This window comes from Amblyomma americanum, chromosome 3 (assembly GCF_052857255.1).
Source record: "Amblyomma americanum isolate KBUSLIRL-KWMA chromosome 3, ASM5285725v1, whole genome shotgun sequence".
Lineage (NCBI taxonomy): Eukaryota > Metazoa > Arthropoda > Arachnida > Ixodida > Ixodidae > Amblyomma > Amblyomma americanum.
In genome coordinates this window covers 206,731,477-207,015,906 of record NC_135499.1, presented here as the reverse complement: position 1 = coordinate 207,015,906, position 284,430 = coordinate 206,731,477, and the positions used below count along the sequence as shown (strand labels likewise).

General features: G+C 47.0%; 15 protein-coding genes and 1 pseudogene across 27 annotated transcripts in view; 7 read left to right on the top strand and 9 right to left on the bottom strand.

Moving 5' to 3' along the window:
* The first annotated feature begins 4,606 nt into the window (after positions 1–4,606).
* LOC144123605 (uncharacterized) lies at positions 4,607–9,144 on the top strand. Its single transcript, XM_077656410.1, has 2 exons — positions 4,607–4,730; positions 6,874–9,144. Exons 1-2 carry the CDS (start codon positions 4,694–4,696, stop codon positions 9,099–9,101), a joined length of 2,265 nt encoding a protein of 754 aa, XP_077512536.1. The 5' UTR covers positions 4,607–4,693; the 3' UTR covers positions 9,102–9,144.
* Positions 9,145–14,403: 5,259 nt separating this feature from the next.
* Positions 14,404–24,019, top strand: LOC144125937 (monocarboxylate transporter 12-like). Its single transcript, XM_077659765.1, has 5 exons — positions 14,404–14,684; positions 15,582–15,725; positions 18,841–19,292; positions 19,787–20,044; positions 22,731–24,019. Exons 1-5 carry the CDS (start codon positions 14,489–14,491, stop codon positions 22,944–22,946), a joined length of 1,266 nt encoding a protein of 421 aa, XP_077515891.1. The 5' UTR covers positions 14,404–14,488; the 3' UTR covers positions 22,947–24,019.
* On the bottom strand, positions 23,467–42,733 carry LOC144125936 (neogenin-like). Its single transcript, XM_077659764.1, has 9 exons — positions 42,425–42,733; positions 34,310–34,709; positions 33,365–33,667; positions 31,155–31,451; positions 30,137–30,478; positions 27,512–27,793; positions 25,693–25,798; positions 24,866–24,921; positions 23,467–24,790 (listed from the first exon to the last, which is right to left on the bottom strand). The coding sequence occupies exons 1-9, from the start codon at positions 42,518–42,520 to the stop codon at positions 24,759–24,761; spliced, it is 1,914 nt and encodes a 637-aa protein (XP_077515890.1). The 5' UTR covers positions 42,521–42,733; the 3' UTR covers positions 23,467–24,758.
* Positions 42,734–43,147: 414 nt separating this feature from the next.
* LOC144125935 (prostaglandin reductase 2-like) lies at positions 43,148–45,149 on the bottom strand. The gene is made up of 2 exons (XM_077659763.1): positions 44,298–45,149; positions 43,148–43,784 (listed from the first exon to the last, which is right to left on the bottom strand). Exons 1-2 carry the CDS (start codon positions 45,042–45,044, stop codon positions 43,416–43,418), a joined length of 1,116 nt encoding a protein of 371 aa, XP_077515889.1. The 5' UTR covers positions 45,045–45,149; the 3' UTR covers positions 43,148–43,415.
* Positions 45,150–45,338: 189 nt separating this feature from the next.
* RIOK2 (RIO kinase 2) lies at positions 45,339–66,951 on the top strand. The gene is made up of 10 exons (XM_077659762.1): positions 45,339–45,560; positions 45,811–45,952; positions 46,064–46,177; positions 47,583–47,637; positions 50,136–50,256; positions 50,413–50,501; positions 51,876–52,067; positions 61,005–61,097; positions 62,527–62,599; positions 63,315–66,951. The coding sequence occupies exons 1-10, from the start codon at positions 45,495–45,497 to the stop codon at positions 63,948–63,950; spliced, it is 1,581 nt and encodes a 526-aa protein (XP_077515888.1). The 5' UTR covers positions 45,339–45,494; the 3' UTR covers positions 63,951–66,951.
* Positions 66,952–72,206: 5,255 nt separating this feature from the next.
* On the bottom strand, positions 72,207–88,329 carry LOC144125933 (uncharacterized). The gene is made up of 4 exons (XM_077659761.1): positions 88,054–88,329; positions 84,499–84,529; positions 79,613–79,793; positions 72,207–74,394 (listed from the first exon to the last, which is right to left on the bottom strand). Coding segments are annotated over exons 2-4 (528 nt in total). The 5' UTR covers positions 84,501–84,529; positions 88,054–88,329; the 3' UTR covers positions 72,207–74,049.
* Positions 88,330–89,111: 782 nt separating this feature from the next.
* On the bottom strand, positions 89,112–94,938 carry LOC144123604 (uncharacterized). Its single transcript, XM_077656409.1, has 2 exons — positions 94,628–94,938; positions 89,112–89,546 (listed from the first exon to the last, which is right to left on the bottom strand). Exons 1-2 carry the CDS (start codon positions 94,844–94,846, stop codon positions 89,232–89,234), a joined length of 534 nt encoding a protein of 177 aa, XP_077512535.1. The 5' UTR covers positions 94,847–94,938; the 3' UTR covers positions 89,112–89,231.
* Positions 94,939–106,762: 11,824 nt separating this feature from the next.
* Positions 106,763–108,262, bottom strand: fh (frataxin). Its single transcript, XM_077659760.1, has 5 exons — positions 107,897–108,262; positions 107,452–107,543; positions 107,241–107,364; positions 107,064–107,161; positions 106,763–106,967 (listed from the first exon to the last, which is right to left on the bottom strand). The coding sequence occupies exons 1-5, from the start codon at positions 108,017–108,019 to the stop codon at positions 106,835–106,837; spliced, it is 570 nt and encodes a 189-aa protein (XP_077515886.1). The 5' UTR covers positions 108,020–108,262; the 3' UTR covers positions 106,763–106,834.
* Positions 108,263–108,420: 158 nt separating this feature from the next.
* On the top strand, positions 108,421–112,214 carry LOC144125931 (F-box only protein 33). Its single transcript, XM_077659759.1, has 3 exons — positions 108,421–108,928; positions 109,547–110,232; positions 110,666–112,214. The coding sequence occupies exons 1-3, from the start codon at positions 108,492–108,494 to the stop codon at positions 110,950–110,952; spliced, it is 1,410 nt and encodes a 469-aa protein (XP_077515885.1). The 5' UTR covers positions 108,421–108,491; the 3' UTR covers positions 110,953–112,214.
* A 740-nt stretch (positions 112,215–112,954) lies between these two features.
* On the top strand, positions 112,955–122,776 carry LOC144125930 (chondroitin sulfate synthase 1-like). The gene is made up of 5 exons (XM_077659758.1): positions 112,955–113,641; positions 114,126–114,370; positions 114,563–114,802; positions 115,467–115,607; positions 117,437–122,776. The coding sequence occupies exons 1-5, from the start codon at positions 113,158–113,160 to the stop codon at positions 118,541–118,543; spliced, it is 2,217 nt and encodes a 738-aa protein (XP_077515884.1). The 5' UTR covers positions 112,955–113,157; the 3' UTR covers positions 118,544–122,776.
* A 3,077-nt stretch (positions 122,777–125,853) lies between these two features.
* Positions 125,854–132,679, bottom strand: LOC144125928 (uncharacterized). Its single transcript, XM_077659754.1, has 2 exons — positions 132,359–132,679; positions 125,854–128,417 (listed from the first exon to the last, which is right to left on the bottom strand). Exons 1-2 carry the CDS (start codon positions 132,573–132,575, stop codon positions 127,516–127,518), a joined length of 1,119 nt encoding a protein of 372 aa, XP_077515880.1. The 5' UTR covers positions 132,576–132,679; the 3' UTR covers positions 125,854–127,515.
* Positions 132,680–138,348: 5,669 nt separating this feature from the next.
* On the top strand, positions 138,349–142,891 carry LOC144125927 (chitinase-3-like protein 1). The gene is made up of 3 exons (XM_077659753.1): positions 138,349–138,699; positions 139,430–139,558; positions 141,614–142,891. Exons 1-3 carry the CDS (start codon positions 138,514–138,516, stop codon positions 142,646–142,648), a joined length of 1,350 nt encoding a protein of 449 aa, XP_077515879.1. The 5' UTR covers positions 138,349–138,513; the 3' UTR covers positions 142,649–142,891.
* Positions 142,892–145,065: 2,174 nt separating this feature from the next.
* LOC144125929 (tubulin-specific chaperone A-like) lies at positions 145,066–153,220 on the bottom strand. 3 transcript variants are annotated; one of them, XM_077659756.1, is made up of 4 exons: positions 153,020–153,220; positions 152,485–152,590; positions 150,458–150,544; positions 145,066–145,214 (listed from the first exon to the last, which is right to left on the bottom strand). In XM_077659756.1, exons 1-4 carry the CDS (start codon positions 153,070–153,072, stop codon positions 145,125–145,127), a joined length of 336 nt encoding a protein of 111 aa, XP_077515882.1. In that variant the 5' UTR covers positions 153,073–153,220; the 3' UTR covers positions 145,066–145,124. The 3 variants fall into 3 exon arrangements, with proteins under 3 accessions (XP_077515882.1, XP_077515881.1, XP_077515883.1); XM_077659755.1 differs by lacking the exon at positions 153,020–153,220 and adding an exon at positions 152,835–152,991; XM_077659757.1 differs by lacking the exon at positions 153,020–153,220 and adding an exon at positions 152,690–152,828.
* A 456-nt stretch (positions 153,221–153,676) lies between these two features.
* Positions 153,677–258,196, top strand: LOC144125925 (uncharacterized). 11 transcript variants are annotated; one of them, XM_077659747.1, is made up of 28 exons: positions 153,719–153,856; positions 173,785–173,922; positions 213,332–213,535; positions 216,479–216,588; positions 218,786–218,920; positions 219,939–220,022; positions 220,805–220,908; positions 222,824–222,946; positions 223,051–223,147; positions 224,057–224,190; positions 226,778–226,924; positions 229,398–229,705; positions 232,393–232,588; positions 232,747–233,083; positions 233,189–233,374; positions 233,654–233,830; positions 236,758–236,883; positions 237,004–237,119; positions 239,144–239,224; positions 244,237–244,351; positions 244,491–244,837; positions 245,567–245,665; positions 247,589–247,798; positions 249,546–249,665; positions 250,236–250,265; positions 250,370–250,390; positions 251,261–251,462; positions 254,691–258,196. In XM_077659747.1, the coding sequence occupies exons 2-28, from the start codon at positions 173,798–173,800 to the stop codon at positions 254,945–254,947; spliced, it is 4,191 nt and encodes a 1,396-aa protein (XP_077515873.1). In that variant the 5' UTR covers positions 153,719–153,856; positions 173,785–173,797; the 3' UTR covers positions 254,948–258,196. The 11 variants fall into 11 exon arrangements, with proteins under 11 accessions (XP_077515876.1, XP_077515877.1, XP_077515878.1 ...); XM_077659750.1 differs by lacking the exon at positions 239,144–239,224 and having other exon boundaries at positions 153,677–153,856; XM_077659748.1 differs by lacking the exon at positions 250,370–250,390 and having other exon boundaries at positions 153,753–153,856.
* A 7,823-nt stretch (positions 258,197–266,019) lies between these two features.
* LOC144123602 (lachesin-like) overlaps positions 266,020–284,430 on the bottom strand; it is a 31,634-nt gene continuing 13,223 nt past the window's right edge. The window contains exons 3-8 of the mRNA XM_077656408.1: positions 283,643–283,801; positions 277,399–277,527; positions 275,043–275,333; positions 272,370–272,480; positions 267,782–267,868; positions 266,020–266,555 (exon numbers count right to left, since the gene is read on the bottom strand). Of these exons, the coding sequence (XP_077512534.1) occupies positions 266,455–266,555; positions 267,782–267,868; positions 272,370–272,480; positions 275,043–275,333; positions 277,399–277,527; positions 283,643–283,801 (878 nt within the window). The 3' untranslated portion in view covers positions 266,020–266,454. The remainder of the gene's footprint in view (positions 266,556–267,781; positions 267,869–272,369; positions 272,481–275,042; positions 275,334–277,398; positions 277,528–283,642; positions 283,802–284,430) is intronic.
* On the bottom strand, positions 269,003–269,131 carry LOC144126444 (U4 spliceosomal RNA; annotated as a pseudogene).

The following is a 284,430-nucleotide window of genomic DNA, read 5'->3' as shown; positions in this document are numbered from 1 at the left end:
GAGTGGATTCATGTCGATGTAGCGTAATCAATGATGCGTCTATCGGTAATAAATATACTGAAGAGCAGTTTTATATTTTCTTTCTTGAATCTTCTAGGAAAGGCATCGTGGATAAGTGCTGCTAAGGAGCATGATATTAGTATAGTGTACTAAGTGATAATGTAGTAATATTAGTATAGCGTATTAGCACACCATAATATTAGTTATAAAATACACTCAAGGTTAAATAAGTATTCTTCAAATATCCATGCCGTTATGTGTCTTAAAAAAACTATACTTTGTTTTCATTCCAACTGCGAACGTCCACTGAAATAAAAATAAACGTCCACTGGGCATTCTACGTTTGTGCCTGCTGGTGCCTTTTCTTCTTCAGTTTGACTCCAGGTTTTGCTACTGTCTAGTGGCTAACATGGAGTCATTTATCTGCTTATAATATATAGTTTACTAGGACAGATCCGCTGCCAACTTGTGTCTGCAGCAAACTAAATCGCATGCTCTGCGTCCTGCCCATTGGCCACCACGCACACATCATCTCGCGCATAGTGCACATATGCACTGATATTTCCCATAAAACATTTGGCGCAAGTATACGCAGCTGTGTGGAGCCGCTCATTTCTTTTTCTGCGATATTTTCCTTTAAAAAAAATGAGCGATCGTAACTAAATGCGATGCACGGCTGGAACTGCCACGTCCTTCGAGCACATACAAGGGCACTTACCAGGCGCATTTGATGAATGGCAGGCCATGCATGTGCACACAAGGCGGCGATGGCCCGACATGGCCCGATTCTGTGCCCTGGCGGGTTGTGGGCTGATACGAAGAGTGGAAAAGAAAAAGAAAGCTAAATGGCGCGAAGAAGTCATCCCATAAGCACAAGTCTTGACTGTTACTGCAACAGCTCCGACATGTGATGTTAAAGGACGCCGTTTCACGAATATCCTCCAGCAAGAATTTTTTTGATGCGCTTCGTAGAAGCTGAGTTCTATAGTTGAGAGTTTCGTAGAAGCTGAATTTCAGCGTCTTCGCGTCTTTCCCTCTCCTCTCGTCACTTTATGTACGCTGAAAGGTCGGCGCTTCTCCGCCGGCCCCACCGCCGAGGCTTAAGCGTAACTCCATGGGCCCTTCCTGGGCGTATGCGCTCAGCGTCGGCGCTCTTGGCGTACACCAAAACCGGTGTGCGCATGCGCACTGCAGGAGACGCCAGCGAGCCTCGATGAGGCGCCGATCCCCAACTCCAACGACACTTCGTTGGCGTACGCGCTCAGCGTCGGCGCTCTTGGTGTACGCCGGAACCGGTCTGCGCATGCGCACTGCAGGAGACGCCAGCGAACCTAGGCGAGGCGCCGAGATCTGTCCGTGCTAGAGATCGGCGTCAGCGCACGGGCGCTCGCTTACGCGCCGGAAGAGGGGTCCGGTTTATAACAATGGGAGGTTCGCGGGGACCTCTGTGACTCTTTTCTTCATGGCTTGAAGCTCTTCCAGGTTCCCCGAACTTTTCTTCGCGGTTTAAGTTGGCCTTTCATCGCCCCCTTGGAGTTGGCACTCGGCGTCAGCGCACGGGCGCTCGCGTATGCGTCTGAAGAGGGGTCCGGTTTATAACAATGGGAAGTTCGCGGGGTTCTCGGTGGCTCTTTTCTTCATGGCTTGAAGCTCTTTCCGGTTCCCCGAACTTTTCTTCGCGGTTTAAGTTGGCCTTTCATCGCCCCCCCCCCCCCCCCCCAAACCCCTTCTCTTCACGGCTTGAAATTCTCTCCCTCGGCTCGAGAGGGGAAGCGAGCTAGCGCCAGGAGCGTGGAGATGCATGCCCCTTTTCGACGCCCGTTCCGGCGTACGCCAAGAGCGCCAACGCTGAGCGCGTACTCCCAGGAAGGGCCCTTGGAGTTGGCACTTCAGCTTTCTGGCCCGCCGGAGCTACGCCGTTTATTATCCGTGGTCATGGTAGCTGCCTGAAGTATGAAAGAATCTAACCAATAGCCAGGCTCTGAACCAGTATACGCTAGGAGCGGTGCGACGGAGGAGGGTGCGAGCATGAAAAAATGAGGATGATAGCAAATTTTTATGCCGCAATGGCATCTGCGGCCAAAGCGTGCCATAGCACAAGGTATTTTCGTTTTGTCAAGGTGGAGTCAAAGACCCATTTCCCAAGCACTTCACTCCGAGTAAGCCGAGCACCAGGCCAAGGGAAAGCTATTGTACCCATTGTATCACCGGTGGGCACCCGGCGGCACTGGGGATCGAACCCCGCACCTCCCGCACGTGAGGCGGATGCTCAAGCCACTTTTCTTCAACTTTCATGCGGGATCGTGGGCTCTCTGCTGCGTGTAGAAATGTGTTACCTGATTCAGGTGTTCATGACAACACAATGCAGTGATTGAGCGAGTCGACTTGCTCTTCTCGGAAGGTGTTTTAATGCCCCCTTAATACTCGATCCTTCAAACTTCGATCCGCCGAAGTGGAGCACACTGCTTACAGAACGAGGTAGTCGGTTCGATCCTCGGCTGCATTTAAAAGAACACCGAAGACAAATAGAAGCTTACCTGCAGCGATAGGTACCGTATTCTAATCACAAAGAGATCATTCTCCCCGAAAACGGAGCTTTTATAAACTATAGCAAAGACCGAAAAACGAAATACAGGTGCCGCCATCACCAGGCGATTTCACCAACAAAATTCATGCATCTGCACTGACTTTTGCGCTGATTCCAGAGGTGGTGGCACACCGTCCTTTTCGGTAAGGACGTCACGGGTTTGAATCCACCGGCGGGAGCATTTTAAGACCCGATTTTCTCCCCGATGGGTGTCTTTTCCTGCCGTTGGATGGTGACCGTGGTACGCATTCCTATACTCTCGTCATAACTCCATCCTCTCGCCGTACCCATCTTCTCATTCTAGGGTAACTACCCTAAGATTGGTTCACATGACAACCGCTTAGCAATTGCGCCTTCTCACGTTCTCGCCACTGCCTCCTCCTTCCGCGGTAACCACCTTCAGGGCGGTTACCGTGTAACCGTCCTCTGGTTACGCCTTCCCGAGCTCTCGCATACCCTCCTCCTTTGATGGTGACCCTCCTCGTCCTTCCAGAGTAATTACTCTCCGCGTTGTTTCCGCGTCAACCGCTGACCGGTCGCTTCCTCTCCAGGTAACCATCCTCCGGCTCTGGATTCCTCCGCTCTCCCGATACCCTCCTCCTTCCACGGTAGCCACCCTGAAGATGTTTCCTGTGGGGACCGACTTCCGGTTACGCATTTATCCGCTCACGCGATACCTTCCTCCTTGAACGATAACCACCTTCCCGTGGAGTTCCCATGGCAACGCACCCACCGGCTCTACGCCGACTACTATAGAGACAACGACATACTATAGGACGCGAAACCCAGGAACAGGGTTGGAGAGCCGTCACTGTAAAAATTTTCACCAGATCCTCAGCTCACAGAATGCATATGAAATGAAAAAAAAAGAGCTTGCAGTAGCCCTGTAGAGGTCCGGTTTCATTAGCTATGTTTTGGTTCCTTTTTTGTGACTGCGGTAATCACCTGTAGAAACGCAGCAACCGAATAAAAAAAAATCTCATGGCTTAATGTTTACGGCGCATGCTCTCTGAGCAAAGATTAAGAAGGCGGCGCGAGTTCGAAATTACCTCTGCAGACTCACTTTTTTTTACGTGTCGTTCTGTTAATAATGCCCATCCACAAGCAGATGATCGAGATTCGACGAAGAATAGTTAACGTTGCAAGAAGCTCTTTGCAGCACTTTCCGCAAACTATGGTGTTATTGAGATCTTCCTCGGTGTTACCTGTGATCTTCCTCAGAAGACGGTATAGACTGCGACTCTGAATTTTCGCCAGGTGATTTTTAGTACATTTTCTGCGCCTGATAATTTTTTCATTGTTGACTTCCACGAGAGCACCGAGGTTTGATTACTTCGGGGTGTATCGGTAATTGCATGCGTTGCTCGTTAACGAACTGAAAGCGCCGTTCGGCTCTGCGCCGCACGGATGTATCAAACATACCGCTTCCCCCTCCCCCCTCCGGCTCACACACACACACGTAGAGAAACTGTTTAAGGTACGTGGGGAGAGCGCGATCAGCCAACCTAACTTTCGTCATCCCTCGGTGGACGAATGCGGAAGTGCATATCCGCTGGTGGATACTGCTGGGAATGAAGGTATTCCAAACTTTCATTTTAATGTAACTCCACTTAATAAAAGTGTTCCATTACGAAGTAAAGCATTCCAGCCCAGCAGTAAAAATACCCCTAGTCGGATCAAGCGAATGCGAAATTAGGGCGCACCGAGATGCGCCTCGTTTCATGCGTGCACGCGGATAGCCGTAGAGGCATCGAGGTGCCAGCGCAGGTCTGCGTGTGTACACAGAAGCGATGGCGCTGGGACACACCGCTCCGCGAGTAGTCCCAAAAAGTAAAAAAAAAGCAAAAAAGCGTAGATGGAAAGTAGGCAACGGCCTGGCAGCGGTCCGAGGTAGGCACGGGGTAGAGGCGCGTGCTACCAGCGAGGCGCTGTGTACTCAGGGCCAGGTGGCGAACTCCAGCGAGCAGGGACAACACGACGAAAGCGAGCCGCTACCCCCGCGAACAGATAGCCCGGCGCGTCGCCGCCTGTGACGCGCCGACGTGTCTCAGTGGGCTCGCGGACGCTGCCGGAGACACACGCACCAGGACGGCGACAGAGACCAGCATGCGAGCCCTGCTGCTGACTTGTACGGCCATCTTAGGTATGCGACCGCATTGCCCGCAAATGCATCGTGCCGCTGCACTTAGAAACATGGGAGAGGAACAGGATCCAAAGCCGGAGGATCTGCGACTTAGCGCTTTCACCTTTCGGATAAGAGCGTATATATTTGCAATTCCAAATGACACGAATCGTGTTCCTCACGCCAGTCTTCTATTCCGCTTATCCCTCCAACCTCTTACTTTGCCATTCTTCTCTTTAAGAGGCTCGCTTTAAGCTTGCTATTGTTTTGCATTATTGGTGGAAAAACAACATTTGTATTACACAGGTATATCCTTCTCTCACCCTGTCGCGGAGATAGGATGAGCATGGCTGGCGATGGACAGCAGAGCACCGAGAGAAGCCCTTGCTCCGTAGTGCACTTAATTCGGTTGTGGATGACGCTGTCTTACGCAGTTAACTGTGCCAGTACCAAAACCAACTGTTTATATATATTTTTGTTTCGGTTGAGAGCAGATCGTACAGGCTATAGTATACGTAGTCGTAATAATATAGCGTAACCGAACGTGTCCGCAACTCTAACACAGCCCTAACGGCTCGGACACGATTCGTTTGGATAAAGTCCCTTCCTCCTTCTGACCATGGGCACTTTCGATAGGCTTTTACGGAGTATGTCTGAAAGGTAAAGCAAAAACCGATGTTAAAGGCCCTACCGTCAGCAGGAAGCATTAGTAGTATGTAGACACCTGCTGCGTTTGAGGGCAAAAATCGTTGTCCGCCACTCAGCAATCCGTTCTCGATGAGCTTCTGAACAATGCGGCCAAGTAAAGGTTGAGCGTGCAATGCCATAATAAATGGCTGCTAGTCAAAAGCATTCTATATCGTTAACGCTGTTGCGTACATCACGAGTTTCAGTTGGCGGTCGTCAATATTTTTGACCTCTGTCCTTTTCTCCCTCACGGTACGGTCTAGGTATCCGAGGGGCGTTTTGATGCGTTTGGAGGGGTCTTATGCACGTGCACCTCATCCTGTGTCGACAAAGGTTGCACCATAGACCTTCAGTGGTTGCACGATGCCCGAGGCTTTGGGTACGCGGGTAGGGCGGGGCCACGTGATCACGAGTGAGCGCACAAAAGCCCAAGCGGACGCGGATAGAAACGCACGCATGCACAACACATGACAGGGCTCTTCTTCAGAACCATGTGCCACATAGCCAAAGGTTCGTTAGTTACAGAAAAACCGATCCGGAAAAAACTGCAGCGACTTTTCGTTGCTTTATTCAGCATGCTTAGGTCTTAAAAAGTGGTAATGATTAAGCGAACAAAGTGAACAAAGCGAACCGAACAAGCAACAAAATACTGTCCACGTACGAAGAGAAAAAAAGGTGAAGCAGAAAAACTTCGCATAATTTTGTGGTAAACAAAGAGCAAACAATTGAGAATGCTAGACAGCGCCTCAGCTGTTGCCATTTCACGTGGAAGAAAATTTGTTGTGCATGCAGAGATCAAAATTAAAGGCTATACCAAGACATTGTTTTAAGCTCTGTCTGTGCCTTGCTTTACTTCTGTCTGAGAGCGCGCTTTTTGTATTAAATGAGTACAGTCACCAGTAGTACACTGTTGGTCTCTCCAACCTAAAAAAATGACGGAGCATTGACCGAATGTATAGCGCTCCGTGCATCCACAAGAATATGAACCAAACTGAGAGGCGCTTCTCTGTTGCCGTTGTTTCTCTTGTTACTGATCATGTTCTAGTCGCTGCACGGACCCAATAACTCCGTCGGAACAGTTACTCTATCATTACAGGTTAGAGGATGTCCAATACTGTACATGAAACGCCGATTAAAGCTAAAGCTGCGATGCCATATTCGTATATCGTAATCTTTCATTCAGTGTTATATGCTATAGGGGACAGAAGTAACTGGCCCACACGAGCGCACACGACACCAAGAGCGCGTCGTCAGGTGGAGCCCGCATACAATGCGGCATAAAGCTCCTCTATGCATGCGGCACAGTGCGGCACAGTTAGGAACTTGGAGGGTGGGAGGGGGGTCAATTACTTTTGCCCTTGGTAGTACGTGCCGAAGTACCGTTAACGTGGGCTATAAAGCCAGAGCTGAAATATATTTTCTATGTATATATGTTTCACTCGAGGCGGGGGACATAAACTGCTTTTGGTCTCTGCAGCCTGTGCCTGCTGGCCGGCCGCGGCACAGGATGAAACGACGGACGCGCCGGACGTGGCCACTGATCAGCCCCCGACTGCCACAACTCCACCACCGCCGCCAGGCATCAACCCAAACCATTCGTACTACCCGCCAACTTACAGACCTCACTTCAGCGGCTACTACCCCAACAGCTATTGGAATCGCTACCCGAGTAACGGCTACACACCTTCGCGTCCCTGGTACTACCGTCCTCCTGCTTATCACCCGCCCCCGACCACGTACGAGTGGTGGAGGCAGTTCAACAGGAGGCCTTCGTTCGAGCACGGTGGCTGGAATGGAGGCGCCCACGGAGGCACCGGTGGCTACGGTTACTTGCCGTCATCTGGCTACGGCTACATGCAGCCATACTACACAAGCAGTTGGTGGCAGCCCTACTACCTGGCCGTGGGCTACTACAGGAGAAGCAGTAGCCCAGCCAGTCATGGCTACAACTATCCAAATTACGGTGGCCAGAACGGTGGTTCCGGTTCCGGTAGCGGTTACCCGTACGTAAGCGGCTATGACAGGTTCGGCTACCCGTACTACAGAAGCGGCTACTACGGTGGGGGCCTGTACGGCGGGCAGAGTGGCTACGGTGGCTACTCTCGCTCTTATGGCTGCTACTCTGCTGGATGCGGAGGTTACATGCCTTATTATCCCTACCAAGGGGGCTCTCCGTCCGGAGGAAGCAGCTATGGTAGTTACCCGTATGCCACTGGTTACGGAAGCTATCCTTATTACATGAGCGCTCACGCAGGGCAGCCCTCCTACGGAGGCGGGAGCTCGTACTACGGCAGCGGTCATGGCACGTACTACGGATACGGTGGCGGCCAGGCGGCTCAACCTCCATATAGCCCTGGCTACTATAGTCCTCAAGGATACGGGTACGGTAATGGGTACAGTTCGGGGTACCCTTACTACAACTACGGCTCTTCCTACCCTAATTACGGCTATGGCGGCTACTCAACGGGAAAATACACTGGCAGTGGATCATATCCGTACGGCTATTTCGGAAGTAACTCACCAGGTTACCAGCGATACCACTCCCCGGGATCCATTAGCGGTTGGTACGATTGCATCTACTATCCTACAGCTGTTAACAAAGGCTACGCTATCTCGGGATCCGTAGGTGTGAAACAGAAAATTGATGTCACCAAACAGAGCACCGAGAAAGTAAGGAAAACTTTCACGCGAAGGTCCATTCGAGAGTTGATTAAAAGCTCCGAGGACAGCAGCGTGGAAAGCAGGAGGGCCAACGATCGTGGCCCGACATTCGACCTTTCAAACGATGGCCTCGGTGGTGGCATGAGACTTTTAGCTGAAGGCAGTTCGGCAAAAAAGGGCACTCCCACTAGCCTTTCCCAGACGAGCTCGACGAAAACCGAAGCGTTTGGAGAGGGATCGGGCGACAACGACAAGCGCATCACGGCTGAAATGGTAGAGAGCTTCGAGCGAAGGCTGACGGCCATGAATCGAATGTTCGAAGAGCTGCTCACGCCCAACGATATGCAAGAAAACGGAGACTACTTTTCGAGGCGCGTGAGAACATACCGCAGGCTGCTCAACCAGATGCAGCAACATCGTGGAACGGGACTCGGCCCGTCGTCCAACGATGTCGACTCTCAGGACATACTGAGGCAGCTCAGGGCCATCGAAAACGAGCTGGATGACCACCGCAGGAGGGCACTGCGCACGTTGTACCACGCGCTGACCGACTCCGACCTGACAGTGTCCGACAAGCTTAAAGTGCTTGCCACCGTGTACGACTTTGCCAAGGGAGATTTAAGCGAAGAAGGGGCGGAAATCGCAGGGTCTACAGAGAGAAGCGTGATCTCGTCGGAGAGCGAAGCCAGCAAGCCGTCTCGAGAGAACGACGACTCGATGACGGACGAAGATGGGAAGCAGTTTTACGAGAAGCTCGAGAAGTTTCTAGAAACGATCCGGAGTGTGGAATCGTCAAGTTCCGACGAAGGAACCGAAGACATGCCGAGCAGTACGACACTGCCTGCGAAATATTTGCCCTCAGATATTCGTCCTTCGAGCTCAGAGTCTTCGAGCTCGGAATCTTCGAGCTCCGAGGAAGCTGGCTCCGGTGACCGGACCAAGTTCGAGCTTAAAGGCTCGGTCAGTTTGGCGGTCGACGTGGAAGGAAAGTCAAACTTGGGTAGCAACAGCATTGGCACCCTGATGAAGACGATGCTCTCTTGAGAGCAACGTATCTGCAGATCAACGGTATTCGGCTTTAATAAACGGTTCTTTTATAGCGTACTGTGATAATTTCATGAATTCGCAATTCTCCGTACTTGTCAAAATGCCGCACGCGGCAGCACTGGAGACTGCTTCTCCTTTGGTAGCCTTCTTTAGTATGCAGACCGCAGCGTCAAAGGAGCCACAATTGAGGGCCCTGGATAGGGGTCGGTGGCAGCTCTGGTCATCCGCACATTGGCATGGGAACTCTTCATAAAATCAGAATGCGTGCGTTTCACCTAAACACGGCAAAAAGAAAATGAGTTGATTTCGGGAATCTGGGATTTTACCCAAGCAGCTACCGAAGCGAAACATCGCTTTCTTACTGCAAAGAAAAAACAATTATCTAAAAAAAACATTTGCGTTTTATTGCTCCTGTGCGGTGGGAAACTCTAAGAGTGAACCTCATGCTTCTGCCGCAAGCTAACAGCAGTGACTGCGGAAATTTCGGCGTCGTATATAGTGATCGCTTCTGCCATTTCGACTACGTTCATGAATCGGTGTTCGTGAAGCTTTTTAAAAGTTGAACAAAAGTCCGCATTAGGACTAAAAGATGGTGCACGTGCTACATTAAATGAAAGATGTAGCCAAAATGCCCCCCCCCCCCTTTCTTTCAACAAATGGCATGCGCCTCACTTGAGCACCTGTGCTTTACCATGTCTCATAATACATGCGCACGCGCGCCTGTGAGAGTGCGCTGGCATAAACCCTTTACGTGCATCCTTTTCGATGGAGGCGAAATACATAAACGCCCGTGCGATGTCAGTGTACGTTAAAGAACCCCAGGTGGTCTCTATTAATCCGGAAACGGCGTCCCTTATAGCCTGAGTCGCTTCCGGATCTTAAACCCTCACAATTCACTCCAATGCTTCTCTTGCAGCCATCCTTTTTCCATTGTGCATTTGTGCGACCACCGCAATAATTTTTTTTATGGAAGCGAACAGTCACCGAGAGAATATCTGAATGTGTTTTTAGAGCGGTAGCTCTCTTTGCGAACGTTGTCGGGAAGGGCATAGTAGTTTTTGTGGACGAAAAGCGTCCGCGGAAAGACATAGTAGTTTTTGTGGACGGAGGACCATGCGAGAACCTTCTTAAGAAACCAAGGAAAGGATATATGGATATGAATTTTCTTTTAAATTTGTAGCGTTGATCAACAGGAAATTAGTAGTGCATCCACTTTTTATATCAAAGACCGCTGATTAAAAAAAAGAAGGAACCGCATGCCGCCAATGTGTCCCAGCCCATGCATGACCATTAGCTTTTGGTTAAAGCCTACGACCAATAACGTAGATTCTTGCAGGTCAAAAATAACATGCATGGTTAAAGTGCACGCACGCGTGCGTTTTTAGAGGCACAGCATGGGACATCTGGAATGCCGACTGTTTAGCCAGCTTCGTATGGGCCGAGTTCTATGGCAAAAGCGGCTTTTACCTTCGTGGTTCGTACTGCCAGAGGCCAGAGCCTCATGGCTGCTGAGCAGTAAGGGGTGAACTGCACGCCTTCACTGCCGGCGTTCGTCTCTTTTATTTGTTTTTGTTCGTTTTTTTTGCTGCATGGAGCTGCCTATTCGTGTACCAACTAGAGGTAGAACTATATTTCTTTCAAAACTCACTTTTTTAAAACAGTGATTATTGCCTCAAGTGTCAATGCTATGGATATTTTCTCAACAAAATTGGATTCGCCACCAATCCAATGTACTCTGCATGTGGTGTGCGCGAAAACCTTGATCACCTGATCTGCAGATGCAGTAATTTCACAACATCCCGCAGAACATCGAAAGCAGCATTAGGGCTCCAACAGGTCTTTACCATCAGCCTGGCACATGTACATAAACCTGTAACGCAGCATCAGCGATATGAGGTACAAAAGCCATATTACAGTTCCCATAAGGTCACGGGACCTGTATTCACGCCATGACAATCCTTTGTATGTGTATATGTGTACGCAAGCGTTATCTCCGAGTGTGTGCTTCCTCATCTGGAGTAGCCCGCCAGGTGGATAACCAGGCTAACCTCACCAGTTTTCATTAAAATGTTCCTCCTTCACCCCCTTTTTTTACTAGAGGAACTACCAGAAGCGAAACTGGCTTCTGACAGTTCGTCTGACAAAGGCCAGCGATGACATCTATCTCCAACATCCAAAGAAAGTAGCTGCTCGAGCAGCGCCGGTCCAAAAAATCCATGATCTCTCTTCTACGAGTCGTATGCATCAAATAAAGACCATTTTTATGTCATTATCGAGGTTGCTGCACGAATCTTGCAACAGCGGGTACGTGTTGCCCTCAGGGACAGCAAACGACGTCTGCGAGCGCACACGGAATTCCATTGCTGCGTCACATCGCGGCCTGACAACCGGCTATCGAGGTCAGGCTTGCAGTGTCCATCTTTCACCCTTGAATTTAGAGCAGTACAGAACACGTTTTGGTACTTTCCAAGCACAGCTTTGATATGCACTGCTGCAATGAGTACCAAGGTCCAATTATCACTTTGCTTCAATTCATACTAAAAACAATACAACGCAGTGCTTCAAATTTTCACGGAGCTTGCGAGTCTCACCACGATGTACAGCTTTGCTTCAAGCTCACTGCTTTTTAAAACCTGAAAAGTTATCGCAAGAGCGAACCGTGTCATCGTACACACAACCTGTGTATCTCATTGCAGAATTGCATATTAGCAGCGTGCTTTCTCGCATTCGTATGACGCCTGCCTCTTCCCTGCCACCTCTCCTATTTGAACAGCAAGTCGCCAGGCCGCGGTTACACAGCCATGCGGTCCGGTGGACGTTTTCATGCCCCATACCTTTATTGTAGACCATACGCAACTGTGGTGCGAACTTTGACGTGTAAACGTACGTACAGCAATCCATCTCATTGCTCAATCCACTGGCCTAAACGACGCGGTCAAGTTTAATTTGGTAAGTTTCACCACGAAAGGTACAACTATAACGTGAACGAGTAAAGCCGTCTCACTTTTTTCCTTTCCTGTAACATAGGCTTCCCTGACACCCGCAGTGAACGACCGCTGCATCTCTCTAGGTTTTGTTTGTTGGCGAAGCAGGCTTTCATTTAAACCAACCTTTGTGACACATACATATATGTAATAGATGTATATATAAGATAAGGTTTGCATCTCTTCGATCAATAAAACGTTCACATTAGGTTTCGACCCTGCTACACTTAACTTCATCAAATGCAGCCTCACTGGGGTCCACCCTCGAGCTTTGAGTTCGACAAGAGTTTTTGGAACTTCACGAAGAGTTCCACACGTGCGAAGAAAAAGAATACGAACAGGACTAAGTTAGAGGGTTGCTCAAAAGATGCGATCGAAGCCAACATTGTCTCAATCGCGGATAGAGTATTCGTCGTCAGTGACTGTCCCGTGCCTTGTCTCCGTACGGTGTGGTGAACGTGCGCTTCCGTACAAACGGGACTGCGGCTGTCGGGCGGCGCTACTAAAAGGCGCTGGCCGTGGCCGCTATAGGGTGGCGACGAAAGAGAAAAAACAAGGGTGCATCCATGCCAGCTGGACATCGAGGCACCCTATAGAGAAAGTATACCGGTTCTTGATTTGTGTCCTCTGCAGTAAAGGAGGACGCGCCAAACCTGGATGTAAACCTACTCAATCTCTGGGCTCTAATTTGACGCCAGATCATTACGCCTCGCGTCACTCCGATGACACCTCGGCTCCTTTCGCTCTTCACAAGGCTACAGCACGTGCGCGGCGCTACGCAAAGCGACTTGGCAGGCAACGCTGGGTTGCATGTTGGGCCCGCCTGTCCTGTACGCAGGGCAATCGACATCTTTGGCGGGCGCTTCACGCATGGTGAGCTGCTATCAACTTGCTGATTACACAGAAAGCATTCGTATCGCTCTAAACGGGGATACGATATAATTGCACAACAGGCAACCCGTCAATTTTTCCTACACCATGATTGCATCTGTACACCTCCTCCCGGCTTGTCGGTTTCTGAGCACCCGCTGACGTTACCACTGACCTTACCATGGCAGGGCTGCAAGCCTCTATAAATCACCTCAAAACTAACGCTACTTCCAAGAAGTCGTGCCTAATTCCTTGTTCTGAAAACCAGAGGATACTGTTCTGCAGGCACTGCTTGATATTTTCAACGAAGTGCGGCGTGCTGGCGTCATGCTGGTTGAGTGGAAGCAGTCTGTTGTCGTTCCCATGCTCAAGTCATCAAGGTCGGCCTCCAGTATCTCAAACGGCGTTGGACCTACCTAAATTCATGCCAGCGAGAACCTCCTCGCCATGGGAGTACACAATACCTTTTCTGAACTTGAATACGCCCACTATAGCCACACAGAGGGCTCGACTCTTCAGCCCGCTAGAGGAAAGGATCATCCTGGATAGACTGGGCATCGATGGGGAACCTATGGATCAGTACCATACAGGTCCCGTTCCTAGCCATATCCGAAAAAAAATATTCCAACAAAACCTCTGTGCAAGAACATGAACCAGCAAACCCAACATACAGGGTCGGCGGTAGGCAAGAGCCAGAGGTATGCACTGACACTTGCAGAAGCTCCGAAACGTCATTGACGTCGATGCAGCCAACTATCAAAACAGCTCCCACAGATTCGTCGTCCGCGGGGTATCCCACCCTCGTGACTCAGACCTAGCCACCCCACTCATGGCCGCTATACGGTATTCATCAAAAACGCGGAAACCATGGAAGAAGCCGCAATTTCAGCTGTCATTGCCTTTACGGACGCTACAACCATCGTTAGCGATTCCAAATACGCCATCACCAACTTTGCCAAAGGCCGCATCTCACTCACGGCCAGAAACATCCTGGAAAATTTTGACGAAACATGCCCCCTCCGAGACATCGACCTGGTAGTGGTACGTGTAGGAAAACCATGCTGAGCACGATTATTTCGACGAAAAAAGGCCAAGAAATACGTGATTCAACACTTCCTCAGGGAGGCCGGCCTTAGGTTGGAACCTCGAACGTGACTACCAAAAATGAACCGTCATTTAAAAGTCCCTTACGGCGCAGTTCAGGTGTCTGCCGAGATGCGAGACAGGCACTGTGCCCCTTCCTTTCCTCAAAAACCAATTTTCCAATTTTTCAAATCACTAAATCGGCACCCTCTGCGGCTATCTGATGAAAACTGGTCTTCATTCCTTCTAATTTTCTCCGCTCTCCATTTCTCAACGTATTCACTGTAGCACATATCTCGATAAAAAGAATCCGACCATCAGCTACACACATGGCCAGTCTGCATCCTATGACAGTGCGCGCGTGTTGGAGCACGAAAGCAGAAGACAAGGAAGAAAGCAGAACGTTTCGTGCGAGAGCGGTGCAGGTTCCAGGCTCCAAGGACGGCCATGGCAGCGCTTCATCTTGTGGACAGCCGCTACGCTTGGTTCTTGGCGGCGATGTGCTTCTGGATCCAGGTGTGGAGCGCCATCATCTTTCGCAGCTCCGGCGTCCTCCTGGTCGGCCTCGTGTCCAACTTCGGCATCTCTCGCCAGGAGGCCGCGTGGCCCTTCGAGCTCTGCACTACCACCAACTCGGCGCAGGGTAAAGCTTTTAATAATTAATAATAATAATTGTTTTTTGGGGGGAAGGAAATGGCGCAGTATCTGTCTCATATATCGTTGGACACCTGAACCGCGCCGTAAGGGAAGGGATAAGAGAGGGAGTGAAAGAAGAAAGGAAGAAATAGGCGCCGTAGTGGAGGGCTCCGGAATAATTTCGACCACCTGGGGATCTTTAACGTGCACTGACATCGCACAGCACACGGGCGCCTTAGCGTTTTTCCTAAATAAAAACGCAGCCGCCGCGGTCGGGTTCGAACCCGGGAACTCCGGATCAGTAGTCGAGCGCCCTAACCACTGAGCCACCGCGGCGGGGCGTAAACCTTTTCTCCCGTTAACGCTTTCGCGGTATAGTGAGGGGGTGAGCGATAATTGAAATACCGAGAGAGGTCGCAAGGTTTGGGGGCGTAATACCTGGAATGCGCAGAAGTCGGATGGGCGGCATGCCATTAAAATGTTTATTTTATTCAGATAAAAACCTTAGCGTTGTATACCTCCATCATTTAACAAATTGTACTCGCTGTCCGCGGTTGTCCCTTGACACGCAAGGTCGGTAACAGCGCATTTCATCGTCTCAAATTATTGCCGTAGTTTTAACCTTCCGAGCATCCGTGCTTGAGGAGAGATCTCAGCAAACACGATGAGGTCCCATTTGTACGACTGCATCCTGCGTCAGTGTCAGGTATAGACTACAAGAATCGAAACCTAATTTTAGTTGGCGTTTCTATCAAATTGCACGCTTTCTAGAACAGAGCGTAATCAGGGGGCTGAGCCTGTAACGGAACGGAAAATGAAGTCATTCTTTCCTGTTCAACAAAGGGAAATGATTTGGCAGCACTCAGTGATCATCAATTATATTGCAACCTTGTGCTGTGTGCAGGCTTCGTGACCGGAGTTCTGGTGAGGTACTGGGACACCCGAGTGCTGAGTATGGGAGCCACACTCGTGGCGTCAGTAGGGGCCATTGGCTGCTTCATCTGGAATGAGCCTACGGCCTACATTATACTGATTGGCTTTGGCTTCGGTGAGTCTGCGTCTGGAAGATGTTTTTGTGTGTTGTTTCGTTCTTTGAGCGACTCTTTACGACTGTGTTTTTCCCATAAACTTGCGTCTCGTGCATAGGCACGAAAATGCATGAGAAAAGTTTCGCCTTTCTTAAGAGAACGCTGAACCCCGGCATGGGAACTTGTGTCAAGGCGCGGTTCACCTGGACGTTGAAGCCTAGATAATCTGCGGATATTATCTCTCTCTTCTTTCACTCCCTCATTTATCCCTTCCCTTACGGCGCGGTTCAGGTGTCCGCCGACATGTGAGAGATACTGCGCCGTTTCCTTTCCCCAAAAACCAATTATTATTATTATTATTATTATTATTATTATTATTATTATTATTATTATTATTATTATTATTATTATTATTATTATTATTATTATTATTATTATTATTATTATTATTATTATTATTATTATGACCTCGGCGTACTTTTCGACCGTAGCCTCAGCTTCTCCTCTCATACAAAACGCATTGCTCTACGGGCTATGCGTACACTCGGCTTCATCTGCAGGCTTTCGAGAGAGTTTCGATCCCAACTCCCTTTCTTAAAGCTCTACCTCTCCATATGCTTGCCGCTTTTGGAATATGCGTCTGTTGTTTGGAGCGGCACTTGCCAGTCGAACTATGAAAAAATCGACAGAGTTCAGATAAAGTTTTTACGCATATTTCAACATCGGTTTTCTTGCAAAACTTCTAGCTCTCATCCCAGACGGAGTAACTCACTGCAGCTTCCTTCTCTTAGCTGCCGTCGCGTGAGGGCAGATATAATTTTCTTGCATAAACTTCTTCATGGTCACATTCTATGCCCTCAGCTCCTAGCGCGTATCCTTTTGCGTGTACCGCGAAAGAGCATAAGGGATTTCAGACCATTTCAAGTTTCTGCGCTCCTGCACTCCCTCTCCCCTCTGGACAGAATGCAAAAGTTGTTTAATTCTCTTTGTCCTCACCTTGATATATTCGAAAATTCTCTCCCTTCCTTTATATTGAATGTCCGTGACGTTCCACTTTGAGCACTCTTTTTCTCATACATAACTTCCCCTTTCATGCATTTTGTCTTTACTACACTTGTGCGTTTGCACCGGTATTATATTGTTTTTTTCTCTCCTTAATTGTACATCACGTGTACTTGTTTTCATTAATATTATTTCTTTAATACTGTGTACTCACGCCTGATTGTCTGTAACGCGTTCACTAATTACATTTCTTATTGTGTATGATTGTATCTCTAGCTTGTATTTCAGAGATCTCTTATTCGTTCATATTAGTATTGGCTTTTTTCTTGTTTGTATTTTGATATATGCTGTACTTGGCTGTTATCGGTCGTTCTTGTGTTCATTCTCTTTGTTTATTGTTTTATTAGTTATTTATATGTCTGTTGCCTGTTCTAGCTGTTTTCATTTACCGCTGTTCTCGCTGTTTCCTTGTTCTCGCTTTTTTGTTTCATGCTTGCTGTCGCGCCTAGTTTATGTGTCTTTTTTTTCTATCGCCTTGACTGCTGCATTACCTCCCCTGAGTGTCTTCCTTTGTAGTGAAATAAATGTACATTTTGTGCGTGTGAATGGTGTACCAGCACCAAGACCTTTGGGTTGTTCCTGGGCACCGAAAAAATAAAGATTGATTGATTGATTGATTATTATTATTATTATTATTATTATTATTATTATTATTATTATTATTATTATTATTATTATTATTATTATTATTATTATTATTATTATTATTATTATTATTATTATTATTATTATTATTATTACTTAAAACGTAAAATTCCCTTGACTCGCCAACGAAGAGGACGCTGCTGCCATCTGAGATACTAAGTACATTCAATAGGTTGCGGCTACCTAAAATGAGTGAAAAATTATCCAATTGGAGCAAATAACTGCCTTGAGCAGGCGACTGTCCCTGAACTGATCGGCGTACTTCTGCTATAAAAGTTCATTTTGAGGGCGCTGATATGAGAGACTTAGTATTGTATAACCATACAGGCTACAATAAGAGGGGCAGGCAGGCTTGAGCTGCATGTCTGATGCGATGGAAATACTACTGCTCTGCAAAGGAAACGTATCTGGAGGCGCCGAGAAATCAGAGTCACGAGGGTGAGAAATACGCGGGTCGATTGACGTGGGGCATCGGTATTTGAAGAGCTTCGAGATAATCAATTGTCCTGCAGTGGATTCAATTAGACCGATCATCGTGATGATCATCAGATAGCGCATTGACAGTTGCAGTGCAGTGGCAATATGGAAATGCCTTCAAAGTAGTGTCTGCGGAAAATATTTTTACCCCCCCCCCCCTCCCCGCACACACAACGAAGAACACACAAAGAAGCAACGAGCCCAACACAGGCGGCATGTTCTGAGTAACACCTGTGTTGAGACCGTTTCTAAGTGTTTGTTCAAGTTTGCGAAGAAAATATCGAGCGCAGAGCTCGATATATGTGTAGAGGGGTCATTCACCAGACAGCCCTTGCCAAAGAGCACCAGGTAACCACTACGCGACGCTCGAACCACGCTCTGTAACGCAATCGTGGCGTCGCTGAAAAATCCTAGCCGTTAACATACACTCGCCATGCACATTCACTCACTTCCTTGCAGGCTGATAGCCCATCACGTTATTAACCGACCTGGAGTCCCCCGTTCTCAGTTCTGTGGTGGTTAACCTCCCTGAAAAGACGCATACTGGACTTGTCCTCTTGCCCAGCAATAATCGCGCTGCTCCTCCTTAACAATGTCCTCCTTGGATCCCCCCCCCCCCCCCCCCCCCAGATGGTAGAGCCGTGTTGCCCCACCGCCGTGTGTACAGGCCCATCGCATCGTTCTCGGGCCTTGCCTGTCACGGCAGGTCAATATGTCCTTAAGCCTACCTCTGCCACTGCGCAGGGTCTTGTAGTAAGACGGTTCACACAATGCGTATCAGTTCAGAGCGATATCTCCACTATGAAGCACCAACCAGCCACCGCTCTGGCCTTGTTCACTCTATGTCCTTGTTCTCCATCGTGAACAAATTAGCGGCTACGGCCTTCCACTCTGTAAAGTTATATGCGAAACAAACGGGGCATCGCACCGACATATTCCGCGGCCGCGCAGGCACCGGCTCCGGCATTATGGTGCCCGCGAACGTGGTGGTGCTGAACCGCTACTTCGACAAGTACCGGGCCTCGGCGAGCGGCGTGAGCTTCGCCGGCGCCGCGCTCAGTAGCGCCCTCCTGCCGCCCTTCATCGGGTGGCTGCTGGACGCGTATGGTCTGCAGGGCACCATGCTCATTATTGGCGGACTCGTGCTGAACGTGATGGCCGGCGCCATCGTGCTGCACTCGACGCCCACCTACCCGCGCGCTCCGCAGTGCACGCACTGGAGCAGCACCAGCGACAGCAGCGACACCGTGGAGCAGCGCGGCGGCCTCTCTGGGCCGGCGAGCCCCGGGAGCAAGACCCTTCTCACCGACCTGTTCTCCACCGACGCGCTCCTGTGGGAGAGCGGCATCGTGGTATCCGCGCTGCCGCACTCTGCGCCAAAACGCCCGCGGCCACGACCAGGGGTGAGAACAACGGCCGAAACGCACGGCGCTCGAAGGGCTGTGTGAACACAGGCTGTGACAGACCAGGTCGAAAATGAAGGCGTGTCCAGGGTTACGACACCATCCCTAAACGGGTTAAGCTTAACTGATATGATTCTTGCAGGCGTGATTTGGGTGAGTTGAGAGGGGGCTTAGGAGGAAGGCCTCGCGCTTTAGCTCCCTTTAGTAGTGCGCTGTTTGGTGCAAGTAAACGAGCGAGTAAAACGCATACAGAAAGCCTAGACATGCGCCTGACAGTGAAAATGTTGCTCCAACCAATCATATGCCTACAGTACACATCTTCGTCCTGAGTACACGTCTTCACTGGTCCACTTGCGCTTCTATGGAGCAGACAACGGAATGGAAATGAGTAGCTCGTTATAGACACCCTATACCGTTCACGTCCGTTGATTTTCTTTCTCTCGTGTATGTGTCGTCTTCGTTATTGTATTCGAAAGGTGCGACCCACTGCGCAGGTGCTGGGCTTCCTGAGGGAGCCAATGTTCGTGGTTCTCATGGTGACGGGCATGGCGTACGGCTACGTGTTCAGCACCTACCTCATAACCATTGTAGACCACGCGGTGGGCGCGGCGCAGGCATCCAACGAGGACGGCGCCCTGCTGATCTCCGCCATGGCCGTGGGTGACTTCCTCAGCCGCCTCTTCGCGGGGTACATAACTGACCGCCGCTTCATTACCAGGGAGCAGCTGCTGGTTGTCAACTTCGCTATTCAGGTAAAGCTTGGGCACTTCGATGCTTGAGCATGACCCCGTACTTTAAAGGTGCTTGGTTGTAGTGCCACACGCACAGCGTGATTATGATTACTGTGTCTATGCGCAAACTTCCAATGCAAGACTGCGAGCAAAAGCGAAGAGGTGTATGCCATTTGGCTTGGCACATGATTTCGTCACCAGGCGTTTAAAGATTCACTGCCTTTAGAAACCATAATACGACGAAAGAGAGAAAAATTGAAAATCGTACATTGGTTTTTGAGGAAATGATGTGGCGCAGTAATTGTCTCGCATATCTCAGTGGACACCCGAACCGCACCGTAAGGGAAGGGATAAAGGTGGGAGTGAAAGAAAAAAGAGAGAAGGAGGTGCCGTAGTGGAGGACTCTGGAAAAATTTCGACCACCTGGGGATCTTTAACGTGCACTGACATCGCACAGCACACGGGCGCCTTAGCGTTTTGCCTCCATAAAAACGCATCCGCCGCGGTCGGGTTCGAGCCCGGGAACTCCGGATCAGTAAATAGCCGAGCGCCCTAACCACTGAGCCACTGCAGAAATTGGTTTTTAGATGTCTATATACGTCTGGTATCTGGGTATGAGTGGCACTAGTAGTCATGTGTTCTCGGAGGCGCGAATAGGAAAAGGTGCCGTAACTACCTCTCGCATGCAGGTCTCCACAACCACACCATTGTGAAATAGGGAAAGGTTGAATCGAAAGCTAGCTACAGAGGGATATAAAACAGACAATGTAAGGGAAGCTGTGTATCCGGGTTTTCAGCGTGGTAGATGCGGAAGTATAGTGCTGCTCATACATCGGTTCACTCGCATTTCCAAGAAGTTCAGAAATCCAAGGGGTTGGGGGGGGGGGGGGGGGGGGGTCAGCACGGGTATCCCTGCCCTCCTTTCGGTACGCCTTGCAGCAGAACCATAACGTCCACGGAAATCAAAGGTAATATCACAAGGTATCTGCCTGTACAAGTTCTGGGCTCCGAGCATTCGTTTCGAACGTTATGGTCATTTTGAAACTGGCAAAGACGGCCGGTAGCATCCTTCAATGTTTCAGCTAGTGCGACAAAATGGAGTGCCTTCCTGCGATATTGTCGACTCCGGTGACGTTACCGGCATTGCCATTCCATGGCTGTAATGGCGCGCAGCCATTTGGCGAAATAATGGTGCTATCTGGACTGGCGCTGTGGTTAACAGTCGGAACAGTTGTGCGCGTTCTAAGCTGAAGTGGAATTCTGTGCGTGAATAGAACTGCTAAACGGAGTCCCGCCATGTGAAGACCATTGAGTTGTTGGCAATAGTGAGGTGCAGGGCCTAGACGTACTCAGCGTACACTGGCAGGCCACCTATAGCGCACACACGTAGCGCGAGCATAATTACGCTCGCGCGCAATGATTTCCGCTCTAATAAGGTGCATGCACGTCCGCCTGGCGCCGAGGATCGTAACTGAAGCCCACAGCGACGTCAGATTAAAGGCCCCGGTGTTGCATGATGCCCTTTTTGGCACCTGCTGGCGCTTGTCATCACCTCACCATGAACAGGCTGCCCCCTGTTGGTTTCAGGGACTGTTTTTTATTTTACTTTGGATGCCTTTTGGCTGCACCTAAGCCCTGAGTGCCTCCTAATACCGTTTCGTAGCTGCGCATGCATGCACGAGTCTCAGATTTAACCTTGTCACTGTAATCATTAAAAACCTGTGTCACTTCGTGATCCGTTGCTGCAGCCGCCATCTGTACATGCCCACGACGGTTGAACATACTAGTGCGCATGCGCAGAAGGCACCTCGCAAGGAAAGTGGATGGACAATCCCGCTAGCTATGACGTGACATCGCGGACTCTGCCTCCGCTATAGGCTATGCATACGTACTGCATTGACTGATGCCTCGTTCTAACAAAGTCAAGTGGCTGTGGGATTTCTCCGCTATAATCAGTACCTCGTTACTCCGCACATCACATCATTCGCCACGATATTACATATCAGGGGGCTGCACGTACTGCCAGGCCCCCAGCCAGTTAAACGGTGGATCAGAGACCGCGCCCTATAGATGAAATTTTAAAGCCCTCGTCCATATTGCACCCGCCACCTTGGATGAGCGCAGAAAAACGCTGTCTACCGTTTCACGCTGAGCAATGGAGCAAGAAATGAACGCTTTTTGTTTCCACCTTCATATGGTGCACTGTACTCGTTATTTTACAAAGCTGAAATTATTTTAGCAAGACGATAAATACGTGAGCTGCTGTAGGGGGTTTCAAAAGGAATTGCGGAACCCACTTCTAGAGCCTGCGAACTAATTTTGCGGACCCTGTACTTTACGTCGGCGCTGCGGTACTCACTCGGGTGGAAATAAAGACTCAAAAAAGTGCACTGTGTATACCTGGCAGCATGCTTGCACACACGGTCGCTAAGATTGGAAGGCATAGGTTATGCTCATGCTATTCAGGTGAGCTTGGAAGAAGTAGACTAAGAAGAAAAGGGCCTCAGTGGAAAGCGGCAGTTGCACCAAGCGTCTACCGTGCTTACTCGCAATTGTTTTTTCCTTGTCATCATTATTCCTTTATAGTCAATACTCGATTACAACGAGTTGGATTAGTATACAGGCCCCACAACGATAGAAAGCCGTATATATGCATCGAAGTGCCATGTACTGAAGAGAAGGGCCCTTCACTGGCTGGTGCACGCAGGGCGTGTGCTACGTGCTGCTGACGCGGCTGGCGAGCGTAGCGCACATGCTTGTGGTCGCGCTGGTGTTCGGGCTGAACAACGGTGGCACCATCACCGCGATGCCCGTGCTTCTGGCCGACTACCTAGGCGACCATCACCTGCCGCTCACGTACGGCCTGCACCGTCTGACCATGGGCATGGCCACGCTATTCAGGCCCATGCTCATCGGTGAGTGACGACTGCCCACTTGTGTTGCAATTACAGTAGAGACAAAAAGAAAGCAAAAAGCATCGAAAAAATACGCGACGCTGGGTCCACTCGCTTGACTGAGAGGGCGTTGAATGAAGACAATTTTCTTCTCCTGTTTAATTTATAACAACGCTCTTATAACAATCATCTTTATGTACGCAACTATATACTACATTCCCAGCAGTGACACTTCCTGTGTGGTAGGGCATGCAATGCGCAGAGCGGCCAAGTGGAGACAGATTTGTCAAAGTGCATACAAAGGAGGGGGGGGGGGGGTACAAAAACGCGGTGAGAGCGGATGAGGGTCAGACGGCGGGGCGATGGAGATCAGTAAATTTGCCGGAACAACATGGCCGCGCCTGGCGCCAGGAAGGAGTAAGTAGAGCTTATGAGGGGAGGAATATTTGTCTTTTAATGGATTCCATTCTGCTGCTGATGATCATGATGATGATGGTCATACTTACGCACTCATTTCAGGAAGGATGCGACAAATAGGAGACAGGGTGCTCAAACGGTGCAAAGCGTATTTATTGCATTAAAAGGGACGCGCATGTGTGGATAAAAAGAAGACATCTGGCCGACTTCACTCAGTCCTCAAATCGATTCGCCTACTCGCGAGCGCAGTGCGTTTGCACATCGATATTGCATGAGCTACAGATGGTGAACGGCCGCGGTTTAAGAGACTCAATTCGCGCCTCTTGTTCGCGATATGTCTTCCGTTACGGCGCGCGAAGGTTGTGTATTTTCACACTTTGTAAACAAGTCTAGAAATTAATATGAATAATAGGCATAATGCCAACACGCACTTCGAGAAACAGCCGAGACTTACTTTAAACTTCTGTCACTCGCTTTTTAAAATAAAACGATAAAATTAAGTAGGAAAAGCAAACTTTCTTAAATTTCTCAACATAAGCCAGCACACTCGTTCCGTTAGATATCTGCATAATAGTATTCGGCCGAGGGCGCATGGTTCAATGTTCGGGCGGCAACGAACGAGATCCTCAGAGCATATGCGGAACATCGTCACGCTTTAAGCCGGGTCGATAAAAAAAAAAAACAAGGAATCGTGAATCGTGATACGTGCTGCGTAATATGCAAGTTAATCTCCTTGCATCTGTGTGAATCAATGCGCAAACGGCGTGCAGGCTACTTCAAGGACCAACACGGCTCGTACAACGGCCTCTACTACTTGGTAGCTGGCTTCTGCGCCTTCACCGTTGTCCTCTGGAGCCTCATCATAGCGGCCGACTCCATCAAGAGGCTGCTCTTTGGCAGGCCCAACCCCGAGGACGCGGTCGCCATACCTGCCTGAAGGACTCTCCTGTTATTTTTTTTCCCTTTCTCGCCCCTACCGCATCTTTTGTATTATTTATTCTTTGATCCCACTTCCAGCTTCCTTGGACCTATTTGTATATAGTCTGTATATGGCGCCAAATATTTCCTTATTATCGGTGTGGTTTGTGCTTGTATTTATAAAGTTCGATTTCGCGCATTTACAATTCATGTTCATCTCAGTGACGTCGCGGGACGCATAATTTGTGTAGCGTCCTTGCGTTACTGTGTGGCTATAGAATGTTTGGAGAGGAGACCGTGTTGTGCGGATAAGCTTTCATCGAACTGCGTCTTGCTGACTCAATTTTTACCGGCTATACATATATAAATACATGCGTTGAGGCGACAGTGCTTGCTCCGAAGGGAATCAGTTTTGTCACTGCTTTCTATGCTTGAAGATTCAAAGCTGACTGAAACGCAAGAAGGCCTTTTTTTGTCGCAGTTTCTAGCAGATGGACGCGCAGGTTTTAAGACCTCCCGGGAACGGTCTTCATGAAGACTGAAAACAAAGAGAAAGAAGTGCGCGCTGCAATTAGCATGAGAAGCAATGCAAAGTGCATCAGCGCTCACTTACCGATGTCGTCATCGTCGTTGTCCAAGGAGCTCATCCTCTTGTAAAGCTGGGGTCCCCTGCATCCACCAAATACTTCTATCAGCTCACACCTACGGTGCTCGCTTCGAGCGTTGCTCCTCCAATGCGCGAATACGTGTGCAATTATAGTGTACACGATGACCGAGTGTGTTTTATGTTTAACGGAAAGGCGCCAAAAAAAAATGCTGACAGAGAAAATATGAGGCACACGAATCAGCATGTGTGTGTCGTGAGTTCTTTGTCTGCAGTTTCCTTTTGGCGCCTTTTTGTAAAAAAATATCAAACCGATTCTCCGAACGATGCGTGTTAGACGAGTGGTTAGTTCGCCACATGATCCGGCGGTGAACCATGTGCATTACCCGAGTTCTTTCTGAGCCTCATTCTTCAACGATTTTTTCGCTGCTAAATATGCGCCATCGAGAATAGCAGGCGTGCGGAGCCATATATATGCAAACCGCAAATAATGAGGTGACCCAGACAATAAATCTTCTCAAGGAAGATGCTATATCGTACGAGCTGCTGCAGCTAACCTGCAATTTATCCAGGTTTGAAACTGCGCTCGTAAAACAGCGTCGCACGGCTGTGTGAAACAAGGCTACGGTCATGATCAGTCCTGATTGTTCAAACCCCGACTGCGCAGCTTTCTAATATTCCGCGCAGCATACGTGCACAGCCCTAGAAACATAACGGGCTTTGCAATATGTATATGTCAGTTTTCTGGCACGGAACGACAAAATGCGATGTTCTGTGCAGCAGCATTGAGGCTGGCGATGCCTCAAGCGCAGCTTCCGCGGTGCGGTTGCACTTGCCTTCCTTTCTTCTTGCGGCAGAAGACGAAGATGCCCAGCACCAGCACGGCGATGATCACCGAGCACACGATGGTCCCCACGAGATAGCCGTTGGCCAGGTCTGAATCTGCAGAGAGAGAGAGAACACTTTATTCTCTGCTTCCAGCTTCGGGGAAGTCTTGCTAAGCTTTTTTTCTTTTTATAGCAAAGACGCGGAGCCGTGGGCAGCTTGTATGAACGCAGAACACATGGGTGCGAGGGTATTGGTTGAAAATGTGCTTCGTGCTATATAGTACGTGGTCATATATGACTTCAAGTAGCACTATGAGGCGCTGACGCGTGTATACTGGGGAATTTTTTTTTTACAGTTTTTGCGCGACTGTTTTATTCGTCATAATCATCATCAGCTTGACTACGCCCACTGCAGGCAAAGGCCCCTCCCATACTGTCCAATTAACCGGGCAACCAAAAACTCCTGTCACTTGTTTGCTCCGAGGAAACGGCTTTATGCCCACCCCCTCTGTTATGTGAGTCACACATACGACGCGTTTTCAAGAGCACCAATTACCCGACCCACTTCCTCATTTGCGCGCGAGCTTTCGGTGAAGATTACTACGGAGACAGCGTCGCAGTTTTCCTCCTTCCCTACTCTTACTACCTCTGAAATCAGCCCGACAATCACTGCAGGATTTCCTTTGTTCGTAATATTAGTACACTGTGTTATGATCGACATAAACTAAGGTAGAATTCATCAACAGCGAAAACGAGACACTTCGAAAACCTGCAGCGCATTGGAGTGATACACCAGCGTTCCTTTGCTTTGCTTTACGATCGGAAAAATCCAAACCACCCCGAACAATATCAACCGAACAAAATGAAACCTGCCCCCAGTATATGGCCAGGGACTTCGCTCTTCAACTCAACGAAAAAAAGTCGCCATTCAGCACCTCCCTGCAGTGCGCCAGCGTGACTAACAGTCCTAAACCCCCCTCCCCCGCGCCTTTCGCGACACAGCTGTCGTTCTTTTCACCCCCCCCCCTCCCCCTCCATACTTAAAAGACGCTAGCTACTGCCCTCAGTCACCCCTGATGAAGGAGCCGAGTCGGCTTCGAAGTGTTGGGTTAAAGCTAAGATTTTTGGTTGGAGATATGCAGTTTATTATAACTGAAGTAAACTTGACTTGTTTGTTACTCTTTTGTCCGCGTATTTTGCATCGTTTTCCTCGTGAATCATGAACTAACTAGCCCGAACTAGAGCTCTTCCATAGTTGGCATTTACGGGCTTTTATTGCCCATTAAGTTAGCTCCACTATACACGATGTGGGCAATTGAGGGTCGCGTGCTCTACCGGCTAGTAATTGCCGCCATGACCGCAGTGCGCAGCACCACCTGGAAGCGTTGAGTGCACCCAGCCGGGGTCTCTTCCAAACTTATCTTCTTTTTTCGTGTAAGGAATTAGGTGACTTTATAATGAGCATGAGCGTACGCTAATCGGATCAGCCGGGTTAGCTGGCCAAATTAGGCATCCTTTCTTCGAAAATATTTTTAAGTCGCCGCTAGCAAGGTTTGCTTTGTGGTTCATGGGAGTTAACGTCCCAAAGCGATTCAGGCTGTGAGGGAAGCCGTAGTGATGGGCTCCGGAAATTTCGACCACCAGGGGTTCCTTAACGTGCACTGGCATCGCAAAGTACGTGGGCCTCCAGCATTTCGCCTCCATCTAAATGCGACTGCCTCGGCCGGGATCGAACCCGCGTCTTTCGGGTGAGCAGCCGAGCGCCATAAAGGGCTTCACGTTATTCGAGCCAGGACACAATGATCTTGCCCTAGCAGTCGATACATACCGATGTCGTCGGTGACGGTGACCAGCTTGGTGGTGAGCGGCCCAGTGATCCTGTTCCTCTGGCTATCGGTGCGGAAGGGCACCACGCTCACGTTGTAGTCGCTGTCGGCGTGCAGGTCGTGGATGATGTACCGCGTGTAGGGGGTGATATTCTCGGAGCAGCGGTGGTTCTGGCACCAGGCCAGCACATAGCCCTCGACGCCCGCGGCAGGGGCCTCCCAGTTCACTTCCACCGTGTCCGGACTTACAATGCGCACGTCCAGGGCGCGTAGGGCCGGCGGCGCTGCGAGGAGGTAGAGCGAAACTCAGTTGCATACCGTGATAAGGGTTAGCTGTCGCTGGCAAAGTGATGTGATTGCGCAGATCTTTCAGCGGAAAGAAAGAAACACACAACCTCGGTGTTTCGGTGAGTTTCCGTGGCGGGCATGGAAGGTGAACATATATGTATAGGTGAACGTACGTAGCTGTACATAAATGCATAGGTGAACATATACGGCAACGAAAGACAGAGCTGTTCCTAAGAATTTACTGCATAAGACTGCTTATTGGTTTTCACAAACTACGCTGGCAAATGCAACAATGCAGTAGAACACTTTGGCGGGATGGTTGGTTAAGCATCCTGTATCGAACAGCGCGAACACAGACAGACACAAAAGACAAGGAAACAGACGAACTCAGCGCTGCGTTCGTCTGTTTCTTTTCTACATTTTTTTGGTTTCGATTGAAATGGGACTGTAGCCAAAGGCCTGCCATCTGGAGCTATGCTAATTATATTGCTGTTGAAGTACATCATCATATAAATTTTGTCCAAGCACAATAATTATGAAGTATAGTTTAGTGACATTATGGTTCCCAAAATATGAAATGTTTGATTCATTCAAACATAAGCAGCATATCTACACAGTTTAGTTCTTTCTGAATTCAATGGAAGAAAAATAATTGAAATTTCACGATAAAAAAGAACAAAAACAAAACTTCCGTAAGGCTACTAATGTCGGCAAAAAACACGAAGCTGAGAAAATCGCATTTGAAGTGCGCGCGCCAGCCATTCGGTGGTCTTTGTAGAGGCCTAAAATAAACCGCGGAATACGGGCGTTCCAAAAGTGTTTCACAGTAGTGAGCAGTACCAGGTAGTGGGGAAGGGGTCCAGCTTTCAAACAAAATCAAGATACTGAACATCGGGGGCGCAGTCGTGAGAAGCGACGGGCACGAAGTCCTGCCGCATTTCGCTCCGCAACCGCCATTTCCGGGCTTCGCAGGCACGAAATATATAGATATTTTGTTAGTTGGAGGTCGAATTTAGGTCTTGAAACTCTTTAGGCAGGTACTTTAGAGTGTATTGATCCCAAATATTTTATTTTTGCAAAATCGAAATTTCACATTTTTTGATCATTTCAAGACCCGCGTCTCCCCTTAGAAGGTTCTACTATCACTCGGCTTTAAAATTAGGAAGGAGACACAACGGTGCGTGCAAAGTGGAATGGAATAAAGTATACTATACGTTTTGACGTGAGTTACGGCATTTAGTAGCGCATTCGGGAATCCGAGTATTTTTGTTTTAAAAATATCAATTCTTTCTAACATATTGCCCCGTGTAGCGAAAAACCGCAAAATTTCAGCAAAGTTTCGAGAAATAAAGTACGTCCATTAGGCGGGTAAATAACGTAGTTAGTCCGATGTCAATGGCTGGGGCCAGTAAGCTCAAGGGTTTGTCCGTGCTTTCTGGTTTCGGGGCTCTATCAGAGTAACGGAAACTGGAAGTATGATGCCTGGCACGTGGACTGGAAGGTGTAACGTTGACGAGTTGCTACGCATTCATACTACACCCGCCGCGGCAGTTAAGAAGGTGCAGATTGGCAGTAAGTACACCAAGGAGCGAGCTAGTTCAGATTATCCCGCGGGTTGGCCCAATCGACGCGGAGTATTGGGGACTGAAGAACGAGAAGAGGTCGACAATCTAGAGGGATTCGCCGATAAGGCGGTTGCAGAATTTAATTTGCATTCGCATCGATTAGTTGATTTTGCACGTGCATGGATAGCGGTTGCACTTAGGCGTTGGAGACCCTAGAGAACCCTACCATAGTGGACCCAGTATATGCGGAGCGGCTATATTGCTACAGCGGACAGAGGCTCAAGTACCCTCCGCCACACAGCTCATTAACACAACAAGAAGCAGTGAACTGGCGGAGACTGCAAACAGGAACATCCTTCAACCTATACATTCTACACAAAATGTACTTTGCACAATTCAGGGACACATGCCCGTGGTGCGGGGCAACCCCCACGCTATACAACATAACATGGGAGTGCAAACGCATTCCACAAACTCAAAACCCCGAGTGCGGAGCAATGGGAGGGTCTGCTCACCAGCAGCGAGCTCACAGCCCAAAGGGCACTTGTACAGCACGCATGCGAAGCAGCAAGACTCAGCGGAGCCCCGGAATAGGGGCCCGACCTTGCGAAGAGGCCAGACGTCAACGATGAAGACGACGGGACACCGCTTATCTCATTGAGATTTCAATAAATGTTTTTTTCTCTCTCTCTCTCTCTCTCTCTCTCTCTCTCTCTCTCTCTCTAGGCGTCCCATGAGTGAACGACTTAAACGGGGCGCGGCAAGCGCGCGTACCTTCCGGAAGCGTCTCCACGACGATGGTCTCGGGGCTGCTCTCGAACCTGTTGTGGCGGTCGGCCTGGAGGTTGAAGGCGCTCACGGCCACCACGTACGTTGATTCCGGGCTGAGCGGACTGACGTTGGCGCGCGTCTCCTTGGCTGGCTTCAGTGTGTGACACTCGGAGTGGTTGGTGGCGGCCGCCAGCGAGGCGATGTCGCTCGATGCCCGGCTGTGGTTGCACCAGTGGACCACGTAACCGTCAAGCGGGCCGTTGGCCTTTTGCGGCGCGCTCCAGCTCACAACCACCGAGTTCTTGGAGCGGCTAACCACGCGCAGGTTCTGAATCTTTGAAGGGGCTGCGCACACCAGAAAGGACGGTACACTAAATTCAGGACAGCCGGTCACAACCTGCCAGCATCAAAAACATTGAAGCCGGGTTTGTGTAGCAGCCACGAGGATACTGAAGTATGGTCGCGTCTTGACCTGTATAACGAGGCGCTGCGATCTTAATGCAGTGCTCCGAAATAAACCATATCATCACTGGTCGCACGTATCCAATGACTCGAGCGGCAGTCTCTTACTTGCTCAAATATAGGACTGCCAAGAAACGTGAACTTATGCGCAAAGAGACCGAAATTCTTCAACGATTTTCTCGATCATCGACGCGTGAAAGAAGGCTAGTTTATCCACGGTGGGAGAGTTGGCCGGTAGCGCTTTAGAGTCAGCATGAAAAAAAAGAAGGGGGGGGGGGGATCCAGCCCAGCTGGCTTTACGGGGATACGAAGCAACAGAGACACCATGCACGGCAATCTGGCTCTACTGCCACTTCCGCTTCGTAATTTCTGTCTTTTCGGCAAATGCTTTGCGGTATCAAACAGCTCATGGCGATTAGTGTCGAACTAGTTACGTAAGACTCTTTCCTCACGCTACCAGGACGTTTGTCTCACAGGACAGAGCGCGCACACTTAGAAAGCGCCATTTCAGCGCCTAAGCACTCACGATGCCAGCAAGTCTGGCCCAGTCCGAACTTACATCCGATGTCAGTCTTGACCTCGATGCGGGTCGGACTGCTGGCCACCGCCGTGCCGTTGGGCAGTTTGTTGAATGCCTTGACGTACACCTCGAACTCCGTGTTTGGCGTCAAGTGGGTCACTGTCACCGACGTGTTGAGCGTCTCCATCGAGCTGCGCTTCTGGTGCTCCCATGCGGGACCGTAGAAGACCGCGTAGCCAGACAAGGGACCACGAGGCTGCCGCGGCGCGGACCACTGCAGCGTCATCGCAGTACTCGACGCGCTCACCAGGTGGAAGTTTTCCGGGGCCGAGGGCTCTGGAAAAGCGGTGTGCAGAACATGGGCGAACCAGTTTATGACTTGGTGAGGAACTAGACTGTAGATGGCAGGACGAGACAAGTTCCTAACATTCTGCTTGTTTTTCGGGAGGGCGCCGCAGGAGAGGTACGCGAACTTGCTCGCATGTATGTTCATGTCACACGTCCCTACGCACGTTCGTGATACTCCCGAAAAAGTGCATTTTTCTTATAACATTTTTTTTACTTATCATTTAGCATCTCCTTTTACAGGTGCGAATTTGCGACTTTATCTTTTGTCTATGAGGTCTATATGGCTTCACGCCAGTCAACAGCACTTAATGCAAATAAGACAAATTTAACCATGCTGTTATCTATTTAAAGTCGTTTTTGAATCACACAGTTAAATACGTTTCCGAGCTTATGCTGCATTTTCACGAGAACCTTCAATGAACCCTTATACTCAGCCGTAAAACTGCGTGGTTTATTGGCTTCATTACTAAGTGAGTTTCGACCATTTTTTTCTCATACGCCCAAAACGACCCTGTTATTTTATATCATTCATGCGCACTTCATTTGCTTCTTGCTATAATTTGGGAGTACGATGGCAGGCGGGTACAAAGGGTTACGTCTGCATTCAATGCAAGTAATGTTCCCCTTTCTGCAAAATAAAGGTACCGGTTTTACAGTAAGGCTGTTAGTTGCTAACGTGTGGAATGAGCGGTGCCGTTGGCGCGACACGTCAAGTGATCACGTGACAAAGACGCCACAATCACGTGACCGGTGACGTCAACGGAGCGAGGAGTTCCGCACAGGTTTTGGTGGAGTCTCTTCAGTTCATCGCAAATAGCTACAGCCCAGATCGCAGAAGCACGAACAACTGCTCTTGTCATGCGCATTAAGGAGAAAACATAATCGCAGAGGAATTTTTTTGTTCAAAAATCTTTAACTGCACCTAGCGTTAACAACATACTGTGTTGCATAACCCCGAAGAGAAAAGCAGCCGCTCGAACGCAGCTATTCGCTGGGGAGAAAAAAAAAACGTTGAAAAGTATTTCTTCAAAGATACGAGCCCCGCCGCGGTGGCTCAGTGGTTAGGGCGCTCGACTACTGATCCGGAGTTCCCGGGTTCGAACCCGACCGCGGCGGCTGCGTTTTTATGGAGGAAAAACGCTAAGGCGCCCGTGTGCTGTGCGATGTCAGTGCACGTTAAAGATCCCCAGGTGGTCGAAATTATTCCGGAGCCCTCCACTACGGCACCTCCCTCTTCCTTTCTTCTTTCACTCCCTCCTTTACCATTCCCTTACGGCGCGGTTCAGGTGTCCAACGATATATGAGACAGATACTGCGCCATTTCCTTTCCCCAAAAAACCAATTATTATTATTATTATTATTATTATTATTATTATTATTATTATTATTATTATTATTATTATTATTATTATTATTATTATACGAGTTTTAACATCGAGATGCAGTGACACTACTTCGTACAACCGTCACTGAAGATAGCTATCTGAAAGCGCGTTTCAGTGTCCACTCAAGTGTCCATCATGAAGCAGCGAATTCCACTTGCACGAGAAGATGCAGAGGACAGATCGGCCTGAGGAACGTATCTCCGGCCTGCTACTACACTATAGCAAGGTGAAAAGTTGGTCTGGTTGGTGCATGATCTTGTGGCGGGAACAGCACAGCACGAGACAAGGAAGGGAGAGGGGAGAGGCGGGACACGACGCTCCCTTCTCCGTTCTTTTTGTCTCGTGCTGCGCTGTTACCGTCCCAAGATCATGCTACTACACACTGGAAAGGGGAAAGAGGGGAGATGAGAGAGAGTACATAAGAGGAAGCGAAGACTGAAGGTGATGACGTCATAGCAGCGCAGAAACTGAGAACGTTCTGCGCCTTCTTCAGACGTGCCGTTAGAAAACGCTCACCTTCAGGCAGGGTTCTGAAGACGGTGGCGTTAAGGACCATGACCGGGCTGGACGCGATGGCGCTCACTTCGGCCTTGTACAACGTGTATGGTTCCAGCGAAGTGAAGGTGCACCAGCTCGCGTTCGGTGTGAAGGTGCCGACGGGAATGTGCTGTCCAGCGCGGTGCAAGGGCACCTTCCAGAGCGTCACGCTGAACTGGTCCACGGTGGGATTGGTCGTCGTCCACGTCACGTTGGCCGACCTCTGGGAGGCGTCGGCATTGACGAACACCCTGAACTGCGGCTCGCTTTTCGCTGCGGTCTCTGCACGTCGTATATAATATGGTGTCCACGATTAGGCGTCCCAAAAATGTTTTCAAAAGTGATTAACTATAGACTGCAAGCCAGCCGAGTTTCTGCATCTTTCAGTCAGTCTAAAACTTTAACACAATACAAAAGCTGCATCTACAGTACTCAAATGCATTATGTCTTAGGCTAGTTCAAGTGAATTATCTGTTTGGTTAGTTAACCAAGAAAGAAATTCACTGACGAGTCTTATGACATCGCGGAAAAACAGCAAAGATTAGTGTTGAGGAGGATAGCGGTTAACTTGGTGCTTTTGCTGAATTTTGCTCAGTTCCCTTATCAAAAAGGTCTATAGACTGTCCATAGAGTTCTTAAAGACTCTATTGCCTTCCTACAGATATTTCCTTTCGCCTGCTCATAGTCTATGGAATGTCTAAACAGAAAAGTCCACTGTAAGTGTATGGCCGTAAGTCTATATATTGTTCTATGCACTGTCTGTAGGATTTGTATTGCCTACCGACTAGTCTACAGGATTTGTCTATAGCAAGTGTGCAGACTTTATAGACAGAAATTTATAGACGGCCTATAGACTGGCTAAAGAAAGTTTTACATGGGTTGTCGCTGTCTTTTAAGCTATATACCAAGCCAGTGTCCACACACCTGTCGTGGCTGCGTGGCAGGTAACCTCGCTGCTGTTATCCCCCGAGCAGAGGTAGCGCACACACACGGTGTAGTTGGTGTCGGCTGTGAGGCGCCCAATGCGGATGCCCGTGGCGCCGTCGCTGACGCCGCGGCAGAACGGCGACGACCGCACGAGGTTCCCCCTCGAACAGGCGATCTCCTTCATGCGGGTTGCCACCAGGGCGTTGATGGCGCACGCGCACGTCCACTGGCCCTCGCGCGGCGGCTCCTCCAGGGTGACCTTCACGGCTTCCGACGACTCGCTGGCCACGGAGAAGGCCGGCCTGTGGCCAGTGCACCAGGCCGTGCCGTTGTCAGACTCGGTGGCGTTTGAGATATCGTCAGTGGGACCCTTGGCGACTGCATCCGTGACGTTGGCCTGCGGCAACGATGATGTTCGAAAACAATATTCATCATCATCAGCCTGACTACGCCCACTGCAAGGCAAATGCCTCTCCCATATCTCTCCAATTAGCCCTGTCCTGTGCCAGCTGCAGCCATCATATTCCGGCAAACTTCTTAATCTCGTCCGCCCACCCGACTGTCTGTCCCCCATGCAACGCTAGCCTTCTCTTGGAATCCATTCCGTTACTCTTAAGCACCATCGGTTATATTGCCTTCGCATTACATGCCCTGCCCACGCCAATTTCTTTATATTGATTTCGACTAGGAAGTCATTAACTCGCACTTGTTCCTTGACCCATTCTAACCTCTTCCTGTCTATCATATTCCTTTCCACAGCCCGCTGCGTGGTCCTCAATTTATGTTGAACCCTTTTCATTATCCTCCAAGTTTTTGCCGCGTAGGTGAGTATCGGTAAGATACAGTGTTATATAAAATAAATGAAAATAAAAAAACTCTCGGAGACTCCGCCTTCCTAGCCCCGGGGCGAAGAAGGGCTGCACCGCGGCATCTGCACCTTTCATGATGAAGCGGCTCTTCGCTCCGCCCAGCGCTAGCAAATTTCCCCCGACCTTAGAGAAGACCTGGAAGAGACTCTCCATTTCCTGGTCCCGTCCTCAGCTAAATTATACAGTGGGCCACCGTATACAGAGGAGAGGGAAAGGCGCGAAGATGCGGAAATTCAAAGTTTGAATGTATATAACTCAGCTTCCGCAAAATGTATTACAAAAAAAATTTGCTGCAGGATATTTGTGAAGCGGCGTCCGTTAACATCCTAAGCACACGGCAACTTTATTGAGAGCCCCTTTCAGAGGCCCTTTAATATATTTTTTTTATTTAGCCGGGAACCTACAGCACCCTTGTGGGCATTATTGAAAAAAAAAAGGGGGTAGAGACGGAGAGGAAAAAAACCAAGATTATAGAGCACAGATTACATCTCAGAGTCTGCTTTGCATCGACTACAAGAAGATCAAAAGCATACAGTTGTTTACCAACTATATTTACACCCTTCAGTCATAAGATAGCACACTAACCGGGACAAAACACAACAAAATTTAAAGCAAAGAGCACTGAAATCATGTGGAAGCAAAATTTCTCAATTTTGGTTGAAAGTTGAAGGAGGCCCAGAGACAATTTTCTCTGGCAACCTGTTCACTCATGTATCGTCCTTGGTAAACAAAAAAATGTTTGCAATGCAAGTGTATTCGAGGAAATTAGAGAGATTAGCTTAGCGGAAGCGTACTAGCAGAGATGTATACCGGTTTACCGGATGCTTTCCGCGCACGCGCAGTGGCAGGGGCGGGGCCACTACGCGTGTGTAGGAGGGGTCCGGTAAACCGGATCCCTCATTATACACAAATTTTCACTGCTGAAATTCTCGCTATTGGTTTGGCCCTTCAAAACGTTCCCAGCAATATTTATCAAGTCATCATTCTCACGGACTGCCGCTCAGTCTTGGCTGCACTAGAAAGCTCGCAAACTACTCTCCTGTACCGATCCCTACTGTACTTTGTGCCTCGTCATGTCCTAGAGGTACGTTTTCAGTGGATCCCAGGACACTGTGGCATTTCTTCAAACTCTATGGCCGATTTCTTAGCGAAATCTGCCACCAATGGCCCTGTTGCCCAGGGCGTTCCAAACCTCACACTTCTGACCACGTCCCGTTATGAACGTTTCCAAATTCACCATTACCTGAGCCATGAGCCCATCCTTGGTACAGCGGATTTCGAACATTTGAAATTCCCATGGAATATACGTTACTGCGCATCAAGACAATGTGAGGTTTCTATGACGCTGCTGCGTTGTAGGATTCCTCGCCCTAATCTATATTTATGCCGCTCGGGGTTCACGCCGTCGAATCTGTGTGCGTCATGCGGGGACGTTGAATCAATAGATCATTTCATCCTCTACTGCCGGCGGTTTGCACGGCAGAGAATTCAGTTTTTGGTAAATCCTTTCGCTCAATTAGGTCTGCCGTTTACTCTTCCCGTCCTCCTCTCATTCGGTGCAACCGTCAAAGGGCTTGCCATTTGGAGGTGTGTCAGATACTCCACAAGTATATCATTGCAAGCGGGAGATTTTTGTGTTAACCTCTCGATACCTTTTCTTCTCTCTCAAAATCATTTGCTTTCTTATCAATCCCCAAAGTTTAGTAATACTACTCGCACCGCTTTGTTTCCTTGATTTACAATTCAATTTCCTCATGCTCAATCAAATTAAGGATTTCCTTTTCATTCACAATCTTCTTAATTGATAAGCCGTTGAGATTCACTTGGATTAGACCTTCCATGTTTGGATCTGCACCAAACCCTGGCCAATTCCCCACCGTGGGTATGTGCCATCATCTTTCAGGCAACAACAACAAACCGGTACACGTCTCCGCTAAGCTAAATAATGGTCGTGGTAAGCACGCATAACAACATCCATTAACAACATATATTCTATAATTGAGGACATTATAAAACAGCTATAAGCGCTGGCATTTTATCTTACTTCGCGAAGGGACAACCTAATTTTTTTTGTAAATATCGCGAGGTTTCTTGCTGAAGTCATAATCACCCGCCGCTAATCGTGCAGCACGTTCCTGTATGCATTCCAAGTTTTAATGCTGGACTTACAGTTGAAGGATCCCACGCACTGCAAGCGTACTCAAGTATGGGGCGCACATTTGACATTAGCCGGTGCCTGCTCGAAATTAGTCTAAGCAAGCTCATCCCGCGACTAGTTTTAAACCCCAGGCGACGGGAATTATCATTTCAGGACAAGCTTTCTGAGAAAACAGCTCCCAAATATTCATACTGCGTTGCAGTCGATAAGCAGGTAACGCCGATGACGTAATTTGAAAGTGTAGCCTGTTGCTTGGTCGTATATACCATTAGATTACAGTTGGACAAATTAAGATGTCAGTGCATGTTAAAGATCCCCAGGTGGTCGAAATTATTCCGGAGCCCTCCACTACGGCACCTCTTCTTCCTCTTCTTTCACTCCCTCCTTTATCCCTTCCCTTACGGCGCGGTTCAGGTGTCCAAAGATATATGAGACAGATACTGCGCCATTTCCTTTCCCCAAAAAACCAATTAAAAAAAAATTAAGAGTCATCTTCCACAAGTGACACCACAACAAATAAGAGTTCAGGTCATTCTGCGATAATTGACAGTTCGCTGCACAAATGATCTCGCGGTAGCATCAGTCATCAGAGTTCATTTTCGCTCGCCCGGTGGCATGGTAGCGAGCGGAACCATACTGCATTCGCATCTTCTTGCAGTACAGCTTGTTTTGAGTGAATTGTACAGCAAAATTCTAACATAACTTGAAGACAAGTCATTGCTTGCACTGTCGAAAAATCCGCTGGGAAAAGGGGCAAAACGCTTTCAGTGGAAGCAAACACTGTTCCGAACCGGTCACCCTCTCCGTTTCGGACAATATCGCCAAGTAGATGTGTCAATTCAGAGCTTGCGCTGTCAGTCCGGTTCAATTCGGGCAAAGCCTACGGCTCTGATGTCGTCGCGGGCAGTAATCTTTCGATGCTGTGGTATATTCTCAGTGGTAGATAACCATCTCAGTGCCGAAAGACGCAAAAATTTTGAATTCTTATATTTTCTCTCCACGCATCACCCCCCCCCCCCCCCCTCCCGGGCTGTGTTTCTGCTTGATCGTTATTGATTAGTCCATAATTATGTGTTACAAACATGTTTTTTTTTCTGTTTTAAAACTAGTTTATTTCATGACGTATAATACCCAAAAGCCACTCTCTAATTTAGTAGATAAATAACCAGATATTTCGAAATTTTGTGCGAAAAGCTCGTTTCCTCTCATATTGTTCACGGCGGTACGTACCTGGTCCCTGGCGTGATGCAGCATCGGCGTGACGAGGAGATAAAAGCCTTGCTAATTTTCCTTAAGGACACGGGTCTGACCCAAGCCCTTCGAAAATGCTGTGTTTGTGAGTGCGCGAGTGTTTTCAGTGCACGAGTTTCGTCTCACCTTCTTTGCGTGCCAGGCTAACTAGCAGGTAAACATACCCTGTAATCATTGGTGTGTCCCTTGTTCTTTTCAGAAACTAGTGGCTGCAGCAAAGCAGCTACTTTCCGAAGGATTATCCCCTGCAGCCATTTCAGTCCTTTAATTCTGACTTAGAAGACAGACCTAAGCCAGCGAAGAGCTGAAGCTGCCCCAGACAAAAATAATGTTCTGTGGCAGCGCAAAAGTTCATGCGATTTTCAGAGGCAGGGATATTGTACCACCGCTGAAAATGACTAGATTTTTAAAAAGGACATGTACTATTGAGGACAAAAGTTTGCGGGACGTGAGTTCTAGGAAAAACGTTTATTGTAGCTTCACCTCGCTATCCAGTCGCCCGATATTGTACGAAGGCATTAAAGGCCTAAACGCTCCTTCCTTTCTTCACAATATCAGGCGACCGGGTATACCGGAGTGGAGCTAATAATAATAATAATTGGTTTTGGGGAAAGGAAATGGCGCAGTATCTGTCTCATATATCGTTGGACACCTGAACCACGCCGTAAGGGAAAGGATAAAGGAGGAAGTGAAAGAAGAAAGGAAGAGGTGCCGTAGTGGAGGGCTCCGGAATAATTTCTACCACCTGGGGATCTTTAACGTGCACTGACATCGCACAGCACACGGGCGCCTTAGCGTTTTTCCTCCATAAAAACGCAGCCGCCGCGGTCGGGTTCGAACCCGGGAACTCCGGATCAGTAGTCGAGCGCCCTAACCACTGAGCCACCGCGGCGGGTGAAGTGGAGCTGCAATAAACGTTTTTCCTGGAACTCGCGTCCCGGAAACTTTTGTCCCCAGTAGTACGTTGCACAGCAAGGACTCATATACCCAAAAGCGGTGAGCGCGGTGCTACAGATATCTGCAGTGCGGCCGATACACTGTACACCGTGCGGCCCATTAGGGACTCCGCCAAGCAGTCGCCTCAGCAGTCGTTGTACAGCCCCATAAGCTTTTGTGTGAAGTAGCCATCTGCAACTTTAGGGATTTACAGCTATCCTTGTTCCGAAAGGTCACTTTTCGCATCGGTTTTTCGCATCGTTAGGTTCTCAAGGGTCCCGATAACAGTGCGCGCATATGGACACTTCAAGGGTATTGATGGAAAGCCCACAAGGATCCGCGAGGAAGCATAAATGGCACGTTTTCCAAGCGATTAGTTGCTTGAGAGGAAGAACAAATATTCTGGGGCTCCGAAACTGATAAGACAGTGGCGGAATACACCGGAAGATGTGCGTGCAATGACTGCTACACCGGGTGTTTTACCTAAAATGATTTTTTTTCTTTTTACGAGCTTTGTGAGTTATAAAAGCGCGTTTTTCGGCATAGCATTTTCAGCGGTGTAGCTCATCAGAATACAGTAAAAATTTGCTTACCATAGTAGGATACAACTTAAAAAAACACAGCAGTTAACACTAGGCTACGGTCCGCACGGAGTCACAACAGTAAACGAAATCAGCCTTTTAATGTTTGACTTTATTAAACAAGCCAGGTATGGAATTTTTTTTCTTGTGATCAGCTTCTTGTTTAGGTGACGTGAAAAGTTTTAATAGCGGTCTACATTTTTGTCGTGGGGGAATTCTGTGAGGCGCGGACATGAAAGTTGGCGGAGCTTCACTGCAAACTTAAGTTTTATCAGCTAATATTGACTAGTTTTAACTATTACACTCTAAACACGAATTAGCGTATATAGGAGTAAAACGGAAGTAAGTTCATCTAGCACACTCCCTTATAGGAGCGCGGTATGTTGCCCAAGTCCCGAGGTAGATTTCGCTTACTAAATTTATGCTTACTTTTGACAACACAGGCATATTCCCAACGCAAAGCACAGAACTTCGCATGTTTTAAAGAGCGAATTTGTTTCCACTGCCAACAGAGTATTCCATATTATAGTGATGGAAATCTACCCCAGGAGATAGGGCACAATACCCTGCCCCTGAAACGTAGTGTGCTAGAGGAGAATTTACTTTTTTTTTATTCCAGCGTAGGCTAATTAATGTTTAGAGTGTACTGAGCAATCAAGGGAAGCTCTATGCGCTGCACCGCTGACAATGCTATGCCGGAAAAAAAGCGCTCTTCTAACCCAAAAAGCCTATTTTTTGAAAACTGCAGAACATGTTAAGTCAAACAATCTGTGCAGTATAATTTCGCTCCCTTGGGTATGCACCATTCAGACTCGCTTTTTTTTTTTTTACCCTATGCGACGCGTCCACGGGTGCAGACCGTCGCGTTCCCTTCGTCTAGATTTCAAATGGCCTCGGCCTCAATAAGCATATATAACTTTCTATTTAGACACGTGGCGTCTTCTAACAAGTCTGTCTGGTGCCCCGCGGTTCGCAGAGCCCCACTGGTGTCCGTTCAAGTTTAGCTTAGATTTCGGTGCTTGAAATCAGCGTAACAAAAATGACAAAACTTTTCATACCAGAAAAAGTGTCAAGCCTAAGCGGTAAGCGAAGCGCGCAAGGGCAGCTTTAACTTTTGCACTTCCCTTTTTGGCCTGGCAGAGACGCTGAGAGGGTAGGTAGGCCCTGTGCCAGATGTCGAAGCTGACAATGAAGATAAGCTGAACAAAGAGAATCGAGAAGCACTGTCGACAGCGGAGCCGTAAAATGCAGGCAAAGCGCATCGGCGAATACGGCTTGCCTGCAGCAAACACACGAGGTTCTATTGGCGCCTGATGTTCGGCACAGATTCAGAAAATGCGTACAAAAACGCTGCTCATTTGACTTTCCAGGAGCTCACCCTAGAGTTAATTCTCATGCAGTCGGAGCTTCAATGACAGTTCCTCTTTCACGAAATTTCCGCTTATATCAAACCTTAATTCTGCCATCGATCTTTGTCTTCTATAATGACGAAGAGAGCAGCAGAGATGTTCCACTTCTCCTGAATATACATGATATCGGCATTTGAGAGACTCAAATTAGTATCCGACTTCGTCAATCCGTCGCTCTTCATTGTCATTCGCGAAACTTTGTGACAACGCATTGTCTGTCTTCTTTTATTGTTGTTTCGTTTAAAGCAAAAGAATCCCCCACGTGCCTTGACTCGTGCTGTTGAATCCTAAGTGGGAATAAGAACGCGACACAGCCCCCTTATCGCGACGAAACAGCTTATCGCCGCAATGGATATGACATATGATCATGCACATGCTGACGCTTTCCGATGCGTATCTATTAGGGACGATCGTGCGCTTGCCTCATGGCAGTGATGATTATGCTTTTTCTTGGCAGGCCAAATGCGGCACCATGACCATTACCATCACTGAAGTGCAGTACATGCGGTACAAGCCGGAAGTGTACCTAAAAAACTGTTATCCCTAATCAGTGCCGAGATTGATGTCCGAATGGAAACCAAGCAGGCGAGCGCAATATGCGAGGGCTGCTTCATTTTAACGTGCTCATATTGGTATCAAGCGCTTAGTTTGCACGCTAGCACACCTACGTTCATCATAAGCAAGCAGGAATTGTTGCGCGTCAACGAAGGAAACAAAAAAAAAAAGAACGTGCTGCCGCCATGTTCACCTGGAGCAGTGCGATGTTCTGGCAAGGATTGGAGAAGTCGTTTTGTTGCCGTTAAAAGCGACATGACAGGAAGTTTCGTCCTTAGATGCCATGCACAACTCGGGGTTAATACCGAGATTACGGTGTTCAACCGCGCGCAAACGTGCTCTACTCCACTCACCTGTGCGTTTGGCGAGTCGGACGTAGCGCAGGCGGCAATCGCAAAGCACACGGCAACCCAAAGGAGGCCTTTCGTCCGCGTCACATCGGTAGTCATCTTGTTTCCGAGAGGACGCCTAATTACTATATACAACGAGCAGCCGTTCAAGGCCAGCGGAACACGTTAAGAAACTTCTGCAGCTACAGCGGCTCTAGCTTCTACGACGCTACACAGTTAGTCATCCGCCCATCGGCCAGTGCTGAGGTCTGGTCCCGGATACGTTATCTTTTGAGCCGCTTATCGTGGCGTCCCGAGTTGTGTCTGAAGCAAGCAGCGTGTTTTGGAGTGGCTTAGGTTACCTGCCTACCTTCTGCAATCGTCGAACCCGTGGTGACGTTCGGCGTGTTTATCTGGAGAGGAGGAGCCGAGCGTGGTTTCTGTCGGCGGTCTCGCGGGCTCGGTTTGAGAGCATTCGGCAGATGGATGCCGAGCGTGGTTGTCTGAAGGCCTCACATTACAGTTTCGTTTGCCTCTACTGCCTCGGTTCACTTCTTTGGCTGCCTATGTGGTACCTCTCTCACCAATAACATTCACAGAGATGGATGACAAAGAATAGCTCATGACATTTGTCTACCAGTTAAAGTCAAGATAAAGAACCAGAGCAAAGAAATTTTAAGCATTTAAGCACTAGTGCAGATGTAGCAGACGTCAAGAACTACAATGAATTCAAACAGTAGGCATTAGTTTTGCAGAATATTTTAACCCGTGCCTGTTACAGAAGTTGCAGGAGGTTCTGCAAGCAGTTACATGAACATGATCCATGCTGTAACGGGAGCACTGCAGAAAATAGAAAGGCACCAGTGAAAGTTAACTTGGACCCTCAAACGCATACAACCAACGAACAGTGGAGATATGTCACACTTGGGTGCACTACCACTAGTGGTCACCAACATGTGTTCTGCCCCACTGTCATGCATGCTGCAGTCATGACTGGTCCTCACACATACTTTCACTAAATGTCACTGACAAGGACCACTTGTTTCCCGATGTTTCCTCCCTTCATCATGTTGATGAATGCTTGTGGAGCGTTTTCAAGGCCCCTTTCAATGGTCTGTCGCACAATCAGCTTTCCCTCTTTTAGCCAAGTCTTCAGTTGGGCAAGTGACTCTTCAAACTTTTCTTCATACTGGAGCACTAGAAACCGGTCACGGGTGATGTGCCTGTCCTTGATGATTTTCTGGATCAATCCATCTAAAGGTGGCGGGTAGTGCACAGTCTTGTTGTAGGCAGCAATCTGGCCGCACAGGACAATGTTTGAGTCTTGAGTCATGTTTCGAATGACAGCGTCACTGACGGCACCACCAACGTTGTCAAAGTACACCTGCATGTAGAAGCATGTACACCTGCATGTGAATTAACAGCGTGGAAAAGACATGCCTGAAACAAGCTTTCACTACTTAGCCTAATGCAGCAACATTATGCAAGGCACAAATGTCACACTAAATGTGACTAAATGTCACAAAAGCCACGAATCTGAAACTAAATACTGCACAAATAAGGCTTCAAGATGCCGTACAGCCACTGCCAATAGTGCTACCTGTTTGAACCCACATTACTTTTTAAATGGTGGTGCCTAACAAGTACACAGAGTACACATTGAAACATGCATAAATGCGTAGACACTTCTCATGAGGCCCATAGTAAATCATGGATACAGTACTTGCTTTTGCCCCTTCTCGAATCTCACGACGACCAAGCAAGACTACAATAAAATACAGTGTAGAGAGTGCTATGCAATTTGGAACAAATTTGGCAGAGTGACTGGTCGAATACTCAAAAAGATTTTGTCCATCTGATGGCTATGCCAAATAAAATGCAGATAAATTCGCCGTACCTGAACGCCATCGGGGCATATTTCCTTTAGCCTCTTGTCCACGTCTTCAGTCTTATAATTAATAGCGGCGTCGAATTTCAGCGTTTTGGTCAGAAAGTCGCACTTAGCATCAGAGCCGCATATGCCCACGACTTTCGCACAGCCTTCCAGCTTGGCAATCTGGCCCGCCAGCGATCCGCAAGCGCCAGCGGCTGCAGACACTACGCAAGTCTGGTTGGTCGACGGCTTGATGCCACCCTTTTCGCGCAGCCCTAGCAACGCCGTGAGTCCCGTGAGACCCAGACATGTGAGCACAACGGAGACGTCACCACCGAGTTCCTCCAAGTCCAATTTCTGTAGAGAATCTGCTGTTGTCTTGAAATAGAGCTGCCAAGGCCATGACATGGCTCTGCAAACAACATCACCTTTCTCAAGAAGCGGGCTGTGAGATTTTTCTATTACGCCAACGCCGCCCAAACCTTCGACGCAGCGCCCAATTAACCAAGGCGTCAGGTAATGCACGCCCGTGTTCTCATTCATGCGGCATCGTAGGGCAGGATCGATCGAAAAGAAAACGCTGCGGACAAGAACCTCTCCGTCAATAAACTCATCTGGGGTGGCACACTGCTCCGTAGCAAAATTGCTGAGCTGCGGCTCGCCGTCAACGCCTGGACGAGACTTGAGAACGACGCGCTTGTTTATCGGTCCCGAAAACGAAGACGAGTGCCCCAATGACGTAGATGTCGACGATGTACAACGGGTTGCCATGTCTCGGGAAGTTGTAGTTTACAGCAAAGACAAACGTTGACACCGGTACCACCGGACCGCAACAATTTTCGATTATCCCACAGCCGCCATGTTTTCCTATCTTTTTTTTTTTGTCTCAAGCTCGTACTTGGTTTCAGTTTTTATTTGCCAACTTATTGCTAAACTACTCTAAATAATATTCGCATAATTGCTAAAGTAATAAAACTGTTTCTGCCAAAGTTATTAAATTGTATCGTAAGATATATTGTTTTAGAGAATCTATTAGCAGCTACTATTCAATCCAAGTCAAAATCCAATCCTTTAAGTGTAAAGTCACTCGTGTAGTGGAGCAAGAGGAGTCTAGCGAGTAGCTTGCCCAAAAATTTTTGTGAACCTGTCGGGCGGCATGAACCTAAAAGTGGATTAAGCACAGGGCTGTATTTCAGTGCAAGACAAGTCAGCAAACTAATAATGGGAAAACTCAACCTTACCATGCTGCGTTACATGTCGTCCGAGGACTTCAGAGTCTTGACGGCGGTAAGAAAGTTCGTCTTTTCGCTCAAAATCGTTGCTGCGCCTTTTTTCTTATTCCCAAGGAACGCGGAGGAACGCGGGTATAAAGTTGTAATATTTTCCGATGGTGGGCTGGGTGCAGCGGCTCTGTTATGAAAACGTGAACGAGGCAGTAACCGGACCGATGAGCATACGTGCACGTGAAAGATTGCTTCCGATACATCCTTACACGTGGTTCCGATCACCTTTACTGACGTTTTCTCTTTATTTGCAGGTTGAAATGGGCATGAAAAATCATGAACTTGTTCCGGGAGCACTTGTGGCTACCATTGCGAACCTCAAACACGGTGGATGCCATAAGCACCTTCGCGAACTGTGCAAACAGAAACTTCTATCCTACGAACGTGGCAAGAGGTGTAAGTAACGCATGCACTTTCATTCTGGTGTTTTATGTGGAACTTACTGTTATTTATTTTCATTTTGTACTGAGCACATTAGTGTATCAATATTTTTGTATTCCTGAACAGATGATGGTTACCGCCTGACCAACACGGGGTATGATTACCTCGCACTAAAGACTTTGTGTTCACAAGGCTTTGTACATTCCGTTGGCAACCAGATTGGCGTGGGAAAAGAATCTGGTGGGTGCCGTTTTCTATTTCCTGTTAGACTGTAAAGCGAACTAGATTTTGTCGGACTACAGACCCCGATGCGGGCAGAAAACACTAATAGACGTTACTGAAAGCTTTCGTCTATCAAATGCTAGCAGTATGTCATGTTCTCACAGTCCCAATGCCCATTGCGACTGTGACCATCGGAATTTTCGATTGCTTCTAGATGCACTGCTGCCATGTGGCTAATTTCAATGATCATTGAGTAGTGAGTATGTGATGAGACACATGGTGCTAGGGGTAGCAACATTGAGTAAACGTACGAAGTGAAGAATAAAACAAGGCGAATATTTGGGCAAGTGCTGTTTTTAATTGTAAGTTTGTTCGGAAAAAACTGTTCAAATACTTTAAATTTAGTCTGGTAGAATCCAGATACAGCGATGGCGAGGCAACAGTGATCAATGATGCAACCATGGATGCAACCTTCATTTTAGAACCATTCATTTTTTTTCCGGAAAACTGTGCTGCAGATCTTTGACCGTCTTTGTCACGTTCATAGGTACTGTTGTTTTAGTACTTGTGGGGTACTTCTTGATCTTGGTTGTCGCAAAGCGCGCTGGAGGTGAAAACGAGAGAAACGCAGCTGCACGTCGCACAACCTGAGTAGAGTTGGTTTGTTTACACCTGACTGTCTGCATATAACCACCTGACTGTCTGCAGAGCTGCCATTTTCGCTTACGAATAAAAATTACATTGTGAACTGGTTAATAACTTGATCTAAAATTCTGTAAATAAAACAAAAAGATATTTTTCATTATTTCATGTTTTTACGATGGCAAATAATTATATTCTTATTATTATACCTTGTCTTTTCAACATATTGTGAGTGTGAGGTTGTTCTCAGTGGCTATTCCTGTAGCTATTCGCGAACCCCCATCAAGTTCAATGGTAATTGAAAGCCACCGTGCGGCACTGGTTGATCCCCATTGAGTTTGATGTACATTGACTCAGTGAACATTGAAACTGCCTGTGTGACAGCGATATAACAAGCAAATCCCATTGTTTTTTTTTTACTTAGATTGGTCGGTCTGTTAATTTCTTAATACTAGTAATGAGTACAGCTGTAGTGTTTGGGCGGTGTGTAAGTGTTTGCTCATGAAAGCTGTATGATGTATTTCAGTGATAATTTTTGCACCTGTTGTGGTTTATCCATATAGAAGACTGCTAGTGAAACAACTGTGTGGTTAGAAATGAGAAATAATGGTGCAAACCAAGGGAGTTTTGTGTACCAGTTTTGGTTTTTATCTCTCTCTCTCTCGGGTAAAAAGGAACCCTTTAAACAAGCATTGTCCAAGGAATTTGTGCAACCAAGTATGTAGTGTGTATGTGTTCTAGAAACACGGCTCAAGCCATAACTCCAACAAACTACTTCCAGATATCTATGTGGCCTCAGATGAAGAAGGAAGAGACCTGGTGCTCAAGATCAGCCGGCAAGTCATATTGGCTATCGTTTTCATTCATTGTTATTCTTTAAGTAACACTGGATGATTAAAGCAAAGAACTGAGTGAAGACATTTAAGCATTTTTTAAAGGCCGTTATAGGTGTGGCTGATCCGTGACAGAAAATATGGGATGAAAATAGGTGGTTTTCAACTAACATGAATGCTTCTGTTCTGCATGCACTTCATTCCTTTATGATTGTGTAGCTTATCTTTCCTCTCTTTCAATTACTCGGCTTATTTAAAGTTTTGGACTGTAGAAAGTTGTCATGTTGCGAATTTTGTAAAGAAACATGGTTATTGGGCTTTGGTTGTTAAAAAAGTGTGGTGATTTCTCTCGACTACCTAGTTGAGCTTCAGTTTGTAGCATGCATTGTAGCAGCTCTGAGTGCTTTAAAAAGTGCTTTAAAAATCTCACCTTGGGGAATTCCCCTAAACATTTGACCAACACTGTTCCTACTTCGAGTTATTCATCAATTTGCTCTCGCCCCACCATAAGCTTGCCGTCCCAGTGAGCTCAGTTGCTAGACCGACTGCTCCGCTGAAGCGGTGGTCCCAACTTCGAATCTCGGACCAGGACGAATTTTTCTTTAACTGAGAAGTTTCTTTGAAAGCTGTATAGCTTTCCTTTGTAGCTGTGTGGCTGCGCTTGGGGTAGTGTCATTGAGTAATTAATCCCTTATTACAGTTCTGCTCCTCCTTGGGGGATTCCCCTAAGCGTTTGACCAAAAATGAACAGTTCAAAAAAAAATTTTAGGTGATAACAGTAGCTTTCGTCCCTTTTTTGTTCGCAGTTTTAAGTAATTTTCTGCCTGTATTGCTGGAAACTTATAAAACAATGAAAATAAGCTGTCCCAGAGTAGTGGTTGCTGACGTACATCTGCTGCAAGAAATTTCAGGGCAAATCATTTTGTCACCTATAATTTCGTAACAGATTGACAGAGCAGCAAAAGAGTATATGCTTGCTGGAAGTACCATCCTCGATGCATGAAGCAGTTAATATCTCTGAATGGAGCCTTGAACGGAGGAATACGATAAATCCAGGCTAGATGTCCCAGGTTTACTGTGATCGTTAAAAGTGGCAACAAAGTTTGTAGAAACATCTTTATTCTTCTTGCGTATTGTCCTTCTGTCCACCACCTTGGTCACCTGTTGCCACAACCAAAGGTTTAGCTCATCGCAATAGCTATAAGTTACTCAATAATCTCTTTGCTAACAGTGGGCCCCTAATATCCGCCTCATTTACACATAACCCTTTGTGGCAAGGCGTCTGCAATTGTGCATGCAATTTTTCAAACTATTTTTCGAAACGTACAGAGCTATTTTTGCAAAGTCAGTGACACCGGCTACATTTGAAATCCCTGCTGGACACAATGGTTAGGCCATTTCATGCCCAGAAAAAAGGGACTGCTTTCCAACAAGAAGACATAAAGGTGGATATCGCAAAGTTCTACGATATGCCTAGGCAGTAACTTTTTCTGTTCTCATGTGGTGGGATCATTCACAAACGACATTGTAGCTGAATTTTTGTTGCAGAAACAGCTTCAGATAATATAGAAAATAATTGGGCATAAGCATAATTGTGACTTTTTTTTTAAGAATAGGGCTGCGTGGAAGGGTGTGGTATGTGGCTAAAGTTTTTTAACTATTCATGTTATTTTCGTGAAATAAGGTGTTCAAATATATGTGTACATGTTTTCAGATTTTTCCTGGTAGTAGAACGTAGTACGAGTCCAGCTGCCATGGTGGCTGAGTGTTTATGGCTCTCGGCTGCTGGCCCGAAAGACGCGGGTTCGATCCCCCCGGCCGCGGCAGTCGAATTTCGATAGAGGCGAAATTCTAGAGGCCCGTGTACTGTGCGGTGTCAGTGCAGGTTAAAGAACCTCAGGTGGTCGAAATTTCCGAAGCCCTTCACTACGGCGTCCCTCATAGCCTTAGTCGCTTTGGGACGTAAAACCCCAATAAACCCCAGTAGTATGAATCTGAAAGAGATAATCTTCACCACAGTGCACCACGGTCAGAGGAAAGACTGGATTTGTTTTTTAAGAAAGTTAACACGCAGTATTTAGTTCAAAATTGTTTGATGCATGCACTTTGCAGATCTGAATTAAGTAAATTCAAAGTTACTAACATTGCACAAAATATAGTGTGAACTCATTGTGAATCTTTAGCAATTCACACTTGTGTGTGGATTCACAGTTAAATGTGTGTGGATTCACAGTTTGAACTAGATTATGTGTGAAGTCATAGTGAATTGTACACTTGACACAGGCTGCAAAACATAAATGATTGCCTTCCATATTTGGTAGCTACTCATTCATACTGAAAGAGCATAGTTTTGTATGTCTGGCTGTTTCATTTTAGTCCATGTGCTTAGGTGGAATCCCTCAGATTGATTTTATTAGCTTGTCATAGGATTGCTTTGTAAGCTTTATTATTTCAATTTGTCCTTTTCTCTATTCTGTCTTTTAACCCTACAACATGTGCAGGTTGGGACGGGTATGCTTCCGGAAACTGAAAGAAAAAAGAGATTACCACAAACACCGGAACAAGGCGTCTTGGCTCTACTTGTCACGATTGGCAGCTGTGAAGGAGTTTGCCTTCATGAAGGTGCGGGCATATTTTGTTGCCATCTGGACACTTTCTTGTCGTCTTTCTTCCCTCTAAATTAAATTCATCTTACTTAATTATGGATTGTTTTTGTGTTAATTTCTAATGCACCGTGAGCATGTCAAGTTTCATTCTTTCATTCTTGTAATTTTCCAGGCCCTGCACGATAGAGGGTTTCCTGTGCCAGTGCCAGTTGGATTCAACCGTCACTGCATCCTCATGGAACTCATCAATGGACACCCATTGTAAGTACTTTTCCTGAGAAGGTTAAGTAAAAATTAGCAGCCATTTTTGTAACATTTTATCAACATCCCGCACTGCTTCACTGCTAACCATTTCTGTACTAAGAAGACAGGCTTAGCAGATGGGTGCCAACCACATGGCTACCAGCTGTTCTTGCTGCTGTATCCTCTGTGGCGCTGTTGGCAAATGTGAGATAAAGCGTGAACCATGGCTCTAACCTTTGCCGCACCACCACTAGTCACACGTGCAGTGAGGCAAAGCCTGCTGTCTGCCATCTGAGCGGGCATAGCTTGGCTCTTGGCAGTTCGACATGTCCGTTTTATGGCAAGCGGTACGTGATGTATAAAGTAAGAAATGCATGTGTTTGTTAAAAATATTTCTGAACACTTCAGTATAGCCATTAATTCGTACTGTCTGTGTTCGTTATAATGAGGTTTTACTGTAAATTGCTTGAAAGTGCTCTACAATGCTTTGGTTTTACAAGAAATTCCAGAAAATGTTTCGGACAATTTAGGACTGGTCAGAAGACACTGCAGCTTCCATGAACATCTTTGGGCTATTAAGGAGCGTCAGTCTGAGGCCGATGCTCTGATTTCTGCTGGGTCAGAAGTCTGTTCTTTTTCAGACAGATAGAATTAAATCTTGCCATATGATGTCAAGACAATAAAGAAACCAGAAACATCATTCATGACATCCATGCAGTGCGTAAACCAGCTCCATAAGATACAGACAAGAAGTGGGAAATGAAACACGGACGGACAGGTGCCCACTTTTCATGCCGAGGTTACGCAGTTTCTTCTAGGAAATCAAAATCAGATCATGCAATATCATCATCAATGTCGCTGCTGCTTGATGCATCAAAAAAATTGCTGCACAGGCAGCAGAATTGTACGATGTGAGATTCTTGCGAGCACGCAGTTCCTACGGCTGACGCCGTCCTATGAGCGCACTATGCAGGAACCTCAACTTCAAGGGCATTTCAGAAATTGCCGTTTTGAGGAAAAAATACAGACTACACAAGAAACAAAAGTAAAGTGTCTAAACAAACCACTAGATAGCGCAACAAATTTTTGGCAGCCCCGGTACCACTGAAATCATGCCGCTTCTAATTCGTCCATCACTGGGTATTGATGCATAATGGCACGGCAACGAAAAACTTAAAGTTAAAATGGGCAATTTCATGGCTTACTTTTGCTCCTAGAGACATTGATCATAAGCCCTACTCATATATTGAACATTATTTCCCACCACTAGTTATTGTTCTTCAGTGAAGTACCTCATGAACAATTGATTCCTTTCTGACTGCTGATGCAAAGGTGTCTAGTTGCAACTTGCCACATTGCGTTTGTGCTGGAAGTCTGCTGTCACTCTTACAGATGCCAGGTCCACGAATTGGATGACCCCGCACAGTTGTACGACCAGCTGATGGACCTGCTTGTGAGGCTGGGCAACTGTGGTCTCATACATGGAGATTTCAATGAATTCAATTTGATGCTCAGCAGTGAAGACAAACCAACGCTGATCGATTTTCCTCAAATGATGTCCACATCTCATCCCAATGCAGAATGGTATGTTAAGCTTCGCTTCACATTTTTTTGTTTTCTGAATGCAGATAGTTTTCAGTTTATTGCAGTACTGTGCTGTACCAGAATATCGGAGCATACCGTTCACAGCACGGAGCAGTGGGAACACACGCGATGGTCACAGAAGCGATGAGCGTATAGGGAGCTGACAGTAAAGGGAGTGCTCCCACAACGCTTGTGGTGCAAAGAGAGGACACACGACGTGTGTTGTTGTATATTGTTTTCTGGGTTGATTTCTGCCTAATTGCATCGTGTCGTGGTGTGATGTGAACTGAAGAAAATGGCGGAAAACTACGGGACAGGCAAGATAGGTTTTGTAGCATGTTGCAGTAGCAGTTCTCACTCGTGCAAGGAAATGCTATCCTTGTTGAGCACTCTGCTGGAATTAAGCCAATTGATGTGGAACGTGGTCACGATGTGTCAAAAGAGGGATTTGATAAATTCGTGTGGTAGCATGAGACAATTTATTGGCAGTAAAGCTCATTCCACATCACCCTAGTTCTTAGCGACAATAAATGTTTGGACAGCAGTTTACAGCTCGGAAGTTATACTCAGGCCCATACTGACACTTTCGATTGGGTCGAAGGAAAGAGTAATGATGTTGAACCTGCTCTGCTTTGAATATTTTTCTAAGCTGATCTAAAAGATCGCGGCAAGTGCAACACTCGCCACGGCACAATCCATCTAGCCTCGTGTATGTTCCGTGACATGCGCCTTCATCTGCACTTTCTCCTTTAATTTAATTGGTATCAGCATGGTGGTATGGGGTAGGAGCAACGTCCTACAGCATCACATATGGACGACAAGGGAGGTTTGTTGTACTGGAGAATCGCAGACTGATTTCGACCATCTAGGGCAGCGCTGGCATAGAGGGGCACATGAGTTTTTTGTGCGTTCACCTCTATCGAAGTGCAGAGGCCACAGCCAGTATCCAACACAGAAACCTTGGGCTCAGCATTTGAACACCAAGGCCACTGTGCTACCGTGGCAGGTGTTACTGTGCACGTCCTCTACTCATCTTCTCTACTCGAAAAGCTTGTAGGCACATTGGAGAAATGAGTCAGTAATTTGTAACAGAAAAAAGGTTAATGTGACTACCGTGCACCATGAACTTAGTAGGCTTTTGCAAAGTTTCGTTCTGTGACATTTGTACTGTGTTTATGGCTCTGAGACCGCAAACTTGAAGTGCCTTGCCATCCAGCTGCTATCGGGCTTTAAAGAACCCAAGATGGTCGAAATTATCTTAAGCCCTCCACTACGGCATCCCTCAAACCCGGAATCAACTCGGCTTTGGGACATTAAGCCCCATAACCCAAGGCTCCCCCTCCCTCTCTCTATTTTAACACTGTGCGTTTAGTAAGTAGTCCAATTACCAGACAGCATCCTGAGAGCCATGCCATATCAACAACTTGTATAGTAAAGATTTTCGTTGGTCGGAACGACTTTGTTACAGAGGGGTTCTACTATAGCCCAAGGACGAAGGTCTTTGCACACGCACATGGGTGGTCAGAACAATATGGAAACAATTAGAATTTACTGTTGAAAGGTTGTAAAAAATCTAGTGCTCAGTATGTTGCAGGACATGGTTGACACCATTACAGTAGGCTCATAATAATTAAAACTGGGATAATTCACACGTTCGATTAATTCAAACATTTCAAAATTTCGTATGGCCGGTGATATTTTCGATGCGTTTTAAAGCTGCTTAATTCATATCGTGCTTTCACTTCATGAAAATTTTTTGTCGTGCTGCAATGCTCCTGGTTCGTGAAAAAGCAGTGGCTGTGGTCAAGTATGTCAGGTTAATGGTTCTGCATCAGCTGAAAATTCGCCGGCTGTACCTCGGTATATAAAGCGATCGTTCAGATATCCCTGCTTAAGGTTGAATAGCGTGGCACATCATTGCTCATGCGCGCAATGGCAGGCTTGTGACGGCCATGACGGCATAAAGTAGTGCAGGCAAAATAAAAAGAAATAAAAATAACATTGCAACAATTGGAGTGGCCTCATCGCTGAATAGTTGTAGCATGGATTCGTTTTCTTAGCTTCGCTATCAACCTGCTATGATAGCGGTTAGCAGCCGCACTTCAATGAACCAAGTCCAGCTGCGCACCATTTGGAAGCTGATGCACGCATTGCTAGTCTTTTTCTTTTAATGCTCGAATGCATTTAAAAGGCTACATGTCCACCTCTCTTTGTCCACAAAATTTGTCAAGTTTTCGTTCGTCCGTCCATCCAGGCTCTTCCCCTAGGACCTGCATAAGTGCAGAACGCGCTGCTTGAACGAGGTTCAAAAAAATTCTGGTTTCCTGTTTCTTGCAAGTGTTAACAGTACTGTCAGTTTGAGCGGTGCCACCTACATGTGGTTTTAAATTGTCACTTACAATAACAAGTTGTGAAGGAAGGTATGCACAGCAGCACAGAGGTGAGTTTAGTACTGAAAAGACAAGGCAGCGACAGCCATAACACCTGGACTCCATGTACGCGAAAACTCACGCGACGGCGGCGGCGACGGCTGGCGTTCGCTCCGTCGCTTGTGGGCTACCTCCATGCAAGCGAAGGCGGCAGGCGACGCGACGTGCGCAGCAGACTCCGTGCTTTGCGCACTCAAGCTTAGAAACACGCCCGTAACCTGTTCTCTCTCTTAAAATTTTGTGAGTGTGCCTCATAGTCAGGGCCAAAGGAACATTTCCTCTACGGCAGCGGTGTAGCGGCAGTGGAGATAGCCAAAGGCGTGCTTGCGGAGACGAAGTCACATCACAGGCTCACAGGGGAGGTGTGCTTTCGTTCGGTGCCTGTGCACTCCGGCTTAGTAAAAACACTCCCATAAACTGTCACCGCAACCTGATTGTAAGTGAGCAAACTATAATTTACCAGTGAGAATGCGCGCCGCGAGTGTTTCTGCACAGTTGGAGCGCAGCGCCACAGTGGATCGAGCGCCGGTACTCGCGGCTCGACACGCATCTCTCCCTGCAGTATGCCCGCTCGCGTAGCCCGCTCCAAATGCTGTTAGCCCTCCGCACCCAACAAGTAGATTGTTTTAATTATTAAAATCATGCAGGTCTGCCTCTCAGCTGCAAAACCAAATATTTTATCGACGGTGGCGATGACCAAGACGACGGGCGGGTTTCGTGAGATGTACCCGTGAGAAACCGTAGACAAACCGGAAACGGCTTTAAGGGGCTCTGGTTGGCCAGTCGCGTGGGGGACTTCCGGGCGACAAGCGAAATTTTCTGTGGGTGCAGATCCGAGCGACACGGCAAGCGACACATGCATTTTGCTTCGCGCGACGGCGTCGCTCGTCGCTTGCCGCCGTCGCCTTCACGTTCGCGTGAGTTTTCGCGTACATGGAGTCCAGGCTTAAGTCCGCCGTAAGGGTGCCAGATGGCGCCACATGCCCACAAGCTGGATGCACCATGCATGGCACATCATGACCAATCAGCGCATGAGCACTAATGGCACGCGATGCTGTAGCAGTACGCACTATGCTAAATGCCTCTGTTATGCTTGTGCCATATCTAGCCTCCTTGTTTCTTTCACAGCCTACTTCATTTCATTCATTGCGTGCATTCCGTGACACTTAGCATATGCACTGCACCTGACAAGCAGGGTGTTCGCATGGGATAAGTTCTTTGTTAACATGTGCTCAATGCCTTACTCCCAGTAGTTGCAGTTTGGCTGCATGTCACTTGGCGATCAAAGTGGATGAATCATTTTGACTCGCCTCTGGAAATTACACGCAAAAACTGAGTTGCTATGACCTAAGACATTTGTCGGCACACATGCATTCCTGTAGTGGGGTAGTCTAGGCGTAGCACTGGTCTAGGCGTAGCACTGGTCTAGGCGTAGCACTGGTCTAGGCGTAGCACGGGTTACACTGCTACTTTTTATGAGGCTGCTCACCTTTCCTGCATCAGCTTGTGCTCATCTTGCCTCCATCCTCGTGGTTACTTCAGTGCCCTGGAACTGCACGCTGATCATGAGCTGTTTGTGCTCAGGTTTTGTCGTAATGCCTCCTCACATGGAAGCCACCGTTTGTGAGATCCTACACTGCTGCCATTTCGCACCATGAAAAAGACCACGAAATCTCTTACCATTTTGGAGCAGTTCTGCTCCGGAATTGCCAAGAGTGTGCATGCAATGAAACATTACTGGAACTGTGAAAAATTGTTGCTGCACAGTTTTCACTCAAGAGCAGACAGTAGTTAGCCATTTTTGCAGATGTTAAATTTGCTTTGAAGCTACACAATTTTTGGCAGTGTTTTTAGAGGGAATTTGATCATTCAACTTTCAGATAATCCAGACGTTTTTTCCAATCCCTTGAAATCCCAAATAACGTGGTTTTACTCAATAGGGAAACCAGTGCATTATTGATAACTTTTTTAACCACACAACTAGATCACTGCCTTTGACCCATATTTTATGTTGCACTAGGCTTCTAGCTACGTTTCTATATGGAAAACTTTCTAAAATGTTGTGGTTGCATGCATATCCTGAAAGCAAATCACATTTAGTCTTCAATCTTATGCCGCTGCGGTAACTCATTGGTTATGGTGCTCAGCTGCTGACCCGAGAGACGCGAGTTTGATACCAGCTGGGGAAGGTGCAAATCACTGGGGAAGGTGCAAATATGCGTCTATATGTCAGCAAATAAATTTTTGTTAGTGTAAAATGTAAGGAGGATTAAGGAAATCTGGGAAGCGTTCTACACTGTCGATACACAGCTGATTGTGCTCGCCATCGCCGTCACTCAGCAGACAAGTAATCATGTCCGTAGCAAGCAGTCACAGGCAAATGAAGGTAGCAGGGTGCATATGCATTCTGACATCTCCTTCTCAAGGCTTCGAAATTGTGTTGTTAAACAAACTGGTGTGGCTGTCCCAGCGAGTGCTGCTGAATAACTGCTTAACACCAGCAAAGCAGAGTTCACGAGCTGCTCTGCAACAATAGCATTGTGCACACATCCACTTTCGTACCGCTGATCTCCCGATCGAAAGGGACCGTGAGCAAAATCAACAACCAACAGTGTCACGGTTCATGAGGCGCTTCAAGATCCGCATTTTTCTTATTGCAATGGAAACCAAGATCCCACTTCAACTTCATATTGCCAAGAATTTGTCAAAGCAAACAGAAAAAAACCAATGGGAAAGATTTTCTTAATATATATACAGTTGAATCCCGGCACAACGAATGCCGCTTCAACGAAATTTTCGGCACAACGAAGTATTTTTCATTCCCCGCGAAATCCCCATAGGAGTTAATGTATTAAAATTCCCTCGAAAACGAATTACTTTGTGACCACGCATTCGCTTCTACGAATTTTTCGCGAGCCTTCACCGGTTACTTGCCCGCCTTTCTTCAGAAGTTGGGTGCTGTACGAGATTATTTCCTGCTAAAGTAGAGGCTTGGAGCAGCTAAATAACGCACGGAATGTATGTTTATTACATTTTCATGCATTCTTTATTTAAAAAATTTGGTTGGGAGTCGTTTATTCGTCATAGGGAAGCAGCGAGGGGACTTGTTGGCGCCGTGCGAAGGCCGCCGGCCGTACGAGGGCCAAAGACGAATCCAAATCCAGTCACCAGCCTCCCCTCCCCGTCTTCTCCGCAGCCCTTGCCGCCATATTCTCGTGTGTCTGTGTGTGTTGATCGTCGATCTCTCGCTGCAGTCTGATCTCGTCGATCGCCTCTGCCATGTCGCCGCCAACGAAGAAGCGAAAGTTTATTTCGCTAGAAGAAAAGGATAAAATTATCGCCGAAGCGGAAAGTGGGAAGGAGAAGGCAATTATTGCCGCAGATTTTGGCATCGCGCCGAGTTGGCTCTCGACGGTTTTGAAGAATAAGGACAGCATTAGGAAGGCACATTCATCGGGAACTTCAGCGCAGCACAAGTGTCGCAACCAACGTGTGAAGAGCTCGACAAGGCTGTCTATGCTTAGTTCGTCGATACGCGAGCAACAAACATGCCGCTGAGCTGCAAAATTGTACAGCAGAAGGCCCCAAATTATGCTTGTTTGCTAGGGCTGAACGACTTTAAGCAAGCATAGGATGGCTGAATCGCATTAAAGAAAGGCTTAGCATCGTCGGCAAGCTTTTGTGCGATGAATCGGCATCTGCGGACGTTGACGGCGCATCAGCATGGGCGGCGGACAACATGGCTGACATAATGAGCAGTTATGCTCCGTCTGATATTTATAACGCAGACGAGACGATGGGCCTCTTCTATGAGATGCTGCCAGGGAAGACGCTTGATTTTAAAGGGCAGCGTCGCCACGGAGACAAAAATAGCAAGAAACGAGTGACCGTGCTCCTGTGCACAAATGTGGATGGGTCTGACAAACGCCCCCCGTTAGTTTTTTGGCAAAAGTGCAAAACCGCCGCTGCTTCAAGGGTACCTGGAGCCTACCTGTCAAGTACGTGGCAAACTGCCGGTCGTGGATTACCCATGCCATTTTTGCTGACTGGGTAGTGGCACTTGACCGCGACATGAGCAGACAAAATCGAAAGGTTTGTTTGCTCTTGGACAATGTTCAGCGCACCGCATGGACGACGTCAAACTGTCAAGTGTGGAGCTGAGGTTCTTCCCGCCGAACTGTACCTCAGTTATTCAACCCCTTGACCAAGGCATCATCCGGAGCATCAAGTCTTCCTACCGGGAGAGGTTGATCCAGCGGCTTCTCCTAAGCACTGACACTGGTAGGGAGACGAAAGTCGATCTTTTCATGGCTTTAGAAATGATGGCTCCGGCATGGAGAGCAACACGGAGATGCGTGATCCGCAACTGCTTCAAGCACGCCGGGTTTGTCGACAGCAAGGCGACCAGCACGACTGCAGCCGCGGAAAGTGTACCATCGTCATCGACTCCGGGGATTGACGTTACTTGGAAATCACTCCAGGAAGCTGACATAGCGCAGGACGATTTCTTCGACGCTGATTCGGATGTGATCGTCCACGAGGAACGAAGCGATGAAGACCTCATCAAAAGTGTTCGCGAGCCGGAAGAGCCGTTCGATCATGAAGACGACTCCGCTCGAGATTTACCTGCCCCGGCAGCCTCATCGCAGGTACTGGATGCCTTCGACGTTATTAGAAAATCCCTTGGCGCACACGATGGCGACGTTGCGATGTCGCTGTTAACAGAGCTGCTGCTGGCAGTGAAACGCAAGCAGGCTAAGCTCACAGATTTCTGGCAATAAAACTATGTTTTGCTGGAGTTATTGCCTTGCATTTTTGGTTAATTTCTCGACAGCGAAATTTCGCGACAACGAAATTTCTCGCGCGTCCCGTCGATTTTGTTGTAGCGGGATTCAGCTGTATATATATATTTTTTCATCATGACTCGTTATGCCCAACTTGTTCTGTGGACAGTTTTGACCCCATAGGCTGCAGCCACAGCTTTTTTTTTTGCGTAACATAGAGTGCAATGCTCATTGAAAAGTAGACTCATGAGTTAACACATATTAGAGATTTTACACTGTGAACTAGCCGTGATTTAAATGTGGCAATGATTCTTGTTCGTAATCGCGTAATACCATGTTGTCACAACCTAAACCGAAATGGCTAGAGGAAGTGTTCAGACACCCATTCATCGCGCAAATATTTATTGCAGACAAATGTCCGCACAGCCAGCAGGAAATAAAAAGAAATGACGCCGCCGAAGATACATCTGCACTGCACACCCATGTTTTCACACAAGTCACACACTGCCGCCGGCCACTTGCAACCCGAGCACCCATAATCGCAACATGTACTGAATGGAGCACCAAGACGCAAAAGGATGGCGGCGTTGCTTTTCTCGCCACAGAAAACAGTCCGACGGCCGTGCAGCCAAGATCATGTCACGTCGCACACAAGGCAGTACTCGAGCACAGTGCCTGCACGAATCGCGATCAAAATGGTAATGGATACGTAGCAGAAATAACTTTTGTGGTCGCGATCACTGCAACTATCGCAACGAATGAGACTAGCTGCGCAACGTCACATCATTTGAGCATTCAGAAAGCACGGCGTCCGTCGTGAGCTTTCGCAGGGGCACATTTCGCTGCCTTGACGTAAAAGCACTCGCTCCGATCGCAATAACGTTCACTACGCGGACACTTGTCACTGTGCTATGCAGCTCATGCACGCACAAGAAATTCACCGTGAGCAGCTGTTACTCGCCGCTGTCTGTGATGATCCTCGCAGGAATTAGGAACGCTTGCAACAACCACAAACAGCTCCATATAAACAATTCGTGACACCGCCAACGCGTAGGTCTTGCGTCGGTTTGAAGAGGCGCTCTGTCAACTCCATCAGCGCAGATGATTACAGAATTCAACTTGGGGAACTGTCGCTCGCCACTGCTGCACGCGGCGAAGTTCGCAGTCGCTCTGAACACTCGTAACATCAACAGGTAGCCAGTATAGTATGTTTCGCTACAAAACTGTCACTGCCCAGGCCTCGCTCTCCAGTTCAGTCGACGGACGGTCATCTTGACCCGGCAGAAGCGAGACGTTACTGACGTCACGGAAAAAGCAGCCAAGAGCTGCAGTCCGGTCGCAGGCCGGACCCGTTCGCCCGCTCGAAAGTTGAAGTTGACCAACTTTCCATCCGTGCGACGGCCCTAAGTCGCTTTGGGACGTTAAACCCTATAAAAGCACAAAAACAGTTCTGAATTCATATGAGGTGCACTCATATGAATTCAGACTTGTGATAACTCAAATAAAAATCTCTGGTCCTTTAAGTTCAATTAGTGGGAGCCTATGTAGTAAGAATCATTGTTTCGAAGTGAATTTTTGCAACTGTCTTTTGCACTCTGTGTCAGTATGGCCCACAGTTCAGCACCTGAAAGCAGGCTTTTAATTTGTTTAGCCTGTCTCCTGACCTTCTTTGTTCTGTATTAATTTCTCGTGAATGCTTTTTGGTGATTTTTCTGCTGTTTCAGGTACTTTGATCGGGATGTCAACTGTGTAAGAGAGTTCTTCAAGAAGCGCTTTGGATACGAAAGTGAACTCTATCCCAAATTCAGTGATATTGAGTAAGTCCCATGACAGATTTTGCAGTTTTTTTTTTTTTTTTTGCAGTTACCAAAGATATGTGTATCTTGTTGAAATGGCTGCAAGGTACCGGTTTTTGGCTACAAATATGCACACTTGGGCTCTCATAAATATCTTGCCACTGTACAGAAAAGCACGCTTAGTTGCCCTGCCATTTTTAATACCGCACGTATTCAGACTGATAAATTTGATCAATGGCACGAAACAGCCTGTAGAACGTAATTGCAACTGTTTTTAACATGTAGCACCATCTAGTATGTTGCAAAAGAACTGTACTTTACTTTTGGATTCAGTTCTTGTCGTCTGCTATATGAGGGAGTGTTTAAACTTCTTGCGAAGCCTGTCAATACAGAATAGTCACAGCGAGCATGGCGTCCATTGTGGCGTCCATCTCACGCTGACCATGCTTAGCAATGGTGCTGTTCTTGCGATTCTGCAGCATCGATGCTTCATATGCTAGATGCAAGCGTTATTAGCTTGTATGAAAGGCCCTATCCATTCGTCTGATTTTAGTTCAAAAATAGACTGCTCCGCCCAGCCCAGACCATTGACAGGTGCTTATCTGTAATAACTTTCGTTTTTACCATTGCTGAGGAGATTTTCTGCTTTCCGAGCTTCTCTGAAGGCACCAGGCATGTTCTGAATATTTGCTTGCCACAAGCAGTGTAGCGGATCGAGTTTGGATCAAGTTTCTCCAAGAAGGCCCAGGGTCCACCTTGATATTGCAATGTGGAAAAGCCTAAAGTGCATCACGCAAGCAATGAATTTCTTCTTTACTGATCGTAAAGTTTAGCATGGAGAGTTCTTTAACCTCGGGTACTCATTTCTGAGGTAGTAACACATGAAACATATTCTGGGTTTTTTATTTTATGTTCTGGCTAAATACAGTATTTAACATTTTTGTGAATTTTCGTGCGAGTTGCTCAGATTTTTCTAATGAAAGATTTTTTTCTTCATAAGCAATAGTGCATATCCTGTTTTTTTTTCTTTGGCAATAACAAGAAGGGTCTTTTAGCTACATTTTGATGTGCTGCAATAAAGCAAAGTTTCTTAACTTATGCCTGAATAAGTTTTTTACTCGCACCATCCTGAAATTGCCTCTTTTCCTGCTGTAAGGAAAGAGTTAAGGGGAAGTGGAGAAAGGCATTAAATTTTGGTATATTTCAAAACATATCTCATGCTCATATTGTGTACGTCATTACTAGGAAAGCAGAGGGCACATCTAAATATCATTTCATGGCCCTTTTGAACAGGTGGCTTTTCGACTCTTAGGAGAGTGTGTGGGAACTTTGTTCCTCACTTCCTTTCATTCCTGCAAGTAGATGTTGGCAGGCATCTCCCACAGTCCAGTCTTAAATGTGGTGGTGGCCTAGGTCTGTTAACAAGAGTGGCTTTAAATGCAATTTTCAGGAGAGATGACACTCTTGATCTTGAAACAGCTGCCAGTGGCTTCTCAAAGGAGGTTAAGGAAGAACTTGATGAGGTATGGAATGTATTTCTTTCATTTTGCTTTGTGGCATTGCATACTACATTGATGGAGCTAAGAGGATCATTTTTAAAGGAGGTTAGCATTGACGTTTTTGGGTGTCTGTGATCTTGCTCTGAAAGGTTCCTGCAGACATAATGCCAATCATTGTTATAAACTTGGAAAGCCAGAATGCGGCGTGAATAGTTAATTACAACCCTTTTTTTTTTCCTTGCCTACTGCATGAGCCTGCAAGCAGCCTGTCATGTTCTGCCGTCATAAATTGTTTTGCTTGGGTTGTGCGTCGTTTGTTGTTGATTTTCATGTTGATAGAAATGTAAAAGGTGCTTGCCGGCCAACATTTAATTGTAATGAATTGTTCCAGCCAGTTGTTATTGAAATTTGCCAAGGCATTTTTATATATGTCAAGGTGAGGGATTAGATTCTTTGTTAGTGTCCTTTTTTTTAATGGCTTGAATTAATTTTTTGTCTGTTCCGCTTTAATGCTGATGGCACCTTCCTTTGATTTTTATAATTCATGCCTTAGAATATTCTTTCAAAGCATTTTTACAAGCCAAGTTTAGAGCTTAAATTTTATTAGCTTACAACAGTGATGTTACTTGTTTATTTCAGTTATTTCTTGGCTTTCAGCTTCACATTACTGAGTGTATTTTAAGTTTCGCTGTTATATAGTAGCTGTTGATGAGGTTTTACAAAAGCTTATTGCTTATAGGCGGTTCAGCAGATGAAAGAAGACCTGGAAGATGATTCTGGTGATGATGAGAAGGAAGCCTCAAATAATACTGATGACTTGCATCTGTCCACCTCTTCTGAAAAAAATCATGGCACAAGAGGGCAGAAAAGCACCAGCTGCATGATGAAGCGTTTTATTGCTGACACCCAGCTTCGGCCTGATAAGAGCGAGACCTCAGAAAGTGTGCTTTGCAGCAATGACAAGCTTTCCACGAACCACCAAGGAACTGTATCTAGCAAAACAGCGGAAGGAATGGCAGAAAGCAGCCATGTTACAGAAGCACGGTTGCCCAATGCTGCCCTGTCCTCATTGTCATTGGAAGGTTCGAAAGAGAAGGAGACAGAGCAGGAAGATTTAGTTCCAGAGTTAGTAAGTGTGCAGTCTGAGATCGCACTTGATAAGAATGAGGATGTTAAGAGTGTAAGGACCTTTAGTGTCACAAGCTGCACTACAATAGCCCCTGAGGAAATCAAAGCACGTGTAAAAAAGCAACTGACTAACAGGGAGCGTGCATTGAAGAAGAAGATTGTTGTGAAAGGTGAAGCCAGCGCAGTGACTAGGCAGAGGCGAGAGAACAGGGAGACTGTGAAGCAGGACTTGCACTTCTGGAGTTAAACCTTTTGATGGAGCTCATATTTTATAAAACGGTGCTTTGCTCTCATCTCTTGTTTTTTTGCTTGGCAAAGATTAAACTACCGTAAAAGCCGGAATATAGGTTGACCCCCCCAACTAACCAATTATAAAAATGAAAAAAATCTTTTTTAATGGAAAAAGTACCGAAAGTCACCCTTACCTTGAAACAAATGCGACTGAACAGGTTGCACAATGGTGACAGTATTTATTTTCATTTAAATGCTGCTCATATGTTCACCCGCCAATTTTTTAATAGTATCGCGCGCCCATCTCGACCCGCGTCTTTGTCAGCACCTTGCCATCACGGCACGGAGCGGCGAAAACAAACGAGGTATGCGCATGTGTACACATGCTCCTACTCTCGCTTCTTTCGCCGCTCCGTGCCGTGATCTCTACTGCTTTCACACGCATGCATTCGGCAGTCACAGCCAGTGATCTTGCATAAAGCTCCCGGACGAACTCCGTAACCTTTCCCTCCAATTCTGGACACGGTGCGTTCAGCCCACGAAATGATGTTTTCTTCTGGTTGCTGCAGGTTGTAATACGTAGCTTCTGCCTCCGTCAGTACCAATCGCTCTTTTCAGGTATCCAAATTTGCGCTGTGCTGCCAGGTTGCCATGAGCTTCCGCGTACTCAGTTGCGTTTTTCTTTAAGGCGACGGTGAATTGCCGTCGGGCTCCGCTCATTTTGAAACAAAATGTGAAAAAGCAGCCTTTAACCAGAATAGCTTTGCAACAACGGAAACGCAAAATGGAAGTGCCACAACGTCGCCACTCCGCGCTGCTGCTGATGGTACAGTGTACTAGAATAGGGGCAGTGTGTTCAGGAGCGCTTGCCGCTGAGGCGCTTCATGCAGAAAGCACGAGATGGCGCTACAGGAGCATGGGCTGTACGGAACCTTTTGAGTACACATTACCCTTCGCACTTTTCTTCTTGGCAGCTGAAAAGCACTGTCGGACACAATCTTGCTGTTTCAAAGGCAGGGATGCAATCTGTTCCTGTAAAACTTCTTCAGGCTTTAGGGAGTTCTCCTCCTGCATTTGCTTCAACCGGTCTTTTAACCGCGCACAGCGAGAAAACAGTCTCCTATTTTTTTGTGCTGCTGCTCGGAGTCTAGCAGCAGTGGTCCGGGTGCGCTTTCTTATCAATCCCTTCAGCCTTGATTTTCGTGACTGAAGTGCCTTTCTGGTGTACCGGCAGGAGATGCATGCTTGTCCTGCAAAGAGCAAGTGAAACAAAACTTTATTCCGGGAATTGAAATTAGTCTGACTTTATAAAAAGTATGGCACACACCATAGTAAATGACTTTGTAAATTATCATGTGCTTGCGTGCATTTATATTCTTTACGCACAGAACACAAAAAATCATACCTTCAGATTGTTCCTTTCCTGCGCATTTTTTGCTGTAGTATGCCCCATTACGGATGGTGACCTGCTGCTCTAGGCCTTCTGTTAAGTTGGACTTGGGCATCTGGCTCGTTGGCAAGGCACCAAGGCAGACACGATGCGAATCAGTTCTAAAAAGAACGTCCGCTGCTTGTTCACGACTCAGAATGGTTCCCTTTTCGACGATGCTGCCGTAGAGATGCGCCGTGTACTTGACTTCAGGCCCGTCGTGCTCTGTAAATATAACCGCCCTTTCACAGACAACTTCTTCGGACTTGCACATTATGAGCTTGCAGTATACAAATCCATTATGGCCCGGCACGTTGTGTGAACTCCAGTACACCGAAGGCACATCGAGAGAGCGAAGGCCTAACACAGAGGTTGCCTCAAACAGCTGCGGTTCAAGTGCGTCGCCTTGCAAATATGGCGTGTCAAGTGAAGCGAGTTCCTTTACAGCGTCATTGTGACTGTTTTGTTCAGTACAAGGCCTCTTGGGATCAGCAGAACACACCGTAGGGCTCTTCCGCTTTCTTGGCGCCCGAGGCGTCGGCGTCTTCTTCGATAAATAGCCCGGCGTGTTTGGTAGGAGCGTAGGTACGGCATCCGGCAGCAACTCTGGCTTTCCTCGCGGAATGCGTACCTCTTTCCCCTCTATAATGTGGACGTAATCCCGTAGGATACAAGAAGGATCGAAATGACGCTCGCAGACCGAACAACTTTCATCAAGGACCTTATCTTTTCGATGCAGGTTTCGTTCCCAAACCTTTCTTTTTCCTTCATCTTTCGGCACGGCGAAGAGGGAAGGTTGCTCGCCTTGGGCCCACTTGTAGCCGGTGTCGCACCCCGGCGCAAAGCAATGACGTTGCCGTCGGCGATTAGGCATTGGCTCTCACTCGCGAACACCGCAGCAAAACATCACACTGCTAGCACTGCCCGTGCGGCCGAAACACCCCGTTTCTTCACAAGCAAGGTGGAGCTCAAGAAGCACGCTGCAACCCGCCGCAACACACGGAGAACGCGTCCGTACAGCCGGTGCGACTGCAGCGCCACCACATACATCCGGGACCTGTCTACGCTGCCGGCTTCACGACGGTGCGTGGCGCGCTCCGCCGCCTGAACACACTGCCCCTATTCTAGTACACTGTACTGATGGCGATGGTGATGGAGGCTGTTGACTTCAGCTGCCCATTGTTGCAAGACTTCCGTAGTTTTTCCACCAATGACTGGTATATAAGACGGGGGTCTACTTTTCGCCATAATTTTTTTGAAAAAAGTTCGACCTATATTCCAGTTTTTACGGTATGTGTTGTGGTTATTCTAATTTGTTCATGTTGGACCCTTGCCTTCATGTTAAATGACAAGGTCCACTTCATTGGCGGTGATACGTAGTCAAATTTGTCTATACCAAACTTCAAGATTCTGACCCTACTTAACTGGGGCACACTTTGGTAATTTTCCAAGCACAGTGATGAATTTTCTGTTATTCTGTGTGTGTATGGTAGCAGCAGGAACAAGGAAAACTGTACACATGTTGGTGTTTCTTTATTTTTCTTTTATTTGTAATTGCACTGAAATAAAAATACTTGCTGTACAGCAACATCACTAAATGCAAAAAGATATCTGCCTCGGGCACTTTTAAACATCCACTTTTATAGTATATGTATATATATATATATATCTCTCCATTTTATAAAGTCAAAAACGTGGCTTCTGTGCCAAAAAACAGTAACTTCGGTAGACATTGGCATGCGCACATGTGTGAACCGACAAGTTGCACCAGTTGTATGTACACATTAAAAACAGGCAGCATCGCAAAAGAGAAGAACAGCTGGTGAACACGACACAATCATGAGCATGCAGTGACGGAATCCTCGTGAGCGGGATGCGACAGAAAGTCGCGTGCATAGTGAACACCAAAAGGCAGACATTTTACAGGCATATGAATGCCTCGCCACAGAGTCTTGCTTTTTCAAAAACTGTTTTAAGTTCTTCCGTACAAGGAAAAAGGAGAACATAATGCCATATGCATGTGCTTGCGTAAAATTTTTGCTGGTCATTTTAATATGCGGAAGTTTGCCTGTTTCGAATTTAGTTGTTTTTCCATTGTAGCTGTTCTTGCTGTAAATGCCAAGCCAGTTCAGTCGTATGGAACAATATTGCAATACGCACAATCTTCTGTTAAAAACTATGAAAATTGCACCTTGATTTGTATGCTTGCCCTGCATCCATTCCTGCTGCATATGTACAGATATGGGCCTAAGGTTTTTCGATAAATTAAGTTATTGTGACATTGTGGCAAGGTATTCATGCTAAGGCTTCACAACAGCATACGCACATTACACATTGAGTGAAATACTGCTTGCAGCTGGCGCACTTGAGTGAAACAATAAGTTGCTTGCATTTACAGAGGGCAGCACACCAAGCAGTCACCATCAGGTGCGTTCTGCTTTCCTATATACCTTTCTCGTCTCCAAATTGTGTATACAACTGAGTGTCAATTCAGGTGTGGTTCATTTCACACCAAGAGGCAGGCAAGCCACTCTTCAAACAAGCACATACTACACAGTGGCACATATTTACATGCATCCAGTTTCACTGACCAGTATTTTGTGAAAAAAAGCACGTACAGTGGATACACTTTATGAAATGCATAAATTGGCGGCGCATGGTCAGGCTAAATAAGCACAACATGTTGTGTCTAGTAATGCCCGCTTGTTGAATATTCCTGGTTCTTTCATTTCTGAATACTCGCGCAAGAACTTCTGTTAGCACGAGCACGCTCTGGGAATTTCTGTACGGCGCAGCATGTCATAGTGTTCGCATGACATCGTCGCAAACAGATTGGGAAAACTCGCACCAGAAACAGGCTCGCATGCTAGAGGGCTCCATGTGGTATACGAATACTACATCTCGGTGTTCTTTAGCAGTGTGCCTAGCCACCGTTTGTTTCTCTGCATCCAGGCTCGCAGGAGGAGAAAACACTTCTCTCTGAATTCTGGTTTTTCTTCCCTTGTCAAGCACAACAGAGGTTGCCCTCGAAACTTGGGTTGGAACCTACGATGTGTATTTAGATACCATTATCTGCCTACAAAAGCACGCACTAAGAATAATAAATAAGTATAACTTCTCTGAGCACACTAAACCGTTGTTTCATATGTCAATGATTCTTCGATTTGATTTATTGTACCGTTTAAAAATATGAGTATGTGTTCATAGCATAGACACAACCACCCCTTTCATGTATCAATGGTTCATCCCTGGTTCAGTCCGTTAGAAACCTTTCCTTTGGCAGTATCAATCTCCCGCCCATCTGCAGTGTATATGGTGAACGTTTAGTGCAGTCTGCTGGGGCAAAATTCTGGAACGTGCTACCCATTTCTCTGAAAAGCTCCCATAATTTTTCTGGTGCACTTAAACAACGCAACAGAATTGATTTACCATGAATGTTCATTTTCCTCCTATAGTTTCCCCCATTATGTATCTTCAGTGTAGCGCAATAGGTTGTAGTTATACTCGGTCCGACGGTTCGCATTGCGTGTTTCAATGCTATCCTTGTCTCTTGCCGAGTGCAGTATACTGGTGTTATTTGGACTGTTTTGATTTCAGTGTTGATTGGATGTTAACACTAATTTGCATAAGTTTGCTGTTTTTAATTTGCCTTTCTGTATTTTGTGTACTTGGACCTGAACTAGCCACTGGCTATGGTTCCACCAAAAAGTGTTTCTGAATTTTGTATACAAGAAAAGTGAAATACACTGAAATTGAATTGAAATGGGAAGCACGTGTTCACGAGTAATGTGCATGGGAAAGCCCGCCTGTGGAATTTCACAAGTTTTTTATGGTTAGAAGCTGACGAATAATGTCGCTGCAGAGGTCCAGTATCATTCGAGGGATGGGCAGGAAGCCAAGGGAAAGAAGAGGTAGAAAATGAAGATAAGGACTGCACCCTTTTGGAGAAGAAGGTGCAACGGTGCTTTTCGCTTGTGGTGCCCAAATCTCATGCAGGAAAGTGTGCGGTTTCATTCTGCTCTGGTAATGCCCTTCAGATAAGTTTAAATCGCTCCTTGACAGCTACCTTGCGTCAGGTGTGTATTGGCAGTGCACATTGGTTTTGGTTTGATGGGAGTTTAACGTCCCAAAATGACTCAGGCTATGAGAGAAGCCTTAGTGAAGGGCTCCGGAAATTTCGACCACCTGGGGCTCTTCAACATGCACTGACATCGCACTGCACACAGGGCCTTTAAAATTTTGCCTCCCTTGAAATTCGACCGCCGCGGCGGGGATCGAACCCGCGCCTTTCGGGTCAGCAGCCGAGCGCCATAACCATTGAGCCACCATGGTGGGGCTGTACACATTGGTGGTACGTTCATTTGCGAGAAATTATCTTCACCAATAGGGTGCTGCTTCGAACTTCTTGTAGTCGGAACTATCTATTGAAGCCACTGATCAGGTTTTGCTTTGAATTTTTTTCTTCAGTGTGAAGCCCTTGTTAGATGCCAGTGTCTACGTGAGAGGGTACAAGTTGAAGCAGGATGAGAGGGAACACGGTAGTGCGTGGCTGCCGCACTTCGCGGACTCCTGTCACCAAGAATCGGCGGCAAAGGTGCATGCCCAGTAAGCATGGCCGGCTGCCCTTTCTGCGCGTGCCCCTGGTGCCCCCCCCCATTCTCGTCGGCTGTTGGCGGCTGCGCTTTGCGAAGCGCGGAGGCCACGCGCTCCAGTGTTTCCTCTCGCACTGCTTCTCCCTGAACATTTAGGCTCTGCTCGGATAGACTGAAATATTAATGCATGTAACTTTGGCAAACTCCGTAGAATGTAAGTAACACGCAGCTGGGCATTGTCCGCGTTGCAGCTCTAACCGCTACATATACGCAAGGCCTGAAAGACCTCACGAAGGCCGGGAAGCCATAGTTTTTGATTACAGCTGTCGACCCCTTTTTGTTTCAGAGCGATACCGAAGCGCGCGATTGCCGCAGTGCCGGAGACATTTTTGTGACGGTTATCAAGTTACGGAGCCACACACTCTACCGAGAGTGTGTTCGGATCAGAGTTAAGCCTGTTTCACACGCAAGCGAAAACTCTTACGATATCTACCACCGCGGAGTAAAATCTTTGTTCGAGTCATCGCGGCGGCTGGAGTGGCCACAGCGACAAGTTGGAAATTTTTCGCCACGCCGCGCCGTTTAATCGCTCAGTTCGCCTAGTCACTTGCATGTGAACCAGCCTTTAGGCTATAGTTGCAGAGATTGCGGCGTAACATAGGCGATCTACCTGCTTTGTTGACTGTTTTTGAGGCGCAGCTGTATGAAGACCACAACTGCCATCGCAGCGCTCGGGGCGTGAGAATTTCTTCAAACGCGTGAAACCAAACGCATTGTTTGCCGTACTCCCTCAACACAGACATGGATATCGCGTGCGTGCGTGCGTGCGTGCGTGCGTGCGTGCGTGCGTGCGTGCGTGTGTGTGTGCGTGTGTGTGTGTGTGTGTGTGTGTGTGTGAATATAAAATAATCAAAAATTGAAGAAACATAACAGGATTTAATTCACGACGTTTCGGCTGGAGGACCAGCCTTTTTCGAGGCTGGTCCTCCAGCCGAAACGTCGTGAATTAAATCCTGTTATGTTTCTTCAATTTTTGGTGATTTTATATTATATTGACCAAATCAGCTGCCAGAAATCACTTGGTATATATATATATATATATATATATATATATATATATATATATATATATATATATATATATATATATATATATATATGCATTGCGTTTTTGTCCATGTTTTCTACTCCCCTGCTTTCTCGTAACTAGTATCTGAAGTGAACGCTTCGCCGAGCGACGACGGCCCATGGCTAATTCGATTTCGTCAGCTGAGTCGCGAGTAGCAGCTCTGTCTACGGAAGCCGCTTCGATTTTTCGCCAGGCGTTACCTGCGTGCTGCGTTGGCTAGAGAGCGGTGCCCATGACGCGTTCGCACAAGTGCACGAGGCTGCTTGAAAAATTATCCGGCGTCTCGAGCTTTGTCCGGCGACGCGCTACAAGCCTTTCTTCGTCGCGCAGACAACAGAAAAAAAGAAAAAGACAGGCGGCCGATGTGCAAACTCGGCTGCCGGCCACTGTTTGCTCGGCATACGTGGTATTTTGCTGGCCCGTGCGGTCGATTTCAGCCGGCGGGCATCGATATCTGGCTTTTGGCGCGAAGCGACAACATCGAACAACAGGATCGGTGCCTGTGCTCCTGGAAACTCATCCATTCTTCATATGCTGGAGTGTGCTCCGCAGCTAACTCGGCTAATATTTGAACGAGGGGTGAGACAACACGCGGAGCACTCGCAAAGGGGAACCATAAAAACTTGCGTTTCGGGGAATGAAAGCACTGAAGTAAAAGTACCTGTTAACCCTCCTGTAGCCCGAACCGCTCGGTGTACCGCCGGCGCTGGCTTCTCTCTGTTTAGAAGCTGTTTAAGGGAGCTTTGAATTCGTCGCAAAGGAAAAAAAAAAGGCAGACGTAGCACGCAGCTTTTGATAGCCACTGTACACATAGTCGGAGCAGCAGTATGAAAGAAGAGCACTGTTCGGACAAAATTTGCATGGGGTAGAGTATCATTTGTGTTCTGACGAGTGAAAAACGATAGAGGAAGGCGTAAATGCACTGGCGCGTGGAAAACTGCTTGCGTGCAGGGACGTCACTTTTATAGAATGCACGCTTCGCTTTGTTGGGAATGGCACGCATAACACGCCAAGTGTTTCAGGGAAGCCCGCCACTAATTCCTAAAGGTAGGGTTTTGAAGTAAAGCGAACCTTTTTGCGCCCTTTAGTAATACCAGTGTTGGCGGACGTCAAAAAAAAAAAAAACAGGCGAATTATGTTACCTAAAGTGATTACCGAAATGTCACGTGGTACGTGCGTCACGGAGTGTAAAGAATTGGTGGACGTCGTTTTGTGCTTACCCCAGGCGCGCGGTTTTCGAATGGCGCGAGTAATTGTCAAATTTTTGTCGAGCCAGAGCGGCGAGGCAAACCGCGCTTTCGAAATTAAAAAAAACTGATATGGCTGCCACTAACGGCCGGCTACAACTCGCTAATTGCAAATAGGTACCTATCTGTAATATTATAAATGTTGACGCTTAGAATTTAGTTAATCGGGTAACATGATTCGCCTGTTTTTCGACGTCCGCAAACACTGGTATTACTACATGAAACAAAAAGCTTATCTTTACCCCAAGAACCCTGTTTCTAAGAATTAGTGGCGGACTTGCCTGAAACGCCTGGCAAAACTCAACAGCCTTGGGTGCCGGACTTCTGCCTCTCATGTGAATGCAAAGTTGCTGCTCAGACGCGGACCACACACGTTTACATTTAAGAACCTAAACGTGTGCGCTGGCTATTAAAAAGAACGAACACGACATAAATTTTAAAAAAAATGTGAAGTAGGGGAAGCCTGGAAGGTACAACCTATCTAAGGGACAAAGACGAATAAGTGCACACGGTGAACTGAATGTAAAATGGAAGCAAGGTACGCCCGTGGCGCAGGTAATGCGCAGTAGTGTACGACAGCGCAGTAGCAGGTTTGGTGCAGAGCATTACGGCATGCGGTAAAAGGGAAGCTTAAATAATGCACAAAAAGTGGAAGCACGGTTAAACTCTGCATCTGTACACGCGCTGCAACGTTTCCCAAATTGTACGGCATGCACGTGCGGATAGTACTGTGATATTGTGCTGAGGGGGGCACGCTTAATACATATGGTTACCATCGCAGAACACCACAGCTTGTAAGCGTCAAGATATAGCAGATATGTCCATGCAATTAAGTTATTTGCATTAGCTGAGAGGTATTGCTAGGGGAAGATGCGACATCTTGTTGATGAACAGGATAGGCACAGTAGACGGGTGCGCAGCGCTCGCGTCAGAATGCGAAGGTCGTGGCTTTGAAATAAGCATTCTGGTAACAGTATTATACAAATAATACACGACCTTTCGAGCACTGAACAACACAGATGGTACAAACACGGACCGGCCGAGGCGGCCAGTCTCCTGCATGCGCCCATAGCCTGACTAAAGCCGATAACAGTAAGCACAGAAGCAAAGACAGTAGGGACAGTGTGTTACAGTCGTGAAAAAGACGATTATTGTGCGGCCAGCAAAACACCGTCGGTGCAACTGCTTCATTTCTTGTGGCGCCCGTGCGTGGTACCCTTCATACTGCATAACAAAACATCAGGGGGAACCAGTAAACAGCTGGCGTGCGCAAATGTGACGCCGCCAGGACGACGGCGATAAACCCACGTACATGCTCATGTTAGAACTTTCTCGCCAAACCTCTGTGCGTGTGTATGATGTCGAAGCCGGTCTGGTAACACAACAGTATGCATGCTTATCAATGTCACAAGCAGCAGCCCCACTTTCTGCAATCCAGATTGACCGTGTTTGAGTCGCCATCCCACACAGGTCACCTCAATGTCCGTGGCGAAGGCGCACCCCGCGTTGCTGATTGAAACATTCTACGACGTCAGTGACACGTAGCGTGCACGAAGAACAGAAAAGGAGATGGGCTCAAGTGTCCGGCTTTTTTTTTTCATTGTCGGCATTTGTACCGCGCGCGCTGCTGCTACCGAGTATGAGCCCATGCAGTGTACGGTATACCAGCCACTGACGCTGAGTCGAGACGAGTCCTCTTGCGAGACGCTGGTGGCCGTTCATAAGTCGAGTCGTTGCGCCGCGTCGTCCGGCGCCGGCTGGTCACGGCGGAGGCGGATCCTCTGGAAGGTGTAGCAGGCCACGGCGGCCACGACCGCAGCCAGCACAGCGAACAGTACGTACACCTGGCGCGCGTACGCCCGGAACCTGTCGTCCTCTTCGTGCGCCGTCAGCCGCTCGCCGAATCCGGCGCCCATTGAGTGGACGCGCGGCCGCTCGGCGAAGTCGCTCACCGACAGCGATCGAGCGCGCACCGCCACGGGGCTGCGGCGGATGGGGTCCCCCTGGAACATCACCGACTGCGACCGCACCCGCCGGAACGGCACCGCCTGGCCAGGGGACACCTGCGGGAGGTGCGATGTACGGCATGCGAGGTGTAATGGTATACGGTGTGGCGGGCTTTGACGTCCCGAGCTCCAAGCAAATGCCGCAGTAGAGGGCTACGGACTAATTTCTACCACCCGGAGCACTTTGGCTTCGCACAGCACACTGGCACTCATTTCGCTACCATGAAAATGCGGCCGCCGCAGCCGGGAGTCGATCCCGCGACATTGCGCTCAGCAGGAACATCGTGTCCGGTGAACCACCGCGGCAAGTGTACCGTGTGGGAGGGGCTCAAGCAGTAATCCGGATGGATTGTACGGACCATTGCTATACACAGTACCGGCGTGCGGTACATCCGCGCCCAACTGCCTCCATCGCGCGCCGAACAGACGTTTACAGTATTATAAGGGAACCTCCAAACGACGCTACAGGTTTCGCTGCTGCAGGAGAGAATGTACACCCGGAGGCGTCACTATGTTCAGAGGCACCTGGCAGGGTGGTTCGGTGCGTCACCCCATCACGCACCATGACCTCATGCCCTGCTTGTGCCGCTCTGTATCGTCCACACATGTCCAGGGTTAACTTTATTTAAATGCACCTTGTGCGGAATGGGGGTTCCGTGCGCGGAAGGGGACGGGCAGGAGACGATCTCTTGGAATTTAGCATCCACCCGTAACTTTCGTAGTTTATTTTGATACATCAAAGCTGAAAAAACTCGCGGTGATCGAAAAAGACTTGGCGTTCCCACCGGCACCGCGATACTGCCTGCTCGAGACTGTGGCGGTGTCATGCCCGCTGGCATTGGACAAGGTGCCTTAATCGCGCCAACAGCACGAGTGCATACTGTTTCCGGAGAATAGCACGAAAATGGCCAGCACACCTCAACGCTACCGGCTTCCGCATTGCTTCGGGCAAGAAAAATTACGGAGGGCACTTAAAACTACTTAGCGCTTTGAAGGCGAAAACATTAATTTTTTAATTAATATTTTTTATTCCTTTAGCATACAGTCGTCAGGCAACGCATACGCTCGGCTCACATTTATTCGCCAAGAAGAAACGCGGTTTTTTGCCCTGTGAGTTGCGTGCTCTCCTCGCAATCTGGAGGTCCTTGGTTCAGTTTCCCACATCTTCGGAAGAAATTTTCTTTGATGACGTCACTGGGGGCTTCGTTGCTTCGCTGGGTTCCGTTGCTAATGGGTGTTATAAGGCTTTCTCCTTTGAAAACGGTGACTACGCTCTGAACGGCATCTTTTTGAACGCCGGTGCAACGTAGACAGATATACTGTAAATCCAGAGCATGTTTCAGCTGGAGTGAGTACAAAGTTGCAGGCCGAGTGGAAGCGGACGTCAGAAGAATAGTGACCGAGCTGTGCGACAGCTGCACTGGGGCCATCAAATGTCGCTTGCGTACTTTGCTGTCCAAGGCTGTCCCGCTGTGTGCAGCTCTGTGACGCACCTCTCTTCTATAACTTTGTTGCATACACGACGTGAACACTGCAGTCGTAGATACCGCGCAGCACAGCCAAAAGTGCGCCACGTTTAGCTGGCTCCCCGCGTCAGTGTAAAATTCGCCATTCTCGCTGTCAAAAAAAGAAAGAATTTAAACCACTCTAATTATTAAGCTCGTATTATTTTCCTCTCTTCCTGCCTTCTTTCACTCCCTCCTTTATTCCCTCCCTTACGGCGCGGTTCAGGTGTCCAACGATATATGAGACAGCTGCTGCGCCATTTCCTTTCCCCCCAAAACCAATTATTATTATTATTATTACTTCCTCTCAGCCGTAGGAACAGTCGCGCTCAGATTTCTATCCGAGAATGGTAAGCACATCTGGCATCTGTGCTTCAACCCTGTGATGGCCAGCGAATAAAAATGTCGAAGAACTTCCAGCATTTCCTCGTTACTTGACCATGCATTGCAAAAATGCACGAACAAATGTGTTGAGAAAATGTGGTGTTGCTTTGTAATTAAAATGAGAAAATTTTGCTGATTTATTAACATTAATAAACAAAACTACGCACTCGGGCACAGACAACAAGCCAACCTCACACCTCAAAATTACTCTATCATCCGCTGATCAAACAGTTCGGCCGTTGAAATTTAAGTGGTTTGGCCGGGACGTCTACTTTTGATGTGAGTGATCTTACAGCACGCCTTGTGCATATCTGGCAGTTGTCGCTTCGACTTCTGCTTTGAGAAATGTGCCGAGAAAAGCGGTATGCGTAATACTGCGAAAGATTTATCATATATATTCTTCTATGAGCATAAGCAAAAACTTGTTGCAGCATTTGCGCAGTCTGTAACGTGTGTGATACGAAGGGCTTCACTATTTTCACGGCATAATTTTTTCCCCCTTTTTTGAGTACCAGACCATAAACGCAGCTTATTGTTAGCAGGACAGCAACCTAGACCTTCGCTTTTCCGCGTATGGACGCCGTTGGCTTCACTGAGAGCTGCTTCAACGTATACCTCGCCCCTTGTGGTTCCTTCCGCGATGAGTTACGCTTGAGAGTTCACCCCGTGGGGCCGATGGAGGCTGCTTTGTCTTCCAGCGTCTTAGTAATTGGCTGCAAGGCCCAGCTACACGCCTCTTGCGACCGGCCGCGGGTCCGTTCACCTGTCAAGCGATTGCACTCGGCCAAACGTGTAACAAAGGTGAACAAATTGACGTCCTCAATCTTTGCGAACGCTCTTGTCATCTGCCGTACGAGTTGTGACCTGCTGAACTCAAAGACGCGGTCCTGCTACTTATATATGGGATGATTAGGGTGGTCTCAAGACGTGTGTATTAACCGTCTCGCGCCAGATTTTAATTTTTTTTTGGTTTCCTGCCTCCTGTTTTGGTGTTTGTGCATTCATTTTTCGCTTACTATATGGTGAGTGTGCAGGCCTACGGCCGGTGTCGAGACACGCTTTTCCCTGGCAGTGAACCTGATAGCATTACTGCGTGATGTATACCTTAATTTTGTCTCCTATTTAACCGTTTTTCATATTTGCCTCATGTATATCAGTCATCAAATCCGTTGTCAAACACAACAGTATAATGTATGCGCGCACTATTCTTAAGAGAAGATCTGGCCCAGTGTGCACTGACAGTTACGAAGTTAAGCAATGTGCTAATTCTTTCCAAAACCTTTTATGACTTGTTACGTGAAAAATAGCACGTACGTCGTACGTATTTGATACCAGCAAGTCACCCCGCGCTCTGCTCCGTTAGTTGTTGGTATGTCGTTACATTATCTTGCGACAAGTTTATGCAAGGTACTCTCGACTTCAGTATCCCACGTAAATCGCACTCCAAGGTGATCTTCATCGCTGTTCACATTTGTGAGATTGGCATTGTGGGAGTTCGAATTCTACACAGCGGAGACGTTACCGTGAGCGCGGCCGATGTGACTTGATTCTGTACTTTCCTGATCGGTTTCTGCGCACGCCTCCAACCAGCGGATTTCTCCGCATTGTATGCATGTGGGCAGCCCTTCCCTTCTACTTGAAGATGCCTGTCACGTAAGAGCCGGGGAGGCCGCTGTGCCTCAGTGAAGCGGCACTTTTGTAGTCGGCTTCGGCTCTATGCTGTTATCCTCTCTTCTTTTTTTTTTTATTCTTTGAGCGGAGCAGCGCTCCCGCTGTGAACTAGAAACCTGCCGTTCATCGCAGCCTCGCCTTTTCTTTCTCGTTCCGTGTAACTCCTCCCCCTGCCGTAAGGATGGAAATGGATAGTTATGAACGTTTTGAAACTCAGAAAAGGTTTTCTGGGACTTTCGCTGAGTGTACGCGATCAGCACGCACCAGTTCAAGAATATAGGAGCGACCGCTCAAAAATGCTGGGAGCTCACGTACGCGCCATGCGATTATACGCGATAGCTCTGAGCTGAAGAATCGCAGGACTGTGATGAATATGCCTCAGAACAGCTTCGCAGACTGTGAACTAGCAACAATATTAACTCCGTGCATACTTGCACAGCTACGACCATATTATTCTGACTGGAGTAGAGAAATACATCTTCAGTAGTCCAAGCCGGCGCGCAGTGACAAGTTTAATATAGCGTCCACGTTTTGCGCCTGCACGGCTCACGCAAGGACTGCACACTACCGCGTTGAGTCAGACTCCGGTGTGGGAAAAAGTACATTTCATTTTCCGACAGCTCATTACGTCGTTTTTTTTTTTAAATTTAAATCCCTGTGATAAAAAAGACAGCCAAGCTAAACGACTCACTAAGACGAGTGTGCACAAGCAGAATGCCCTCTGCACGGACAGACCATGTCTGCGCCACCGAGGTAGCACCGAAACTTTACAACAATGTTACTTTTGTTTTGGTCAAATGTTAAATCAATGTTCTGAATGTCTTATTTTTTCTCTAAAGTATATATAAGATTAGAAATAAACATTTGAATGATATTTTCCTAACGTTAAGTAAACATTCAAACAACATAAACGCAGCATTCTCGAAAATGATCGCAGCATTCTCGAAAATGATATTTTAACCCTGCACATGTGTGCAGGCCCGCCAGTTGTGAAGGTACACAGCGCTTTGCAAGGACTACCAATGAGGGCGACACTTGAGCTCCATGACATAGCACAACAGACAGCTCATACACTCATCTCCGAACGGATACTGTAGAGTCAAGCTTATAGAGCCATTACTGATGGGTGTCCCAGGTGTGATATATAGTGGTGTATAGGTAATAAGCAAAGCTCTCAAACAAAATAATGGGGTTGTGCATGCAGTCTACGGCATGCGCAATCTAGGAGATTTAGTTGCAAAGTACTGCCAGTTGAAATGCATCTTTACGGAAAGAGCAGTGGGAAAAGTTCTGGGATTCAGTGCTTGCAATATATTTGTAATGTTGTTCATAGTTCCAATTTCAACATTATCACAACGTTTAGAAGACTATTGGAAACAGTGTTTATTAGCAACGTAAGAGTAATGTTTATACTGCAACATATAACATTCGTTAATTTTTGACATAATAATAACATGTAAAAACCAGCATTGAATAATGTTTACTTTTATAATGTTGAACAATTTTTTATACAACATACAACGTTATTTGTTAATTTTTAACATTAAATGTAACTTTGCAATGCACTATATAACATTACGGAAACATAACATTTTTATAGCACTATCCTAATGTTCGGTGATGCATGAAACTAGTACTATAGTACCACGATGCTGGGTCGAGTTCTACAATCACAAAGGCGCTGGCTCGTATCGCACACTTGCCGGCGGCGTTACCTGGAGGTTATTCTTGATGGCGACCAGCCTTCGCTCGGCTGGTGACAAGTTGGTGAGGAGGGCTTTCATGTCTCGCGACAGGTGCTGCCCCCTGCTGGCTGCCGTGGCCGCCTGCTGGATAGCCAGAAGCCGTTGCTCGCGGCTCTGGTACCGACGGTGGAACAGCCGAATGTGCTGCGACCTGCGCGAGCGTGCACTTCCACATTCAGCTTTGCACAGAACTAGTGTCGAACCTACAACATTGTCCGCAATAAGAGCTCTGGTTTGTTGCCATGTCTCAGAAGGAACCAGGGATATGCTTACAACTCTCCCCCCCCCCCAAAAAAAACACGATAGAGCATCGAAAAAATGTGGACAAAGCCGAAGCCTATACACGTACGGTGAATGCAGTGACCAAGACAGCGCACACTGTCTTTATCTTCGAAATAGCGGCCTGTACCATGGTGTTATTCTAACACAATGACCCGTACAATGCTTACACCTACACAACCCCAAAGCGAGAAATTTTCTATTGACGGACCAGCTTCCCTTGCACTGTATAGTATATGAGACCTGCCAAGAGCCGTCAGCAACCGGTGGTGGGACTGGATTCTTTAACCAGCATTAAAGGGGCTCTGAAACACCTTCCGAGGAAAGCACATCAACTCGCTTAATCACTGCATTGTGTTGTCATGAAAACCTGGGCCAAATATTACACTTCTACGCGCAGCAGAGGGCCCACAATCACGCGCGAAAGTTGACGAGCCCTTCCCGGCGACTTTTTCATGCTCGCACCCTCCTCCGTCGCTCGCATCTACGTATACATGTTGAGAGGTGGCTACTGGTTAGATTCCTTCAGACGTCAGGCAACTACCATGGCCGCGGCCAATTAGGCGCGTAGCTCCGGCGGGTCAGGAAGCTTCGCCCCCGGAGGTGGGGCCGGCGGAGGAGCGCCGACCTTGAAAAAAGTGACGAGAGAAGAGGGAACATTGAAGCGCGATGACGCTGAAATTCAAATTTTGACTGCGGACAACTCAACTTCTACAAAGCGCATTAGAAAATTTCTTGCTGGACAGTATTCGTGAAGAGGCGGGCTTTAACATCCCAGGCATACTGCAACCCCTTTAAAGATCTTGAATGCAACGCTGCAGCAAGAAAGCGCTCGACTGCTCGGCAGCGGCGGCATTACTCCTCGAGGAAGAGGCCGAACTCGTTTTCAAGCCTGAGGAAGTAAAGCCGATGAACGCCTCCCTGACCGATCCAGAGACTACGACTGGTAGCATCTATATACCCGGATGACTTGTCATAGAATCTGCTACGAACCATGTCCGAACGTCCAGAGTTGTCACTGCTATACAGTGATAGTGCTCATCAAGGGGCTGGCCATTTTTTTATGTTTCAAAAAATGTGGTCCAAACGGAGTCTAGTCATATCAGTTCAATACCACGCACAGGACATCAAAGCTCCGTAGCTTTATTACAAAGTCTTCAAGCGCGTAATAGTGTCGTGTTGTCGGGAAGGAGAAGAAATATAGATAGGATGCAGCACATTTTGATTCCGACAATCACTTCCAGCTCCAGCGTCGCATTAACCATTCCTCCGCCCACTACGGGACCTCGAGTGTGTTGTGAGAACAGCGGTGGTTTACTGCGCTCTGCACACCCCGTGTAGTAGAGCACGGGGAAAAAAAATCAATCGTTGGCAAGCGCAAAGCGCACGTCGACTGGAAGATATGCTGAACGCGAAAACGCCCTTGAACAGTACGGCTTCTAGAACCCATAATGAACGCGTAGTAAAAGGCCAACCTTATTAGACTTTCACGGTTGACAAACGCTAACAGCAGGATATCTGCGCTGTTCCGTCTACTCGAAGGAAGGTCAAAGCCCCGGGCCCCGCGTCGTCGGGTGGCTGGCGCGGGATCTAACAGGATTTATCTATATATAGGATTACGGTTTTTGATGGTTACGCGAATGCTTCGGCGGCATGTGGTGAAAGCTTGGAACTTGTTGCTAAAGGCCAGCGCGCAGTTAGGAGGGAAGACAGCGAAATAAGAGAAGGTTGAGAGGATGAAGCTTCTTTTGGGTTGGCATACTTGGCGTATATGTTTCAGGGCAGTCTGTATACCGATCACCGGTGTCTAAATCTGTATGTCCGTGCTTCGCAATTACACAGCCGTCTGCCATTGACTTAGGCTGCAGGGGGCAGCTCGGCGACGCATGGAGGACGCTTACGCTCGAGTTGCTTTCAACAGGCGCAGCCAGCGTGATGTGACGCGCTCCTAGGAGGCACAAACAATAGCCCTCGCCAACACGCCGCAGGGAGGCGGGGGGCCTCGTATACGATGCACTGTTCGATCGACAGCAGCCCCCTACTTTCTCTCGTGGCGTTCCGTTCCATCGATTAGTTCCTACTTTGTTTGAGCAACTCTGATGGGTACTCGCGAAGCCTTCCGCCGAGATAAGCTTCAAACTAGAAAAACAGCGATTGACCGCGCGGCGTCATCTATGGCTGACTCCCTTAGGCATGCCTGTATCACTATCAGCTGCGCCGCCGGAGAAATGTGTTTGCTGGATATTAGAAAACTGCAGGACTTTGTCGACAATAGGCTACAGCGCTATAGCTTCAAGCTAACAATGGAAAAGTTTCTTCGTATGGCTGTATATATGCGCACTCCGCATTATCTCTGCCCGAATAGATTGCTCGAAAGGACAAGGCATGAAGCGCCTTTATCCCGCATCAGAACTCGGGAAGAACAGCCCCGTAGCACACGAAACGTGCCTTCCGTATGTTGCACCATATTATGCAGATGTCATTATTAGCGTTATATATTCTGTACTGCCGTATTTCACCTGCACATATTTTTTCTCCTACGCTTACTTTCTTTTATAAGTATTTATGCTATGAAAAACTCTGCAAACGTTTTTGTTTTCACTACAGGAGGTCTCAGTACAGTCTTCGAACTAGGGGACCTCCTTCTGTACGCCCATCAAGATATATGCATATTTTATTTCAATAAAGTAAACAACAACGGCTTCAGAATGTCAGGTGCAGAGACAGGTTGCCGTTTTAATTTGTTTCGCTGTGTCGGAAACGAAGAAAGACGAGAAAGCGTCTTCACGTAGACGGCCAATCCCCGCCGTGCGTATGTGAGGACGTCATCATCATCATCATCAACTGCAATAGAAGGTAATACAAACTCATCTTGCCCTTCTCGCGTAAGCTTATCGCGCCTGTCGTGGAAAGGGGAGATAGCTGGAAATTTAAAGGTATACACTCCGTTAACCTAAACTATTTGGCCGGGGCTGCTTTATTTTCAAAACGCGTGGTTAATAATCTTTACCGGTTGAATGCGTTAAAAGGCATAGGCATGGCGTACCGTTAAACGCAGGACTTTTCAAAACGCGTGGTTAATAATCGTTACCGGTTGAATGCGTTAAAAGGCATAGGCATGGCGTACCGTTAAACCCAGGACTTTTCAAAACGCGTGGTTAATAATCGTTACCGGTTGAATGGGTTAAAAGGCATAGGCATGGCGTACCGTTAAACACAGGACTTTTCAAAACGCCTGGTTAATAATCGTTACCGGTTGAATGGGTTAAAAGGCATAGTCATGGCGTACTAACTTTAAACCAAGGACTTTTGTCAACACAAAATGAAGCGCAGTTCATGTGAAGCCTGGTACACTTTCCGTGCCATTTCTTTATTACTGAACTGCCTGGCATTACTTCAACAAACACCCCTCTTACGTCTTTAAACTTCGGTGTTGTCTCTTTGAAGTTCTGATGGAAAAATAGCTACAAAGCCAGAGAGAAAAGTCTGTGATTAATTACATCCCATCATCGCGCTCATTGCTACGCGGCGTATAATATACAGTATGATGTGTGCCATAAATAAGACGTTTCCGGCAGTAGACGGCTCCAAGTTGTTAATGTTATCATGTAGGTCAAAAATATTCACTCTAGTTCTCTTTACCAAAACATTCATAACTAAGACAGTACAAAAAAAATCGCGCGCATATTTTGTTTCTACGCATTAAGAGGAATCTTACTCAGCAGAGGAAAGGGGGCACACAGTGAAAAAAAAAAATGCTAAGAAGGAAATACGGAGAAAGCGGATATTAAGGCGTTGTAAATTAATGATTGCTATTCGCGTTTTCTTGCGTGGATCAGGGTAATGACGGTAATGGGAGAACATACACGGTAATGGGAGATCATACACGGTGCTTGTGATTCCGGAGCCCTCCACTACAGCCCATTTTTCTTCCTTTATTCTTTCGCTCCCTCCTTTATTCCTTCCCTTACGGCGCGGTTCAGGTGTCCAACGATATATGAGACAGACACTGCGCCATTTCCTTTCCCCAAAAACCAATTATTATTATTACACGGTGCTTGTGAAGCCAAAGCTTACTGCAACGTTTATGCGCCGGCTCTGATCGTTATGTTTACGTATCTGCGCTTGCAGGTTCATGCTCGTTTGGGCGCATGAGAGTAAGGCTGTTCGCCGCAGCTGAAATCCGTTATCGGCACATTATGCTATTCGTCCATAACGCAGCAAATTCCGCAGTATATCATGACTCGGTATAGCGCTTCCTAAGAGCGCCTCAAGTTTTCAGTTGTTTCAAACCGTTTTGCTAGGCAACTTCTCATTCCACTTTATTTTTGTTGTTACTTTCGATTTTAGCCGGGAATGAGACTCCGATTGGGATAGTAGGTCAGGAATGACCATGGAGTGTACAGCATGACGCGAGACATGCGGTGTAGGAAGAAGAACGCGAAACAGCGGTGTGTATATTCTCGCGGGTTCATATTCATTCAGCATGTGTCTTGTGTCGCGCTTTGCGCTGTACGCTTAGTGATGTCAACAGTGTGGTGCCAACTTATCAACAGCGTGACGAGAAATGTACATACATTTTAGTCCCTGGTTGCGTCCAGCAGCTGCCTGCAAAGGAGAAAAAAATGTCACATTTTCGCATTAATTTTGGGAAATCGATCACTAGTTGAGAAATCGGTCATTAATTAAGTGCACGGGCAGCGAGAGTGACATTACAAATCCCGCTGACAAGTTTCAGATAGTCAGCTTCTTTTTTTTTTTTCAAACGAAAGGAAGATAGAGAGAGAAAAAAGTTAGTGCCAAATTTTAAAAAAAATGTACGCCTTCGTGTGTAAAGGTTGGGACGATTAATTAGCGGTGACTGGTCCATGAATGGTCCATGAGGTGAGTGCAGACACCTGCATGAGGTGAGTGCAGACACACACCTCATGGTAGATGGGAAGACAATAGCTGTTTAGTAGGCACCGGCGAATAGTGAATACTTAAAAAAAATGAATAAGTGAAAATGAGCAAAGCAGCAGAGCTTGGTAAGTTTCACTGTAACTATTTTATAGGAATTGTTATCTCGACCACGGTATAAATTACGTCTAGCAGTTCCACATTATAGCGGTTACAATTACCAGTTAACACAGCTGTACTGTGTCCATGCTTATATGAGTGAAATCACTTCATGCAGTCAAAGCTTGTTGCAACGGTCGCGCGTTATCCTGAGAAATAAAACGTCCGTTGTATCCGGACTGCACACTGTACGCGAACAGAGGAGAGGGGCACATAATTAAAAGAGCCCTTCACCACGCAGCCAAAGTTAATAACATTTTAAAGGATGCAGTGAGGAAGGACTGCCTTAGTCGTTTAAACGAACCTTCATGTTGCCAGCTATCCTTATTGATCAGGAATCCCGCACCTAGCTATCGCTGGTCCACTAAAACTATGGCATATGATTCATCTGTCCTCCTAACCACATCTCTAACCTAACCTCGAACATCACTGCTAGGCTATCCTCACTGGATAAGATTCTAATGTTAAACGTTCCCAACTTCCGTTTCCAATGGTGGCCTGTAAGGAGCCAGAGATTCTTGGCACCTTCCGCTGCGTCACAGGTCTGACAGCTGCCTTGGTCAGCTGCGCCGCAGCTGCTAGGGACTGAGAGCGGGGGGTTAATTCGAGTATCAATACGAGGTGGCGGCCAAGTACTATACGCTATAGGATGAAATGAAGTGAAATTGGTTTTCAGGAAATGAAATGGCGCAGTAACTGTCTCGTATCGATGGACACCGTAAAGGAAGGGATAAAGGAGGGAGTGAAAGAAGAGAAAAAGAGGTGTTGAATAATAATTGGTTTTTTGGGGAAAGGAAATGGCGCAGTATCTGTCTCATATATCGTTGGACACCTGAACCGCGCCGTAAGGGAAGGGATAAAGGAGGGAGTGAAAGAGGAAAGGAAGAAGGAGGTGCCGCAGTGGAGGGCTCCGGAATAATTTCGACCACCTGGGGATCTTTAACGTGCACTGACATCGCACAGCACACGGGCGCCTTAGCGTTTTTCCTCCATAAAAACGCAGCCGCCGCGGTCGGGTTCGAACCCGGGAACTCCGGATCAGTAGTCGAGCGCCCTAACCACTGAGCCACCGCGGCGGGTAAAAGAGGTGTTGTAGTGGAGGGTTCCGGAATAATTTCGATCACCTGGGGATCTTTAACGTGCACTGACATTGCATAGCACACAGGCGCCTTTTGCGTTGGCCAAATCCTGTTCTCGTGAGAGGGTGCGTTGTTGGCTGTGGTCGCCGAGATCAGGCTGCACCCCAGATCTTTTTCTTACCTGATGGAGATGGCTCGGCACCGGGATTCGAACCGTGGTCCTTTTAAACGCGAGGCGGATAATCTACCTCTACGCCGCGGCTGCATCCTTCACGACTTTTGTATAGGACACTTTCTCGAGGGTGAGTGCAGGCGCCGTCATGGTATCTCGCAATCGAAAGCTTTGACGTCTGGAGGAGGTCTAGAGGATGTGCCGGCTGTGGTCATATCATGGCCCAGGTGTGCTTAGTAGTAGGTACGCTAATGGTGGCGAGGGGTTTGAGTTCGGGACTATAGTAACTTCACCTCGAGGAGCAGCGCCAAAAAGCCAAAAGTTTTATAATATTTATCTTTTTGAACCTAAGCTTTGCTTCCATCTCTCAGAACTCAGCGTCACTCTGTTGAAGTTCTGACATAGCTAGCCGAGCCTGTCACCTGCCGCCTACTCTTACACCATCTGTTATGTTCCCTTTGTACCAACTTCTGTATAGTCTGAAATAATGACTACTCGTTTGTCGTCATCCTCCATGAGGCGCAGCGTGGCGTACGTCGTTTAACTTGTTCGCTACATGCCGTGACTGGTTTTAAAAATTTAAAAATCCAAAAAATTGTTTTGATGAAGTTTCACCTTTTTTCATTAACATTCTCTAACATTTTCGCTACACATCGAATTGCAAATTTTCAGCATCCACGCAACCTTCGAAACGGCGCAGCTTTTTTTGCTCCCATATACGACTACGTGAGCTTCGACGAACCATTATTCCTCAAAATACAGAGTTGCACCACGGTCTTTGGAAAAACCGCTTGACGACCACGTGCTCGAGGAGGCAGAGCGCCTTTCTTTTCCCCATTCCTCCCCTCCCGTTTCCCCCAGCGCGTCCCCACTCCTCTCGCTCCTTTCTTACTCGTTCGTCGCTCGCTCATCGATTTGCCGCCATGTTGAATTCTCGGGGCTAACCTCGACGCCAGGGAGGCGAGCGACAGGTAGATGAGTGGGCCACCCTCTCCGCGGCCCTCTTCGCGCCCTGCTTTATCGACTTGCCGAGCTCATCATCACGCTCAATTTTATTTTACGCTCCCACAATCCTGTCATCGCATTACTTCTTCCCCTCCTCGGTGGCCCGTCCCGCACGGACAGCGAGACGACTATTTCTGAACGCGGCGAGGTCACCAGGCGGCTGTGGCAGCGCTCTATTCAGCATTCTGGAGCACAGTGAAGACGTTACTTATTCAACGCGAAGAGTTCACGTGGCGGCGCCTCCTTACATCAACTCTTTGTTCGCCTTTACTTTTATCGCTTCGCGCAAATGCTCTTGAGCCGCGACAGGCTGTGCTTTTAATTACCGCACTCCTCTTCGCTCTTTCGCGATTTTTCCTGGAAATTAGCGACTCTCCGAACAGCTTTCTGCCTGGCAACAGTTTTTCTTCTTTATGTTTCAACAACACGAACACTCAAAACGTGCTCTTCTGATCGACAGCTGGTATGGTAATATCGCGCATACTGCGTGCGCTGTCGAGGAAGAACGAGCTTTTATTTTATTTTATTTTATTTATTTATTTTTTTGCAGTCTTTGCCGCCACTGGCATATGCAGCCCACTCGCCGCGTATGGATGCGTCATTTTTCACCAAACGAAAAATAAACTAAAAAATACAGATGAAAAAAAACAAAACGCAGACGCGTGCTCTCTGCGGCTTGCAGAGCGGGCTCGCGTCTGGCGCGGTGGCGACACCCAATCCTTAATCTGCTTTGCCATCGACCAAACCACCTGTCGCTGTAGGGCCGCACTTGCTGAGCGGCGTCGAGATCCGCAAAACCGAAAACAAAAGCTACATACCTTCTCAAGGTGGCGCTACAGTCGTCCCAGCTGACGGCGACATAGCGAACGCTCGCCTCTGGAACCCATCCAACGGGTCATTCGGTTGACAAAAGTCACCGGCGCGCGGTCCTCGCAGTTTCGTCGCTCGCGCTCGGCTTCATGCCGCTCGGCGGTCTTTGTGTGAGCGCAGCCAAAGGAGTAATGCCGCTCGCTAAAAGTGGTGCGAACAACGCGCACGAAATGAGTTTCTCGAATGAGAGTGCTGCCCTCTGTGGGATGCCGCGAAAAGTGTTGGAACAACGATCGCCGAGCGCGTGGACTCGAGCGCGCGACGAAACCTGAAACACTTTAATTGGACTCGCCGGTCTGCGACTCGGGTCGAGTTTCTTTTCTCGCTGCTTAATCAACGACTTTCACGCATGAATACTAGCGCCTTGGTAAAAATAAGCACTACCGGATTCTACTTTCATGGTTGAGAGTCGAGTGCAAGTTTTCAACGCAGATGCGTACGACGTTCCCCCGTGATAGACGGCCAGTAGTGTCGATTTTAGTTCGGTGCACGAAGCTACGCTTAGTAAAGCTTCTAGCATGCAGGATAAAGTGCACAAAAGCCATCCTACACTCATATAGGCACAGTGATAGCTAGCAACATCTGACTGGTTTTTCTTATGGTCATGTTCGTCCACTGATACTTATTCAAACAGCTGTTTATAATAAAAATACTGTTAAAATACATGTAATCATTTTTGCTTCCTTTCTCAGCACGCACAGAGAGTGCAGAAAGTCATATCATTTGTCATGTCGCAATGCTAGAAAATACCTATGGGTTCTTGAAAATATCTCCACTCATATACTGATAACTGCTGCTATAAATCATTTTATTTCAGATGACGTATATTTTTGTTTACTGTGATACTGACCGCGAATAAAAAGGATGCGGGAAAAAAAAGTCGTCAAGGTCGTTTCTGATGAAACTATAAAGCACCCTGAAACAAGACGTTCCGTTCTGGTGCCCATTATTTCCGGTCTATTATATGCTGCCCCCTTGCTCTTGTGGACGCCGTACGTTGGTGCGGCGAAATAAGACAAAAGGCGGTAATGTTTGAAAGGAGCGCAGTTCTGACAGTGCGTTCTAGCTGCAGGTGTCTTGATTAGCGTAATAACGTATTCTTTTCCATTTTGTTTGAGCGCGGCGTTCAAGTAACATCGCTCGTTCCGCTGTCCTCTGCCCCGTCGTCGTTGGCACCGCGACACGCTTCAACGTCCCGCGTGGGGTAGTTGTTGAGCAGGTTGACGAGCGAGATGGAGGCCCAGTTTTCGCGGTTAAATCTGGATGCCATCCCGATGGGTGACAGCCGCAGTGTGCGGAGGCCGTCGGCGGCGTTTCCGCTGGCGATCCTCGCATAGCCACCGCGGCGGCGTTCCTGGCTGCTGCCGCCTTTGCTGTTATGGCACGCGTAACAGGACAAGCCCAGCACCAGCGCGGAGATGGTGGCCACTGTCACCAGCACCTGCGCGCCGCGCACAGAGCCCACCGAAATTCAAATTCATCGTTATGCCAGCATCTCACAGTACAAGAGAGCGAGCGAAAAGAGTGTTCTCAACGCCCAGTCCAGCTCTCTAGCCATGCTTCCACCACCCCAGTGAAGATAGTTACGTCCTGGGGATATTCCACGTGTATCCTATATGTGGGCGATCAGATATCCCTGGGAAGTACGAAAAATGTACCGGGGACGTCCCATGCATAAATTTATGGCCGCTTGCTGTGTGACCCACGATATCCCTTCCTCGTCCGCACGGGACCACACCGGGATCTATCAGGGACACATTTTTGTGTCTGTATATTGTTTTTCTTCACTATATCAAGTTCTTATATCGCACAGATATTGCTCCGAAGAGGAAGTTGTACCCTCACCAGAGAGAGCACGTAATACACTAGGGCACATACACATTCCACATGGTTTCTTCGCTTTCATAACCATTTACTGACACACAACACACCATTGCCTTCAATTGGTATGAAATAGGCCTAACGCTCAAGAAAGTACCATTCTTCATTACACAAAGGCTGGACGAAAAGGGAGACCCGTGCCCTCGCATCACGAGTCAGTACAGTGCTGACCTCGCAGCTCTAAGGCTACGCAACAACACGCAACGAGCACACTGGCAAGACGTGGGCGTCGTTTGTTCCAGGTCTCTGACAAATTGAGAAAACAATGACCTCTAGAAATGATTTCTCCCCTTTGTATAAGACTATGCGTAAAACAGGAAGCCAGCCGCTTTCTCTCTCTCCCTCTTTAATTTCCTCTCCACCTGTGCTCGAATCACTAGATGTCCCCCTTCGATGGAGTCAGACTTTAAGCACTGAGTGTGGCCGTTACTCTGCTGACGACATACTCAGTGAAACCGCCGTAATATCTGTTAACAGCTAACGCTGCAAAAGAAAGTACTTACGCAGTGAAAGCAAATACTTTTACGCCCTGAAGCTATGTGGACTAAAAATTACGAGAGAGTACAAACTCCAAATGAGTTTCGTCTACCGATATTTCAGTACTTATGCGTATCCGCGTGAAATCCGCCTAGACTTTGCATGCAGAAGTAATTCCTCCAACGAATTTAAGAGGTTGAACTAATCTTTGAAGCTATAGGCGAGAACACCACTGGCAACACTAATGGGACTTTATGCAGCAAAAGCAGTACTCGCGACATCCAGTTTGTTAAGAGGAAGAAAGCGCGTGCAAGCGCGAGCCATTTCTCCTTTCGCTTCGGGACTGCAGTGAAACTTTTTTTTTACTATGATATGTGATCAAAATTATTCCTGAGCCCTCACTCCAGCGCATCTTTCTCTTCTTTTATTCTCTCTTCCATCCCTTCCCTCACGGCGCGGTTCAAGTGTCCAGTGATACTTGAGACAGTTGCTGCGCCGTTTCCTTTTTTCAAAAAACCGCTCGTGCGATGACGCGCTCGAGGCTCTTGCATCTATGCGACAGCAGCCTGATCACCAGTGTGGCAGCAAGCTGACGGAGCAAACAGACCTTCTTTACACCTGGAGTGTCAGGAAGGACAACCATTTCCTGAGTGTGGCGCATATTGTAACTGAGATTGCACCCACAGATAATCTGCAGATGATGGACGCCAGACACCAAAAATATGCAGACTTTTCCTCACTGGGATGACGCAGGTCACGGCGCAAGTGATCTATTTCCGTACTCTTGTGAGCACTTCATAAAGTCCCGGTGTCCTGCTACCGTAAGCAGCAGCACATCTTGCCAACCAAACATGTTTGAAGCACTCTACAAGCAAAATGACAAACTGCTTGGCGGCATGGTCTGGCAATGGGTAGAAGTAACTAACAGCCTGATACAGCACGCCTAGAAATCTTATTAAGAAGGCACACGACGTATATAGGAGGGCTCCTTGAATCAGGCATTGTGAGTAGAGGTGCGCAGGGCCTTCTCGAACCACAAAACGGGCAGTCTGGACGCAGCTAGCTCGTGTGAACGACCTGCTGCAGATGGGGCCAACCACGTGAGACAGATATATGTACGACGCCCTGCGGGCATCCAAACAGTTTGCCAGGATCAGGTTTCAACTTGGACGCTCCTGTGAATGATCCCGTCTGCTATACCCAGGTAGAAGACTGATCGTTAAGAGGTCTGCAAGATCTTTTCAAGGAGTCGTGAGAATGTTAACATATGCTTAGATATGTGACGTAGAAGCTCGAAGAAGCTAGCTGATTGGGGTAGAAAGACGACGGAGTGCTTTATCTGGAGATTCAATGCGAATAGGCGCTCTCAGCAGAGACGGATGCTGAGGAAGAATGACGTCAAACTTTGTCATGGACATGTCTAAATTCAAGGTTGTCTGGGTCCATCTGACGAATAGCACTGCGGTTACTATATGTCTGGGTCTGGTATGCCGAACCCCCTCTCGTTACCCCTGAGCTGTTTCAGCACAGGTCTCCGGTCTGATCCGTGATTCCATTCCAGAGGAAGCGGAAAATGATCCCCTCCAGTCTAAGCTTCGTACATCGGCAGAGGTGTTATGCAGGCGGCGTATGTCATTAGCGAGAACAAAAGTTACCGAACAGCAGCAGCCCATGCAGTGAGGGGGCAGGCAAACGTACCATATTTTCCCACCCTTTTCTTCCGCTTCGCTTTATGAAGAGGGCAGTTGTTATCTGACTGTCCGTCATTATTGAAGTGGAACCCTAGGATCCTGTCCTCATTCGTTTATTCTTATGAGTGGAACCCTAGTATCCTGTCCTCATTCCCTCATTCTTTACGAGGAGACCGTTAAGGCGCTGCGGCCTGGACGGTGCCTTCCTGAAATAGATGGCGATATTCTTGGGTCGATTGACCTACCACACTTGCCCTTCCATGACGTCCAAGACGGATCACGCGGATGCTTGGTCGAAGACGAAATATTCAGGTCGTAGGTCAACGTTGGGGCTGGCGGTGGAGCTGATGGATACGGAAACTTGCTATAGTCCCTGGAGGACGTAGATGGCAGGAGTCAAGGGCACCCCCGCCGAACTCCACGGCCGACAACGAAAGGCTGCGGGACGAGACCCTGAGAGTAACCGCAGAGGTTAGCCTTGAGTACGACTCTCACTATGCTCTGGAGTGGATACCAGTGAAGGATGTACTTATGGATAATGACGTCGAAGTCTTTTTCCTGATCAAATGAACAGAGAATGTCAGAAAAGTCACGTGACTGAGCCCAGGGAAAAGGGTTAGGGCAAAACCGTAAGCTGAGTAGAGCGACCTGGATCACAACACGCGTGACAATGGCCTATGAAGGTCCCCCAGGAACACGTTTAATCTCATGAACAAGCACTTGGCGATGAGCTTGATGGGACGCCAGTCTCGAAGGTCAGTGCGTCCCGAAACATCCTTAGAATGGAGAGTGATCAGTCCTTCCCGTTGAGTATCTGACAAATCACTATCATGGAGAAGAAGCCTCTTCACTAATGATGTAAGGAGCCCTCCAAGCTGCTCTCAAAACTTTGCATAAAAATCAACCGTGGGTCGTCCAGCCTCGTACTACTATTCCTTTTGAATAAGTTCACTGCAGCAAGTAGTTCCTCTTCTACCAATGGACTACCTGGGGCATGTACCGGTTCAGGCAGCCTCTCAAAAGGGCCAGAGGCCGATGACGGAGGAGGAGCTGAATAGATGCCTATAAACTAATGCCATTGAGGGCCTAATAAAAAAGACCGAAAAATAAGTGTCCGGGCCCATGCCACTAAGAATAGCAAGCTTCATTCAATTAGAAGTGGAAAAAGGCCATACATAAAAAATACCTTTTGCATACAGATAAGAAAAGAAATTTTCTTGCGGAGCTGTTTTCTTTTTCTTTTTTTTGCGGAGCTGTTTTCTTGCGGGGCTGGTTGAGAACGCATGCCTCATCAAGGGAGTCTGTCGTTGAATGCGCGCGAATACGAGCCCCTTTGTCTTCATCACAGCGGGGAAATCCTTGAATGACCACTTCATATGCCACGCAGATAATGGGCCCTGTGGACGCACATGCTTTGCGCACGTCACGGAAGCGCAGAGTCCGCGAAGACCAAGCTCGCCATGCAACCGAAGCCAGAAGAAAGAGAGAGCGAGTGTCAGCGCTGTAGGCGGTCATGGACTGCAGCCGAGAGGAAGCGCCGTACTCGGGAAGCATGCGGGAGGCGAGAGCCCGCAAACGTGCGGCGGGTGGTATAGTGGATGAACGCGCTCGGAAAGTGCCCGAAAACGTGCTGCACGACGGGACTGCGCTAACTCACGTGCCGGCGACTTCGAGCCAAAATGTCTCGCGAACATTCAGAACTCCGTGCCACCGAAGGTAACGTCGTTATACAGGCATGGTAACCATTGAGTTTTATTTTTAGACACGGTAACCCCTAAACATACGGTTTACATACTGTTTCTTCAGAGTCCTTCAAAGCTATTGAAGGACACTGGTTTCTTCATTAATATTCGAAGCCAAAACCTGCCTATGCTACAAGGAGTGCACTGTGATGATCGACAGTCGCGAGTAAAAAAGATTAGCACTAGTGACGTGCCACCGGAGCAGCAGATAGCAACGCTCGGCATTGCGGTTACGAACACGCCGGTAACAAAAGTGCCAGGCGTGTTCGCAGAGCCCGGCACCGGCGCCAGCCGCGCGGAGCGATTTTCGCCTCTCCGGTGACGTCATAGTGCTAATTTTTTTTTTTACTCGCGACTGTTCCTATTCGACAATATACAACTCCACCGCTGCATCGCTGCAAAACCCTTCAATAGCGCTCAACACATTATTTCGGGAGTTCACTGAGCGCAGGAGGCGCGACAATCCTCAGTCGAGGAGCACTCCCAAGCCGTTCCAGACAGCACCGCGACAATACAGCGCCCTCAGCGTCTCGCGACTGCATCTCGAAACAAAATGCAGTGTTCAAACATGATTCTCTATGTCGTGTGACCAGGCTGTTCGCCTTCATTTGAACGTTGGTATCCGGTATGTACAGAGTTATAAATAAAGCAACTGGACATCAGTGAGTGAGGACCACGCGCAGGACGCGCAGGTGGAACGAATGCATGTGCGAGCGATCGTGTGGCCGCACCTGCACTGCGGTCATCAGGTCGGGCCGCCGTATCTTCCCGCCTGGTTCTTCCCGCCTCTCCAATGCCACCGGGGGCAGAGCGGACTGGGCTACCAGGTGCTTAGCCGGGCGGGCTGCGCGCAGCGGCAGCGTCGTCGCCTCGTTCGGTAACTCCTCGTTGCTGGACGTCATGAGCGCCGTGAGCGCGGCCAGCGTGGTCATCCACCTTCGGGGCACCATGTCCGCGGGCGCCGGCGCAGCCAGGGCATGGCCCTCCCCGCCACCACGCTGATCACCGCCGACGACGCTGCCCGACACTACAGGCGTCTGCCTCCATCCTCGTTGTCTTCTTCATCTCGCTGCTGGGTTGTGTTGATGCTTTACCAGCTCGCCGAACAGACTAGGAGATCACGGGGTTCAAACGGACGTGTTTGCTGAAGTACACAGCGGGCTGAAGACAAACTATTCTTTGCGGGCAGGTGCCTGAGCTTACTGAGATGAATGTGCTGACCATAGACGGGAATTAATGGAAAGGAAATGAATACTCGAAGAAAAGGAAATAACTTTATTCTTGCGACCCGTATGGGAGCCACTTCTGTGTCTGCGCCATATTGGGCTTGACCTGGCCCGCTTAATGCCGGCCGTCAGAATCACACTGTGTGCGCAAGATCAGGGGCGGATTTAGGGTGGTGGGGGAGGAGTGGCGGAACCACACCACCCCCTCAGGCGAGAGAGAGAGACAACTTTTATTTAGGTGATTAATCCGCAGGAGTCGGGTGGTCGGGGCCCTATAGTCCAGGGCTCCACTGGCGGCAGCTGACTTGCGGACTAGCTGGATGACACAGGCTTGCTGGCCCAGGTTGGCGCTGGTCAGGGCCCCCTCCCACTGCTCGTGTGTCGGGTGTGGCACTATTAACTTTTTTCTCTGGTTTGTCCTGGCATTCCCAAGATGCATGGTAGAGCGTGGGGCTTCCTCCGCACCGTGGGGAGTAGCTAATGTATTGTGTGGGTCTGATCTTGTGTAAAATGTTATCACTTGGATAGGTGCTTGCATTCTCCTTCAGTCAATGGCATCTGAGGAGGACGGTGAGAAATGTATGTGTGGCGGTGAAAAATGTCTTTCTAGCCTAAGGTGTTCTAGCCCGCCACCATACGGTCCTAGGAGAGGGGTGGGGTAGGGATGGGTATCCGCCCGGTTTGTGAGAGCTCGCTCATTCGCTACCTCGTTTCCGGCAAGGCCTTCGTGACCAAGTGTCCATGTTATTCCGTGTGAATTTGAGAGTACTGAATAGTGTGCTCGCCCTTCGGTGAGGTTTTCCAGCAAGGTAGTCCCTGAAGGCTTGTCGGGAGTCCGTCACGACGTATGCTGCTTCCGGGTCTTTTGATAGCTTTTTGTCAGTGCTTTGACTCCGGCTCTCCTCCTACCCTTCTGCCGGTCGTGGTGCATGTCTGGGTATTGGGTTTACATAGATCTTCTCTCTTGCAGGTGTCGGAATTTGGGACTTGCTCTCACTAGTTCGTAGTACCTGCCATAGCCCCGGTCTCGTCAGAATATCCCTACCCGTTTGTGTTGTGGTTAGGCGGTTTTTTACTAACATGTGTTGCAGCGCGAACCACAAGAAGGGACGACGACAGACAGAGTGAAAAGAGCGCTGACTTCCAACTATTTATTTTCCTGATAGGCCACGCATTTATACACATTTGAACCTTCAGCAGGAAAGGGCAGGCAAAGCAATCAGCATGAAAGGCATAGGAGATTAGGACAATCACCATCGATCCAGAAACTTCAGCTCTTTCTTGGTTAGAACAACTGATGGCATGCTTACACACCTGTCCTCTGCACGAGCAATACTTGCCGCCTCGATTATCTCCCTAACACACTGATCATTGTGTCGAGCAACGATTGTGCTTTTTTGGAACGCAGGCGCGCAAGGTTTTCTGCGGAGACGTGCAGACTCATTGCCACAATTACGACAGTGCGTGCTAAGATGGCCCTGGTCACCATCATTTACATTCTTGTTGTGTTCTTTCAATCTGGTATTTATGCACCTGCCGGTTTGTCCAATGTATTCGCGTCCGCAGGACAACGGAACGCGATATACGACACCATCGTCGCAAGTGGCAAACTGATTCTGGTGTCTAATCATGCACGATTTTTCCTTTTTGCTGTAGCACGGGTTAGTCTTCTTGCACAGAACTGATAGTTTGAGTGGGGCCGAAAACACAACATTAACGCCTACGCGCTTTCCAATCTTCTTCAAGTTGTGGGAAGTCTGGTGGATATACGGAATGACTGCCACTTTTTTGCGTGCATCCGGGCCTGTCACGGCATTCTTTTCAGATTGCCGGACGTTTTTCATTTTCTGGAGCAAGCCCTCGGCCACAGAAACCACAAGGGCCTCCGGGTACCCTGCGTCAGACAGGCGTCTATTTTGCAGGGCTAGACTTTCTTTGATCATATGGTCGCAGGACTTAGTCAGGGCATTTACAAAACAGTGCTTTACAACGCTGCGCTTCACAAGCTTGGAGTGGGCAGACACAGCGGGTAATAAACCTTTTTTCCCCCGTGGTTCATACCCCCAACAAACATGGTCATTGCAAAACTTTAGTTTTAGTTCCAAAAATCTAATGGAATTGTTGCTGGGCAGTTCATGCGTCAAAACTAAAGGTGCTAAGTTTCGCTTGAATGTGTCAAGCACGTCTTCGGCTGTTACATGAAAATCCGCATTGGTGTTGGTCTGTCTGTCGTCGTCCCTTCTTGTGGTTCGCGCTGCAACACATGTTAGATATGAACCAACTAGCCCGCCAAGCAACCATTCCGGTTTTTTACCTTCCAGAAACGCCTCCCTGAGCTCCTCGCAGGTGCTGTGTACTCCAAATTCCCCTTCAGGCGAGAAATTTTAGCCAGGAAAACCATGCTGAACTCTATTGTTTCAACGAAAAAATAAACAGACGATTACGATAGTGGGTAATGCGAGATTTGGGCGCAGCTCTTCACGTTCTTTCACGCCACCTGCCACGGCTGGCAGGTGGCGTGTTACGCTGCTCACCACTCTCGGGGATCTTCCCGTGGCAGCACCTTCCGGTTGTCCTTTCGTCCGCTCTCGCAGTGACAGGTGGCGTTTCGCTGTGCTACTACTATCTGTCGTACAGAATAGGCGGAAGGGTTGTTGAGCAACGACTACCGGGTTTAATGTATGCGGACGATATTGTACTGTTAGCAGATAGCCAGGAAGATTTGCAAACTCTGGTAAATTGCTGTAGAGACGAAGGAGACATTCTAGGTTTCAGTTTTAGCGCAACTAAGTTAGGTGTGATGATTTTCAGCGATACAACTGATCAGGAGCTTGCAATACAAGGCCAAGAAATATCCCGAGTAGCCGAATACAAATATCTCGGGGTATGGATATTATGAAGGGCAGATGTACACGGAAAAGCGCGAACAGTCTCTCATAGCAAAATGGCGAAGAGATGTCGGGATAATGAAACAGGCCATTGTGGGGGTACAACAGGTATGAAGTACTGAGAGGTATTTGGAAAGGAATAATGATGCCGGGGCTTACATTCAGGAATGCGGTTCTGTGCTTAAGGGCAGAAGTTCAGTCGATATTAGAAGTAAATCAGAGAGCTGTTGGAAGATTAGCACTAGCTAGGTGCCCACGGGAAAACCACAAACGAGGCAGTACGGGGGGAAATGGGCTGGTCATCGTTCGAAGCATGGGAAGCTGAGTAAAATAATATACGAAGAACGCCTGAGGAGACTGGATGATAACAGGTGGGCAGCTAAGGTATTAAATACCTATACAGAAAGAGCGTTGATTCACATTGGCGGAAAAGAACTAGGAAGCTAAACAGTAAGTATGCCAGACATTACGACGAAGAAAGAAAGAGCACTAAACGACAGGTTAAAAACGCGGAAGGTAACAGTTGGATAAATTAAATGGAAAAGAAGCATAGTGTAGAACTATATCGATACTGGAAAAGGCAGATCAGGAAGGAAGCGTTTCATGATAACTCAAGAGGCAGTGCCCTACTCTTTGAAGCTAGGTCAGGATGTCTTAGATCGCGCAGCTACGAAAAGAAATTTAACAAAGATGACACATGTGATGTGTGTTGTAAATATGTAGAAACAATAGTACACCTCACACTAAAATGTGATGGTATCCATCCCGATGTCGATGCAGGCACAGTCACCCTTCCTGAGGCCCTAGGGTTTAGAGATAACAATAGTCATGTAAATAAATCTGTGGTGGAAATTAGCAAAAAGCGATCGGAAGATTGGTTGCTCAAAAGCAGAGATGAGACAAAGTTAAAAGTGCAGGAAGACGTATTTAAAGAGAATGGCGAATTTTAATACCTTACAACACCGTTAAACAAAAATAAGCTGAGCATGGTGGCAACTGCCATCACCCCGTTTCAAAGGGGACGCTCCTACTGTCCATCCATTCACCCACCTGCCAACACGCCACCTGTCGCACGTTGCCTTTCAGATGGCGTGTTACGCCGAAGTCGCAGTTAGGAATTAAGTGAACGGTTAGAGCGCAGGAGGGTTCTGGTAGTAGGTGACTTGAACGTAGCGAGGGTTGAGGGAGACGTTTTGACTACAGTAAAGGCGGGCCGGCGGGAGCAGGTGGAGGCCCAGTCAGGGAAGTGCATGGTAGATGCAATAGCCAAAGCCCAGGAGGTGGTAGGGGCCCGGGCAGCATGGATGGCGAACACCTTGTCGTTATCCACGCTGGTCTCAACGATGTGCTGAAGGGGAGGAGCCAGAATCTCGAGAAGCAGTTAGAAGTGGGGATGCGTAGGCTTAGAGAGGCCTCTGAGAGTGTGCATGTGACCATATGCACAATACCAGAGGTCCAGAGGCAGGCTAGCGAAACGGAAAGGAGGGTCGTTGAGGCTAACCGTGTAATTAGGCTAATGAGTCGACGACTAAGATACGAGGTAATGGAAGTTAACAGGGAAGTGTACGAGGTCAGGCCCCACCCTTTTGCACAGGATGGCATTCACTACAGTGGGGCCACTGGCAAGAGGGTGGGTAGTAGGATAGGCCGCCACGCGATAGCTTGTTTAAGGGGATCCAGAGCTCTGAGGGAACCAGTGTAGAGAAGGAAGAACCAAGATCCAGGGGACGATGGAACCATAGGAGAAGAAAGAGACAAAAGCGCCAGGGCCAAGTTAATTCAGATATAGGTTTCATTAACATGCAAGGTGGCAGGAATAGACTGAAATGGGAGGAAATAGAAGAACAGTTAGGGTTTGGTTTTATGGAGGTTTAACGTCCCAAAGCGACTCAGGCTATGAGAGACGCCGTAGTGAAGTAGTGAAGGGCTGCGGAAATTTCGACCACCTGGGGTTCTTTAACGTGCACTGACATAGCAGAGTACACGGGCCTCTAGAATTTCGCCTCCATCGAAATTCGACCGCCGCGGCCGGGATCGAACCCGCGTCTTTCGGGCCAGCAGCCGAGCGCCATAACCACTCAGCCACCGTGGCGGCTGAGAACAGTTAAGACAGGAAGAATTAATGGTATATGGTTTAGTGGAAACGCATCTTAGAGACATTGAGCAACCACCCTGTAACCCAGACTACGCATGGGAATATTGCAATAGAACAGCGGGCAGCAGAAACGGGGGTGGAATTGGGGCATTGATTCATAAAAGTATGAATTTTCAAAGGGTTAAACTGGGATGCAAGGAACATATATGGCTAAAAGGAAAAGTGGCAGGAGAGCAAACACTCCTTGGCTTTGTATACCTGTGGACAGGAGCTAATGCCAAAGAGGAAAACAGGGAAATGTTAGAATGTATTGCAAGCGACATTGACGAGCTAGGAGGACAGGGTGAGATAATTATATTAGGTGACATGAATGCACATATAGAAGACATGGATGGGTACACATATTCGACAGGAAGCATGTCGCAGGACATGTGTGACAGGCATGATTTAGTTGTATGCAACAGTAACGAGAAGTGTGATGGGCTAACATGGGAGGGAGGGAGTCTGCACTCGACGATAGATTATGCACTAATGTCACAGAGGATGTATAATAGATTAGGGGTAATGAGCATAGATGAACATGGTTCCAGAAGTCTAGGTAGTGACCACAAGTGTATCAAATCGAGTTTCAGAAGAGAAACCAATGTAGGACTGAAGCAAGATGAACAATCAGAGGGGAATTTTTACTCAGAAAAGCAATTGGAAGCAGCAGCCAAACAAATTGAAAAGTTTTGAGGATAATGAAACAGAATGAACTTATACCAAATTAACTCGATTAATGGAGCTAGAGCTAGCTAAGGTGCGAGTAAAACCAAAAGGGAAAAGACGCAAACCCAAGAGTTGGTGGGATGAGGAGGTCAAGAGGGCAAATAGAGAAACGTCAGGAAGCGTCCAGGGAACACAGATATTCCAAGAAGAGAGGGGAACCAGAAGTTGAAGTAGACAGGAAATGGGATACCTTCAAAAAGTGTAGAAGGGAAGCATCCTATTTGATTAATGAGAAAATTAGAAGAAAGGGTGCCCAATGGATGTCAAAAGTAAATAAAAAGGATAGAAAAGCAGCTCAAAAATTCTGGAAGCATCTAAATGCAATGAGTAATGAGACTATGCTAGAACAAAGGTTTATTGTTACAGGTCAGGGTATTCGACTAAAAGGGGATGAAGCGATAAAACACATAGGAACAAAGATGACGGAAAAATTTACAGCAAAGCACGTGGTACATAATTTATCGAAGGAGGGTAGACTGGTTACAGCAATAGCTTCACTTGAGCAAGGAGAGTGGGAAAGGGCAGAGAAGAAGCTTCCTAGTGGCACATCAACAGGACCAGATGGTATTCCAATTATGTTAATAAAGAAGCTAGGACCAAAATCCAAGCAAACATTAATACAGGCAGTGAATAAAATGATAGTGGATGGGAAAGTCCCCGATGAATGGCGATTAAGTAGAATGAACATGATATGTGCGCGCACGTGTATATAAGGGAAAGGGGGACAAAGCTGACGTAAGTAACTACCGTCCCATAACAGTGACATCTGCAGTTTACAGGGTGGTGATGCAGATTATAAAGGACAGATTGCTGGCTTGGGTGGAGAACGAGGGGGTGCTAGGGGAGCTACAAAATGGGTTCCGGAAACAAAGGAGGTTGGAGGACAATCTGTTTTCATTGACGCAGTGTATAGAGATTGCTGAAAAGGAACACAGGCCCCTATAACTAGCATTTGTGGATATTAAGGGAGCCTACGACAACGTTATTCAAGAGTATCTGTGGGACATACTGGGCACATTGGATGTGGAAGATGGAGTAAATAATATTTTAAAAGATATACATAAAGGTACCAGAGTGCTTATAAAATGGGAAAAAATGTATCAGACCCTGTAGAGATACAGCGGGGGCTTAGGCAAGGATGTCCTCTGTCTCCTTTGTTGTTCATGTTGTACCTGCAAGGGTTGGAGACCAAGCTAGAGAGGAACGGACTAGGCTTCAACCCTTCTTTTTTCAAGCAAGAAGAATGGATTAAATTCATTACCGGGACTAATATATACGGACGATATAATGCTAAAGGTTGACAAGGAAGATTTATAGAAGTTGATAGACATATGTGGTACAGAAATTAGATTAGGTTTCAAGTTTAGTAAGGAAAAATCTGCAGTCATGATATTAATGATGAGGCCGGCGAGCATAGAATACAGGGGTTCACGCTAGAGGTAGTGGATGAGTACAGGTATCTTGGGGTGTGGATAAGTAACGGTGCTGAGTAGCTGACAGAGCATGAAAAATATGTAATGAATAAAGCTAGTAGGAATGCAGCTGTCATGAAAAATAGGGCACTGTGGATTTACAATAGGTATGAAGTGGTAAGAGGGGTGATGGTTCCTAGCCTGACTTTCGGTAATGCGGTCCTGTGCATGAGACCAGATGTTCAAGCAAAGTTAGAAATTAAACAACGTGGCGTAAGGAGGCTAGCTTTGGGAGCACATGGCAACACACCAAATCAGGGGGTACAGGGTGATATGGGATGGGCGTCATTCGAGAGCAGAGAAGGTAGCAGTAAGATAGCATTTGAGGAGCGATCGAGAAAAATGGGGGAAAACAGTGGCTAGGAAAGTTTTCAGATACCTGTATATAAGGAATGTTGACACGAAATGGAGAGAGTGAACTAGAAAATTGACAAGCAAATACCTGGACAGCAGTAGGGGGGCAAATCAGCAATTATCGGTTAAGAAAAAGGTTAAAGAAACAGAGAGAGTACTGTAGAAAACAGGGATGCTGACGAAATCGGCACTGGGAACATACAGGATCTTTAAGCAGGAAATTGCCAAAGAAAATATCTATGATAATTCTAGGGGAAGCTCTTTGTTGTTTAAGGCCAGGACGGGAGTTAAATCGGCACTGGGAACATACAGGATCTTTAAGCAGGAAATTGCCAAAGAAAATATCTATGATAATTCTAGGGGAAGCTCTTTGTTGTTTAAGGCCAGGACGGGAGTTTTGTGGACTAAGACATATAGAGTCAGGTACCACGAGATAGACACGTTGTGCGTTGCGTGCGGAGAGGGGGAGGAAACGGCTGGATACTTGATACTTTTCTGTAAAGGGCTTCACCCTACAGTGGAAAGCAGCGGGGCTGATTTATCCAAGGCATTGGGGTTTAAGGACAGTGAAGGGAAAGTAGATTTTAAGCGGTTAGAAGTAACCAAGCGAAGGTTATCTGATTGGTGGCTAAAATCAAGACAAGAGTAAAATTTCATGTCATGGCTAGGTGGCTTGAACCACCGCCCAATTAAAAGGGTTCAGCCATATCCATCCATCCGTCCGTCCGTCCGTCCATCCACCCACCAGCCAAATACGACGCGGAACGTAGGACCGGGCGAAGTCCAAGAAATACTACATGGTTCAAGTGTGGGGTCGCCCCCTCCAATAGTGACTCACAAATCTACTCTTGGGCAAGATGCCATGAATGTGCACAGCCTGGGGGGAGCATGGCGCAATTTGTAGTTGCGAAGGTGGTGCGGTCCACGTACACCAAGTGCATTGGATATGAGGGAGAGAGAGAAAGAGAGGCATAAAAGGTATGGGCAATAAATCTCTGTGTATGTGCCCAGGGGTTTGCATATCTATTTTAAGAGTGATTATATATATGTAATGTATATATTCCGTTTTCCTGTAACAAAGCTCAGTTGAATTCAGCGCATGTTGTTGTTTACCTCACCATCTTGTCTCTTCCTTTCTGTCCATGTTCCACCGCGCTCTTGTCCACCATGACTTTGATGTGTAAGACTTCGCTGACTTCAGAAACTTTCCGCTGTAGATTTTCTGAACTTAAGGAGCGTCAAGTTACGCCCCAGCAACCTCTGGAGCCCCCTAACTATTTCCGAGGGTTCTACCAGATAAGCGACGACGCACGCAACAACGCGGGCCATCTGCGAGTGCTCCCGACCTCGCTCAGCGTTCCAACTTGCACGACAAAACCACACATCTCGTCATTCCGAAAATGTGCGGGGTTCGAAAATGGGCGCCGAGCGCATGCGCATAAGCTGGCTGGTTTCAATGATGCCCATCTTAATTAAGCAGTGCAGATGATATGCACTGTATTGTTCCTTTTGTCTAATGTGACGACACAGACTGTTTCTGGTGGCCACCATGTCATCAAAGCCGAACCCACCGCGTACGCCTGCCTCTCACTTTCTAACAACACATCCAATGATCGCGAGGGAAACGGCCCAGAAATGCGCCAAAAAAAGCTAACAGAAACGCACTGAACCAAGTTAAAATTGAACATGGCAGCTCTCACACCGCAGCATCGGCGCCAAGAGCAAGCTGTTCATTTTGAGAACCCGAACTTTCGGGACTCCTCGCTCCATTCAGACAATAGGTCAGAAACATGCATTAGTCCCACAGAAAGGCTGAAAGCTCATTATAAATGTATAAAAAGTTCTCGAAGTCCGAAAAATTTACCGGAGGCTGCGGTCACTGGCTTCAGCCAGAAAACAAAATATTTGACAGCATTTTTTTTTTTTTCTGAGAAAATGATTCCGAACAAAATCGCGCAGTCAATTTTCAGGAGAAATAAGGCCATGTTCATACAGTCTGGAGGTGCGGCCGAAATTCGGATTTCTGGGATAATTCGAGACAGTTGGCTGTTAAAGTTGTCAGTTTTTAGTTGTTGGCTAGTTACCAGGTGCAGCTGTTTTCTGGTGGCCGCCACTGGTGCCAATGCTATACAGAAGAAAACGCTCTTTTAACTCGAAAGCCTATTTTTTTAAAATTATGAAGACTTTGGTGAAACAACCTGCACAAAATTCCAGAGGTGCACTAAAGTTTGCTTAAATGCAGTAATGCGAAAGCATCTCTCTTACTACTGCCGATTATGATTGCTGCATGTTCGTTTCTTTATGCCTTTGCCATTTCAAAGTTGTTCTAAGTTTGGTTCTACCACATCCGAACACGTGGGTCTCATTGCTACAGCGTCTAGTAAGCATATAAAAATAGTAATTAATTAAATTGGTTGATTAACTTGGTAATTAAGTAGTTAAATATGATTAAATTACGAATCAATGTGTTAAGAAAATCACTAACTGAAATAATTATTTGGTTGGCTAATTAATTGTCCAACAAAGTAATCATTTTGGTGACTTAATTGCCTGCGAGTGCTGATACCAGAAGTACAAAGCAGACTGAAACGGAGCATGCCGAATGTTGCGCTGCCTCTCCGCTGCATCGTTGGGCCACCGCGATACAATCACGAGATATGAAGGTCAGCAGCGATAACTGTGAACATGATGAGTTTTCTGTGATATCGTATGCATGCACTGTAGCATCAGTTCGTGCGGACATGCTCCGATGATACACTCTACTGACAGGTCCTGTACACGTCACTCATGAGACAAGAAATGCTTTCACATTAATAATTCCGGGGGCTAATAAAAGGCTTGAAATTCAGGACAGCGTATTAAGCTATGGAAAGTAATATGATAAGGGTAATGTCAAGAGACAGGAAGAAAACACAGTGTGCAAGGGAACCAATGTGAGTTAATATCCCAACCAAGATCACAAAAAGGAAAAGGGCAGGGGCAGAGGCACGATATATAATGCAGAGATTAGACAACCAATGGTCACATAGGGTAACAGGATGGATTGCAAGGGATGGAAAATATAATAGGGGCTAGAGAGAGTCATGTGGATGCACAATATTAGGAAGTCTGTGGCTATAATGTCAAATGTGGAAGCTACAGGACAGGTTTTATTAATGCGATATCAGGCCTTTGTCCTGCAGTGGACATAGTTGGGCTGATGATGAAATAGGTGCGGAAAAATCAGTATAACGAGTGCCTTCAGCTGCTTCCGTTTACTTCCAGGGTTGAAACAAATCAAAATCTACTTATAAGGGTTACAGTGAGGAGCAGTTGAAAGGTATCACTTTGGCACCCTGCCCTGCTGTCTCTGAAGGTACCATTAGTGACAGGTCATTGCTTTTTTGATTATTAATTTAATAAAACCATTACTACCATCACATACCATGCTATCAAAACTGTGGTTCTATAACATTTTTGAGTGAGCTGCATTTTCCTTCACAAAAATGAAAGCATGAAACAAAACAATACACTTTCCAATAATTATGAGAGTTAGTTCTGTAATAAAATAAATAAAGGTTCGCAATCTCACTTGTGAAAGTGATATTATGATCCACATAGAATCATGTCCATGGAGGCACTACATGATGTTATTTCACTGAAGAGTGTGTACGCTCTATGAAGCGTACAGGGCAGTTATGGACAGCTTGAAAAGTGCAGTGCAGCCGCCGCGGTGGCTGAGTGGTTATGGTGCTCGGCTGCTGGCCCAAAAGACGCGGGTTCGATCCCAGCCGCGACGGTCGAATTTCGATGGAGGCGAAATTCTAGAGGCCCGTGTGCTGTGCGATGTCAGTGCACGTTAAAGAACCCCAGGTGGTCGAAATTTCCGGGGCCCTTCAGTACGGCGTCTCTCATAGCCTGAGTCGCTTTGGGACGTTAAACCCCCATAAACTAAACCAAACCAAAAGCGCAGTGCAAGCAGATTTCACGAACAGCAACTTTCATGCACTCGTACTTGAAAGTTGAATTTGTTATGGAGAAATTGATGAGCAACAAGTAAAACATATCAATGGACAACTTGGAATTGTGACTAACAGACCTTTATTTACAATAAATATGCAGTAAGAAAAGTTATAAAATCTGTGCTATGACTTGTTCAAATACTACAATCAAACTTTACAGGCTTCTTTAGCAACGAAGATATCTCACTTTCGAGAAGATCACAGAGAGACACGCCATCATGCTTGTACACCCACTTGTTTCCTATGAAGTCGTACCTCTTTGGACCACTGAAAAAGCAATGCATGTTTCTTTATATTTTTCACCTTTCACCACTGCAAGAAATAAGGTAAATATGTTTTAAGAGTAGACACTCAAGTCAATACCTGACGGGAGATGAAAGCCAAATTTGCCTGTTCGGTGTCTGTTTATTGATGACATAGGTGCCATATTTGCGCCCTAGGTGTACTGTCAAAACACCATCCTAACAGAAGAAAAGCGTATTTTTTTACTACGGATTGGCAGCTGCACGAAAATTTATGAAATGTGTAAGCTTTACTCACACTCAATGCAAGGTCCGCTTCAGGGACATCGCAAAGATCTTCAATTACTTCATCAAACTTTTCAGCCAGGGTTTCCAAAGCCTCTTTTGTCAGGGCTTCGTACTCCATTTCAGACATGGAAGGCCTGAAAACATTGTAGAGGACATGCCATTAGGTGTGCACAGTAACATTTTGTCTTTTGAGTCGGGTTGCATATGCATTGGTGTCATACTCATTGTTGTCTCCGTTTGATGAGAATGTTCGCCATGAACTTCTGCAGTCGATACTCAGATGGTGCAAATGGTTTGAGGTTGCAGGCGCAGTCTGAAACACCAGTCACAACCAGATGTCGATTTGTTAACGCAGAACCTATTACCAGAAATGTCTACTGCTGTGGCCTAACAAACGTCTGCAATGGACCACATATTTTCAATTTGCCTTAAGTTCCTCTGATTATAACAAAAAAAAAAAAGGGGGGGGGGGAGGGGTGTCGTTTAAGCGGAACTGAGAACAAGTAGAACATATGAGCTCCAAAAGTGCGCTCGATCATGTGAACAAATCAGCTGGGCATCATGCTTCTTATTGCTAAAGCCCAGTCACATGGCACTCTTACAAAAACTGGATGCAGCACAAGCGGCTTGGCAAGCACGTTTCTAGCAGAGTGGCGATAAACTAACACATCTTTCGTCGGCAGCGAAGGCGCACAGCGGTTTCAATGCAGATGACAAATTTGCCTCTGCACGACACCGAACCAGCAGGGTCCAGCGTTCTCGCCCGAGAACACGCCGTAGTGCATACATCCTCCGCAGGCAGCAACACGGTGTAGCCGGCGTAGCAGAGGTTATCGTCCCAACGCTGGCATCACTTGTGCTACTTGCGCACTGCAACGATCAACTCTAAGTACGTACATCGGGAACACGCCCTATCCAAAGCATAGCGATGGAAGGCGGCGCATTCGTATGTAACAGGATTCACGGTAAACGCGCACAACAAATCGTCATCGCAAGACACAAGCCACTAACAGGAAAACCAACTGAACAACAAAAAGAAGCGTTGGTTGAATGCTAGCGCCGCTGCACGCACAAACCGCGCTATAAAATTATAAATTAACTTTCTTTTTTTACATTGCACAAAATTTAAAATTGTATTAGAGCATTTTAGCAGTTTCTAATTTAAACTGCGACCCTGCCTTCTTGTACAGAGCTGCTTGCAGACGGTGGAGCAAGGTTTCAGCAGCCTCACTTTCCATGTGGGCTGTGGGTCCGCGTTGTAATGTCGGTGGGGTGGGCTCGCGGGGACTTTGCTGCCTTGCCATCTGTTGTCCTAGTCGAAATTTACGAGTATTTGTCATTCAGGGACAAATTAAAGGCTTCCTCTACTTGTCGGGCGTGGCGGGAATGCCTTTTCCATCCACGATTTTGGACAACGCTTACGATCCGATTAAGCCGCAAGCGAAACGCCTGGCGTCAGGCCGAGTTTCTGTCCAGAAAATGCGGGCGCTTTGTGCGTCATTTCACCCTGGAGTTCGATTGTACAAGCCCACAGATCGTTCAGCAATGCGTCGCTGTTCTTGCATTTCTAGGAGAAAACCGTCAACTGGCATCGCTATGTCTCCGTCCGACTGCCTGCGTTGTCGCCTGGCCTCTACGCCCCAGCGACGGCCCGACGTGCACAGGCAATGAAAACGAAACCATCGCCGTCTACGACAGGTGAGTGAGCGTCAGGCGTTGTTAATCGGCGCTGAAAGGGTGCCTGCTGGAAGTTTGTTCAAAAGCTGACGGCGTCAATGCGACCTGACCCATGCCTAGAGCGAAGTCGCAACCAAAAATAGTCCGCTTGCTTTGCCTTATTTTTTTTTTTAAATTTTACTCGGCAGTGTCCGGTCGTCTGAGTAGAAAGCTGTCACGTGATGTTACTCGACCTTCAGCGCAGTGGTATTGTTGCTCAGGGGTAAACTGCGACAGCTTTACGAAATGTGACACGTTAAATGTCACTCGCTGACTTTAGTGCAAATAAGGTAGCCTGGATAACATATTGCCTACCATGTGTTGGCGAAACAGCCTGTTTAGACGTTGTGCTCAGGCCGGATTGGGTTACAGAGAGCTTGCAACGAATTTTCGGAGCCCGCCGCTTGAGAATACTGAGAGAGAAGGACGTTGTTTGATCGGGCGCTGTAATATTTTCTGGCCCTCTCAGAACAATGTCTTGTGGAGTTGTAACCAGAAGCGCCAAGTTGATGCGCGATTCTCAGCTGTAGAGACCTTCGCGACTGTTGCTCTAGTTCTTTTAATTAAAGCTGCAACGTTTTTGTTTTGTTTTTTGCGCAGATTTATCGAGGCTATCAGGCAAGTCATCTGCACCACGAACCACTTGGAACACTTCTCTCTCGGATGTTTGGAGGATATTTTCCACCATTCAGATAGCTTCCTCACACTGCTAAGCTTACACCAACGACGATCGCTCTCTCAGCTGTACCTCGCCAGCGTGAAGGAGGACCCCGACCACTATCCCATTCCTGAGGTCCACTTGCGGCACTTGCACCAATTCGAATGCCTCACGGCCCTGAGCATTGACTACGACTACGTCTGTGACCAGTTCCTTTTGCTGCTCAGCGAACGAGGCGTGCTTTCAAAGCTGGTGCTGCATGTTCACGGCCTTGATGACCAGCAGACTGTTTGTGAAGGCTCATGGATCGAACTTGGTCGGCGATGCCCAAAGCTTCGTGTCACAGTCACACTACTACACACCTGTGAGCCGTGGAGTGCCATCAAGAGCCTTCTCTGTGCTGCCATTCCATTAGCCAGGTTTCAGTCCTACTTCAGTGATGGATTTCGGAGTGATGTCTTGGATCTACTGTCTGCACAGTATGCTGACACAGTGGAGGCAGTCGTCGTCGTGAGTTCCCTCTCTGGTAGTGAAGGAATCCCACAGCGTACATTTGCAGTGCGAGCTGAGAGCCCTGTGGTGATGCTGGCGTGGCGTTGCCATCGCCTTAGCAGTCTCAAATTAGTTGGTGAGTTGCACGTTGGTCATTTCATGCCGCGGCATCAGAGCACTATAATATTTTATGTAAAAAAAGAAGCAACGATTTTGGTGATGAAACATTGGACACTGGCTGAAAATTAGCAGAATACCTGTTTCCTGTGCCTTTTCTTTTGTGATGTTCTATATCATTCAAGACTTAGCTGTGTGGCTTGTCAGATATGAAACAGTGAATCATTATTTGCTGATATCCATCACTGACTCATTAAGCTGCCACTGTATGATTTAGCGGTAATCATTGCAATTTTATTACATGCCGGTATGACATATTTCTCATTGGCATGAGAAAAACACTGATTATTCATTACAGTGGTTATTGCATCGTATGCATGCATGAGTTTTTATTACTCATTGCAAACAGTCTTTTTGAACGTTTATTGCAAACCTTTGCCTTTTGCATGCAGGGCACGAGATAGCAGACATGGACCTCATAGCCGTGGCACGGTTGCGGGGACCGCAGCTGAAGGAGTTGGTCATTCCAGCAGACTGCGTTTCCGGGAGCAGCGGTGGGGGACCTTACTATAGCGAGCTCCGCCCCACTGACGTGAAACATCTTGAAACTGAGGTCTCCCTGAGCTTGCAGCGGACTTGGGCGCTGGCCACCCTTCAGTCTCCTGTCCAAGATGAAGTGGGAGATGTCCGGAGCTACATGCGCTCTTTACAAGAGCTTCAGGGTTATGCCAGGACATAGCGTGCATACGTTGCAGCCACTTGTGGTTTGAAGGCATTGTTCAACAGTCATCTGCCAATTGCTCATTCCATGCCAGCCTGTTGTCATGAGGCACCGTGTTCATCTTCTTTGGCTTCTGGCCAATTAGTGGCTTTTAGACGGGTATAAATGACACATGTGGCTGCATTCAAGTGTGCAACCGTTGTTAAGTACCTGTACAACGTTTATTCCACTGGGGAGGATTATAAGACGGTTGCTTGTGTACGCAAGAAATCTCCTATGTCTGATGATAGCATGATATTGTTGAACAGCAAAGCACATAACTCTCATCATACTGTTGAGACGTCCTTCAGAAGGGCTGTTTGTTATCGAGGGCATCACTCATTTTCGAACCCGTTGTTTTGTGCCGCACTGCAGCTGACATCCAGTGCATGGACCGACAGCAGTAAAGTCTTTTTAGTGGGCCACCTGTGATGCAAATGTGATATTCCTGCCGGCTTTTTACAAGCCAGCAGTGTGGTCTCAAGGTTTTTAAAAGTGTGCCAAGTTAGAACAATGCCACTTACACATGCCTACCAACTGAACATCATACACACAGGACATACGTTTCACACCACAAGATCCGAGGGTCAGCGGAATGCACCATTTCCAAGTTGCCATGCTGCACCACTGGCAACAAAGCTGCAATACTGCCGTGTGAAAAGGCTCTCGATTTCTGGAGACTTGCTGTTCTTTAACACCACATACTAAGGATCCATCCAAGACCAAACTATACATCCAGCCTAAGCGGGCTTCACTCTTGGCCCTTATGTTTTGTGCATTCTGATGGGTGCCACCACGGTGATCTGCTTTCTGCAGTCAGACATTTCCACTCTGATGTTGTGGCCAGCATGTTTAGAGATCTATATTCAATCTGTGCCTCTATAATATCGACGCACAGCGCCTGCAAACATTTGTTAACTTGGCAAGAGGTTTAATATATTTTCACAGTGGATTTTTTTAGATGTGTAACTTGAGCACATTGTTATTTGCAGTGCGTTTCCACAGATCACGACCTTAATGTATGCACATGTTTTGTACTGTTGTATGTGTACTTTTGTTTCTTGAAATGAACCGGCACAGCCTGTGCCATAGTCAGCATAAGTGCTATGACCGAATGTAATTTTTGTTTGTGCAAATATCTTGTTTTTTAAGCTCTTTAAGGTGCTCAGAACTTAACAGTATGTCGACTGGTAGTTATGTTTTGTAGCAGATAAATAAAAATGATTTTAAGTATGTTATCATATTGGGTCTGTCTTTTCATCACAATTTCCTTTCTCTAAACCTCAAAGTCTGGCCATGTATTCTGTTCTTTTGCACATATGATGTGCAGAACCACCGTCCAGATTGTTGTGTATGTTCTGGACCTCGTCTGTGGTGCCTCAGAAGTTGTGCCAAAGGTCACTAGTTAATGTTAATGAGCTGTGAAAGGCCTTAAGCTTATTGATCATTTCAGCTGCTGCCCAGCATGGGGCCAGTGGTGCTCTTCACTGGCGCATGACCAATCACTGGTTAGCACAATGGTATAAGGACAGCTATTAGTTTGGCCATGTAATTTTTAAGTTCTGCATTGTGACTGCATCATTCACTTCTTGGATTAATTTTTGTGTTGGCTGATCAAGCATACTGTTTTGAGAGTGAATTCGCCCATGATAGACAAAATTAGTCACAGATCATCGATCCATCTATTCTTATAAAAAGTAAAATGTACTACGTAAGTGCGTTGCTGGTTAAGTTGCCGAAGATATAGATTGCATTGTTTTAGCCACTGCATTGCACAATCGTCATTGGCAGCCGAACCAATGCCTTTTGCTAGATAAGCAAAGCGAAACGTTCAAATTTGTTATCCTAATGGAGCTTCTCACTCTCCAAGGACTATATTATTTCCCGCGGTTATGGAGCAATGGGTAAACCGTACACATATAAAGTCAAGCGTGGAGCGCGACGCAACAGCGTCTGGAAACAATGACGAAAATGAAACTTTAGTTGTTTTTGTTTCCTTGCGCTTGTCGCGCGGCGCTCGCGTGTGCTATCGCCTGCAACAAAGTTTTTCGGTTGCTTACTTGTTGATGTCAGAGTCGTCGTGGCTGATGTGTGATACATCTAGAAGTGCGAAAAAGTTCGTTCTGTGTTTAGTTCGCTTACTATAAACTTCAGGCGTCTGCGTGGGCCCGTCGCGTGAGTGCGATGAAGAGTGCCGGACCCGGGGCTCTCTCCTCGGCGGTCAGCTTGCTGGCCGGTACTCTGATCGGTTTCGTGATCACGAGTCAGATTTTACTATGGCTGAACAGCGAGAACTTCTGCGATACTTCGCCTTTCCAGCGAACCCAGGGCACACCGAAGTCTCGCCTTCTCTTCGTCGGCGTGATGACGGCGGAGAAGTACCTCTCTACGCGAGCCCTCGCTATCCAGCGCACTTGGGGCAAAGCACTGAGCGGCAGGCTCGCTTTCTTCTCGAGCGGCACCTCGCGTTGGGACGGTGAGGAGAAGCTGCCGCTGATCGCGCTTCGTGGCGTTGATGACTCGTACCCGCCGCAGAAGAAGTCCTTTCTTATGCTCAAGTACATGCACGATCACTACATTGACCAGTACGAATGGTTCATGAGGTGTGACGACGACGTTTACGTGCACGTCGAGAGGCTGGAGCGCTTTCTCCGCTCTGTCAACTCGAGTAAGTTATTTTTTCTAATGCGATCCGCTTTCCAGTGATATGACTCAAGACCGAAATTAATATTGTGGGCTCGACAGATGCGCGCTTACTATCATCTGTCAGGATGTATACGGTCTTCTCATTTGCAATTGCAAAGCTAAAACGCAACTGGTTCATACCGAAACCTCCTAATGATGTATATGTCATGCTCGAGGCACAAGATATGATGACTTAAGAAAAGTCTATTACCTGCACATAGCAGTTGCAGAAGAGCATAAAGGTTGCTTGGCACTGCAGATTTTTACTCTTTTTGGTCGATATGGGGCATTAGCCATCATCTGTGTAAATTAGAGCTCATCCATAGCGTTAACCGCTATTTAGAACTGGCAGCAGTTACTCATTTTCACCATATCTAACAATTTGTTGCAGCTGTATTACTCTCACCTCATCAAACACTGCTAATTAGAAGCCTCTTGCCATTTCTTTCATGTGTCTCCAACTGCAGGTAAACCACAGTACATTGGTCAAGCTGGTCTTGGGAACAAAGAAGAGTTTGGTCAGTTAAGTCTTGAGCCTGATGAAAACTTCTGCATGGGTGGTCCCGGTGTACTTTTCAGCAGGGAGACTCTTCGACGCCTTGTTCCACACATCTCAACATGCCTGAAACACCTTTATTCAACCCATGAAGATGTTGAAGTTGGACGCTGTGTGAGGCGACATGTGGGCATACCTTGCACTTGGTCCTATGAGGTACCGCATCTGGTTTCATGGAGTTGATGAGTGATGCATACAGATGTAAAAATATAGTAACAAATGATATAAAACATATGTTAACTCTAAGCTTTGTTTCCTATTTCGTTTGAGTGAGTGAGCAGCGTTCTAAAGTAATTTTATAATTATTTTGTTTATCATTTTCATGCTTAACCTTTTTTTTTGTTACAGATGCAGACCATATTTTACCATAATTTTTTTGGAGAGGTGGCTCTGAAAGGTCGTGTCAGGCGACGTGAAGTGCACCGGTCCCTCACACTGCATCCGATCAAAGATCCCCGTGAAATGTACAAGGTGCATGCATATTTTGGCGGTTTTCGTGCCCAAGAGCTGAGGCATCGATCACTACAGCTTCTGAGAGAGATACGTTGGGCTGCTCAGAACTATGGTGGATGTGTATCGCCAGTGCAAGTAAGTTTTATTTAGGGTTCTGGTACTCTGGCTCACTGGGAAGAGGGTGCTTGAGGGTTGCCTCATGAAACTGGTAGGTAGAACAAATTAATTGTAATTTTACGGCGATATCAGAATAGAGGGAACTGTCTTCTATACAGTGTCACTATCGCCATTGTTCGCCATGGTTGAAAACTGCTATTTTCACCTACCCTCCAATTAGAATTTTCTTCAGGTTGTCCTTGCAGTGGCAATCCTAAGCGCTCTTTTCATTTTGTAGAATTGATTGAAAGCTTGTATATTGTAAGCAAGCTTCTATTTCTTGTGACCTACCTTGGGAGATTGTTGTTTTTTGTTTATATCTCTCTGGTTTTATATACTTTGGTGGGCATTTACTATGTAATCTTTGCCCTCCTGCATTGTTTCTGGAGCCTGCAATATTAAATAAATAAATGAGGTGCAGCTGGGTGGTGGGTAGGGCATGATATGGCTACCATTGTTGCTTCTTGGCCTCTAAAGGTAGTGAAAATTCTGGGAGTTTCTTAAATGTTCTTGATAGTCATTTGTGTAGACACCTTTCATGCAGGAATTAGTTGACAGTTCACAGCACACCTCGGATGATTCTGTCTTTTTATATTGAAAAGAGTTTTTTTTTTTTGTCTGAGTTGTTATTTTTTGCCAACAGGCTGCATCATCATGGTGTAAAGGCATTGTGAATGGATCATCAGCACTTTCCGAGATGCCTTCACTTACCAAGTACTTCCCAGGAGAAATTCAGGATCTCCTAACATGGGACTTCTTTTCAAAAAGCCTCTACTCTGATCAGGTAAGGTGCTATTGGATTTATACTCAGAGTCAGTAGAAAGAAATAGATGCAAATAAAGGTTGTTCTTGGAAAACAAAGTCGGGAATTGGAGACACAAGCACGGTCATAACAATGTCGGAACAGTCCGAGAGGTCCATTGTCGCTCTTCAGATACTTGCACATGAAATAAATATTTGTTACAGGCCTCCAGATATCATATAGTTTAACTTCGTTATATATAAGGTCGAAGTGGTGCCGCGATTTCCACGTCATAGCCGTTGCCTCATTACAATCATGGGTGAGCTTAAGTGCATCTGCCGCATACAGGCGGGGTTCCTGCCAGCATCTAGACCAAAGGCAGCATAGTTGGTGTTTAGCAATGCTGCCGATCTTGCACACATGCACGGCGCCCCTGACGCTGCCGAATATAGGTATTACAACTTAATATATAATGTCTTGCTGTTTTTTGCATGGCCTGCATAGGTGTCAGCGCCTAGAAAATGGTTCCTTCAGGAATCGTGTCGGAGATGTCGGGAAAAGACATTCGAAATATTCAGTCACGGCGGCAATTTCATCATGAGTACCTGTTCCGACTGGCTTCCCCGCATGAATGCTGGCTACATTTCACCCCATGACAGCAATGTCTAGAGGAGAATGAGTACACAAGACCGAAGGCTTTGCACCCGATGAGGCTACTTTGATCATGGCTGCCTTCTGGTCAACAGAAATTGGGTTATGATTTCGTTTCCCACCACTCTCATTAATCTTGACCATGTGGAACCATCGGGAACTCACACTGTCAAACACACCACATGCACTACCAAATGGTCAAACCTCGTGACCGCACCGCAATAGCACTAACTAAACTGCACACGTCATCTGAGAAGCAGCAGGCTGAGGGCCCCGTTTTCAATGAAGATTGGCACGCCGTCATAAAAACTGTTGCTCGGAAGCCGGTGCCGAGTAATTGCTCAGAGAAATACTCAATAAGGGCCCTGCTTGTGGCTGTAAATGTTTTCTGTGTGCTTTGTGCAGTGCCCGACATAGCGGGTTTTCGGCGGTAATTTCAGTTTTCCGCACCAAATAGGTACGGAAATGTTGAGCGCTGTTATTAATAGACTTATCGATTTAATACATTTATTTCAACCAGGATGGCCCTGTGGCATAGTTATTGGATGGGGGAGTACGGCAGGAAATTTTGACTGTATCTGGTAAATCTTGAAGCCTATACATGTTCTTCCTTTTTGCGTGCTTCTTTTAAAAGTAATCATATAATAGCTGACTCGAGCAGCGAGAGGCATACACTGCTTGTAGGCTTACGTGATGTTTTAGTGAATTGTGTTCTGTTGAACAGCGCAATTTGTTCTAAATACCCTTTCATTTTAGTTCATATAGAGTTGTATTTCTTTGGCGTAATATTGATTCTAAGGAATGTAGCAAATCGTGATTATGCACGTGTCTGGCTTACGAGGAATTTCCAAAAGTAGGCCCAGCTTTGTGTACTGTCTGTTTCTTCCTCCATGTGTGCATATATTTTCATTCAATGCATTTTGTGGAATTCCTACGACGTAAATTTAGATTGATCCCGCATGGCTGGTTTCACTTTGCATTGGCTGCTTTCAGTGTGAAACCAGCAGACACATATCTGTGGAAGCAACCATTTGTCAGGAGTGTTGACTGTTCACTGTGCCAAACAATTTTTGTGAGGTGGTCTATCATGCGAAATTATGTAGACATGGGCAGAAGCCAAGTCGGTAAATCCTCTCGTTAACGTCTCTTGCCACTACTGCTTTTACTGCACTGGCATCATTCTAGCAGCATGTTATAGCGCAATATTCGTTACACAACAGGTGACAAACCCACGTCGACGCATCGAGTCGTACTACGAGATCAGCATCAACAACGTGATCAGCGACCTTATGGAGCTCACAAACCGGTACTCCAAGCAGCGGGGTCGCGTGATCGAGTTCAAGGACGTGCTGTACGGCTATCTGCGCGTCGACCCTCTGCACGGCGCCGACTACGTGCTGGACCTTCTGCTCACGTACCGCAAGTACCGCGGCCGCAAGATGACGCTGCCCGTGCGCCGCCACGCCTACGTCCAGCAGCCCTTCACACAGCTACGGATTCGGGACATTACCGCGCAGGACGAGTCGCAACGGGCCATGATCCGCTTCGTGCTTCCGCTGTGCGGTCGGCGAGCCGCCTTCGAGCGCTTCCTACGCGTATTCCGCGATGTGTGCCTGGACGCGGAGGACGCGTGCACCTTGCTCGTGGTGCAGTACAGAGACACCGCCGCCGAGGCGGACGACCTGGAAGGCACGGTGTCAGCCGAGCGAGTGCTGGGCGCTGACTACGACAAGGGGCGCGTCGAGTTCCTGCCCGGCAGCGGGGGTGAGTTCTCGCGAGCCGCAGCGCTCGAACTGGGCGCGTCGCGCTTCCAGGAGGACGAACTGCTGTTCTTCATCGACGTCGACATGACGTTCGACGCGGGCGTGCTGCGCCGGGTACGCGCCCACACGGCTCGCCGCCGCAGCGCTTATTTCCCGATCGTGTTCAGCCAGTATGACCCGGCGTACACGGGCGCCTCCGGCGGGGATCCGCCCCGTGTGGCCCCGGACGAGGGCTACTGGCGCCAGTTCGGCTTCGGCATCGCGGCCATCTACAAGTCCGACCTGGAGGCCGTCGGCGGCCTGGACGTGAGTATCCGCGGCTGGGGCAAGGAGGACGTGGACTTGTTCGACCGCGTGGTGGCCTCCAACTTGACCGTCATGCGCGCCCCGGACCCGGGCCTGGTGCACGTCTTCCACCCTGTGCACTGCAGCCGGGACCTTGCCGCCGCCCAGTACGAGATGTGCCTTGGAACCAAGTGGACCAGCGTCGCCTCGGAGCGCGCGCTGGCCGCGATCATCGCGCAACGCCACCACGAGCTGCTCACGCGAAACTTCAGGCGCTGAGGGCTAGGCGCGCTTGCGAGCACGCCTTGCTGTAGGTCGGAGCACAGCCAGGGCAGCTGGCTCTCTCTCCTGCGCCGTGGCCTGTCTGTTAACTATACGTTGCTACGATATCTTTTCCACGGTGTGAACCGGAATGCCGGAAACATTCGTATCCACAGTAGCCCAAATGACGCATGGTACTTCAAGTCCTGTCCACAGTTTGGCGCGATATGCCACCGACTATCCTGAAAGAGAAGGTCCCGTGTACTCGGAGGAAAGACGTTATACGTGTTGGTTAGGGCGACAGGCTAAATTCGCCTTTGCTCAACGTACAGACTATCGCGGCATTGACCACAGATTCCTCTTTCAGGCCCGTGCGCACTTGGCTTGGCCTCTGTTCGGCCGAGACTTGCGCCACCGACGGCGATTTTCATCTTGACCAACTTAGCTATTCTTAGCGCAGACCTTTCTGAGCCATAAACGTTTTCTCGGTCTTCCCATGACGCATATGCCGGTGGTAACGCAGAATCTTCGTGTGAATGTAATGTGCAATGGCCGGTGAAAGAAGTATAGGTTTACCGTGAACTTCGAGTCCTGCAGCTTTTTATTTCCTCAAGCTCTTTCACCAAGGTAGGATTTTAGAAATGCTTTGCGTAAACCGGGTTTGCGTAACGAAGGGTCCCGTGCGTAACATTTATTCGATATAGTAAAGTCGGCGTCGATGCGTTTTCGGTCAGTTGTGCTTCTTGCAGAGGGGTGAATGTTCGTTTGTACGTTCGCGTTCTCGCAGCAATTGCTTAATGCGTGCACACCAGTGTGATCGCAGTATAGGTAGGCATTTTTAATGGAAGAAAGGATCGCGTCTCCCCTTTTAAACCCACAGTATAAGCAGCCTGTTGAGAAAGAGTGTCATGGAAGCTCTTCCTTAGAGCCGCTGTTCGCGGTTGTAAAACCAGACATTGTTCAAGCAACCCACCGATAACGGTTTTTGTTCTCTTATGCAGTATTCTCCTTGCGCGTTATGTTGTGGCACTGCCCACCTCTTAATCGAGGCTGTGATTTTTAAAAAAAATATCGAGGCTAGTTGGGTTGTAGCTTACGAGACGTGAAACCTTCCCTCCCCCCTCCAGCTTTCGGTATTTATGATACGTGCACAGAACAAAGGTGTCGCCAGTCGGTCCGATTGTCGACGATCGCTGCAGCCTCGTTTGATAATTCACTCTTAACTTATTGCCAGTATGTATCGTCGGTAACTGAGGCTATTTAATCAGATCGCGGCGCATGTCTTCCTGTCGGTCATCGTGGGCCGTGTACTCGCTTCTGCGCCTGTGGTTCGCAAACTTTTGACGCAGTTTTTTGTGGTCATATTTATAACCAAACAATAAAGTACAGACTATGGTTCAAGAAGCCTTCCTGCTGAATTGCAAGGTAAACAACCGCGGATTCTTTCGCATGGCGTCTTTTGGAGCAAGTCCGATAAGTCTATCAACTGCAGCTATTTCAGGCGCGGAAGGAACCTTGTCCGTGAGTCCTAGAGGCAGGCGCGAACTAGGCCTGCCCTTTGCGCACTCGTGCGTCTAGGAACGGCGGTTGCGGGTCTAGACCCCCCACCCCCGCCACCCCTTTTTTTTTGTGTGTGTGTGCCTAGTGACCGCGCACCTGATGTCCACTTAACTTTCTTTGGCGAATGTTTCAACGAGTTCTTGCTGCAAACTGGTATTTGATGGGCCCTGCATGCCTCCTTATTTTTTACTTTTTAAATTTGGAAATTTAAAACCATTTTCGAATTTTACAAACTTAGGTGGCTTAATTATACGCGATTGCGTGATACGTATGAAACGTCAACTTCACCTTTGTTGTAACATTTATTATTTTAGCTGGATAATTTTAAAGTGTATACACAGCTCCAGTATCCTATTTTGTCTATTTCTGCCATGGACTTGTCCACGTTTTTGGATATTCCACCTATGCTTGCAACATGTGGTCGACGAAATCGACGTTATTAAGGGACGTATATATAATCTGAACACTTGTTTAGAATCACTAGAAATATACTTAGTGGCCTTGTTCATAAGTGGTCTTCCTATTTACTGTTATACACGATCTATTGTACTCAAGCGCGCCATTGCAGCGTCGTCAAGAGCTTCATCCAATCAAATTTCCTTGGGCTCTTTCTTCCTCATGATGTGCCATGACGCTGTGCCATGACGCGCGATCGCGTAGATCTGTACTCGTGATGGTGTTTTTCTTCGCTTACGTGCGCTTTTACATTTTGCTGTCTCTGTGTGGCATCTTTTACCGGCTACGCACGTGTTGACGAAAGTCGTTGTTGATGTTTTCATGTGGCATCGTTCGAACATGATATGCACGTTGATGGCAGGCATTTTGTATGCTTTTGTGCGGCACATTTTCCGCCACGCATTTGTTTATTGTCTCTGTATTGTTTGCGCCATGCGCGTGTTGATGAAAGGCATTTCTTTTGAGTGCTAGTCACGTTTATATCTGGCACAACTTACACTGGCAGTTCTCGCACAGGCCACAGCTGTGCATTCGCCGAAAGGAAGTTGTACCGGATGACCGTTTATCTTGAGCGCTTGACTGTGCCAAATTGCTTCCGGCGTTGATGAGCTCAGCGCACAGACGTCCTGAGCGGAATTTCCGGAGCCGTCCAGTTAACCAAAGAGAAAGCACCTACCCCCTCTGCACGGGCTCAGCCGGAATCCACTGAGTCACTCTCGGCGAACTCCGGAATTGTAACTGAACATTAATTCGAGTCCTCGACAGCTGTGGTTGGCTGGCACACTGCAGCTGAGCGCCGCTGTACTGTACTGTAGACCTTTCCTATAGTCTGAAGTGCAGTGCCGGATATAAATATAATGCGTTGCTTCTTTTTCCTTTACGATGCCTTCTGCCATGGAATTACATGCACTGTTGTGCAGCTAGAAAGCGCAGTTGCGCAATCATTACATTTAACAGCGCGTTGCGAAGTCCACTGCCGTGATCCACTTACGTAGGGACAAAACTGCGAATGCGAAGCCTGGCGCCTCGGGTAAGCGTTCATGGACAGATGGAGCTTCCAGCGTTATTCTGAAACTATGTGCTAAAACTGTTAAAACTTTCAGCACACTCATGGCGTGCTGAAGAAAGCAAGCGTGCTTCCACGCACGACATCGGAGGCTTGAAGGTGAACTGCCAACGTATCGAGGCGAGCGGCGTACGAAAAAGAATCTGAAAAGTTTCTATAGATTTTGTAGCGTGTTGATTGGCCGTTTTTTTCACGACAGCGTAACGCCAGGGCTCGTAAAGGAACTGTTCTTAGAGTGCAGTTTGCGTGCGTCACCATACTCCTTCTGCCTAAATTGCTTGACCTTCATATAGCCGAAACTGTAATTTTAAAATAGCCTTGCGAGTGTAGTTCTTGCAACGCTCTTTGGAAGGCATCGCCATTGAAAAGCACGTGACGACGCCGCTGTCTCGCAGGTGAGAGGCACTCGTCTTACACTGTGTACAGATCATAAGCATCGGTTCTTTGGTACGTTATGAACGGTCTGCATTTCATGAACAGAGAGAAAAGGAGAAACGGCTTCGTACGCTATGCTGATTCCTTCATTGCCAATGCCCATTTTTTTTACAGCGGGCTTTGCCGTTTGCTTCTACGTCTGCAGTCTACAGCATTAATTGCATCCCCATTTAATGCGATAGCATTAGAGTCACACCAACCCCCCTCCCCCGATATCCGGTGTCACGAAATTCACTGATTGGCCGAGAGGTCACCTGACTTGTGACGTCATCACAACGTGATCACCATGGTAGGTGACAGTTGACGATTGGGCGAGAAAGGTCCCGTGGCCTTGTGACGTCAGCACAACCTGTCCATCAGGCTGTGAGCAACCTAGTTTTTATACAGCAACCTCGATAGGAAATCGAGATAAGAAATCAGACAAAAATGTGATGTATGCAAATGTGGGAACCGTCACGACATAGCGGATACCTACGTCACGTTCGTTGCGCTGTAGTCATGGGATATCGAACAGCGCTGTGTTGTGTCCCTGCATATGTTCTTCTACGTCCCGTTCGTTGCGCTAATATGGCGATTGATGGATCTACAATTGCAAAGAAACTGACGTAAACGCGCACAGAAGCTGCGACAGATGTGAAGTCCATTTTTTGTATACTCTTTTACAGCCGGTGCCTATGTATCGCATTTTTTACGCTGCCATGTTGGACAATAAACTCATTTTATGTTTACTAAGACCCCTGTCTTTCGCGGCTTTTCTTTTTGGTGAACGCCACTAAGCGTCGACTGTAGTTTTGCTGTATTCATAGATTTCCATCGCTAGCACGTTTTTTTTATGCGAAGCGTATTAACGTAGGTTTCGGGCCTTCGCGCGTCGCCCGGCGGTGGCCACCATTGACCCTGAAGTGGGGTCACGTGACATGACGTCACGTGATGACGTCACACAGGCTGCAGATGGGGCCTCATAACGCGCCGTCGGTCGCCTCCCGGCGGTGGCCACCGTTGACCTTCAAGTGACCTTCAAGTAGGTCACGTGACATGACGTCACGTGATGACGTCACACCGGCTGCAGATGGGGCCTCATCGCGCCGTCGGTCGCCTCCCGGCGGTGGCCACCATTGACCCTGAAGTGAGATCACATGATGTGACGTCACGTGATGACGTCACACCGGCTGCAGATGGGGCCTCATATCGCGCCGTCGGACGTCGCCCGGCGGAGGCCTCCACGCTTCGGTTCACGCCGTCGCGCGCGACGCGGCGGCGGCGCCACCATCGCTGCATCACGTGATATGTGACGTCACGCCAGGGATTAAGCGGCGCGCGCCCGCCGTCGCGTCAGTCTCTGTGCCCGCAACCGCGCCAGCGTCTTTGTGCCGGGCGTGTATGCGGTCAAGATGCCTCCAAACGCTAAGGACGTTAATAATAGGAATGCAAAACGAAGGCTGCAGCGTGCTACGGAAACCGATGAAGAACGCCTAGCCAAGCGGCGCGCTCAATATGTTTAACATGCTTCGCATCCACTGGGCTTAACCTTGATAAGCCTCCAATTTTTTTTCTTACAGCTTGTGTTTACTGGAAGTTGAACAATGGCAATGCGCGAAATTCCACTGCGGCAACAGCTCGAATTATAAGATTTGACTTCATGAACGTATACGAAGCGAATGCCTGTTGCTTTGTCCTGGCTCGTTAGCAATGCGAAGCTCTGCGCATCCACAGCGGCGTAACGGAGCGCCTGGACTTTGGCTTGAGCTGAAAAAATCCGGATTTTCAGAGCCATGAATGAAGTCGCCTATCATGGGCGTGTAGCGTGAGATTCGTAGATTCTTTGTGGCGGTCGTGCACATCACCGTTCAGTTCCAGCTGCAGGTGACGTACACGTACAGTGTCTAGAAGAGGAGGTGTGGAAAGCGTGACGCGCTCGTTGAGAGGAGCAAGGCCGGTCTTGACGAGCGCTGTCGAGCGCGCTCCCCTCCAGACCGGCCGTGAGAGGAGTGGCCTCCTTGCGCGTGAATGCCGCTAGGGCAAAATGGAGCGCTGCGCGCTGCGGTTCCTAAAGTCCCTAGACGACCATGGTGGCAACTTTCACCACTCCGATTCAAAGGGGACGCTCCGATCCATCCATCCGTCCGTGGGGCGCCGTCGCCACCTCCGCGGCGAGGCGGAAGTCGCCGCGGCCGCTTGGAAGTTTCGACAGCATATATGTATGCGTTGTTGGTAAAGTTTGCGTTGCAGGTATCTCGTGTAGGCATGCGATGTGCGACAAGAAATGCCGTTGCCTCAAAGGAGAAGATCACGGCGTATATTTGTGCAACAGCGGCAGCTAATCGAGGCGCATCGTTTCTGCGCGTAATGTTTCTGACGTGCGCGCTGCGGTTTCCGCTAATGCCTCGGACGAGTTTTGTCTTCGAAATGAATACACGCAATAAACATTTGATGATATCAGTGCGTTTTCTAGTTCTGGTCATTCGTGAATATGATACGGTGATTCGTGGCAGACTCGGCGCATATATCAGTTGAGCGGCATCTAGCCCGTAAAGGATTTCACGATGGCGCTTTGTATGCGATTAAGGCTACAAATTTTGCACGTAAAAAAAGTTTTACTGTTCATTGCGCCTGCCTAAAAAGACGAGTTTGCAACATTTACGCTCGCCAAATACCCTAAAGGAGCTTTGGCAAGAGAACTTTGCTGTAGGTGTGACCCTGGGGTATAAATTGCGTCGCTGTAATAAAATTTCTTTCAGTTGATAGTCAGCGCTCGTGTTTGTGTCTCTTACTTATTGTCCCGTCTGTCGCGCTGTTATTTTTGTGTCATGAACCAACTAGCCCGGCTAATTCCACTCCTGGAGAACTCTGCCGTTTGTGGAAAACACTTGGAAGCAAAGTACGCGGTTTTAACATATTTATATTTACCGCAGATAACGCGACTGCTACTGATATGAACTAGAATTGCCCACGCTGCGCTGCAATTCTTGCTATATTTAGTTGAACGCAAATATTTTAGTTAAGACAGATTAAATATTTGCGTGGATAAAATTCTGAAACAGTTGCTATGTACATTGAACAAAGTGATTGTGAACATTGTGTCTTTAGTTCACATCAGGATTCATCCGTTCGCGCCAGGGGCGGATTTAAGGAGGGGGGGGGGAGGTGTTGCGGAGGTGGTCGCCCCCATTTAAGCGAAAAAATTTACTTAGGAAAACATCGTTCAAATGGCATCGTACCCCCTCCTCCCCCGCCCAACCACCCCCTTCCAAGAGCTACCCGTGAATCTTCCCTGGTTCTCTCATTTCGTGCCGATAATACATCCTGCGCTATTTGCGCGTTCTTCCCCTAGCTCTTTGTTTTAGGTGGCGTAGCCGGCTTCGCGGCTACAATATTTCCGAGCGTTCCATAGATCGCACAAATAATAATAATAAAAAAAACGAATTCTTCACATTGTTGAGCCAGTCTTAAGCGCTTTCGGATTAGCGTCGCGTCCGGTAGGACATCATTGTGAGTTGAGATGTGGTGAGAGTTAATTCCGTAGACAACCACTCCTCAGGACGTCCCGAGAATCTGAGAACGTTGCGTCGTCCTGAGCATGTTCTTTATTGATCCTCAACAAGTCCTCACCTGGTCCCGTTGTCCGGCCTCGGTACATTTTATTTATCTGGAACATTCTTTCAGACACAATTTGTCTTGGGTCCTCAAAATTGTCCCGCAAGACCTTTCTGCATGGTTTGTTTTGAGGACATAAGTTAACGATTTGGCGCAGAGAACGCGCGTTATTATTTGCTTGCTTATTGTAGGCAGCACTCACAAGAATTGTGAAACTGCTTTCTTTGCCGTCTTTTGTGCTGGATTTTTACAAGAACTAATTTCGCAAAAGTTTGGTCACGCTTAGCAAGACTGACCATGGCTTGATCACTACCTTTTTCAGTACCCGTGCACGGATTGCTGTTTGTGCAGTCGTTCATCAGCGAGGGCTCTAGCTCTCTCTGGACTTTAATTTTGCCACCTGAATTGCAAAGTCGCTTATACAAGTACATCTACTGTGGACCAAAAGCCCAAGTTCAACCCCACCGGAAACATATGTGTGGATAAGTCATGCTTAAATACCAAATGCATTCTATCATATAACCTGAGGCACATCATTTCTTGGGTCAGCATTGCGCACAAATTTCCTTTAACTTGACCTGCACTTTTATGTAATAAAAACCGTATGTGCGAGATAAAGCGGGCTTGATTGTAGTACAATGTCACAATATTCTCCTGCTATAGGGCGTTTAATTGTAGGACATATGAGAATTTTTTGTCCTCATGTCGTCGAGCAGCGTACGAACTGAGGACGTTTTGTCAATGACGCACTCAAAAGGTCCTGACGACGTCCTGTTTGGGATGAGGATGTTTGTACCATTTGAGGACGCCCTCAGGATTAACCACGCTACTTAGGCAATGAGCGGTCACGTTTTTCTGCTTGAAAGGGACTTCTCTCCAGTGTGAGCTGACCCTCGAACGCTCAAAGTAAACCTAAACCATGAGATGTGTGAAATGCGTAGTCCAAATGCTTAGTATTTAAAAGGTTTGCAAAGCATAAGCTGCGCTGTTTGCTTGTTGGGTCAATTGACATTAACAAGAAAAGGCATGACCACGGTTTTCTGTACAATGGACACTAAATTTTCACGTGCAATTTTAAAACTAATCGGTTTCAGTAGAAATGGCGGAAGTGAACTTCCCAGGTCAGCTTATCAGAAACTTTGAGCTACTAAGGCGAAAATCAAAACAGCAAAAAATGAAAGAAAAGCCAGCATAGATTTGCTTGGAAGTAAAGTTCTCTCTTCAGAGATTAGAGATTGTTATCCACTGCCTTTAGGAATTGGCGAATTGGTTAATCTTGGCGGGCCCTCAAATCGCGCGATCGAAATTCGTTGTGCTTGCCAAAGTTTGCGGTGGCTTTGTCCAACATGTGATTTCCGCGGCAGAGAACATCGGCATTCCACGTCGGTAACGTTTAAAGAAGACAGGTACCATCGATGTCTCGTTAGTTGCTTTTGATGTTTTATTATTTTACGCTTCACATATGTGTGTTAATGTGGCACCGTCGGCGTTTTAATACTTTCGTGCATCGTCCTTTATGCCATGTACACACTGAGCTTTTTTAGTTTCTGACCAATCAGACATTCCAGCTCTTGCAACAGTCACGATGTGGAGCGCAGAAAAAAAAAAGAGCTGATAAGGTACACAGGTTATCTCGATGAGTTCGGACAAATTACATATTTCGCTAAGCGTGCGCTGTCTCAGATGCACGCATTTTTTTTTCTTTTTAGGACAAAAACAATAATTGTCCCTCTTGTATACATAAGCAAAGGTTTCCTCTAAAGTCGCTGTTTCAAAAGTCTGCTTGATTGTGAGTCTACAAAACTGTAATCGTTCCGGTGCCAGTGTTCCATGTTTTCCGTCGCCTTCGTGCAGCCTGGCACAGCGTTGTCGAGACCAGCTAGCCCATTTGGCTCGCCAAAATCGAACCTTCCGCATTTGTCCCATTGACGCCGATCTCATCCTCGTAAAGTCTTCCCCACTCATCAACCGGCTTTGCCAACTCACTGGCGGCGGCTGGGCTGGGTGCGGAGGAGGTGCTGCTGCTCGAGTCGGTGTCCCGACCGGCTACTTCGTCAGGATCATAATTAAAGCTCGCGCCTGTCGCATTGGTGTCATCAGCGGGAAGCACATCACCGAAAAGACCTGGCCACTCCCCGATAGGCGTGGTGGTGTCGGGAGGTGGGCCAGGTGCGGAGTACGTGGAGCTGGTCGAGTCGGTGTCACGACCGCCAGCTATCTCCTCGGGATCGTAACTCAAGCTCGGGCCTGTCGCGTTTGTCTCATCAGCTGGAGGCACATCATAGACAAGTCCTGGCCACTTGCCGAGCGGCGTGGCGGTGACGGGAACTCGACTGGGTGCGGAGAACGTGGTGTCAGTGGTGCCGGTGGTGTTGGCGGTTAGCTGCTCTAGCGTCACCCAGCTGGACAGCTCTGTTGGTCCTCTCTCTGCCGTCTGGTCGATTCGACTGGGAGTGGACTTGTCCAGCGTCCGGTCCGACCCATCAGAAACTGTTGTAAAGTCCGAATTCCCGCGTCGCGCCCTCTCCGCAGTGGTCGTGGCGTTGTGCTTTGGCCTCTCAGACGACGTCGTCTTGTGGCGCCTTCTGCGGCGGTTCTTCGAACTACGGTTAGAGGCTTTTGGCAGTGGACTGCTGCTTGTGACTGCGACGCCGCGTCGATGCGCGGGAAGCTTGGATATAATCAAGGTCGGAAGTGCGCTTGCGACTTGCGTATCGTTCGTTGTCGTCTTGGTGGTAGTTCCTGTGGTCACTCGTGGGCGTGCGAGTTCGCGTGCGTACGCTGCGAAGAGCGAGTTACCAAGTTACTCAGCGTGTGTAGAAATGACGTGGGGAAAACGGCGCATTATAATTGGCTGTTATGTGGAACGTGTTCGCGTAACACGCTGGAGAACGTTGCCTCGAACCTTACTTAATTCACGCGCAAAGCGTGATGCCGAAACTTCTAAACTTACAAGCGCCAAAGAATTGATTACCGTCTTCACAGCTTAAATACTTCGGATGCATTGGTTCGTTAAGGGTCACATTTTGCAGAATGATAACGGAATAATTTAATGCGTCGTCTTAATTAGTACTAAAGCTGTGCAATCGAAAATAACGTGCCGTCGAAGGACAAATGCAGAGATCAAGTGAGTTGCCGTGACGACCACGGGCCGCGATAATTCATGCACGGTGGTTCACAAAGCAGTGAAATTTTTGTCTGTGTACACTAGCACCACGTAACCGACACAACGTAACCGACACCAAATGCGGTACCACTGTCTTAAGGCGTCACAATGACTTGCTGTTTGGAGAAACTAAACTGTTCAGTTTGAAAATACTGATATCCTCAGGTACGCAGGAATTCGAAGTTGATGTTATTGTAATCAGATTTTAACCATTCTATAGAAGAAACACAAAATGCGCCATATTTTGGGACACGCGTAAGGCACTCTGTGGCCGTTGGACTTGTACAATTTGTTCCTCTGCCTTTTCATTTCCTCATAACTAAGATCCAGTGAGATTTTTAACAGCTGTCAATCCTCACAAGGGTCTCAGCAGTGAATATCGCGTGTAATAAAATCTGCAGTGCCCAGGTTGCCTGCTTACTATACGAAAGTAGCCCTGAAATGATGTTCATGCCAATATATTGTGTATTGCAGTGCAGTGTGTGAACTGCTCCATTAAACTTTACGAAATTAGCTCATTATATGCCTGCGGTGTTTGTTTTAATGGCGTGCACTTCACGTTTCGGTTTCACGTCGCTAGGAGAGACTGTGACAGATTTAAGGAGGCTGATTAAAGAGCGAATGAGGTGGGGGAGGGGATATAAATTTTTCATTTGGACCACCATATTTTCCCTCGTTTTTACGGTGAAAGATGTTCAAGAAACGCGTTGAGTGAAAGGACCGCCCCATCAACTTCCTCCACCAAGGGCTGCCCATAAATCCTCTCCTGTGGGAAGCATGTTTGCATATGGCACACGTAGGGACGGTCACGTGACACCTTCGTCGGTACAGCCTGTGCAGGTGGATTGTGTACACAAGACAGACATTATGCACTTGAAAGTGTTCAGTTAAAAGACGATTGGTTAGCAGCAATTACTAACCTACTTTTTAGTTTTGAGATCTAGGGCTCAAGATTATATTGCGCAATTGAAGGCCACCAAAATTTAAGGACAGGGCAGTTTTCAACATCTCTAAATCGGCACCATGGTTCGAGACACTGAATTTTAAAAAAATAAAACGCCTTTGAAAGATCAAGTTGGATTTCTCACATTGCACACTGATAAAATGGCGTCACTCAATTTTTAATGCAAAAAAAAAGAAACGCAATTTATGAGATTTATAACGTAGAAGATATTAACGCGATATCCGTGACGATACCACGCTCTGCGACATCAATTTATCAACTTGAAACGCAGGAAATTCAATTTAGTGAGCTTTCAAAAGCGTACTTTTCATGTTCCATATCTCGAAAAACGATGCCGATTGAGAAACTTTAAAAACCGGGCTTGCCTTCGATGTTGATGGCCTTCAGTTTCACAAAATAATCTTGCGCCCTAAAACCAAAGATAAAAAGTTCATTAGTAATTTTACTGAAGTAATAGTTTCTTAATTACATGCGTAATTTTCCACTTGCCGTATAATCCACCGTCACAAACCGTGGCGACGCATCTTTCAGGGATTTTAAAATAAAAATCTGTATAAGGAAACCAAAACAAAACAAAAAAACACCCGGTATGCTTGGCTTGGCTGCAAGATGGTGCGCATGTATTTGAGTGTGTTATTCCCCTACGCCCTCCTCCCCTTCAGCCAATGGCGTCGACTGATTTCCATGGCGCCGCGGTTAATCTGACTAAGCCGCGGTTATTCCTCATTCATCGGCCACCCCGTGGGATTTCACGCTAGCCGGCCAAAGGGGATCGGTCAAGGGGGAGGGGGAAGAATCGGTAGATGGTATCGGCTGGAGGGGCTCCTTTGTAGGGCATTTGCCGCTTCTTTCTTGAGTTGCATCCGACTCCACTTTCCCGATCCAGTGCAGCAATCACAGTGTGATTTCTCCACTTCCTCGACTCTGATTGGCGACCGCAGTGTCCTGCTGGCCATCTGTTGCCTCCCACCCTCTCTTCCTCCTCTCTCTTTCCTCTATATTCTGAAGTGTAGAGGGGATTTCCCTTTCTGTGGCTGGCGTGTGAAGCCAATCGAGGCTCCGCACGCCACCACCAGACACTTTTTTGCGATTATGGGCATCCTAATGCTTACACATTAAAAACTATAGGCTTTCCTCCCTGTTTCACAGCCAGTGGCAGCCGCAGCTGCAGCTACAGCGCGCTTCCCTTTTCTGCAGCTACATCAGAAGACAACGGACGCTTTCTGCCCAACGTGTCCCTCATGTCTCAGACGTCCCCCATGGAAAATTATTCTACTCCGCCAAAGAACGCGAGAGTTTAAAGTTACGACGCGCTACGACAACAATGGTTTGCAATAGGCAACGAAGCACTGGAAGTAGTCAGTAAATAATTCAACCGGTCCGTGAGGGAAGGGGAGGGAGGGGTAGAGGGGGTGAAACAAGCGAAAAGAGAAAAAGGCGCCTTAGTGGCGGGCTCTGAATAAGTTTAGACCGCCTGGAGCTCTTTAACATGCACTCGTATCGCACAGCACACAGGCACGTTTTGTGTTTGGCCTCCATCGAAACATGGCTGGTGCAGAACCCGAGTGCCTCTAGCCCAGCAGCCGAGTGCCGTAACGCTGAGCCAGCTGGGTGGATACCGTCAGGGATCACATCTGCCTTGGACAGGCAGTGGCAGCAGATCCAGACCGCGAGATGGGAATAGCTAGGAGATACTACAATGGAATTGCAGTGGATTTGGCAGGTATTTTGAGGTCATGAATAGCAGGTTATTTGTATCCGTAAGGAGTAAATTAGTACTATTTATAACCTGCCAGTATTCACCCATGGGGCAGAAATTCGGAAGCTAACGAAAATACTTGAAAATTAAACTGAGGACGAGCGCATGCAGCTAGCTATGGAAAGGTAAGTTAAAGATGTAACGTTAATAGGCGGGAAGAACAGATCGGGTCAAGGCGCAAACGCACGTTAATGATGTCGTATCTGTAATCGAGAAGAAATGCAGGGCAGGGCGTGTAATGCGAAGAGAAGGTGACCGATCGTCCCTTACGGTAACGGAGTGGTTTCCAATAGAAAGCCAGCTTAGCAAGGGGCAGCAGAGGGCCAGGTAGGCGGATGAGCTTAGGAAGTCTGCGAGGATAAAGTGGCACAGGGTAGGTTTAATTAGAGGGATATGGGAGAGGCCTTTGTCATGCAATGGGCGTAGTTAGTCTCACGATGACGCCAACGGAAATGCATTCAGTCCTGTTGTTACGAAGTCTGGCTACGAGGGGGCGGCGGCGTACTTTCTTTCGGGTTCTCTTTATGCACAACCTTGCTTAAAAGTTTTCGGGCCGCACTGTTTGCTTTTCAGCTCTGTAGCGCTCCACTTACGCCCCCTCCCCCAAAGTCTAAATCTCTGTAAGGTGAGGAGAATCCTCGCCTTTCAAGAACCTTTGGTTTTTGTGACGTGGAGACTTTTTACCTGTGCTGTGCGTGGCTGCGTATACAGTGCAATTTTCAAGAACAATCGTCACCGCCTAGTGCAAGTGCCGATCGTGTACTATATATACGACCTCGCATAAGGTTAAAGGCAGTGTGCGCGACGCGGCGCTGCCAGCGGTGTATACCCACCGAAGAAGAGCGTCATGGCGAATCCCCCGATGATCAAAGTCGTGAGGAAGATGACCAAGTAGAAGGCGAGGATGCTTGGCCGCTCCTCCAAATAGCCCGCGGTGTAGTAGGAGTAGTAGTAGGAGGGCGAGGGCGCAGATGGCCGTGCCAGGCGGCCCCCTGCACGCAGCGAAGGCCTGGCCGAGCCCGCCGGGGTCGCGGCCGGGGTCTTGCGCATCTCGGCGCTTCGGGATCGCCGGTGGTCGCTTGTTCAGCGGCGTCCCTGATGAGCCCTCCAGCCCGCGGCGGTGAATCTTCTTCGTCTTCGTCGTCTCCCGTCCGGTCGTTGGGCGAGGATCCTTATCACAACGAAGGAAAATTGGTCGAAACGGCGGGACTGGCTGTTGTTGTTGTTGCCCTCATAAAATTGCACATACCCACAAGGGGGATACCCAGGCGGTGACTAACCTGTATTGCAGATTGCATATGACAAACATGGACTGGACTGAAATGAGCTTGAGGGAGCGGGTCGAGTTAATTGGTTTTGAGGATAGCGAGGTGAACGTAGGACAGGAACTTGAGGTCAACAACAACAACAACAACTTGGAGTTGTTTGCTTCAGAGAACGATGATGGTGTAAAATTACGCATATACGAAGCGAATACGAATAGCAAAAAAATGTGGGTCCGTCTATATACTGTACGTATAACTGTTCAGTGCGTAAAATAATGCAAAAAGGTGAAGCATAGGCGAACGTTTGTCCTTATTTTTTTCTTGAAATTGCGCTTGATGTATGGACATTATCACACATGGAAACTAAAATTAATTGGTAATGTGATGGTCACTAGTAGTGATGAGAAAAAAATGAGATGAGGTTGGGGTGTTTTGTTTGTTGGCTTGGACGTGCGGCCACTCCAAACGGTTTGGTTTTTGGGACGTGCAAGTTGTTCTTCTGGGTAGACCGCGAGCGCAGTGTTTATATAGTCTTGCATCTTCAGTGTGTGTGCGTGTCTCTTGCTGCGGCGGACCATCCTGCCTTCCTCATATGTCATGTGTTCGGATGGGCACGTTAATGCTCTTCGGACGTGTCTTTGTTCATTGAGTGTTTTCGTGCGTTCTTTGTGAAGTTGTTTCCTATGACGTCTTGGGTCGTAGTCACCTGGCCAGATGGGGGAGGTCCCGAATTTGCATCAGCGCTGTAGAGCGCATGCGCTCGGCCATGAGTGCCGGGCATTCATGGCCGCGCGAGCACCCATTGCGGAGTGATCTGTAAGTGAGAGTGAAATTGGAGGTCTTGTTGTAGGATGGAGTGAATGTGTGGTGGCAGTCTGTTTTCTAGGAAAGCCCGGCAGGCGCCTTGACTGTCGGTCCGTATGAGTATCTTGCTGTTCTTGTGACGGACGATTGTTATGGTTTCAGCAATTGCTAGAATTTCTGCAAGGGTGTTCCCACTTGTTTCTCACCATGGGAAAACGTGCTGCCTATGACGGCCATCTGGCTGTGCGATACATCGTGAATCGCGTGCGTATAGTAAGTGGTAGAACTGGAGGATTCATATTGTGCTGCCAGCAAGAACACTCGCGCCTGCCTGCGCTGTTTGTTTGTCCGGCGACATTTTTTTCTCGAACAGGAAGGACCTGCGACGAGTGTGTGAATTTGGTTTATCTGTGTGATAGTTCGGTTCCGACATTACTTGGCGTCGCTTATCTGGCTAAGGAGGAGGCCTATATAGACGCGGATCGTCTTACGAGGTATGGAGCGCTGTTAATGCTTAACCGAATTAGGTCACGGTATTGCTCAGCCTTGGGCCCTATGCCGTCACAGACAAATCTGTAGTCTGATTTTACTGGGGAGCACTACCGTTGGTCTATCTGGGTGATGTGTGAGTGCGTGGTGTCCAGCCCTGCCAGGACTGCTTCCTCTGGTCCGGCGGGGGTTGCACCATATTATTATGTCGTCCGCGTGTATGCTGTGTTGCAAATCTGCGACACCGTTGAGTTTGGGGGGGAAGGCCACTTAAAGGAAGCTGAAATGTTTTTTTTTTTGAGAATTCGAGATTATTATTAATTCGAATGTATGAACTTCTAGGTAAAACATGCCAAGTAGTTTTGCGCTAGCATATCAAATGGTGACGTAATCGCCGATTAATACGCGAAGATGTTAAGCCTTCTCAGTGCGTTGTAGAAAAGCAGGGAAACTTGTGATGACGTCATTGTTGCCGAAATTTCAGATATCCGCTGTCTTCGCGCATGCAGCCTTGCGTCGTACGATGCCGCCAAACAATGCTTCCTCGGCTTCACCTTTGGTGGCGCCGGTTTTCTTCCTTGGAGCAACCGTTTCTTCGCTGGAAACATAGCGCCGCCGTACGTGACGTCATCACTGCGTCCTCTGCCCGTCGCGGAGCACTGCAGAGAAGCCTAAATGCCGATGCGGCTTTATTCGGCGATTACTTCACCATTTCAAATGCTAGCACAAAAAGACTTCCCATGCTTTATCTTCATCTGCAAGCTTCATACATTCGACCCCTTTATACTTGTCGAATTCCAAAGCCTTTTCAGTTTTCCTTTAAGGCAAGACTGAAAGGTGTAGCGGACAGAGCGGCTTTTGAGGAACTCCCGCGGTTATGGCATATGTGGGGGATATATGGTGATGTGGCCAGGAGGTTTTCCAGGGCGGCATTGTACAATATGCTGTCGAAAGCCTCGTACAGGTTTACGCTTGCTGTGATTCTGAGCTGTGGTGTGCTTGTGAAGTCATATACGTCTTCCCGCAGTCTGTGCATGGTGTCTTGTGTGCTATAGCACGGGACCTGAACCCTGTCATGGAGAATGGGAGGGGTTATAATCCGCATGGTTAGGTTAGTTTAATTTTTTTTCCATTAACTTCGCAGCCATGAAGTATAAGAGAAAAAGGTCGGTGGGGATCGAGCACATCATAGGCTACGACGGGGGGGGGGGGGGGGGGGTCTTGTGACTCTACCCTGTCCTCTGTGGCGTCTTGCGGCGCACGCACACACTGGGGATCGGCCAAGAATCGGGAGGTTTAGGACGTCTTGTGGCGCATACCCCACAGGGAATCGGCCAAGAATCTTGAGGCTTGGGAAAGCCAGTTAGCAAGTTATGATTTTGATAAGAGGAAAAACGAAAAGAAAAAGGCAGACGGTAACACGCTTTGTCGGGCATTGCCAGGTGGTTCTGTGAAAATGTGCTATGTGCCGGTACTTCGTCCCTTGTTCCCCCTCTTTCACGGCACATTCACCGTCGGCTGAAAGCTCTGCGTCGTTTCCGCCCCCTCAGATGTTGAAAAAGCAAAAGACGACGATACGACCGACACGTGCAAGAGCAAGGCGCATTTTTCAAAATTCACGCTTGACGCTAATATTTTATCGTGATCTCCTATGGAAATTTCCTTGTTTATGCCACTACACCTCGGCCAATCCTCCAATGTGGATATGTGCCATGTTTTAAGAAGAAGAAGCGCTCAATGCATGCTTGCTTCTTCTTCTTCACCTCAGTAAATATCTTGCGATGTGCCATTTTTTAAGAGGAAGAAGAAGGAGAAGAAGAAGAAGTTGCCTGCGAGGAACGAAATCGAAACATTACAGGCATTGTGTACTGTTATGCACATTAAGCAATTGTCCAGGATCTCCAAGTTAACAGGACCCCCCTCCTTGCGTGTTCCAATCTATCAGCCTACATACTATTAGTACTCCTTTCCCGTTAAAAACGTTCCTGTATCCAGTAATTTAACCGCCTGCGTCTTGGCCACTCCCCGCAGTGGGTATGTGCCAGCATTGTTTGAGGCCAACCAACCAACTTTTTGAGGCGATACATTGAAAGCTCGGCATGCTCGGGAAAGCTCTCGCCTACGCTAAATTAAGCTAGCTGTAAGCTAGCAAAATTCTACTGCACTGGGTGCTTCGTCAGATGTCCCGTTTAAGGCGGAGACATTATTCCGTTGGCAAAGTGCATATTCGTGGGATGTTGTCCCCGGGCACCACAATGCTTATTTCTCTCCAGTTTTCTGAAATTAAAAACTAGCCTGTGCCCAAGATAGTGAGATCCAGACAGACTTACGAGGAGATTAATTGATAACAGAGATAGAGGAGCAACTATGTACGCCTTCAGGATTCCTGATTTCTGTGTGGGTCGCCGCAACGATTGCGGTTTTCGATGTTCGAAGTATTCCAAGAATGAGTGACGTCGAAACTTTGGAAAGCTAGCTGTATATTGGCTATTGTAAGAGGTACAATTGAGCTGATCTTATTCATTACCGTCTGATATGGAGAAGCTCGTGTGAGTTAGCTTTATTTTACTGCAGATTTGAAGAAGAAGCGATTGGCATTTAGTGCGGTACATTTCTGCGTGTCATTCAAGTCTCGCGCGCTACGCAGATGAAAAAATGCATGGGCGCAGAGTGACGCGCGGCGAGTTTGGGAATTGAACGGAAATGTAAGCGCGCCGAGGTGCTTGAGCGGTTGGAAGGTGAGTCAACAGACTTCATTCTATAGTCTGATTCAGCTTCATAACGAAATGGCAAACTCCCCTCAAAGGAGGGCGTCCAGCCAATGCCGTCGACCGTTTGTCATGACGTCGCTTTTAATCTCTTTGCATGACATCGCAGGTGCCTCCGTGAAATGGGATGAACTGCAGCGTAATGACAATTGGTTGACGCCATTGGCTGGATGTCTTCCTCTGCGGGTTTTTGAGGCTTCGTTCTTGAGTTGTATCCGGCTAGAGTTGCTACTAAGGAGTGGATGGATGAGGCAGGAGTTGCGGACGTCAAAATGGATCGAGGGATGGTAAGGAAGAGAAAGGAAATGATGAAGAGGTCAGCCGGTGATGACGGGACCGAGGCATACTCCACACGGGGGAAAGGGGAAGGGAAGGGAGGAGTGAAAATGAAAGGCAATGCCATCATGCAATCAGTTGCATGCAGTGACCCGGACAATGGAGATGTCCATGCACATGCTGGATGGCACTCTTCTTCGTCTCTCACGTAGATTCGACGCGTGGCACATCGTGCACACACACGGGCACAGATGCAGCAAGCTAACTTGAAAACATGGGATGCAGCGAAATGCATGCAGCGCTTCTTTGTGGGAGAGCGTTACGAGCAGTTTTTGGACACACGCACGGAGCCACGACGACGCACCTATGTCCCAAAGTTGGTTGCGTGAGGTCTGATTGGTGTGACAGTTTAGGCTCGTCAAGCTTCCTTTTGACAACGTAAGTAAACACGTACATATGGAAGCGACGAGGTCAAAACGCTATACTTCGTACTGGTGCAGCCACGACCGGACTGAGCTGTCCTGGCAGTATACAGTAAGGATTGTATATGACACCGCAATCGAATGCCCGCAATCGACAGTCGAATGCTGTGAGGGCGAGACGATGGCTTCCAATTGTGCGGTTAGCTTTTATGGTATGCGCAAAAAAAGAAAAACGTCTGATAGCTGTACTATAGTACTACACTGCTACGTTTGAAGATAAATCGTGCTTTTCTTCGGCGTACAAGACAAAATCGAGGTGACAACCTCGAATGAAGCCCATCCACAGCACTCCATGGGGGAACCTTATTTTGGGTACAACGAGGGAAGCTTTTTTTTTTGTTTTAAAGGCGAAAAAAAAAACAGCGAGGAACACGAAGGGAGACGACGGGACGGAGCGCCTGTCTTGTCGAATTCCTTCGTGTTCAGTCCTATTTTTCGACGAGTTTATAATCAAGAATGAATAAAAGCCAACTATCCCCAGGTTTCCTTAAATGAGGCTATGCTCTCTACAGGACGTGTTAATGATTGCCGACGTCACAGGTCACGTGACTTAGGTGGCAGGTGGACCACCTGCTTTTCTCGACACGCCGCCGACGCCGGGGTTGCCGCAGAATGGGACCCTTAACGCTTTCGCGTTAATACACGGAGCACAAGGAAGAGGAAGACGACGCAAAAAGGCTGACTGTCGCGCTGCACGCCCCTCGCGCCACGTGTTCTGCATTGCGCCAGTTCGTGCATCGCCGATTCCAATGTGCCAATCCGATCGCTTCTCCTGGGCTCGCGCAGCCGCTGCCCGTGCATGAGGCCGGCAGAGGAGCATCAGCAGCGCAACGTTCGGAGCTCGCTCGCGAGATGGCCGGTGCCTGGAACAGGCTATTGCGGTGCCGGTGAGGCCTAAGGCGCCATGGAAAACGAAGAGACAACGTTGGTGGGGCTGCGCGGCAGCCAGCAGGCAGTGGACCTCGGCGACCCCTTCATCAATAGCGCGCTGGTTCACACCGCCAGCGCTTGCCTCATCTTCGTTGTAGTGTTCATCTTCGTTCTTCCTGGCATCCTCCTCACCACAATGCGCCGCGAAAAGACCTACCAGGTAAGTACGCGCTGCCTTCCGCTGCCTCTTTCTCCTGCGCGCCTTTTGCGACCATGCGCGGAGCTGCGCACCTGCAGCGGAAGTCGCGTCTTCAAGCGAGGCGTAGCTCGCGATGAATGCGCAAGCTGGCGTCTGGTCGTGTCCCCGGGCGAACGGCTGGCCAGGTATATAGGGACACAGTGACCGAGTCCCTTTGTTGGTATGAGGATGGCTCGAGCGCCTAGTTTAGGGGCGGGGAGTAGGGCAGGAGAGATCCCATTCGGCGGACTGCGGTGGTGGTGCGAGCAAAAGCCCACAGGGCTATCCCTGGAGCGTGTCTCTACCGCGCGTGGTGCCCCGGGGTAGGATTCAGTACTGTTGGTGCGAATATCGGGGTTAAGGTTCCGGGTGCGGATGTGCTGCACTCCGACGCACTAGGTAGTCAATCGTCGGGCTGGCGCCGCCATTGCAGGCAGAACAGGATCTTCATTTATTTACGCAACCCTGAATCGTGGATGAAAGCTACGTCATGCCGTTGTTTTCGCACAGTACCAAGGATAGTACTAATACAAGCAAGTGTTCCCGAATATACAGCCACGTGCGAGCCTGAAACTTTATTCCGAGTAAGTACGGTCATACGAAGCCACAGTTACACTTATGAATCGTGGATATGCGACTGCATCTGCACTGCTGTTGTTGCCGATCAGCTGATGGATTCTTTGGCGTTGAGGGAGTCTTTCGCGTTACGCAGGTGGACATGCGTCCAAAAACCCGCATGGGCCGGCAAGCCTACGAAGGACCGGACAAACCTTTGGTTATGTGCATGGTCAATTCGTCTAGCTTCCAGCGGCCAGCACCCATGACATACACATTTGAACAGGTGAGATGTTGCATGACTGCTTCACTGTGCAGTCATCCGCCGCGGTGGCCTATTCTGGTGCTGAGCCCGAGGTCGCGGGTTAGAACCCGGCATCTGCGACCGCATTTCGACAGAGATTAAATGCAAAGGCGCGTTCAAGAAAGCCACTTGAATGAAATTAATCTGGAGCTCTTTACCGCGTATACGCCGTGTACCGCTGTGCGAATGACAGCTATGGCGCGTTGAAATCCATTAATCGTGCAGTGCGAGTGATCTAATGCAGATGCAGTTGATTCGTCACTAAGCTTCATTTATGGGCGGCACTGACCAGTATACCAGCCTCGGAATCCATGTTTAACTTACCATCAGAGCAGTCCAAGAAATGCTGATGAATTTCGTTAGTACTTGGAGCAGTGCTACCGAATGAGTCAAAACAAGACTACTCGAGTCTTAACAGAATTGCTTTTACTTGCTTCCGCTCCACCGTGAGGTTGCCTAGTGCTAAAGACGCACAGAATTCGTTGCGTCCGTTCCTTTCATCAGGCGCAGGCAGATGTCTAAGCGCCTGCACTCTTGGAATGTTGCGAACAAGTGCTGGGAGAATGCGCTGTACCGCTTCCATCATGCTTGCTCCAGGTACGCGCAGCAATCCAGCGAGCAATACGGCGACGCCCAGGGAGTGCTTATTAGAGCGGTCTATGCCTGGTGTTTCAGGGAATCCCGCCAGTTGAGACATAAAGATGGCTTTGCGACAATACACCAGTGATGGAAATTGTCACAGATCAGGTTAAGCATGTATGCTGGTTAACTGGATTATGTCAGTTAATTTTTTAACCATTACAGTTAGGCGCCTGGTCGCGAAAGCCATACAAGTTTTCAAAATTGCATAAACGCGGTTAGGTTCGGCGCAGTGGCGCGATGAATTCTGGTCAGGTCGCGCGTCGTTTGAAAACCGCGCGCAAACCCACCTTACGCTCATGCCCGCTGCTCTCCTCTAGTGCTCCTGTATTACAGGAACACTACTCTCCCCTGTATACAGGAACACTACTATTCCCTTTACACTCCCCTCTCTCCACAGCCCGGCCGGAACCATTAGTGGGTGTTGGCGGAACCGAGAAGGCCAAGGAACACTGGCGTCGCCGAGCGACGTATGCTTGTGGGTGTGACTACGCGCGCTCCGAAGCCGCGCGATTTTCGAATGACGTGCGGAATGGCCAGAACACGCTGCGTCACAGCGCCGAACATAATCGTGCTTTCGATATTCTGAAAACTGGCATGGCTGTCGCTATCGGCCAGCTACAAGTCTAACTGCAACCAGTAGCGTGTGATAGCTAAAAAGTTTAGTTAACTAGCTTACTAGTGCACAAAAGTCGCCTTATTTTCGCTGCGTCATCATATAGTATTAATGCAGCAAAATGCATTCATCAAAAAGGTAAATATCGCATTTAAAAAAATGAAGACTTAAGCTCCGCCTTAAGGGTATGGCGCGATAGCATTAATGGGTTAATTCCCATATACGCGGAATTGGTCATTCTCGAATTTACATTCATAGATCTCTAGAGTCCTCACACCACTTGTGAGTAGTGGTTAAGCGATGCGCCACTGCCCTGCGATGGCATGCGCTGGCACCGGTGGGACTTGCACAGCTTAAAGCGCTCACGACCAATCATTAATTGTGCCTGAGGTTAAGCGATGCTCCGCTGCCCTGCGATGGCAGGGGCTGCCACCGGTGGGGCTCGTGCGACCCAGGATGCTCTTCCCAGGCAGCCTCCCGCGACCAGTCATTAACTGCCACGGTGGGGAGGTTGTGATGACTCTAAAAGGTCGCCTGACCTAAGTGGCCCACCTAGGTTGCTTCTCCGAGGATGTTTCGCTCACAACGCCGATGCCGACGACTCTGTGGACTTTCTGCAGAAAGGGAGCCTTAATTGTTAAAAACTTGAGGGTTTAGAGCGGTTATAGTGAACATGCGGTGTTTAAGCGAGATATGATGAGAGCACGACGGGCGCAATTTCCTCGTGGCTCTGCCTCCCCGCTTGCTCCCTCCTGCTAAATACACCGCTGTCTGGTGCGCAGGTGCCTTCAAACTTGTGCTCACACGTAGTCTTCCCGCTGTCCGGCGCCGCCGACTGGTCCGACGACATGCTGCACTTCGACTACACGCACAAGATCACCCATCCCAGTCTGTACCGAGAGATGGTGCGGATAAAGAAGGAACGGCCCGCTCTCAAGATCCTCGTGTCCGTCGGCGAGTACGAAGTGAACAACGGCCTGTTCCGTTACGCTGCCGAATCCATGCACGCGACAGTGCAGTTCTGCAGCGCCGTGCTCCGCTGGACGCTGGGCAACGGATTCGACGGCCTCGTCATTCACCGCATGTTCAGCGGCGGACCTGCCGACCAGGACCGGCGCGGTCTCATCGTGCTGCTGCAGAAGCTCTGGGTACACTTCGAGCGCCACGGTCTCACGCTGGTCGTCGTCTTCGAGCCGGAGACGGAAGTATTCAACCAGCCGCTGCTGGGCGGAAAGATCTGCTCGTACGTAGACTACGCCGTCGTCGTGGCACATGGGTTCCGCGGCGACGTCTTCGCCGAGTTCCCAAGCCCCATGCGACACCGGGCGGGGCCGCAGAACGTGACAGCAGACTTCGAGACCGCCATCCAGCGGGCGTTGGCCAGCGGCGTTCCTATGCACAAGATGGTGGTCAGCGTGTCCCTGGACGGGACCTCATACACGCTGGATGAGAAGTCCGACCACAAGCCTGGCTCAATGCTGCTCGCAGGGCGACCAGAAGGCATCCCGGGCCTCTTCACGAGGTGCCCAGGAGTGCTGAGCTACTTCGAGATCTGCCGGCACCTCGTCTTCGAGAACTGGACGCGAGTATGGGACGCCGGTGCCGAGTGCCCCTACGCGTACTCCGACGACCAGTGGATTGCTTATGAAGACCCGCAGAGCCTCATGGCTAAGGCAGAGTATGTGCGCAACCGGTCGCTGGCGGGCGTCATGGTCTGGGATGTGTCTAGCGACGACTATCGGGGAGACTGCGGTCCACCGAATGTTCTCGTGCAGACCATTTACCATGAGTTCCAGAATGTATTCAAGCTCGACTAGCGTGCCCTCTGCTACACCGTGGTGTTGCGTCACTGTTCGTCGCAGCTGGACATAAATGCGTAATGGCCAGCACGTCATAGGCCATTTTGAACAGAGTGCATTTTCGCCCTTGCTGCAGAACTGAGGCTTTAGCTTCCATTGCCTCTCAGTGTCTCATTGTCCTTGCTTCATTTCTTCACCTTCTATGGCACACGCTTAGTGCATTGAATAAATGTCATTCTGTGCATGCTCAAGAAAAGAAAATGCATCTTGCCTGTGAACTTGATATTAGAGCTTATTCTGGCAAAGTTAAGCCATCCAAGTAAGCTGCATGTATGCCTAGCATATGCTCCTTAGTGCATTCCTGTCAAAGGTTGACAGGGGTCTGCACATTCACTTTTCTGTGCTTGTAGTGCTGAATGCAAAATATTCCATAAGAATGGATGTGCACTGTCATAGTGTATCTTAATACCAAACTGGCTTTGCATATGCAGAGGGGAGCAGCAGTTGCTTGAAATTAGCACAGCAGCACATGCGTCACATCTCTCGAACCAGGCCACAAATGAAGAGAAGCAAGCTAGCCTTGCATAATTCCTAATCAGCATATTGCTCTTTTAATTTGTTGTTGTGGGTAGGCACACTTTAATGATTTTGATGCCATGACAAACTATCTAGCCGATCTTAGGTACTGTTTTCACATTTCGTGCATCATGTGCAGAACTTCAGTGAAGTCAGTCTTGTACTAAGACGTGTGCAGCCAGTCTTGCACAGCACAGGTTGCACAGCCTTTGTTACAGCTTTTGCAGAAAAACATGCAGCAAACTGCAGGTCCAGGTTTCATGAGGATGCGATTTTACCCTATACCATATTCTGAATCAACTGTCCAACTCTCACCACAAGAGTGGACAATTTCAGATGAATAATTAAAAACAAAACCCTATGTAGATCCAGTGACTAAAACTAAAGCTACTAATTTAAGTGCATTTGTTACAGAATGGCACATGCAGTAAAGCCGCTTAGGTATAGAGACCTTCCAAAATAACTATCTGCACAATCAACCTGAACGGTTGTAAAAGAGCTAACATGAATAGAACCAGTGCTTTGCAGTAATAACACAATTCAAAATTTAAAACATTCCGTGAAAACTGTGAAAGATGCTTTGCAACGAAAATATGTAACTAGGTGGATACCAAGTGCAGCTTGGGCTTGTTGGTCAGTGATCGTGGTTAAAGAATGCAGCGCAAAAAGACGAGGACAAACGAAGAAGCGGACAGGACTGGCGCTGAAGGACAGGACAGTGCCAGTCCTGTCCGCTTCTTCGTTTGTCCTTGTCTTTTCGCGCTGCATTATTTAACCATGACCAAGTACAGGCCCAAGTCTCTAATTGAAATGTATTAATCTGAATGAAAACTGATATATCACTGAAATGTCTGACATATTCTTAAAGGCTACTCCATTCTGCTTCCTGCATAACACACCAGAGACTACTTATGTCATATGAGAGTACTCTCAGTAAGCAAATGAGAAAAGAGTGTTTGAAGTTACTGCCAAAGATTGGACACCTGTCCCCACATGACTCTCTCTCTGGTGTCTGAACAGAAGTGACAGAAATCAGCCAAGAGCAGCACATAGTGAAAGCTCTACTCTAGTACTAGTTTTTGCAAGACTGGCACAGATGCCAGTCTCTGAAACAGGTGCGTGTTGTTAGTGTGCTTGTGTGTATTAAACTTCAAACACTTGTGATAGACTAGCCTTGATATGCCGCTGAGGCGTGTACTAATGCAGATGTGTCTCTAGAGCTAGCTTCTGTAAGAGAGGACCTATAAATAACGTCCTAAACATTGCGAGCAGTGCATGTCATTATGACATCACTGAATCTTCCCTTTCCCTATCTCTGCCACTCCCCTTCCCCAGTGTAAACAGTGGGCCAGAGATACACATCATCATATATACTCCTCTCCATCTTCCAGACAAGCATGATCCTGCTAATGCATTCTAGAAAGTATGCAATTTTTTTCACACTGCTGCGCGTGGTGATGCCATAGCATCTGCTGCACCAGCCTCAGCATATTCACTTTCTCTGTTTTTCGTCAGCAAAGATGTTCAATGGGAGATACACGGCCTTAGAATGTGCTTCTTCAATATAGTTTATTTTTGCAGCATTTCCAATGTTTTCATTTCTTTTTTTGACAAGCTTGTGTAAGCAGTGCAATTACCACAGTTAGCAGCTTCAGCTGTAAATATTTACGGAACAATTTTAGCTAACTAGCAATATGTTACTGGAAATTACTCCTGCACCCAGAGTCCACCCCTCGTGGCATAGTGCAGATCTCTAAGACACAAAACGAATAATAGAGGACAACAGTAGTGCTCCACCCTAAGCATTCTGAATAATATTCAAGCAGGTGTAGAAAAGGCTTGTTAAAAAGACAAGCAAATGGCAAAAGCAGGAACTGTAGGTGGCCTTTATATTTCACAGACTATGTAACACTGATAACTAAGGAGATTCTAAGGCCAACTGCGCCTGCTCCAGTGCTTCTTTGGCAGCAAGGTATTCCTCACTTTCCGAAAGGTCTTGTGAATTTTCCTACAAAAATGAATAAACAAGTAGAATGTTAGGCACTTTCTGTCACCGGACCTAAGAATATAAATGAAAAACAGTAGCCACTTCGCTTGCTATGTGTAACGGGTTTAAACTCAACTTCTTTTTTGAAGTCAAATAGCTGGGCCCCTTACAATTACCTACCCAGTTATTTGGCAGAGGAAGCTGTTCATTTAGCTAGAGAACTTGGGAGGTGAAAGTAGATTTGTATCTTGCATCACAGCAACTGAATTTGTGAGGTCACGATTTCATGCTCTATAAATGGGATGGCTGCCTTATGTGACACCACTGCTTTTTTTTCTCCTGTCGTTTTCATGCTTTTTCTCTTTTACAGTTCACCATTTAAACATTACTTCAGAAAGAGCCACGCTAAGCCAAGAAGTACCTTGACTTTGACCTTTTTCTGTTTCTTCTCTTAACAAAGCTCCTATTTCAGTGAAATTGCTTATATGACATCTTTAAAAAGGAATCTCTTGACTGATCATTAGTTATTACACCGCACCAAGGCATGGACATACACAGTAACAGGACAAACACAGAGCTTTGTTCATATTCTATCTCTCTGTCAGAGCCTAGGTGTGTGGCAAGAAGTATAAAGTTGTGAAACCAATGAGCCTAACGAAGTGCGACGCTTTGGCACAGACATTTCACGTTGGGGTATAAATTTATAATACCTGTAAGTGTGTGCACCTCCCTGCCACACGATTCAAATTGGTAAACTAAAATAAATTTGTTTTATAAGAGCGAATACATACCAAAGGCACTTACGATACACCATTGATTCTAAATCAACTTTGTCTCCACACAGCATCTATAGTTGGATAAAACTCAAGAACGCTACGGCAAATCCACCTTATAGGGTGCCCTCTGACCAATGAATCATACTGTCATGTTCTGGTTAATCTCTCTACATGTGACTTGGCACACTCGGCAATAGCTTTTTCTTTGGAGTGAAGAAAAGGCTACACAGGTGGAGTGTCCGTAACTGGCATTTTGCCAAATAGTCTGGCATCACAAAGGTGCGCCTGGCCACCTTGTGCATTGCTCTCTACAGCAGCACCTTTACTCTGTCGCTGGGGCAGCTGATGCCTTCTATGGAGGCTTCTAGTAACTAAATGTGCCTAGTCATGGCTGGACCTGAGCGGTCATGGTGCAGGAATTGTGTGGCCTGCCACAGCTGCATAATTGCGGTGCTGTCACCCTAACCCTCCTCCGCAGGAGGACCGGTGCTTCGAGCTCGGCTAAGTGGACTCTGAACCTAAACCTTTTTAGCTTGTCAACAAGTAAGCAAACTTCAATCCTGCACACTACCAAGAAAAAAATCTGCACAGGTTAATCGTAGGAAAATTGTATTTACAATATGCAAACTATTTGGGACAAGAGGCTATGCACTTTGTTGCACTTGTGCCTAGTTAGTACTTTGCGAAAGCCTGAATACGTACACAGCATCTCCCTCTGTTCTTTGCCACCACAAGCTCAGATTTAATATACTGTTTTCTGCAAGGCAAAGACTGCATGCAAGCTGCCTATACTCTGCTCCACCTTCCTGCAGCCTTGTTATTAGCATTTTCGATGACTCTTGCTAGCAGCACGCACTGCTAACAACACAGAAAACCATGTGGCCAATGTGGCTGCAAAAAAAAAAAAGCTTTTCTGTAGTCTAACATAGCTCCAGTCATCCTTACAGCAGCACACTACTACCTGATTATGCTTACGATGTGAAAAAAAAAAAAAGGTACTGCGACAACTGTATCGCAATACAAGCCACACAGTTTAACAAAACACGGAAACATGCGGGATAACTCCATTGCTGGTTGATCACTGTTTGAATCTGTTCTACACAAAAGTATAAAAGAAATACTTCATGCATTCAACGGGGACTCACGCATATGCCGTAAATTGAATACACATGAAGCAGGGGAGGATTTAATGGTAGCTCCAGAGGACGTGGCTGGAGAAAGGGAAGGCCTCATTTTAACCATGCATTTATTTCTTGGAGATTTTTTTGCAGAAAAAATTGGGTTCAGCATGGCTTTCTCAAGTAAATTTCTCACTGGGGGGAGACGGACCCCCACCATAAATCCGGTCTCTCAAACTTACTGTGCTATCCTAGAATATCTCCAGGGGGCCAGGATGTGATACCCAAGACCTCACATGAGGCTCAACAGGGAACAACAGATTCACTGAAGACAATTACAGGTGAACACTTCTCCGAATCTCAACATTCCAAACAAAATTCACTCCACACAATATCAAAGCGCATGCTCCTGGTGTGGGGACAAGCTGACCCTATATCATACTACATGCAGCTGCCAAAATATAACGGCAGCTTTCAAGGTACAGAATGTGACAGCACAGTAGTGGGAGGCAGTGCTGTCCAGCGACAGCCTGACAGAGCAGCGAAAGTTGATTGACCAGGCCAAAATCGCCACAGCAGCCTCAGGGGCCCTGGACTAATGGCTCCACCTCTCCGCAACTAGAATTTCTGAGACAAATAAAACATTTACTCTCTCTTCGTCTAATGCTTAGGGAGGGTGGAGTAAATTTGTAATAAGGGAGTAATTGCTTATTGGCACCCACGCAAGCGCAGCCATATGGCTACAAAAGAAAGCTATACAGCTTTCTCAGAAACTTGGAAGTTAAAGAAAAACTTGTCCAGGTCCGGGGTTCGGACCCGGGACTACCGCTTCACCGGAGCAGTCGCTCTACCAACTGATCTAACCGGGACGGCAAGCTTATGGTAGGGCATGAGCGAATTGATCAGTAACTCGAAGTGGGAACAGTGTTGGTCCAATGTTTAGGGGAATCCCCCAAGGTGGAGTAAATTTGTAATAAGGGAGTAATTACTTATTGGCATTATTTGTAGCCATATGGCTGCGCTTGGGTGGATGCCAAAAAGTAATTACTCCCTTATTTACTCCCTCTCTATAAATCCATCCCTGACATGCACCGCAAAGAATATGGTTTACATATTTGGTTAAAGCATTGTTCGCTCACCTCTCCCAACATAGTTCCTGATGTTTGGAATATTCAAATCTCTCCAGCTATCTGTACCAGCACACCTAACCAGTATTTCTCTATTAAAAAATTTGCTGGTAAAGGGGCTGTTAATGCATTTTGTAAAAGCAGAGTTATCTGTAGCGAAAATTCATATTTCACCATTTTGGCGCCTTTCCTCCTCCTCTCATTACTTTTTTCAAGCTGAAAGATCAGCGTTACTCCGTTAGCCTCACCCACTCAGCCCAATCGCCAGCTGCTGACGCACACTGGAATTCCCCAGGGGGCGGAGCTTCCTGAACCACCAGAGTGATACGGCTGAGTGGCCACAGCCATGATGGCTGCGCGACTTCTGAAAGTGTCCAACCAATAGCCATCTTTTAAAAGACGTGCAAGATGGTGGAGGGAGTGAGTATGTCGCCAGATAGGGCTTGCCATCTTTCATGCGTGACTGTGGGTTCTTTGCTAACACAATGTAGCAATTGAGCGAGTTTATGTGCTCTCCTCAGAAGGTGTTTCATAGCCCCTTTTAATATCATTCTAGGCTATCAATGCGGCCTACCGTTTCTAAAAATTCACACAGGATGTGAGCACCTAGCATAAAATTTGCTCCCGTTGAATCTGCATTCCCCTTTGCGTTCACTTACGCTCACTTTCAACACTTGTCATTCCAGCCTGAGCCATCGCTGGCAGTTCGCCTGCAATCGGTACGTGCACCATGGGGGGTTAGCATAGTAAACAAAGTGATCAAACCTCATACCCTGCACTTAAAGCCACGAAATGTACCCACTATTCCTTTTAGTTTTGTGAAATGGGAGGGTGATTTCTTTCCTATGTCTTTTATAACTCCCAAAATTTCAAAGAAAATATATCTTCTCACTCACCTCGAAGTACAGCAACCCCCCACCTTTTGTTTTTCGTTATTTCGGCATACTGCCTCTTGCGAACGATAGCACGCATGAAGGCATGAAACCAGGCGTGCAGCACTTTCCACCACAGAAGCTAACAGGGTGAGTGAGGTCAGAAGGGGTAGGGTCCTCACAACTGATTGTGACCGTCGCCAGTGCGCAGGTTGTACCAAAGAGCATGCCCTCATCACTCCAGTCGGACAGTAGCCTAGCAAGTTCGTTGTAATCAAGAGCACTTTTAAACGCGATAGCATGAAGGAACCGATGTCGCAGAGAAGCCGGTGTCGTTATTGGCTGCGAGCGAAAAATCCCGATGGAAGCAAAGAATTAATAAAATTGAGCCGGAAAGAAAATTGGGTTAACTTGGGTTTGGATGGAAATGAAACAGGACTTTTCGGATTGCAAAAAGGCACGCTACCCATAGGCCAAGAAGGCTAGTTGGTTCAAGCTGAATAAAGGTGAACCTAGTGAATGTATTGTGGTCTTGGAGACATGTGCTGATGCATACATGAGTGATTATGATTATGCTAATTAGGAATTAGGCAACTGAGTAGGCAATGTGAATGGGACCAGATAACGCTATCGCATTCTACCCTCAAAGACTAAGCTTAAGTGTCCCCCAATTTTTTCTTTGACTTCTTATGTTGAAATATGGCACTAGTGTTAGAAATATGCCTTAAATAATGACTATTAACAACATGCCATGCTTTAAAAAAAGCAAATAACTGCAAGTGGGGACTACATCCCACTACATAGGAAGAAAGTGTATGTTTCAACTCCGCAGCTTCCACCCTATTTCCAAAAAAAGCTGCCGTGGAGTATATCGTGACATCACAGGTGGCCAGGTGCAAAGGGGTTAACTGCGACATCATGACAATCGGCTCTAGGCAATGGCCTAGAGGGCCTTCTTTGAGGGGCATTTGTTGCTGCATTCTTGAGTTGTATCCAACTACAGCACTGATGTCCTGTCATTGGTGTTCAAGTGATGCCAGTATTTCTCAATGAATATTTTTCATGAGCATGAGGTTTTGCCATGGGCGACACTGACACCTATGCTGCAAGGTGGCACACTTCTACTCATGCATTTCTTTAAATTCAAACATAAATACATTCTAAGCTATTTATGCCATTAGCACTTGTAGTAAAGATATATGGAAAGCATTTTTGCACACCAAGAAATGAATACTACATGCACAGGTGTGGCTTGAAGGTTACATGCCAGTATTCATGTAATGCTTGGGGGACAGCACAAGCTTTTTGCATTATGTTTCTTTTCAGTTCAGCAATGGCTGAAACTGTTTTATGCAAGCAACCATTACTTACCAGGGTTTCCTTTAGGTCATTATAGGCTATCAACCACTTCTTATGAATATTTGAAATCATGGCAAGGCCTTCCTTGACTACTTCTTCCTGCATGTGAATGGGTATCAACCCAAGAATATCAGACAGTGCTTACAAGAGGAGAGCAACAGTTCCGTTTCCTATAATACAAAAGAATCCAGATGACATGCAATAATAGGACTAAGATGATAATGCAATGTTCAAATTGGAAACGGCTTAAATGCAATATTCGAACATTTGGATAATCTATACCAAACTCAATATACGAAGTAACAATCGTCAAAAAGAAACATGTAAAGCCATTTTAATTTTTGTACAGTTGATCGACCTTCCACAGCCGGTGGATTTCAAGAGTAAAGAAAGTTATGGAAAGACTAGAAACTTGTGCGTGGCCAGAAATCAAATGCTGACTCAATTTTCCTATCAAGAAAGCACTTGGCATCTGTAAACATTTTAAAATAAAATCTATATTCCTGGACTTTGACAAGCTGTTCATAGGACCACAGCTCCACATTTTGTGTACATGTACCAATATGCCAGATGGCAATTGCACAGCACTAAATAAAACTTTAGCCACAAACTGCTCTAAAATTACATTTTCAGTTTGTTCACAATATTGCAGCCTACCAACAATGTCCATTTCATTCTTATTCATGATATAGACTGAAATACCCACTTAAGGAAGTGAGCTCTAGATTTTATACCTGCAATGAAGAAGAGCGAGCACAAAGGATGCCTTGATGGCTGTGCTGCTAAAAAATAACATTTATTTATTTATTACCTCAAAGACCCCGGGTATGGGGGCATTACATGAGGTATGGGGTATTATAATCGGGTATGGGGCATTACAACTGACAACTGGGGCTAGTTAGTATAGCATTTCTGCTTAAAAAAAGAAGTAGCATGCAATTATAAAAAAATAACAAAAATAAACCACTTGAGAAAGGTGCAACCTGTCCAAGTCAGCTGCATTATAGGGTGGCAATATAGCTTTCATGTGTCAAATGCACAAATGCATGACTGCCCAGTTGGCTGCCAACTGGGCAGTCATGCATTTCGACTGCACATAAAAATACTACTAGCCCCAATCAGTTCATTTTCTTGCCTTTCCTCTAGCACATATCAACCGAGTACAGTTTGAGGATTGCAGGTAAAATGGGAGCGACCGTTAAATATTATTCTTCTCAGATGCAAAGGCATTCTTGACTGCCATAAGGTAGCGCACACCATCAAGAGAAGCCCTGCAGGCTAGTTGAGGTCTACTTGCAGCAGTAGCCTTTTATTTCGCTGCCAGTAATTCAGTTTGCATTGGCCAACTGTGTGCACATTCTAAAAACTTTTTTTTCTTTATAATAATAATTTTTCTAAGGACATTTCCAACTTTATTCAGGGCTTGCCAACTAAATACTGGTTTTAAAAAGTGGGGCTTGTAGAGCAGAATGTATTTTTACTACTGCATAATAATGCTAGCAGTCACAGTTATTGCCAAGCAGAACCATCCGGACACGAGATGACATTGAGCTTCCACACCTGCATTTTATGATAGGACAAAAGATGTCTATGAGAACAGCATATGTAACAAGGAAGGCACAATAGAAAGGTGTGGCTGCTAAATGGTGCAAAGGCGCTGTCATGTTTTTGATAAATGCAGAGAGTATTGCAGCATAAAAAAAGTGACCGACATCTGCACAGCTGGATAAGGCATTTGCAAAACATTTGTTTCGTGATCACGAAACACAGCAGCCGTTGGCAGTCTGTTCTGCTGTAGTAGATATCTGACAAATTTCAAGCCCTCCGGTGTTCCCTAGATTCGGCATGGAATTACAAGCCTGCGACGTCGCACCAACGCAGTAAATTCTCATTCACAACCTCAAAGAAAGGGTCACGGAGTGAGAATTTAAACACCGGCAGCAACCGCGCGAACGTCGCGTTCAGAGGCGAACCGGAAGCAAGCCACAACCACAGGAGCGTGCGTGAGCGCGGCAAATGCGTGTTCACTTATCGCTCACCTGCCGCTTCACATCGTACTCGTCCCTGCCCATTTCTTTCATCTTGGCAATCCTCTCCCTCTCAACTTCGACCTCCTTAATGTAGGTCGCCTTCTCCTTTGTCATTCTGCAAGAGTCGGTCCATTTCAGAAAAAAACGACCGGCGCGCGTGGGCGTCGTTCACAAAAGGGTGAAAGCACTTCCGCGTACAACGGACGAAACTTGCCCGGTATTTCCTTTTTAGCGAGGCGTCAACACCAAGAGACTCTATTCTGTCGTCCGTACAGCTACGCATCCATTACAGTAATGAGCAGGTAGTACGATGACAGTCCTCCACATTCGATCAGACAGCTGGAACAGGATATGCTTACCGTTTTACAACCCCCGTCTTAATTTTCAACTGCCGAACAGCAGCCGCGTCCATGTTCCGGCTATCAGCTGCTCACGCGTTAGAACAGGCCAAAACGCAGATCACGGCATCCATTACAGTAATGTGCAGGTAGTACGATGACAGTCCTCCACATACGATCAGACAGCTGAAACAGGATATGCTTACCGTTTTACAACCCCCGTCTTAATTTTCAACTGACGAACAGCAGCCGCGTCCATGTTCCGGCTATCAGCTGCTCACGCGTAAGAACAGGCCAAAACGCAGATCACGGCCCGCCCAGCCCAGACAAGTTGAGCACCAATTTCACGTTTGTATACCGGCCCTTTGTTGCCACCGTCGAAAGTAGAGCTGTTCCCCACAAACTCCTCGCGCGGCTCTGTACTTTAGTTCTCTTACCAGCGTATTGATGACGCCACCAGCCAAGCTTTAAAGTACCATCATCATCAATGTTTTGCTGATTTCAAGATTCACTACAGAATGTAATTATTTCTTTTTATCAATACTTTACTGTCATTACACAAAAAATGTATGTTTTCTTGCATTGCTATAATGTTCAGAGTGTTAGTGAATAAGTAAACGAATGAAGGAGTGGGATGAGTCTATTCGTATAGTTTATTGGTGTTTTAAATAATTTTTAGAACACGACACGTGTATTAACACTACAATTTATTCACTGGTTTAAGACCGTAAGACGCAATAAGGCAGTCCTAATAAACAAAACAAAACAAATGTTTGTACAAAAGTGTGTTTACTAGCGCCCTCTAGTACTCGTGCGCCACTGCTTGAAGAGAGAGGGCGTTAGACTTGTGAGTGGGTCAGAATGTGGCGCCCACTGGGGAACAATGCGGAAAACCGTGTGAACGCGAAAGATGCAACAGGTGTGGGGGTCGAATGCTTTGAAAACCGAGCCGCAGATGCCATAAACAGCCGTGAACACGGAGCTCGGAGATTCTGACTGCCGATTCCTAACCGGGGCTTGGATCGGACTGCGCCGTATTCGTGGTAAGTCGAATGAATTTCCGTATTGGCAGTATCGCCATCCTCCGGGAATGCGAGCTCTGCCAAAGGACATCCCCCTCGGGCGAGATGCGTGAAATCCACGTCCTCAGGCTTTCTTCTGGTCGACTGGCTGCTTGTCAGTCTTGCAGAGCTTCAGCGTGCGCTTCGCGCAGTACGTGGGGAAAATATTCGATGTTTTCTGTTCCCGGCACCCCTGAGGGTCAACGACAACGCCGTTTCTTACTTTATTTCTTTTTTGCGCTCGTCGTTGCGTGGACGCTAAAAACAAGAATAAAAACGGCTCTCAACAGAGGGGCACAGAGGTTTTTGGGTTATGCGATGGTCGCTCGATAGACAGGCCATTGCAGTTGGCTGCACAACTTTGCGCTACTAGCTGTATGCCGTAGGCCTCTGCGAGGCCGTGCTACGTTGGCGAACTGGCATTGAACTTCTCGGCTTTGGTTTTTGTAGCTTGAGGAACGGACACAGACCCGCCTTGTGAGCGGCCCATCAGTATCCCCTCACGCGGAGCCACGTCCGGGTTGGACGCAGCTCGCGCTGCGCGCCGTCGATTGAAAGCGTCGTTTTCTGTTACTCCGTCGCTTGTGTAAAAATCTGTTTTCCTTTGCCTCTGGCGTGAGAATCGTGATGTCCTGGCGGAGGGGACCGTCACGAACAGCCGAGCCAGACGTCCGCAGGTATAGTGTTTCCGCCCTGCGTCGCTCTTTGCTGCTGGCTGCCACTTATACTGAGCGACTGTGATTAGAGGGCTCTGCTCCAGTCCTTTCTATTTCGGTGTCGTTCCCTGCTCCCGTAACCTTGTGCTCAATGCTTGTACATGCGGTCATTTGCATAGCCGGAGTGCGCAATCGCGCACTCCGCGCGTTCGCTTTTGCGCGGATGCACATGCACGCGTGCGGTGTCCCGAAGCGGCATAATATCGTCCCGTGCTCACCACATCCCGGCCCGAAAAGAAGCAAGGGCCCGTGGCAGCTTGTTTCGGTTTCTGTGCCGGGCCGTCGACGGATTGATATGCGGGTCGATGTCATTGACACAGATCGCTGCCTCGGTTTGTGAACGGTAGCCTTATCTTACGCGTCCGAGGTTCGAGGACTGGCCGTTCTCACGCGCGCCTTTGGGCGATTTGCCGCACGTCGTGAGCATTGTACTACGAGCACTGCTAAGTGGGTGTATCGGCGCCAGCCGGCGGATGCAAATGTCCGCGGGATCCCTTGCCCTCGCGGTATAAACACCTGCACGCGGGGAGCCAAGGACATTGGCCGCCAGGACTGCCGGCGAGCGCGGCTAGCCGACTTGGTGCGCGTGGAAAGCAGCCATGAAGTGTTCAAAATCTCAGAGACGTGACGGGACGCCAGCTTTTTGCGTTTTGCAGTTTTTTTGCGCGCCTCTGTTTACGTTGCGTAGCCTTGACTGCAACCAACACTTAAACTTTCGGCGTCATGGAAGCGTTTCGTGTGCGTAGGGATATTCTCATTTCCTGCGAACGGCGTACGTGCTGTCGTTTATTATTTTTTTTCTTTCGTCTGTCTAGTAACCCGCGGCAAACAGTTGGAACCGGCTGGCGGATCATGTTTCCGCACCGCGCGGGTCGCTGCGTGCGAAGCCTCGCGGTCTGCCTTTTTCTTTTTTCTGCGCTTATCGCATTCCGAGTTCACTGTGGTGTAACGTTCTGACAGCGACCCTTTCATCCCCCGTCTCCCACGCATGCATTTACAAGTCGTATGGGAACTCTCGGCGTCGTCTTGCTGCGATGTTCTTCGGTGCGCATCGAAAACGTGCCGTCGAGTTCATATGGACAGAAATTTTTTGGAAAGGAATTGTAGCCTGAGGCTTCTTCCTGCAGATTTTTCTCTATCGATTTTTTTTTTCGTGCTGAATCGATTTTGGGGGCTTTGACGCACGGCTGCCACGTGAGGTTCTTTCGCGGGCGCCGTAGTCTCATTTCGATACAAGATCGCCCGCAGCGGTGGCCGAGTGGTTGAGCATCCGCCTCGCATGCGGGAGGTGCGGGGTTCGATCCCCAGTTGCGCCAGGTACCCACCGGTGATACAATGGGTACAAGCTTTCCCCTGGCCCGCTGCTCGGCTAGTAAGGACTGAAATGCTTGGAAAAGGGGTCGTTGACCCCACCTTGAGTAATCGAAAAATACCTTGTGCCATGGCGCTCTTTGGCTATAGACGCCCTTGCGCCATAAAAATACATAATCATCATCATGAAACAAGATCGCTGCCTATCCGCGCGATATTTAATCGTGCGTTGGCTGAGCTGGCTCATGTGTGGATTCCTCAGTTTGCGCATCAACATTTGGAGACCAGAATTGGATCACAGATCGGATTGATCGAACCTTTGTGTGGTATTTCTGGTTATAAAGATCAGGCGAGCTTCAGCATCTGTGTGCCCCCAGAAGTAGTTGCCGACATCACAGTGACCATTGCCGGTGACATCTTACGGTTTACTTTTCACACTGCCTTTTTTAGTTCAATTATTGAAGCAATGCTGAGTACTGTAACCGAATTTAATGAGCTGTGCTCCGCAACAAAAATGTGTTCGAACTGTCGGCGGCTAAAGCGGTGCCAATGCCTCGATCGTACGCTCCTCTCCACATGCTCCTCATAAAGTGCCTATACTGTCGTCCGTTTGCTTTGCTCAGTGATGCTACCTGCAACGTCGACATGCTTCCGCATTAATTCACATCGTGTGGTACCGCTGCGGTGCTATCATTCGCTAACGATAGTAGCCACTTAATACCGTCTGCAGCGTGTGTGCATTCCTCTACAGCAGTGCGCAAAGGTGATTTCCATTACTGGCGTCAGCGTCGCGTGCATATCATTCCTTTCCAGTGAGAAGTGATCGCGATCGGTTTGCACATTCAGGCTACACAGCACCCAGATGTCGCGGTTGGAGCATGCAGCGTCATTGCGAGCTTTCGTCGGCACGCGGTCACCGCCAGCTCTTTAAAGCTGCGCGCGATTTCGAAGATGTGGAACGAGCGTACGTGGTGCCTTTAACTCGGAAAAGGAAGGCTTCGACAAAATTTAGAAAGGGTGAGTAAAGGACTGAACTTAATTAGTGCGGCTTTGTTGCTTCCTGCGCAGGACACGCAGACTCCGCTGTTCTTAGCTTGCTCGGGGCAAGAGCGACCGTAAGCTACGCGTGTCGGAGGTGGTGTAATGAGACGGACAAAGACGTCAAACTGAGCAGTTGATGTAGTTTTACGTTTAGTCCACCGGCTCTTTGGATGACTGCATGTCAGGGACTGCGTAGCGGGGCTCTTCCGGGCTAAATATGAAAACTTTCCTGCTATCCCCTCACCTCTTTTGTTTCACTTCTTCAAACTGCCTGCTATCCTATATTTCCGCTACCCCAGCTCAGGTGCCGCCGTTTAGTGATGGCAGATGCCGGGGTGAGCAAACATCTTTTACCTTCCTTTTTGTTATTTTAAATAAATAATCACTATATATATATATCGTTAACGTGCTTCGAAATTCGGTACTCCGTTTCAACTTACCTCAACTACACGGTTGCGGTCAGAAAGCGCGGTGGGATCCTTGTTCAGGCTACATACATATAGCGCCGCGAGTGAGCACGTGTATACATTAGTGCTAAGTATACACATTCAAGGGCCGCCGCGGTGGCTGGGTGGTTATGGCGCTCGGCTGCCGGCCCGAAAGACGCGGGTTCGATCCCGGCCGCGGCGGTCGAATTTCGATGCGGGCGAAACTCCAGAGGCCCGTGTACTGTGCGGTGTCAGTGCACGTTAAAGAACCCCAGGTGGTCGAAATTTCCGGAGCCCTTCACTACGGCGTCTCTCTTAGCCGGAGTCGCTTTGGGACGTTAAACCCCCATGAGACATATACACATACACATGCAAACACATATGTTTATTTGTCAAAATTGCACATGGAAAACTTGTGCCCGCGGAAGCGACACAAAGAGCGCTTGTGTGCGGGCCACGGAAATAATACGAAGTGCACACTCAGCAGCGGCAAAATATGATTTGTAGCATATGGAGACGCGAAAATTATATAGAACAGAAAGCTCAGTATAATAAAACGCAAAGAAACATACTTCAATAGCTACACAAATCACTCTCTGTAAAATAAAAGTTGCTTAATACACAGGTTCAAAGGACAAAAATAGAGACTATCAAGCTTCACGAGGCATGTCAACTAAAATTTTAGAATGTTTTTGAGTAGTAATTTCAATTCATGCCTAACTTGCAGCGTTCTAGAGGTGATCAGTTTCGATCTTACTTAGATTTGACCTCTTTAAGTGACTCTAATAATAGTACAGTCGAGCCTCTTTATAAGCGGTTCATAACGAAATATTGCTTATACACAGGAATGACGATTCTCCTTGGATGCTTGGTGAACACGAGCTATATAACGAAGTGATCGCTGGGCCCGTTCGACTTCGTTATAACGAGGTTCAGCTGTATTTCAGTGGGAAGTTGGTTAAAATAGAAGGGGATATACTGTAGGACATTCGGTACCTTTTTCCGTAGTTTGTGTATATCTTAGAAAGTTTGAGCGTCTCTCTTTTTCTTAGTACTCTAGGCTTGTTTATATGCCGTGGTCACCGCAGGACATCATCACGCTCACCGCAATTTCCCCCGTACATTTTCCGGCTCTGCAGCGCGCTGAACTTTCATAAGGGTCGTTGAGAGCCGAGGCGAAAGAAAATGCTTCGCTGGTGTCAGTGCCACTTGATTCCGGATGCGCTTTAGTCGTAGTGGCCAGGAAATACTGGTCGTGTTTTGTGCCTAGCTTACCAAGCTCAAGTTTGGTCGCGCGACGGCAGCGCCGCATTTCCCCCTGGCGACGACCGGAGAAGATTCCGTGCTAGCTTCATGTGCACGCGCGACGGGCGAGACGTCGGGGATTAGCAAAGCGCAGGTACGAAGTACTGTTGTGTCGTGTACTGCCGCAACAGTGCACGAAGCACTGAAGAACGAGACGCACTTGTTTATACTGCACCGATTCCCGGGCAAGTTGTGCGAGAAAAAAACGGCAACAAGCCGCGATGAAGGATAATCAAGTATTTCCAGATGGTTTCACCTCGCTTTCTGCTGTGGCTGTTCTGTTGTTTGCATTCTTTCGTCTATAGCGACTCAACTAGTACGTAACGGAGGGTACGCACGCGACGACTGCGGTATAGCTGCTGCTGTTGTTGTTGCCTCAGAAACGATGGCACCCGGCACCTCCCGCATGTGAGGTGGATGCTCAAACGACTCTGCCACCGCTGCGGTCTACCAAGGCAGTTCAATAAGTAGGATATATAGCAAGTTGGTCGCGTGGGGTGGCGTTTGCTTTGAAGGGACAACACAGTGCGAGTGCGGGCAGTGGACGAGGGACAGCGCTTGTAGTGTGTATACTGTTCGTCATTCGTCTGCTGTTCCTGTTTGCGCTCCGTTGCCCCTTCAAAATGAGGTTAAATAAGTGTTGCGCTGTTATTACTGCTTATACGTTGGTAAAGGCTTGTCCCCTTCCGGTTTACATGTCGATAACGCAGTTCAGTGGCGTCGAAACAGACTGGCTTGTGTTTTTGTTCTGTTGCTTTGTTTTTCACTCCCAAACGGAACGCCACATTCGCGCGCCACAAGTTTAATGATTGCAAAATATTCTCACAGAAATGAAGTGCGAGCATCACGTAAGAACAGAGGTAAATGAGAGTAGTAGTACGCCTGGTTTCGCCGAGCCTGAGTTGATCTGCATCACGACCAAGCGAGTTGGTTGTGTCCCAGTGCGCGGAGCACGCATGTCGCATACTTGACCAAGCTTTTCAGTCGAGTATAGCAAACTTGGCCGAGCAGAAACATTTTTTTTCTCCGCTCCATGTATTTCTCCGAATGTAGGCAATTTGCCTTAGTAAGGTAGTGATATCCGTCGTCGATCGTCTGCTCGACTGAGCAGGCGTGGCTCTTTCTCGCCTTTAATTTAGTTCGCTTTGCGTAAGTGCGCGTCAATCTGGCCGATCTTCTTGAAGCCGCAATGCGGGCGATACACTTAAGATGCGCCAGCGCGTACACGTCAAGAAAGCGCGCGAGAATATTGCGACGAAATTAGCTAGTGCAGTGGTCAACGTCCCAGTTTTTACTTTTCTTCCACAGATGGCGCTGCACATCAGGAAAAGCGGTGGGCTAGGAAAGTTTTCAGATACCTGTATATAAAGAATGTTGACACGAAATGGAGAAAGCGAACTAGAAAATTGACAAGCAAATATCTGGACAGCAGTAAGGGGGCAAATCAGCAATTATCGGTTAAGAAAAAGGTTAAAGGAACAGAGAGAGCTTTGTGGAAAACAGGGATGCTGACGAAATCGGCACTAGAAACATACCGGACCTTTAAACAGGAAATTGTCAAAGAAAATATCTATGATAATTGTAGGGGAAGTTCTTTGTTGTTTGAGGCCAGGACTGGAGTTTTGCGGACTAAGAAGTATAGAGTCAGGTACCAGGAGATAGACACTTTGTGCATTGCGTGCGGAGAGGAGGAGGAAACGGCTGAACACTTGATACTTTTCTGTAAAGGGCTTCACCCTACAGTGGAAGGCAGCGGGGCTGACTTACCCAAGGCATTGGGGTTTAGGGATAGTGAAGGGAAAGTGGATTTTAAGAGGTTAGAAGTAACCAAGCGAAGGTTATCTGATTGGTGGCTAAAAGCAAGACAGGAGTAAAATTTCACAAGACATGGCTAGGTGGCTTGAGCCACCGCCCGATGTAAAGGGTTCAGCCGTATCCATCCATCCATCCATCCATCCAGCTGAAATTACCAAGGGACTTTAGGAACAGCAGCGCCACTCGGCGATGCGTTGGGAGTGGGTGTTCTATGTAGAAGCTCACCTTGCTTAATTATTTTCATCCCCCTTCCGGCTAATATCACGAAAGAGCACTCTATAAGATGAAGCCATATGTTCTATGTTGTCGGTACTGCGGTTTAGTACGCCGCGAACAATATAGCAAAACAAAAAAAGGCTTTGGGAGCTATCTTGTGTCTGTGTTCTCAACTCAGTCATTTAGTGTTTGTTTATTGTTTTAATTATTTCTAAATGAAAGTAAACGACCAGGTAGGCAGTTAATGACATTAAATTATGTAGCTTATTTTTTGATGAAGATGCAGCATGCTTGGAGTTGGGACATCGTTTAATTTTTTTTTCTCCTTTGCTGCTCAGAACCGCGGCTACAACCTGCCACGGTGGAGCGTGAAATGCTGTAAAGTCGCGTTGTTTCTAAGCGTACTACAAAAAAAAAAAGTTGCCTTGACCTCAGTTAGGCGAAGGACTCTCTCTCTCTGAGTACGTCGCTCCACTTGGAAGTAGGTGAGCTTGGCAGCACCGCGGTAATAGCAGCGGCTGCGTATTCTTCCGCATTCACGCTGTAGACGCGCGCTCAATATCGCTTTGCCAAGATGCAAATGCCAACGCTCGCCCTTGCCCGTAGCGGACAGGACCAGTCAAGGCCAGTGCGAACGCGGCTGAGTTGGGTCATGGAGTTGTGAACAAAAAAATAATAATGAAGAAGAGTCAAGGAGAGGGCCGCTAATCCCTCCGTAGGCGGAACAGCAATTACAGGTGTAGAGGCTCTCTTCTGGGGTACTCCGAGACAGGCGTCACATGAGCCTATAGCAGTTGGAGTCTTCCTCTGCATGCCTTGTGCAAACCGCTCCGTAAAGGATGGTGCGGACACGGCGATTGCGTCGGCCGCGCCGGCTCCATCGGACACCAGCGCGCCAAGCGGCGTGGAAGCGCAGTGAGCCTTGATCATTCGCAGCACGTTCGACGACAGGGCGCGGTGCCAGCGGGTGGTCACGTCGCCGTTCTTATTTACTTACATCTCCCGCTTTCATTAAAAACCGGGGCAAGGAGAGAGACGCACGAAGTGGCACCTCGTTGCCTTATCGAGGATTTCTCTGAGCTCACTCAACTTTCTTGCTGTAGAATCAGAAAGCATTTGAACGCTGTAGCTAACCGTGTGGTGGTCTCGTTGAATGGTAACGTCGCTTTGCTCGAGGTTGAAGGGTGCACTGTGTAATTCGCGAAATCAGAATTATGGCGCCCTTATCTACTTCAGGGCTATATATTATCATATAACGATTCTTTAACCGATTCCATAAAAATTGTTTTTTTTTTGTTTTTGAGGAAAGGAGATGGCGCAGTAATTGTCACGCATCTCGGTGGGCGTGCCGTTTTGTAATTTCCCACTGCCCTTCATGATTGGCTGAAGTGACGCCATGCTCCACGTTCGCTCTTCGTTATTGGCTGAAGCCTAGGGCGTGACGTCGCTTCAGCGAGTGGCGAAGGGCGGGAAATTAAAGTGGAATCGATTCGGGAAGTCCAGCTAGGCTGAGTGTAAAGACAGCGATGAAATTAACTTTACAGCGACAGCTGTTAAGCGCCCGTTTCTGGGTTCCGCGTCGTAGTCGTATGTCGTTGTCCGTCGTAGTCGTCGGCCTGACTGGTGGGTGCGATGCCTTGGGAAGCACTTGGAGGGTGGTTACCTTGCGAGAAGGAAGGTATCACGTTAGCGGAGAAATGCGTAACCGGTGAGTGGTTACCGTGGAAGGAGGAGGGTATGGCGCGAGCGTAAGAAGGCGCAACAGGTCGGCGGTTGCCACGGATACCACCCGGTGGGTAGCTACCCTGGAAGGAAGAGGAGGGTTACCATGGAAGGAGGCTTTATGGGGGGAGCGTAGGAAGGTATAACCAGAGGATGGTTACACGGCAACCACCCGGAAGGTTGTCACTGTGCAAGCGTGCAAGGAGGAGGCTGTGGACAGAGCGGAGGAATCCCCAACCGGAGGATGATTACCGTGGAAGGAGGAGGGTATGGCGAGAGCGTAAGAAGGCGCAACCGACCGGAGGGTTGCCTTGGAAGGAGGGTACGGCGAGTGGAAGAGGGCATGACGAGAGAGTAGGAAGGCGTACCACTGTAACCACCCGGAACGTGGTTACCGTGAAAGGCGGATGGAGGGTATGACGAGAGCAGAGGCATGTAGCACGGTCCATCTGCGACACCTGCTGCGAAACGCGCCGCCCGAGGAGAGAATCATCGGCAGTGCTGCGCTTGTTGGACGGCGGACTGGAGAGCTGACCTAGAGAAAAAAAAAGACTACATATGTGTGGAAAATTAAAAAGAGCGCCTTAGAACTATACAGATGCAAGGTCTCTCTCATATTCTCTACCGTTACACATCATTAAGGACAAATACCTTAACATCTTTCGCTGTATCTCGCGTTGACCAGCGGTAACCGTGCTGTCGATTTTTTTTTCTCGCTAATATTGTGTTCTATAAACTCGTGACTGCGGGTCGCATGCGCTGTCGTAATTCGTTTATTTGAAGTTTTCTTCATGAGCAGCAGCACCGTGAAACATGGAGGTAGTTGTAATTATTTTCTCCTCTTGAGGCTCGCACAGTGGGGTGTCTGGAAACATACTGGACACGGAGATTAATCCGCTGATCACAAGATTCATCTGGTGTATTGCACATTTTTGCGGCGAAGGGTGCCATTTTCCTGCGGCGTGCTTCGTGGCATCCCTGTGGTGATCGTGTGTGATATGTGTGAGGGGGTGGGGTCATTATTATCATGGAACGGGATGGAAGTCGTTGGGGGTCGATGACGAGGAAACTGGGCGCGAGGAGCGCAAAGAAGAAGCCACCACGTCCGGGTATCCGCTTGACCTTGTCGCGTTTGTCCGTCTCCGTCGTTGGTTTTCCTCGTCCCAGATGGCGTGAGTGCACCACCAAGCGCCTGACGTGCGCGCGTGGTGACGCGTGGTGACGCAGTGTGATTAGCGGTCACATTATGGTCATGCTATGGTCACGCCACACTATGGGGACATCGGGAAGTTGCCAAGGCTTGTAGACGTCGTTTTCCGCTTGCGCGCTGATATGTACAGGGCGAGAGCAGACGGTCTTGCGATACCTTTCCACTTTTATACGCAATATTTGTGACTATTCTTAACTATTTAGTCTAAGATCGTACGAAATTGTAACTCGACAAGACCTGACTTGTACTGAAGGTATGCTTGGTGCAGACATGTAACCAGGATTTTTTTCTTTTTTGGGAGGGGCTCAAGATGACTTCTTGTTACAAGAAGGGTGGGAGGGCGGGGGCTTGGGTACATACCGGGCTCAGCCTTTTACCAGTTGACGCGTACCGAAACGTTTGCCGATGTGTTCGGACACGTAAGAGCGGCATTCATCATTGGATCCAGTGCGGTCGGGTACTGAACCGTGCCCAAGATAGTTGCTGCTCAAAATTGTCATTCTGCATGGAGAACCGAATTATTTCTGTGCGTGAATAGTGTGTTACACAAAATTTATATTCAGAAGAAGGTACCGTAGTCGGGCACTGAATTTGGACATCAATCGATCTGTACTCTGTTCAAGTTTGTTCAATATTTATTGTATATACAAAAATTATATTAGGACGTCCGAAAATTAAGAAACTATCTGAGGGATCTGCTAGTACAAAGATAGCGGCATTAATATAGAATAGGCAGCAAACATAGCAGCAGGGTGTATAGTATTACAGAAAACAAGAAAAACCTAAGGTGTATACACATAAAGAAAGGCACACAATAATGCATTATTTAAGAAAAAAGTAAGAAGCTTATATTGCGTGACCACAAAATATTAAGAACACAAAGCATAGCTTAAAAGTTGGCAGGGTAATTTATCAAGTCGTTTTTAGGTACACAATGAGAAATGAATGAAATGTATCAGAAGATTCGCTTTCGTAACGTATGCCACTTCATAACGGTAATCCGGCGAGTGTGACTGTGAGCTTTAAATAATTTGTGCATACCTCAGTACGAATATTAACTTTCAGACTTTGAGAGTCTGGTATGTATTGTTACGGGGAAATACTATTTACATTTATTTACAAGCGTTAGGGGTTTAGGATGAAGAGTTCCTAGCAGGGAGCACCAACGCAAACAGGGACTGTCTTCTTCTTCTTCGTTCGTCCTCTCACGTGGGAGGCCACTTCGTCTTGCACTGCCGCTTCGTCGCAACATGACCCCCGGCGGCACGAGCGCCGTGTCGGCGCTAGGCCGCTGGTCGAGAAGGGACGTGGTGCGACTTGAGGCGCATGACGGGAACAATATCGGTGGGTGGTCTACATGATGGCAGGAAGTAAGACAGTTGGCTGTGATTAAATGCATGGCATACAGTGATATCTAGTGGAACGTTTTATCGCGTTTTGATGATGATATAAATACCGAAAGACGTCTTTTTTTAAAAGCAGGTATTGCTCATGATAATAAAATTTCAAATGTTCGCTGTATACTGGAGGAGAGACACGCATATTTTCCTCCATTATCCTGGGATCAAACCAATCAGGTTAAAACTGAAATTTATGTATTACCTAGTTGTGCATGCGAGGGTGCGGCATGTACGCTCCATGTCGCAGCCGAAAATTCCCTTTCACTTGGCCCGAAATTCCCTATTTCAGGTGTTCTTTTTCAGTGCAGCAGCTGGGAAACACCGTAATTTTGTAGAAAGTAAGACAATTTTGGTTCTCACATTTCGGTGAAACTCCGTAAATGTTCCCTTTTTGTCAAAATTTACCCCTCAAATTCTCCGAACAAAAGGGAGACTTCCCCGAATGGCACATCACTGCATCAAACTCAAATCTTTAGAGCGAACTTTGCTGAGCTTCCAAGTAGGGATTTGGTAGCGGTGATTCTCGGTAATGGTCGGGCGAAAGCGTCTCCGTATTCTTCGGCAGTGCTTCGCGAAGGCAGAGGCGACAAGGTTCGCGTAGGGCTGATATACAAGAAGGAAAATACAACTTTCGGATACACGGAGTCTCACTTACAGACTCCCGCCGTGGTTCGTGCGGGGCGCGGAGTATCGCCCACTTATCTTTTTTTATGGTTTCAGCTCATGTTCCCCGCTCGAGTTCCGTCTGGATTTTTTAAGGCCGTGAACAGAGAAATGGGGTGGTGACTTCCCGTGGCTAGCGCCAGAGTTTGGTAGTTGTGCAACAATTGAATACAGTCCAGCCACTACCGTTCTTCGGTTCATTGCGGTCTTTCTTGCCAGTTACATCGGGCCACACCACATGTCGTTTCTGCATGTGCTGGCCTCGGTGCCAGTCCTGCTGTTTACTGGTTGGCACATTTAGACGGCCTTTATAGGGGACTACTTCCTGTGGCTATAGCTGTCACGGGCAAGGAATTGTGCAAATGAGAACCCCGCTGCGAACCCCCTGCCCCCCTCCCGTTTTGTTTTTCGATAAAAAATGCCCGCTAAATGCATGGTGGAAATAGGACTGACCCCCTCCTTCAAGCCGCCTCCTCCTCCAATAGTGCCCCGTGAATTCGTCCCTGGTTGGTACGGAATGAAATCTACGAATGAGAGGCCACTTCCAGAGCTGTGCGGTTGACGCGCAAGGACGAAACACTTGTGGAAACAGTCGCCTCGTGCTCGTATAGCTTTGCGTCCACGGCCACAGTCGCGCGCGCCTGCTGCCTCGTGTGCTGGCGGAGCGCTGAGCGAAGCCAGGTTTCATTGTTTGCGCGCGGGGGTCAGAACACGTGTTCTCTGGAGGGCTGTTGCGGGAACGTATATACAACGTTCGCGTCTATCTTTGCACTGCTTGCACACAGCGGTCAGCGTAAAACCCTCGTGCTTTCGAGCAAAGGGGCGACGCGCTGGGAGCGCTTTTTACAAAAATCTATGCACCCCCCCCCCTCCTCCCCCTCGTGCATCCATGCCAACACCCTCTAAATACTTTCTTCAGGCCTCTCCAGGCCCTCCTTTCCACACGCGCTACGTCACGCCAAGTGTCCGGTCAGGCTGCTCACCAAGCGCGGCTCCGCTCCGCTCGGTTGTCTCCCTCGATGTGCTCGCGCTTGCCCGGGCAAGCACAGACACGAACGCAGTCTTGCAGTGAGCGTCTAGCTGCTGCTTGAGTCTTTCAGCCTGGCGTTGGGTGCATTTCCGTTCGCTCCTCGCACGGCTGTGTCTGTTTCGTGTGGCCGTTTCTTGTGTGGCGTGCGTACCTGTGCTAGCGCACGAATGGGAAACTGATTGCCTGCCGTGTAGCGAGTGCAACTTCGTGAAACATGGGCCGGTGCTGTGTTCCCGGGTGCCGCGGGAACTACCAGAATGGTCCCAAAGTACGTGTTTATTGCTTCCCAAGAGACGAAGTACGAAGAAAAGCCTGGTTGCGAGCCATTCCACGGAAGGATTTCACACCTACAGAGCATTCGAGGGTAAGACTCTGAAATATTGCTTAATAGGCGCTGGTAATTATCTTAGTTGTGAGCTGTCGCTCCCGGAAAGGCATGCTGTCTTTGTAGGCAATGATATCACTTCTTACACTTATGTATGAATTGTCCAGGAAGCATTTAGTTCTGTGGATGTGCACAAGGCTTGTGTAAAAGCTGTGTAAATATGTAAAAGCTGTTCACTATTCAGACTCTTTTTACTTAGTGTTTTAGGCAATGGAGAGTCATGGCGAATGGCCTTGCTTCATTTTCTCGTGCAGGTGTGTGAACTGCACTTCCACGCAGGCGACTTCATTACGACGTTGTCACACCAAGATGAACTGACAGGGAAAATAATAGAGGTGAAGCGTGACAGGCTACAGTTGAAGATTGATGCTGCGCCTTCTGTTTTTCCAAACTGCCCAAAATACTTGTCCTCAACGCCTGGACGGAGTGAATCGCCAGAGACGAAAAAAGCAAGAAGGGAAAACGCTGCTTTGCAGGAGGCTATGAGGAAGTCACTTGAGTCTAATGAGCTTGAACAGAAAAGAAACAAAGTTTCATCTTACGAGGAGTTCAAATCTAAGTTGCCTGGAATCTGCAACACGAAATTCTGGACCGTTTCTGTCGATGAGCAGTGCGTTAGGTTCCTTCTCATCGAGAATGATCCTTCACCTAATGTGAAATGCGCCTTGGTAGTTCTCCCTGATCTGTCACTTTCTGTTTTCTTGAATGGAGTGAAGCTTCTGTCGCTTCCTTCAGGCAGGATTCTGCCAGCTCAAGTATGCGACACCTCCAGCCTGTCCTTGCTGCTAGAAGAACTCGAGATAGGCTTGCATAATATACCTGAGGTGACGAAAGAGTCGAAACATACTAAAGTATTGCAGTTTGTCGGTTCACTGCTTGCAGACCTCATTGAGGACAGTGATACGACGAAAGAACAGTCTTCTTTGCTGAAATTTCTGGTTGAGCAGATAGAGCTTCTCCTCGCGAAACAGCATGTGTATAGCGCAGAGCTGCTGGTATTCGCCAGTATTTTGAATTCAATTTCTCCTCACGCATATCACTTCACAAGAGCTGCATCAAGAATCATTCTGCCCCATCCTTCCACACTGCGCCGTGTTTGCTCAAATTACAAAGCTGACCCTCTTGTGGAGCAAAATCAACCGCACTGTCTCTCCTACATCCGAGAACGAGTCAAATCAATGAAAGACCACGAGAAGACAGTGACCCTGATGATCGATGAGATCCACATAAAACCATACTTCGACTACAAAGGGGGCACAATAGTAGGATCGTCGGTTCATTCAACGGAACCAGCAACAACAGCCCATGTGTTCATGGTACAATCACTCCTTTCTGCAAACAAGGACGTCATTCACATATTACCTGTGAGCAAACTGAGCGCAGAAATTTTGCACGAGCATGCTAAGAACATAATCATTAATGTTGAGAAAATGGGGCTCAAAATTATCGCTGTGATAACGGACAACAATGCTCTGAACCGCAAGATGATGTCGTTATTTGCTACAAGTCCTCAGGTGAGCATTGTCTATCCCCATCCAGCCGATAACGCTCGCCCTCTTTTCTACGTGGTCGATCCTGTGCATCTCTTGAAGTGCATTAGGAACAATTGGATTAACCAGAAAAACCCTGGAACATGCCTCTATTTCCCTGAAATGGACTTGAGTGGAGCAATGCCCGAAGGGCCTCCTCGTATGAAAGCTGCTTCTTTCGCAGCTGTGCGGCAGCTTTATTCTTCAGAGAAGACGTCGCTTGTGAAGGCTGCTTACAGACTGAACGCAAAAGCCGTGAATCCAACCTCAATGGAGCGGCAAAATGTAAAGCTCGCTCTCGACGTCATTAATCAGTTTGTTTCAAATGCCCTCAGGACACATGGTTCCGCGTTCAAGATTCCTCAAGCTGAGTCGACTGCTCTTTTCATTGACGTTATCCTCACATGGTGGCAAATAGTCAATGTTAAGACCCCTTGCAAAGGCCAGAGGCTAAGGGACAGCATGCAAGACCCTGTAAGGTCTGTTGATGACACACAGTTAGCTTTCCTGAGCGGCGTTGTGGACTGGTTGGACGCTTGGGCAAGAATAAACATCACCAGTGGCTCGCTGACGAAAGAGACTCACAGTGCTTTGCGACTGACATGCTATTCTCTGGTAGAACTCTCGCGCTACTGCTTAGAAGAACTTCACTTCAAGTACGTACTGCTGGGCAAATTTCAGACGGATGCGCTAGAAGACCGGTTCGGCCGTTACCGCCAGCTGGCAGGATCACAGTACCACATTTCCGTGCGTCAGCTCTACGAATGTGAGAAGAAGCTTCGTCTTCAAAAACTTTTGACATTTCCACGCGAGGAAACAGAGTTTGAAGACGTAAGTGAGGATCTTGTCCCATGCAACTTTTCTGTGGCTGTCAGCGACGACGATATTACACACGCCCACTCTGACATGGATGCTATTGTCTACATTGCAGGATACGCTGCTCATGCTGCTTTAAAGAAGCTTTCATGTTCTGCTTGCTTCAGCACATTGGTGATTGAAAATCGAGAGATCGAAGCGGAAAATACTGCCATGATAGCTAACCTGTCGAGAGGAGGGCTGAAGTTTCCCCAGCCATGCACAGTTCACATGGTACTGATGACTAAACTAGTTGCAGAGAAGTTGTCTTTTGGAGCAACCGCGGAAGATTTTCTCTCCTGTAGAAATCAACGTGGTGTCGTGATTTCACAGACGATTTCCCTCCTGGACGAACACGACATTGAGACATGTGAAAATGGCCACACTGCACAAACTCTCCTGCGCTTGGTAGTACGCGTTGCAACCAACGTTGTTCTAAACAACTTTTGCAAACTAAGAAATGATGCCATACAAGACAATGCGCAGCAGAAGGCCGCAGCCCGGAAAGCAGCAACGCTTAAGAAGAAGTAAGTTTTATTCCCAAGCAATAAAAATGCTTTGCGCACACTTCATTGCTGGTGTCTCGTCGTTTTTTATTGTAAGGGTCAGATTAGCTGTACAAATACTCAACAGCGCAACATTATTGTGAGTGTCATTATTGCTGTGTGTGAAAGCTTTAAGCAAAACACAATACAGAATAAAACTAACACAATGCGCAGTAGACGGTGTTTTTTTTTTCAATGTTCACGAACTTCTACTTTAACAACTAGATATACGCATGTGCGGTCTGTGCGGATGGATTTTACCGCACGGCAGACATCATGTACGTGATAGAACCTAATAATTAGATGATTAATTGAAATTAACTAATCAATTTTTTATTATAATGACCAATAATGCGAAATTGGCGGCCGTATGCTAAATTGTTTATTATAAAAAACTGTATTAGCAGCTCGAACTTTCTTGACAATAAGGTGTTCTGCAATAAAAAAAATATATAAAGCAGATAAAATGATAGCCTAAGGCGCGCACAAACTAGCGAATTTCTTTTCTGCAGCAACGACAAAAATGAAAATGAAGGAATCACTTATAAGGCAGCTACGTACGGCAGTACCCGAATAGTGCAGACGGGCGCGGCGCGCTGAAATCGCGGAGCGCGGGGCCTGCACGGTCCCTTGGCGTGACGTCACGCGGCCGGTGGAGAGGCCTTAGCATTGAGAGGGTGTTGTCCATGCGGGTCTCCAACCGAAGGCCCGAGAGCTTTTTTTCCGAGTGCTTAACGGCGCTCGGTGACTCAGAGTTCCGGCTCGGCATACCGGCCGGGTAAAATGACGCTACAACTGTTCCTGACGTCGTTGGCATATATACATGTGGCAGGCGGCGCGGCGAGTTTTTTTTTTTTCCCCTTTTTGTGGGGCATGCCGTTGGCTCTCCGAGCAAAGTTCTTTTTAACTCGCGGCCCGTCAGGTTGTCGCGGCCACTCGGTGTGTACTGCGGCGATAACTCGCGAGGGGTCTGCAGCTCAAGGCCAGGCTGCAGCCTTGGTGTGGCACTCGCGCCGTGAAGAGGCTGCGTGTTTCCGGATAAGCTCGGTCGTCAGAGGTTTGCAGGGCTGCGCCTGTCGGGATACAGAAAGATACGTGGGTCCGCTCTCTGTGGCGGTTTTGCGCGATTACGGTGTTTCTCCGCTGTGCTATAGTTGGATGTGGTCAATGTTCTGGAAACGGAAACTGGTGGGAGAAGATTTTAGGACTGGCGGAGAAGAGTGAGGCAGTAGTATAGCAGAGAGGAGGAAGTTGAGACAGTGGATGCGAAAGACTATAGTTATAACCCTTTCAGGCACTGCGCGTCATTTCTCTTCAGAAAAAAAAAATACCTAGCGCGGAAACAGTCAGTTCAGGCCTCAAAAGAAGCCAAATTAGGTTTGGAACGCAGAACACGCAAGATAACTTTCGTTTCTTTTTTTAAATTTTTTAAGACATGTGCAAAGTTCTGCCCAAAGTCTCATAATGGACGGAAATTGTATAACGTCTAAACACCAGGACTTGTCACATGAGTACTCGACGGGTCAGGGGATCACGCATCGTTTTTTTTTTTTCTGAGATGCACATGTTGTTAGAAACGCGAAAAAAAAAAGTGATAATTGCTAGTTTTAGAATTGGTTATGTTACCCTATGTCGGCTAATGTCGAAGTACCTGCTGTAGAATGATTACTGTTTCGATAAATATTATTTGCTCTGCAACATGGAAAGGCGTGCACTTGTGATATTGAAAGTGGCAAATTCATCGGGAACAAAGAAATCACTGCTTCCAGGAAAAGCTGAGAATTCGCCATGTACACAGTTGAGTACGTAGCGCCTTAAATAGTTAAATATCATTTGCTAGGTGACCGCCCGGTATGAAGGGGGTGTAAATAGACATCTAAGATATGCGAGATAGTTTAATTAAGAAAAGATGTAAATTTGCATAATCTGTTCGAAGAACGCGTGTTAGCTGTTAAACTGGTCAGCTTATAGTGTCTCGGCTAGTGTTAGAAGTAAAAAAAAAAGAAAGTGCCACGACAGTACCCATACAAAAGGGGGCTGCTTATCGATCCATGTAGTTACGGTACCCAATGCTAGCGTCGGCCTCGAAGATGACTTTGAGGTACTGCACTCGTAGTTAGCGCAGCATCGGTGCGTGGATGCAAAAAGCGTTGCTATTGAAGCGAAGTGGTGACGGCGCCACCAGGCTCAGAAAGTTTCCTACTCAAATTCCACTTCAGTGCACATTAGTGTTTCCTTCAACGATCGGGAGACAAGGCACAAAGTTTCATCGGCTTGGCTGGCCCTTGTCCCCTGTGCAAGGCAGCTGGACCATATGTTGGACAACTCGACATGCAGTACACGATAATCTAAAGCTGAAATATATACCATATATACAGCTTGTGCAGTAAAAAAACTAATATATATATATATATATATATATATATATATATATATATATATATATATATATATATATATATATATATATATATATATATATATATATATATATATATATATATATATATATATATATATATATATATATATATATATTGAAAGGAGGTCCGCTCAGAAGAAAGGCATAGGGTTTTAGTTTACAAAAGACCGAGCAAAGGAGGGCGGCGCAAGAAACGGGCACACGGTGCCGACCTTGTTGTTGTTGGTGGTGGTGTCCTCTGTTGCAGTGGCAAATAACCGCAGTGGGGGATTGGACAGGGTGTTTTGTACAGTCAAACAAATGTGAAACAATGACTCATATCAGCTAGTCGAGTGCAGTCGGTGGAGCTTCATATTCTCTTCATCTTCTTTGATCCAGAGATGACCACGTCCTTCGTATTTTTCTACAAAATTCCTAGCACTGTTTGGGGGGGGGGGGGGGGGGGGGCTGCTGTGTCGTACCTCTGTAGTGGCAAGGCACATCGCGTACCTCGGCGCGAAACGGCGAAATGCGCGCAATGCCCCCCCCCCCCTTATTGTCGCCGTGTGGCCGCAGTGCGTCGCACCTCGAGATAGGCGGATTGCGCCGCCCGATTGTCGGGAACGTTCTCACAGCGCTTCCGTGGCGAGGAATTTGCGCGTCCCCAGTCCGTCGATAGCGCGCGAATTGCGCAGTACGCGTGTTAGAATCGTGCGCCCGAAGCTGCAGGAGCTGTATTCGCAGTAAAGCAACCTTCGCTACTTCCTGCTGGTATTATGTCATTTTCTTTTTTTTTTTATGTATGGGGATGTTACGTATACTGCACCATCACGCGCATAAAACTACTCGAGGCCCGACCAAAAAAGCAACGCCGAATAAGCGCTGAGAGCAAACCATTGGCAGTCGTAGCGCCATTTTTCTTCATTTCCATCCCTGCTTTTCTTTATTTTTTTTCCCCACGACAGGGAGGGAGATGGGAGGGGGTGGTAGGAGCTGCGTAGTTGGAAGTAACTTGCTGCTTTCGCGCCCTCGCTCGCGCGAGCGCGATTTCTTTCATCTTCCGGCCTGCTCCTTCAGTCCGTGGTCGTCGACGGCCCTGATCAGCTGCACCAATTAATTCGGCCGCCCGAGGTTCTTTGATAACTCGCACCTTAGTATCAACACGGTTAGGCTTTTGTATCTGACGAGTCATGACTACGACAGGCGCATGTCGTTGACACCGCACTGGGGGGATCCGCGCGTGTCATTCGCTTGGTTTCCGTGGCGGCTGTGCGTTTCATACCTCCATGCGGGGGTGGCTGTTGGACTGACCTTCCTTCCCGTGGTGGCTCTTCGCAGGTGTGCCATGTGAATGTGGGGGCCGACCATGGGCCGGAGGCTGAACCTGTCGCACCTGAGCCAGGAGGAGTGTGAGCGCATCCTTTCCGTCATCCAGCGCGACCTCGAGTTGCGGGCGCGGGAGAAGGAGCGACTCGGGTGAGTGGTGCACGGCATGTACACGCTGCCGCTGCGGGGGGTGCCGTAGGGCTTGCGCTGCAGTGGAGCCCTCCATCGCGCTCTCCGTAGACCTGTGCTCTGCACACTGTTCCTCAGCAGAGATCGCAGCAGAGGCGCGGTTGCTGTTCCTGCAGGTTGACGAGTGTTTTCTCCTCTGCAGTGGTGCAACACGTAGCATGGCTGGCCGGGTGTCATGCGCGTTCCTATAGGGATAGCTGGTTGTGTGTTGCCACAGTGACGCACAACCAGCTTGCGACAACACCAAACCGCGCTGTCGGCGGCAAAATTTAGCGGGACGCTGGATTCGTAAAAATGCCAAATTGTTGCCTACCCTCAACTGTCACCCGGGAGCTGCAAATGGTTCAATCTCCGTTCGTGTGTGCAGCTTATGAACTGGTGTACATTGTACATAAGCTCCCAAAAGCTCTTTGCGACGTAGCAGTTGCGCGTGCCAGTCCGAACCTGTGCTGGAGAGGCCGGTGTGCTTTCGGCCGGAAACGTCGGGGGTCAGTGAGTGAAGGTGATCGAGATGTCCTTCCTGGCGCTGCGCTGCAACTCGGGGACAGGCCGCATTGGCGCGCCATTTCGGCACCGTCGCGTGCGCTACCGTATGCCGGTGGTGCTTGCTAATGGTGCAAATGGCTGCCGTGACCCATCCTTCAGCTCTTGGGAAGACCGTGGTGGAGGCCGCTTGCTCTGTGTTCTGGATATTGCTCACCGTTCTGCACCGCGTTCGTCTTGTGCCTATTTTTAGCCGTCGGCTTTTGCTGCCCGTGCTGTGCTTTTCGCACGTGCTACCAGCTTCTGTAAGCAGTCATTTGCTTTGACGCGCAGTTATCTGCAGTGGCGCCTCTTCTGATCGCTGGCTCAGCATCGCGGGCGCAACAGCCGAATCATGTGGCTGCTTCTCACAACTTTCGGGCCTTAAGCTGGAAAGAAGGAACCACGAGTACAATAGCTAAATTGTCGCATTTAACTCAATCGGGTATTTCTGGACCCGCTGTGCAATTCTTCAAATCATTACAGTACTACTGTGGAGTGCGGAATTGATTGTTGCTATTATTCACGGGGACGCGCTATCAAAAATGGTCTGAGTGGCGCTACGCGTTTGGCCTTAATAATAATAATAATAATAATAATAATAATAATAATAATAATAATAATGATAATAATAATAATAATAATAATAATTGGTTTTTGGAGAAAGGAAATGTCGCAGTATCTGTCTCATATATCGTTGGACACCTGAACCGCGCTGTAAGGGAAGGGATAAGAGAGGGAGTGAGAAAGAAGAAAGGAGGAATTAGGTGCCGTAGTGGAGGGCTCCGGAATAATTTCGCCCACCTGGGGATCTTTAACGTGCACTGACATCGCACAGCACACGGGCGCCTTAGCGTTTTTCCTCCATAAAAACGCAGTTGTTTTCATTCGTGCGCGCCTTTTTACTTCCTTTTCTATTCTTTTTATTTGTTCAGAAGCATGGTTCAAGTTACCTGCCGCACACTGTGTATAAGTCGCGCTGACGCAACCGGCTGTTTCCACCTGTGCTCTTGATTGCGTTGCCGCAGAATGACGTCATTGCCTTTAGTATACACGCACCTACGGAGGATGCCTGTTGTACACACACACACACACACACACACACACACACACACACACACACACACACACACACACACACACACACACACACACACACACACACACACACACACACACACACACACACACACACACACACACACACACACACACACACACACACACACACACACACACACACACACACACACACACACACACACACACACACACACACACACACACACACACACACACACACACACACACACACACACACACACACACACACACACACACACACACACACACACACACACACACACACACACACACACACACACACACACACACACACACACACACACACACACACACACACACACACACACACACACACACACACACACACACACACACACACACACACACACACACACACACACACACACACACACACACACACACACACACACACACACACACACACACACACACACACACACACACACACACACACACACACACACACACACACACACACACACACACACACACACACACACACACACACACACACACACACACACACACACACACACACACACACACACACACACACACACACACACACACACACACACACACACACACACACACACACACACACACACACACACACACACACACACACACACACACACACACACACACACACACACACACACACACACACACACACACACACACACACACACACACACACACACACACACACACACACACACACACCTGCCGAGTCCTCCGTGTTACCCGTGCACTGCGTATGAATTTTTATTACTTTGTGCTGTCCGAGGAGTAAGAATGGTCCCGACGAAAACAGTTTCCCGTCGCCTTCTAGTGCGCACCTTTTAGGGCTGCGATAACAGCGCTCTCTGACGGGGCCACTTTTGCGTGTGCGTCCATCTCGATAAAGGCGACTAGGAAGAAAGAAAGAAACGCACCTGCACGCACACGCAAGCACGCACAACAACAACAACAACAATGGTTAAGACGTGAGAATAATCAGTTTAATTGACATATCCGGAAACGGCCTTCGCCGGAAAAAAGTGTAATAGGGCTAGCAGTGTCATATATATGAGTGATCATATCTGTATCAAAGTGATGTGAGAGTGCAATCTTTGAAGATCGTAAATTCAAACCTTGGTGGTAATCGCTTGGTGACACATCAGAAAATGTGCAGTACAATCAAAGCTCCAAAAAGTAAAAAAAGTATATTTATCCCCAAGAAGGCGGGTGGCGGAATGGCAAAATAGGTGGCAAACAAGCAGTGATTACATCTAGTGAGTGTAGGTGAGAAAATTTTGCTCGCAGTTGTTTAGAATGCGGAGCATAAAAAAAAGAAAGAAACAAAGCAGTGCCTCATGGCGAAGCGCAAAGATATAGCACTGTGTGATATAGAGCACAGAGTGGTCATATAAAAACATAAAAATGCATGTAAGAAGTGAACTATACATAGTGTGGTAGGAAACGTGCCAAGATTACAAAGAACTACACAAATGCAAATGTGTGATACAGAAGCATGTAATGCATATTTTGGAATCCCCACTGATATTTCCGATCGGGCTCCTCGAAAACGATGATATTGTGATTGGCAGGTTAATTTTTCAACTCTTTCGTTTATGCCTGACGAGGCAGCTTTGATTGTATGAATTATAAAGGGCCCTCTGACTTTTCGATCGGGGTGTGATCAAAATCCGGATTCAAGAACTGTAGCTTTTAGTTTATCGAATAAGTGACCGGCAATGCCTATGTGCTTGGATGCTGTGAGCTTTGTGGTTATTAGAACGGAACCGAAAAGGTGTCGCAACGAATATACTGAATGCGGCAGACGGAACATTCAAGCAGATATAGATTCAATTTTCGGTACCGCATATGTAGTTCCGTTTTATTTACACTGTGTAAATAGGAGCGGTGCTGACCGCTACTTGCGATGTCGTCATTTGTGAACAAATTACTCTAAACCGAGGTTTGCTGCAAGGTCAAGAGCCGCTGACTAATAATAATATTAATAATAATAATGATAATTGGTTTTATTGGGGAAAGGAAATGGCGCAGTATCTGTCTCATATATCTTTGGACACCTGAACCGCGCCGTAAGGGAAGGGATAAAGGAGGGAGTGAAGGAAGAAAGGAATAATAGGTGCCGTAGTGGAGGGCTCCGGAGTAATTTCGACTACCCGGGGATAATAATTGGTTTTCGGAGAAAGGAAATGGCGCAGTATCTGTCTCATATATCGTTGGACACCTGAACCGCGCCGTAAGGGAAGGGATAAAGGAGGGAGTGAAAGAAGAAAGGTGCCGTAGTGGAGGGCTCCGGAATAATTTCGACCACCTGGGGATCTTTAACGTGCACTGACATCGCACAGCACACGGGCGCCTTACCATTTTTCCTCCATAAAGACGCAGCCGCCGCGGTCGGGTTCGAACCCGGGAGCTCCGGATCAGTAGCCGAGCGCCCTAACCACTCAGCCACCGCGGCGGGTCAACTACGGAAGTGTTAATTTTAGAAGTGAAAAGGTCCCGTAAATTTTTAGCAAATGAAACATTGCTATACAAGCATTCCTTGCAGTCGAGCAGTCCGCTTTAAAATGATATGCTCCGGAGTCCGAACCGTAGGATTTCTGCCAGTACTGCGCAAACATTCGGGAAGCACTTACGAAAAAAAAAAAATGTGCGGCAAAGATGATTGATGGCACCGTAAAGCGTGCAGACACACTTAACCGTAAGGCGCTTGCTAACGAAACTAAAGCGCCCACGCTGCAACAACCTACTAACCTGGCCCTCTTCGGAATCTGTGCCTAATGTAACAAATGTTCTTAAAAGATGTCGCAATACCTTAATGCAAAGTGACCGGCCGAAGGATATTTTCCGGGAACCACCGAGAGCAGTACTGACGTGCTTAGAATTTACTGGAGTGGCACGTCCAGAGTGGTTCCCCCCGACGGCTCCCCTCGCATGGTAAATCCACAGGGCGTTGCATCCTGGCTTTAAAAAAAAAGAAACTAAGAAAAAGGACGATTAGAAGCCCGGTGATTTAAATTCGGCCGTGTTTCGTTCACTGTTTGCAATGCGCAGGCTGACGCAACGTACACAAAAAAGGAAAGAAATCATTGACAAAAAAAGAAAAGCACGCTGCTGAGGTGAACTGCGGTCACAACTTTTCAGAACAGAGTGCCTTAGCGTTGCCCCGTTTGGCAGAGGTTAACTAATCCGCACGCGTCTGTATCCATTTCGGCATCGAAGATTGCGACGGCTCGCGACGCGTATGCGGACGGCGGCACCTTTCGCGAAGCAGCGAATACGGCCGCGCTCTTGTTACATGTGTAAAACTTTTTTTTTTTTTTGCCGTCTCGTTTTCACCGTGCCGTACTACCGACTGCCTGCAGCCTCGCCGTGACGGGGGCGACGGTAATCGGTCTGCGACCCAAAGTCACTTCGCTTTCGACTCTGTCGAGCGCAGTTCGCGTTCCCGTTCGCTGCTCGCAGAGATCGAACCAGATCTGGGCTAAGGTTGTCGAAGGTCGCCCCCCCTTGCTTGCTTACTACCGCGCGGCTCCTTTATTTTTGCCAGTTTTCTCCGCGAAGATCGAGCTCTCTCTCTCTCTCTTTCCTCCCTTCTTCTTTCTCCGCAATTCGGGCTAACCTTGCCGCTTCGCGTCGTCGCTTTTCTGCCTGCTTGCCTACTCGAACGTGAATCGTTTTGTGTCACCTTCGGAGTGGCCCTGCCGAGGTCGACGCGCCGCCCGGTCGGCTTCCCTTCTGTTTGTTTGCCTACTTGCGGCCAACCGCCCCTGCGTGTGTTTACACCGTGCATTTACCTCCCCGTTCTTTCTGATGCGACTGGGCGCAGAAGAGACCGAGCGAGCTTCGATTTCGAGACAAACGTGGCGGCTTTATTTCTCCCGTTTATTTTTTTTTTCTCTCGGCGATGCGCGCCCGCACACACGCCGCTCCGACCGAGCGCGCAGCCGTAGAAAGAAACGGGCGATGGCCAGCAGCAGCAGCAGCAGCGACGACCGGTCGGGCCTCTGTGCGGGTTTGTGTACTGCTACGGTGCAACGCGTATATTACACGCCGCTTGCGGAGCATGCAGCTAGGAGGAGCGACGGGGCATTTCGGCCGCTGCCGCGTTTTTCCTCTTACGCACGAGGCAGGCCCGTCGTCTCGGCTGGAAGCGTTCTGTTCTCTTTCCTTCCTTCTGCGTTTTTCTGCTGTAATCGCTTCGCGACAGCCGCGTTTATTGTTACTTTTCTGCCCTGGCGCTTTCTGCGCTGCTTTCCCTGTCGCCCCGCTGTCTCAGGCGTACCACGGTTCGGACACTGCGGGAAACAGGGTCGAGAACGTGGATTTCCGTAACGCCGAGCCTGCGTCGCTGACCACGGGTTTTCAGTCTCCACTTTTATTTATTTTTTTGCTTCGGAACTGCGTTTAAAAACTAACGTTATATTGAGCAAAGAGTCGCAGTAACTGTTTCACCCACGGCGGACTCCTCTACTGCCCCTTGAGTGAAGCTTTGCAATAGAGGAGTCGTGAAAGGAGGGAGAGAGGAAACAGTCTCCGCATATAGTGAAAAGATCCGGATTGATTTCGACCACCTTGGGTCGGAAAGAAAAAGCACCCCGGCGTTTTTTGCATTTAGCCTCCACCGGGTTCGAACCCGACCGCGGCGACTGCGTTTTTATGGAGGAAAAACGCTAAGCCCGTGTGCTGTGCGATGTCAGTGCACGTTAAAGATCCCCAGGTGGTCGAAATTATTCCGGAGCCCTCCACTACGGCACCTCTTTCTTTCTTCCTTCTTTCACTCCCTCCTTTATCCCTTCCCTTACGGCGCGGTTCAGGTGTCCAACGATATATGAGACAGATACTGCGCCATTTCCTTTTCCCAGAAAACCAATTATTATTATTATTTAGCCTCCACCGAAATGCGGCCACCGGGGCTTGAGTGAATGATAAATCTCCTCCAGCCTTTACGCGCACGTGCTGTCTCCGACCGGTGACTGTTGCTGCTTCTCGCGCGCCGCACCTGCATTGTCTGCCGCTGGCTACAGCGCTTTGTATCTACAGATACTCGCAAGCTGTGTGTTTCCTGCGTGGAGCTGGGCTCCTGTTTTCCTTCGGACGAGGCGTACTACAACGGCGGACAACGCCCGGCCGCTTGTTTTTCCTTTCGCTCCCTCCGAGGCCGCTGGCCCTTCGACCGACGACCGCACAGTAGCGCTCCGTCGGGCCGGCCGGCCGCTCGACTGGCGCGTTTTTGTGGCACACTTTCTGGGCCGCCGCCGCCGCGGTGGTGTAGGCTGGCTAGCCAGCCGGCTATAGCCGGCCGTGTGTTGTTCATCACGCCGAGCGCACTGCTCGCTCGCGTGTGTGCACACAGCTCTGGCTGCGGTGGTGTGCGTCCGATGCTATCTCGCGTTCGGGCTGTGTGTGTTCTTCTGGTGCTGAACCAGTTATAGGTCTCTCTCTCTAGCGTTGTGCCATGGCCGCCGTATAACGGTCGGCTTGCATCTCGTCGAGTGGTGGCTCGGATGTGTATCGGCCGCCGGAGAGAGAGACGGACGATAAGCTCTGCGCGTGCCTCGTGCTCGTTCGGCAGCCACTTCACAGCATGCGCTCATAGGGCCTTGGTGAGGATATAAACGAGCTGGCTGCCCCCCCCCCCCTCCCCCCCCCGCTCTTTGTTTTGTCCTTTCGATTCGGGTCCTTGGCCTTTGGACCGCGTATCGGCAGCGAGGAGCTTGGGCCTTCCCTTTCGCTCGGCGCTGCATGCGTCGGTGATCAAGAGCAGCCGGCTCATACTGTGCCCTTGTGGTTTGCGGGAGATCCCTCACTCTGCAGCGGTTATTCCTCGGAGTAGAGCTTTTTACTTTTTGTTTTGTTTCTTTTCTGCCTGCCGCTTATTTGCTGCGCAGTCTCATTTTTTCGTTTAGTTGTCGTGGTCCGTCGTATATGCTACTTTCTCTGTTCCCTTTGAGGGGCGCTGCGTATACTAATTACTGATACGTTGTACTTTCTTTTTTTTTCTTTTCGTGCAAGTGCGACGCGGAGCGACTTCTTGTCACGTTTCTGGCGACGCGGCAGTCTTACGTGGATATTACGCGGCCTCCAAGGTTCGCTCGTCCCCCCTTCCCCGTCCTCTGTTGTATCCTGGGCGGCGCCTTTCGAAGTGCGTGTGACTTGGCTGCTTATAAGCGTTGTCCGTCGCCGAAGGTTCCCGCAGAAACAACGAGCAGGAAAAAACGCGCCAGCCGAAGCGCGGTCTGGATTCATTTCTTTTCTCTCCCGGTTTGCTTTCCTCTTCCTTGTTCGTTGTTGACTTGAGTGTGTGGCTCCCGCTATTGTCTCAGGCCGAGCTGTACTCGGTTGGAACTCTGCGGGCGCGGTCGTTGCAAAGGGGTTGTCGTATAATGCGTGTACGCGTAAAATAGAGCGGTTTCTTTCGCACTGCATTGCTTATTATTGGGTAACGCGTCCGGCCTTCACTCGCGTTATCGGGGGCACCGTTCTTAGCGTGCTCTACGCGGAGTGTTATCTAGCGAGACTTCACTGCGCCCCGAAGACGACTCGCACGATTTCACAGCTCGAAGTGTGCCGCTCCGGGAAAAAAAAAATAGCAAAAGCACTCTCTGAAAGCGTTGGAATTGGGAGCCGCAAATGTATATATATTCTTGTCTATATATACTCTCGTGTGGCATTCGGTGGATTAATCGCGGAGGAGACCCTTTTTCCCACCCGTGGTGCGTGCCTCGAAGAGCGATTGGAATCCGAGCGAAAGCGCATCGAACTAGCGAGCTTTTTCATTCGCGATTGTTGCGACATATGATTGCGGTGAAATTCAAGGCAGCTGACAACGTTACAGAGAGTTTTCTTATTTGCTCCGCCGTGAACGTGCGAGTGTATAGTGCAGTTGCCGCCGGATTCTTCACGGCAACGACCTTTTTCACGTGATCGATTGAAAAATGCTCGGCACGCGCAGTCATATATAATCGTGAAGATACAAAGCAATATTTTGTTAGCAGCGACATCAAAATGCCAGAAACGGTACGTTGCCGGCGACCATTTTTTTCTGTGATGCATGTTTTCAGGCTGGTAAAATACTGCGAGTTTCGCTGAGTGGGAAGATGCAGGAGAAGGATGACTTAAGCCGGTGAAAGAACTTATTTTATGCCAGTGCACTTCGCCAAAACACTCACTGCTGCTGGGCCCGCGAAGAGACCGACACGCTTTATTCGTCGTGCAGTGAGACGCGCAAGACTCCATGCGTGTGTGTGCATGAGTCAGCTCCTTCGCCTTTCTATCGCGCGTGAATCTGTGATGGGTGAGCGTGTGCCGCTTCACCCATCTTTTTTTAAATTGTTTAATTCAGAAATAATAACAAAAAAGGAAGGTAAAAGATTTTTGCTAACCCCGGCATCTGCCATCGCTGCGGCGGCGGCACCTGAACTGGGGCAGCGGAAATAAAGGATAGCAGGCAGTTTGAAGAAATGAAATAAAAGAGGTGAGGGTACATTAAGAAAGGACAGGGGGCGACGAGGTGACCCTACTGAAAAATGTATATAGGTTTGAATGGGTCAGCAAATAGGATTATGGCACAGTTGGTTTGGCTTTATAGGATGGACGTCCCAAAGCGGCTCAAACTATGAGGGACGCCGTCGTGGAGGGCTCCGGATAATTTCGACCACCTAGGGTTCTTAAATGAGCGCTAACAACGCACAGTACACGGACCTTTCACATTTTTCCTTCATTGAAGTGCTACCGTAGCGGGCGGGCTCGAACCCACGTCTTGCATGCACTGTGTGATGTAAGTGCACGGTAACTAACCACGGGTAATCGAAGTTATACGGAGCCCTCCACTAAGGAGTGTCTCAAAGGCTGAATTGATTTCGAAACTTCATAATGTTAAACGAAATGTGCCATAATCCTATTTGTTGACCTATTCAATCCTGTACACATTTTTCAATAGGGGATATTTACACTATTTACATAAGATAATACGATTGTACAAGTTGCGCCCATGTGGAGTAAAAAAAAATAAACAAGCACACTCGCACAACACTTTGCACACAACAGGTGGGGTGGGGCGCCCAGCTGTTAATCTTCCGAGGTAGCGCACGCGGAGCGTTCGGCCACTGCGCGACACTACCTGGCGGAAAACAGACGGGGACGTCAAGCCCGTGTGTTCGAGAAATGCACAGAGGCTCACCAAGGCTCGCTCACGGGTGCGCGCACTGCCCTGCGGCCACAATAGCGTCTTGAGCGAGTCCGGAACTATGTCACCCATCTACGCGCATCCCGATTTCAAGCTAGGTTTCTCGCTGAACGACACGTGTTTCGGTTGCCGTCCGTTGTGGCGTTGTTGTTCTGTTGTTCAGCCAGCTGTTGTTGTTGTTCAGCGATGTTGTTGATTCAGTCAGAACGGAGTACAGAGGTGGTCAGCTGAGCGAAGCTTCCGCCCGCGGTTCTGTGCTATATATCGCGCGGGTTTCTAAAACGTGACCGTTGAAGCTGAGCGGGAGTGTTCACGGATTTCGGAGGCTACGCTGCCTGCGAAATTTTGGTGCCAACACGTTCACTTGTCGGCAGTAATCTGTCCGCTTTTATTCGCTGCTCATTCTTCCCAGGCGGCTGCGTTTAAAATGGTGACACCAGTTGAAGAAAGTAACGTGGCATACCGCGTATATTCGAAAGTAAGTAAACAGGGCATTACGGCGCCAGTGCATGTTCGACCAGAGATGCAGGTTCACTGCCGTCATCGCTGTAACCTCTCTCACTGCGTTTATTCGAGCGTTCGTTCGCCGTAAGTATAACCATGCACTGACCGCTGCTTTGTTCTGCACCGCGGTGCTAGCTGTGTTATGCGGGACACTCTCTCCCCTCTCTTCGGTCTCTCAAGAAAGGACACCGACACTGCACGCCGTTTACAGCGGTCGGCTTGTGCCGTGCGTGTAAGGGAAAAGCTCTGGAGTGCCGCGTGACCTTGTCTCTCCGGGATTGTTCGGTCTTTGGAAGAGCCGTACGATGGATCGCCGAGCGGAGGGATTTCTATGTATAAATATGGGTGACCAGTGTACGTGCGCTGGTGCCCAGACTAAGGAATTAGTCAACCCGTACCGAATGGTTGCGCGTTCTTGACGCGTGCACATACGCGTATCTATGAACGCTCTTCCAGAGCACCGAGGTGCTCGTGGTGTGGGATCGCTATAATGTGACCTGGTTATGTGAAAAACGAGCGGCCGGCCCCGTGAGGGTCAAGCGGTTTTTTTCTTCTCTCCCGTGTAGTAATAAGGAAAAAGAATGCTGATGGGACTGGTGGCTTAGCCGATAGCGCGGCGCTCGTGGAACCGGGAGCTCTATATACGGTTCGATTCCCGGCTCAGCGTGTAACCGTTGTGCACGTTTTAAAGCTCCATGGCTGTTAAGGCGAAGGTTCCCGGCCTAACCGTATAGTGTAGTTGTCGTGACCGGCGAGCATATGCGATCGCGTGACCCCTCACCACCCGGCACAGGTAATCCGTGCCTCGCGCTGACTTCGTCGCCTTCAGGTGGGAGAGGTGGGGTCGAAAAGAGACGCCTGCAAATGCGTTGAAACGCGATCACGTGACCACTCCGTTGTAAACTCGTACGTGGCAGCCACATTCAGTGCCAATGCAGCTAGCCTGGTCGTCCGCATTATCGTGGGTGTCCAATTAATTTTGACGCCGTAGCGTTAGAGCGAACGTTCGGAGGAAAAACCCTGCGCGTTGTCACACTAATTCAGGATTGGTCGAGAGGCTTGTGACGTCACACGTTAGCTGTGGACTGAAAGTAATTAAAATTGAAGTTAAATCCTGTCTATGAGGTCGTAGCGTCACTGGAATGCCATTATGAGGTATAAGGATGTAAAGTAAATTAATTACGCTGAAAGTTAAATTTCGACTTAGTTAATTAAAGGGAGACCTTGTGTGTCTTGTGGTGTATCGCATAGTCTAGTCTGTCTACTGGTGTATGCTAATCAGTATGCGCAATTAAAAAAAGACTAATTAAGGAAGCGGAAAACAACCATTAACGCTACCGCGTCATACCTTTAATGAAAAGCTTGTGCGCCACTCCCCCCCCCCCCCCCCCCTTTATTTATGGTGTGATGGCTGGTGACGAACGATGTTTGGTACGAGACTCCGCTAGGGACTGTAAGTGTGAGGTTTTTTAAAGCTCTGCCTTGCAAGAATAAAATTCCATAAACGTCGAAGTATACCATTGGTGACTCGCCGCGTGCAGATTGGTTTGCTGCATCTCGCGCATCGTTTTCAAGAAGTAACAGAGCACAGTGAGAAGGGGCACTTCGTGCTTTGGAGCTTTTTTATTAGTGGTGTCGGATAATATAATGCGAACCATAAAAACGAAAAAAAAATAAGCACGACGTCACGCTTGAAGTCACGAATTCTACAACTGTGGCGCGAAGTGCGTTTTCTTTCTTTTTTTACGGATTTACCAATTCCTTGTTTAAAGCAGCAGCGTTCTGCGTCGAACAAATAGGGGGAGGCGATGATTGCGAAGGGCCCAACTGTTAAGCCGCGTTGAAGTGCTCGCAAATTGAGATCTATAGCCTTTTCAAGCCTGCCGACTTCGCGTCCGCGAATACTCGTAAGTAGACTGCTTCGAGACATCAGTCGTTTCTTTTTGTATCCGTTCCTCGGACGAGCAGCGCGGTTCATCATTCTTTGCTTCCGTGCCGATTGTAAATCCACTGCGCCGTGGGGGCGGCCGCGCTTCACAAAGAACAGGAGGCCAAGCAGGCAAGAGAGAGAGAGAGAAAAGAGAAAGCTGAAAACCTTTTTTCTTGCGCGGAAGTACAATGGAAAGAGGCGGCCGGCCGGTTTCTCAAGCTGCGTGTGTGTATATTGTCAAATAATAACTGTCGCCGGCCGCTATTCTTCCGCGCGTGTCAAGTTTTATACGCGATGTGGCGAATTCGCGACAGCCTGGATCTGTTTACGGGCGAAGCGGATCATTGCGGATACTTCCCCATTGTTTTACGCTTACAAAAGTTTCTTTAGGCAGTCTATAGACTGTCCCATGGACTTCTATCTATAGTCTGTAGATTGTCTGTAGATAAATCCGAGAGAAAGTCTATAGGCAATACACATCTTATATACAGTCTATAGACAGTCTATTCATTTATGGCCAAGCACATTTAGTAGAAATTTGTCTATAGGCCGTCTATAGACTATGAATAGACAAAAGGAAATATCTATAGAAAGGTCTGTAAGAAGTCTATAGACTGTCTATAGACCATTTTTATAATGGTAAGCGATAGCGTAAGGGTACCGTGTCGCAGAAAAAGTGGCGTCGGCCGTAAGCGAAAAACGCTGTTTGGTCGACAACGCTGCGACATGAAGTCGCAGCAAACGACCTCACGCACCACTTTTCACAACGCTGACATTTAACGTGATGTCATGCGTGGAATGAGTGATTGAAACATGAGATGTAATGCGAATTAAAGGTCGCCGCATGTGTCAGACGATTTATCTTTATAAAATAATTGATTTTGATTAAAGAAAAAAATCAAGAATGTTCGGTTTTAGGGGGGGATTCGAAACCGCGGCCCTTGGGTTGAGAACCAGACCCGCTAGCGACTATAGGACACGCAAGGCACGCTCGCGCGTCTTGGGAATATGCGGAGGTTTAATATGTATGCCGTCGTGTGGCATTCCACGTAAACTGGTCCCTTACGACTGTGTGCTAATGAGTACGTGTGTAATTAAAGAGGACCACAGGCCGCTATCGCATCATATTCTTAAGGCGGAGCTTAAGTGTCCTCCCTAATTTTTCTTTTTTCGAGCTATCTCCTGTCGTCCCGGACCGTGTGCAGAAATTTTGGTTGAGGAGCAGCGAAGAAGAGCTTTTGTCCGTTGTCTTCGTAATAAGATCTGCAACTGTTTCCCCTGAAATCGCTTGTTAAAGCACTTTAAATTTTGAATAATAAAAAAAAAGTATCAGCCTTTTCATCGGGCGTCATTGTCTCCTACCTTAACGTGGCGTCCACAGAATTTTCAAGAAAAAAAAAAAAACCTCCTTTCAACGGGGAGGAACTTCGGCGCTTGGCCTTATTTCTTTGGAGGCGAAATGCTCCAACGCCCCAGTGCCAAGGTTTCGGCGCAAGGCGACTATACCACAGTGGGCCGAGGTATGGACCTCCTTCACCCCGCGACGTCACGAAGATGCGGTGGCGCTGATGTTAGCACCGACTTTCGCACGGTAGGCAAAACAGGTTCCGCTTGCCCGTGCCTACCGCAGCTGCCGCAACTACCGGCGGCTGCTTCAAGCCTGTGCACTGCAGAAGCAGCATGTATTGACCAGCTGCGTCACTGCTGGATCCGCGTAGTAGCATAAAAAATATTAAATTAGCCTCGATAGGTTTCTCGCGCATAAATGTCGCATTCGGAAACTGGCTAACAGGCATTGGGCCACGGTAGTAAAGCGCGAAGTCTGGGAGTCGATAGGCACTGCCACTCAATGCACTTAATAGCATGCAAGTTACTGCGTTCATTCACCTGAACTTCAGGATAGTAGGCTGATAATTGCTCAAGGAAAAAAAGACATATGTAGCTGCACACGTACTTATCACCTTGAGCCGGAGTGCACGGGGCGCCGACAGTTCACTCGTCCCCAAGGAATGCGTTTTTTTTTTGTTAATAGCACACCATGGTTAAATGGCGCGTTTTGTGACATTTAATAGTTACTTGAAACTGTTTCTTGATATGACGACGCAATTATTTCATTCGAGTAGAAAGAAGTCTGGTAAGTTGTGTCAATCTTGCGCGGTCGCGTTGGTGTGCTTAGAATAGCGTACCTTAAGTGTGCTAAACGCCATATGCTTTTTCATTGCATCATGCATGTGTCATGTTTCATGCGGTAATACATGATCAGAAGCTTGTTTGGAAAAAAGCAGCCGCAGGCGTGCTACTAACAGACACGTGGCGAGATTGAGAGGGGACGCGGCATGAAAAGTGTTTTCGTTATTCATGCATGCGATATGTAACTAAACTTGGTGCAAATATGAAATTCCTACGCTAGTTTCAGTCATTCCTTTTATTTATAGCTATACCTGGTGCAGTTCTGGGTAATTATAATTAACACCGTCGTCAAGTCCCCCCAAGCTAGGTCTCAAATAATTGAGTAGATAGTGCGCAGTTTTTTTATGCCAGCATGTGCATAAAGCCCTGTTCTGTATGATGACGCGATTAGTTCTTTTTCTATATGATCAGTACTTATGCATGCAAAGTTACATGAAAACGTTTCTTACAAAAAATAACTAACACAATACTGCACGTGTAGGGAAAAAAATCGAGAGATTTATTACGCTCCTCAACGTCTCAGGAATAGTTTGCGACAAATGGAATCATTTGATTTTCATGCGAATTACGAAGGTGCACTGTGATCCAGTCGCAGAAAATGTGAGAGGTCAGAAGAGAGAGAGAGAATGAAAAGGAAACGCAGGGAGGTTAAAAGAAAACGAACCTTAAAGTATATTCCCTCGTTTATGGCATCTTCGCTTTCGCTTTGGTCAAAATGCGGCACTGAAATCAAAGAAATTACCTCACAATTTTTGACGACCACACTTCTAAAAAGCGTAATTTATAAATTTGTACTCAATATTTTGCTATAATTTTTCGTCACGAAACTAGACTTCAGGGCTAGGAAAGAAAATAATTCTAGAAATCAAAAATTTTCACCAAATCGACCAGCTTAACAAGAGGACAAGTCAGCCTGGCTGGTGCGTGGTCATGCGGCTAAAAACAGCGCTAAGCGAGACAGGAGGTCGGGGACACGACGCTGTCCCCACTTTTCGCGCAGCGCGACACGTACGTATGTCAGCAGACGATAAGCGCATGTCTGCTCCGACGAAACAACGCCAGCACTTCCCCTCACTACTGTCCCGAAGTAAAATCATTCCGGCTAGTGCAGAGTGTCAAAACTTGTTTTATTCAATGCCTAGCGCATAAATAAACGGCAGGAACGCTTTCTACATGCTTACTACTAACCATATATACAATACACAGTGGCAAACTATTTCTCTTTATGGGCCGCACGTGGACAACGCGAGCTCGTGTACTTCGACAAATTACTAAGTTGGAAGCATCGACCATTGCTATGATTCGCAGAAACTGGAAACGCGCCTACAAGCCTTGAAAACCTGCGCACAACACCTATCCGCGACGCCACTCCCCGACCTTTTGCCTACCACGAGCTCGCTAGCGACTGCAGCGCCACCTCGTTTGTTTACAAACATGCAGGAGGTCTATATGTGGGGCCCCTTCACGACGCTTTTCCTCGTGCACCATGTGTTGCTTTTGGGTGCCAGGAACCACCAATTTATTAGAGTAATTATTTTTACTTTTAATTTCAATTTGCAGTGATTGATGATAGTTGCCGTATACATGACACGGTAATAATAATAATAATAATAATAATTGGTTTTTTAGGGGAAAGGAAACGGCGCAGTATCTGTCTCATATATCTTTGGACACCTGAACCGCGCCGTAAGGGAAGGGATAAAGGAGGGAGTGAAAGAAGAAAGGAAGAGAGAGGTGCCGTAGTGGAGGGCTCCGGAATAATTTCGACCACCTGGGGATCTTTATAACGTGCACTGACATCGCACAGCACACGGGCGCCTTACCGTTTTTCCTCCATAAAAACGCAGCCGCCGTGGTCGGGTTCGAACCCGGGAACTCCGGATCAGTAGTCGAGCGCCCTAACCACTGAGCCACCGCGGCGGGGTGACACGGTACGAAGGTAATTCTCGCGCAGAGTGTTTTTCGATGCTTCTGTCGGCGGAGGAAATTCGCTTTCTCGTTGCTCGCTCCCTGTCCCCCGGCTTTTCCCTCGCCCAAGCTCACCGAGACGAGATCTCTCCGTCCGCGCATTTGAGTCCGGCCAAGCGTGGGAGTGTCGCCAAACGTACTCGTCGCGGTTCGTTTCCGCGCTGACGACGCCGCAGTGGGGCGAACCAGTCTCCTCACGTGTGCGCCCGTGTGTGTGTGTGTGTGTGTGTGTGTTAACGCTTGACGGACGACGCGCGCGCGTATCACTGCGTCGGTGCACAAGCGTGCGTGAATCCTCGGCGCTGGCGTATACGTCCCTCCCTCTCTTCCCACACAGCGCGCGTATGCAGCTGGCTCCGAGGAATCTGCGCTATTTCTTTTGACGCGCGACAGTTTTCTCCGCCGTGGATAGCAGTCTCTTGCGCGCCGGGAACGTGTCGCTTCGTGCAAGCGCTGTCGGTCTAGCACATAGTTTGATCGCGGAACTTGTAGCGTTATTTTCCTGCTGCACCGAAGAGTGTGTGTGTGTGTGTGTGTGTGTGTGTGTGCGGATTGTGGACATGTTTTATTTTAGTGCAGGTGCGTTCGTGCGCGCTACCTTGCATGCATCAGTGTGTCAAAAAACAAAAACTGCAGTTGAACCTCGTTATAACTAAGTTGAAGGGGCCCGACGATTACTTCGTTAAAGCGCGTGTTGTCCGAGCTTCCAAGGGGAATCGCCATTAATTCGTTATATCCATGACTTCATTATAAGCCGTTTCGTTACAACGAGGTTCGACCACTGGGTTTGCCTGTACCTTAGTCTGCCCAAGCGTGGGTCAGTCAGACCACTTCGTGGTACCACGGCAGTTGGTCGCGCTCCCAGTTTTCTATTCCTGGAACAAAATTGCCAAGGCTTCGCACTTAAAAGAACAGTAAAAAACACTAAAGAGAAATACTAATTAATGCTTGCGTGATAGATGGCGTCATGTGCAATTACGTCATTTTTACCGGAACGAAAGCTTTTATAAGCCGGAAAATTGTAGAAGCGAATTACACGTGGCGCCTCCACGTGGGGATTCGTGGAACTGCGGTCGGTGGCGTATTCATGCGCTTTCTCGAGGAACGCTATTTCGCCGTCAACGGACAGTTACCGTCGAAACACGAGGCAAGTGGCGCGACGAACGTAGGGAAGATTGCGGCGAGTCTCGTAATTAAAACAGCGCTAAACAGACGGCGGATAGATATATGGCTAAACGCAAAAACGAACGCTGAACGCCTCGCATTCTCTGCGCTCAGGCTGCGTGTGGCCGTTGTATACACGTAGCAAGTTCAAAACCGCGTGCTGTCAACGGCAATCACGCTCTGTTGCGATTTGCTGGGCCGGTGAAGCGGTTGCGTTCCCACTTCAGCCATCAAATCGACTACCTTGTGCAGGCTGCATGCATTCCGAAATTGCAAAGTGCCCCCCCCCCCCCCCCCCACCCTTTTTTTTTAGCACGCGTTCATACAGACACGAGCATGCATGTAAGGCGTGGTCTTCCATGTTTTCTTCGTAGTGGACAGGCAGATGTGATTTGAGATATGCTGAAAAACATGAGAAGTGCCACATGCATGCACCATAACCTCTCATTTGTCACATCAACACGTTCTCTGTGGCAGCGATTTTCGGAGCCGTACACCCTGTGCTCCGTGGCCCGCTGGTGGGCCACACATACATTTCCGTGGGTGCAGCATGACCCAGCAGTGAGCCACTGGCGAAGCCAACTTCTTCTGACCGCCAACTGATGGCAAGAGCGGGCATCTGTGCTTTTCGGGGGCTCTGAAAAACATGAGCTGCCCCACGGCTTCATCGCGCGACTCGATATCGTGGCCGCACAGCATGACCCACTCTGCAGAGGTGAAAGAAAAGTTTCCAAGTGCGGGTCACCACGCATGCAGTGCATGAGGCGCCGCCACGCGAGGCCCGATTCTAGCGCCTTTCATTCGAGTGCTCATTCGCTACCGCGAAGCTTTAGCGTACAGGTACACGCGCTCCCGCAAGAACATTCAGCCTACCGCAGCGGTGGCCAATTAGGTGGTTGAGCATCCGCCTCGTATGCGGGAGGTTCGGGGCTCGATCCCCAGTGCCGCCGGTGGTACAATAGGTACAAGCTTTCCCCTGGCCTGGTGCTCGGCTTAATCAGGGTGAAATGCTTGGGAAATGGGTCTTTGACCCCACATTGAGCAAAACGAAAAATACCTTGTGCCATGGCGCTCTTTGCGCGCAGATGCCCTTGCGCCATAAAAATTCTCTGTCATCATCATAACATTCAGCCAGCTGTTATCTGTTTCCGTCGTTGTTATGCATGCCTTCCCTGTCGACAGAGGCGGCATACTGCGGTGGGCGGAACACATTCTCATTCGTTTCCGATGACAGCCCACGGGAAGCAATTCACGAACGTAGAAATCGCAACCCGCCGCGGTGGCTCAGTGGTTAGGCCGCTCGACTACTGAGCCGGAGTTCCCGGGTTCGAACCCGACCGCGGCGGCTGCGTTTTTATGGAGGAAAAACGCTAAGGCGCCCGTGTGCTGTGCGTTGTCAGTGCACGTTAAAGATCCCGAGGTGATCGAAATTATTCCGGAGCCCTCCACTACGGCGCCTATTTCTTCCTTTCTTCTTTCACTCCCTCCCTTATACCTTCCCTTACGGCGCGGTTCAGGTGTCCAAAGATATATGAGACAGATACTGCGCCATTTCCTTTCCCCAAAAACCAATTATTATTATTAGAAATCGCAACGATCACGGCAGCGGCAATCACAAGGCTCGCCTGCGGTCATATATACTTACTGCATAGTTAACATGCGTTAGGCGTCGGCACAGAGCGCCGTTTGATGAGCAATGCGTCCGCAGTTTTTCTCTTGACACGTGGTGTAGAACAAAATCCATTAGAGCGCGCGTGCTGCTCGCATGCTTTTGGGGATTCCTCGAAGCTTGCGTGGACTACACTTCAGGATAGCGTCTGCGGCTGCCCTCCATAACTTCGCGTTGTTCCTTTCGTATAGCCGCGGAGACTATCTCTACCGTATGCGCTTGCGTTTCAGCGAGACGCAGACGATGCAGGGGAGAGAGCATCAACCTCTGGTTGGGGTTGGGTTGAGGCCTCTCCTGCACTTGCACATTGCCGCCGTGACGGCTGTCTTGCGGCGCGGTTTTCGCTCTTTGACAGCCCGTCTCCGGTCTTTGGAAGCTGCGCCTGTGGTCGGTCGGCGAGCTCCATTGCACTCGCTTCGTAGAAATGACGTAACGGGGCTCACATTCTGCAGGCGGTTTGGATTTGAAAGGTTTTCGGGACTTCAGTCGTAGGATTTTTCCCCCTGAGCGTCTCTTTAAGTGTGCGCCGTAATATTGGCCGAATTCTTTCTTGTTGGCTGTCGTAATGGCCTGCGCCGGTGGTGAAATGCTTTTATTGCCTCGAAAAGGGGGAGGTATGATTGGACCGACTCCTAAGCGGCCGGCCGTCACAAACACCGGAGCGCGATGACCGACCAGTCACGTATGGAGGGCTGTTACGTGAACGCAGTCCTCTGTGCCCGGACCACGATTGTGAGAAAAGGCAGCTTTACTTACGTCGGAAAGGTATTGCGTGCTATAGGGTGAAGTGAACGGCGCCTGTTGTGCTTTTCGCTTGTGTGTGTACACACACACTGCCGCGGTTTTCCGCGGCCGAAACACATTAAACGGTGCGATGAGCGCGTCGTGACTCTCTCCTCGGGCATAGCCGAGCCGGCCGTCTTGCAGTTGCTTGGTTCTCTCTGCAGTTCACCCGCGCAGTCTGCGCGGTGTGTAGCCGCGAGGGCAATTTCCCTGATAATCTGCCTTATCTGTGTCGCCGTGGCGTCAGAAATCGTGACGGCATTACCTAAAAGCCCCCGTTTAGCTTTCTTTTATCTCGCGCGGCCCGTATAGATGCTAGCCGCACGGAGGAGCGGTTCCTTGAACGCATATTAAAAGCATGCGGTTGCGGCGGGCACCTTCGTTCTTCGCTTTTTTTTTTCCTCGTTCTTTCCGTCGGAGTTCATTGGCGTCACAGCGCGCTCTGACGTCAGGCGCGCTGCAGCTGTACAGAGTTGTGCGCTTCGCAGCTAAGCCGGCTTCCCCCCTCCCCTCCGTCTCCCCCCTGCTCGACATTTACGCCTGTTGCGAGTTAGAGCGAAGCGCGCGCGCGCAATAATAATAATAATAAAAATATGAGTTGGCCGGAAATAAAACGTGCGTAGTTTGCATATGTAGGCGGCTCGATTGTGCTGACCAGCCATATTTATTGCGTTTGTTCGGGGGAAGCCTCGCCTGGGGGGATTTTTTATTTATTAACCTCGCGGGTCGTTTGCAGAACTGTCCCAGCTGCGTGCGTGTATTTCTGCCTCCCAGTTGTTGCGGTGCCACGGCATCGGAGTTCGCGCTCGGCGTTCGTGACCTAAGTTTACGTCGATTGTGCTCGCGGTTTGCTCGCAATCGCTCTAGCCGGCTTTCAGTGATGCCGTGCCTCACTAAGATAGCGCGAGCTTTTCTGGGCGACCATTTTTAGTGGTGTAAAAAACGGTAACTTTCTCGAACGTGTGGCGTGACGTTATTTTGCTGGCTGAAGTTTACACGAGTCCTCGAATTCCTCTCATTCAGTCCTTATTTCCATCGCGAGGGCGGGAGAGGGTAAGAAGAGGTTGTCTCAGCTTGTTCCTTGCAGTGCGCCGCCCGAGCATGGCTCTTTCGCCGGGTGCTTGCGTTAGGGCATGAATACTGTCATAAGGGGCATTCAGGTGACGACACCTGGACCGGCTGGGTGCCATATTGCGATGTAGATGGTGGCACGGCTGGCACCTTGCTGCAGCATACACTTGAGAGATTGTTCTGCAGAAAGAAAGTAGTTCGTCACTGTTAATTTGCTCTTTCGTCCGAGGACGGCTAGTGTCACGAACAGCACTGTATGCCGCACTCAGAGCGTGCGGAAACCACGGGGCCATGCATGACGTATACGCGTGGTACTCGTGGCCATCTATACTGGCACCGCAATATGGCGGACGCTGTGACTCGGGTCTTTTTTTTTTTTTTACACGAGCCTGCGTGAATCCGTCTTTACCCTTGAAATTCAGTTTCCGCTCGTTTTGGCGTGGTTCCCATCGATTCTTCGGGGTGTGTGTTCGTCGACTTCGTCAGACGCTTTGGATGCGATCGTCGGTGCTCTTCTATCTGCTCGACCACGCTGTTCGTTTAAAGTGGCCGCGGTGGACTAAAATGCGTGGCCGCGCCACGCCTCGCTTTTGGTCACAGTGCATGTTCCACTCCCGAAATAGGCCCTGTCGCCGTTTACAGTCGCGTGGTTATAGAAACTACGCATTTGAGCAGTCGTCGCTGCCTTTGTTTTTGTATTTCTGCGGCGACTAGGTACTTTGCAGCAGCGGTGATCTGGTATATACGAGGGCATAAGCGGCGCGCTGTTCATGCCTCGCGATGCCGATTTCCTCGTTCCTCAATTTCTGCGCGAGAGCCAGTGCACGCGTTTTTACGAGGCGCGCGTGTTCGCGATTTCTTCTCGTTCTGCTGCGCCTTCCTCGTGGATGGTGCCGCTTTGCGCGATGACCACCGCGCAGTGAGTGAGCTCTTCCCGATGGACCAGACGGGGCTTCCCGTCCCAAACGATCGCCGCGTATACGCCAGCACTGGGCGCATGACTTCGCCTGTCGATGTGTCCTGTTGGGCGGGTGCATACGCGTAGGCTTCGCTGTGGGTGCCCAAGTGGATGTGGCTCAGGTCGGCGGGAGAGATGAAGACATCGTTATTACAAGTGACGCCGTCGCCGACTGCCCTTCCCCAGCTTATAACTCCGCCGCGGCATTGTCTTCGGGAAGGGGCTGGCAGGGGGGGTTGAGACAGATGCGTGTATGCGGACGTCTGTGGCGGTAGGCACAGATGCACAAGCAACGTGCGCAGCGCATGACGGTATAGATTGACAATAGAACTCCGAGCGACGCTCGATGATGTGATTTGCCGGCGCGCGCTGCTGTTGAGCTGGCGGTGTACAATGGCGGCTCGGGGTCAGAGCACTCGAGGATGTGTCCTGCAAAACAAATCAGTCGAATACGTCTCCGTCGCTTTTTGTGTGCTCTAAAGGAAAAAAATAATCTCATTGGCACGTGACCGCGTGTGTAGAAAGCGCGAAGCGAAAATGGTTGGGAACGCCCGGATGGGTGAGGTTGACCGTGTAATGACGACCTAGGGGCGTTACTCAAGACAATTTAACGTCGTTAGAGCAAAAAAAAAAAGTTAAACCCACTTAGAGGGAGGTAATTGCGTGGTGCGCCTTTGAAACCGTGTGTTTGTGTGTGTGCCACCCAAGTGTGAAGAAACCATAATGCGTTTTTACAGTGACCTTTGCATAGATGTCTCTGCGCGGGGTAAACGGCGTTGATTTCGGAGTATGTCGTAACAGAAAATTACTGTGGCTGGCTCTTCTTCGCACCGGCAGAGGGCTAATAGTCCGGAGGTATTTGTAACTCGGGAGAAAAAATGAAAGATAAATTGCCCGGCTTAAGGAGGCTGCTTCGTTTCCTTCTCCTGTCATGGCCTCAACGGCGGAAGAAAATTTTGGCTTGGAACAGCGCGAAAATGACTGCTCATTATATGCTGCGATGCGGTTAATCAAAGCGACAAGAGTAGTTTGTCCCGTCGATTTGACGAACTGGCGCCGGTAACGTTCTTTACCCCTGTAGAACGTGGTGCCGTCTGTACATGGTTGCGTGGTTTAATTATATAAAAGGCCTATCGGTGTATGCATTCGTTGAGGGGGGGGGGGAGGTTGTTTGAGATAATTCTTTGATTAAGGTTGTGTTACTTAGCATTTCATGCGTTGGAGATGTTCGCCCCGCAGAAGTGCACCCCGTGTGAATGTTTTAATCTGTAATTGCCGTCTTCGACCGCGCCTGTAGACTTGTAGAGGTTGGCTGCATGGGTGTACCTAAAAGAAATGCTGTTTGGGCGCTGTGAATGCTAAAGAAGAGTTGTCTTATGACTGCGGAATCGCAGGCCCTCGGACCGTTAGGAATGTTATTAATGTTGACGTATGGGGTGACGGAATTCTAAATCGCTTCGGTTTCTCACGAAGGAAATACCAGGGGGTTCCCCGTTAGTGACAGCTTCTTTTTTTTTTCCTCGGGGAGCATTCTTTTATAAAGAAAAAAAAATTGGTCGGCGATCGTGCGATTTTCGAATCCCTTCCAATATAATACCGCTACCAAATGTTGCCCTCGGGAGGGAGCATATATTCTTGAACGAGGAATGAATTGCTGTGTGCATCCGGTTGTGGCTATTTACTATTTTGTGTGAAAAAGAGAGGCTTCACCGAATGCAGCTGTGTTCTCCGCCTATGCTGGAGCAGCTGAGTTACTAAGAGCCCTACGTTCATCTTGCCTCCTGTATTCTTTCGCTTGGCATTTCACTTCTCGCCTGGCGGCCCACGCTGTGACGGAACGAGCGAAGGTGTTGCAACAATGAAACGTCACTCACGCGCATGTCGTCTGCGCTTTGAGTGCACGCACTCTTCGCCCGCTTTTCTGTGAGGTATAGAGCGACATTTCAGAATCGCCTGAGAACGCCTGTCTCCCTTGTTCTGCACGCTTTCCGCGGCCCGCTCGTCGACATTAACAGCACCCTGCATGCCCCCTCCCTCTTCCAACGCTTTCTACGTTTTCTTTTTGTCTGCGGCTGAGCTGCAGGCAAGGCGTCGAGGCAGACGGCTCGGCCTTCATTGCGGCCGACTCGTCTGCTGAATCCAACCTTGCGGGTTACCGCGCATTCAAGCACACTATAAAGCGAGACAACGCGTACGTATACTCTCTACCTCCGCTGCCGTATGCTTCTTTATAACGGAGAGTCGTCATGACTGACAGCACTGCCTCAGCTACGGCACCTTTTCGTTCACGATTGCGAGGCCTCGTTTTTTTTTCTTCCTTTCGGTGAGTGCCGTATGTATGTGTTCCGGCGTCGGTACGCGGTCTCTTGTTCGTTTGTTTTTTCGCATCTCAAATGCCGCGTACATCCTCGAGTTTGTCAGCATCCCTGACGTCCACATCCGCGCCCGTCGTCCAGGCGTGACGGCAACGGTCTCACGCCGGGCGACGCCTTTCCAGGGTGCCGCCGCCAAGACCCTGCCCGGCTGGCTACGGGGCCGAGTTTAGATAAGATTGACCTGTTAGCCCGAAAGGGAGACCCCAGCAATCGCCGGTGTTTTCTTTTTCCTTATCTGCGACGACGCAGCAACGTTCGCGCAGAGGAGGAGGAGGTAGTGCGCCCGGACGTCGGCACACAACGCAGTGATACTCCCTGGATGCGCCGCGCTCGTTAAGATAGGGGTGGGAGTGTACAGAGCGTGGCTGTATTACCGTCGCTCGCCCGTCGCCTGTTCGGTAATGACGTTCAAAAAGTCCCGTTCCCGAAAATAACCCCGTCGTTGTGTTCGATCTAGCTGGCCTTCGGAGCCGTATTTTCCAGTGCTTGGGCGCTCCATATGTGCGCGTAATATTCTTGTTTTTCGTCTCGAAGACGGGTTATCGCTTCGATTTTCCTCCTTAACGCGGCCCGTGTGGCCTTGTTCAGTGGTTCCCTGTTAATGATAATAATAATACTACTACTACTACTACTACTACTACTACTACTACTACTACTACTACTACTACTACTACTACTACTAATAATAATAATAATAATAATTGGTCATCGGGAAAGGAATGCCACACCATCTGTATCACTCTCGGTGGACAACTGAACCGGGCCGTAGAGGAATGAATGGATGAAGCAAGGATTGAGGGAAGGAATATTATGGTTTATGAGGGTTTAACGTCCCAAGGTGACTCTGGCTGTTAGGGACACAGCAGTGGAGGGCTCCGGAAATTTCGACCACCTGGGGTTCTTTAGTGTGCTCTGACAACGCACGGTTCACCGGCCTCTAGAATTTCGCCTCCATCGAAATTCGACCACCGCGGCCGGGGTCGAGCCCGCGTCTTTCGGGTCAGCAGCTGAACGCCATGACCAGCGCGGCGGCTTGAAAGAAGGAAGAGGGAAAGAGGCACCGTAGTGGACGGCTCCCGGTTAACTTCGACCACCTGGGGTTAGTGTCGTGTTGCTTTTAAAAGCCCTGCAAAGAAGTCCGCGTACTTCTGCACGCTGTAAGGAACAGTAACCGAAGGAACGCCGGACAAGTTTTTTTGGGCTGGTTGCTTGTCTGCGGCGTTATCTCTCTGCGCTGACTGAACTATATATACATAGATAAAACATAGCTTGCCGACTGTCGAGCAGTTTCAGGTCATTAAAACGTTGCCGAAGCACGCAGCAGAGACTGCGCGTTCACCTAGCGCTTGCCGGGTTGCTTTACGTTGGCTGCCAGTATACAAACTGCAGAGAGTTCGTGCTGTGTTCAAGGACGCGCAGTTCTTTCAATGAAAGCTGTACGCTTCTTTTCCCGCCGGCTACGAAACGCAGCTGCCATCACTGCCTAATTTCGGATACTTCGCTCGACTCTCCTCCCCTTCCACTTTTTTTTTTTTTCATTTTCACCACGGGTGCGAAGGGTGCACCCAGGCGTGTCCGTGTTCAAGACGTTCCGAAAGTGGTATCCGCATTACGTGAAAGACGTTACGTAAATAGAAAAAGGCGCCGGCGCGAAACTGAAAGGAGGGATGTGCAAGGTGGCTGGGGGTTCTTCTCTTAGATGCGGGGAAAGAGGGGGAAGAGAGAGAGAGTGGTGGTCGCGTGAGCGGGGTGGGGGGGTTCGTTTTTCCGTTGTTTAGGCCGGCGGGAGCGGCTCATTCTTCCTCAAAACGCTTCATCAACGTTGGCGGTCGAGCGGGAGACCGGCTCTTCTTTACGATCTTTTCGTCCCCCTCCTCCTCTCTTTGGGTAACCGGGCGACGACGAGAGGTTGGTTGGTAGCCGCCGAGAGACGGCGGTGTAATTGCCTCGGCGACAAGCGCCGTCGTCTTCCCTGACGCTGCGGCGAGCGGCAAGCCAGTGGGTCCCGAGCGTCACGACGTCGGCCGGCGACGACATTAGCGAGAAGAACGAGATGAGGAAAACTCCCCCTTCCCCGCTGGTGGTGGCAGTGCGCGCACGTGCTCTCTCGGGAGCTCGGAGGGAAGGGGGAGGGTGCTTTGGCCCCCGGCGGCGATCGTGGTGCCTGCCCGGTGTGGCGCCGAGGGCTGCCCTCTGGCGTCGCTCCTCTTCTCGGCCGTTCGACCTTCACATCGGCGAGCGAGGTGCGCGCCTCCCCGCCCACCTCCCCGCGGCGGCTCGGGAGGAAAGAACAAACAGAGAAGTTCAGTCGGTTCAGCGGCTCCTCGCAGCGCGAATAAACAGAGAGAAAAGCGGCGACGCAAGGGAGGAACAAACGGGGGAGCAGCCGAGAAGGGAAATAGCTCTCTGCCGTGGTCGGAGCGAGGAGGAGCACGGGCAAGGTACACGCGCGCGAGAAAGACTTCGCTTTCGGTCTGGCGCGCTGGTTCGCTGGCGGAGTCTTCGCGTCGCCGCGCGCTTTTCGTTATCGGCTCGCAAGGTGCGTGTACGTACACACGGACACGCCCGCGTCGTCGCCGTCTCCTTGACGCGCACTGACGAGCGAAGATGCCCGGCGTCGCCTCCTGTGGTGCTTGTGCTCGCCGGTGTTGTCGCCGGTCCGGTGGCGCCATCCCCGACGGCTGTCTTCTGCGGTAGAGAAGATGGAAGTGTCTCGGCGCCGGCCGCAGCAGCAGCGGCGGAGCATCCGGCTCTGGGATCTCGGGTGGGGCCTTTGGGGAGCGTTCAGGTTCGTGCTGGGCTCGCTGCTGGCGGGGGCCCTGCGGCGCGGCCGGCTCGTCTCGCTGGCCCAAGAGGAGGGCCGCTCGAACGGCGCGCCGCCGCCGCCGCCTGGGCTGACGTCTTCGGCCGAAATGCTCAAGAGTGCACCGTCGCGGCGTCTCTCCAAGGCATCCGAAGTATGCGGCGGCCGCTCGTGGATTATCACGTGGGTGGTGGTCCTGGCCAGTCCTCGCCTGTGGGCGCGTGCCGGTGCCGGTTTCGCGTGGCTCCTGGTTGCCCGCTGGGCGTCGCTCATCAGCCTTGCCCTCCGGTGGACCTCGTCTCTGGTGGCGGCGCTCAAGGAGGCCGATGCCAAGAGTAGCCGGTGAGAGCAGCCGTCGAAAATAAGCGCTGTTTCGTCGTCGAGGTGCCTTAGCGTTTGTTTCGGGGCAGACGGGGTCAATCGTGTATGCCCTTGCGGCTGCTTCTGAGCCTGCAGAGGGAGTAGCGGGGTGTTTGGTGGAATCGAAACAGTCCGAGACCCGTGAGCGTAGGGACTGAATAAGCTGGCCTCCGACAGGGCAACGGACACATCTCTAGAACGTCAGGTCGGGTCGTTCCGATTCTGAAATGGTCCGTAACATGACGTTCCTGTTATCTGGGGTACCATTTCACTGGGCACAGCGCCGTAACGTACGGAGATATTTTTCAAATTTTATCATATGTACATTGAAATAGATATTCTCTATAATTGAAATACATATTATCGCATTCCGAAGTACCTTCCTCAAGCTTTTCCCGCAAGCTCTCGGAAGAGTTACTGAGCGAAACTAATCGTATCATCGATCAGTCTTTGCAGGTGGGGGATTGCCTGGTGAGCTGCCTTGACGGAAATACGGACTAGACTAGCACTCTTGAAAATACCGCAGGCAGTTTTGAAATTAGGTTGCGTTCAGCTGCGCTGTTTACGCGATGGAATCTGAGTTTACGTTGAGATCGTTCATAATAAGTCGAACCTCGTTATAACGAGATAATGGATATAACGAAGGAATGACGATTTTCCTTGGAAGCTCGGTCAGCACTGTCTGTAGCGAAGTAATCGCCGGGCCCATTCAGCTTCGTTATAACGAGGTTAATCTGTAATGCAAGAATTAGGGAAAATTCTAGTCCTGAGTCAGCCGAAGGAAATTAGCTGTGACCCAGACGAAACGCCTCTCGTCAAAAAGACGTGTGCTGAGCAAGGCCACCTATAAATGCACACTTGTATTATGTTCTAGCGGATGCTTCGGCAGTGGCCTGTCGAAATACAGTTTGGGCATACTAGGTGCGTTCAGGCTTCTTAAATTTTTGAATTTTTATGAACGAAAAATGTCTTGTGGTTTATCCCTGTTGCGTGATGTGCGGAAAAGCCTACTTCAGATGTGTGTGTCAGCGTCTCCGATATTTTCTAATAATAATAATAATAATAATTGGCTTTTGGGGAAAGGAAATGGCGCAGTATCTGTCTCATATATCGTTGGACACCTGAACCGCGCCGTATGGGAAGGGATAAGGGAGGGAGTGACAGAAGAAAGGAAGAAATAGGTGCTGTAGTGGAGGGCTCCGGAATAATTTCGACCACCTGGGGATCTTTAACATGCACTGCCATCGCACAGCACTCGGGTGTCTTAGCGTTTTTCCTCCATACAAACGCAGCCGCCACGGTCCGGTTCGAACCCAGGAACTCCGGCTCAGTAGTCGAGCGCCCTAACCACTGAGCCACCGCGGCGGATTCCGATATTTTCTTGGTGTTGGTTTTTTGGTTGGTATGGAAGGGGAGACGGAAAAGTGTTCTTTTTCGTCATCCAGCTTGCCGCATCCTTCAACGTACCGCAGACGTAGAGCTTAGCGCCAGGGGATCATCAATCCAGTCTTTCCGTGTCCCCCCTTGCAAACGCACGTGCGCTTCTTTTTTCCTCCGTATTTCTTGCCGGTTGCCGACGTTGATGTCACCTGTCAGGAGGCCTTTCTTCCCCTACTCGCGAATGTGATGTCATACATTTCGTCCCCCAGCCTGTCGGTTTACTTTCCCCGTCGCGTTTGCTTTTCTCAGGGCAAAGGAAGCCGCTTATTTGTGTCGCCTCACCCCCGTTACATTCGGCGCGCGGCAGCTGGCCTGCCTCCTGCATGCCTGATATGTGTGCGTGCGTGCGTTGGTAGAGCATGCCGTCATGCACCGCTGCGTCCGCTTACTCGGCGCGAGTAAGTTCTGCATTCCCGCTTTTCCGCACCAGATGCCGCCTCCGTGCTTTTTTTTGTTGTTGTTTCGTTTTCTTTCTTCTCGCGTTTCGCGCGCTTTCGCAAGCCCGGCGAGGACCGTTCTCTCGTTGGCGGAGCGCGCCCCGGCGTTGACCCAACGCGGGAAGCGGAGCCCCGTGTTTCATAAATCTCCTGCGTGCACCCCCGGGCAAAGTTCCGATTGCCGAGGTCGCGCCATCAGCGATGCGACGCGCTCTCGTCCCGGGCGTCCTCTTCCCACACATTTGCATCCGCCTTTTGCCGTGCCGCTCGACCACGCGCGCGTTGCGGGCTGCCTCTCTCTCCGTCATTAGGCAGGCCGGTAATCGGCGGGGAATCGTTATTCGTCGCTCTTTCCGACAGGCGCTGCTGCGAACGAATCTAACCTTGGCGGCAGCGCTGGTGACGCGCCGTCTCTTTCCGGCCCGGGGTGACCGGGTCCGGTAAACACGTCCTGCAGCTTGCCTAGGGGGTGTTGGTCCAGAATTCATACCGCGGACTTGGCCCTCGGGTTTCGGTATATAGCTGAGGGAACGCTACTGGTTTATGAGATTTTCTACTGGAAACTGTTGCTTGGACAGTATAGCCATGCGATACTAAAGGTATTTTTCTCCCTTCTTCGTCACAAGCGTTGTCATGCCCCCTTTATCTCTGGAATCGTTCTTTCGGCCTAGACCAAGGAGGTTATATGGCAGTTTTTATATAACCTCCTTGGCCTAGCCTATGCAGAAAATACACCTGAAAAAAAAAAAATCAATTGCACCCTTCGGGGTGTTTTTATTTGTGTGTAAGTCGCACCTTTGCACCCCTAAAATAGGTGTGATACTGAAGCACCGATGCATTGGGTTGTGCGTGCTGTATAACTCCCGGTCGCTTTGAAGCGCGGTAGCCGTTTTGTGGTTCATACGGGCTTTCGGGACACTCTAAGCACGAAAGGAGGTAGATTTCGATCACTAAATACGCGCAGTGCATACTCTTGGCAGTTGAGGTATATTCGCACAGCAAAGAAGGAGGCTTTTAAACGCGGCGCCGGAGGTCTTGAGGTTAGCAAACAGAGGAGGTTGAAACCTCGGTCAACATCTTCCAAACTGCTACAACTTCGCATCTTCGTAAGGGGGAGTTTGTTTCCATTGCCCACCATAAGTATTCCGTACATTTAGTGATTGAAATCTGCACAGGGGCTTGGGCAGCATACCCTGCCCCTTTACCCGACACGCAGCCTGCGAATCGGTGACAATGCGGGAACGGTGCATTTATTTGTCCCGTGACGGCGGTGGTGAGTGTGATGGTACTAGCCTCCGCCGCTGCTGGGTCAGGGCCCTCAAAGGAAGCAGCAGGGTAGGGGGAGGAGTGGTCGATCGCCGCGAAAGCATATTTGAAGGGCTGTGGTGGAGATGGAGGCGAAATTCTAGAGGCCCATGTGCTGTGCGATGTCAGTGCACGTTAAAGAACCCCAGGTGGTCGAAATTTCCGGAGCCCGTCACTACGGCGTCTCTCGTAGCCTTAGTCGCCTTGGGACGTTAAACCCCTAAAAAAAAGGGGGGGGGGGGGGGGCGTGGATAGAGGAGTTACAATACAGTACTGTCTGCGGAAGTAGCGGCGCGGGCCGGACGTCGGGTAGTCTGGAGTTCGTGGTGCATGTGACGTGGGTGGGCATCAAGTTTACGTGAACGTATGCGTAAAGAGGATGCTTATGAGGGCCAGGATGTGTTAAGCTTGTGGGTCGCCAATATGGTGAACAATGGCTCTGCCTGCGGTAGTAGTGAGGATGCGAGTAAAGGTGGAGAGGTGAGGACAGACTCCTGTATCTTTTTAAACTAGTACCAGCCTACGAGACGACGACAGAGATGAGGCACACAGGACAATCTCTGGCATTAGCCTCCGCCGCTGTTGGGTTAGGGGCCAGTTTTGCAGAGGTGCGTAGTAGAACGTTCATAGGTCTGCATGAATCGAGTAGTGGTAGGGCAGGCTGTTTTGGATGCGGCTTACAGCGTGGGACGTTGCCAGGCGGAGGGTGTTCTCCGCGCAAGCCCGTTCGATGACCGACAGTCCGTCGTATCATGCAGGCTATGTTGAGGGCAGTGGTTCGAAAGTTAGTGACAGTAAAGGCAGTCTGCATTTCAGTTTAACCTCTCCCGAAGGAAAGAAGCAGCAATACCAGTAGCCTACTCCCTGCCCGTTCTAACTGGCCAGTAAGGTGAAAGCGTTATTGGTTTGTTTTAATGGTGTGATTCGGGGGTGGGTTTTGACTACTGCTACGTCGACGACGATGCCGTTAATCTTGATCAGTGATGCAGTTATTTCTGTAAAATGGCATCATTAATTGTCAGGACTCTATGGCTGTCCACAGCGCCTGCGCTATAGGCAGCTGGGGACACTTGTTCCAGTGACTTCATTTGTCCAGTTCCAGTGGCAACTCGAGCACATTGCATCGGCTGCCGCTCGGCGCTAACGAAATTATGCATGGCATGCTTGTGCTTTGCGAATCAAGGAAAAACCGGCTACGTCTACGACGGCAGTTGAACCCGGCTTGACAATGACCGACGGGTATTAAAAAAGAGGCCCTGCAACGCCGACAAACGAGAGCCGAAAGAATTCGGTGGCTGAGCCACGGGCAGCTCTCTCCGTGCACCGCGATGTAGACGCAAAAAAGAGGAAGGAAGGGAGGAAAAACTAAACGTGCGCGACGCCGCGTACGTTTGCGCAGCAGGCGCTTCGCTACCGCCTTTTGCTGTTCCTTTCTTTATTATTATTATTCCCCCCCTCGCGCGGTACGGTGCTTAGCTCTTAACTTCCCGCACCACTTTCTCCTGCCTCGCTTCCTCGCGCCTGCCACGGCTTTTTTTTCTTAAATTTTATTCTGGATTCTTGTTTCCCAAGGAACGGCGTTTCGTACTTCCAGCCGTGACCAGGCTCGGTGGCAAGATGCCTTTATTTTCGCTTCATGCGACGCAGGCTGCCCGCCTATTTTTTTTTTTTTCGCCACCGTTTGTCACAGCGTGCCTCCTCCAGCACTCTTCCTAGTGATGGCTGCCTCTGCAGAAAGAACGAGGCGGCCGGGTGTTGGCAGAACACAGGGCAGTGGCGGTTCGGTTCGGCCCACTTGCATATATGTTACTTTGCTGCCTCTCCTAGTAGCAGCTCACTTGAACGATGCGATGCGTTCCGAATTGACGTGCAACGCATCCGGTTTGGAAGGGCTGTACATTGCTTTTGGACAGTGCCCCGCAGCTCTGAGATTGAGCTCAGAGTTCAAAGCTCCTGGTTGTGGTGATTAGGAGGCTCAGCTTGATGCTGTTTGTGCGATGCCATCGATGTGCTAAAAATCTTGAGCCGTGATTGATGGAAAACAAAATTAGCTTTCGTACAGGGTAGCTGCTGTGCTCGGATACTCTCATAAGTTGCGTTCTCCTTTTGATTGCTTTGTATTCACTCAAAGGCAATGGAGGCGAAATTCTAGAGGACCGTGTACTGTGCGATGTCAATGTACATTAAAGAACCCCAGGTGGTTGAAATTTCCCGAGCCCTCCACTATGGTGTACCTCATAGCCAGAGTCTTTTTGGGATGTTAAAACCCTGTAAACCCAACCTTTTCATGAACATCTTGTGTCTTTACTTTGTGTCCTGGCCCTTGTGGAATTATTCTAGGCTTCAACGAAAAACAGCCTTACATGTTGTATTCTGTGAAGATGACTGTCCTCGTTGTAGAGATGGTTTTCATTGTAAACAAGCTCAAGAAAGGGCTTCCAGTGGTGGCAAAAATGAGATTGCCATTACATTCCACAGAATGTCACTAGTCCTACAGGCAAATGTCTCATATTTTTATTTCTTCATACAAATGCCTTGTATGTATTGCCTGCATAACTGTTGTCGTGCATTTTATGACATCAGCACAATACTTATTTCTGACTTGGGGAGATTCCGTCATGGCAGTCCTTTTTGTTTGGGAGATTTTAGAAGTGAGTGGAAAAGAGTTTTCACAGCACTAATACATAGGGACAGACACCAGGTCACGGAGTACCACATGGATGCTGAGCCTGCGGTGAGCTTATCTGAATATATGAAGCTTTGCTGTAAAATATCCATTGGCCTAAAAGAGAGGACTGAGGCAGCTGTGCCACCTACTCCTTTGTTCCAGTTCTTCTGCTCATGTTGGTCTGAAGACCACAGCGGTGGCCTAGTGGTTTGAGCATCCGCCTCGCATGCGCGAGGTGCGGGGTTCGATCCCCAGTGCCGCAGGGTACCCACCGGTGATACAATGGGTACAAGTTTACCTCTGCCTGGTGCTCGGCTTCTTTAGAACGAAATGCTAGGGGAATGAATCTTTGACCCCACCTTGTGAAATGAAAAGTACCTTGTGCCATGGCGCTCCTTGGCCAAAGCTGCCTTTGCGCCATAAAAATTCACCATCATCATGATGGTCTGCTTCACACAGGGTGTCTAGCGACCTGCAAAACCTGGAATTGTGAGGCAATTTTTGAGCACCTGGATAAGTCTGGGAATCGTCAGGGTCACCATAAAAAAAATTGATGCAGTCGGGGGAAATGACTGACTGAAATGAACACGACGGTCTGCCGTGAATCGGTACAAAATGGCGAGTGCCCCGCACGTGGTCCGATCACGTTGGCATTACATATTTTTGTTTTGAACATGTCATGTTATCTGTCCTTTTCTTGCTGGTCACAAAGTGAGCACTGCAGAACTGCATATACTGGTTTGTTTTATACTGGTTGTGCTCTTCTTCAGTAAACATAGCTGCATTCAAAAGCATTTTTCACAGAATAACCTGGAACGAGGATATGACAAGTGACGATGAGGAGGAGTAATATATTCATGTGCAAAGTCTGTTTCTGTTTATCACTGCGTTTTGCGGAAACCCGTTTTTTTTAAATATCTGTTTCAATATTTGAACTATTCAAGAATATTTGATTTTATTTGCGGAAATTTTTATTACTCTTATCTGCTTCATAACAAAAAAAAGTTTGTACACCTTTGGTGGAAACATCAGATGCTCGGAAGAAACTCAAAAAGGTAGCTACCCTTATTACAAAGCTGGAAGAGAAGCAACGATTGCATCATAAGTCAGTGTAAAGCTGGATGTCCTTCAGGAAAAAATTATCATTCTCAAAGAGGAAGAGCAAATCTGTTTTCATTGCAATGTGTGCAGTTTCAGTAGTTCTTTTGCTGTGAATGGATGATGTATGCTGTTCATTATCCTGCAAGCCACTGTTTTTCCGCGAGTGGTTAGGCAATTTTGACTGAAGTAGTCGGGGAAAAGACGGAAAAATCATGGAACTTGACGGAGAGTACCTTGCTAGATGCCCTGCCTATTTTCCTCTGCTAGAATCGTGCCGGCCTCATATTGATTGGTGCGACAAACTGTGTAAGGCTGCTGCTGCTGCTACAAATAGCACTAACGTGCTGCAAATCAGGTTTTGGATTTATGTTCCTGCCCATTTAGGTAGCTGCGGTTATCTCTGGTATGTTGCAACGGATTGATAGTATCTAAGGAGGAAAAGAAGCTGCCGAGTTTTCCTTGTGCATCACTTTCTTTTTGTCAAGGTCATTTCCTGGAGTTCAGCAATTGTTGCCAGCTTCTTTTGTATTGAGCATATAGATTGAAATGTGTTCAATTAGTTGAGGCATTATTTCACCGGGATAGGAATTCTTGAGCCACTATTTTGATTGCGTGCAAGCATATCTTTTTGTTGTCTTTTTTTTCTGCACAAAATTGCCTGATGCAAGGTGTACTTTTAAAGGGACTATGCAAAGAATTCAAAGTCGCTTTTAAATGTTTTCTATGTTTAGAAATGATGCTAATGAGCATTCATCTTGGATAGGCTGAAATGTATCTCGGGTAGGCTGAAAGTCAGGTACAGAGACAGGGTAACAAAAGTTGTTAAGAGGGGGGCCATGGCCAACATGGAATGGGGATAATTGAAGAATATTAGGAGTGAGAAGTCGTTGTTCCGCAGTAGATACAGTCTTGCTGAAAATGATGCATGCATGCATGTTGGAATTGAATATAGCAGTCTGCACTTTTGTATCTGGCTACCTCAATTCATCTCTTGCTTCTATGGTGTGCATGCAGCTGGCGAGGGAGCCTAGATTTCTGTAAACAACTCAGCACCCATGAGGCGAATTGCTTGCACCACAGACATGAAAGTGTTTCCCGCTTTCACGTCTTTATCGCATGCATAGCATGCATATCGCAGTGTCACATGACATGCTTGTTTGCTTGGAAGGTGATCCGTTTCAGTCTTATCTTGGTGGTGTACCTTCACGTATGTTATCCTCTGAGGACAGTGCCTGCTATCTCTGATTGCTGGTTTAGGGCGCATGTGTTATGTGAACAACACATGGGGGTTTATGACGCAGTCAACCCTTAGCTTAATCCTGGTTGTTGCTGGATGCTTGGCATTCCAAGCTTTGTAAGGTTCCCCACAGGATATTGTGTTGAAGCTAGGATTCTACATTCCTGCCTCGTGTAAAGAAGATAGTGTTGTCTGATTCCTTGTGGCTATGCTCGAAAACATCGCTGGCATATCATGCTTTGATAAACATGCTTTCCATTTAACTTCATGCTCTAGAAAGTGTATTTGGTTATTGGATGCCAAAAAATGTGTTCATTGAACAGGAAATGCAAAGGGCAACCACTGGTTTTAGTATGCCTTCACACCTGTTGTTTGTCGGAGATTCGGTGGTGCAAAAAAATGCGGGTTCGGTTCAGCTTTATTTATCAATAAGTTTCTTTTTAGGTGTAGATTACGCTATTCCATGCACCACATTTGAGTTGAAAGCTCAAAATGAGACGCAGCTTTCAGACACTGCAGCACAATTCACTCCTGTTGTGTTGGCTCATCAGCTCGTGTCATGCTGTTTTTGATCCATTATTCTGGGCGAGCGCCAATCAGCTTTTCCTTGTTTTGCACTTTGAAAGGCATTGAGGGCTCAGGGCACCTGTGGGACTTGTCTGGCATAGAAAGCGGGCTATCCTGTGATGCTCGCCAATCACTGTCATTGCGCAGGACACACAGATGTTTAATTTGTTGACGATAGCAACTGCGCAACCACGCAGCTGGTCCTCGGGAGTTTCCTTCAGGTTGCAAGGCTCGCTGCTCATTATCGCTTGAGGCATGCACAAGCAGAGAAGAAAAGAAAGCACAGAGGACATAAAAGGACAAACCAGAGAAAAAAAAAAAAGGAATGCCATCAAAATGGGACTCGCAACACCTGTGGGGCACGTCTGTTGGCAGCAAATGAGTGACAGGTCTGGAGGGAGAGGAGGGAAAAAAACAAAGTGGCAGTCTGCGCGGAATCATTTCATTCAGCCTAGAACAGGGTTTTCGTCTGGTTAAAAGTCTGTCGTGAGTGTGTTGGTATGGAGGGGTTTATTCTTTAGGGTTTTATTTATTTATGAGTATAAATAAATTGGCCATGGAAGGACCTGTGCTGCAAAAGTAAGGCTCTTGCTTGTTTTATTTTGAAACATACCTGTCTGCAGGCAGGCTGTAAGTTTGTAATACACAAGATACCATTTCCATCCCAGTCTTACTGGTTACCTGTTTTCTCATGTGTGCTGCTATCTTTAGTACTTACTTGGTCTTATTTTATTTTCTTGTAGTAGTTTTGATTTTATTTCTAATGCAGTGCTGCCCGACAAGAAAAAGAAGCAGTCATGTACGTTGTTACAGTAATTAGCATGATATACAGTAATTGCTTTGCTTTAATCCTGTTATTTCAGATTTTTATCTTGCTGCCTTTCTTTATTGAGAAAGCACTCATCACTTATGTGCATAATTTGCATGGTTTTATGCTTAGTAGTTTTTGTGGCACTTCCATTTCAAACACTTTTTCTATTTTGCTAATGCTGCTTGCTGAAACTGCTTATTCCTGCAGTGCCTTGCAAAAGCTGTGCAGCTGTTTGTTTCATGACATTTTGTCATTAGTGTTTGCCCTTGTTGCATCTGCACTGAACAGCATTTAAAGCTATCATTTTCACTGTTTTTTTTTGTCTTATGTTCTTTTCTATTCCCAAGTTACTTCAATTCCTTATTGTAGGAAAGTTTTGAGATGCCTACAACACATAGTGTGCTTTTTTGTTTTATTTGTTGCATCCAGGGATGGAAACACTTTTTCAGTTTTCTTCTTTTTTCCAATGCTGTTTCCAATGCTGTTGCATATGCTAGAGTTCCAAAAAAAACATGCAGGCATCATGCTGAAATAAACACAAGTATCAGAAATAAATTTAGGGTTTTGTTTAAGCTTGTACCACTTCACGTTTGGGAAAAATACCATGAATTCTCCGAATGCCTGCGTAGTTCTGTTTCGTCTTGTGTGTGGTCTGCTTTCTTGTAGATGTAGTTTTGAGCAGTCTTGTATATGCATAGAAAACAAGTTAGTGATTACAATTACTGTTACCTCATCTGGAATCTGATTTCATTGGTCAGTTTCAGACCTTGAAAAGTAACTGAACTGTTACAGAGAAGTAATTGCTATTATGTTATATGTATTTTTCATTCATCTTTAATTAGCAAAGCACAAATATACATGGATGAGAATGAGCTGGTGTGACTTTCTTGATCAACAGTCTGTTAAAGTATATGCGTTGATAATTTCACCTTCAGTTGTTTAGTTTTCTTCGGCATTTGTTTCCACGTTTTCTTGTGAACACATCAGTAGCGACACTGAAGAATGTCTTGATGTATGTGCCACAAGGTATGAAGATGAAGTCAAGAGTTGGACGAAAACTCTTCTGGTCGGGGACAGTCGCAGTAAAATGTTAAAATGCAGACACTGACTAAAAATAAACGGGGAAAAAAAGCAAGATTTTTCTTTCTTTTGGTTAACACCTACATTTTAATGTTTTGAGCATCGGAGGGGAGTGCATTGCTTTAATATATGATAACCTTACGCAAAGCGCCGTGCTTCACTGCTGTTCGCGCTCTAAGGGGACAAAACTCAACCTCAGTACACATGCTCTTCCGTTGTGCCATCGCGGCGAAATGCAAAGCACGGGACATGGGGCTAGTCAAATGCATACTGCTTGGATTTGCATTTGTGGACATCTTTGCGTGTGCGGCTTCTCCACAGCCCAACTGTTGTCGCTCTGATATGAGTGAATTCTATGCTACATCAGTGCTTGCCACCTAGACAAGGTTCTCAAAGTTATACCACTGGTTACAACGTGTTTCTGGAGAAAAGAATGTAACAGATTACTAGTAAATTGATTGCCAAAAAGTTGGATTACCGAGAATGTTACAGCTTACAAAAAGTAATCAGTGCATTACAGAATTCAAAGAAAATGTATGTAACATAATACAAGTATTTGATTACTTTTAACTAATTGATTACTTGACAGAATAATTTTGAATTCGTATATATTTGAAGTTTTGATAACGAGTTGCTATTGTCGTGATTGCTTTTTATTATCAATACTTCTGAAGCTAAGAACGTTTGTTTTAAATCAGAGGTCGAGTGTGTTGAAATGTCAGTGTTTGTATGTGGTTTAAACCAGCATAAATTGTCACTAACGCTGGTGGGTGCCTATCTGCTAATCAGGGGAAAGCATCAGAATGACATTGAGAGCTTTGAAACTATGTCCCAGTTTTGCTTGCTCAGTGTAAATCTTCATCTTTCGGGCGTAGGTAATGGTGGGAAACATAAGTGCTTGTCTCGTCTGCTATACACAAATCATCTGCCTGTTGGGTTTGTTTAGTGCAGGCTGATTTAAAGTTCGTGTGGCGGGCCATTTGAAATTGAAGTCAATTATATGTGTCCTATATAGTGGTGATCACTTTTTGTCTCGGTCGTTAGTAGCAACTGTGTCGTGGCCTTTATTTCTACGCGTTGCCTGAAGTGATGAGAGGCTGTTGTCTTGCTGCAGACGCCTGGAGGAGGAGTTGCAGGGCCATGTGCGGGAGGTGTGCAAGGACGGGGGCAAGTGTTGTGTCCACTGTGGCTCAACCTTCAACCTGCTCTTCAACCGAAAGCTGGTGTGTCGGGAGTGCGGCCTCTTTGTGTGCCGAGACTGTGCCACGTACGACTCTCAGGACCGCGGATGGTACTGCCGCATCTGTGAACAGCAGCGGTAAGGGCCTGATGCAGTGCTGCTGCATTGCTTCTGTTTTTGTTTTAGCTTCTTGTTGAACAGCAGCGGGCTGAAAGGTGTGACTAGGAGAATGTGTGGGAAAAAAATGGAAATGCGAAACTTTGGAAAGCTTCGGGCTTTATATTTGTTGAGTCCTTGAAGCAAGCAGAATAGTAGGCGACTAGCATAGCATGCTAGCTCAAGTTGTGAAATTCCTTTTTTTTTTTATGCATCATTTGCTTGTCTAAGCTATCTGTAAACATAAGATGTGTAAAAACGATGAGCTGTCTGCATTTCTGTTTGTTGCACTCCTGAAAAGGCAGATTCTGCTCTTGCTTTGCCATTATGGAAACTGCTGCTTTGGGATGCCTTAGGTGCTAAATGAGAGCTAGCAGTATCTGCCTTAAGGGTTATCATACAGACAGAAATGTTCATATGGTAAACTGGTCTTCCAATCCTAGTGTTTAGTGACCGATACTATCGCCAGTAATGCTGCAGATAAAGTAAATGTTCCTTGTAATGCCTTGGGGAGAATGCGGCTTTGAAATCTGAAAAAAAATGTGCAAAAAAATTGGTGGCTTGAAAACTGTTGCATCCATTTGAATACTCCTCGTTTTTATGCTGTCCCTTAATTTAATTTATGAAATCGACCCGGAATTATTAAAAAAAAATTGTGAGGGAACACTCGTAAAATTGACGCTTCTCTCAGTTATGGTTTATATTACTACCCCATAGTTATGAAGTGGGCACCCAGAAGACCGTTCACCAGTAAATGCCAATCAATCAGACCCATGCTACTACGCTTTGTAAGTAAATGCGAGGAGTTAGAAGTACTATGTATGTGCCCTTCCTGATATTGCTCCAACTTCCAAGACACTATCCACTGCCACCATGGTACAGCCTTCCCACTGTATGTGGCTTCACAGTAACACACGTTTATGTAAAGTAAATGCCACACGGACATGTATTGCAAGAATCCGTCATACTGGAAGAAGGATATATGAACTACACAGAACTTTTTCAGGCAGCTTGGCCTACTCACAGTGCTGCATTCCAGAAGTGCTGTTGAATTCTTGGTAGGAAGCATGATATGCAATATATAAAAAAGTCGCAACACAAGTGGGTGTGAGTCACATTTGGGATATGCCACAGTGGGAGCCGACACATGTACTGCACAAGCTCTTGGTGGAAAAATCAAGAAAGTGAACATGTTTCATAGAGACTGCATTAAGTTAATACACAGTAAACTGAAGGATGAATGGCAGGCAGCTTGGGATAATGAAATACAGAATAGACTCTCTTCATAAAGCAGATTTTGGGAGAATGGAAGTCATGCAGGCATCAGGAATATTTAATTGAAGTGATTTTATGGAGTCTTCGCATTGGGCACACACACTTTACGAAGCGAAAAAATTAATTTTACTCCATTTTGCAATCAGCACGTCCCTTTTCATTCAGTGTTGGTTTTACGTGATAATGCAGTTGTAGATTTGTAGGTTTCTGAAAGAAGCAGCTGTATTAAAGAGGCTGTAAATTTGCTAAAGTGTAGTTCATTTAAAGCAACAAACAGACAGCGCTAACTTCGTGCTTGGTGCATGATAATCATAGCTGCTTATGCGCTATAGAACCCAACACAACACAACTTTCTGGAGGTGCTGAATTCATCCCAATTTTGAGAGGCTTGTTTCTATAGAAGTATTAATGGCCTTTTAATTTTATGTGTGTCAGAATACATCTCAGTTGAGTAAAAGAAGAGCTGGCAGAAATTGTGTAGGAAAAGATTTAAGGAGGAAAGAACATTGGTTTTCCTTCTGCAGGTCATCAACGTTTTGAATGTTTCAAGTTGCAAAAATGCTGTGCAAGGTACACATTTGTTTTTTGTTTTTTTGCGACCAATCTGCACTGTTTATGGCAAAAGCGGGATTGATTCCTTGTGATGATGCATTTGCTCATCAATTGAAAAAATTGAATTGAAATCAGAGTAATTATGGCCATTCTTGTCTGAACAGAAGCACACACTTGTATATATGTACACCCCCTGTCAAAAGTATATGGCCCAATAGGTTTGCTTGTGAGGCCTGTTGTATGCCTCGTTATGCATCCTCAGCAATCGTAACCTCTCTAAAGAGGAATGGCTTCGCATCCTCAGTGTTCCCAAACTTGGACTGCTAGGTGTGCTAGGGAGCCCCGCTAAACAGCTTATAAGCAAACCCCTTGGACTGTATAGTTTTGACGGGGGCTGTATATCCTTTTTTTTAGTTAAGCAGTATGTGTTAAACATGCCTGAAGAAACAGCCATTCAATGTTGCATTCAGAAGAAAATCTCTGTGCACCTGGCTGCCATGGTGGCTCAGTGGTTATGGCGCTCGGCTGCTGACCCGAAAGGCTCGGGTTAAATCCCTGCTGCTGTGGTCGAATTTCCATGGAGGCGAAAAATTCTAGAGACCTGTGTACTGTGCGATGTTAGTGCCTGTTAAGGAATCCCAGGTAGTCGAAATTCCCGGAGCCCTTCACTACAGCGTCCCTCATAGCCTGAGTTGCTTTGGGATGTTAAACCCCCATAAACTAAAATAAACTTTCTGTGCACCACTTTTTAAGAATATGTTGTATCATAACAGGAATGCTCTTAGTTCACAGATGCCTAGTTCATTTTGGTGCTGGCACAAAATTTTGCATGGTATATGCTTTTCCGTTAGCAGTTTTTTTAAAACTCTCAGGCACAGGTTTCTCTTGCTTTCTGATCTTTTTGCAGTCATTCACCAAAGCCATACTTTATTGTGGAGAAAAGTATCATATTGTCTACTGCTTTAACTCACGGGGACAAGATTGACATTTTGGAATTTAGTGTGCTTGCCTTACCCAATATATAACTAAGTGTTACTTTCTATTGCACTCAAGTTGGTTGTTTTAGTTTGGCATGACTGTATTTTCTTCTTCTTTCAGGAACCTGCGTGCTCAGTCCTGCGAATGGTTCTACGACAATGTTAAGGTGAAATTCAACCATTTCGGGAGTACCAAGGTCCTGCTTTCTCTTTATGGCCCAAAGAAAACAGGCAAGTTAGCTTACAGACTCTGAGAAATGCTGTCTAGCTTTCATGTCTTGTGGTATGATTAATGAGCTGTGTATCCATGCTTTCAGTGGGTGTTTATACTGAAAGGTTTCGTGAGCAGGCTTGCATACTTTTAATAAGTGCAGTGTATAATTCATGCTGTCATTGCCACTGTGGCCAAAAAGTTTGCAGTGTAAGGAGTCTGATTTGGATGAAAGACGCTTATGTTCTCTCTACCATTGGTGAAGGCAACCGCAGAGCATGGGCATGTACAATGTTTTCTTGTTGAGGGGTAAAAGAACTCTTGTGCGGCATCTCCCCCATATGCTTTTATATGCATTGGACACTGCTGGTGACACTATGGGTAGCGTTGTAATGTCACTCCTTGTAAGGAACTCCATGGGGGCTGACGATGCCAACGGGCACACAGCTTGTATTACCAGTGTGGTATAGGTGCAGAGAGTGGTTATATAGTAAACGAGAAAGGTGAACAGGCCATGACATAGAGCTCCAGTGTGGGCTTGCATCTTCCTGAAGGCCTGCAGGTGTAACTCATATGGTAGAGAGCATTGAGGGGAGTGTGTGTTGGAGAGCTGGGCATGACAAAGGTTTATTGCCTGAAATTCCTATTATGCTATTCTTGCTCTGCCAGTTTATGTTGAAGGCAGCTCTCTAAAGGTTCTGTTTGTGATCGTTTCTGCCAAACGGGGCTTAAGTGCCTTTTGAAATTTTTGTTAGTGTCCTCTTTTACACGTGCTGTGCAGCTGTGCTCATTCAGTAGCAGTGCTTTTCCTAGATTGTGTAGTCTTTACAATATAGAAAGGTTTCAGGTTTGCTTGATCAAGATATACATTGAAACTTAATTCAAACCTCCAGTTTTTGTCGTAAATGCTACGTAACTGAAACATTACAAATCGTGGCCACCTTGGCATTTAAATAAAAGTTGATACTTGTTCAAGTCAAAGCTGATAACCTTCTTTTGGCCTTACCCAATTATTGCTTTATGTGTATCGTGTCTTTACGGCCAACGTACGATTTTTCGGACTCTCTTGGTACCGTGAAAACGACCGAAAAATCAGGCAGTCCGGAAAATCAAATTTCACCGGAAAGACCACGACTTATTATCAGTATGCCAGAGGAAGTGGTCATATGTATTGCACACATTGCAAAGCTCCTCATGACTAAATTTTGCCACGCGACATGTGCATAGACGACGGCCGGCAACTGCTTTCACGAGCTCGGCCTGGCTGTGCTGCCCTCGGCATGTCGCCGATGAACCCACAGGTTGGGACAAAGTCTAAACGGGAAAGCGAACATGCCACTGCGGGAACTGCGCTGCGCCCGCATTACGATGGGCCCAGAACAAGAACGCGAAGATGGCGAAACAATAAGAACCCAGAAACAGCCGAAGCAAGTGCTCCATCGGCGTTGGCCTTCGTCTTTAGGCCTAGCAACTAGAGCCAAAATCGTCATCGTATCCGGCGATATTGCTCTGCGGTGGCTTGTGTATAATGAGAGGCATCTTGCCTGTCATCGAAACGCCAGTTGTTTATGGTTTTGTGATAGAAAAGTCAGAGTTTGGTGCGTTTTGCCGCGAGTACGCTGACCTCACTTTGAAATGCACCACCATTTCCTCTTGCGCTCGCCGTCTCCATGAAGCCATACGCCTCCCATACGCTTCACTGCTGCCTCTTTCCCTATTCAGGACAAAAGACTCGGCATAGATCTGCGAACTCTGACTACTGTTCAAGTTCGTGCGGTGGAACACATTCAACAACAGTACGAGTTCGAAACCATGCGGGCGCAATGTGCCGACTCACGCAGAATTTCAGCGTTGCAAGTTAAGAGGCTCCCTTTAAGCTTGAATTTCGTTTTCTTTGATCAAGTTCTCGACCTCTCCTGCAGTTTCAATTAATGAGGTCCCACTGTACGCATTATGTGGCGGCTTGGGTACTGACGGCGAGTGCAAACAAGGTCTGAAAAATCGCGCAGTCAGTTGCGGTGCATCCAAATTTCAGTCGCTCTTATACAGTGGCTCTATGGGCCACGTCGTGGTGCCGCGAAAAAGTCCGAATAATCAAGCATGTCCGAAAAATCAGGTGTCCGAATTTTTGGTCGTCGCCTGTATTACAAAGCTGGTAACCTTCGTCGCCCTTGCAAAACTATAGCATAATCTCTGGCTCTTTTCTTATCTCTACAGACAAGGAATCCGACCTGGGAGCAACAGAGCAAGAAGAATCAGATGTTCAACAGCATGTGGAATCTGTCGTTGAGAGTCTCTTGGGGGAATCATTAGACTCTGCATCTGTGAATCATGTATACAGGCACCCTCTATGTAAGTTTTTGTTTTCTCGAGCTTTTGCTTTCTGTCCTGAGAGTCGCAACTGTTCCATATTTCTGTGTGGTTTGTAACAGAAGTAACTTAACTTGTAGATGTTGGAGATCACAGGGTATATATCATGTGTAATGAAGACTGTGAAAGAAAAGCTGGAAAATATGTAGTTGCTTCTTTGGCATCTTGTAAGTCTGAATGCCTTGTATAGTACTTAGTTTGCTTTCAGTGAAGTCATATTAAGTGATGTAATGAATGTTTTACACATCTCTTGTGTTTTTTTGCTTCAGCTGACTGCTCTGATAAGATTCATATTTCTATGTACCTCTAGAAAATTAAAAAAAGTGTTAGTTTCTCGCAAAAAGAGTTTCATCCAGTTTTTGAGCTGTTCCCTGTTGACGTGCAGTTTGCCAGGTTGGTGAATAACATGCAACTGCCATTGCCAGCAATGTTGTACTGCTGGCTGATAGTAAATGCTGTTCATTATTACTCCTGCTATGTTTAGTAGCTCCTTTCTACAGTCTATCTTGCTCTCGCATTGTGCATTTTCATGCATACATGCTCATGGAAGGAGCATCAGCAAATGCTAAGCTATAGATGAATTGCGGTGATGTTCAGCTTATTGAGCCTCTGTGAGCACCCAAGAAATATCATAGCGCCTAGTTATGTTGCTGGAGTGTGCTTTTGATCAGAGTAGTAAACAAATATTCAGTCGTTGTATGACTTTATTGTTTGTCCTTTATCTTTAAATCTCAAGGCATTTGCACGCCTTGTCAATGTATTATTGCTGAAAGAGTTCATTAAGTTGTGAATGTACAGGCACTGAATCACTGAGTAGGAAGTTAAGACAATCATAAAAACATTTATTTCTCTGTCCTCTTTAATCTGTGTAGTATTGCAAAGTTTTTGAGCTTTTTTTTGTTGTTGACAGAGGCATTTAGCTATAAGGTATTCACCTTTTCCAGCTTACTTTGCTCTTTTTCTTTATTTCATGTCATTTTGTGTCTCTCTGCTTCTTTAGATGAAAAAGCTTTCAACGACCACCAAGAGAAGCTCTTGGAAGGAGTTTCTCAGTTTACACGTGCCTTGCTCATTGCCTTGCAAGGTGAGTCTGCACTTTTGCTGCTAGACTTTGTTTTGTTTTCTTCTGGCTTTGTAAAAACAACATGCCAGGCATTGCTGCTGGCCATCTAAAATTGCTTTGCGATGAGTTTTGTTGTGGAAATTAAGCTGTGGATCTGCACCAAGAGAAATGCCTGCTGGTTCATATGCGCTCCTTGTGCCCAATAATAGCTACCAACATTGTTTATTGAAAACCTTGCGGTGTTACTTTTTAGCTGGGCTTCTTGAACTGTCATGCTTGATTTCCGTGGCTTTTTTTCTTTTTGTCGAGATTTTGTGATACTTTCGGTTGTCTCCTGTCGGCTATGGATGCAAATTTTCTTGTCTATGGTTGCGAAGCCTTTTTAAGCTTGTTAAACGTTTTCTTTCAGAGTTATTACTTCATTGCTCTGTCTGTACAGCGAGATATTGAAAATGGTTTTGCCATATGCCCTACTTATAATTTTCCTTTTGTTTTTCTTTTTATGGGAGCATTTCGTGGGCACTCATTTTACAGTGTCACTAAGATGTTGTTCAGTACTTGGCCATTTCATTCGTTTTTTTATTTTGCTGTTTAGAGCATCAGGCACAAAAGACATAGGGCACAAAAGACAAAAGGCATTGTGGACATGGGATGTATTTGACTGTTTGACCATGCAATGTTTTTCTACCTTGAGATGTTTCTGGCTGGCAGCAGTGAAGAAATATTAGTTGGAGCTGCACTTTCTTTTTTGTGCATGTGCACAGAAGTAGGTTCAGTGACTTGACCTTTTCATCTGACTACAGGCAAGCAATGTGAAGGAGACTTGACACCAACCAGCACACATGCCAGGCTAAAGGAGCTGATATTCAACCTCAACAAGGATGCAGAGTCTCTGCCCTTCTTGCAGGTTGGCATGGTGTTTTTTTCTCAGATCTTGTGTGGATACTTGCAAGCTGTCTTAAGGAGCAGTTTAAATGCAGAAAGTCAGCCCAGCACACCGCAGCAGAGCATTTGTCATTTTTTGTAACGGAGTGGATTCCAAGAGAAGGGAAGTGTAGCAGGGGGTGGCAGAAAGTTAGGTGGGCAGATGAGATTAAGAAGTTTGCAGGGATATGGTGGCTGCAGCTGGCAAAGGACAGGGTGAATTGGAGAGACATGGGAGAGGCCTTTGCCCTGCAGTGGCCATAGTCAGGCTGATGATGATGATGATGATGATGTTTTGGGATCTTGTGTGAAGCTAGCAGCACCTGAGAATTGCAGCAGCGCATATTTTCATGTGTTTCAGCAGCTTCCATGCTGCAGTTCTTTGCATAGCTGGAGCACAGCTATGCAAAGCTTCGTTGCAAGTCTTCGTTGCGTCTGTGGCATCTTTGGTGGGCATTTCTTAATTTGGTCCCATTGGTGCAGGAGTTCGACAGTGGAAGGATGTCCCTTTGTTTAGTTGGTACCAGTGATTTGTAAATTTTTTGGGGTGTAATTTGTGCTGCATGCCAGTGCTTTTGATTGCAGTCTGTCTGGATAGTGCTGTGTGACTGTTGGGCTCAAGAGGAAGAGGGTGTGAGTTTTACCAGTGCTTGGTTGTTAAGAATTTTGGAGAGCAAAACCTGAGCCTGCCATGACGAAAGAGGAAAGATCAAGTTGCACTGTGTTACAGCCCTCTGCAATGTTGTGTGTGGCTCAGCTTATGCTGAAACAGCAGTTAAGTGCTTGGGATGTATGTAGTTGTTCCTTTAGCTTAGACAGGCTTCATATTTTGAACCATTAAAAACATTGTTTTCCTACCCGCTGCTGTGGCTTGGCGGTTAGGGTGCTTGGCTACTGAGCCATAGGACATGGGTTCAGTCTCGTTTTGATGCAGGCAAAATGCAAAAAGGTGGTCGTAGGCTGGGGGATGCGAGTGCACTTTAAAGAAACCCAGGTGGTCCAGATTAATTAGGAGCCCTCTACAATAGCGTCACTCATAGTCCATGTGTTACTTCGAGACATTAAACTCCATAATTTGCAATTTTTATAAAATGTTTTCTCTAGTGACCAATTTTCTAACACCTGTACAAAGGCATTAGCTAACAAACGTAAGCTTATAAGTTCCAGCCTGCAGCAAGCTAATAGACTGCATGCATTTGACATGGGTGTGGGAACTATCTGATAGGAAAGGAATGAGCGTTGCTGAACTAAGTGCCTTCTTGGATATTGCAGTTGCCAGTTCTTAGTGGTGCACATGCCAGAAATGGAAAGAGGGAAAAATGAATTAATGGATATTAATTGTGAGGTTTGACACTCGGGAGCTACACACTGTGACATGAGATGCGCAGTGGTGTATATACACTTAAAACAAGGGCACCGCTGTACTTTTTCTTTTTAATAAGCGTGCAGTCAGCCTTTTTTGTTGGTTTTTACTCTAACACGCTGTGTATAGTATGGTGGGGGTCAGCCTTGAAAATCAATGTATTTAGCGTTACAGTTCCAGAGAAAAATGGGCTGCATTCTCCAAAAGAGCTTGTACTTGGCATTAGCTTCCCTTCTATGAGCTGAGAGCCTTGAGAATACAGAGAATGGGTCAAACTGTCTCAAAAGAATTCACTGTGGTACACATTGAGGGAGTGGCTTTGCAGGAGGTTGTATTTATTCATACAAGCACTGAATGAAAAGTGGTGCCAGCAGTATTCACAGACAACACATTGTTGGGAACCAGAACATAAACTAGTATAATTAAACTACTCTGCTGAGATATTTTTGAAGTTATTGCAAGCAATTTTATTGTTGCAAATTTTAAGTTTCTGTTCAAGTTTCTTAACTTTGGCAACATTTCTTTGTTGCTCAAGGAGGGATGCAAGCCAAAAAAGAAAAATGCATCTGCTTGCTCTGATGCTTCTGGCAGCGAGGATGGCGACGACATTGTTTGCGAGACCTACGAGGAGCTTCTTGTTGTTGCTATCATCAACAAGGTGTGTTGCCGTGCATACCGCACGATATAATACAATCTGTGCCACACCGCTCTGTGCTGTATGACCAGGCATTTGTGTTTTGCAATCTTCTCATATTCTCACAGGCCATTGAAATAGCTCAGCGCAAGTACCCAACTAGTACCACGCCTGGCGACCTGAAGAATGCCTGTGAGCCTGACATCATCAGGACAGCTAAGAAAGGTGGGGAGCTATCCTAGATAGGCAGCGGATCCTTGTTTATGGGCAGCCTGAGTGGACTTCGGAAGTTGGTCACCATCAGATGTGCCTCTTTACTTTACTTTTATTATGGAAAAACCAAGAGTGACCATACTTCGTTTCGTACCTAGTGTGCAGCACTGAAAAAAGCTAGTGAATCTCTTCACTGTGCCTATGTCTGTGCCTGAAAAGTAGTTCGTCATGTGTATTTTATACGGACAAAAATCTATCATTCTAACATAGCTCAAATACCACGACTGGAAATGTCCGGCACTTGTTTAACTTCTTATCACATTTCCGTCCAGCCCATCTTCGAGACTTAGAGGAGTAAGAATGACATGTGGCTTACATGTCATTTTTACTCTTCCAGGACACGGCTGGCACGCCTAATGGCACTGACTACATCCACGCCAAAAAAGTAGTGCACTACAAGTAAAAGTGATAACGAGAAGGAACTGATAGCCTGCTTGCCTTTTCCGTGATTTGCAATGCCATGCATGTCGTCTTAAGCCCTTTTATGTTTTTGTCAAGATCCTCACCAAGGCTTCGCAAAGTACAAATGATACATGGCGGAGTGATATGCTTTGTGGGCACACTACTTGCGTAGCCTCCGTAACAGTGCACGCTAAGTGTGAAACGAAGTATATGCATGATCATCAACCTCCTCACTCAAGTAGAGAGAAGTCTTAGTAGTAGGCTGTATATCTGTGCATAAAACAAATTTGTTTGTGTCTTTTGCCTCATTGGTGTGAATATGAGGCTGCTGCTGCTGCTAATATTGTACCATACTAGAGTTGTGCTTGTCCACAAGAGCACATAGTACCAACAACGGCAATGTTGTTACTCTAGTGTTACTGAACTGACTTCCTTTATATTTACATGCTTCACTTGCAGAGCATATTGATGTTGGCTGCCAGTCGGACATTCCATTGTCGGATTCAGGTCAAGAAGAGGAGGAGTTCACTGAAGAAACAGAGTCTGACGAATTCTTTTGGTCACGTGTTAAAGAGGACCCATTCAAATACATTGTGAGTTTCATCTGCCCGATTGTGCCTGCTTCTTGTATTCCTGCTGTTAATTCAAGCTGCTGTGATGTGTAAAGGTACTACAGTTGCACCTACTTAATTATGAACTTTACGGTCGCACGGATTACGTTCATTGCATCTGAGGTTCATAGTGACTGGACTTTTCATTTTGTCGCCAGAAATGCGAAATCTGACGAAAATGGCATTTGTTTCTTAGCAAAGGTCGTTATGCTAATCTGCTCCTTCGAAGCAGATCATATCATGGCGCTTTCCTAGCTCTGCAGAGCGGTCATACGTGTGTTTCTTGCCGAGGTCAAGCAACAAGCTGCTTTAAGAGCACGATTCGACTAATCACGGTTAAAGCGTTCACTGCAACTGGTGGCAGGCTGGCCTCCTCCTCGTCAGATTCTTGACAGTCTGGGAGTGCTCATACTTCACGTACAATGGCTTCGTCACTGTATCACTTTCCAATGCCAGTGTCATGATTTGCGCGTGAATAAGTCATCCCAGGCACAATCATATCTGGCCATCTGTGCATCAACAACGCATAGTTACCAAAGCACATGTGTCGAATCACGTGGGTGTTCAGCGGCGTCCTCAGTTGTTTCTTGGCCAATGAACCATGCTTTACGGAAGCAATTTCTGATGCACTCCGCTGTCAGTGCCATGTGCACGGCATTAAGCATTCCCATGGCAGTGAATAAAAATATCCAAACTGGAATGTCTCCACCTAATATGCCAATTGCTATCAGCATGTGCTGTATTGTAGCGCCAATGCTAGGATAGCTTGAGATCTTGAGTTCCTGAACGACACCCGTGTCCTGCCGCTGAATCTTGCGCTTTTCATTCGATGCTGAAAAGAGCATTGTCACCCCTGTTAGTTTCCGATGACAAAGGACAGCTGCCAGTTGCAGCCATTCATCCTCATGCACACAAGCAAGTTAACACAAAAGCTTTCAGCCTTCCACTAGCACAGGTGTTGCCCTTCGTTTTTGACGGAACTTATTGTAAAACTGGGCCGCTTTGCCATTAATGTCTCGCCTTTCTTATGGCATTCAGGTCCCCACATTCTTCCCGAGAGGGCAGGTGTCACGGGCTCGGAGGCGCTCTTCAAAGTAAAGTCCGCGTTTACCGGATGTGCGGGTTTTTCGGGTGCGGGGCCAAATTTGCGGCGCCCCTTTGTTCGTTTGAACCGAGTCACGGCGCCATGGTTGTTCGCTGTACCTGAGACTCTGTTCCATTGCCCTAATGCATATTTTGACGGTAGTGCCACCCTCGTTTGTAATAAGTGAGCGTTCATTATAACTGTGGCCATTATAAGTGCGCTCGACTGTAATTGTTGTGTGGTGCTAAACGGAATACCGAGACATTATTATTATTGCTATGTTTTTGCTGAGTAAATTTTAGTTTGTGTCAGTGATGCTATTATATCAAACTGTGGATGGTATGTTTACTGTGAGCACAGTTCAGTCAAGCAGGTACAAAGATTACTTTATGACCTTGCAGCTGCATAACAGTAATTGTTTTTAATTTATGTTTGAGCTTGTTTTAAACTGTAATGAACTTCTAACTCATTACTAAGTTCTAATGGTGTTAAAACTTCAGCCTTCAAATATACAATATCTTGGTATTTTTATCCCACTTGTTGCATGTTGCGGAAATGTGATCTTCCCAGTAATACACCAATGGCAACTGATATCCTTGAGAGAAATTTGGCTGTTTAATCTGCAAGATTACCAGGGTTGAATTGATGACTGCAAGCCTCTCCGACAGAAAAGTGGTAGTTTCAGCATTTCTTAAGAACCTTTACTTGCATAGAAAAATTTGGCTGCTTCAGATTATGCATTAGTAACCTATAAATCTGGACCCTTTTCTTGAAATACAAGGCTTCTCGATACCTGAAGTGTTTTTAGGGGCTCCAGAAGAAAAGGGCTAACAAATCAGTGGGGCTCACTGTGTGTGGATTTGATACTGCTAAAAACTTTGAGAGATATGTTAAAGTTAAGGCGCCCCGAGATCTCCTATCGTTTGGTGTGGTTAGACAACACACACATTAAATGCGAAATAAGATTTCTCATTTTAGCCTTACTCTGTGTAGGACCATGGTTTCACACAAGACTATCGAAAAGGTGACTTGAAGATGGAAAAATGTGTTTCCAAAAAAGTGCTCTGAGAATGCAGAACAGACGATTAAGAAAAGTTACATGAGGTGGTGACACTATTGGAGAGGCACAAATCTAAGAAAATCTAAAGTAAGAAAGGAATTTACTGTTGGCAAATAAATTGATTGATTGTCGTGTGGCTGTGGTATACACTATGCTGTAAGGCTTGCTTTAGCAGAGGGATTCAGGTCAATTTCAACCACTTGGTTCTGTAGTATGCATTAAAACCTCAGTGCAAAAGCATTTTTTGTTTCTTCGGGAGTTGAGCCTACCAGCTTCAGCTCCGCAGCACAATGCCATATCCTCCGAGCCTCTACATCAGTTACTTTGTTGAAAAAAAAGTGGCAGCAACGGCACCAACCTTTGCTTGTCTTTGCTTTGGTAGACAGTTTTTTGTGGACGATGTGGGTTCATTTTTTTATCCGCAGATTGAAGAGAAAATTGAGGAGGAGATTACAGAGGCCTACACAGAATCTGATGATGAGAGGAACCGAGCTCTTTCCGATCCTGAGGAGTGTGCCAATGGTGCAGGCATGCAAGTCCCTTTCACCCTGGACTTGTCTCGAGAGCACAGGGTTGGTGCCTCTGTTTTGTGAACTTCGTTCTTTCTTTCTTTTTCTTACAGTTTGCAATCTGAAGTTGACGATTCGACATTTTGAAAGCATTTGGAAATTGCTAATGCGTGGATGCTTTGCCTGTGAGGTCTGAAGAGTATTACTGCAGACTTTGTTTTAATTGAACTTGTGGTTTATTTGAACTGATGCTTTAGTCCAGTTAGCATCAAGTGTATTAAAAAAAACTCCTGTTAACTCGAAATCTGCATAATTTGAACAAAATTTTGGTCCCCGTTGAATTCTAGTTGCCTTATTTACTCGAGTTTAACCCGCCCCTGCATATAACCCGCACCCCTAAATTTAAACTCCATGAAAAAAAAAAAAAAACCTTCGCATATAATTCGCATGTTTACATGGAAAAAAAAAAAATGAGCGCTAGAAAGATACAACTGCACACTCAGTGATCATTTCATTTTCAGAACATTTATTCAAACCACCACCACCATGTCATTGGTTATCCGATTCTCAATCGTCACCGCTCTCACTGCTGCCATCCGTGGCTTCATCGCCACTCTCAAAGATGTAGTCATCCTCGGAACCGTCCAAGCTGATGGCATGCTTTTTAAAGCTTTTACGCACCAAGTTAGCCGGTATCGCTTTTCACGCATCCACAATTCACTGGCACAGTAATGGAATATCGGGCCTTCGCACGTGTCCCGTCGGTGTGAGGGCGTAAAGTCTATTGTTCATCCACTGGGCATAAAGCCGCTTCACGTGTGCCTTGAACGGCTTGTTCAGGCACCTGTCGAGTGGCTGTAGCATGGACGTCATGCCACCAGGTATTATAACGAGGGTGGTGCCAGTCTCGGCGAGGTGAGCCTTCACCGCATCAGTGCAGTGGCCTCGGAAGGAATCCAGTACGAGCATCGACTAGCGTGCCAGCAAGGCACTAGGCTCAACGATGCTGGCTGAAGAAAACGGGGCCAATAGCGTTAGGAAGAATAAACATGCTATGAATGGGGATTTAGCTATGCCTTTTGTTGGCCCCTCATCGGCTTGACAAGCGTCGATGATGATCGGGATGGCGAACTGCACGACCCCCCCTCCCCAAAGGAAAAATTTGCAGATAACCTGCACCCCCACTTTTTAAACGCATTTCTTCAAATTTTGATGCGGGTTATATGCGAGTAAATACGGTATTAAGAGTCGACTGCATTAACCAAGTGCTGACGCATAGGGCTGTTGGTGAAAACCTAACAATTGTTGCAACTGAGGCCCTGCTGACTCCACAAAGATGTGTGTCTTAATACAAGAGTACAGCAGCTTGTACATCAGCTTTTCTGGAGAAGGTGCTATGATTTGTACAAAGATGATGATGATTGCTGTTTTATAGCACCCTGGCTTCAATAGTCTTATACAACTTAAGTCTGCGGTGAAGCTCCACCCACATTCAGGACCTCCGCACAGGATTCTTCCACGACAAAAAAAGTAGTCCGTTGTTAAAACTTTCATTGTAACGTAAACAAGAAGGTAATGATAAGAAAAAAAATTACAAGGTCTAAAGTTTTGGCACCTGGCTGTTTAATAAAGTCAAACAATAAAAAGCTGATTTTGTTTAATGTTGTGATTGGCTAGCAGTGGCTCAGCGTTACCACCTGCTGCTTTAACGCAAAAGTGTTAAAGGATTTTTTATGCAGAAAATCCGGTGTCTGTGTTGTTGGCGTCAGCGTTGCGATTGAAAAATCACAGGCATGGCTCTGGCAGGTGGTCCCCAGAGGGCCACTTAGGTCACGTGACCTTGTGGTGTCATCACCATGTGCCCACGGGATAGTGAGCAAATGGCCCACCATAGCAGTTAGTAGTTAAATTAACAATTGATTGCTCCTCCTGAGCAACCTGGGTAGCACAAGGCCTACCACTGGAAACACCTGCCATCGATTTGCAGGTGCGATGGTTAAGCGATGTGCAGGGCAGTGGCGCATCGTTTAAAACCGGTGCACCACAGCACCAGGAGGGAGGGACTCCCAGGCATCTATGAATGTAGATAATGGCCTTCTGCATATATGGGAATTAGCCTATTACGCTATCGCGTCATACCTTTAAGACAAAGTTTTAAGTGTCTCCTCGATTTTCTTTTTAAGTTGTATTCTACTATATGGTCGCCTTGAGCAAAGTTGGATGCGGAATCGAAATTCACGTGTTCGGCTAAAATACCTACTCTTTTCACACGATTACAGGTAATCATCACAAAGAGTCTAAAAATTCGTAGACATAATAGAGACTCACCGTTTGAAAATAAGGCAAAGGTACCACATACCAAGTAAATATGACTAGGGCAAAACCTTGTCTGCTGGCTTTTCTTTTCGCATGTTTCATCTGAAAGTCAAGTGTGTTCAAAAATTGCTGTGCATGGAGCTGTGGCAGGCAGATGAGCTGCTCCTTTCGGTCCCTTAATTCTGGTTCTATGTATTTTTTTCTATCTTTGGTAACACAGGTTCCATTTCCTGAGATGGGTGTGGACATTGTGATGCCATATGCTCTGGACTCTGAGGACGAAGAGGAAAGGGATGACATTGATGGGCATGGGAGGGGGGCTGAGGGCAGTGATGAAAACGCACCTGTCCGTGTGTGGACAACATGTGTGCAGGACTGGGAGGACAACTGGCTGTTTCGGCAACGCAAGCGCAGTGCTGCGCTGGGCGCCTTCCGAGGTGGCCGGTACGCTGCCTACTACGACCCCATCAACATGGTCATTCCCAACCCAGCGGATGATTGCAGCGGCCGGGTGCGACTGGGAAGCAGGTAACAAGCAGTGCTAGTTCCTCTGGGCCAAGTACAGCTAGGAAGCAAGAATATGCTTTAACAGGAACTTGCCATTGGTGTGTGCATAACCTAAAGTGCCTGCAGGCTCCCAGAAGGCACCTGACGTGGTAAATGCCTAAAGGTGCTTTTAAATCAGAACATTTAAAAGTCACCTGTCATTGCAAGCTAGCTTTGAGGGCCACAGTGATTTTGAGCGCGTTATTAGCTAGTGCCAATCCTCCTTATTGCAATAAATGTAGCTGCTTAAGGTGAAAGCAGTGAAAGCTTCAGGGTGGAAATACAAGACAAACTGAGTGAAGACCGGTATTTGATGACTGAAATAAAATGACTGAAATTGGATGGCAGATTGGATGGTAAACAGAAATTTTATGTGGGTAGTGCAGCCGCAGACAGCTGGCAGGTTCAGATCTGGGCAGCCAACTTCTGCCTGCTCGCATCTGTTGCCGCGAGGATGCGCAGACTGGCTCTGGCTTGCGCGCAGGAGTGCAAGCATGTGGCACGGAGTCGGGGCTTTGGTTGCACACATGCCCCATGGCGATCATCTCGGAGTACGAAGCAAGAGTTACAGAAAAATTATTCGCTCGGGGCGAATACTTCGAAATTGCGAATACAAAATATTCAGTTCTAATCAAGTATCGAATACTACTATACTATTCGATCGAATATTCGCACAGGCCTAGTTGCAAAGTATACAGGCTTCATGGACACGTCTTCTCCTATGAAGATCCTGTGACTGTTGTCAAAGGTGCCCCTGAAGTAGATGACTGGTTATTGGTTGGCAACCATGCTCAAATTCGCAGCAGCACTTGCGGGTCCATTTGACTTGTGGATACCTCATTAGTTGCAGCGTACATGCTTTCGTTTCTCTTATTGATGCAGCTTTGACTGGAGTGTTAGGCCTGCTTGCAGATAGAGTTTATGCCTGCTTTCACATTGCAAACGGTGCATGTTACTGTGGCAGTCTTTCGATCTATAACCTTTAGCTCTGCATTTGAAACATTGGCTGGGCCTAGCTTGGTGACTTTCTCTTTCAGGCTGATGTCGAACATGCAGCATTCTGTCGTGTGCATGCTTGACTGAGAAAAAAACTCTCACTGCCTTGCTTGGCCCCACTGCTGCTCAGAATGGATGTTGAAAGTAGTGAGCTTAAACGTGAGCTGTGTGCCTCATCTTTACCACTCGGCGTGTTCACGGCGTACGAGAAGTTTCCGTCCTGTTGACCGCTCTATCCATTGCCAGCAAAGAGCCCGCTTTCCTTACATGCTTCCACTTCCCAACAGCCTTTTGAGCTCTGCTTTTGTCGCTTGGTGTTTGACGGCATTTGGCTGGAAGCTCTGTCTCTTTTATATTCGACGATAATATCACTCGGTATTACCTTAGTGAGAATCGTGCCATACATGACGGCATACAAAAGTTGTGGAACCCGAGCTCTTAGTCCTGTGATGTTGGCATGGCCATAATCGTGTAGACTTCATAAAGCAGCTGCGCCACCAGGCGGCCTGACCGATGTCACTGTCAGAAGGCTGGCCAGGTAGCGCTTATTGATGCACTCCTCGGTGCTGAAACAGGTCTTCAAAATATCGATGGCGTCCTTGTGATCACCTTTGTCACCTGTTCACTGAGCAGTCTTAAAATTATGAAATGGCCGATGTTGCTCAGCTTGCTGTCATTGTGGTTGGTGTGCGGTACATGTTCCAAAAGGTTTGCCAGTGGGACGCATTCTTAATGCGCACAAGGTCTAACTTCAGCAACTGGAAACCAGCGTGTCCATGACATCCGTAATGTCCAGTGATCTTAAGCTTGTTGGGCCTAGCTGCTGGAGGAAGCTGCACGGTAGAAACGTTTCACACTCAGGCGGTAGAAGTGGGCGCCTAAAGTGATTCAATGTGGTGGGGCCGCAGCACCAAGGTCACTTATTTGGTACTGTCCTTGAAAGCTACCTCTGAAACAGTCTTTAGCAGCATCCTTGTTTGGAAAGAAATCTGAAGTTCTTGATTAAGCAAGTGCAAGCTGTTTTTGCAATTCTTGAGTCAATCATGGAGGACTTTCAGTTTGGTGGGGGTGCTCGCGCCTGAGTCTGTGAGGTGGCTGGCCTCCTTGTGCAGCCAAGTATGCAAAGAGTGTTGGGTGGTGCATTTACCTTTCATGTCGTCCATTACTTGTCCCAGAAGCCACTACTCTTAGAGTCAGTTTGGCGGTGGAGCCCAGGGTTTCAAGATCGGGAAAACGTAGAGGAAGGCACACAAGTTGCGCAGCATCACTTTACTTCAGGCTTCCAAACATGGTGCTCACTTCAATCGACATCGAAAGAATCGAATCGAAAGATTTGAATCGAAAGAGGTCCAGGAGGAGTTCTGCCATTGCTCATAACCCGATGCACACAACTGACAAAGGTTCTATATAAAAATGTGCTAGTGCTTCCACCTTGTGTGCTTGAGCACTGGGATATATAGCTCGCATGATTTTTCATGGCAAGTTGAGTAAACAGTGTGCATGGACAGTACATACTGTGTACTTGTGGGTGTAGTCCAGCTACTATGCCTTCGTCCTTGCTTGTGCTTTCCTTTTTCTTCACTGATGGCGCTTTCTTAGGGTAATGCATGGGTTTTTAGATTGTCCATAATTTGGCTTTAAAAAGGATACCATTCTTTTTTTTTTTTTTTCAGGGACCTTGATGAGCTATCTGAAATGTCGGAAAAACTCTCTGTTGGTTCTCTGGAGTTGTCCAGTGCATCAGACTCTGAAGAGGACTCGACCGCAACAGCTGCATCTGACGTCTTTGAAAAGGAACCTGCCAAAACAGCTGCTTTGACTAGCAATGCCAAACCTCGGGCTGCTCCAACAAAATCTGCAGATTTTCCGGTAATAGCTAGAATAAATTATTTCTTTCGTAACAGCTTTCATATCAAAGGGACAGTTCATTTTTATAATTACATTTTTAGTCTCCTCTTTTATGTCTGCTGAGGAATTCACTGATTCTTCTGCACTTGATGTCTTCTGCATTCCTATTTCCAATTTAGACCAACTGGAAGTACAGGTCCTTGGCTGAGGATCAGTCGGATGACAGGAGTTTGCCAAAGCCAAAGCCACAGCTCAGAGCTTCGCTGCAGACACAGAGCCCCAAGATTTCTGCCAGGCCATTAACATCAACTCCCAAGAAAGACAAAAAAGACCACATTTCTGCTGCCAAGATAATTTTGAAGCAGTTGCGAGTCCCTGCCTATGCTGAACCTGGTGCAAGAAAGCAGTGCAAGGATCCCTCTCTGCGCTTCAGTCTGCAGCCAGAAGCCAAGACAAGTTTGCACTCAGGGAAGATTGCCAAGTTTGTTTGTGAAGTGTCAACACCCAAGCTGCTAGGCAAGTGCATGGCTTCTGCCTTTCTTCTTTAAAATTTAGTGCAGAATTCATTGTCATTGGTGGCACAGTGCAATGTTTCAAACTGCTGCTAAATGCTTTCTGCAGGTGTGGCCTGGTTTCGTGGCAGAGAGCAACTGGTGCCAAATGACCACTGCCGTATTACGAAAATTCGTGGGAAGGAGTACATACTCGAGCTTTACGATGCGAGCAAGAGTGACGAAGGCAGCTACTCTGCTGTTGCCTACACCGACAAGGACGAGGTCTGGTGTGATTTTACCCTGGCAGTTAGAGGTGGGTGTCTTTATTATGACATGTGGCTTAGTTCCAAAATGGCTCACATTCTTGTTCGCTAAAGCGAGCTACTGTTGGGACATCAACTACTGTGTTCTCGTTAATGGTTAATTTTGCTTGATGAGGGAAACAGCCAGGCAATAACCACTGCACTAACTTGGTAACACTAAAATTGAATTCAATTTATGGCTAGCATCTAGTATCGTAAAGGAGTGCTGTTTTCTTTAATATGATGTGTTATTTGCCCTTCACAAAGTATGTCGTCGTCTTTTGCTGTAGCCACGAGCCGTGCCACAAATGCACCCGACTTCACGGTAGCTCCGCACGTAGTGGAGCTGACCGGAGATCCCTGGGTGCAGATTTCTTGCACTGTAAGCGGCTACCCCGAGCCACGAGTTTGGTTCTTGCGTGATGACCTGCCCCTTCCTGACAGCGAAGAGGACAGGTTCTGTGTAGGTGAGTGTGTGGACTTGGCACCTGTTCTGCCTTCTGCATTTAATTAAAAGAGTGCATTTTGTCCTGGATTGTTATTATTATCATAGCGTTGTTGATTTGATTTTTGATGGGAAAGCTTCTGTTGACTTCCAGCTCTTTCATTAGTATTTCAACTTATGAGCAGGGCGCAGAGATCAGGGTGCAGGGACTTGTATGGCACACTTCCAGAATGCCTTTGGTTTCCATTTGATCACTGTGGCACTGCCTGGTGGTGCAGTCGTCTACCACTAGATGGAGCATGTATGTCCTCTCATACTTGCAGGAATTTCAGGCAACTGGCTTACATAATTGTGCTAAAATACATTTTGTTCCTCATATCTGCATCCCGCAAAGTTTTGTTGTCAGCCATACTATATAGAGTTGAGCCTCACCATTCGTGCGTTTTGCCTTAGTTTTTTTTGCCACCATGGCTAGCCTTACAGAAGTTTTCGTCATGTTTTTATGGTTTAATTTCAATTAAGCTTGTACCGTTGAATTCAGAAAAAACAAACTATGGAGCTGTGCTATGTTTTTTATGGCAGAGTCGAACATATCAAATTCTGTGAACTATAATGTCACCTAATTATGTCATAATTATGATGCCTCGACATGATAGAACATTTTTACATGATGATGTACCTCAAGAACATTATACATAGCACGGCTCTGTATGGCAGGTCTTTGGCTACAACTCCACTTCAATTGGAAATAAAAAAAGTGTTTTAGCAACCTGTGAGAAGTTACTGAATTAGTCCTCAGTTAGTTTCCCATATTATAGGAAGTAACGAGATATACTGAAACTAATTATATATTTGGAAAACAGGAGAAATAAATAGATGTGTACACATAATTTCATTACAATATCTCTAGTAATAGAAATTTTTATTTTGAGACACGTATCTCCCATTAATAGATGTCAGTAGCAAAAGTCGAGGCTAATTAATGCTAGTAGCTTACTGGCTGATAAAACAGCAGGTGTAGACAGTGCAGAACATTCAGTTTTGGAATATAATGAATGTGCGATTTGATAATGTGGTAAAATTATAACTTTGAATTCTTCAGTTTAGTTGGGCTGTTTTCTTAACCTGCATGTCTTAATGTTTTACGATATGAAGTGCTGTTCTAACTTGTTTGTTCTGGCTCCTGCAGCTAGGGAAGCTGTTTTTCAGATGTCTGTTTTATGGATGCAGACGTGTCCTTTCATATGTCTTTCCTCTTTCCTTCCTTCCTGGCTGCTGCTGACTGCTGACTAGCTTTTCTCGTCATGGGCTGAGTGTATGTCTGCAGTCTTTCCTATTACTCCTTCTCAATCTTTCGGACTACTTTTGGTCTGCATTTCATCTGCAGTTCTCTGTTGCGTGGCTCAAGGTGTTTGCTGCATACTGGGAGGCTAATGTGTTTCTATATACAAAATGTTTGGGGGTCACAATGCATTTGCTGTATGTTGGAAGGCTGATGTGTTTCTATGTGCTGCAAGAAACGTGAAGACAGTTGAAATGGGAGCTGTAGAACAAGAAGTTTTTAATTGAGGCAGACTATTAGTGCACTGATCAGTTATCACTTTGATGGTGCACAGACTGCTGTGTGGAAGTGTAAATAGGTGCTGCGTGTATGTTTTGTGCAGCAGCTAATACTTTTGTGTTCTTGTTTTGATGGTAGTGTTTTCCTGTTGCCATTTTGGGTTGACACTGATGGGACATTTATAAGCTTTATTGGGTCACCGGAAATCATTTCTCTCATCTGTGGCTCGTGTATGATCATACGATTGAGAACATTTATTAATGCTTGGAAAAATAAGGCAATAAAATAATAATAATAATAATAATTGGTTTTTTGGGGGAAAGGAAATGGCGCAGTATCTGTCTCATATATGCCTTAAGGGAAGGGATAAAGGAGGGAGTGAAAGAAGAAAGGAAGAGATAGGTGCCGTAGTGGAGGGCTCCGGAATAATTTCGACCACCACTTGCAGTTTCAGTGCATCAGCATTAGAACCTCAATGTCGGAAAAATTCCTCCTTAGATCTGTCCAACCATGTGAAGCTTCGGTTGGCAGGTGGCAAAGAGGGGACACCCCTCTCCAGTTTTAAGGGAAAGTAGGAGAGGGAAGAGGAAGAGAGGATGGGAGGCGACGGGTGATGAGCAGGGGAGACTAGAGAGTGGGTACTCGGTGTCTTGTGGTGTGGCATGGTGATGATCAACTGGGTCATGCCACCCGCTCGCACTGTCTGAACCCATCTGGAGCAGTGGCTCCTCCATCTGGGGTAAACACTAATGCTAACTCACACTCTGCCGTATCAGTCGGATGGATGGTCTGGAATCAAAAAGACAATTTTTTTGCAACCAGCCGAATTACAAGTTGATTGGTAATACTATCGACCACAACCACATAAAATCAAAGCTGAGCTGACTATATTCAATGACTAGTTTTTGAAGATGTTTTGTTTAGGGCCATTCTGCAACATAAGTTCTGATCGCATATGATTTATTGCGAATTTACTTTCTTTAGTTTCACATTGAAAAGTGCAGGCTTGAACCAATTTTTGCTTGTTCAAAATTTTTTTGGTGTTTTGATGGTGAATCAATGGTGAGTCAGGTGTGTGTGCGGTGAATCAAGCATTATTCTATTTGTTTGTTCAGTCTATTTAACCTGGGTATTGTTTGCTGCAGTAGTTTTTAGAATGTATGTAGCAGGCTAATTTTAACCAAGCTGTGCCGAGCAACCTCGGAAGGTTGGGTGCATGCGTATGCGCACCCCGATCTAGAGTTGATAGACTCAACTCATGGTTAGGCATGCAGGTGTCTGCATTGTGCATATGTCGTCAACACAGTGAATTTGTTCTTGACAATACTGGAGCCTAGGTCACTGGCAAATGAATCTGTTGTTGCTGCGTGCTCTTTCTTGTGTGGCAGAGAACAAGGGCTATGGCGAATGGTGTCTGAGGGTGCAAAGCCCAACGTCCGAAGATGAAGCAGAGTACATCGCCGTGGCTGAAAACAGTGTAGGCAAGGCTCGAAGCTCTATCACCTTCCGCATATGTAAGCGCATGTTCTTATTGCTTTAAACATCATCTTCACAAGCTTTTTGGTGGGTGGGGGATCCCATGTTTAGAAATTGAACTGCATGCCTATTTTTCTTTTGTTTTCTTCTCACACTAGCTGACTTGAAGGTGAAGCAAACCTCCAAGCGGCCAGCTAAAGAAGCTGACCCCTGCACAAATCATCAGTTCTCTCATGTTTTGAAGAAAACAGCAGAAAAAGTGGAAGTCGAAAATGTAAGCTTTTTTTGCTCTTATGTTTCTTTTCTCAGACTTAAAAATGTGCTCTAGCTTTGCACATGTTTACAGTGCTTGCATGATTCTGAAGCCTGGCTAAAAGAGATAGAATTGCAGTGCTTGTTTTTTTGTTGGCTTGTTTGACAGTTATATGAACTACATGGAGTATATGGAAATTACATGGAGCAATGTGCTGCCGTTGAAGGTGCATGTGTATTGCTTTTTCAAAACTCTACATGTATGAAAGAAAGCCTTGCATTTTGCTGAAACATGTGTATTTAAATATAATTTTAACGTGGAATTACTGTACCAGGCCACTTAGACCAAGCTTATTAAACATTATCTATCTTTGAGAAATTAATAGCATCTAGCTTAGACAATCTTAATAGACATGCACTTAATACAAATAATAAGATGTACTAGACTTTTAGACAGTAAAGGGCTAATGACAAGGCCTTGGAATTGGAGGTGGGGTGTAGAAAGCAGTTCGAAGATAATACGGAAAGATTTTGTTATAAATTTTGGTATAAGATACTGTGCTGAAAAAGATTTGAGTGCTCTACTGTGTGTGAAATGAATATTGATCGAGATTTCAGAGCATGAAGTTAAAATTTAAACCATGAGATCCTGAAAAGTTGGCTGTGGTTAGTGTTTTGTTCTAAGTGTTACCATTAGTTGCGATAACTAAACCAGCAGCGTTTGTTTAGCTTCTGTGTGTTTCTCGTTACTACAATGTAAATGCTGCGTTTAAAGCTCAAACCATCACACTGCATTATTCGTGAAATGGACTGAAAGCAGCAAGGCAATTGTGGGCATCATTTTTCATAATAGTTACTATGTCTACTTCCATTTGGTGTGAATGTGCTGTTGTGTTGATTCAGCTGGTGTATGTGAATAAGATTTCTCTGTAGTGTACTCGAATGCATAGCTGGGGTCTTCCTGCTCAGTATGTGATTGTGCGTGCTGATATTTGTTTCTTACATGCATGCTGTATAGCAACTTTTGCTTGTAACAAGCTTCATTAAGGGTTCTGGTTAATGCTGTGTTCGTTGGTGGCAAACATTTCCTTGCTAAGCTGCTTGGGTTCAGTTTTTTTTTTCCTCTTTTGAATGGATTTGTTTTATTAAGTGCCGAGCAGAGGGAACTCTCTCACATATCAGATTTTAGAACTTTTAAAGTTCACTTTAAAAGCAGGAAGATGCAGTGGAATTAAACTAAAATTTATTTCTGTAAATTTTTCATGTCTTACATGTACATGCTGTCATGCTTATGCAATCTGCATTTTAGATGCCAGGCTGCTTGATAGATCTTTTAAAGCTGTGGCAGTGTAGTAGTGATGATTTCAGTGTCCTATGTTCATCCCACGTATTGGGATTGTCACATGTTAACTTGTTGCCAGCGCAAGGGCCGATGATGAACTTTTGAAGATGATGACCAGGTCAGACTATTGGGTCTGGATGGTGATTCATAAGCAGAGAAGTCCCTCCTATCCTGTTAGCATATACCTATATGTGCCTGCCGAATTTAGGTGTCCCACTGTGTTTTAATGTTTGTACGTGGAGTTACCGGAGGCCGAAACTCATGATATAAGCTTACTATGGCATCCATACCTCATACCTTTGAGGTAGCTGGAATTGTTATATGGGCAGCGAGGTCTTCCAAGTTGCCTTCTGTTTCACTGAGCTGATTTGGCCACATTTATGCCTAGTCCAGATAAGCTGTAGCCATGAGTATGAGCTGCCTACTGCTGCAGCTGAACGAAAAATGTAAAAATGCGGGTTAGCTCTTCACCAAGTTTACGTTGCGTGTTTCTGAGAGCCAGTTTTGCTTCGAGTTTCATAAGGAATATTGGCTTATGCTTCTGGTGCCTTACACTGCGTTGGGGCATCTTGCTGAGCTGTTGCATGCTTGCTTTGCCTTTTCCGCACTTTGGTCGCTGTTTTGTGTCTTGGGTGGTGTAGGTTTTGCCTGGGCTCGCTGGTTTATGCACTAACCTTGCACGATTTTGAAATCCCGTGTGGCAGCAGCCACCAATTGGGCGGTACCCACCTCTGGTCATTCAGCGCACATGGGCTGAGCGCCAAGCAGCGATGCAGCCTGCGAAGGTAAAGCTGACTCAGTGCTATTAACACATTTGTTTTCGTTTCCTTTTGCCTTGAGCCTTGAGGCTGTGTGACAATGGCTTTTGGTCTGGGTGCTTGCGGTGGTCGGTAGAGCGTGGCACTTAACGTGGACGTAACGAGCTGTGTGTGTGTGGAGAAGTCGTCGGCACTGGTTTCATTTCTCCTATGTGAAAATATAGCATGGCCACTAGGGTACAGGTTTATTTGCTTCTGAAGAGATGGTGAGTAAACCCTCGTTAACTCGAACTTGCATATCTGGAAATATTGGTCATTGAAAATTTTTCATGTAGCACAATAGGCGTCGGATGTTTGTCACTGCTTTTCTCAAAATGCCTTTGTGACGAAGTGCGGCTGTCTCGAGATCTGGCTAGCGAAACTTCGAAAAAACTGCCATCAGCATGCGTCCTGCATGGCCTGCAAGTTACACCCCAAAGTTGGGTGCACTGCAACACGCACCCCTTGCTGACATACATTTTGTACCGCGTTGTACTTCACACGGTTGGTGCTGATGGCGGGTGCCTTTGTCACAGGCTTAGGTGGTGCACATTAAGGGCAATGTTGACTGGCCAGGCCGTGAGAGAGGGTGTGTGGTCCGGGCACGTCCCCACATTCTATCTTTTACTGTATGAGTAGCAGCATCGTCTGAGTGGCTGTGGAGATGTTGGCGGATGCTGCTGCCATCTGTCACGATATCGGCGCGATTGTGCGCTCGTCCTCGTCAGCCTAGTGTTTTGACTAGGCGCGTCGCTACATAGAAGTGTTTTTTTTTTATCGTGGGGTTTCCACTGTAAAATAATCCTGCTCTCGCACAAGTAATCCCAATTGAGTCCAATCTCCGATCCAAATTGAGTCCAATCACGATTGATGATCAAACCAATTAACCCTCGGCCCTCAGTCCCCAGCGGCTGCAGAGCAACTGACCACGGCGGCGGTCAGACCTGTGACGCAGCGGAGGGTGCTAAGAATCTCTGGCTCCGGACAGGCCGCCATTGGAATCTGAACCTGGCAACGTTTAACGCTAGAACTTTAGCTAGTGAGGCTAGCCTAGCAGTGCTGTTCGAGGAACTAGCGGGAATTAAATGGGATGTGATAGGGCTTAGCGAAGTTAGGAGGACAGGTGAGGCGTATACAGTACTAAAGGACGGACACATACTGTGCTATCGCGGGTTAGAGGATAGACGAGAACTAGGTGTGGGTTTCCTCATTAATAAGGATATAGCTGGCAACGTAGAGGACTTCTACAGTATTAACGAGAGGGTAGCAGCTATAGTAATTAGGCTGAATAGGAGGTACAAACTGAAAGTGGTGCAGGCCTACGCACCCACATCCAGCCATGATGACCAGACCGTTGAAAGCTTCTATGAGGACGTAGAATCAGCAATGAATAGAGTAAAATCGCAGTACACTGTACTGATGGGCGACTTCAATGCGAAGGTGGGCAAGAAGCAGGCTGACGACCACGCGGTAGGTGACTATGGGATAGGCTCTAGAAATAGCAGGGGAGAGTTATTAGTCGAATTCGCGGATAGAAATAATTTACGGATCATGAATACCTTCTTCCGCAAACGAGAAAACAGGAAGTGGACCTGGAAGAGCCCCAATGGTGAGATTAAAAATGAAATCGACTTCATACTATGCGCTAAACCTGGCATCATTAAGGATGTGGCCGTCCTCGGAAGGGTGCGTTGCAGCGACCATAGAATGGTAAGGTCTAGAATTAGCTTAGACTTGAAGAGGGAACGGAAGAAGCTAGCGAAGAAGAAGACCATTAACGAGTTAGCCGTAAGAGGGAACGCACAGGAGTTTAGGATAGCACTGCAGAACAGATACTCGGCTTTAACTGAGGAAGATGATCTTGATGTTCATTCAATGCACGATAACCTGACATCAATAATTACGGAGTGCGCAGTAGAAGTAGGCGGTAGGACAGTTCGAAAAGATACCGGGAAGCTATCTCACGTGACGAAAGATCTGATTAAGAAGCGCCAAAACATGAAGGCATCTAACACTACCGATAGAATAGAACTAACGGAGCTATCAAAGTTAATAAATAAGCGCAAGGTAGCCGACATAAGGAAGTTTAATATGGAGAGAATCGAGCATGCTATAAAGAACGGAGGTAGCCTAAAAACAGTGAAGAGGAAACTAGGCATAGGTAAAAACCAGATGTATGCATTAAGAGACAAGCAGGGCAATGTCATTAGCAATATGGATAAGATAGTTAACGTAGCCGAAGAGTTCTACACAGACCTGTACAGTAGCCAATGTAATCAGAGCGCTAATGAGAAAGACAGCAGTGCACAGCAATGCGTCATCCCGCCAGTAACGAAAGATGAAGTAAAGAAAGCCTTAGAAGCAATGAAAAGGGGAAAAGCATCTGGGGAGGATCAGGTAACAGCAGATCTGTTGAAGGATGGAGGGGACATCGTGCTAGAAAAACTAGCCACCCTGTATACGCAATGCCTTATGACCTCGACTGTACCAGAAGCTTGGAAGAATGCAAACATTATCTTAATTCATAAGAAGGGAGACGCCAAGGACTTGAAAAATTACAGGCCGATCAGCTTGCTATCCGTTGCCTACAAAGTATTTACTAAGGTAATCGCTAATAGAGTCAGGGCAACGTTAGACTTTAATCAACCAAATGATCAGGCAGGCTTTCGTAAAGGATATTCTACAATAGATCATATTCACACTATCAATCAGGTGATAGAGAAATGCGCAGAATATAACCAACCTCTATATATAGCTTTCATTGATTACGAGAAAGCATTCGACTCAGTGGAAACCTCAGCAGTCATACAGGCATTGCGTAATCAGGGGGTGGAAGAGCCTTATGTCAAAATACTGGAAGATATATATAGCAACTGCACAGCTACTATAGTCCTCCATAAAGTCAGCAATAAAATTCCAATAAGGAAGGGCGTCAGGCAAGGAGACACGATCTCGCCAATGCTGTTCACCGCATGTTTGCAGGAGGTATTTCGAGGCCTGAGTTGGGAAGAGTTGGGAATAAGAATAAATGGAGAATACCTAAATAATCTGAGATTTGCTGATGACATTGCCTTGCTGAGTCACTCAGGAGGTGAACTGCAAATCATGATCAACGAGTTAGACAGGCAGAGCAGATTGATGGGTCTAAAAATTAACATGCAGAAAACCAAGGTAATGTTCAACAGCCTAGCAAGGGAACAACAGTTTACAATTGGCAGCGAGAGCCTAGAAATAGTGACGGAATACGTCTACTTAGGGCAGGTAGTGACAGCTGATCCGGATTATGAGAGGGAGATAACTAGAAGGATAAGAATGGGGTGGAGCGCATATGGCAAATTCTCGCAGATCATGAGTGGCAGTTTACCAATTTCCCACAAGAGGAAAGTGTACAACAGCATAATCTTACCGGTACTCACCTACGGGGCAGAAACGTGGAGGCTAACGAAAAGAGTTCAGCTTAAGTTAAGGACAACGCAGCGAGCCATGGAAAGAAAAATGATAGGTGTAACGTTAAGAGATCGGAAGCGGGCAGAGTGGGTGAGGGAACAAACACGGGTTAATGACATCCTAGTAGAAATCAAGAGAAAGAAATGGGCTTGGGCAGGGCATGTAATGCGAAGGCAAGATAACCGCTGGTCTTTAAGGGTAACGGAGTGGGTTCCAAGAGAAAGTAAGCGTAGCAGGGGGCGGCAGAAGGTTAGATGGGCGGATGAGATTAAGAAGTTTGCAGGCAAAGGGTGGATGCAGCTGGCAAAGGATAGGGTTAATTGGAGAGACATGGGAGAGGCCTTTGCCCTGCAGTGGGTGTAGTAGGGCTGATGATGATGATGATGATGACGATTGATGTTCCGAGTGTGCTCCACATGCAATACTGCTGCACGTTCTCACTCGATCCTGATCGCCGAGTTGGCCTGTTAAATGACAGGGGGCACTATATGCCCATATGGTTGCATAAATGCTGCAAACAAATTTTCGTGATGAAGGAAAAGTAAACAAAACACTTGTGATCAGACACATGCCAAACACTATGCCACTGGCTCGTGCATGTGGCTGCTATGTTTGTGTTCACATTCTCAACGCTTGCCTGGGAAACAATGTTGAAAATCAAGCTGCACTGGAAAAAATAAAAAAATTAAGATTGTATTCTCTTTAGTGGCTACCTTTCTGCACATTTCATTTTCATTTTGCATTTGTTTTCCCGAGCATGATGGTAGCAGCCCTCAATCATGCTTCAAGAACTGGCTTGGAGCCGAGTCGAATTAGGTTCATAATCGGCATTGAATTGGCCTTGTAGCAGCGCTAGATCTACGTTGCATTCATTCCTGATCTTCTCCGAGCTGATCGAAGGTGCCTTTTGATAGCAGCATGTAAAACTTGGTAAAAGCTTGAATTTGTACACTGCACGATTGGTACTGCGAAAATTTCACTCCTCTGCTTATCTCAAAATTTTCCGCAGTTCTTGTGATTTCGATTTAAAGAGGGTTTACTGTAATTGAAAGAAACATGGAAGATGTTGGAATATAGTTTTTGCATGCTTAGGAGCCAGTGATTAAATGCAGCAGTCAATGAATTAAAAGTTTATTGTAATGCCTGTCTTAGACTTGGCCAAATGTGTGTCAAGTTTTCTTTAATTTTTATTTGTGAAATGGGGAATGTTAGAAGGAGAATCATGCATGAACTCTCAACATTTCGTTCCATAAGTCTGAGTGCTCTGCATGGCATCACCTCTGTTGATGATAATAGCAACTCCCAATTACTTGCCAGTGCACTCGTCATTTAAAAGCTTGGCCTTTTGACTTTTAAATTTCAGAAGTACTGTTGCAGAAATCTGTACTTGCATTAACCCTAACTCTCCATGTTCTTGCATTGGTTTGTGAACTAAGCAAAGCAAGGCATAGCTGAGAGAAGGGGAAAAAGAACAAGCAAAGAAAGTGCCTTGCTGGAATATGTGCTTGGGCTGTCTAGTTTTGCATTCTTCTCAGGCACATGGCTCGTTTCAGGTTCCAAGTGAGGAAAACTCTCTCATATACGATGACACATCAACATTCAAGAACGTTGACGAGCAGACCGAGCTCGTTCCATCAGTTGAAGTGCTGAATGCACCTCCGAAGCCTGGTTGGTTCCTTTGAAATTTTTGTTTCCACCCTGTGCACTATATTTTCTTGAAGACTCATGACGAGTAGCACGATTCTCGTGTATTTCGTACAATGTGTAGTAATAGGAATTTATTTTTTGTGCTGTCCTTCTACAACAGGCACGATTGCAGAGCGCGAGCATGCAAAATGGCAAAATGCCGTACCTTTGCCGAACAACCCGTACAGCGTGGAAAACTTGTCAAGGCGTGCTGAGAGTCGCCGAGATTCTCTAGCCACTGCTATGACAGGGTCTTCTTTCGACACACCACATGAAGATGATGCCGATGAAGATGGCTTCTGCTCCCCAGTGCTGCCGTCGTCCTATTTGCGTGATTATTACATCAACAATCCAAAGCTTGTGGCACAAGTGGAAGCTTCATCAGCTCGCAGATCATCATTGCAAAGCGCAAAATCATTGACATCTGTTGGGGATACCGAGGAAACCCTGCATTCATTTGAGGAACAGGTTGGTATCAGTGCAGTGAAGGGACTCCTGCAGTATTGAAATTGGCTTGAAATTTTTGTTCCTTGCTGTACTGTGTTTAACCAGCAACATACCACTAAAGCATTCTATGTGTTTGACATTAGTGAAATCGTTACTGAAATACTTTCTGCAACAGTGTTTCTTAATGTTGAGTAGTACAGTTGGCCCTTAACGTTTTAAACTCTGACTAAAAACTTATTTGAACTATGGGGAGGCAATTAGCCAGGAGTTCACTTCACACTTATTTTTTGTATTGACTCAATATTGTGCTTTTTTTTATATATACCCTTGCACTAATTGGTGGGCACGGGCTTGGCACTATTATTCTTAATTCCCTTTTACTCGCCCACCCTAATTTTGTACTAATTGGTACAACACTTTCACATGTTGTGCAGTTGAAGAAGTCAATTCTATAGCTTCAGAGTGTGTTAAGAGATTTAATTTACAGAATTTGGTACTAGTTTTCTCACAAGTTGTACAAATATGTATACCAAAATTGTCACCAGTATTCTTGAGATAATTGAAGGCAAAGATTGAAATTTGGCTCTTGTGCATCACTAGATCTGAACTTTAGTCTTTTGAACACTTTGACCTTCACTCATATTGGTACAACATTTACCTAGTTAGAACATTTTATCCCGCACAGTGAATGGGAAAACTAGTCTGGCCTAAACCTTCATTTTAACCTTTATCACTTGGCCACTTTTCCAGGTCTACTCCAGCCCCAGGAAGGCGTTTCGTCCAACAGCACAAGTGCGGACACTCACAGCTGCTGTCAGTACTCCTCATCTCAATATCGACGACGCATCTGTGAGTTTCTGTCTATAGTCTGGTTTTGCCAAGCGTATTCAAGGTTTCTATTGACTCTGATTGTACACTGGCGTGCGCAGTGTTTCACGTTGTTGCACATGCTGCAGGAGTGGGAGTGATGCTTGTCCACTGTTGGAGATAATGAAGTGCGTGCAGGATATACTTTCTCAGTTTAATATCCGTTTTCCTGGTAGCTCGGGTATTGCCCCTCTACGTGCCATTGTTATAGGTATGTCAAAAAGCGTGAAAAATTAAAAAGTGAGTGAAAGAAAGGGAAGGTAGAAAGCTCACCAGAGCAGTCGTGGTTAACTCTTTCCCTAACTGTGGCAAAACGGAAATTTTTTTGTTAGTTATCATTGAATTATCAGGTCCAAGAACTGTCAGGTTTAAAATATAATGCGAGCTGCCACGGTGACTCAGTAGTTACGATGCTCAACTGCTAACCTGTAAGATGCGGGCTCAATCCCAGCTGCGGCGGTCGCATTTTGATGGAGGCAAACAGCCAGAGGCCCGTGTACTTTGCGATGTTAGTGCACATTAAAGACCCCCAGATGGTCCAAGTTTCCGGAACTTTCCAATACGTCGTAGTCTGAGTCACTTTGGAACATTGAACCCCATAAATCAAACCAAACTAACATATATTGCAATACATCAAAAGAAGCTAATTAAATGCACTTTTCAGTAATATAAGTTTCGTTAAAGCGTTTCATGTTTTGCAGCAAAATATTGTTTGAAAAATCAAGGTTTTTAGATGAAATTTGAACAAAACTTAGAAGATATGCTCATATCCAAAGAGAAAAAATTTTAAGGACACTCTGGATGTTCAAATGTCTGCCTATCTAATAGAAAGTTCTTCTGAGAAAAAAAAAAACAAGCTAAATCACGAAGTTTGCTTCATTTCAGAGCAAGTGCCACGCTTGTGAAGGCAGTCATTCTTGCCATCAACTTCAACACTCCACTGGTGTTGTGGGAAGTTAAAAATATAGCCACCACACAAGAAAAAAAGAAACAGACGGGGAGCTAAACTATAATTTTCTAGCTTCAAGCCAGATGGTGCAGCATATCTAAGAATGGTGCAGAAGCTTTTGGAATTGGAGTTTGCAGTCATTGTTGAGGTAACGATGGTCAATTGACGTGGTGGGGAAAGAGTTATCTTGTTGGTGGGTAACAAGAACATGCTTTCGTATATGGGTTATGTGGAAAGCAGTGAAGAATGCTTTCTGCTGCACTTGGTCATTAATATGTGAAGGGCAAGTTGCAACAATATGTTAATCCTTTAAGGCACTTCATACACAGCTGTGTACATTACGGACTCACAGCTTTTTCTCAAAGTGTGCTCTAGCTATCACAAATTTCTTTGTTTCAAGTTAATTTATCATCCTTTACCTTTCAAATAGGGGGATTTCTTATGGTAACTAGCAAATATAGCAAAGAATATTTCGCGAAACAGTGAGCTTGGTAGCACACCAATCGTCATTCTCAAGCGGTCTGATTTTGCCGCCAGTATTAATGTATTTTTTTTTCTGGATTTCTTGCATCATGTGCTGCTTTGAAACTCAAAATGATTCCACGATCGTCAGGGTGTTGATTTCATAAATCCTGGTGTCTGAATGCTACGGTTTCCAACTGTTTTGTGGGTTTGTAAAAAAATTTGTTTCTGTGTGGAAAAAATTAACCATTGGTGTTTTTCGATGCAAAAACCAATGAATTGGCTTTATTGAGGCCCAGATGTGCTGTTTAGGCCAAGAAATATCTGTTTCGAGTCAAAATGATAAATGGTGCTAGTTGAATGTGCTTCATTTGTTTTGTAGCAATGCGAGTGGGGTGCCCTTTTTTTTTGCACTAATGATGTGCGGGCTCTAGCAGTCACTTCTTGAGTTGAGTGGGAGGGATGCGACATTTCTGATGGCTCCTTGCGACCAGGGTTCCAGCATGGGTGCCTTTGATACTGTCAATGGGACGGGGCGTCATCGTCGGAGGTCGGAAGGCGAAGAAGAGATAGGAGCGGAGTTGAGCAACCCTTCTCTGCCCTCGGTGAGGGAACTGGTACTCAAGTTTGCCAGCCAGTCGGCTCAGTCGGCGGTCGATGGCTCCAACCCAGAGAGTCTGCCCAGTCCTGGCCAAGAGTTTCAGGTGTGCCTTCAAACGTGTTGGCTTTGGCAGTTTCAGTGTTGGTCTTGGGAGGTCTTGTTGAGCATGCATTGTTAGCTTATTTATGTCTATAATTGTGGATGATTGAAAAAGCAGGTGAAGGTGGCTTTCCAGAATTGTGGATGCAGGACTGCTTAGTTTTGTAAAGGTCATAGTTAACTTGCTTGGTTGTCAGTATGTTAGGCTTTTTGGTCTTTAGAAGCTAGAAAATATGAATAGGCTATGTTAACACAATCGACATTTGAAGCTGACTGAGCTGTGAGCAAGCTTTCAGTCATCTGCCATCTTTAATGACAACTTTTGTTCACTGTCATTGCCAGCATATGCATCTTTTGCTTAGCTGCTGGTGTGAGCATGCCTTCCTCTGCCAGTTTTCCGCTCCTATATTGCTGCTGCACATTCCGCTTTCTGGGATTCTTTCCCGCTTGTGATCTGTGCGAGCCTAGTGTCAAATTTCAAGTGATAGCTACCTAATAAAGGTTTCTTGCAGCTGTCTAGAAATTTGAAAGCTTTACAGCTCTTTTCTCATACAGATGAAAAATCTTATGGTGTCTTCATCTGCAGGCTTATGTGATGACAGTACCTTCACGGCACACTGACAAAACATTTTTCTCCATAGCTTTACAAAGTTTATTGTGTCATGGTTTGGGTGTTTTGACGGTACTCCTTGCTTGCAATCCCTTGCCTCTGACAAAAATCCCATGGGCACCCATGCTTGGCTTTGCTTGTAGTGGGCATTTGCCTAGGCAGAACTTGGCTCTTTTTCATTCTGCCTTTGTGGTGTTTTCCCGTTTTTGCTTTCACATCCGAAAGTCCCTGGCTTAGTTATGCTGGGCTCATACAATGTCATATGCTGTGGTGGTTCACTGGTGCAACTTTTTTCTTTTTTTCTGGTGGCGGGTAATTCTTAACTGGCTTTTCATTTAACTGGCTTGTGCGCCTTGCATATGCTTTGTCATGCTGTATCTAATCGTCGCCATCTCATCACTCTCTTCCAGGGCCCTGCGTCATGATGCTGGTGTTTTTCTGTACATGTTTTAATGTTAGGGATGGTGGTGATGTTCATTCAGTAGTGCTGTTTGTCTTGTTATAGCTGTTATAAACATATTTTAAATAAATGCTGTGTACATGTCAAGCTGTTATTGCAGGGTGCTGCACTCTCAGTAATTGGAACTCTAAGGAGGTCCAAAAAATTTCTTTGAGTTTTGTAGAGTTCAGGTGAAGGGGAGCTAGCATGATATGCCTGATTTTAGTGGGACCCAAGTGTCAGTTCGAATCAACTGGAATTTGGAATTATGTGAGTTCGAATTAAGGAAATTACATTTTGGTGCACGTCTTCGTTTGACTATTTCCAGTCGGCAGCAAAATTTTACGGGATGAGGGTGTGTGGAAGAAATATTATTTTGGCACAGTCGTGCAGGCCAGTTACCTGGAATGTCTGCATGTATGAGGGGAGGACACGTATGGTCCACCTGCTGGTAGGTATCATTACCAGGTTGCTTGGTCACAAGGCCGTACTACAGTAAATTTGTTGCCAAGCAAGTGAACCCCATAAACTTTTGGTGGCAACTATACCTTGTGTTCTGCTGGGCATCTCCTGATGTGGGAGTGGCTCTATTTTCTTTTGTTATTTCTGTTTAGAAGCCTAGCTGCTTTCCTTTGCATTTCTGTTTTATGGAAAAAATTTTGTTTAGACATTATGCTTGCGCATATTTTAATTGCCTCACAGAGCATTTTTCCTGACAAGAAGGTGATTCTTGAGGAGAAGGCACTGAATGGCCAGGGAGGCTCGGCTCAAAAAGAACGCCACGCTTCAGCCAAGAATCAAGATGCCTGGTCAATTAAGAAGGTGATGCCTATTTGAACAGTTTTCCATAGTAGTATGTGTTGGTAGCAGGCTACTGTATTTGCAGGTAGTTTAGTTACAGGTCTTGGCGGTTCTGAGAGGCTGGGCAAGTGAGCCCCCTTGGCTGAGATTTAAACCCAGCCAGTGAAGGCCTGCACATAAATGCTGAGCACAAAGTATGGCAGGTTCTTTGAGAGCAGTAACACTTGTCAGTATTTGGAAGATATTTTTATTTAATTGCTATTCGCAGTATCACTTGCAGCTATATCGCATGCAAAAAAGAAAAAGGCGAACTTGTGGCGATGTAAAAAAGAATACTTGGTATGTAGTGAAGTGACCCAAGACATTTTCAGCCATGATTTTAAATGTTCTATTGCTTGCATGAAGTCACAACAGTGATTTCACTTTTATTGTTGCCTCAGGGCGGGCGCAGTTGTTGGGTTATGTCAGAGCGCAGGATAGTGAGGTCGGCTAATTTTATTCTGAGTGCTCTTATTACATCAACAATCTGTGTCTTGCACCCTGTGAAGCCTTGCTGCTAACAGGTTCCCATATGTGGTTCATGACTTGCAGGATTCCGATGAACCTTCAGTAAGACCCCAGGTCAGTCGCAGTGCGCCCTTGACATATATATGCACATTTGCAAGCTTTGCTAATGCTAAAGGCACCTCTGCAGCTTTTTAACCTGAACACATTGCCTTTTACAGCCTCTTCCAAGAAAAAGCCTGGTTCGTAGCAATGCCTTATTAAATGTGTGTGTGTTTTGCGTTAGCCGCATGCCTGCCTCCCGACACTTGTTGAAGTCCCTGTGCCACTGTTTGTCAATGTGCTGCTTTCTTGCGAAGGCCACCTTGTCACATGCACGGTCTTATGTGCATGAGCACATATGCTTACCATTGTTCAGTTTTGTTTTGTTTGCTTTGGCTTCTTGTTGCCGTTTAGTGTGCTTGCGCACCTGTATAGTTTTACTGTTATTTCTTTCTTTACATGGAACTTTACTGATGGCTTAAGGTAGATGTTATAGCAGAGGAACTTGGGCCATGTTATCCTTCTAAGTGTCTTAACACTATGTAATGTATGTAAAGGCATCCTCTTTGCAGCTTTAAATTATTTCCAACGTTTTTACACCTGTGTACAAGTTAAATATTAGCACATGTAAGGTTTAAGAGGTTCCTGCCATCACGTTTAATTTCTCGCTGGGTTATACACTGCATGGAGGTACTCCTTGTTGCTGCTATGCTCTTGTGCCCCTGCTTCATGCACATGCAACTCAAATAATTGCAGCTATGCATGTTCCACGCTTTAAATGCTCCGTATCATGTTTGTTAATCTTTGTGCGTTTTGCATTTTAATTCTGTCCTGTGGTGTTCGACACACTAGTCTCAAGAGCATGAATGTTTGAAGTCTGTTTTTCTGTTTGCCTAGTGGTTCCAAACTGGCTGTTCCTACCGTTGTCCCAACATTATGGCATGGCACATTTCAAAGTGTCTGAAGTTCATTTGGAAACTGTGTGCCTGAATTGTTTTTGACCCACTGCCACCTGAATGCTTGCTGTCTTAGTTGTGTCATTCTAGATTTGCTCATTCTCTTTTGTTCAGGTGCACAGCCTGACTGCACGCAGCTTGCCTCGGGAGTTTAGGGAGCACGCTCAACGAAATCTAGTTCCACGCCAGATGAACCGCACCGTTGTTAAGTCACCAGCGTCCCCACCAGCATTGACAACCGTCTGTGACCAAGCTTTCCAGTCGCAGTCATTGCAAACGCCACCACCCAACAATGGCAACAACAGTAACGTTGCAGGTTCGGCATTGATTTTTTTTATTTCCCTTGTCCTCTTGATGGCACCTGCTTATAACCATGCAATTTGTCTGTCTTTGCACAGTCAATTGCAAACACCTATATTTATACAGCAAAACATTCTGTGTTAAGAGAAGAATTGTGAGAAATACAAAATAAAAACTATGTAAAGATTGAAAGTAGGAAAATACAATTTTTTTTTTTTTGCTTGTGTAAAAATGAAATTTGTGCACAGCAAGAAGCATTTTCCGGTCACTAAGATGCTCTGCACTCTCATCTTTAATGGATCTTCATGGCGTCTAATTCAGCACAGGCTTTTTCACGATCCTGCGAGGTGACGTTGACTCTCATAAGGAATGCCTTCTAATGACCTGCATTAGCAGACAACGTCTATGAACTCCGTAAAAGGAGACAGAAAAATTAAAGCGGGCCTACATCAGTAGATTACCGCATTTTAATCACAAATAGCTCCCTCGCATCAAGAACTGAGCATTTATAAACAAGGAAAAAAAAAAGAGATACAGGTGCCTTCATCACCAGCTGATTTTGTAAGTAAACTGCTTGCATCAACACAGTATTTTTCAGTGTAGACGTCACAAGTTCAAATCGAGTGGCGAGGAAATGTTTAAATGCAATTTCCTCGGGCTCACCCCCCCCACCCGAAAAGATACAATGAATCAGTTTTTTAACTTTTTTTCTTGGAAGAAAATTTGAATGAACTTGTACTTAGTGGCTGTTTAATAATACCAGTTTTTGTAAGAAAATTTGGATGAAGCTGTACTCAGTGGCGGTTTAATAATGTTGTTGTCAGTAATCTGTCCAGCTACTAAATTGTCCTCGTAAGTTATCCCCATCAATTGCAGCACTTGTTAAGCAGCCCTTTTAAGGAAAACTTTTGATTGCAATTATGCTTGTCATTTCTGTAATGTCCAAGGTCAGCATAACTTTGCAGAATGGCTTTTATAGTGTACATAAATTTCTCTGCATTTATTTGATCAGGAAAATGTGCATAGTTGGGGAAGATGTGTAGGTCTTCGATTTGGCTCTAGAGTGTAATACCCATCAATAAAAATATCTTTCAATTATTAATTTGACTTCTTGTGCTTAAATTTGGCGAAATTTGGTGAGCACTCATTGGCACCTATATTCAGCCTTAAATTTTGGTCTTTCTTGGCTTTTATTTTGCACAATTTGCCTTTGAGGGGCTTTTGGCACTTTTATTTTCAAAAGTTGTTGTTTGCAAGCTTTCAGAAAACAAGTGTACACTTACACCATTTTGATAGCAATCACAGTTACTGCACAAAACAGGAGTACACACAAAATAGAATTGCAACTTATTATGATACAAGTACTATAGGCACTTCAGTTGTGCAAATGGCAGCACTGTTGTGGAACATTCTGCAGCGTCTTAAACTAAGTAACACTACTACCACCTGTTATTGACAGTGTTAAACTTTTATAATGTATATTTTTAGAAGTGAATGTGGTCATTTCTTCTTGTAGGTAGGTCCTGCCTCTTTGCTTTGCTGATCAAGATTTTTGATTAGGCCACTTCGAACTAAGACATTAATTTATTTAAGGGGAGACACAGGTTTTGAAATCATAAAAAAATGCGAAAATTTATTTTGTAAAAATGGAATATTCAGTATCAATACACTGTAAAGTTGCTGCCTAAAAAGTTTCAAGCTCTAAATTCGACCTCCAGCTACAAAAATATATCTATATATTTCGCGCCTAAGAATCCCGGAAATGGCGATTTCGGAACGAGATGCGGCGGGGCTTTTCGTCCTGTCACATCCCACGACCGCTTCCCTACTGGCAGCCGTCTTGGTTTCGTTTGTAAGCTGGGCCCCTTCCCCATTACATGGTATTACTCGGTACTGTGAGACACATTTGGGACGTCCTTATTGCGCTATTTCTTGAGGCTTATACAATGACCTCCGACTTGCTGGCGCGCGCACTTCAAATGCGGTTTTCTCAGGTTCATGTTTTTTGCCAACACGGCTAGCCTTACGAAAGTTTTTATTGTGCTTTTATGGTGCAATTTCAATCAATCTTATATTGCTGAATTCAGAAAAAAAAACAAACTGTGGAGCTGTGCTGTTTTTGTTTGGCTGAGTCAAACATTTCAAATTTTGTCATCTAACAGTACTTCATAATTATGGTGCTTGGACAAAATTTAACATTTATATAAATTTACTTCAACAACAATATAATTAGCATAGCTCCAGATGGCAGGTCTTTGGCATCAGCCCCATTTTAATCGAAACCAACAAATTTACATAGAAAGTGTCTGAACGAACCATACGAATTTGACTAATTAGGCTTCAGTTATTTTCTTATAATATGGAAACTAATTGCGATATACTGAAAGTAATTATATTTTTGAAAACAGGAAGAAGAAACACACATACACACACCTGATTTCATTATGATATCTTTAATAATAAGACTGTTCATTTCAATACTCATGTCTCCTCTTAAGTTGCTTATTAATAGAAACGTGTACAGTACAGTTGAAGAGGATTACAATGATCAAGTGTGTACAAGGACATCCGCTACCTCCTTGGCCTTATCTGCCTGCTTTCCTGCTGTGCATGGTTGCTGCTTGCTTGATGTTCAAGGGCAGATTTGCAGAGTGATGCACCCATGCTTTTATACAGGGACAGTATACAGAACGTGCATTCCCATGGCATTAGGGCGTGCACTGTAGTAAGGGCCAGCTCGATGAGGTTTTTTACGCCCCAAAGCCAAAATGTTAATTGAATACTTTGTGCAAAGATGCACCGTGCTTCGGCAAGACAGCTCCATGGTCCATTTAAGCAAGGAAAAGGAAGGGAAAACAAAAATGTAACGAATGCTTACATGACAATCTTAAAACCTAGTGAAACAGTGAGCTGTACAGATTGAAGTCATGGTTGCTCAGTCAGTTTAGGTTTACAGAAGCAAGAGAGGGTCATCAGTTGGAGTGTGATGCGATGAACTGCTACTGTTGTATGATTTGCCATGGGTGGCCTGGCTGCCTTATTTCAGCAGGAGTGAGAATTGAGTTGGGAGTAGAAACTGCATAACAGGAGTAGACATACAGCATTGCACACACATTCCTGCGCTATGCTTACATATGCTGTCTAGACTAGTGCTTGTGCTGCTCGTGTTGCATGTCTGTCATTATCTCACTGTGCCTTGCTGACATGGTTTCTGATGTGACCTTTTCTTCGGCCCCGGAAACAGCGGGAGGAGGGGATGTGACTCCTGGCTATGCATCCGACGAGAGCTCCACCAGCTCATCTCTGGGTGGGGGTGGCGGTGCCCAGCGGCAGTCGTCGGGTGGAAAGCGTCGACCTCGAGTTGCGGCCTCCCGTGGGATTCTTCAGCGCAGCTCGTACTGGGACCGTAGGGTGGAGCAGGGACTGCTTTCGGACAGTTCAGTCACCGAGGAGTTCCCCCCACTCCACGAGGGACATCCCAACAGCACTGCAAAGTCTTAGGGTCAGCAGTAATGACCTGTCACTGTGCCTTGCCTTGCCATCTTTCCACTTGATTATTGTGCACCAGGCTGCCAACATGCATTCCCAACACATCAGTTTAACAGCTCGTTTATTTTTGTTTTCCTGCTGTCTTCAGTATTTTTCTTGTGTTCCAAGGTCAACTATAAAGTTGAGCTTGTATTTTTTTTTTTTATAAGGAAGCACTCGATTTTATTTAGAAGTTCTCATTCTTTCTTATCACCGTAGCACAGTGTTCATCAGTCCTTGGGATGAGTATTGCTTAGTTGCAGAAATGTTTCACATTCAGCACAATCACACAGTCGCCATTTCAGTTAAGAAAAGACTGTTACTTTTTGTTTTCTTTGTGTGTGCATTTGTTTGCAGCTGCATTCATTGAGAACATGTCTTTGTGTAAAGTTGTCATTGGTTACCTGTAGTCCACTCGGAGCAAGACTGTGCCTTAGTTTATTTGCATTCTGAAGCAATGATAATAGTTTAGGACCTTGTTCAACTGCATTTTGCAGATATGCATTGCACCCTTGTGCCACAAAACATTTGGAACAAACTGCATCACATGTCACCAAGCCATGATACGCATATTTTCTGTTGGTTGTGTACCATGTTCAAGGATGGTTGGCAGTGTTTCTAAATAGTGTTCACATTAAAGGGGATATCTTTTCGGTTGAACTGTGTTTAAGAGTAGCGATGGGCTAACATGCAGCCTTATGTGGGCATAGGGCGCCTTATTTTTGGAGGAATTTTATGGTCACTTATTGCTCGTAAACTCACTTTTGTGTTGAGGTGCCACTACAGGACATTTCAATGCCAATTTACAGCAAATGTCGTAAGATGCTTGCTTCTTTTGTTTCACATTGTTGTCTGTGTACATATCTTGGCTGTGAGAGTTTTTGGATTACAGGAGCTCTGAATAAACTGAATTCTCTTGTCTACTAGGCAAGAATTGAAGTGTAGATATAAGCCATTATGCTGTTATCTGGGAGAAGAACTTTGATCTGGGATAGCTGGGTGGTGTGCTCAAAATTTAAGCAGTAGAAGGAAACTAGAACATATTATTGACATTAGTGGCTCTTACATTCTATAACCTTTCACAGCCGACCATATGGTTGCTTTCACATATGCGTCCTGCACGAAAGTTGTTGTACAATTGCTTGTTTGTGATTTTCAACTCTTGCTTCTCACTAATGTGGCACATTTATGGAACAACTGAGGCCACAGCTTTGCACAATTTCTTTCGTTCTGCCAGTCAGCTGATGAGGTCTTGTTAGGTGTGAATCGCCTGACTGTTCTCTGTTTTGAAATTAGTCTACTTGTATGTTCGACTAGGATAGTATCACTGTGTTTTAGTCATAGCTATACTTGCTTGGCATGAAGTCTTTTTTGCACCTGTAGTATATGTAGCATTTGGAGCAGCATGAAATAATGGATTGCTAGGTAACAGAAATGAACACATAGTCTGATGCCAGTTGCACATCAGAGTCTACATAACTATATTGTATTTGTTGCCAGATTGTATGTCATGTTAGGGGATTGCCCTATGTTAACATGTGGTGCTGTCTTGAATGTTGGATAGGATAAGATCTAGAGAGTAGACAAATTGCAGAAACAGGTTTTAGTTACTCATGTTGTACTGCTCTGTGGGGGAACGTGAGACTGCAAGAAAATTATCAGATTTTATTTTTTTTAGAGAAAAGTAATATGTGGCAGTTTTGGCTGTTAAGACTTCCTTCTTTTAATTATTAATTATTAATATTAATTATTAATAATTAATAGAGGAAATTGAGTGGATGAATCTTTATGATGCTAATTTCTTCTTCCTCCAAGTGCCAAAAGAGCAAGGCTGTCAATCTGCTAATAGTGCACTCTTACTACATTTTGTTGGCTACGATACAAGAGGACATGAATAGGGGTCTGGCGTTTTATTTATGCTAACCCTTTACTCACTGGTAAAGGGCTACTGTAGGTGCATACACTGTTGACATTAACCTGCTAATCACTTAGCTCTTTTAGCTTTCGTGGCTAATGCGACACTTCGCAGCTTTGTGCAGCTTTTAGTAGTTGCTCTCAACTTCCGTTTGACATGTGCTGGTGTGTGTCTAGTGTGCCTATTTACCTCAGGAAGGTCTTTATAGTATTTTTGTATGTATTTAGGTTGTAAAGAAATTTATACATAGATCTATATATATATTATATATAAATATACCTTGTATGTATACAAAGAATAATTGCCTGGGAACTAACAGAGGGTTCAGGTGATTATGTGCTAAAGGATCACTGACAGATTTTTTGTTTATGCATTGATTACTGAGCACACAGCTAGTCAGGGTTAGTGTGTGTGTTTATGTGTGCCATAGCAGTGTTGCTGTGGACATACGATAAGCATTCCAGAGATCGCAGGCATACTTTTTGCAGCTGCAAAGTGTGTGCCCTTGCGTCAACATACCTTCTTGGTTGTTACTTTCGTCTTCTCCCTGCTAGGAGGCGTTCACACTCTTTATGTAGCACGTTGTGTACAGAACGCCGTCCTGAATCTCCCCATCAAAAATGCACAGTATTTCTGATGTGCAGGTGAGCTGCACTTTCCTACTCTCCTGTATTATGATTTTTGCACTTTTTGTATTGCATGTAGTACTTTTAATCATGCATTGCAGCATTCCACAATCCTTCATTTGTGATAGTTTTGTTCATTCATTTTCTACCAGGTCGCAGTGGAGGAGCAGCGTGCTTGCTTTTTAAGCATGTCAGAGTCAGCTTTTCCGACATACCTGAGGTGGCCGTGCAAGTTTTTCTCCTCACTTTTCTTTGTGCAAGGCATGTTTTCTGTACAAACTGCGGTGAATTGGCCATATCACTTTGTTGTTGTTGTTGTTCTTTCTAGTTTGATTTGTTTTGCAATAATTGGCAGCTTTTTATTTTCCTCGCCTAATGTTTGTTTCATTTCATTTTTAAAAATAAGTCATTTTTCTCTCATTCTGATTTTTTATCTTCTCTTCAGCTTTACTACGGCAGCTCAACGCATTCACTCAGTCCTCGGTTTTTCACGATGATTTTGTAAAACGCCCTGTGCATTCTACACCTCTCAGGTGGATGTGGAGTTGACAGTACATTTCCTACAAAAGGCTGCAGTGTATAAAACCACTTCTTACAATGTGCCGGTGCCAGTATGTGAATGTAAATAATCCTGCACATTCCGCAGTGTGCGGTGTACTGATTAAATGCTGTAGTCTCGCATATTGGTCTATTTTTTTGCTGTTGCGTTTGTGTATGCCTTCTTAACAAGTGCGGCTTGAACTGTGCATGAGCTTCTACAGCGATAGCTGTACAATGTAGACTTCTCATGAAGTGCTTATCGCATCTGCATAGATGTTACGAGCATCCCTTCTATACCTTGTGCTTGGCACATGATGGCCTTAGCTGCATATATGCCATTAAACACAGCACAGCACAACACATCTGCGTGGATAGATGTTAGGAGCATCCCATTTGAAGCTGGGCGTGGGCAGCTGCCACCAAGCATGGCGTTTTTTTTTTCTTTGTTTCTCTAGCTGCCTTGGCGGCTGAGTAGTTATGGCGCTCGGCTGCTGTCCCGAAAGACGTGGGTTCGATCCCGGCCGCGGCGGTCGAATTTCGATGGAGGTGAAATTCTAGAGGCCCGTGTACTGTGCGATGTCATTGCACATTAAAGAACCCCAAGTGGTCGAAATTTCCGGAACCCTTCACTACAGCATCCCTCTTAACCCAAGTCTCTTTGGGACGTTAAACCCCCATAAACCAAACCAATCTTTTTTTCTCTAACCAATCTGTCAAACTTAAAGATACTATAGTATCTGGAAATTCTCCTTTTTTTCTTAAAGGTAAAAGTTCAGATCTTGGAGTTGGTGTAGCATAGAAGTCAAGAGAATTAGTATCTAAGTCATTGCCCAGCTTTTAAGCCACCATTCCTTCAACCATTTTTTTTACTAGTGTCTACAGTGCATACATTCACATTCCCTTCTTTATTTCTAAGCACCAGGGCCCCAGGGATAACTACTGTGCCTGCATTGACATCTAGGTATATACTGCCACAAGCTAGGTGTGTGAATACGAAACCAAAGCGCCTCACAGCAGACACGGAGCGAAACGGTGAAGAACATTGAGCTATGCTCTAGGGCACGCATGTTAGGCATCTGCCGCCAATTTGTTTCACTCCACGACTGCATTACGTGGATGAGGGGTGGTTACCAGATGTTCCTGAGTACCCTTTTGCAATGGGGATGCCAAGAATGCGCAGCATCCGGGAACGCTTTTATTTCAGATGTTTTCATATATCAGAAACAAAAAAAAATTGACTTGAGCATTCCGAAAGCTAGTCCAACTCATGCCGGCGCGGACCCAGATGACGCCTTTGACCAGTCGACCGTACTTGCGAGACTGCGGAAGGTGCACGTAATAGGTATTCATATACGTGATACACTTCAGTGTGCATGGTGGCGAACCCCTTTGGAAGAGCAAGACACGGAAGTAGTTCCCGCAGCTAACGCATTGGCATCCACGGATGAAAAAAAAAAACTGGAGGGAACGTCCTGCGATAACCTTGAAGCCAAGTCATCAAAAGTAGGAAGGAGAGAGTCAGTCCCCGGTGATCACACCACGTGATAGCGTGTGGAAATATTACTGCTGTGTGGCAGACCTATTGGTTTTTTTTTCACTGGGAGGAGTGTACAAAGGGTCCAATTGGAAAATTTTCATTTGAAACCATTTGGTCGAAAGCACAATTGGGTTTTTGCCACCCACTGGGCTTCGACCAATTGAGCCCAACTGGTGCTTCCAATTAGAAATATTTGGTCACCCAACCAAACCAAATGGCCCTCCAGTTGAACTCAAATGGCATACCTATTCGACTCAAATTGTTTGCACTGGCCAGCCAAAAAAAAAAAAATCGTAATTTCTTTTGAACCAATTGGCTTTTCTTCTCTGACTGCTGCGAGTCATCTGCCAACATTTCTACAAGGGAATTGAAATTATAATTGCGCACCTTTATGAAAATCAAGCGAGCCAAACAAGCATGCATCACACACAGAAGCACTATAATCAGACTGTACCACTTTACCAGCATAAGTTCTCTACATCCACAGAATGCACATTTGCAGTCGCTTACAATACCCGATCGTTAGATCCTATAGCTGATGCCACAGGTGCTTGACCATTAAACGAAGTTCTCTTGTTTAAAGATGCCCATGTTGATAGTGGAAAGGATGAAAACAATTCAGAAGATTAACTGCTAATATCTCTTTTATAGGAACTTAATTAGCATTCTGTTTTATAGACAGCTTTTCACCTAAGATATTACACAATTTTTAAAACTAGGCTTTTTGAGTTAGAAGGGAGCTTTTTTTTGGCATAGCATTGTCGGCGGTGTAGTTCATCAGAATGCAACCAGGATGTGCAACTAGTAGACTGGTTAACTAATATTGAATAGTTAACTTTGTCACTGTCAGCAATATCCATATGTGATTTTAGAATTTCGAAAACACTGTTACCCTTGGCGCCGTTGCCCAACAAATTTTGGCAGGATTGTTGGGCCGCAGCGCCCAACAAATTTTGGCTATTTCGACAAGTTATGTGCACAGTGCACATATCTGAAGAGGTTGCTTTGCCTGCAAGCTTCTCGAAAGCACACATATTTTGGCAAGATGTATCCAGAATTTGGCCACAGTGCCGAGGGTAAGCATGTTTTTGAAATTCCAAAAACTGATATGGACATTACTTACAGTGGGCTACACGCCTCTCAATAATTAAGGAGCCTAACGGTAATAGTTAAAAAGGTTTAAGATTCAATATTAGTTAACCAGCCTGCTAGTTAGTACGTCTTAGTTGTATTCTGATTCACTACACCGCTGACAATGCTATGCTGAAAAAAGTGCTCTTCTAACTCAAAAAGCTTATTTTTAAAAGTGTAAAGGCTTCGGTAAAACACCCTGTATACCAGGTGTTTCAGGGAAGACTTTAGGAATTTTCAAAAATAGGCTTTTTGGGGTAAAAATATGGCTTTTGCGGCATAGTATTAGAGTGTTGGCAGACACCGGAAAGTCTGTGAATTGTCTTTAGTTAGCTGGTTAACTAATTTCTTATAATTAACGTTTTAACTATCACAGTTAGGCAACTGGTTGAAATCAGATCTGCAGGTGATCATTAGTAATAGCCATATCAGTTTTTAGAATTTCGAAAACGCGATTTTTCTCGACGCTGTGAAGCAAAAAATTTTGGCTACATCGTGTCAAAATGCATGGGCTTTCAAAAAGCATGCAGGCAAAGCAAGATCTCCAGTCTACATAACTAGTTGAAAAAGCCAAATTTCGTCAAGCCACAGTGCCAGGGGTAATGAAGACGTCATGGTCCAGTATAGTGGATATACGTGGAACTATGCGAGTATGACGTCAGGGGACGAAATGGCGGCATAGTTTCGGTTTCTCGAATCCAAGATGGCGGTCATTAAAATTGGTTGTGCCTTCTCATTCATTTTGGAGCTGATCCAGAGCTCCTCCTCGACCCTCTCGTATACACAATGTGCGCTCATCGCCGACATGCGAGTTTCGAATTGCACATGAAAGTGTCGAAATTTGTTGAGTCACAGCACCCAGTGTAATCGCGTTTTCGAAGTTTTAAAAACTGTCTATTACTGATGGCCGGCTACAAATCTATAATTTCAACCAGGTGCTTATCTGTAATATTTAAAAAAGTTAAAAATCGGAACTTATAGTAGGATACTTGTACAACTTAAGAAAACAGCCAATCACAACAGTAAACGAAATCAGCTTTTTAACGTTTCACTTTGTTAAATAAGCCAAGTATCAAAATGCTAGAGCTTATAATTTTTTTTCTGTTCTGATCAGCTTCTTTTTTAGGCAAGAAAAGTTTCAAGAACGGACTACTTTTTTGTAATGCGGCTGCCCTGAATGCGGGAAGAGCTTCACTGCAGACTTAAGTTGTATTCGACTATATTTAACCAGATTACTAGTTAAAATGAATCACGCCCGTCAACGCGATATTACTCGTATTTTGCGCAAAAGCAGTCCCGTTTCCACAAAAAGCCTTTAAAAAAATTATAGTCGCGGTCTTGCCTGTAACACCTGGTGTATACAAGGTCACGTTGGAATACTATCAAGGCCGACGATGTACAGTCAATTAGTGTAGCTTTCAATTACAAGGGACCGCAGCAGTGGCCCAGTGGTTGAGCATCCGCCTCGCATGCGGGAGGTGCGGGGTTCGATCCCCAGTGCCGCCGGGTACCCAACGGTGATACAATGGGTACAAGCTTTCCCTGGTCTGGTGCTCGGCTTATTTAGGGTGGAATGCTAGGAAAACGGGTGTTCCTACCCCATGTTGAGAAATCGAAAATACCTTGTGCCATGGCGCTCTTTGGCCATGGATGCCCTTGTGCCATAAAAATCCATAATCATCAAGTAGCTTTCAATTCGAGGGCTATTTCGTGAATTTGCTGACCGAAAGCGCTGCCACTCGGAAAACGGCATTGGATCTCTGGGCACTGAATCGCCTTCGGCACAAGTTTTCTTGAGGTGGTCAATCACATTTCAGGCGTCGGTGTGTGCTGACTGGGAAGTTTTAATAGAAATACGAAGTGCGATGGTTAGCTTTACAGCCACAGACTACGGCTCATGAAGTAAGATAAGCGATGTTGTGGCTCGCACGCAGTTCCACATTGCAACCTTCTTGAGGGGGAACATTCTTTGCAGGCCAGGAGGAGCTGCCACGGCAAGATAGAAAACAGCTGGAAGGATGCGAAAAAGAAAAGGAAACTGCGTTCACCTAGACGCACAAATGCGCATTCGCGATCTCATTAACGTGGGCTGCCTTTAAGCGTCCATTAAACTTGTGGTGTGAGATGGAATGCGAAGTTGCGGGCTCCGTGCACTTCATCACACAGTGGTATTTGTGCGCCACGGAAGAAAAAAAAAAAGTCGAGGAGTTTCGCTGTCGTGGTCTGGTAATTGCTTCTTTTTTGCTGAGTATGTTGAACTAGGCTTTGTTGCTTTTGTTCATGTTCGGCACGCGCGGACGCATAGTGCAGCAAAAAGATTTTACTTGCTCGTGTAGTTAGTGTAATACGACGATTGCGGCTTGGAAATATAAAAGTAATTGCACCAATCGGTGCGTGCAGCGTCAAATAATCAGAGTGCCGGAAATGCGGAAGGTTGCATTCGCCCTTGGAAATGCTGCCTCTCAGCTCTCGGTTTTTCTTTTTGTTGAAAAAAAGATTTTTTCTATATTTTTTTTTTAAATCTCTAAACATTCTGAAATATGTGAGAAAAATTTATATCCGTACCTCGTTTCATTTGAAAGTTACTGCCACTTGTAGAACTTCTACTCCTGCAATTTAAAACCTAAACTAATCGTTTTCGTCTCTAATGTTGGCAGTTAAAACTTGCTTAAATAAATATTTCTCATAATATTTTATTTTTAACGTTTTTTACGTTATCTTCTACCCTTACGCTTAGTTAGATACTTAAGAACGGCTACAAAAGGAATGTGCGAAGCTTGAAGACAGCATGTGAAGCCAATGGTAAAGGAAAGTTGACAGGTTCCATGGTTCGTAAGCTACAGATCTGTTACTGCATTGCCATGAGAACTAACGTAGGAGGCCTTTGAAGAAATAATCAAGCCGCACCAACCAGCCGCTTTCACCGTATCTGCACACACGAGAATCAAAGGCGCGACTTGCACCACCTAAGTCGAACGCCTCATGCGGATTAGAGCGATCTGAAGCAATGAGTTAAGGGAGCTATGCGCACAAAAGAGGTCTTCCAAAACGAGATGAATAACAATGTCAAAGCTCTAGTCAGTGATCAGTGCTCAGATGAACTCCTGTCTAAGTGTTTGCACGGCAAAATACGACATGCAGATGAGTGCTTAAATGAGCTTATCATTTAGCAGGCTGCCAACTTGCATGATGCTTTAGGTAACTTCGATATTTGAAGTAGGTATAGTACGGATACCGTAAGGCGCGCACTGTCATAGGACCCCGGTATTAATCAAGAAGGTTTGCATCACCAATGATTACCAATGGATACAAAGGACTTAGTGTGCATCAGGTAACTACCTAAAACGAGTAAAAAAGAAGAGAAGAGCAGTAACGCGAGCAAAAGAAGACCTCACTGCGTCTTAGGAGTGCTCCAGCGTGGAGTATCGTGCATTTCATGCTTCGACGTAATTATTCTTATATCTGACATTTTATGAAAACCTCGTGTTTCTTTTTTTCTCAAAACGACTTCTTGCTCAACATTGCATTACGCGAGAATTGATAACTTTTCTGTAAATGAATACTTTTAATTGAAATTTTGTGTGCCTATTCCTAACATAAGAAGACATGCAATGAACTAGGATAAATCGATGCGCAAGGTTTGAATATGTGTATGCAAGCTAGGTCATTTATGATCAGTTAGTTCAATTTTTTGAAGATTACATCTCTAATAATAATCGCAATAAATTTATCCTGCTTCATTGCATAGGGCAAACATATAGCTACATAAATGCCTAAGTTTTTTTTTATCTAGGCATTTCAACGGTTACTTATCACTGATGGCACGACTAGGAGTTTTATTGCATTTTCATAATAAAATCTAGAATATAAATTTCACCGTAGTTTACATTTTAAATTATGTGATAAGATAAATAAAATGTGATTTCTCAGACAAAATTAAGTTTATAATCCAAACTGTTGATTTAAAATGTTTTATTTCATATGGGCCCTCCCACCTTGACACCCGCATACGCGCTGACAAGGTTGGTATGACGTGCACGCCGATATTGAGGCGGACAGGTGTATTCAAGGACAGAACTGCGTGAAGCTTCTTCGAGGCACTCAGAAAAAGTGTAATTTTGTTGAAAGCAAGCCGATTTCATTTCGTGAACCTTGAGTTCTGAAAGTTATGAGCTGCTTCTGAAAATACAGCTTCACAAGCGGCTCACGCAGTCCTCCCTGTAAATCGTGCTCTGTCGCAAGCGACTTAATAATGCGGAGAAGCCAACAAGGCTTGCAGGCGGAAAGAGAGGGGTTTGCGGTCATCTACATCGTCGTTCCCACTGATGTCGCCAGTTACTTTCGGTGATATTAATAATGTTTTCAAGCTAAATGATGAGGGAAGGGCTCCTCAGACATGAAAGAGGCTCACGAAGACGATAGGACTGAGCCCTTTGTTGCTCAGGGCATCGTAATGTCAGCTCCAAAGACAATACTTTAAGGTCGTGTGCGATCCTAGTTTTTTTTTCTCTCTTACGTATAAACGCCAAACTTGTTTGAGAAAATGAAAACCACGCGGGTATAGTGCTGCACTTAGCCGCTCTATTTAATTCTGGTGCATCTTGGAGAACAACTCCCCTCCCCAGACGCACCTATCACGCACGCAGGCACATACACAAAGCGTTTCTCGCCGGCAGTTGTGTATGAATCTGGCCAGGGGCCGAATTACGGAACGCTATAAATCTGAAGACATTCGCAAATCCCTGCTTCTATTGGTCGTCCCTGACCCCGTCCTGACAGTAGTCATGGCCAGGGGGCGAATTACGGAACGCTCTCGATATGAAGACAATCTGAAAACAGTCTCAAAGCCGCGCTCCTATTGGTCGGCCCTGATCACTGTCAGGGCGTGGTCAGGGACGTCCAATAGGAGCAGCAGGGCTTTGAGTCTGTCTTCGAGCAGGTCTCGTGGTCTCTCTTTCGTATGCCCTTCTGCCTTATGTGTGAGCGGAAAAACAAGCTGTCAATTTGATCAAGTGTCTCAAACAGTGTCCTAGCGTTACACAGCAAGCTGTTGCGCATTGGCAGCGCGCGCTTACACTGGCGCATGCATTGCCATCACGGTGTAGTGCCACATATCGCAGTGAGCGACTGCACTTGAGCGTTGGAATGCATCTATTCGAGTTACTACAAACGCGGAAGTAGAGAGGGTAGGATTCACCTTGTTTAACAGGCTGTGCTCGGCACGTGTGGCCTGTCGCCTCGGACGTCATGCGGAAGTCGGTAGTAATTGCAAGAGTGTGTAATAGATAAATAATTGTAAAGCCAACTGCATATCGCACAGGAGTGGTTGGGAGCAAGCTCACCATTGGCAAATATCTTTTTCTTGGAAAAAAAGAGGGAGAGAAAGGCCCTCTAAGGAGCACTGACTGAGAATTATTTTCAAGGGAAACACCGCCTCCTGTGAACTTCTGGCTTGGAAGAAGTTTTCCTCGTGAAGATGATCCAAGCTGCTTGTAGCACAACCACGCGCACACGAAGGGAACAGACGGATGACACACTTCGGCTGTAAAAAGTCATGGGCATGTTTGGTGAGGACCCCGGTCCAAGGCTCATTTGCGGACTGTATCACACACTTACAACCACACGAAGCTTTCGAGCGTCCTGACAACGGCTTCACGTGAACTCAGGAGAGCTAGGCGTGGTAGCGGAACACATGCGACGAAACTTCTTTGAAGAGCGACTTTGTCGGCGGTCACGACACTGCGGTTGCCAGCAGCGATAAGGCACTCACGAGCAGCCTGGCGGGAAACGCTGAACTTGTAATGCTCGGGCACACGCCGCAGTTTCCAATAGCTGCAAAAGAAAGAAAAATGAATTTAAAATCAGAAAAAAAGAAAAAAACGAGAAAACTTAAAGATATAGCGAACAGTGAAACGCTAGAGTGCCACTAGTAAAGCGTGTGACGCAGTTGCTTGAACAATAAAGGCGAGAAACAGCCCGGTACTCATTTTGCCGCCAACAGCGCACGACCGTAAGCCAGAATAGTCCACAAATAAACCACGCATGGTACACCGCTGGGCTAGCTAAAAATTTTGGCTCATAATGGGCAGGAGCTTCAGCGGTTCATCTGTCCGTTATGAAGTTTTTACGTTGTGATGGGTATGACGTCACACGAGACGAAAACCGAAGCCGTTTTCGTTTTTTGGCACTAGCCACATGGACGATACTACGTGCTAATCGTGTGCACACCTCTTCTTGAAAAATACTGATCCATTATCTAGGGAGTGCAACGAAAATGTCTCAGTTATGTCTTCTACCTCGTGGACAACGCCAGTAACACTCGTTTGAAAGAAACAAAAATAAAATAACAGGATAGTTGCCACCTCCAGCACGAATTTCAGCGATAACAGACTGAGCAACTACATCCGAATGGGCTCTCCCTGAATTCCTTATATGTACGGTGCAACGTCGGTGCACGTTAAAGAACCCCAAATGGTCAAAATTTTCGGAGCCCTCCACTACGACGTCCCTCATAGTCTGAGTCGCTTTGGGACGTTAAACACCCACGAACCATAAACCACGAATTCCCAGTCAAGACCTTCGCTGCTCCTTCGGCTGCCTGCCTCAGCGCCTCCGCTTTGGCAGCACGCGCTGCTGAATCTTTGCGCATGCGTCGTTGCGTCTCGGTTGCCGCGGCACACACTGCGCCGAGCAGTAGCTACCGCTTCCTCCATTCTTATCCTGCCCTCCATATCCACCGCACGGGTTCCTCCTTACACTTATTCGCTGTTGCGCCATCGAGTTGCGCTAAGATCTGGGAGAACGGGGCATTAACAGCATTCACAGATGGAAAACAGTGACGAACATTGTGTAGTTCGGGGCTGCCGTAGAAGTAAAAATAATAAGCCGCTGTTTGCACAGCTTACGCACGACAGATTTAAACCAGTAGTAAATGTAAATAAGTATGTCCAAGGGAGGACAATTGTAGTTTTGATACACCCGTAGGTGAAAAAATAAATTAAAAAGGAAGAAGCTTCGGAAGCAAAAAGTCACATGACAAAGTAATTAGTAAAACCCACCTTTGAGGTTTACCACAGCGGGCGTTAGTGGAGGCCAAGAACCAGTCTGGTTGCTGTACAGATCGTGCCACCATTCAGGTGGAGAACCTGCATCGTATTGATGACAAGGTAAAGCAACAAATGTGACTTGAGGCACACTGGCGATATCGACCCTGCAGTTGATGCCATATTCGTAATAATGATAGTAATAATCGGTAATTTGAGTCTACTGCGGACTAAAGGTCTCTCCGAATGGTTTTCAGTAGCCCCTTTCTCAGGCTAGCCCGAATCCTCCTCCATTATCACTGCCTGCCAGATCACCCTTCCAGTGGGAGCAGTGCTGACGCCTCGCCTCATTCACTGGTCATCCGCGACGCGGCTCGCTCAGGTGGGAGCCTCGCGTTACGTAATAACCTATACCATGGTGTATCTCAGGACAGAATCCTAAGCCCACTATTGTTCAATATAATACGTCGTTCAATTAGTAATGCAACACATTTTTTCCTCAAGCAATTAATTGTAAATCAAAACTTTTTGAATATATGTATGCGATATCCTTGAACCTTTAAGCGTCACCTCTTGACAGAAGCGCTGCAGCAAGCTTTCAAAATGGTGTTTGTAACTGAGGTGCGTTACAAACAGAGAGCTGTGATGAATTCCCTTCAGCAGAAACAAGACACCACAAGTATTCACAAGCGCTTACAGAATGTCTACGCAGACCTGGAAGTCACAATGAATCGTCGGGTGAGGCGCCTGTCATCATCGGAACAAGGACAAGGAAATCTGTCTGACCCCCTGCGCGCCATCCGGCCGCACACGATTTCTGATCATAAATTGTCACAAGCGATGAAAGACGGGTTCTTTTCTTCCGAGCCTGAAACAGAACGACAATCCATGGAGTGGCACCATCAAAGTCTCCTTGTAACAAGAAATTAAAAAAAAAATGGCTGAGAATTTTTTACTATATTTTATAAACGGTCGAAAGCAGATTTGCGTGAACGATAATGACGACGATGAAGACAGAGAATTATCTGTCTGCGTCTCTGCGTCGCAGACGGAAGTTGATAAAGACGACGATGTGCAATGCACAGCGCAAGATGAAATGAACGGCGGCACAAACAGGACACTAACAAGAAAGCGACACCACATGCGCATGTGGTGTCTATTTCTTGTTAGTGTCCTTGTTTATGCTGCCTTTCATTTCATCATGCACTGATTCGTCCCTCAGGCCGTTATTCACAGCGTAAGAGTATGCTGCAATTTAACACGCAGCATGTTCGGTTGCGGTGATGGCCAAGGGAAAAGCTTACAACTAGCAATAGTCGCTCCTCAGTCGAGACTTCATGGGATGCGACACCGCCTCTGCGTGTTAGGCGAATGTGCATTTCTTCTGCTGCAAAAACGTTCTTCTTTAAACTGCACACAGAAGTTTAGATGCATGCGTGTGCCTCCCAGACTTTTGATGTTTGGGATGGTGAGAACGTAGGGGTATTGAGGGCTAGTATTACACAGCCTGGTGTTTTGTGGCATAAGCATACCCTCCTTTTCGGCACTATTTCCATGTAATAAAGAAAGATAAATTGCGGCGATGGCCTAGTGCTCTCTCGCAGTGGCCAGCGAAGTTGATCTCTTCGTGCCACCGCGGGTTCAAATCCCAGTTCCAGACATTTATTTGATTTATTTTTATCTGCTTCTTTCACTTGGCACAAACCCACAAACATCCCAAGATCGCAAAGTCAAAAGAGCCTATTCTGATAAGACTATTATGATTAAGGTACCCCCTCATGGTGGAACGATCAACTGCGAAGTCATCTGTAAAACTCTTGAGAAATTTAAGAAACGATTCATGCGCGCTCGTCGCCACAAAAATGTGGATGAACTGTTCCTTCTTCCTCATTTACCCTACAGCCTGGATCTCGCGCCTTCCAACTTTCATCTCTTTGGCCCACTGAAGGCTGCGCTCCGCGGGTAACATTACTGCAACAATGACGAAGTTATTGACGAACTAAGATATTGGCTGAGACACAGACCAGTAGAGCAGTACCATGAAGACATACAAGTTGTTCCTGTTAGCTGTCGTAAGGACGTGGACTTGCACGGAGATTATGTTAAAAAATAAGGTTTCGAAGCCAAAGAATTGCGGAACGATAGGGCGGATTTAAACCCAGAAGAAAACGATCCTGTTTTAAGAAAAGAAAAAAAAAGTGCTGCATTACTTTCGGAATGACGTGTACAAAAAAAAATCATATAGTACAGACAGACCCTGTGATAGATTTTGTCATAAATGCCGATGACACGAGCCTACTTCTTTCTGGCGTAGAATTTAACAGTTTAAAACCAAAGGGCCGATCAATTGTTTGGGAAGCTTCAGGTTCGTTCTTGGTCTCGCATAAATGCGCTACCAGTAAACACGACGAATACAAAAGCTGTGTTTTTCAGGGCAAAAAATGAACAGACCTCTCTATGGCCATACTGCTGGGTGGTCATATAGTCGAAATAAAAAGTGCACTCAAAACGTTGGAGGTTTATTTAAATGAGCATATTTAAATGAGCATATGCATGAGATAGTCATGTAGAATCAATGAGAATTAAATTAGCTCGAGCCGGAGGAATAATCAGGAGGTGTCGGTGGACGCTTCCTAGCAAAATAAAGTTTACCCTGTACCGTGATTTATTCCAATAACATGTGAGATACTGCCGCTTAGTATAGGGTAACACAATATGCACTAATATCCAGAAATGTTTGACACTACAGAAACAGCCTTTGAGAGCTACAGCGAATGCAGGTTACTCAGAGCCTACACAAACGTTTCCAGGAACATGGTTATGCCGTAAACGTTCTATACGAGTTTTGCGTTTTACACACATACAAATCACAACTTCACGGTCGGATTACTCATCTAAAAAATATGGCCAGTCTACACATTAACCAAGTCCACCGGATAACAAGACACCATGAATGCTTGTACCTACCTCGTCCGAGAGCTCATTATGGATTTCACTCCCTAAATTATACTGTTCTGTCCACACTGAACAATGCTGGGTTCACCAATGACTCGATTCGCCCTTCCATTAAAATGCATCCGTAACATAATACTGTAGCATATTGTTATAGGTTGCTGTGGGAAATATTCTTCCCACTGATTAATTTATATTCGCATTTTCTGACAGGTTTGTGTATTGTAATGAATCAAGAGTTTTATTATCAAATATGCTGTTCCGTGTCTGTTTTCAGCGTGTGACAACCACAAAGTTTGGTTCTTTGTCATACCGCTCAGCCGAAGTATCTAGAGCTGGAAGCCCAGTCAAGCCGCAATGGCGGCTTTTTTTCTTGTCTCCTCAGTCATGTACCAGTGCTTGACTAAAACAAATGCAACTACTAATACCCCTACTACGTCATTCCGGCGGCCTGCAGGTCAGTAGGATTCATTCAACTGCGGTACCGCGCTGCGCTTTCTGCGTGCGCCTTGTGCGCCGGGGTGCATTGGGACGGTCCTGCGTGGACAGTCCGAGCCTTGATATGCAGACAAGCCAGCAAGGGAGCGAGGGCAATAAAGAGGGGCTGCAAAGGGCATGATTCGAATTTTGCGGCCGATCTGACAGACAGTGATAACAGAAAAGGCGTGGGCTAATCCGCGGTCGCACTATTTCAGCAAAATTTTCCGAGCCTAGCCATTGCAAGATCTGCAAGCATGACGATAAAGATTGCACTCCACTTTTCGGCAGCACTAAGATTATCGGTCGCGCCAGGGATAAGAAAGAACGTGAAGTTATTGAAGCCTCGAAAATCGCGAGATTAGGGCCTGACAAAAATGTTAGCGAGGCTTCCATACACCTGTACCGCAAGGAGTTAGAGTTTCTTGGTTTGTCGTGATGATTATGGCTTTTGTCTTTGCTGTTGGTGCGCATGCGCTTTGTTGTCGAAGGAAGGAGGCGTTGGTGCAATAAACCAGTTGTTAGTCCGCGCTTGTCTTGTGTGTTTCTGTGCTTCTTCTCTCTTGTCCCGTCCTTTTTGCGCAGTTATTCATATTTTCCATAATCTTGTCACACCGCACGACACTATGGCGACCACGACTACGTTTATTATTATTATTATTATTATTATTATTATTATTATTATTATTATTATTATTATTATTATTATTATTATTATTATTATTATTATTATTAATATTATTATTATTATTATTATTATTATTATTATTATTATTATTATTATTATTATTTATACCTCCTTCGTCCCTCCAACAGGCAACATTTTATTTGTTTCGCGTATCGCATGCCCTGCCTACGTTTATTTCCACTTCTTAATTTAAGCTAGGATATACACAACTCGCATCTGATCCTGAACTCAGGCATTTTTATTTTTTCATTTTGACATTACCCCTGTCATTTTACTTCCCGTCTCTCGCTGCACCGTCCGCACCCTCAATTCTAGTTGCTTTTTTAGCCTGCAAGTTTTACCCACATGGGAGAGCTCTGGCAGGGTATGTCCGTCGCACACTTTATTTTGCATTACTTTACAATCGTTAAGTAATAATAACAAATTGAAGCTATAATCGAAAGGTAAAATTGGCTGCCCGTCTAAAATCTCAGTGAACAGACTCACCAGAGCTGCGCGAATGGGGCCAGTTCTTCCACTCGTTGTCGAGCAGCTCTCCGCGGACTCCTTTGGTAACCAGCGTCCCATGAGACGCAGGCGAAGAGCCTGCCGGAATTTCTGTAGGGAGGCGACATCAGAGGAAAAAGAAAGGGGGGGGGGGGGGTGTTACGCGAAGTTCTGTGTTGACTTGCTGCAATCCGCTTCCACGGCTGCGTGGTTTTTAGTTTTCGATTATGAATTCGCGAACAAGGAAAGGCTTTCAACAGGATGGCGAGCTGGGCGAGCTTGTATGCCTTCATTTTTAGAGATGGTACAGTGATCAGCACGACTAGGACTGACAGTGAATGAGGCTAGACGGAAGCTGACTCACAGGCATTAAGAATGGGCAGAAATATACAGGGCGTATGTATATTTCTATGTGCGCGTTGTTAAAAAAACACATATAATACAAAACAGTAATGTACTGGGAGGAGCAGAAATTTTCAGAATGAAAGTAAAACCGTATTGCTAGTGGCCGCCGAGAGCAAACATGAGTGTTTTTTACTGCATACTGATCGAAATAGTTAGAATTAGTTAGCGCGCTAACTATCTTGTTATGCTCTCAACCTGCACGCGCTTTCTTTAGAGCAGGGAAAAAATTGTACAGAATAAGGATATACTTCAAAAATTATATCATTTAGAATTGTACTGACGCTACTGTGAAACTTTCCAACAACAACAAAAAAAACTTTTCGTGCAGTTTTAGAGTTGTAGAAGTAAATAATTGATGCGTACTAAATAATAAAAAAGTATTAGAGCATGCTGCTATTTGCGAAAAGCGACCCCGACCATAGGGTTTCAGATTTTTTCCCTCAGACTGCACCAGTATCTCTTAACAATTTAGGTGATGTTATCTGGAGCACCGTGTATGCACAGTACTCATATGTCACGAAATAACAAAAGCTAGAAACGCCCAGTGTGTTGACGTTGCACCATCTAAAATAACCGCTTTCAACCTCATAGCTTAATGGCAGCCCATCGCTTGTCATATAAAAACTGCTCTTTCCGTGGCCTCTGATGTAAGTAGCCGCGCTAAAATTTACAGTTCTTGGCTAGCGTTTATTTAGTGTGTAGAGAGCTTCTGTTTTTGCGGTTCTTATTCCTCGACACATTTGCGCATTCAGCATTTATTCATCAAAGCTTCTATTGCACACATGCGCTTTTACCGTCAGTTATGATGCCCCATAGAAAAATAAAAACGCATGTCTTGAATACTTTGTCTGAACCAACTAGTGCGCATTCTCTACTGGCGCCTAGCAAAGAGACCTAAGGGCAAGAACGGACACGAGCTTATGCTGCAGGTCAAAAGCAGCTACAATAGACCGCATGTTGGCTAGTTCAGCTTGGTCCTTATCAGTGAGCAGGCTATGCCTCCCGGCATTAAAGGGGCACTTTGGACAACTCCACAGAATTTTTGTTCTTAGTAAAAATTTGTTCTACGGCTTTTTCTGGGTTTACTGGTGTTTTCCCGCCAGGCAAAATACCTATTTATTGCGGAGGAAATTAGGTAAAAAATTTCTCGCCACTAGATTAGAACTCTTGACGTCAAGGCCGCGAAGGACTCCATGATCACCATTTTGAAGTGAATGGCACTGTAGCCTAGCCTCTGAAACCTGCGTGAAACTGTGTCGACGCACTGCAGTTTATCTGTGAAATCTGCCGGTAGTGGCGCCACCTGTATGTCATTTTTTTTGTTGCTTCGATGGCTTATAAAAGCTCCGCTTTCAATGAAAATACCTTCTTTGTCTTAGGATGCGGTGATCTATCGATACAGACCAACTTCAATTAGTCCTCAGTGTCCCTTAAAGAGAGGCCATGACGTCAGGAAAGACTGGTTTGGTTTCTGGTTTATGGGAGTTTAACGTCCCAAAGCGACTCAGGCTATGACAGATGCCGTAGTGGAGGGCTCCGGAAATTTCGACCACCTGGGGTTCTTTAACGTGCACTGACATCGCACAGTATACGGGGCCTCTAGAATTTCGCCTCCATCGAAATTCGACCAGCGCGGCCGGGATCGAACCCGCGTCTTTCGGGTCAGCAGCCGAGCGCCATAAGCGCTGAGTCATCACGGCGGGGCCTCAGGAAAGCCTGGTAGGTGTGCTAAAGCAAACACTGTGGGCTGCGATGTACACGTTTTAGGAGTGTTCTGCATTAATTTCGGCCCACAGATCTTTTTTTACCACGCACAAAAATATCAGTAGACGGGCGTTATTGATTTTCACTTTAATACAGATGAGGCTACCCTGGCCGGCACTGAACCCTACTACACGCTTTTTATATAACCTCTGCGGCGGGTGTTTAGTAGGCTAGCACAGATTATATTAGATCATGTTTGATCAAAGTGAACACATGCTCAGCAGCTTTCATGATGAAGTTGTGTCGGATGGGTGACCGTGCTTCGGAAAAACCCTGCGCCAATCATCAAAAAGCTTTATCTCTTAATGCGGCGAGTTGGGCGTGTTGGTACATGGTTTTCTGGAAAAGCAGCGCTGAACAGACGAGGACAGAGACGAGGCGACAAGGACGGGCGACAAGGACCAGCGCCCGTCCTTGTCGCCTCGTCTCTGTCCTCGTCTGTTCAGCGCTGCTTTTCCAGAAAACTTTATCTCTTGTTCGTGCCAGGATGCGTCGCCCACTCACCGTAGAGGCTGACTGTGCCCTTGGTCTCCCCGAGCGTGTTCTTAGCCATGCAGTGGTACTCGCCGTAGTCGTCCGGCCTGATCCGGTGGATGACGAGCTGCATGCGCACCTTGTACAAGGCGTGTTGCATGGTGACCACCGAGTACTTGGCGTTCTGGTGGATCAGGCGGTCCGCGTCCCGGATCCAGTAGGTCACCGACCTGGGGTGTGACTCCAGGTTGCAGTCCAATGTCACGTCCGTGTCGACGGTAGTGCCGACCAGCTGGTTCGGGATCCAGATCATGGGAGCGACTGCGCGACCGGCCACAAGTGGCTGCTGTTGTGTTGTGACCGGCGCCGTGGCAGATGTTGCACCACGTGTCAATAAAATAATAGGGGTAATAATAACGATACCGTTCCATGCCGTAACCGAAAACTTCCTTAGCCGGACCGAAAAATTCGTTTTTCAGGCCATTTCTCGCTGAAGCAACTTGAAAACTAAGTCAGTTTAGCAAAAGTAGGGAAGTCCGGCTCTTCGAATTTTCTGAAACTTCGTAAAAATTCTCTTTTCGGCAGCTTTTATCCTTCAGATGTCCTGGAGAAGGAAAAATTCTCCGAATGAAATATCACTGAATTGAATCTGGGCGCATCGAAGAAGGTGAACACAGGACAAGTGCAGGAGGGGATACAACGTAATTTAATTCCCGAAGAATTCCTATTGCTTGACATGGAGTAATGGATATATAAAAACAGAAAAAAAGTATTATAAGAAAAGGAAAGGGGCAGTGATGATCTCACTTTTGATGGACACCTCATCCGCGCCGGGAGAAGAGGGATGAAGCAGGGAATGAAAGAGGGAAGAGAGAAAGAGGCGGCTCCAGATGAATGTGTGCTGACACTGCCCAACACACGGGCACCTGCTGAATTTCGTCTCCACCGATAAGCATTCGCCGTGGCCATATTTGACCCCGCATCGTCGTTGTCGGCAGCTGGACGCTACAACCATCGTGCCAGTGCTGCTCGTGTTTTCATAGCCTTCGTAGCTGCGCGTTGTAAGTCTGGCGACCTCTCTTACACTACTCGAAGCAGGACGCTCTCGCTATCGTATGCCGCGATAAAGTGTCCCTGCCCGTGCTACCAGGTATAACGGGCTTACATATCACGATAGTTACAGTTGCCAAGCGCTCTTCGGCCCCCGCCTGTTTTCTCCTCCTCCGTCTCACCCTCCTACTTGACTCTATCCGCCTTTGGGTCGTCAAAAATGACACAAGCGCACAAAATCTAGCCCTGAGTTGTTGTAGTAGCGGTGGTAGTAGCAGTAGTAGCAGTAGTAGTAGTAGTAGTAGTAGTAGTAGTAGTAGTAGTAGTAGTAGTAGTAGTAGTAGTAGTAGTAGTAGTAGTAGCAGCAGCAGTAGTAGTAGTAAGAGTACTAGTAGTAGTAGCAGTAGTAGTAGTAGTAGTAGTAGTATACTTTATTTAAGCAGCAAACTAGCGCCCAGCAGGTGGTCGCTGGCTTGACGGACTAGGGCGTCTGTTGGCGTGCCTGTCTGATGTTTACACCAACAGACGGGGGGAGGGTGGGTGTAATGAAGGGAATGAATAGCGGCGGGAAATTAGGAAAGGGCAGTGTTGTAGGTTGCCATAGAGGGAGGACAGCTGGGACACAACGAACCCCTCTTGTACGCCCGATTACAGCCGACAGCCTTCTTGAATCACGATTGGCAATAACCGATTAAGACAAGACGCAATGAAATGAGTGCACAATTGTGTTTTCAACGAAGGTTTTGATATTTTCGCAAAATCAGCCTCGTGTATGCGTGCTGTTTTCGCAAATATTTAATGCCACCTCGGCGAGAACAATACCACCTTCGATAAACAGGAAACTCTGTTTGCAAGTGAAACTTGAGACACTGATGCCCGCCAATTGTCTCCCATAAAGAACTACCGCTCTAGAACAAAAATGAATTTGGCCTGAGGTCCTTTATTTTCACACGTCACAAGACGTGTCAGCACGAACGCGACAGTAGCGCAGCGCTCTTCTTAGGACATCAGGGTAACGATGTGCAGTCCCGTTTACGCAACACGTGCGCCACCTGTGACACAATCACATCCTCTCACTGGATTCAATGCGGCAGCCGTTTACAAACAACGCGTGAAGCAACTCACCTTTCGCGATCTGCCCTTTTTGGCGTATTAACAGGATGCGCCTGTCTGGGATAGCGCATACAGTCGTTAGCACGGATACGGTGCGCTGTGCAGTTGGTGCTGTGGTGTACCGTTGCATTCATGTGAATGTGGCTGCGGTCGTTTTGAGGTGTGTGACGCGTTTCATTTATTTGCTGATTTTTTATTATATTGGCGATCCGTGAGTACTCACAGCTGACTTCAAGGACGATCCGCTTGCTGACCGAGGGCAGCACACCGTTGGAGGCGATGCACAGGTAGGCACTCATGTGCAGGCGGGACACCTTCGTGATGTTCAGCCAGGTTCCCTTCACCGACGAAACTGCGAATCGGGAAATACGGAACATTTTGTATTAGCTCCAATCTCCAAGATTTTTCATAATCGAAAGCACAAATTTCGTGTTTTATATACTGCCGTGTAACGGGCTGTTTTATTTGTTTTTTGGTTATGCTATTTTGTTTATCCCAGGAGGCACGCGGCCTCATTAGCTTGTCTGCCACGGGAGCTGCTCATGTCTAACGATTTCCACTGACGCCACACGCTCTAACAGGGGGTCATACGCGTACGTCATATACGCACCAGGACAGGGATTGGCGATCAGCCGCAAAGCTGGATCATTTTTCATCCTGCCTAACGTAACCATTCCAGAAACTCACGCGATACTATACACCGTACAAGAAGCCTCTCTACTCGCCAAGCACCAGAACACTAACATCAACATCTATACCGACTCCAGCAAAGCCATTTCGCAAAATACAACGCCGACATCTGGAGACTCACCTACATGACATGGCAATAGAATCTCATAACCGCTGTCCCAAATTTACAATGGCCCTGCGTTGAATACTTGGTCATGCTGGGATCGAGGGAAATGAGTTGGTTCATAAACGGGCCCGTGAAATTAACATCCGGGCTCCCCTGATCACCTGGCCAAATTCAACTTCAGCGGAAGACGCCGCATATTATAAAAAGAAACAGCTGGACACTAGTATACCTGAATATCAGGGAAAGCTGCACAATCTTGCCACAACCGCACACGTCACTCGACACGGAAAAAGCCCATGGCATTCGCAAAGTTCAAACTGACACTGTCCTCACCCGCTTAGTGCTCTGCAGCATTGGATGGCGTGAGACAAATCAGTGTTTCACTTGTCCGGAGATCAGGGCAAGTACAGAACACATTCTCGACTCATGTAGCGCTGCCATTACATCTCCTTATTTCTCACATCCAACCCTTGAGGTATAGAGAATCTCGTGCAATAGTGTTTGTGTTGAACCAACGGTAGAGTGCTTTAATGAAAGAGCCAGAGAACACAACCTAGACGTAAAAAAAAGCAAATCCAGTGGTTTTATAGCAGATCATTTTAAACACTGTGGTAGTAAACTGCTCTTGGAAAAGGCTAACTTTCTTGCATACGCCAAAAGCTAATTAGACATAGAGATTATTGAAACCTTTTTTATCACCAAGGCTGGGAGATAGTGCGTTAGTACACCTTCGGTTTGCTTGATAAGAAACTGGGATTTCTACACGGAAACGTGTAGGCTGGTCTTGTTCTTTGGAAGGCGTTTTCCTTCGATCACTTGTTTTTTAGCTTTGACTTGGCTCGCTTGACATGTAGTTTGACGCTGCAACAATTTGTTTTTTTTAGCTTTCTACACTGGTTTTATTGTTTTGGCTTTTTAGCCTTTTATCCTTTTGGCGCTACCTTGCTGAGTCGTTCTTCTGCCCAGGTTCTTTGTCGTTTGTTATTTGACCAGTTTAGCCTTTGCCTTGTTGTCGTCGCTCTGTCGGGTGGTGACGTGTGCAGCTGTTAACGAGTCATTATTGTTTGAAAATTGCCTCGTTAAACATGTGTGGTAGAGTTTTATTGGTTTTCTCGTTGGTTTTTGGAGATCGATTGATACTGCGTAGGGTTGATAATTGTACCTATAAATATGTCCTCTCCTGACTGCATAAATGATTTTGTAGCCAGCGCCCGTTTTGTTTATACAGGTTGAACATGATCGACCCAAATAGGCCAAACCAGAACTTTAAGGCAATATTACTAGCCTCGTCTCTCAGCCGACCTCGCACGCTACGAGACTGCCCACGACGAAAAACATCACCGAGACCAGCATGACTTCTACAGCCAATTGAACTTCCACTCAGACTTATTCAGCAGATTAGCAAGAACTTACTCGGGCCCTTCCTAGCATCGGCAGCCGGCAACAGCTGTGTAGCTGCGGCAACCGATTATACTTGGCTCGCTACGCTGAAGCCAAAGCCTCGTCTCGAGGTAGCGCAGCTGAAGTAGCAAAGTTTTGTCGAAAATATTCTCCTTCGCCACAGCGCTCCCGATGTTGCCATCCCAAACAGGGGAACAACATTTTATGGAGGAAAAACGCTAAGGCGCCCGTGTGCTGTGCGATGTCAGTGCACTTTAAAGATCCCCAGGTGGTCGAAATTATTCCGGAGCCCTCCACTACGGCACCTCTTCTTCCTTTCTTCTTTCACTCCCTCCTTTATTCCTTCCCTTACGGCGCGGTTAAGGATCCAACGATATATGAGACAGATACTGCGCCATTTCCTTTCCCCCAAAAAAGCCAAGTATTATTATTTACAGCCGACCTTATACAAGCCATCCTGCATGACAGGGGAAAAAAGCCACCGGAGGACAACTGCTTATCATCCACAAACCAATGACGACACGGAACGTTTGAACAAAACTACCGCAGACATGCTCGTTATGTACGTCGACTCTGAGCACAAGATTCTGGACCGTCAACCTGCCCTATGTCTTTGCCCGCAACACCGCTGCGCAGGCAATGACACAGATGATGCCATTAAAGCTCGTCCATGGCAGAGATGCCACGCCCACCCTGGATGCTATGTTACCGGCCATCACCGACGAAGGCAACGTCGACGTCGCCGCCTATTTACAATGCGCAAAAAAGGACTGACAGGTCTCCAGGGTGCGCATAAAATATCAGCAGTGGACCGGCTGCCGCAGCTGTAACCTACGGCGACGCGACAGGGAATACAAGCCAGGTTTGGACGTGGACACCCATCCGTCGTCGCGGAGTTGGTAAAAAGCTCCTACGCCGTAATTTTGGACTTTACAGGATCCTTGGACGGCTGAGTAAACTGGACTACGAGGTCGCCCTTGATGGACCGACGACATTCCAGTGGCGTCATGCAAGCAGAGAAGTGGTCCATGTTCTGCGCTAACGGATGCTGTTGAGTACTCTCTTTTTTTTCCTTGTCTACTTTCCTTCTCACTTTAAGATTCAGGCTGATGCTTATTTAATACGCGGTATTGACGCGAAATATTGTTGTTTTCCTTTTGGTTATATTGTCTATTTATTGTCAGTGGCACGCTGCTTTATCACTTTGCCTGCCGCGCGAGAAGCAACCAGACTTTTCTGGAACGGTAATAGCCGCTCGTAACGCTTTCGACAAAGTTTCCACATTGTTGTCGATAGTTTAAGCCCCTTATTTCGAAAGTTCGTTGTCACCTATCAATTGGGTGCATCTGATAGCGACGTGTATTCTGATCTTCGACGACCGCTGAGCACACTCGCTATACCGCCGCCGACGAGTTCTTTTTGTTTGCAGGTAGTTCGCCTAATAAGCTTTCTAGTTTAACGCCATATGATACAACCATATGACACTACACTCTGTTTGGAGGGAATGATTGCACTGTTGCTTCTTTAGCGCTGGAACATGGACAATTCACGGAAGAATTACCGCGGAAAAATGATACGAAGCTGAAAAATTCGTAGTGAGTGAAAAGCACAGGGCTCTGCACCCTTCTATGAAGACAACGTCGTGAGAAGCTCTCACTCAAGAAGATGCTTCGCTTGTACATTCTGCACTGGTACAGGAAATTATGGCCAAATTGAGGAGACACTTAAGACAGCTACAAAGACCCTGAGACTGAAACCTCCCCCCTAATGTGATAATCATCTTCAGTGATGCCTGGATAACCAAAGTCTAAATAAATTATCACGGCACTAGGAATTATCCTTCAAAATAGTGGGAGAAATAATGCGGCAATGGCAAACTCAAAGCAAGCATCAACAGCACGTCTCTGTTCATGCACAGAATGACTAACAAACACAGAGGCATGAGGGAGAAGGACTCACGACGACTATAGTGGAGGCCTTCATTCTCAGCCATATGACGTATACTATCCCTTACGTGCATCCCTGCAGAGCTGAAAAAGGGTCCCTAGGCAGAATTATTCGCGCCGCATATAAAACAGCCCTCCACCTTCCCAAAAATAGCCTGCCCAAGATCTGCTGCAACTTGGGGTACGCAACACAGTCGATGAACTGGCTGATGTGCATCTGGTGCGTCTTACAGCACAGTACGAGCGCCTGGCCCACAAGACCACAGAAAGGGGTTATTAGAAAACACAAAATTGGGTTTACCATCATGGCTATACCCCCCGAACTTTCAATCTCTAATAAAATTGCCAACCATATATTCATTCTTCCCTTCCCAAAAACATGCACCCAGTGCGTGACCAAGGCAGATGCGCCGGCAGAGCCAGGACCCTGCATAAATACAACTCCGCCGTGTCGGAAACGGTCCCCGTGGACGCGGCAGAATACCCCTACAAGGAAGCATTTGCACTCGCTGTCGTAGACAACCACGGCTAGCCCCTAGTGACGGCCAGCTGCCTCAATACCGGACTGTCAATAGAGGTTGAGGAGACGGCCATAGTGCTCGCCATAGCTTGCCGACACTAGAGCGGACTATACATGCTCAGTGATTCTAAGGCAGCAATCAGAAACTTTGCCAAGAGAAGGATTCGTGTCCCAGCTCTCTCTCCATCCTGGCAAGAGCCAAATTATCCACAGAACAGTTCCAGCTCAAATTAGTGCCAGCTCATTCCCCCACCCAGGGAACACGGCAGCTCACGAATACGCCCGAGGATTCGCCAACCTGGCACAGAGCGACCCGTGTCCCTGGTTCGGGAGGGAGCGCATGCTAATCTACCATGAAATAACCCCCTACAATTGAAACGATCAAATCAAATACCCAGCCCCGCACACATCCCTCCCCAAAGCAGAGCTGGTTGCCAGGCGGCAACTTCAACGGGTACATTCCCAAATTCGTATGTGACCGGCGGAACACAATTCACACTGCAAATTCTGCAGTTATTCTACATCAAACCTCATTCACATCCTATTCAAGTGCCCAGAGGACCAACCACCTCTGAGCCTCCAAATCTCAAACCACATGCCAGTGGGAGACTGCGTTGTACAGCCCTGATCCTGAGGTACAACTCTGGATAGTGGGCTGGGGCCTGGAGGTCGCCCCCCCCCCCCCCCCCCCCAAAAAAAAAAAAGTACTTCAAGCCACCTAGCCCCGTCGAGAGTGTCCACACGCTTGTTTAAACTTTATCCCTAACCTCTATCTTTTTTCTCATATGACGGAAAAGTTGGTTCCTCTTCCTCCCCTTCTTTGCAACTAGCAACACGTAAACAAATTTCATCTGGACTGATCACCAGACCAAAAGATGGAGAGGAAATTTGTGATGGGCATACGGAGCGGCCGATTACGTTGCAATTACTCTAGTTTTACGAACGTGCGTGGCGAGTTTCGAGTCATGTGCTCATGGCCCGTTTTCACTCGGAAGGCGAACTCTCGCTCGCATTTAATGCGCTCATCGTGCGAACTGAGAATGTGCCTCACTTGAGGCGAGGAGTGCATATTCCTTCGGTTCCCTCTTCTCCTCACTTTCTCCCCTCCCCCCTTCCTCCTTAACTTAAAAAGGCCGCTCCCAAAGTTCGTGCATGGCTCGCGACACCGTCGTCGACGGGTGGAGTTGCCTAAAAGGCACGCAGCCTCAACAAAAAAAAAAAATGAAAGAAACGCGCGGCAGGCTGCTTCTCATTAAGATGTTCGGACTTCCGGGACAGCTCTTCTTTTTTTTCTTTTTACAGGAAACCGGTGCTTTGCAGCAGGGATAGCGTTCTGGTTACCCCAAAGAGGCAAGCTCAATTATTTCCTAGCAAATGCCGCGTGCACATTTAGGAGGAAGAAAAAATTTTGCCTGGCTGTGTAATGCTGTGTTTTTGGAGCCTGTGAAAACTGTGGAGGAGTGAAAAAAAGTCTTCACAGCTAAAGCATGTTACTCAACGGCTCTCTCACATAATTTTGAGAGCAGTTCATGCGGCACTCGCTATTGCAAATTAGCTACCTTCAAGCCTGCATGGAGTTTTTGAATGGAACTCCTGCACAGCAGTAGCCGTGACTTATTAAATAAAATAACAAAACGGAAGCAAAAGACGTTGCCGGCCACGGCAATTGATATCTACTAACTTAATGTTTTTGCGTTTCCACTAGGCGATCGCGGAGAGGTGTCCTGCTTGAATACGTAACTAACGCAGCGCGCGGAAATGTGAGAAGTCAGATTATACCGGACAGTCACAGCGTGTCGCTGACCTTTGGTGGCAGCGTCGAGAGCAATGTCCTGGGCGTCCTCCCTGCGCCAGGTGATTTCCGGTTCCGGCGTCCCACGCGCAACGCAGTGCAGTGCCACGTCACCGCTCTCGGCGACTTCTGTGCTGTCGCTGGTCAGGTTGTTGTCGATCTTGGGCGGTACTGCAAGCAATGTTCTGCTTTTTACTGCTAGTGCTGCAAGTACTCAAGGTCACGCATAGAGCAATATAATCGCAGCAGGGAAGTCAAGAAAAGTCGAGTCCAGCTTCGAGCTAAGCCATTGAGAGCGCTATGCTCTGAACATGTAGCGAACTTATTCCGACCTTGCTCCACTGCGTACCGTCTATAACGCACGTAATCTGTCAACGATTCGTTCAGGTTTCACTGTTGTCCGGAGGCTGTTTCTACAGCGTATCTGTGCTAGAGAGAACTCAATGCGAACAGGCAGTAGTTGTAGCTGCGCATAAAGAGGACATGTGCATTCGAGGCACAGTAAACACTGCAACACTCGGTAACTGAAATGGCGGCGCTACTCTTCGCCACAAGGTCAGTCCCAACAAGAGAACGTATAGTACATAAAAAGTTTCTTTATGAAGGAATGAAAGGTTCAGGACTTCATTATCGGAGGACACCTCAACCGCGCCGTGGGGGAAGGGAAGACAGTAGGGGCGAAAGAAGAAAGGAGGGAAGAGGTGCCGTAGTGGAGGGCTCCGGAATAATTTCGACCACCTAGAGATCTTTAAAGGGACACTGAGGAGAAATTGAAGTTGGCTTGTATCGATAGAATAGCA

Coding starts and splice junctions, on each gene's coding strand:
- LOC144125930 (XM_077659758.1), top strand. CDS start 113,158: ATGAAGAGTGCCGGACCCGGGGCTCTCTCCTCGGCGGTCAGCTTGCTG. Junction 113,642..114,125: donor TCTCCGCTCTGTCAACTCGA/GTAAGTTATTTT, acceptor CTCCAACTGCAG/GTAAACCACAGTACATTGGT. Junction 115,608..117,436: donor AAAGCCTCTACTCTGATCAG/GTAAGGTGCTAT, acceptor GTTACACAACAG/GTGACAAACCCACGTCGACG.
- LOC144125935 (XM_077659763.1), bottom strand. CDS start 45,044: ATGGCAACCCGTTGTACATCGTCGACATCTACGTCATTGGGGCACTCG. Junction 43,785..44,297: donor TATGCCCCGATGGCGTTCAG/GTACGGCGAATT, acceptor TTCTACATGCAG/GTGTACTTTGACAACGTTGG.
- LOC144125929 (XM_077659756.1), bottom strand. CDS start 153,072: ATGGACGCGGCTGCTGTTCGTCAGTTGAAAATTAAGACGGGGGTTGTA. Junction 152,591..153,019: donor AAGACGGGGGTTGTAAAACG/GTAAGCATATCC, acceptor CGACTCTTGCAG/AATGACAAAGGAGAAGGCGA. Junction 145,215..150,457: donor ATGACCTAAAGGAAACCCTG/GTAAGTAATGGT, acceptor TCATTTTTGTAG/GAAAATTCACAAGACCTTTC.
- LOC144125931 (XM_077659759.1), top strand. CDS start 108,492: ATGTCGGTGGGGTGGGCTCGCGGGGACTTTGCTGCCTTGCCATCTGTT. Junction 108,929..109,546: donor ACCATCGCCGTCTACGACAG/GTGAGTGAGCGT, acceptor TTTTTTGCGCAG/ATTTATCGAGGCTATCAGGC. Junction 110,233..110,665: donor TAGCAGTCTCAAATTAGTTG/GTGAGTTGCACG, acceptor TTTTGCATGCAG/GGCACGAGATAGCAGACATG.
- LOC144125936 (XM_077659764.1), bottom strand. CDS start 42,520: ATGACTACCGATGTGACGCGGACGAAAGGCCTCCTTTGGGTTGCCGTG. Junction 31,452..33,364: donor CTTCAGAACCCTGCCTGAAG/GTGAGCGTTTTC, acceptor CCGCTTTTCCAG/AGCCCTCGGCCCCGGAAAAC. Junction 24,791..24,865: donor CAACGACGATGACGACATCG/GTAAGTGAGCGC, acceptor CTTTGTTTTCAG/TCTTCATGAAGACCGTTCCC.
- LOC144125933 (XM_077659761.1), bottom strand. Junction 74,395..79,612: donor CCATCAAGAATAACCTCCAG/GTAACGCCGCCG, acceptor CACCTCCCGCAG/GTGTCCCCTGGCCAGGCGGT.
- LOC144125937 (XM_077659765.1), top strand. CDS start 14,489: ATGGCAGCGCTTCATCTTGTGGACAGCCGCTACGCTTGGTTCTTGGCG. Junction 14,685..15,581: donor TACCACCAACTCGGCGCAGG/GTAAAGCTTTTA, acceptor TGCTGTGTGCAG/GCTTCGTGACCGGAGTTCTG. Junction 19,293..19,786: donor GCCCGCGGCCACGACCAGGG/GTGAGAACAACG, acceptor CCCACTGCGCAG/GTGCTGGGCTTCCTGAGGGA.
- RIOK2 (XM_077659762.1), top strand. CDS start 45,495: ATGGGAAAACTCAACCTTACCATGCTGCGTTACATGTCGTCCGAGGAC. Junction 52,068..61,004: donor TCTCATCCCAATGCAGAATG/GTATGTTAAGCT, acceptor CTGCTGTTTCAG/GTACTTTGATCGGGATGTCA. Junction 61,098..62,526: donor CCCAAATTCAGTGATATTGA/GTAAGTCCCATG, acceptor TGCAATTTTCAG/GAGAGATGACACTCTTGATC.
- LOC144125925 (XM_077659741.1), top strand. CDS start 201,111: ATGGAAGTGTCTCGGCGCCGGCCGCAGCAGCAGCGGCGGAGCATCCGG. Junction 224,191..226,777: donor AGGACCCATTCAAATACATT/GTGAGTTTCATC, acceptor TTTTATCCGCAG/ATTGAAGAGAAAATTGAGGA. Junction 247,799..249,545: donor GTCCTGGCCAAGAGTTTCAG/GTGTGCCTTCAA, acceptor ATTGCCTCACAG/AGCATTTTTCCTGACAAGAA.
- LOC144123604 (XM_077656409.1), bottom strand. CDS start 94,846: ATGGTGCCCCGAAGGTGGATGACCACGCTGGCCGCGCTCACGGCGCTC. Junction 89,547..94,627: donor ACCTGATGACCGCAGTGCAG/GTGCGGCCACAC, acceptor CGCGGCGCGCAG/GTGCTGGTGACAGTGGCCAC.
- LOC144125927 (XM_077659753.1), top strand. CDS start 138,514: ATGGAAAACGAAGAGACAACGTTGGTGGGGCTGCGCGGCAGCCAGCAG. Junction 138,700..139,429: donor GCCGCGAAAAGACCTACCAG/GTAAGTACGCGC, acceptor CGCGTTACGCAG/GTGGACATGCGTCCAAAAAC. Junction 139,559..141,613: donor TGACATACACATTTGAACAG/GTGAGATGTTGC, acceptor TCTGGTGCGCAG/GTGCCTTCAAACTTGTGCTC.
- LOC144125928 (XM_077659754.1), bottom strand. CDS start 132,575: ATGCGCAAGACCCCGGCCGCGACCCCGGCGGGCTCGGCCAGGCCTTCG. Junction 128,418..132,358: donor CGCCATGACGCTCTTCTTCG/GTGGGTATACAC, acceptor CGCTCTTCGCAG/CGTACGCACGCGAACTCGCA.
- LOC144123605 (XM_077656410.1), top strand. CDS start 4,694: ATGCGAGCCCTGCTGCTGACTTGTACGGCCATCTTAG. Junction 4,731..6,873: donor GACTTGTACGGCCATCTTAG/GTATGCGACCGC, acceptor TGGTCTCTGCAG/CCTGTGCCTGCTGGCCGGCC.
- fh (XM_077659760.1), bottom strand. CDS start 108,019: ATGTATGCACTACGGCGTGTTCTCGGGCGAGAACGCTGGACCCTGCTG. Junction 107,544..107,896: donor TCGCTGCCGACGAAAGATGT/GTTAGTTTATCG, acceptor CTGGTGTTTCAG/ACTGCGCCTGCAACCTCAAA. Junction 107,365..107,451: donor TCAAACGGAGACAACAATGA/GTATGACACCAA, acceptor CAATGTTTTCAG/GCCTTCCATGTCTGAAATGG.